Source organism: Puma concolor, chromosome C2 (assembly GCF_028749965.1).
Source record: "Puma concolor isolate L17-30 chromosome C2, mPumCon1.1.hap2, whole genome shotgun sequence".
Classification (NCBI taxonomy): Eukaryota; Metazoa; Chordata; class Mammalia; order Carnivora; family Felidae; genus Puma; species Puma concolor.
Genome location: NC_141675.1, coordinates 72,300,443 through 72,588,800, shown reverse-complemented (window position 1 = coordinate 72,588,800; position 288,358 = coordinate 72,300,443). Strand labels below are relative to the sequence as shown.

The following is a 288,358-nucleotide window of genomic DNA, read 5'->3' as shown; positions in this document are numbered from 1 at the left end:
TGTTGTTTAACGTAGTGTTGGAAGTCCTAGCATCAGCAATAAGACAACAAAATGAAATCAAAGACATCAAAATTTGCAAAGAAGAAGTCAAACTCACTTTTTGAAGATGACATGATACTCTACATGAAAAACTCAAAGGACTCCACCAAAAGACTGCTAGAACTGATACATGAATTCAACAAAGTTGCAGGGTACAAAATCAATGTACAGAAATTGGTTGCATTTTTATACACCAATAATGAAGCAACAGAAAGAGAAATCAAGAAACTGATCCCATTTATAATTGCACCAAGAACCATAACATACCTAGGAATAAATCTAACCAAAGATGTAAAAGCTCTGTATGCTGAAAGCTTACTATAGAAAGCTTCTGAAGGAAATTGAAGAAGACACAAAGAAATGGAAAAACATTCCATGCTCATGGATTGGAAGAATAAATGTTGTTAAAATATCAATACTGCCCAAAGCAATCTACACATTCAATGCAATCCCAATCAAAATTGCACTGGAATTCTTCTCACAGATAGAACAAACAATCCTAAAATTTGTATAGAACCACAAAAGACCTCAAATATCCAAAGTAACATTGAAAAAGAAAACCAAAGCAGGAGGCATCACAATCCCAGACTTTCACTTCTACTAAAAAGCTGTAATAGCCAAGACAATATGGTATTGACACAAAAACAGACACATAGACCAATGGAATAGAATAGAGAACCCAGAATTGGACCCACATATAAATGGCCAACTAATCTTTGACAAAGCAGGAAAGAGCATCCAATGGAGAAAAGACAGTGTCTTTAGCAAATGGTTCTGGGAGAACTGGACAGCAACATTCAGAAGAATGAAACTAGATCACTATCTTATACCATACACAAAAATAAACTCTAAATGGATGAAAGACCTAAATGTGAGAGAAGAAACCATCAAAAACCTAGAGAAAAAAGCAGGCAACAACTCTCTGACCTCACCCACAGCAATTTCTTGCTCGACACATCTCCAAAGGCAAGGGAATTAAAAGCAAAAATGAAGTATTGGGACCTCATCAAGATAAAAATCTTCTGCATTGCAAAGGAAACAATCAACAAAACTAAAAGGCAACCGACGGATTGGGAAAAGATATTTGCAAGTGACACGTCAGATAAAGGGTTAGTATCCAAAATCTATAAAGAAATTACCAAACTCAACACCTGAAAAACAAATAATCCAGTGAAGAAATGGGCAGAAGACATGAATAGACACTTTTCCAAAGAAAACATCCAGATTGCAAACAGACACACAACGAGATGCCCAATGTCACTCATCATCAGGGAAATACAAATCAAAGTCACACTGAGGTACCACCTCATACCAGTCAGAGTGGCTAAAATGAACAAATCAGGAAACTACAGATGCTGGCGAGGATGTGGAGAAATGGGAATCCTCTTGCACTGTTGGTGGGAATGCAAACTGGTGCAGCCACTCTGGAAAACAGTGTGGAGGTTCCTCACAAAATTAAAAATAGATCTACCCTATGACCCAGCAATAGCACTGCTAGGAATTTACCCAAGGGCTACAGGACTACTGATGAATAGGGGCACATGTACCCCAATGTTTATAGCAGTGCTTTCAACAATAGCCAAATTATGGAAAGAATCTAAATGCACTTCAACTGATGGATGGATAAAGATGTGGTTTATATATACTACTTGGAATGAGAAAGAATGAAATCATGCCATTTACAGCAACAGGGATGGCACTGGAAGCTATTATCCTGAGTGAAATAAGTCAATCAGAGAAGGACAGATATCACATGTTTTCACTCATATGTAGATCTTGAGAAACTTAAGGAAGACCATGGGGGAAGGGAAGGGGAAAAAATAGTTACAGAGAGGGAGGGAGGGAGGCAAACCACAAGAGACTCGTAAGTACAGAGAACAAACTTAGAGTGAAGAGGGGGATGGGGGAGAGGGGAAAATGTGTGATGGCCACTGAGGAGGGCAATTGTTGGGATGAGCACCGGGTGTTGTATGTAAGCCAAATTGGCAATAAATTATATTTTTAAAAAAGAACCATCTAAAAAATAAGTAAAATAAAATGTTCAGTCCATTTTCATGTAGTATAATTATTTTTTTTTTAATCTGAGCACAGTTGACACACAATGCTACACTAGTTTTAGGAACACAACAAAGTAACTCAAGTCCACACATTATGCCATGCTCATCATAAGTGTAACGATCTGTCACCACCCTATGCCACCACAATACCATTGACGATATTCCTCATGCTGCAGCCCCCATTCCTGTGACCTAGTCATTCCGCAACTAGAAGACCATATCTCCTACTCCCTTTTACCCACCTACCTATCACCCAACTCTGGCAACCATCAGTCTTCTCTTTGCATTTGTAGGTCTGATTCTGCTTTTTTGTTGTTGTTTATTCATTTTTTAAAGTCCATATATAAATGAAATCATATATTTGATTTATTTAATATGATCATATGATATTTGACTTATTTCACTTGGCATAATACCCTTTATGTCCATCCATTTAGTATAATTATTGATATGGTTGGCGCTACGTCTATTTGGTTTCTAATTGTTCACTCTGATTTTTGTCCTTTTTCTTCTTCTTGTCCCTTTCTTCTTCCTGTCTCCCTTATTTGGAAGGATTAGCTAAATATTTTTAGTACTCCATCTAATTTTGCCTATTGACTTTTTAATTATATATCTCTTACTATAAATTTTTGGTAACCATCCTAGTAATTACAGTATCTATCCTTTACTTATTATTGCCTACTTAAAAATAATATTTAGCACTTCAGATGAAATGTAAGAAACTTGGAAGAACATATCCTATAGTTCTGTTTATTCTTCTCCCATCCTTTGTGTTATTGTTGTCGTACATTTTCCTTCTATATATAAGCTAAACAGGACATGTGATATTTTCATCTTAAACTCTCACTTGTAAAGAAATCAAGTTGTCTTTTAAAGAAATCAAGAAATGTAAAAGGTAGTTTACATTCACCTAAATAATTATTTCCAGTGCATTCCATTCCTTTCTGTAGATTCCAATTTTCATATGATATTGTTTTGTTTTTCTTCAACCTGAAAAAAAAACCTCAACATTCTTTGTAACACAAAACTTCTAACAAAATATTCTTTTACTTTTTATTGTAGATAGTTTTCTGGCTGGCATTTTGTTGTTGTTATTGTTGTTGTTGTTGTTGTTCAGTTACTTTGAAGTTGTAATGCTTTTGTTTTTAGCTTCTATTGTTTTTTAGTAAGAAATGAGCCATCATTCTCATCGTGGTTCCCATACATGATTGTGTTCTTTTACCTCTAGCTGCAGGACTTTTTTCCTTATCTTTGATTTTCAGCAGTTTAACAATTAGGTACCTAGTGTGGCTTCCTTTGTCTTTATCCTATTTGGATTCACTGAATTTCCTGGATCCCTGGGTTGATGTGTAGGGGAAAAAAATGTGGAGCCATTCTTTCTTAAAATATATTTTTGCCCATTCTCCATATCTTTTCCCACTGAGGCTCCTTTTACAATGTGTTAGATCACTTGATATTGTCCCATGAGTTACTAGGTCTCTGTACATCTTTGATAATCTTTTTTCTTAATCTGCTTTGGTTTGCATAATTTCTATTTATGTTATGCTTTGTTAGGATGAGTTTATTTGGGTTTAACCCCTAGTCCTACTGCATGGCACTTACTTACTCTAGAGTGTGTTTTTCTTCTAACGTGCACCCTAATGGATTTCCACTGGATATTTGAGGTAGGCAGTAAGTTCTCTCCAATTTAAATGGGGTGACCTCCACCTCCTAGTATTCTGTGACCTCTCTTACATCAGTTGCTTCTCAACCCCTTGCATAAGTTGTGATGTGTTGCTCCCTTTTGTCTTACCTTGAGGAGTCAAGACCAGACCTTATTTAAAAACATGAGCAAAACCCACATGTACACCCAAACCCAGCTTTCTGTTTCCAGTCTCTACTACACAAATTCCAACCATTTCTGCAACCCTAAACTATGATCACTGTCTCATAAGAGGCAGATGTCTAGTTTCTGTTTGGGTTCATTCAGAAAAATGCCTCAGGGCAGAAAGTTGGGGTTAACATAGAGCTCATCACATGTGTTTCCCTTCTCTCAAGGATTATAGTCTTGCACTGCCTGTTTATCTATTCCTGGAAACAGTTACCTCATTTATTTTGTCCAGTTTTATGGTTGTATATATATATATGTCAGGGCAAGTACAAAACCAATATCTTAGTCATGGCTAGATGTGAAAGTCTATTGCATCTTGGCCTTTTGGCCAAGACTAAGTGTAGTATCTGTTCTTATCAGTTCAGCAAACTTTGAAAAAATAAATAAATAAATGAATTTTGGCAAAATCAGGAAATTTTTTTAAAAGTATGCTTTGCTAATCATCTCCATCCTCGGGGCAACCTCTTACACAAACTCATCCACCTGTCATGTGTCCCTTTTACTAGAAAAATGCTTTAGATCAAATCCTTATTAACATATTAGTATATTTGCATTTTGAAAACATCCTTTGAAGTAAAGCCTGAATACAAAAATAATAGAGAAAATCAATGAAGCCAAAGTAGGTTCTTTGAAATGATAATCAACAAAACTGACAAACTTTAACTACATTGACTAAGAAAAAAAATCTACCTGATCTAGCCTAATGATGAGCTCTTCCATTAGTAATTAATGATCTTTGCTTTGTTTATGTCATCTGCTTTAGAACCTGAATTCTTTCAAAGAAATGCTCCTCCTGTTTCTATAAAAATAGTACTACTAAAATATATTACATAACACTAATATCTGGAAGTCTCTTCATGGTAAATAAATGTGAAATATCATTTTTGATATTGAAAAAAAGTAGAAAAGTTAGAAAATAAAAAAAAAATTTAAACTTTCATGCATCTCCACTAGCTAATAAAAAATTAATGGACAAAGAATGTTCCTTTTGATCCTCAAATTGCCCCCTCTCATTTTTGCCATAAACTTTGCATATGGCAAGCTCATTACTGATATTAAATATATATGTACCACCTTGACACTACATTTAATCAAATACATACTTACTGCCTTGATACTACACTTATAGCACAAAAGAACAAGTCTATGCAGCTAACAGTCTTACTAATCTCATCATTTTTTTCTTCAGATCATGGAATTTTCTTTTTTTGCATAATTCTCCATGTTCTTTTCTCCTTATTACTGTTCATAACCAACAGAGAGGATGGACAAGAGTGGCTACAAATTAAATAATGTTTATATTTCATAATAAAATTGTCACCATGGATACCATATGTTATGATGCCTCCTCAGTTTGCATCCATGTACTATATTCAAACATCAGGAGAGAGATTGAGGAATCAGAAGATCTTGCTTGTAGTTCTCTACCTTTTACTAACAAGCTGTAAGACCACTGGTAATTTCATTTAATATCTTTGGTGCCTTGGTTTCACAATCTGTAAAATGATGAGGTTAGACTAAAGAATTTTAGTATGTAATAATTACTAAGCACTTTCTATGTACGTGTTATTAAGCCAGGTATTTAATGTTATTTAATCTTCACAGTAATATGTCTATGAGACTATTTTTCAATGTTCTCCAGAGAAAAAGAACCGATGGGACATATTTAGATATACAAGAGGAGATTTAGTATGAGAATTTGCTCTTGTGGTTATGGAGGCCCATAAGTCCCATGATAAACTGTCTGCAAGCTGGAACACTAGGAAAGCTGATGGTGTAATTCAGTACAATGCAAGTCCTGAGAATCAGGAGGAGAGGTGGCTGCTAGTATAAGTCCCAGAGTCCACAGGCCCAAGAACCAGGAGTTCCACTGTTGGAGGGCAGAAGAATATGGACATCCCAAATCAATAAAAGACAGAGTGAATTAGCCCTTCTTACTCCTTTTTGTTCTATTTAGGCCTCCAGTGGATTGGATAACTCGCACCTGCATTGGAGAGAACAATCTGCTTTACTCAGTCTACTGTTTCAAATGCTAATCTCATCTTGGACATACCCTCACAGATCTACTTCTTAAATTATCACCAGCTATCTGTGCATCCCTTAGTCTACTCAAGTCACACATAAAGTTAACTATCACGTAGGCAGATATTATTATTATTATCCCATTACATCCTTGAAAACTTGAGGTTAAGCATCATTAAAGACCTCTTCTAAGTAGTAAATAAAAGAGCCAGAATTGGACTTAAATCTGTCTGACTCCTGGGCCCAGGCTGGTAACCCCCACAATTTCAAGCAAAACATATCCCAAAACATTTTTTTCTTTAAAATATTAAATTTAATATCCAGTTGGGGAGAAGCTTACATGCAAACTGGAGTCTTGTGACTCCTCCTTCTATTGAGCACAATCCAGGCTTGTACTGTGTTTGCATGTTGTCTGTCTGTCAAATTTAGTTCCCAAGTAGAAACTTCGTCTAACACAACATTCTGCCTAGAGGTTCACACATTGCTAGCACTCAGTAACTGCTCATAGCAATATGAATGGCATCTGTTTAGTAAAAGGAATTTTGCCACTAATATTTCTTTTCTATTAGTTCAAATATGTATTTAGCAATTTTAACTGTTGAAAATATTCCAATCTTCTTAGTATATATGCAAGATTATTTATATTAATATTAGCCTATGATAGCCCCAGTTTGGCATAGTGTGGTTCTAGATAGACTGCACTCTCTGTAAATATACCTAGCCAAGATCTATTCCAGTTTATTCATTCATTTAGTCAGTCAGTGAAAGCTTAGCATTTAGTGAATATTTAGGCATATTATTTGCCTGCCATTGTGCTAAGTACAAGATAAAAACAAAGATAATTCCAGCCTGAAGGATGTATTGTCTAATGCACTGCAGTTTGCAATATAGGTAAGTAAAAGTAGACAATTACAATTTGATATAATAAGTACTAATAATTGGTAGGGTTAGTACTACTCCAAAGGGGGCTTCTAAACCAAGATTAGGGATCAGAGAAGTCATCCTACACAAAGTAATATCCCAGTAAGACTTGTAATGTTCTCATAAATTAGCCAGGTGGAAAACAGATGGAAGAAAATTCCAGAGGGAAGAATTTTTTCAAAGAGCCAAAGATTAGGGAAAGAGAATGGCATTATTCTAAAATCTGAATATAGTTCAGAATGGCCCCCCAAAAAATTGGTAAGAAATGAGATTGGGAGGTAGGCAGGTATCATCCCAAAGGACCATATAAGCCTTATAAGCTCCATGTTAAGCCATAGAGTCTTTACCTGAAGGCAGCCAAGAAGGTTTAAATAGTGAAATAGACCATTAGATTTACATCTTGAAAAGGTCACTTTGGCTGCAGTGTAGGAAGCAAATTACAACAAGTAAGGATGGACTGGAAGAGAACAATTGGGGGCCTTCTTAAAATGGTGGTATCCAAAGGCTCTGGATGAATTGGAGTCAATTGAGATAAAATTAACAGTACCTGGTAAATTATTAGAAGAGAGGTAGTTGGGAAGGAATAGGAATCAAAGACATGCTTGTGTTTTGGGCCTGAAAAATTAGATGAATGGTAGTTTTATTCATTGGGATAGGGAAGATGTAAGGAGAAGCGGCTTTGGGGTCAGAAAAACTGATTAATTTCATGTTAGTCAAGCCACAGAGATAGTGTTGTTGTTGTTTGGAATATATTATATGACTATTTAAATTCTGATGTAGTACTAATCTGTACCACAAATTAGTACCTGCGAAACAGAGTAGGTGCAGTTTTATCTTACTCTATCAATTCAGTAGATTACTCTAAAGGTGATAAAAAATGGAGATTATTAATCCTAAACAGTATTGATTCTTGAAGAAGGTGATGGTAGAACATATCTCATGGCTGGACCAGAATCTGTGGGGGAAAGTACTATTCTGAGCTAGTCAGTAAAATTATATAATCATATGGTAGCCTGGACACATACACTACAATACCAGTTCTATGTGAAGTAACTGAGCAAGAGGCCCTGAAAGATTGCAAACCAATCTCAGCTGATACAGAATTTCTGAAAAAAGTGGCTGCTTCCTTCAACATGAATAAGAGACCAGGTGATATAAAAGAGTAAACCAAATGTCCCAATCCATTCGCTTTCACTGCCGTAGAATTCCTCCCAAGACTGGTCCCATTCACTGAGTGAAACAATTGGAAAATCTGTCCACCAAATTGCCTGATAAAAACTAGGATTATCCCTAAATATCCTATGCTTCCCAGCTGAATAGATTTCTTACCCACTCTACTCAAGTACTTTACCTCTTTAAGCACCTGTGCATCTGTGTTTGTAACTCCACCACAGAAGGACTCAATGACTTCAGCCTGGGTGTTTTTCAGGGAAGGTGTTAAAACCATAGCCATAAAATTGAACTATATAATGCAATCCTTCAAAATAGATTAACTGCAGGTATCTTAATGAGTTGATGTAATGGAGGATGTCTGCCAAGAAGGATGGCTTTGGCTTGGAAGCAACTGATCTTCGTCCATCCTTCTGATGATAATTAGGTAATATGTCTGCTTGCCTATTGTTTATTGAGGCCAATACTAATTTATGGCAATAAAATCATGCTCCCAATTTAAAAGGGAAATCTTATGTTTTTGTATTCTATAGTGGAGTGGCAAACATGGTTTGAAGTCATTTAGATAAAAGTCATCCAATGAAGGATGCCCAAGGGCATTCCTGTTTTATGCTGCTCTGCCTTGTCCTCTTTAAAATGATTACTTTATCTATTGAATTCTCAAGGTTGTATTATAAATAATGTGAAGAACACCTTTGTAATTATCTCCTTAGATGGATTTCTAAAAGTGGAATTATATCATGAGTCAAATATTTTTTTTCAATTTACAATTTAGTATATTCACAAAATTACTTACAGAAAGAACTACCCATTTAGCTCCTATCAGTAAAATGAGAGTGAGTCTTTCCTTAACACCTTCATTAATAATAGATTGTATCTATACTTTTAATCTTTACTAATCCAAAATCCAAAATATATTTCATCATTTATTATTTTCAGTTATCTGATTATTAATGCATTTAGATATATTTTCATGTTTCCTGGCCATTTTTATTCTGTTAATTACCTTTATATGACTATTGTCTATTTTATTACTATGCTATTGATTTTTCTTCTCTCATTGTGGATCTCATTTTTTCTCCTGATTTATAAATTTATAATGTTTTGTAACATTAATATTTGTCTCATATTAATATCATTGCCTCCTATTTTTTGACATATATATTTATCTAAACTCTATACTTTTCTAAACTTTATACTTCTGACATATATATTTATCTAAACTCTAAAGTTATTCAGATTTTCTTTCCTCTCAAATAAGTCCTGAGTACATTCTTCCCTCATTATCCTAGTGTTCTTAATTTTGTTAACTAGATTCTTTTGTGCCATTTTAAAAGTACCCACATAGCATATATTTCTTACATTTAGTAGTTAATTGTTGTTCCAAGATATGTTGCCAATTTCTGACCTCACTATCAGTCCTTGTCTTTAGGTTTAATTTCAGTAGGTTTTTATGTAAGAATCTATGAGTGGTAAACTTTCTAGAACAACTTCCTGTGCTTGGAAACAATGATTTATTTCACCCTTACTCTGGAAGGATATTTTAGTTAGGTATAGAATTCTGGCTTAACAGTTATTTTCCTAGCTCTTTGAAGATATTCTTCCTTTGTCTTCTGCCAACTGTTGTTTCTAATGACAGTTTTATTGCCAATCAGCCTATCTTTCTGGTTATCTTGCTGTTTGATGTTCTGAAGTTTCACTTTAATTTTCCTGTTAAGTGTATGAAGAGTGTTAAGGGTTGAGTTGTGTCCCCTAAGAAAGATATGCTGAAGTCCTAACCCCAGTATCTCAGAATGTGACTTATTTGGAATCAGGGTCCTTACATGGGTAATCAAGTTAAAATGAGGTCATTGGGGTAGACTTTAAATAAATATAACTGTTACCCTTATAAATAGGGGAAATTTTGGACATAGAGACAAACATACATAGAAGAGACAGAGGCACAAAGAGAATGCCATGTGAAAAGCAAGGCTGAGATTGGGGTAATAGACCTATGAACAAAGGAACACCAAAATTGCCAGCAAACCACCAGAAGGTAAGAGACAGAGGGAACAAATTCTTCCTCACAGCTTTCGGAAGGAACCATACTACTACCACCTCAATTTTGGACTTCTAGCCTCCAAAACTGTGAAACAATAAATTTCTATTATTTTAAGCCACCAGTCTGTGGTACTTTGTTACAGTAGCCCTAGGAAATCAAAACAGTGAGCATTTTCAAATGAGGCTTGTGTGTTTCTTTAATTTAAGAATATTCTTAAACATTATATCTTTGAATATTTCTTTTCTATACTCATTTCTAGATTTTTATTAAATTTATAATGGAATATCTCAATTGATCCTCCATATTTTTTAAATTTTCTTTGAGTTTTAGTTGACATCCTATGCCATATTCCAATTTGCTAATTCTATCTTTGACTTTTTCTATTTTACAGTTTACCCAAATATTAATTTTCTTATTTTTATTCCAATATTTTCATTTTTCATTTTCAAAATTAACCTGCAAGTTAAATAACCTAAAGTTAACCTGAAGTTAATTCAATGTCTTGTTTTTCATTTTATTGGTTTTGTTAGTATTACTTTACTTAATGTGTTTGACTTTTTATTTTGAACTTTGACCTCCTGTGGAAATTTGTTTTTTACCTCTATGCCCATTCCCCCTTGTCTAACTGTTTTACAGTTATCTTAAACTCCGCTTTATCCCAGTGTCCCCTTCAAGTACCTGATGATATATAGTCACTGAGCCAGCAGGTGAATTGGCTCAAGTCTTGCTTTCAATCTGTGTCCGCTTACTCCTGTCTCTCAGTATGCACAATATGTAATCCAGAAAATTGTTGGTCACAGCTTTTTACACCTTCCTTTAACAGGTAATGGAGCTCTAACACAGCCAGTTTCAAAAGCAGGAAGCCTGACCCTAGCCTCCTATTTTACATAGGCCACATTTAATCTCTGTTACTCTGTCTTAGCTTTGCTTAATTCTGGTCCAAATTTCAGTAGGGAATATGGAGTATACTTATTATATTATATTTTTGGTTTTCTCTTGTGTTTTCATAGGCATAGGTAAATTTTTAGTTCATCCATGTCTTTTTAATTTTTCACCTTAGAGTTTATCATTGCTATATATTTAGGATGGCATGTGAGGACTCAAACATGAAATCACAAATTTATCTTGAAGAGAAACCCTGATTTCTTTCTAACTTTAATTAAACCTTTGTGAGTCATTCCTAGTTAACTCCTGCTAACCTGTTTCCATAGTTAAATGTGGAAAACTCTTTTGGCCTGGAACTCCGTTGGCCTTGAACTATTCCTAGGCTGTAAATAAATTAGAATTAAATAACTTTTGACAAAATCAGGCTAAGATAGGCCCTATTTTTTTTTCTAGGTTGATAAAATACACATATACTAGCACCAGATGCAATGTGAACAAAGAGAGATAAGTAATGATTTTTCCTTAATCCTGAATGCTGAACTGGGATTATTTTCCTTCCATGATGCTGAGTCAAGGTTATTGGACCTTACCACTTCAGCATATGGAAAAGAAATCCAAAAAAAAGAGACATATCCACTTGCAATGATTTTTTAACTTTCATTACATAAGAACTCACCCCACTACCAAGCCTAGGGAACATGTTGTTGTAGGATCTAACTAAGAGCAATTCTCCTCTTTCCTGGAGTAGAAAAAATGATGAAGAGCCTTGAACTCCTTCCTTGAAAACTAGCAATATTAATTTTCCTCAAAACCTTTTATTGTTGTTCCATATCTTCTACCTTTAATGAAGTCAGTAAGTCTGAGATTGTTTTCCCTCTTAGTGAATGTCCTATTTTTGTCAGTCTAGCTGAAGGACTCTTTATTTGTCATCGAACTACACTAAGATTCTGTTCCTAATTTACCTGGGTATGGTTTATATATTCCTTTAGACTTTGAGCTGAAAACCTAGTGTATGAGCCCATAGTTCTTATGTAGTCATTCAGTTACTAGGGGCTGTGTGAAGAGTAAGCTAGAGAAACTGATAGCCAAAATTCGGGTGGATTGTATCTGCCTACTTCTCTGAAAATTTGAGTACCATACTCTTGAAGTTTTCCATGGTCTTTAAGGAAAGAGTACCTACTATTTAGCTGTTCCCTAGCTTTGGTGTCCCTCATCAGTCTTTTGTATATTTCAGTAAGTAGCACAAATCCCCCACCACTATCACTATGACCACCACCAAGTATAATTTACAGTCTTTTTTTAGGCTTAATCTTGCCTCCGGTCATGCACCAGATTCCTGTTTAAAACCCAACCGGAAGTTAAAATGGTAGCATAATGTGATTTTTCCATTAGACTTACTCCTGTCCTATTCTGTGGAGGAAGGATAAGTTTCAAATGGACAACTTCCATTTTTTTTCTCCATGGCTCTCTTTATCACTTGAACTTCTTCACTCACTGATCCAAACCTCAGCGTCCTTGTTTGTCTTTATCCAAATGTATGACAAGCTCATCAAATCTGGTAAGCTTGTAATATGACTTTGTGGTCATACCTCTAGTATTCCTAAAGATAAATTTTTATCTCTATTTTGCATTCATTTCTGTAAACTGTAGGCAAAGTAAAAATCATGCAAACATGCCCTGACTTTACACTCTTTCCCCGAAATTTATCAATACATTTGGCTTTAAATTAGCAATTTATAACAAAAAGTGAGAACTAGTAAGTAATCAACTGAAGAACAGAAAAAAGTATAAAAAGTAGTCAAAAGTAGTCTCAGTAGTCACTGAGAAAGGCTGCTAGGAGTTTGGTTTGGCTAAAACATAGATTATATCTAAGGGAGCCACATTTACTTCTTAGATTCTTATCAGAAAGTGTCAGATAAAAATTATTAATAATACTATAATAAATTTTATTGGTCCTTATATTATCTTAGGACAATGCATTTGACAAAGTAAGACCTATTTTGTGGTATAAAAAAGAACAAAGGAGTAGAATTCATAGGATATTGTTTTTTTCTCTTTCTTTCTTCTTTTTTTTTAACTAGAAACAACTAGCTGTGTGTGTTGGATATGGCCCCTACCATCTCTGGGGTTTCTTTATTGCAGTTCAAATTAGAGAATGAAATTTTACTCTATAGGGTTATTCCATGCTGCATTTATTTAGGCACAAATGGTAGAAAGATGACTTCTCTGTAGGTGAAGTTGCCTGCCTACAGAAAATGTGTTTGATCTCTGCCTAGCCATTTTCTTCAGAGTTTTTGTATCCATAATATCACACTCAACAATCACAAAAAAATAATTGGTAAACCTTAACTGAACATATTCAAAACTCTTCAAGCATAACCCAGAAGAAAAGATTTCAAAATTACACCTAGATGAAATGTTTATCTTTTTATAAATTTCTGTTTGAATGGATTTTGAAGCAAAATTATATTTTATTTTAAAAATAGAGTCAAGATAGTCATGATTAATATTGTTTGGGGAATAATTTATTATAACATAGTTTACATTCAGAAAGTGACTTCTGAAGAATCTTAACGACCCTTTCCAAATTGCTTTCACCTACCTCTGAAGTGAAGGACATTTTACATAAGCACAAAGTGGAAAAAATTAAAATATATACAGCCATGGTTATTAATAGGAAGGCAGGTGGCACTGATTAAAAGAAAACAGTAAAAATTCTCATTTGGAAGTAATTTCACAATTATGTACTATGGATTAATTTAGTCTGGAAACTACTATATGAAAGAAATGCAAATTTAGCTGAGCTTTCTAATTATGAACTATTTAAGGTAAAAAATTATCAGCCTAATTACATTATTCTATACACAGGATCCCATGGTTAGATATTCTTATATCTGAATTTCTCTGCCATCACCTGCCATTGCTATATACTGTCTTCCAAGAAGTGGATTTTAAAAAAAGGAAATAGCCATGTTATTTGACATTTTGCTCTATTTTTCAATACCCAGTGTATAATGAATGCTCAATAAATATTGATAAATAATGTCTTTAATGAGAATCCAGATTAAAATGAATGTTTTACTGTTAATAATCTTTTCTAAGCACAATGCAGTAACTAGGATTATCCTGACATAACTTCACATAAATCACAAACTGGACAAGTTTGGGCAATTGGTTCACATTACCACCTGCCATTTTCACTTATCATTTTATGTTATGAAGTCTCCTTACATAAGAATAGAGCAGACCTTTGGTAGAGTGTAATCTTTTCAGACATCTCATAATTCATTTATGCAATGCAGAAGTGAAAATATTTTCAAGCTTTTAGATAATGATGCCATTGGCCAGGCAAATGACTTTGAATAGCAAAGAGAACAAACTTCTCATTTTGCTCTACTTTTCTAAGACATTACTCTTTCCAACAGTGTGCACTGCCTAGTTCTCAAAATCATTGTGAATAAGAATAATCTAGGACTGTTGAAAAATATTCAGTTCATGAATCTGACTTAAAGAGATTCTAATTAAATAGGAAATGATGGCTGCTGTGACAACTTCATTGGACTATGGGGTAGCAGATGTGAAATATTTCTCTTTATTTTGAAATATTTTTCATGGAACCTAAAGTATTATTATAATAATTAACACCTGGGTGGCACAGTCAGTTAAGCAATGGACTCTTGATCTTCCTTCATCATGATCTCACGGTTCCTGAGTTCAAGCCCCACATTGGGCTCTGTGCTGATGGTGCAGAGCCTGCTTGGGATTCCGTCTTCCATTCTGTCTGCCCTTCCCCCCACTTGTGTGTGCTCCTGCGCCGGCACTCTCTCTCTCTGTCTCTTAAAATAAATAGGAGCACCTGGGTGGCTCAGTCGTTAGGCATCCGACCTCAGCTCAGGTCATGATCTCACAGTTCATGAGTTCGAGCCCTGCCTCGGGCTTTGTGCTGACAGCTTAGAGCCTGGAGCCTGCTTCAGATTCTGTGTCTCATTCTCTCTCTGCCCCTCCCCCACTTGTTCTCTGTCTCTCAAAAGTAAATAAAAATGTAAAAATAAAGAAAGAAATAAATAAACAAACAAACAAACATAAAAAACTATTAATAATTAACACCTCTCAGGAAACAATATAGGGGGGCGCCTGGGTGGTTCAGTCAGTTAAGTGTCGACTCATGATCTCGTGGTTCATGAGTTCAAGCCCCGTGTTGGGCTCTATAGTTATAGCTCAGAGCCTAGAGCCTGCTTCAGATTTTGTGTCTCCCTCTTTCTCTGCCCCTCCCCTGCTCATGCTCTGTCTCTCAAAAATAAAGCATTTAAGAAATTTTTTTTAAAAAGAAACAATATAGGAAAGGATTCTTTTTTATTTTTTTAATATTTATTTATTTATTTTGGGAGAGAGAGCTCGAGCAGGGGAGGGGCAGAGATACAGGGGGACAGAAAATCCCAAGCAGGCTTTGTGCTGACAGCACAGGGTTTGAACCCACAAACCGTGAGATAATGACCTGAGCCAAAACCAAGAGTCGGAAGCTTGACCAACTGAGCCACGCAGGTGCCCCAGAAAAAGATTCTTTTAAAAACATTTTTTCTAATTATAAAAATATTATATGTTCATTATATAGAAATTTGGAAAATAATGGAAGGTACAAATAAGAATCTAAAATTTGACCATATCCCACTATGGGGAGATAACAGCCATTAACTTTTCTTCCCTTTATGGAGCATTTTAATTGTTTTATTTAAGAATGAAGAATATTGCAATAATTATATATATTTATATAAGTAAATTTTCACAAACTATACCTGTGTAACCAGCTTCCATCTCCCAGATCAAGAAATAGTGTATTACCAGCAACATATAATCCTCCCTTTGTCCCCTTTAACACCACCTCCACAAAGATAAATACCCTTATACTGACTTCTAATGCTCTAAACAAGTTTTATCTGCTTCTGATTTATATATATAACATCTTCTCTCACTCATCTAGACATTTGTGAAATTTGTTCATATTGTTCTGTTGCAGTTCATTTGTTTTCATAGCTGTGAATATAGAACCAGTTTAGGGCAATTACAAATAGTTCCCCAGTTAACATTTTTGTGCATGTTTTGTACATGTATATGTACATTGATGTTAGATATTTACTTAGGAGTGGAATTGCTAGGTGATAAGATGTGTATAGAATATGCATATGTTTAGTTTGGTAGACACTACCAATTAGTTTTTCATAGTAGTTGTACCAATTTATATTCCTACTAGCAGAGTATGAGACTTTTAGTTGCTCCGCATCTTCACCAAAACTTGGTATTTTCTTTCATTTCATTTCAGCCATTTTGGTTGATAAAAAATTGTCATATTGTGGTTTTCATTTATATTTTACTTATGACTAATGAAGTTGAGCTTGTAGCTATCACTGACATTTTGATAAATTTTTTTTGTCTTTTTTTCTGTGTGTCTGTATATGCATGCATGATATTTTAAAATAAAGATTATGTTGCATATTCAACTATATGAACATCTAAAATTACATCATGAGAATTCTCCACGTTCATAAGTATTCTTCAGAAATGTTAGTTTTAGAATATTGTTCTGACCCATCTCACTAGAAATAATTAAATGACACTTATTTTTCTCTGCCTTATTTCACTTATCATAATACCCTCTAGGTCCATCCATGTTATCGCAAATTTTATTCTTTTTTTATGACTGAATAATTTTCTATTTTACATATACCACATCTTCTTTATCCTTAATCTGATGGACACAGTTTGCTTCCATATTTTGGCTATAAATAATGCTGCATATATCTCTTCAAATTAGTGTTTTCATTTTCTTCAGATAAATACCCAGAGTGAAATTTCTGGATCATATGGTTGTTCTATTTTTAATTTTTTGAAGAACTTCCATATTTTTTTCTATAGTGGCTGTACCAATTTACATTCCTACCAAGAGTGGATGAGGGTTCCACTTTGTCCACATCCTATATAATTTCACTTATATGTGGAATCTGAAAAATAAGCAAACAAAACAAAATAGAAATAGACTCATAGATATAGGAAACTAACTGTTGGTTACCAGATGGGAGAAGGTTTGGGGGGCAGGAAAATAGGTTATAGGGATTAAGAGGTACAAACTTACAGTTATAAAATAAGTCATGGGGATATTATGTACAGCATAGAGAAGATAATCAATAATATTGTAATAACTTTGTATAGTGACAGATGGTAATTAGACTTATCATGTGAATCAAATAAAAAATGTCTAATCACTATGACATACACCTGAAACTAATAGGATATTGTATGTCAGGTATACTTCAGTTAAAAAAAAATTAAATGATACTCTAATATCTGGACAAAAATAGGGAAAACAAATATCTGAGAAAACAATAACTGAAGTTTGAACAAGTGACTTCACTAAATTAGTTTCTAGTTTTCTCTTTTTGTCTTGTCTAAGTCATGGACATGAAGTTGATTAAACTATGATTTTTTTTTTATCACATGATGAAAAGCAGTGGAATGGACCTAGGACCCATAGTGGTCAAGTCAAATCAGGATGATGGCACATTCCCTAACTATGTTGGGAGGGTATGTGCATATCAATGAGGATCATTTGAATCTGAGAACAGTTTGTACTATGTAAGGCAAGGAATTGTGGTAAATTAGAAACTATTATTATAATTTTACCACAGCATCTTGTAAATACGAGCCTCTCAAAAAATGTTTGCTCCAAGTGGAAAGTAGAGGTGGCCAGTCCACAAGTTAAGGCTATTTTGTGATGTTCTGTAGTTGGAATGTTCAAAATTCTAGACTACGTACAAATGCCATGAGAATTAATTCCACTTCTAATCATTGTGAAGTAGAGAAATTTAGTATGGATCATAAAATGCCCCATTAGAATAGACATAAAAGATTCTAAGAAAAAAATTTTAATAAGAATACTGCTATTAACTAGAGGTTAGGCTTAACTTGTAAATATCCATCCAAAAATGGTAGTCTTACTTGTATACTCCTCTATCAAACTGATTAGTGAACATGTTTTTCCACGGCAAATGGTCACTATTATTATTTTAATATTACAACATGTTAATATTAATGGTTTTGCATTATATAATCATTATCTGAATTAATCTCCATAAGTCTGTTAGGCAGGCTGGTAGATCCTGTCTGTCATTTTATAGATGAAGACACTGAGGATATAGAGTCTAAGAGTGCTGGCCATCATCACATGATTAATAAATGGCAGTCAAAATATGAATCTAGGTCTTCTGATTCCAATCTGTTTATATCTGGTTCCCTGCTCCTTTTCCCTCAGCAGCAGGAAGTTTGTTCAAATTACCTAGGTATTTACTCCAGATCTCCATTTTACTTTGACTGTCTAAACCTAGTTTAGGGCTAATAAAACAACTCTGTTTAGAATTTATTTTCAGAAAAATGCTTTTTTTAAAGTAGCATTCAGAAAATTCTTAAGACTGGACCAGAGTATGGAATAACTCCTACTTACCTATCAACTCTCAGTTCAGACAGGACCTTCTTTATTAGACCTCCCCCACAGGACTTTGCTAAAAATGGGAAAATATAATGCAAAAAAAAATTTGATATATGCAAAATATGTATTTAGTATATGGTAATTCCTTTCTCTTATGCCCTGAGACCTTTCTTCTATGAATTCAATCTTCAGCTGTTGATTAATGTGTCTGACATATTGTAGATGCTCAATATATATTTAATACACAAATAATTAGACAATAAGAGCTAGTTTGAGCAGGGCTTTGTGAGAATGGATCCCAGAACTGGAAGAGATGGGCAGGCATGCTGGAGAAAGGAAGCAGGATGGGGCGCCTGGGTGGCGCAGTCGGTTAAGCGTCCGACTTCAGCCAGGTCATGATCTCGCGGTCCGTGAGTTCGAGCCCCGCGTCAGGCTCTGGGCTGATGGCTCAGAGCCTGGAGCCTGTTTCCGATTCTGTGTCTCCCTCTCTCTCTGCCCCTCCCCCGTTCATGCTCTGTCTCTCTCTGTCCCAAAAATAAATAAACGTTGAAAAAAAAAATTAAAAAAAAAAAAAATAGAGAAAGGAAGCAGGAAATAAATCAACTTTGTTTTTGGTGGAGTTCTACCTAGGGCTAATGTTTGGTGACAACACTCCTTCAGGCTTCATATAAATCTTCTTGAACTCTGGTTACCCATTTGCCATTTCCCACCCAAGATAGGTTTGAGCTACAAATGTCAGTTGAGGTCCCCCTGAAGCAGATGAATACCAAAGTTAGTAGATAGGAAGCAATTTTTTGGAGTTGGCACAGAGGATGTTTGCCAGATTTAGCAAACAAAAATATAGGATTCCCCAATTCATTTGAATTTCAGATGAAGGATTAATACATTTTAGTATAAATATGTCCTATACCTATATTTTATCTGGCAACTCTAAAATAGGGCCATCAATTGAGTTTGGTAATAAGTGTTTTACTGAATTTATTAATGTCCCACTTTTCTCTAAAAAAAGACTCATACCAGCTTACTGCAAAAAGCCCAAGATATGTTAATAAATTAGAAATAGAAAACTAGGAATGAGTAAAATCTGTAATTAATAAAATTGAACTTTAAATTTTGCCCTAAGCTTTCTGAAACAGTGCAAACAATTCATGATAAATTATGTATGTCTTATGATTAAAAAGGCCATTTCTTAAAATGAAAAAAACATTATTATCATAAAGAAGAAGTGTAGTATATTAGACTATATTTCTAGTAAGAGTGTTTGGATTCAAGTCTTTAAGCAAGTCACAACAGCTCTTTGAACCTCAGTTCAAAGTTTATCTATGAAATGGGATTATCTTATTCCAGTTATCTAGCTATGGCTGTGTAACAAATTACCCTATAACTTAGTGACTTCAACAACCATTTTGTTATAACTCATGATCCCTGGATCAGGAGATTTTGTAGACCGTAGCTGGATAATCTATGCGCTCAATGCAGCATTGACTGAGATCACTCAGTCAGCTTGGATATATGCTCTTTTGAAGATTCAAAATGCCTTCATTCATCTATCTGTGACTTAGTAGGATTATGTGGAAGGCCAAGCACTTCTTGGACTGTAGCTCAAGGGACCCACATGTGGTATCTCCAGCATGACAGTTTCAAAGTAGGTGACTTCTAACATGGCAGCTCAGGACTCTTAGAGAAATTGTTCTAAGACAAAAAGTAGACACAGAGCATCTTTTAGGCCTGGGCCCGGAAACAGACACACTGCTACTCCTTCATATTCTATTGGTTACAACAGTCACAGAGCCAACCCAGATCCAAGAACAGGGGACACACACCCTACATCTCCATAGGAGGACTGTTTTCAAAAACAGTGTGGCCTTTTTTAATCTGCCACTCTGACTCTTTACCAGGATCATGGGAAGATAGATGAGATGACATATCCACAAGTACAGATAATATAAATGGCCTATTAACATCTACGGTGCCGGGCCTATTAAAATCTCTTTTAACTATGGCCTCAACCTAATCCCTACTACAGATAATTCTTTAAGCCAGGGAAAAGGTATAAATGTGCTATGTAAATCAGATGATTGGAACCCTCACAAGTACTTCTTTGAAAAACACAAGAACCCTGGATGTTAAAAGCAGCTGATAAATCAGTTACTGAGTACCAGCTGTGTCTGGATAGTAAGCCCTGCTCTTCTTAAACCATTGGACCAATAACAATCATCTTGGTTTACTCAGCCAGTAATCTACATGCCTAATTTATATTAATAGTAGTTCCTATTGGAAAATTGGAATAACTCTTAGTATTTTAGAAACTCTCAACACTATAATTTTTTTAAGTAGCTGGTTCATATGAGAAAAGGGATTATATTTTCTTTTAAAAAAAATGGTGATTTTGTTTGTTCATTAACAAAAGAAAACTTCCATTAAAACTTCACTTCACAGGGGCTCCTGGGTGGCTCAGTGAGTTAAGTGTCGTGATCTCACAGTTCATGAGTTTGGGCCCCACGTCATGCTCTGTGCTGCCAGCTCAGAGCCGGGAGCCTGCTTCAGATTCTGTGTTTCCCTCTCTCTCTGCCCCTCTCCCACTCACATTCTATCTCTCTCTCAAAAATAAATAAAACATTTTAAAACATTATTAAAAAAAAATTCACATAATGGGTTGCTAGCCTAAGGATATGCACACAGGATTGATTCTGTGCCATAATGTTCCTTCCATAATGCTGGACATGCCATTCCCAGCTCCATTCAGCAAAAGCACCAAGATTTGAGAACAACCGAAAGCTCTTCCCATTCTCTTTTGCCCAAAAATAGTTCTGCTGTTATCTTCATGGGGTTATTAATCACTTTCTTGAGCTAAAGAGGTGGTTTATAAAAACCTTTGTTTAAAATGGCATTTAGCCATTTTAGTTGCTAACATAGGACCTTACTGCTGGAGAGGACTCCAGTCTCTTCATCCTTACCTATAGCCAAGGAAACAAAAGCCCAGGGAGGTAAAGTGATCTGCATAAGTTTATAGAGCTTTGAGTAATAGGGGCAGAACATGATATAACAAATTTATATCTGCATAATATTTGATAGGCCACAAAGCTCTTATGCTTATTTTATGCCATTTAATTCTCATGACATCTTATAAAGAATCTCTGAAAGCCAAAGCATTTGAAGAAGAGTCAGGGGTTCTTTCCACTGCACATGTGCCCAACACCTAGGCCCTTTGAGAATAGGACATGGGACAGGTATATTTGCTTTGTATGATTGGGAGCGGTAGAGGGATGGAGATGATCCATAATCCAGAAAGACTGGTCTAGGAAGCCAAGCTTGATGGGTCATCTGAGTGAGGAGGAGGAGAGGAGTGCAAACTGAAGCAGGAGGGCCCAAAGGAAAACAAGCTATTGCCCAAATGTTTTGAGGGGTTAATCTGAATAGCTTCATCTTTTTCTATGAGTTCCTTTAATAACCTTAAAGGGCACCTGGCCTTATATATTTGTATCTTAAGAAGAAGGACTTGCCTGAATACAGGCTGCTTAGCCTTTTCTCCTTTACTTTAATTGCTTTTGCTGAACTGTCAATAAATTCCCAAGTGTCTGAGCTAAGCAACGATAGGAATAATTTCCATTTCTGCTTCTCTCAGCATGAAAGAAGGCAATCTCTTTCCAATCCAAGGAACTTGGTGAGCAAACATTAAGAAACACCAATTTCTCTCGTCCTTTTTGCTTGTTTAAAAAGAAAATCATAAAATATGATTTTTGTTTGTTTCTTTTGCAGCAGGAAGTATTTGCCCCCAAGCTTCTGCAATGTTATTTTCAGGCTTGTTCTGTCTGTCAATATCTGAAGAACACCTCACAGCAATGACATAGCTTTTGAGTGCATGGGGAGAAAATGAGCAGCAAACAGACCCTCAAGAGACACTGCTGCCACCATAGAACCTGAAAATATGGCTCCTATCTTTTATTGGTGTCAGAAGACCTTCAATTGTGGGTCTTTCATCAACACATCCAGTATTTGCATTTCTAAAGTCCTGGAGCTATTTTGCAGTATTTGAATTTAGATGATAGATAGCTGATTGATAGATGATAGATAGATAGATAGATAGATAGATAGATAGATAGATAGATGATAGGTAGATAATAAAGAGACAGAGAGAGAGAGAGAGAGAGATGGGAGAGAGACACTGACCCTAAATGTTCCTTGATCCTGGAAGAACATAAAGTGACACAAGATTGGCATGGACAATAACATTAATCCCAAGAGATATGATTGTACTAGAAATTTCAGATACTCTCAGGAAGATTTTTTTTTCATAATTAAAATATTGAATTGCTTTTATTATAAATCACTTTATAATTTTGTCTTTAGATAATGTTCTATAATATGCTTTGTAATCATAATATGTTGTAGCCATCTTTCCATTTTAACACATATTTTGTAATGATTACATAAAAATACATTTCCTGAAGTTCATTTTAACCAAGACTCTGCTAAGTTTAGATGGCTTCCAAATGTTTTCTATTTGAAATAATGCTACAACAGACAGCCTTAAATTTATATCATGATACATTTTAATGAGTATATCCGTATGGTAAATTTCTTATAATGAAAGTCTTGGCCAAAAAAATTGCACATTTTGTAAGGTAATACATTTTACTAGATTGCCTTCTAGGTTATATGACATTGCTTGCTCCCACTACGAACATGTAAACATTCCTGCAAAGATTTTTGTACTGACAATGGCTGCTTCATTGGAAGAGATTGTCTCTTCCATTAAGTGACTATTGAGAAAGTGATAATTTCTCCAGAAGTCAAAAAAAAAAAATCAATGGATAAGACATCATGAAACTTGAAGAATAGTCCAAAACCACAGTAGTGACTGGATGGCTTTCTTCAAATCTGGTGCCATATAAGACATTTGACTGTTTAAAAAGTATATATTCCCATGTTTTATTGCAGGCTGTATAAGTCCTCTAGCAATTACTTGGTGGGATGTATTCGAGTTATTTTCTTTTTTCTTCCATAGGAATGCACTTAGAGTATAGTATAATAGGTGAAGTACTGGGCAAGAAGTTATGGTACATGGAGCTGATACCAGCTGTGCCACCAGGTAGCATGTGAAGTATACAGTAGGGAAATTGATTTGTCAGGGCAAATCACAGGTCAGGCTAGACATGGCTATTTAAAGTCAGGCAAACATAACAGTTGCAGCTATTGGTTGTGGTTAAGTGAGATCTGAGGCAGAAATACTGGTTCGTATCAGCAGAAGTCAAACTTGAGTGAGACAATGAGAAGAATATACTCCAAAGCAAGCAGAGCAAGAGGTTCAGTGGAGAAAGTGCCTCACAGAGTAGTCAAGGCTTGGACTACTGCCCCCAGATAAATATAACTTAGACCTGGTCGAAGGTCTTCTGAATTGTAACTTATTGAACAAAGATATAAATGCACACACACATAATGCAAACACACATATATGCATACATATACAAGTATATACATACATACATATATGTATTTGTGTGTCTCTGTATATGTGTGTGTGTCTACATATATAGATATAGATATATTTAAGGATATAGCAGTAATCAAACAAAATCTTTGCTCTTATGGAACTAGTAGTTTAGTTAAGCAGACTAAAGATTCTGATCACCAGTTCCAGTGTGTGTGTGTGTGTGTGTGTGTGTGTGTGTGTGTGTGTGTTATGGAGAGTTTTCTCTACACTACCAACAATCCTTGAACACTAGTAGGGTGTCCTACCATTCAGTTCAATTCTGATGCTATCTACCCAAAGATAACATCAGATTCCAAAGGTAAGGAATTCAGTCCCACAAGCCCGCCCTTTGCTTCAAATGCCAGTCACAAGTCCAAATTGTCACCTGTGCTTCTGACCTACTGGCTATATATGAAAGGTTCCAACAACCCCTTTCTTGGATTCAATTAATTTGCTAGAATGATTCATGGAATGGAGGGAAACATTTTAAGATTACTGGTTTATTATAAAAAATATATAACTCAGACACAATCAGGTGGAAGGGATATATAAGACAAGGTATGAGGAAGGGGTAAAGAGTTTTCCAGCCCTTTCCTAGGCAAGTCTCACCAAATTCCCGCATGTTCACCAAGCTGGAAGCTCTCTGAACCCTGTCTTTATTTTTTTTTTATGGAGGTTTAGTTACACAGACATGATTAATTAAATCATTGCCATTGGTGATTAGGTAATTGAACTCCATCCACAACCCCTCTTCTTTACCCTGGGTGGGGTGGAGAGAGTGGGACTGAAAGTTCCAACCCTCTAATGATATGGTTTGTTCTATTGGCAACCAACCCCCCATTTAGAGGCACAAAGCAAGTCACCTTATTAACATAATAACCAATTCCTTTATCACTCTCATCACTGGAAATTCCAGTGGTTTTAGGGGCTCTGTGCCAGAAACGGAATGAAGACAAAATATATTATTTCTTACTATAAATCACAACATCATAGGAACACAAAAAATAAATAGGAAAATATATATTGAAGCCAGGTGGCAACAACAGCTATGAAAAAAATTAAAGCAGACATTGGTGCAGTCACTGTGGAAAACAGTATGGAGGATCTTCAAAAAGTTAAAAATAGAACTACCCTATGATCTAGCATTCACACTACTGGGTATTTACCCAAAGAATGCAGAAACAATAATTCAAAGGGGTATGTGCCCACTTATGTTTATGGCAGCATTATTTATAATATCTAAATTATGGAAGCACACCAAGTTGTCCATTGATTGAGGAATGCATAAAGAAGATGTGATATATATATATGCAAATAATTCCATACAGTGGATTATTCAGCCATTAAAAAGAATGAAATTTTACCATTTGCAACAACATGGAGACAGCTAGAGAGTATAATGCTAAGTGAAATAAGCCGGCTAGAGAAAGATATATATCATATGATTTCACTCATATGTGGAATTTAAGAAACAAAACAAATGAGCAAAGGGGGAAAAGAGAGAGATAGAGATTGAGACAAATCAAGAAACAGACTCTTAACTATAGACAACTGATGATTACCAGAGAGGAGGGGGCCAGTTGGGGGTTGATGGGCTAAATAGGCGATGGGGATTAAGGAGTGCACTTGTCATGATGAACACTGGGTGATGTATGGAATTGTTGAATCATTATATTGTACACCCAAAACTACTATAACACTGTATTTTAACTGACTGGAATTAAAATAGAAACTTAAAAATTAAAGCAGGATATAGGACATAGAGAGTAATTGGGGTGCTATTTTAGATAATCTGATTAGAGAGGTATCTTAAATAATGACTTTTGAGCAAAGTCTTGAAGGAAGTGAGCAACTTATCTATGTAGACGGCTGGTGGAAGAACCTTCTATGTATAAATTTCTGAGGTTGGAGTATGCTTGAGGTAGTGGAGGAGTAGTAAGGAGCTAATGTGCCTGGAATCAACTGATGAACAAAACCAAGTATAAGAACAGATAAGAGAGGTTACTAGGATAGACCATAGTTATGCAGGCCTAAGGACTCAGATTTCATCAGAAGAGTGTTATTCTGGCTGCTGTGGAAGAGTCTTCAGAGAGCAGTAGGCCTAAGGACTCAGATTTCATCAGAAGAGTGTTATTCTGGCTGCTGTGGAAGAGTCTTCAGAGAGCAGTAGAGTGGGAATAAATTATAATGTAACAGAGAGATGGAAAAAGTGCAGGCATGAAGTTCTTGAGTCTGCAGAGGAGCAAGGGTAGAATCAGGAAGACCAGTTAGGAGGTTACTGCATGTCCAAGTGAAAATGATGGTGACCCAAGCTAGAGTGGTAGCTAGAGAAGTGGAAAGAAGTAGCCTACCTCCTTCAAAGGTAGACAGGATTTGCTGAAGAATTGGCTTTGTAATATGACAGAAAGAGAAGAGTCAATGATAATTCAAGGTTTTTTGATCTGCATAACTGGAAGAATGGTATTGCCAGAGGGAAATCTCTGGAAAGAAGATTTAGAAGGAAATGAGAAACCAGAGTTTGATTTGAGGAGCCTGTTAGGTTTGAAATGTTTATTAGGCAATTAAGGGCAAATGTCAGGTAAGCAGTTAGAAATATGAGTCTAGAGTTCAGGGGCAAGAATAGGCTGGACATAAAAATGTTGTGTCATCGATGTAAAGAAGCCATGGAACTGGATGAGATCATTCAGAGAAAGGATGCAGATAAAGACAAGACCCAAGGACTGAGCCCCAGGGCATAGCCTTGGTCAGAGGAAGAGGAACCAGTCAAGGAAAGGAAGAAGGAACAGACAGTGAGGTAGAAAGAGGCTAAAAGAGAGTAGTGTCCCAGGGGTAAAATGAAGGAAGTGCTTTAAAAAGTGGTGACAATTTATATTAAATGCTGCCAAAGGCCGAGTAAGATGGGGACTGAGAATTGACCATAGGATTTGATGATATAAAAGTCAGTGACCTTGACAAAGAAGTTTTGGTAGTACAAGGTGGTCAAAAGCACAAACAGACTAAATTCCTGAAAAATTAAAGATAGGGAAGTAAAAACATCTAGAAGACGCAAATTTCTGAAAGAGTTTAGTTGTAAAGGAACAGAGAAAATGATCGATAGCTAGAGAACAATGAGGAGTCAGGAGTGTGTTGTTGATGGAACTAATGGGAATGAGCAGTTGAGTGGGAACAAATTAAAACGTAATAGAGAGATGGAAAAAGTGCAGGCATGAAGTTCTTGAGGATACAAGGGAGAATGGGATCCATTGCACAAGGAGAAAATTTGGCCTTAGGAGCAGAATGTTTGTCTTTGGGAACAAAAGAAAAATAAAGCATTCAGGCACAGATCCAAGTTGACTAATAAATGTGTTAGTAGGAGAGTGTGGAAATTATCTTCTTAGTTTTTCCTATTTCCTATTCCCAGTGAAATAAAAAACTGAAGGAGTCACTGAGGGACTCCTTGAAGTGGATTGACTAAGGAAATAAAGCAGGAATGCTGGGAAGCACCAAGAACCTACTTGAGATATGTGATTCTGAATTTAAAGTGAGGTCAGCAATGTTTAACAGGTATGAAAATAATGGGCGATTGGATTTAATCAGATTTGGGTTTTTTCCAGGTGATTGTGACAGAAGGAAGAAAGAACAGGTAGTTAAAGAGGTAATCCTCCTCATCATAATTATAATCATAACAGTCAAAATTTAATAATCATCTCTGATGTGCAAGACACATGGTCAGTCTCTACAGAATTTATCTACAATGTTTACAACAAATTTATTATTATTATTATTATTACTACATAAATTTCAGGTGTATAGCTTTATAATTTGAAATCTGTATACAGTACAAAGTAATCACAACTACAAGTCAGTTACCATCTATCACCATACCATATGGTTGACCCCTTTCACCCATATCTCTCACTCCCTCACCCCCATATCCCTGGTAACCACTAGTCTGTTCTCTGTATCTATGAGTTTGTTTTTGTTTTATTTTGTTTATTCATTGGTTTTGTTTTTAGATTCCACATATGATTTTGACTTTTTTTAGATTCCACATATGAGTGAAATCATACGGTATTTATTTTTCTTCATCTGACTTATTTCACTTAACATAATATCTTTAAGATCCATCCATGTTGCTGCAAATGAGAGATCTCATGCTTTATGTCTGAGTAGGATTACACTGTATAAATATGCCACATCTTTATCCATTCATCTATCAATGGACACTCAGGTTGCTTCCATATCTTAACTATTGTACATAACACTGCAATGCACATAGGTGTGCATATATATGTTCAAATTAGTGTTTTTATATTCTTCAGATAAATTCCAAGAAGTGGAATATATTGGTCATTTGGTAGTTCTATTCTTAATTTTTTGAGGAAGCGCCATACTATTTTCCATAGTGGTTGCACCAATTTACATTTCCACCTATAGTATATGAGGGTTCCCTTTTCTCCACATCCTCTCCCACACTGTTATTCTTTGCCTTTTTTATAATGGCCATTCTAACTGGTGTTAGGTGATATAGCATTGTGCCTTGATTTGCATTTCCCCAATAATAAGCTTTTTCTGTGTGTATCTTCATGTGTCTATTGGCCATCTGTATGTCTTTTTTGGAGAAATCTCTACTCAGATTCTCTGCTCATTTTTTAATTGGGTTGTTTGGGGTTTTGTTGCTGAGTGTAATTCTATATATATTTTGAGTATTAGCCTTGTATCATATGTACGGTTTGCAAATATGTTCTCCCATTCAGTAGGTTGACTTTTTATTTTGATGATGGTTTCCTTTGCTGTACAGAATCTTTTTAGTTTGATATAGTTCCATTTGTTTACTTTCAACTTTGTTTCCCTCACCTTTGGAGTCAGATCCACAAAGATGTTGCTAAGACCAAAGTCAAGGAGTTTATTGTCTTCTGCTTTCTTCTGGGAATTTTATGGTCTCAGGTCTTACCTTTAGGTCCTTACTCCATTTTGAGTTTTTGGATATGGTGTAAGATAGTGATCTAGTTTCATTCTTGTGCATGTGGCTGCCCAGTTTCCCCAGCACCATTTATTTTATTTGCTTCAGTTTATTTATTTTGAGAGAGAGAGAGAGAGAGAGAGAGAGAGAAAGAGAAAGAGTGTGCAAGAGGGGTAAGGGCAGAGAGAGTGAGGAAGACAGAATCCCAAGTAGGCTCCATGTTGTTGCATAGAATCCACTGTGGGGCTCAAACTCACAAAACATGAGATCATGACCTGAGCTGAAACCAGGAGTCAGATGCTTAACCAACTGAGCCACTTAGGTGCTCCTCCCAGCACCATTTATTGAAGAGATTGTTCCTTCTCTATTGTATGCTCTTGTCTTCTTTTTCATGGAATAATTATCCATATATATGTGGGCTTATTTCTAGGCTGTCAATTCTGTTCCATTGATCTGTATGTCTGTTTTTGTAACAAAATCATACCATTTTGAGTACTATAGCTTTGTACGATAGTCTGAAATCAGAGCTTTCTTTCTTTCTCAAGCTTTCTTTCTCAAGATTGCTTTGGTTATTCAGGATTTTTTATGGTTCCATACAAATCTTTTAATTATTGTTCTAGTTCTGTTAAGTGTGTCATTGGAATTTGTTGCGCTGACTCTGTTGATTGCTTTGGATAATATGGGTATTTTAATGTAATTAATTCTTCCAATGTATGAGCATGGAATATTTATATCCTCTTCAGTTTCTTTCATCAGTCTCTTATAGTTTTAAATGTACAGGTCTTTCACTACCTTGGTTAAATTCATTTTTAGAAATTTCTGTCTTTCTGATGCAATTGTATATAGGATTATTTTCCCAATTTCCCTTTTTAATATTTCATTATTAATTTATAGAAATGCTTCAGGTTTTTTCTATTGATTTTGTATCCTGTAATGTTACTTAATTCATTTATTAGTTCTAAAAGTTTTTTTGTGTGTGTGGATTCTTTAGAGTTTTGTGGGGATTTGTTGTTGTTGTTGTTTTTGTGTTGTTTTTTAGAAAGAGAAAGTGTGTGGGGGGAGAGAGGGGCAGAGGGAGAAAGAGAGAGAATGTTAAGCAGGCTCCATGCTCAGTGTGGAGCCCAAAGTGGGGCTCAATCCCACAACCCTGGGATCATGACCTGAGCCAAAATCAAGTGTTGGATGTTCAATCGACTGAGCCACCCAGGTGCCCCTCTTTAGACTTTTTTTTTAATATAATATCATGTCATCTGAAATAGTGACAATTTTACTTCTTCCTCTCCAGTTCTGATGCCTTTTATTTCTTTTTCTTGCCTAATTGCTGTGGCTGGGACTCCTAATAGTGTGTTGAATAAAAGTGGAGAGAGTAGGTAGGCCTCCTTGTCTTATTACTGTTCTTAGAGAAAAAGCTTTCAGCTTTTCACCATTGAGTATGATGTTAGCTGTAGGATTGTCATACATGGCCCTTTTTATGTTGAGGTACATTTCCTCTATACCCACTTATTGAGAGGTTTTTTTTTTTTCATAAATGGATGTTGAATTCTGTCAAATGCTTTTTCTGTGTGTATTGAGATTATCATATGATTTCTATCCTTCATTTCGTTAATATGATGTATCATGTTGATTGGTGGATGTTGAACCATCATTGCGTACCTGAAATAAATCCCACTTAGCTATGGCATTTGATCCTGTTAATGTGTTGTTGGATTTAGTTTGCCAATATTTTGTTGAAAATGTTTGCATCTATGTTCATCAGAGATATTGGCCTGTAGTTTTCTTTTGTGCATGTGGTGTCCTTGTCTGGTTTTGGTATTAAGGGAATGCTTGCCTCATAAAATGTCTTTGGAAAAGTTTGAAAGGATAGGTATTAAATCGTTTTTGAATGTTTAGTCTGATCTTGGACTTTTGTTAATTGGTAGGTTTTTGATTACTCTTTCAAACTTCCTACTAGTAATCAGTCTATTCAGATGTTCTACTTCTCCCTGGCTCAGTCTTGGAAGATTATAAGTTTCTAGGAATTTATCCATTTCTTCTAGGTTGTCCAAGCTGGTAGCATACAATTGTTCATAGCAGTCTCTTAGGATCTTTTGTATTTCTATGGTATCAACCATAGATATACAGGAGGAATTTTAATCTCCTCCTTCATTTCTGATTTTATTTTATTTTATTTGAGTCCTCTCTGATTTTTTCTTGGTAGTCTAGGTAAGGGGTTGTCAATTTTGTTTATATTTTCAAAAAAACTACTCTTTTTTTAGTTTACTATTTATTTTGAGAGAGAGAGAGCATGCGTGAGAGAGGGGGAGGGGCAGAGAGAGAGGGAGAGAGAGAGAATTTCAAACAGGCTCCAGTGCTGTTAGCATGGAGCCTGATGCAGGGCTTGAACTCATGGACTGTGAGATCATCACCTGAGCTAAAATCAGGAATCAGATGCTTAACCAACTGAGCCACCCAGAAACCCCATCCAAGAACCTACTCTTAATTTCATGGATCTTTTCTATTAACTTTTCAGTCTCTGTTTCATTTGTTTCTGCTCTGATCTTTATTATTTTCTTCCTTTGGCTAATTTTGAGCTTTGTTCTTCTTTTTCTAGTTCCTTTAGGTATAGAGTTATGTTCTTTATTTGAGATTTTTCTTGTTTCTTGTGGTAGGCCTCTATTGCTGTCAACTTTCCTCTTAGAACCACTTTTGCTGTGTCCCATAGATTTTGGTATGTTGTATTTCTGTTTTCATTTATCTAGAGTACTTTTTTATTTCTCCTTTGATTTCTTTGATGATCCATTGGTTGTTCGAGGGCATGTTGTTTAATCTCCACATTTTTGCAGTTTTCTCCATTTTCTTCTTGTAATTAACTTCTAGTTTCATATCACTGTGGTTGGAAAAGATGTTTGATATTATTTCACTTTTATTTTAATTTATTGAGACTTGTTTTGTGGCCTAACATGTTATCTATCATGGAGAATGTCCCATGTGCACTTGAGAAAATGTGTATTCTGCTTCTTTTGGATGGAGTGTTCTACATATATCTCTTAAATCCATCTGGTCTAATGTGTTATTTAAGGGTGATTTTTCTTTAGTAATTTCTTGTCTGGATGATCTTTCCATTGATGAAAGAGAGGTATTCAACTCCCTTACTATTATTGTATTGCTTTCAATTTCTCCCTTTAGATTTGTTAATATTTGCTTTGTATATTTTGGCACTCCTATGTCGAGTGCATATATATTTATGAATATTATATCTTCTTGCTGGATTGACACCTTCATCATTATGTAAGGCACTCCTTGTCTTTTATTAAAGTTTTTGTTTAAAGTCTATTGTGATTGATATGTATGTATAGCTATTCTAGATTTTTTTTCATTTACATTTGCATGGAATATCTTTTTCATCCATTTACTTTCAGTCTCTGTGTGCTTACTTCTGAAGTGAGTCTCTTGTAGGCAGCATATAGATGGGTCTTGTTTGTTAATCCATTCAGCCATGCTGTGTTTGTTGATTGGCAAATTTTGTCATTTACAGTAATTATTGATAAGTATATACTTATTGTTATTTTGTTAATTGTTTTCTAGCTATTTTTGTAGTTCTTCTCTGTTCTTTTCTTCTCCTCTTTTTTCTTTCCTCATAGCTTTATAGCTTTCCTTAGTGTTATGTTTAGATTTCTTTCTCATTTTTTTGTGTGTATTTACTATAAGCTTTTTCCTTGTGGCTATCATGAGGTTCATATAAAATATCCTATGTAAATATCAATCTATTCAAAGTTGATACCATCTTAAAATTTTTTTTTCAACGTTTATTTATTTTTGGGACAGAGAGAGACAGAGCATGAACGGGCGAGGGGCAGAGAAAGAGGGAGACACAGAATTGGAAACAGGCTCCAGGCTCTGAGCCATCAGCCCAGAGCCCGACGCGGGGCTCGAACTCACGGACCGCGAGATCGTGACCTGGCTGAAGTCGGACGCTTAACCGACTGTGCCACCCAGGCGCCCCAATACCATCTTAATTTTAAACAGATTACAAAGCTTTACCTTTTTAACTACCCCCCTCCCCCATGTTTTATAGTTTTGGTGACACATTTCACATCTATTTATTTTATACTTCTCTTAATTATTATAATTTTAATTTTACTATTTCTGTCTTTTAACCTTCATGCTTGCTTTATAAATGATTGATCCACTATCTTTGTTATATATTTACCTTTTCCAGTGATATTTTTATTTTTGTATGTTTTATTATTAAATAGTGCCATTTCTTTTTAGCTTAAAGAAATCCTTTTAATATTTCTGGTAGGGCCCATTTAGTAGTGATGAACTTAGCTTTTCTTATCTGAAAAGCTCTTAATTTCTTTTTTAAATCTGAAAGATATCTCTACTGGGTAAAGAATTCTTGGTTGGAAGTTTTTTCCTTTCAGCATTTTGACTATATCATGCCACTCCTTTCTGTCCTATAAAGTTCCTACTGAAAAATCTGCTGAAGGCCTTAAGGAATTTTCCTTATTTGTAAAAGTAGTTTTTCTCTTGCAGCTTTTAAGATTCTCTCTGTACATTTTTACTGTTTTAATTATAGTGTGTGTGGTTCTCTTTGGATTCATCTTACCTGAAATTCTCTGGGCTTTCTGGACCTGGATGTATGATTCCTTTCCCAGATTAGGGAAGTTTTCAGTCTTTAGTCCTTCAAATAAATTTTCTGGCCATGTCTCTCTCTTTTATTCTTCTGGGATCTCTATTATGCAAATGATGCTTGATCTTCTCCCAAAGGTCCCTTAATGTATCTTCACTTCTTAAAAAAAATTTTTTTTCATTTACGCTTTTTCTGGGTGAATTCCTTTGCTTTGTCTTCCAGCTCACTGATTCATTCTATTTTATCCAGTATGTTTTTGAACCCCTCTAGTATACTTTCAAATTCAGTTATAACTTATGTTTAGTGCTTTCTTATATTTTCTGTCTCTTTGCTGAAGTTCTTATTGTGCTCATCAAATTGTTCTCTTGAGTTCAGTGAGCACCTTTATGACCATTACTTGGACTTCTTTATAAGGTAGTTTGCTTAATTCCATTTCATTTTATTCTTTTTCTGAGGATTTGTCTTCATTTGTTTAGACCATATTTCTCTGTCTTCTCATTTTGCCTAACTCTTTGTTTTTGTTTCTATGTATTAGGAGAGTCAGCTACCTCCCCCAATCATGAAGGAGTGGCCTTATGTAGGAGATGTTTTCTGGGACCTAGAAGCACAATTTCCCTTGGTCACCAGCACCAGGTACTCAAGAGATGCCCCTGTGTGGTTTGTGTGCAACCCTCTTGTTGCAGCAGTCCATGGCTGTGGCATGTTGGTGAATAGGACTGAAGCTTGATATGGCTGCAAGGTGGATCTGCTACTGCTGCAGCATGTTGGTGGCTAGGGTGCTCAGCAGGTCACATCCTCTGGTACTAGCAGATTAAAGGGAGAATTCCAAAATGGCACCCACTGGCACCAGTTTTAGTAATGTGGACTAAGATCACAAAAATGGCTCCTGTTAGTGTCTTTGTCCCTTGGGGAAGTCCCTGCTATTTTTTGCTTCTCCAACAGATTCTTTAAGGTTAACAAATGGGTTTCCTTTACCTATGGTCGATGTGCTTTTCAAATTTTTCAAATTAGTGTTTTTGCAATGATTTCCAGGTGAAGTAACTCTGCTTAGTCCTTTTAAGAGCAGGTTTTCCATCCCTACAGTTTTAGTTTTCCTGAATATAATTCCCATTGATTCTCAAACCCAGTGTTTTGGGGGCTTGTCTCCCCTGTGCATAATCTAAGGGTTGGGGTGCCACTCACTATGGCTGGGGTACGGTTTTTCTCCTGGTGGGTCCAGGTCTCTGCCTCTCTTTCTCGTCTCAGTGGTATCCTTTTATCCTCTATTGTGGGATCTCACTTCATTTAATTTTCAGGTCCTTTTAGAGTGAATTATTCCATATGTAGCAGTACATTTGTTGTGCCCAAGGGAGGAGGTGAGTTCAGGATTCTGCTACAGTGTCTGCAACAAATATTAGTGGTAGGTATTGTTATTCCCATTTTACAGGGGAGGAAAGAAAGGCCCAATGATATTAAGTAATTTAGAAAAACTAAATACGTCTTGTACATATCAGAGCTGAGATCAATGATATTTTACATATCTTAAATTGATAATGATGACTGCATTATTATTAATTTTAATTTCCCATCCATGGCTCATTAGAAGAGTAACAGGGAGAAAAGAAAAACATGATTACTGGAGTCTGCTTTGGAAAACACCTCACACACACACCTTAACCAATCAATATTAGAGCTTCCAGACACACTAATTGAAATACTTGGCAAAGTTTTCTGTTTTCAAAGACTTTTGGGAGAATGATGGAGAATGAGGAGAGAAATCAGGTTCTTCAAATTGAGCTAAGCCCAAGGAATTGATTCTAAGAACTTTGAAATTTCTTGAAACATCTTTTACTTTAAAAAGTTTCTGCTGGGGCGCCTGGGTGGCGCAGTCGGTTAAGCGGCCGACTTCAACCAGGTCACGATCTCAAGGTCTGTGAGTTCGAGCCCCGCGTCGGGCTCTGGGCTGATGGCTCAGAGCCTGGAGCCTGTTTCCGATTCTGTGTCTCCCTCTCTCTCTGCCCCTCCCCCGTTCATGCTCTGTCTCTCTCTGTCCCAAAAATAAATAAACGTTGAAAAAAAAAATTTTTTTTAAAAGTTTCTGCAGATCTTTCTATTACTCATGATGGGAGCTTGGTCTCATCTTTTAGGCTCAGTACTCCCGAGGAAAAAAAAAAGTCAGTGGGCTTTGGGGATGACAACTAGAAGAGTAAGATTCTGATAAAATGGACACTGAGGAGGAACATTGCTCTGCATAATAAATTAAAGGCCCTCTTCATTGAGAGTCATTTCTCAATGGAATCCAGAAATATGTGCAGGTTTAGGTGCCCCGGACCCAGGAACAAAGTACTTGGTCAAAGTCATTCCTGCATAATAAAGAAGAGTAGGCCCCTCTAATATGGCATTGGCCAAGGAAAATAGGAAAATGGCCTGCTGGAAATAGCAATATCTACTCTCAAGTTGCGTTTTCCATCTTCTACATTGTAAACTCCATTCTCCATTAACCTTAAGATTTCTATAAAGTTTTATTAAAAACCACAGGCTGGTCTTACAAGTTTAAGGAATTTTGATGGGACTTGTGTCCTCACATGGGACAAAATGTTATTTGAATTGCTACAGAAGCCTGAAAAATCGTTACAAAAAAGCAAGACACCCCCAGCTTCCTACAAAAACAAACAAACAAACAAACAAACAAACAAAAGCCATTCAGATGAACAAGGGACCTTTAGTACTTGTAGGAAATCTCAGAAAGGGGAATATAAGTACAAACAGGACTTCTTGCTAATCAAGTGAAATGAAGAGCTCTTGAAGGCTGGAGAACTTGGGGACAGCTGAGTTACAGAAATGGTTTGTATCTCTCTACCATATAGTTTTAATAGTACTTGTAAATATTTATGTTCTTTCTTTACAGATAATATAATTAATTACAAGGTATCCTTACTAATGTGAAATTTGTCACCTAGAATTGCTGCCTCCTATCTTCTTGCTCATAATGCCACTCAAGAGACACAAAGTAAGAGATACAAAGTATGAATTCAGATCCAAAAGAGAAAGAGAGAGGATTCTGCTAAGGACGTATTTATAAATTACTTTCTTAGAACCCATATCATAAACTTAGGTTATAATCATGACAAATTTATATAAAAAAAACACATTCTTCCCACATCCCTGTTCAAATAGTTTCACTCCCCCCACCCCATTCCTGAAGTCAACTGAAGTAGAGTTCTGAGATCTTCATTTATTTCTCTTCCTTCTTTTACTTTTTGAAAAAGCTTCATGGCAAAATCTCATTTTCCAAAATTCAAAATATATAGAAATACAATGTAAAACTCAACATGATAAGCAATGAATCACGGGAATCTACCCCCAAAACCAAGAGCACACTTTATACACTGTATGTTAGCCAACTTGACAATAGATTATATTAAAAAAAAAAAACCCAACATGAATTCACAGTATCACAGAGAAGACACTGCTAACATTTCAAGGACATTTAATTGCAGTATAGATATCAAAACTACATGCACACCCCCCACAAAAAGCATTTCTTATTATCTTCATTATCTTAAAATGATCTCATTCTCAAAAAGTGTTGGATAGCAAATTTTTAATTAACAGAAGCCATATTTCATTACTTTAAATTAAAAAAAGTATTCTCAGCCCATCAAAACCTTCCAAATGATTTCCCCAAATATCATTAAAATACTCTTAAACACAAAATTTAACAACCCACCAAGAATTTCTGCATGATATAATGTTTATAAAACACCAATGACCTAATTCTTAAATTCTTAATGAACTCATTAGTATGTATGTTTACATACAGTACAAATGGAATCTGCACATTAACAAATACAAATATCATTTTTCCTTTATACCTCAGGAAATAAACAATAAACAATTGTAACATAAATAATAATATAATGAATTAGATGATAAAAATAACATCTGAATTGGACCTGAGCTAGCAGAGTCCTTAAGTGCTTCACAGAAGTTATATTACTGTCAGTGTTAAATGTCTAGACTGCAGGGGGAGAGAAGGAAAAGGATAGTGATAATGCATAGCATATTTACACTCCTGTAGGGAGCAGGTGCAATGAGCCTGCAGTGCTCTGTACATCCTCTTGCCAGGACTCAAGGGCAGCTGAAGAGTCTTCTCTAGACAACATTTGCAAATTCCTTATAGTTTTGTTTTTAATTTAGGTAATGAGTTTGGATAGTGAATTGGTTAGTCAATTTTTTTTATAAATGATTTTTTTACAAGTGATTACAATGTTTATATGGTGAAAGTCAGCATGGATATATATATATATATATATATATATATATATGCATATATATTTTTTATATGTACATACACACACATATACTGCATATATACATATGTATTCTGCTATATAATATTATGATAGATACCACTTTTTTCACTAATAGTTAATAAAAACATTTTCCATGGCATTAGTTTCCAAATCGCTGTTTTTAATGTTGAATAGTGCTCCATAATATCCAAATTAATAAATTACTATCTTCCTATTGTTGGCCATTTAAGTTGTTTACAATTTTCCATTATTATAAACAATGCTTCATTTCTAAATGTCTATGCAAATTTGTGATTATTTTTAAATTATTTACAGTGGAAATACTAGCTTTTCAGGAACAAACATTTTTGAAGCTTTTAATCCGTATTGCCAAATCATTTTCCCAGTAAATTGCTAATGACAGTACCCCTCACACAATGTAAGAAAGTATCCATTTCAAACACCTGTCCAATACTGAACATTTTCTTTTATCATTTTTAAAATTTTTTAACCCTTATTTATTTTTGAGAGACAGAGAGAGATGGAGCATGAGCAGGGGAAGGGCAGAGACAGAGGGAGACACAGAATCCGAAGCAGGATGCAGGCTCTGATCTGTCAGCACTGAGCCAGACATTGGGCTTGAACCTTGAGATTATGACCTGAGCCCAAGTCGGATGCTTAACCGACTGAGCCACCCAGATGCCCCGAACATTTTCTTTTAAAAAAAACACTTTACCGGGGCGCCTGGGTGGCTCAGTAGGTTGAGCTTCTGACTTCGGCTCAGGTCAGGATCTCACGGTCTGTGAGTTCAAGCCCCGCGTCGGGCTCTGTGCTGGCAGCGCGGAGCCTGGAACCTGCTTCAGATTCTGTGTCTCCCTCTCTCTCTGACCCTCCCCCAATCATGCTCTGTCTCTCTCTCTGTGTCAAAAATAAATAAACATTTAAAAACAAAACAAAAAACATTTTACCAACATGATAAGTGATTATGGTGCTCCTGTATTTAAGTGACCATTTCTTTCATTTCCATTTTTGCTAACTTTCTAATTTGTTGAGAATTTATATTTATTGACCATTTATACTTCTTTATTTTATGAATTTTATATTCTTATTGGAATTTTTTGTTTTTTATTTATTTATAAAGGTTTTTGCATATTAAGTGTAATTGCCCATTGTCTGTCTTCTTATTGGACAATGTGTTCTTATTGGATTATTTATTTTTTAATTTATTCATAAATATATTTGCATATTAAATATAATTGCCCTTTGTCTGTCTTTTACATTGTGAATATCTTTTCTTTCCAAAGTCTGAGAGATTCCTAAGCTCAAGCTATATTCTCACTTACCAAATTAGATCAGTACCATTAGGAGTACTTGCTGGTATAAAATGAGCCTCCTCAATTCATTACAGCAGAGAATATATCAAATTTCCCACCTACCCCACCTCTACCTCAAAAGCTTTTCTTATTCATATAGGGTAGGGAACTGTATCTTCAAAGCTGGTCTAGGCATCCCTAGGCCTGCCCTGATTTTCAAGAAAGCCCAATAAGTTTGTCAGGTAGTTCTTACACCGTTTTTTCTGAAACGGTCAAGTCCTGAGATTTCAGTGCATTTGGGCCAGGTAAACAGGATTGGCCAAGGTTGAGGCCTTGATGAAGTTAGTCCCTTAAATTGTCTAGGCCTCAGTTTCCTCATCTGTAAAATCAAGTGCATGATGCAGGTGATTACCAGCATCCCTTTCAGCTCTACCCTTCTGTGGGTCTTAATACTGCAGGTGCCTGACAATAACTTCTCATTAGAGGACTTAAAAGATTCTGTTTGTTTTGAATGCCCAATTCTTTACTAAATGAATAAAACTTGTATTTTCTTTTCTTGATTAGCATTGACATGTTTCTTGCATATTTACTCACTAAGAATTAATTGCATCACTTTGGAAAATTCAAGCCTCTTTATCCATTCATCTATCAATGGACACGTGCTGCTTCCATATTTTAGACATACATAATGTTGCAATAAGCATAAGGGTGCATATACCCTTTGTGTTCTTTGGGTAAATACCCCAGTACTGCAATTACTGGATTGTAGAGTAGTTCTATTTTTAACTTTTTAAGTAACCTCCATACAGTTTTCCAGAGTGGCCGCACAGTTTGCATTCCCACCAACAGTGCACAAGTGTTCCTTTTTCTCTACATTCTTGCTAATACTTGTTGTTTCTTGTGTTTTTGATTTTAGCCATTCTGACAGGTGTGAAGTAATATTTCATTGTGGTTTTCATTTTCCTTTCACTGATGACAAGTGATGTTGAACACCTTTTCATGGCTCTGTTGGCCATCTGTAAATTTTCTTTAAAGAAATTTCTGTTCATGTTTTCTGCCCATATTTTAATTGGGTTATTTCTTTTTCTGGTATTGAGTTGTATAATTTCTCTATATATTTTGGATACTAACCCTTTGTCACATATGTCATGGGCAAATATCTTCTACCATTCAGTACATTGTCTTTTTGTTGTCTCAGTGATTTCCTTTGTTATGCAGAAGGTTTTATTTTGATGAAGTCCCAATAGTTTATTTTTGCTCTTGTTTCCTTATCTCAGGGGACATATCTAGAAAAATGTTGCTATGGTTGATGTCACAGAAGTTACTGCCTGTGCTCTCTTCTAGGATTTTTATGTTTAAGTTCTTACATTTAGGTCCTTAATCCATTTTGAGTTTATCTTTGTGTATAGTATAAGAAAGTGGTCCAGTTTCATTCTTTTTCATGTAGCTGTCCAGTTTTCTCAGCACCATTTGTTGAAGAGACTATCTTTTTCCCATTGCATAGTCTCACCTCTTTTGTCAAAGACTAACTGACCATATAATCATGGGCGTATTTCTGGGCTTTCTATACTGTTTCATTGATCTATGTGTCTATTTTTGTGCCAGTACCATACTGTTTTGATTACTACAGCTTTGTAGTATATTTTGATATCTGGGATTGTGATACTCACACTCCAGCTTTGTTTCTCTTTTTCAAGATTGCTTTGGCCTTGGGGTCTTTTGTAGTTACATACAAATTTTAGGGTTGTTCTAGTTCTGTGATAATGCTGTTGGCATTTTGATAGAGATTGCATTAAATGTGTAGATTGTTTTGGGCAGTAGAGACATTTTAACAATATCTGTTCTTCCAATCCATTCATTTGTCATCCTCAATTTTTTATCAGCGTTTTATAGTTTTCAGAATATAAGTCTGTCACCTTCTTGGTTAAATTTATTCCTGGGTATTTTCTTATTTTTGATGCAATTGTAAATGGGATTGCTTTCTTAATTGCTCTTTTGGCTGCTTCATTGTTAGTGTATAGAATGCAATAGATTTTGGTATATTGATTTTGTATCCTATGATCTTAGAGATTTAATTTATCAGTTCTAGTATTTTTTGGTGGAGTCTTTAAGGTTTTCTATATATAGTATCATGTCATCTACAAAGAGTGAAAGTTTTACTTCTTCCTTACCAATTTGGATGCATTTTCTTTTCTTTCTTTTTGTTGTCCAATGGTTGTGGCTAGGGCTTCCAGTACTATGTTAAATAACAGTGGTGAGAATGGACATCCTTATCTTGTTCCTGACCTTAGAGGAAAACTTTTCGGTGTTTCACCATTGAGTATGATGTTAGCTGTGGGTTTTCCACATATGGCCTTTATTTATGTTGAGGTATGTTCCCTCTAAACCTACTTTGTTGAGGATTTTTATCATAAATGGATGTTATACTTTGTCAAATGCTTTTCTGCATCTATTGAAATGATCATATGGTTCTTATCCTTTTTTACTAATGTGTTATATCATGTAGATTGATTTGTAAATATTGAACCACCTTGCATCCTGGGAATAACTCCCACTTGTCATGGTGAATAATTGGTTTAATGTATTGTTGGATTCAGTTTACTAATGCTTGGTTGAGAATTTTTGCGTCTATGTTCATCAGAAATATAGGCTTATAGTTCTCTTATTTGTAGTGTCTTTATCTGGTTTTGAAATCAGGGTAATGCTGGGTTCCTAGATGAATTTGAAAGTTTTTCTTCCCCATCAATTTTTTGGAAAAATTTAGGAATAGGTATTAATTCTTCTTTAAATATTTGGTAAAATTCACTTGTGAAACTTTCTAGCCCTAGAGTTTTGTTTGTTGGGAATTTTTTGGTGAATGATTCAATTTCATTGCTGGTAATTGGTCTATTCAAATTTTCTACTTTTTCTTGATTCAATTTTGGGAGGTTATATGTTTCTAGGAATTTATCCATTTCTTCTAGGTTGTCCAATTTGTCAGTGTATAATTTTTAAGAATATTCTCTTACAAGGCTTTCTATTTCTGTGATGTCCATTGTTATTTCTCTTCTTCCACTCCTGATTTTGTTTATTTGAATTTTTTCTTTCTCTGTTTTTTGAAGAGTCTGGCTAGAGGTTTACCAATTTTGTTGATCTTTTCTAAGAACCAGTTCCTGGTTTCATTGATATGTTCTATTGTTTTTTGTTTGTTTGTTTGTTTGTTTGTTTGTTGTTTGTTGTTTTATTTTCTATTTCAATTATTTCTGCTCTAATTTTTATTATTTCCTTTCTTCTACTGCTTTTGGGTTTTGTTTGTTCTTCTTTTTCTAATTCTTTTAGAGGTAAGGTTAGGTTGCTTATTTGAGGTTCTTCTTGCTTCTTGAGGTAGACCTCTATTGCTGTACACTTTCCTCTTAGAACAGCTCTTGTTGCATCCCAAAGATTTAAAATTTTTTTAATGTTTATTTATTTTTGAGAGAGTCAGAGTGTAAGCGGGGAGGGGCAGAGAGAGAGGGAGATACTCCGAAGTCAGGACAGAGCCTGATGCGGGGCTGGAACTCACAGACTGTGGGATCATGACCTGAGCCACCCAGGCACCCCTGCATCCCAAAGATTTTAGACGATTGTGGTTTCATTTTTCTTTGTCTCCATGTATTTTTTAATTTTCTTTTTTTTTAATTTTTTTAAATGTTTATTTTTGAGAGAGAGACAGAGTGTGAGTGGGGGAGGGGGAGAGAGAGGGAGAGACACAGAATCTAAAGCAGGCTCCAGGCTCTGAGCTGTCAGCACAGAGTCTGATGAGGGGCTTGAACTCAAGAACTATGAGATCATGACCTGAGCCGAAATTGGACACTTAACCAACTGAGTCACCCAGGCATTCCTAATTTCCTTTTTGATTTCTTGGTTGACCCACTCATTTTTTAGTAGCATGTTCTTTAACCTCCATGCATTTGTGCTCTTTCTAGATTTTTTTTCTTGTGGTTGATTTGTAGTTTCATAGTATTGTGGTCAGAAAAGATGCATGGTATGACTTCAGTCTTTTTGAATTTGTTGAGAATTGTTTTTGGCCTAATATGTGATCTATTCTGGAGAATGTTCCATGTACATTTGAAATGAATGTGTATTCTGCTGTTCTAAATATATCTATGAAAGCTATCTGGTCCAGTGTGTCATTCAAAGCCACTGTTTCCTTGTTGATTTTCTGTTTGGATGATTGGTCCATTAATGTAAGTATTAAAGTCCCCTACTATTTATGTATTACAATTGAAACTTCTGTTATGTTTGTTATTAACTGCTTTAAGTATTTAGGTACTCCTATGTTGGGTGCATAAATATTTACAGTTGTTGTATCTTCTTGTTGAATTGTTCTCTTTCTTATTATATAGTATTGTTCTTTGTCTCTTGTTACTGTCTTTGTTTTAAAGTCATTTTGTCTGGTATAACTATTGCTACCCCAGCTTTATTTCCATTTCCATTTTCATGGTAAATGCTTTCCCATCCCTTCACTTTCAATCTGCATGTGTCTTTAGGTCTTGTAGGCAGCATATAGATGGGTCTTAGATTTTTATCCATTCCATCATTCATGTCTTCTGATTGGAGAATTTAGTCCATTTATATTCAAAGTAATTATTGATAGATTTCCATGTGTTACTTGTTTTTGGTTGCTTTTGCAATCTTTCTCTGTTTTTTTCTTCTCTTACTGTCTTCTGTCATAATTCGTTGGCTTTCTTTACTGACATATTTGGATTCCTTTCCCTTTATTTTTGGCATATCTATCACATTGTTTTTGATTTTTGGTTACTATTCAGTTTTTATATAACATCTTCTCCATATAGCAGTCTATATTATGTTGATGGTCACTTAAGTTGGAACCCATTCTTTACTCTTTGCCCCTGCCCCCATGTTTTAGGGGTATAGTGTCACACTTTACATCTTTTTATTTTATGAGTTCCTTGACTTATTTTTACAGATATACTTATTTTCCCTGATTTTGTGCTCCCTACTTTCCTTACTTAATGGTCTTTCCTTTCCACTCAGCATCCCCTATAATATTTCTTGTAGGTCTGGTGTAATGGTCATGAATTCCTTCAACTTTTATTTGTCTGGGAAACTCTTTATCTCTCCTTCTAGTGTTAATGATAGCCTTGCTAGATAGAGTATTCGTGGCTGCATATTTTTTCCCTTCAGTACTTTCAATATGTCATGGCACCCCCTTCTGACCTCAGAGTTTCTGCTGAAAAATCAGCTGATAGCCTTATGGTGTTTCCCTTGTATGTAACTGTTTTCTTTCCTCTTGCTGCTTTTAAAATTCTCTCCTGATCACTACTTTTTGCCATTTTAACTATTATGTGTCTTGGTGTGGACTTCCTTGGGTTGATTTTATTGGGGGCCCTCTCTGCCTCCTGGATCTGGATTTCTGTTTCCTTCCCGAAATTAGTGTCAGCTCCATGCTGTTTCCTGCAGGTGGCTTTGTGTTTATGCTCGGAGGTAAGGGAGAAAAATGCCAGCTTTTTTGCGAGAGGTATCTCCCAAGATCTCTGTCCCTCTGACACACTCTCTAAGATCAGTAAATAATTCTCCCTCACATGTGCCCCAGGCTTTTTCAAACTGCTGCTTCTATGTTGTATCTCCTTGGGTTGTTTGTTGTGCTGTTTCTAAAGGTGGGGACTCAGTTTCCTCTCACCTTCTTGTTTCTTCCAGAGCCAACTGAGCCCACTGATTTTTAAAATTCCAGGTTTTAAGTCCTGCTGATTGTAAGAACACACAGAATTCATCCCTTCTGGTTTCAGAGCCAAATGTTATGGGAATTCATCTTATCCATATGGGCTCCCTGGTATAAGGGTCTTTTTCTCTCCCCTCTTGCACCTTCTGCATCTCTCTTTCCTATGAATAGTTCCACAGTTCCATTTAGCTCCAGACTGCATCTCCACCCTTCCTACCCTTTTTGATGTGGCCTCTCTTCTTCATATTTAGCTGTGGAGTTTGTTCTGTCAGTTTTTGAGTTGTTTTCTGGGTTATTTACACTGATATGAGTGTTATCTACTTGTATCCATGTGACAAGATGAGTTTCTCTGCCATCTTAAATTTACATTTTTAAATGCTGACTTTCATTATTTTATAGAGAATTATAATGAAGGAAGAGATGTTTAAAAATTTAGGAGGCTCTTATAAATTAGTCCAGAAGATATATAATAAGAGTCTAAACTAAGACACTCTAAATACATAATATCCTAATGATTCTAGTGTTTCATTCTTTATGGAATTAAAAAACAATTAGTCTCTGCCATACTGCTACAAAATACCATAAGCTTTGATAAATACCAAGACTATTTTATTTTTTTAAAGTTATAGTTTAACAAGCATTTACCCATCTGCATTACATATCATATCGAATATTATTTCTTCTTTCAAAATAGGCTTAAGGTTTTATTTTCCCCCATACAACCATCTATTGTAACAGTAGATATATGTGAGTAGGATAATCTAAGAAAATAGAATTGTCTGAACCAGAATTAGAACTATGGTTTACCTTAGAAATAATTCTTCATTCCTTGTATATTATATCACCTCTGTAATTGTTTTAATGTTGTTTATCTTCTTCTAACATGAACTCTTTAAAAAATTGAATTCCCTCTCTTCATGAGCTGCAGAATCAAAATAATTTCCATTAAAATAAGGTAAACTTTTGGTCCTATCACATTCCTAAAATGCCTTTGAAGATAGTTAGATTTTCCTAAGTCTAACTATTCATTCATTGCATTTCCTCCCATAGGATACTAATTCATTTTTTTTAATTCAGATATCAGCATTTTGTGGCATAAACTGAACTCTATCACCATTAGTATACTTTGAGTTGATCATACTCTTAAATTCCTTTATGCAGTGTTGAATAGAATTACTTGTTCCACATCAGTAAAAGCACATCAAGAAAAAGACACTTGACTTCATTGGTCCTCACAATCTTTATTTGAGAAAGGAGGAAGTCAGACCACAGAAACTATAAGCTTTTTTCCAGCCTTAGCATTGTGTGATTCTACATAAAATCAGCAGTTTCATTAATATTTTATTTAAAAAAATATATCTGAAATGTGCCTTCAGAGTAAATCATTTTAAAATTATTTTCAAAGATTTTATACTGTTCTAAATACTTCTAAAATAATTTATGTTATTTAATTATTATTGAGAACTTTTTACACTTAACATGTTATAAGTTATTTTAACAAAACACAAAATAAAACAGGGTCCTTGACTCTATCTGCCTACACCTGATGAGTAAAGAAGCACTGAAATAATTAAACAGGGGAAAAACTTTATGAATTAAGAAAATTTTGTACTATAAAGGAGTTCCCAGCAAGGGGATGTGTTCAACTGGAGGATTAATGAAGGCTTTATGAAGGTAATGGAATTTGAGACCAAACTAGAAAAATGAATGAACTTTCATTCCAAAGGAGTAGGAAGAGAGAATACATTCTAAGACAAGAAAAGAGTATGAGTATAGCTTGAACTGTTTGGAGATTAATATAATAGTGTAGTTATTTAAAAAGTTAGGGAATATACAGAACTGAAAAAAGACAGGGGCCAGTTTATAGAAGACAACTGTATTAATAGTCATTCTTTTGGTTACACATACAGAAAATTCAACTCAACCAGAAAAGAAAACGTATTAACTGAAATAACTAAAATTCAGAAGAAGACTAGCTTTACATATGGTTTATTTAATGGATCAAATTTTGCTCCCAGGAGACTGACTAGACTATTTCTCCCCCACGTTAATTTTCTTTCCAATTTTAGAGTGCTAGATGCTGGCAGATTCAAGCTTACATCATTAGTGCACCCAGTCCAGAAGAATCAGTCTGCTCTGAAATAGTCCCAGAACTGAGTCTATTTGCCCTGGTTGACTGACTTGGATCAGATGCCCAGCCCCAGCTGTGACCAGTGGGTATTAAAGGCACTGTTTGCTCAGCCAGGGTCATTTGTTCCACCCCCAACGCCTCATAGTAAAATGTTTTCCACCACACAAATGGGCAAGAGTGGGGAAGAGAGAGTTCCTCAAAGCAGAGACAGTTCTTCCTCCCACTAGAAGAAGATATGGCTTTGGGTGGCAAACTATATTCCATGACTATGAATAAAAAGCTAAAGTTTTAGATATTAGTAGGTAATAGAAAACCAATAAGGTTTTTGAACTGAGCAGTAAATATGATCAATGCTGGTCTTTATGAAATTGGTCTGGCTGCAATGAATATGACTGGCCTGGGAGATGGGTGGAGGTGATAAAAGTAGCCTTGAGACTGGTAACAAGTTTAAAGAGTCTGTGGTAGGATGGCGGCAGTAAGAGTAGTAAGGAAGAGTCAAAAGCAAGAGACATTTGTGGGGTTTTTTTGCAAATATTTTTTTCACCAGGACTAGGAAATTCTCAAAAGTACATTTAATATTAAATGCAATATTGGATTGCTGAAAGAATATTGTCATAAAGAAAAAACAAATGTAAATTATTTTAGTGTAATTTCCTAAATTGGTTTAATAGGAAGCCCAACTCTGAAGCCTCCAGCTTGTTTATTCATTTGGAAGAACATTGCTGCCATCTCCTAGTCACCAGAGTCCATGTACTTTTCTTCAATCATAATTCCCCCTGGCAGCCTGGGGTCTGCTGTGTGGGCTTCCAAAATTCTTTCCAGGTCTAATGCCCTGAACACCAGTTAATCCCATTCAATGTGTCAAAGACACAGAAAGGGCAAGTGGGCAAACTTTAACAAAATGTTCCTCCTTCTGATTGAACAATAAAAACCAATTAGTCATTTTAATTTGGGTCTACAGTTTTTTGACTTTTGTTCTCTCCTACACCATCTTTGAGCAGCAGGGTTTGAATTGTACAGATTATAAAAGAATGGTTGAATCACCACCAAAAGACTATTATTAATGATTTTTTTAAGTCCACAAGCATACTGACATCATCATTATTACTCAGCTTTTTAAAAGATTTAATAATACTGAATTTTCAATAGGCATTTAAAATGCATGAGGATTCACTTATTAATAAAATTTAACTTGATCAATACAAAATGTATTCTGCTACCACTCAACTCTTTAATTTAATTATAATGATTAAAACTAAAAGCAGTATTAGCACATTTCTTGCTGTAAGAAAGCTGAGTGTGCTATGATTTTATATCAAGTCCTCTGGCCACTGAAAATACAGTGAGATTATCTTATAAATAGAAGAGAATATGCATTGTGCTTTTCTCTTGCTACTGATGTTGCTCATGACTGTCATTGCAAAAGGCAAGAGCTAGCTTTGCCATACACTTACATCAATAAATAAACCACCTAGGCCACAGTTGCTGCTCAAATTTGATAGTACATTCAAAGCACTTGGGGTTCTCGTTAAAACGCAGATTCTGATTCAGCAGGTCATGGATGGGGCCCAAGAGAGTCTGCAGTCCCAGGAGACTGATGCTACTGGTCAGTAGACCACACTTTGAGTAGGAAGGGTCTTTGAATTTAAAATGAGACTTATTTTCTGGAACTGGGACCTCGTATTAAATCATGCCCATTTTAGGCTGCAAAACAACAATGTGAAAGGAATGAGATGTAAATTATCTTTGTTTTCTTCAGATGCATTGCATGCCTTAATAATATGAATTACTTTGAGTTTGAGTTTAGCTGGGCAATCATAGCCCAGCCACTTCTAAGTCCGACTGTTGCTAATGGTGGTATTAAGGCCAGTGAATTCTATACCTGTGTACAGGTCTGGTTAGAAAAGATTCATTAGTAACCATTCTTTGCACCGTGTGTACAGAGACTTTATTTTGCTTCCTATGATGGTATTGTTTGAGCTTGACACATATTACCAATTCATCTTCAAAGTTGTTTTTCCATGATTCTAATTTTTAATATGAAAACTAGAAAATCCTGTGAAAGGTCAAATAAAGCATTTAGATGTTTGGCAGAGTTTTCCATTTTTATTCAAATACTTCTGGTAATCCAAGTGGCAGACACATAGGTGTTGCCACTTGTCTTTGTTCCAAAAGAACCACACCTTTTCCAAACTGCTGTATCTCTGGTTTGTTTGCCTTATGTCAGTTTACCTTATGATTCCCTGGAGTGAACAAGATTACACTGAGATACTTTCTCACCATTACTGAAATAAGAGGATAGAGAAAGTTATGCACATTTTCTCCTTTCAAGATCTTTTAAAAACCACCTATTTGCAATTCGTAGCAAAAAAGATTTGCACAAATATAATTATATTATGATTCAGCTTTTTGTTAGGTGTATCATAAAATCCTTAGCGTTCACTGGAATACAGTTCATACCTGCTTTATCTTATGGATTTTCTACTGGTATATCTATTTGCACATGAAAGTTTCTTTTTTGCACCAAAACACCATATTACTTAGCCAAAATCCTAAATTTGGATGGCAGTTTTTGGTCTATCCAAATAAGATGTATAAATTGCTAGCTGGTTCTGTGAATCAAAAGTATCTTGAGGGGCGCCTGGGTGGCGCAGTCGGTTAAGCGTCCGACTTCAGCCAGGTCACGATCTCGCGGTCTGTGAGTTTGAGCCCCGCATCAGGCTCTGGGCTGATGGCTCAGAGCCTGGAGCCTGTTTCCGATTCTGTGTCTCCCTCTCTCTCTGCCCCTCCCCCGTTCATGTTCTGTCTCTCTCTGTCCCAAAAATAAATAAACGTTGAAAAAAAAAAATTTTTTTTAAAAAGTATCTTGAAATACTGACACTTGGATTAATAGTCAAGATTTTGCTCACAAAGCTTTTATTTATAAGCTGTGAAGGAACTTTCTGTGCTGTGAAGAGGATTAAAGTTCAAAACTGAAGGGGAAATATTTGACTAGAAGAGGTTAGATGTAAACTTTTAGAGAGGGGAAATGGGAAGTTGTGGAATCTCTGTAGAGGTTTGTTTGTTTATTTATTTATGTATTGATTTATTTATTCATTTAAAGAAAAGTCTAGGTAAGTTTATCTTTCTGGGATGATATGGTCTTATTCATCAATGTATTTCTGCTTTAGCACAGCACTTGCACATACTAAGTTCTTAATAAATATGAATGAAAACAGGGATGCCTTCACAGATTCACTTACATTCCTGAGATTTGTGAATGTAGGGAAAACTAAATGAGTTACTTAGGTTTTTAATAAATTATATACATTTGGGGTGCCTGGGTGGCTCAATTGGTTAGGCATCTGACTCTTGATTTTGGTTCAGGTCACAATCTCACATTCATGGGATCGAGACCCGCATTGGGCTATGTGTGGAGCCTGCTTAAGATTCTCTCTCTCTCTCTCTCTCTCTCTCTCTCCCTCCCTCTTCCCTACTCTCTCTCTAAAATAAAATTTAAATTAAAAAAAATTTTTTTAATGATATATTGAGTTTTATCTCCAACTCTAGGTAGTTGCCATGCTGTGATGGCTCCTTGAATCTGTCATTAGATAATAGGAAGCATAGAATGGATTGGAATAGTTTGGCTCCACTATTACTTCATAGAATTCTAGCACCTTCAAATCAAACAGAAGAATTTCCCCAAGATCTTTATACCAATATGCTAGCATTTTACAATAAATATTTCCCTTCTTTTAAATTTGTAGAGCTTGACATCTCAGAAAATGGTCACTCATCTTCTCTGGAATGGAAAAAAGTCTGTTTACATAATCATATATGGTGGCTTATAATTTACAACTCCCTTTGCATGCATTCAGTCCTCAGCAGCCCTGTGTAGTAGGCTGGGAAGATATTTGCCTTACTTCAAAAATGAGGAAGTAGGGGTACCTCGGTGGTCCAGTTGATTGAGCATCTGACTTCAGCTCAGGTCATGATCACAGAGTTTGTGAGTTCTAACCCCACGTGGGGCTCTGTGCTGACAGCTCAGAGCCTGGAGCCTGCTTCATATTCTGTGTCTCCCTCTCTCTCTGTCCCTCCCCTGCTCATGCTCTCTCTCTCTCTCTCTCTCAAAAATAAATAAAAATTCAAAAATTTTTTAAATGAGGAAGTAGAGAATTAGTATACTTGCTTAAAAGAGCAGTGAGGTAGGGAGATGGAATTAGCATTTCTGCCTGCAGACTCCTATCCAGTTCTCTGTCCTATAAAGAACAATAAGACAGGTGGTACTTTACCTTTTACAGTTCCTATGAACATGTCTCAATTTTCAGGATAAAACCATGAGTTTGTCATGCAGGGTTTGGATATAAAAAAGCTGAAGTCTAAAGAGGGTAAAGGGTATTTCCCAAAGTTAACTATTGGTGGAATCTAATAGGAATCCACATCTCCTGCCTTTAGAAGTCTTAATCATTTTGTGGTTGGCTGGTTGGTTGGTCAGTCAGTCCATTGTTTTTGGACCACAGACGTATTGGATTAGATTAATCATTTCTTTGATTTATGCCACTCTCCTCAGTAGTCCATGCATAGCTGTGTTTTATTTATATAGCAATTTTTATCGGATAATACACATCCGTGAGTCACCACCCAACCTAATAGCTAAGACATTGACAATTAACCTTCATATAAAATGCCTCCCCATTTCTTTCCCCTGCTTCTCTTTCCCTAGGATCACCAATATTCTGAATACTATATTCCATATAGTACATGATATATATTTATGTTCTTAGGGAGTTGATATATTTTTTAACTTTATGAAAGGTATATCATACTATATGCACTATTTGGGGGATTATATTATGTTGTGTATAACTTGGGGGGCCGGTTGCTGTGTAATTGGAGATCTTATTACCTAACAAAACTAGGTACTCACAGTATACATATACATATACATATATGCACATGTATATATTGTATATATATTTATAATGTAGAAGCTACATAAAACTATCCAGTGTCTTTAACTTGAGATATATCTAAATGCACTCTACCTGTATATTACATACTGAAGATCCATTCATTCAACAAATATTTTTAAAGTACCAACCATGCGGCAGGAGGTATATTGTGCTGATACATCCGTGCAAAAGCAGAAACACTCCTCTCTGATCGCATGGAAATAACATTGCATAGAGAGAGACAGACAATAAATAAAATATGTAAAATACATGGGATATTAGATGATGTTAAGTGCTAGGGAAAAAAACAAATCATGGAAGGCCTCTAGGGACTGGGGTTTGGAATTTTAAATAGGGTGCTCAAAAATGAATTGAGGGTGGGGTGAGTGGGGCGAGTCTTTATTCACTCAATGATAGGGAGGTAACTTGTGATAGCTAAATCAGAACAGAAGTAAACTCAGGGACACCTGGGTGGCTCAGTTGGTTAAGCCTCCGACATGGGCTCAGGTCATGATCTGAGGACCTCACGGTTGGACTCCCGCATGGAGCTCTGTGCTGACAGCTGGGAGCCTGGAACCTGCCTCGGATTCTGTCTCCCTCTCTCTATACTCCTCCCCTGTTCGCTCTTTCGCTCTCTCTCGCTCTCTCTCTCCCTCTCAAAAATGAATAAACATTAAAAATTTTTAAAAAAATTAAAAGAACAGAAGTAAACTCTTCGGAAACCCCCACGCTCAGCCCATTATGTCTGTGCGATGACAGGCTCAGTCGGTATGGATGGCTCTGGAGACACAATGCATTTTCCTCCCACTTTTGTTACATCTGACCATCTACTGTGCCGGAATCTCCGTGCATGCGGCCGCCGCACCTGAACGCCTTGCGCGACCACCACTCACGGGCACTTTGCCGGCCGCGTGCATGCACCGCCTTCGGGCCTCTCACGGGCCCGCCGGGAACGCGCGCGCGTGCCCGGCCCCGCGGCCTCTCGGCAGAGACGCGGCCGGGAGGGCGGCGCGCGCCCCGCTCGGCAGCTGCTGCGGCGGCTGGTGTGGGCGCTCACGTCAGGGTTGGGAGGAGAAGGGGGTTCGTGACGAAGATAGAGAGACATGAGGCAGCCCGGCAGGAAGCGAGAGAGTTCGGTGGCGGAGTGAGTTTTAGAAACGCCCGGCGAAGCAGGACCTGAGCCTGCGGGTGAGCTTGGCCGCCTGGGCTCCTCATCTCCTCCGCGCGCTCTCCTGTGTCCGCTTTCAGCACCCCGAGCGGAGAACAGTTCCCGGCAGCCTACAGAGCGGCCAGGGGGCCACAGTGGCCGGGCTACCTGGAGCCTTCCACCCGGCTCAGGGGCACCGTCTGAGAACACACTGTGCACGCCGTCTTCTCCCCTCTGTTGGTGTGCAAGTAAACACGAGGGAAAGCATCCGGCGGCCTCAGGGAGCCCTGAAGAAGCCGAAGCAGAATGTACCAGGGACACATGCAGGTAAGACATTTCCACCGAACTGGAAAGAAATCTTGGGGGGCTAATTTAAGAGCAAGGTGGCTCACTAAGTTATTGTGGTCAGGCACTGCCTTCACACAGTTCAACAAGTGAAGTGGTGCAACATGACCATGACATTTCTGTCCAGTAAACTAGACAGTTTTCTGAGGGTGGGAGAAAGGGAGGAACCGCCTCGGAACTTTGATTGGGGAAGTTTGTTTTCTGTGCATTCCCTGAGCCTGTTTCTTTAAACGAGATCAAGGAATCCAAACAGAGGAAACCTGGAGATGACTGTGTTTCCGTTGTAATCCTCTATTGATGCAACTCGGCATGTATGTCAACTGAAGGGCAAACAATAATAGAAAGACAAAGCTTTTCCTTTACCATCTGCAAAGGTTTCTTGACAGAACACTTTGCCACTTTTGTATAATTTTTTAAAGTGATAATTTTTTAAATGGTTTGTGCTGTATTTTCCCCCTTCAGAGAGTGGGACATTGTCACCTATCTCTACAGTCACAGGATGACTTGGGAGGATGAATTTCAAACATATGTCCAAGAGACTCTAATGTTTTTCAGGGAAGATGCTGCCTCTGGTTGTTAATGCTCATCTGAGCTGAGCCTCTGCTTCTCTCTGATGCACTCTACTCTCTTGGGAAAAATTATTTTAACCTTGACTTCAGTTCTCATTCACATGGTTGGTTCTTCCTTACAAAGGCAGCTGTACACTTTGGGGGAAAAAAAATACTAACTCAGCTTCCTAAAGTATGAACTGAGCTCTTTTTGCTGTTCTAAATGCTTTAGTCATCAGGTTTGATGTTTGGAGTTCCTTTCTATTCCAAAGATGGTCAAATATAGTCATCATATGTGGTATCTTCACACTAGTGTAACATGTGTGAATATTGACGATGTTGCTTCTGTGTCTTTGGAGCAATTGAAAATAGGTAGATATGTTATTGCATTCATAATTTAGTATTACCAAATATTTAATTTCTAAGTCTGTGGGGAAATTCTCTTAGACTGTAATTTATTTTTATATAAAACGGTATAATCAGTGTCATAAGTTTTGTAAGATTTCTGAATCAGCACTATCAGAATTCCAAAACCATTTCCCATATTACTGACATCATCCTGTTTGAAAATTATTAATGGAATTCTATCACAGTTGATGGACAATAATTAGTCACTGAAGTATATTTCTAAGTATATATAATAGATATGGTCTACATGTTTCTTATTAAAGCTACGTTAATTGGAAAGTTTAACAACAAAGGAGCATTCAAACATTCAGAAATGTTGAAGTCAGACTGCTGAAAAAATTAACAAAGGATCATTACTATAGTTTTATGTTTCATATGTCCCTAAGAATGATACTTACAATTTTCTATATTATCTATTTATTATCCCTAAGCAGTTTCTTCACTGGAGTAAAATAGGAAGGTTTTACTGAATAGTGTCAATCTTCAGAAAATTGCTCATTCACACAAAATTCACAATTGGTTACTTGGGGAATTTACAAAAACTTTTCACATTATTTTTTTGTTGTTTAAAATATGTTTTTGTGAATGAAGAATTGAAGCAACAGTCTGGTAAATCCAGGCACCCAAAAACAATTCTAACCCAGTTTTCTGAATATTTCAAGGGAGGATGTTAGTGAAACTTGAATCACCTAGAACAATGTCTGAGGGTTTCATTTTACTTTGGAAGAATAAACAATATGTAAGATTCTGCACATGCTCCCAACTTCACGTTTTTTTTTTTTTTTTTGCTTGTGCACTACTGTAACAGCAAATATGATGGCTTGCAGTAAAACTCACAAATCTTTGCTGCCAAGCTTAACTTGAAAACATTACTAAATAAAGACTGTAATCAATATGCTTGCCAAAATTTCAGAGCACAATACTTTTTTTCCCTATTTACTATTGACCATTAATGTTAAATATAAAGCTTCTATGGCTTTAATAGTGTAGTAGCTATTAAATGATATATATGATCATCTGAGTGGGATTTCCTCTTCCCCAGAAATAATGCCTATTACAACCTGATTTATAATATTTGCTTACATTTGAAAAGGCCAGTCTCATTCCCAGAGAATAGTATTGAGCCTGTAGACAAAATCTCCATTGTGCTGATATATTCAGGGTAAAGAAGCCTTCCTTATCAGAGATAGCACCATCTTTCTGTGTGTCCCTGATGGTAATCACAAAGGAGCAGACATATCGCCCAAACACTCCAAAATTTTAATTTTTAATTTTTTAATTTGTGATTAAAAATCTGAATATTTATTTGGTAAATTGGACTAGGAACGAGTAGATTTACTAACACTTCTGCCAACTTTGGAGTTCATTTGAAACACTGGTGTTACTTGGCTGATATCTTAAAATGAGAGTGAAAAAAAACATTTGCAATCATTTGCTGTGCCTTCTAATTCTTCTCTTTTCTGTAGAGATTCTAAAATAAAATGTTTGTAAATAGGCAGTCTTGAGTGGGGAAGGTATTCACAAGAAGCCTTAAAAAATAGTTTAATTTAAAAACTCCTGGAGTGCCTTTGCTTTTACAACTAAATGATTTTGTAAATAAAATCTATTAAGTCTTTCACATATAGCTAATTTTCCAGTTTACCATAGAACCTGAATTCATTTTAGAAGCCACAGACTTTCAAAAGCATACTCTGCTAGCACCTTTGAAGATAAAAGTTGACATCCATTGTAGATAGATAAAGCAGAGCATGGCAGCATATATTTCTTGGTTTCATAGTAAATGCCACAGGTATATTTCTTAGGAGCAGGGCCCTAGAGTTGCACTGTTTTCCAACTGCCTCACTAGTTATTTCCAAGGGGAATTTATCACCCAAGCAACTTAAGCAAAGCTCGTTTCCTTAGTGACTATTTTAGATTTACTTTTTTTTTTCCATTTGACCAAGAGGGCCACTGGTGATTAAATATATTTTAGAATCAGTTCAGACCAAACTCTTTATTCCTATTAGATACCCTTCAGTCTTAATCCTTTCAATACCTCTGTATGCTCTGTACTGCAATGCTTATTTGTACATGTGCATGTGAATTAACAGTGCCAATTAGAGCAAAATAATTACATGTCTCTGAATATTTCCTTAGCCAAACTTTTTTTTCTGGGAAGGTATAAATATAGACCAATGTAATTTCAATTTTGAACTGAGGGTTTTTCTTTTTTAATGAAGCATCCTCAGTAATGCTTTTGTTATAAAAGAAAATTATTTCAGAAGGCAGTCAAACAAAAAATCTAATTGTAATTGTAACTGATCTTCATTATGAGCCTTCTAAACCAGACTTTTTTTTTATTTACTTAAGCTGGCTGAGGAAACATTCCACATCCTCTGGCTTCACAAGACATTAACTAAAGAAAATTTAAGTGACAATAATTGTAAGATTATTAACAGCTCTAAAGTAGCCGTTTTATTTGTTTTCCCCAAAGGAGTTTTGTGTTTGTATTTATTTTTGACATTACTTAGCTTTAAAAAAAATCTTCATGAAGGGGAACAGGTTGGGTAACATGAATAATGCTAATAAAGTAGATCTGGCCACAGGAGATTCATTTAGTTTCACTAGAAACAACAAATATAAGAAGCCAATCCAAGATAAGATTATAAAATGTTATTTCAACATCTGTAATAGTAGTTTGTCATAATTGAGACCCTCAAGCAAAACTGTAAACTAAGTAATATTTGTCATGGGTATTTCCACTTCTCTAGAAGATCCATTTTCTCTTCCTTGATGCCACCATTTTCTATCCTATGTCATTCCCTTTATCAACCTTTTGCTAACAAAGATATAATTAATACTAATACACCACATATACACATACACACACCCTGCAGTGGTATTTGCATTTTCAGAGGAGAATCTTTGAAGATTAGCTTGCTGGAGGGGATGTTTTAAAGAAAATGAGGCAATGCTGACCTGAGACTGGGGTTGGTTGTTTTGGTCAGATGTAGCTGCTGCCTTTCCCTTTCCCCCATCTCAAATGGCACCTGCCCAACCTCCTCAAGGTCTTCCTATGAATGATAATCAGCATTAATACTCATTTATTGAATGAATGTATAGTCTGAAATAGTATTAACTAGAATTCTGCTGAAGGAAATACATGTGCAGTGGGGCTCATGCTCAAATTATGACACAAGCTCCAGCAAGATGTTGAAGTGCTTTCTGATATATTTATAGCAAATCATGCTTATATGGGAGTAATAGTGAGCTTCTAACACTTAAAATTATAATACTTATGGTATAATATTGATTAACCTGAAAACATCATTCCCCAGTCATACTGGCCAACAGTTTATATAATACACTTACTAAAAGACACACAATATGTTCTTCTGAGATTTTGTTTATGGTTTATAAACATTCTTCCTAAAAACACATGTTTTAAGGAAAAAACCTCCAGCACATGAATGTTTTGATTATAACACATTTTTAAAGTAAAGACTAAGAAAAAGTTAGAAGAGAACTTGTTAATTTTAAAATCTTGAATCTCTAGTATTACTACAGCCAACCTAGGAAACATTAAGGTGTGATGTATCACATGTAGTCAAAACATCTGGCAGTCTCCTTTTTCACACTTTTCATTGAGATCACATGTTGCCAACACAGGCATAAGCTAGAGCTGTTTAAAGGTTTTATATTCTAGAATTAACTTCTTGATGCACCCATGGAATAACTAGTGTGCATTTCCTGCATTACAAGTGAAGGTAAGCCCCACTTTAATGTTTCCTTATTAAGAGACTTAAGTCCAATCTGAGTGTTTTGTGGCATCTAAACATGCTGTAATTTCAAATACACTGATAGAGGAAATGGGGTTGCCAAGTTTCTGAAAATGTATCACCTTTTTATAATTAAGAATTTATTTACTACAGCATGTAACCCACGTATCAGGTACCAAGACCAGAGTGCTATGAATTAAGGGTTACATTTCTGTTAATGACCCCTTCCTTCATCTCCACCTTACCCATTTCCACCCGTCTTCCCTGTGCCATCTCCTTTACTAAGGAAACCAAATTGAAAACTTCTTTCCCCATTCTATTCAGAAAGATTTTTGTGTTTTATATATTAGCATATTATACAGGAAGATAGTTAATACCCTATTGGTTAAATATCCAGATCATTGCTGAGTGTTGAGACCTCAGAGTATAATATAACACACTGCCAGTGTTGTCTTAGTATGTCATTTTTGACTGATCTTTATAAGTGCCAGTATACTACTTCTATTGAAACTCCATTAGATAAATGACCATTATTATTCTCCGTGTGAAACTTTACTAAAATGATCATTCCTATGTATAATTTTTAGGCAATCACTGTTAGAGATTGCACAGATGAAAAAAAAGTGAGCTCATTTAGAGAGGAAGAGGCTAGTTATCCACCATTTCTTCAAGAGTAACACATAGAAGCTTGCCAGCAGCTCTGAAATGGAGGGAACCTGAGCCAAGTGGGAGAATTTGCATTGAAGGTGCTTACAGAACTCCCCCAAACCCCTGCTCATGCATAGATTCCTCTGAAAAACAATAAAAACAACAACAACAACAGGAAAACCCTGCAAGTGGGACTTGGTGTAGTGAAAAAAATTTTTTTTCCAAATAGAATGCCATATGGTGATCTATAAAGTCATGAAGATTCCAAGAGATGATTGGTGTTGTAATGCCAGAAATCTACCTAGGTAACCACAAAATTCCCACTCTCACACACCCTCTTAAAATTTGTGTATTTTTTAAAGCAACTGGTATGGTAGAGGAATTCAAACCATTTTATATGATTAATTATTGAAGGAACTGGAGATGTTTAGTTTGGAAAGTAAAGACTCAAAGAGACCGCGATGACTCTATATAAATGCTTGAAGAATCATTATGCAGGAAGAGGCTAGAATTGTTCTGTATGGTCTTGAGGGTTAAAACTGGTATTGTATCAGGGTGAAATGAAAATTCCTGTGATAATAAAAAGACCCTGGATACATTACCCAGTTGCTACTGAGTGAGATGCCTGTTTGGAGATGGACAAAGCCTAGAACGAAGGGAAGAGAGCTGAAGGTAGGCATGGGTCCCTGTGCACACACAAGCTTCTGTTCCTAGGCCATTATGCCTTGTGGGAAAAAATCCAATAAAAAGCACCATAAGATGGTATATGTGTTTGTGTGTGCATGTTTGTGTGTCGTGCCAAAAATAGTTATAGTCGAAGTAATGATCTAAAATAATCAAAATTCATGATATGCTGGGAGATTAATTCATGGCTACCTAGAAGTAGACAGAGCCATGCCAGTAGGCAAAATGATCAAAAGTAGTAAAAGGTCAGAAAATATGGAAGCTCTTTAAGGAAAAAAGAGACAGGAAAACATTTAAACATCATGAGAAGACGAAGCTGCTGGAGTTGTGAAACATCTTTTTACCTCCTTTCACATGGGTGTTAACTGTAACATGCATGCTTATACTGAATAACATCCTTTGGTCACATGGGAATGTAACATCTGATTGGGCAGGTGATTATGTGCACATGAAACACTTGGGAGTTTGTTGGAAATGCAGAATCTCAGTTCCCACCCCAGACCTACTGAATCAGAAATGAAATTCCTCAAGATACCCAGTGATTGATATATATATGTATGTATATATATGTGTGTATATATGTATATATATGTATGTATATACACATACATACACATATATATGTATGTGTGTGTGTATATATATATATATATATTTTTTTTTTTTTGATGTTTGAGAAGCACTTATCTGAAAACATTTACATAGAGAACAAGGCCTGATTTGTTTCACTGAGACCCTAGCAAAAAGCTTGATTCTTGGGTAGCTTTCTGAGATCACAGAGACATGATGGTGTCCCTGACAGAGGGGCTGATAAAAGCAACTATCACAATTATGTTTGAATAGAGTTTCCTCCTTATATCAGTATCATAACCTCCACCCAGTTGGTTGTAGTTTTTCTGTCTGGAGAAAACACAAAAAACCGATTATATTCCACCTGAATAAAACAAACCTTCAAGTAGCTAGAGAATTATCATGTCCTCATCCCATTAAATCTTTTCTTCTCCAAGATAAACAACCCAGTTCACTCAATAATTTTTCATGATGACATTTTTGATGTTTTAATGGCTCCACGAAAGTATGGCCCTCTGAGCAAGATACACTACTCAAGATGTGACCTGACCAATGCCAAGCCTGTGAGACTGTTTAACTCTTGGGAAAGACATCTATTCAGACAGCTTTACGATCTCTAGACTAAATTGTTCTCCAAATTGTTTTGATGTTTCTATTCTCTGAATAACTTGGGAGTTATCTCACAGTTGCTAATCTTTATACCAGAATAATCTTGGATCCAAATGTCCTCATTAGAATATTCTAGGTTAACAGTTCCTTATGTCTACAACAATTGCACTCATGTTCAGTTTTGGGGTCATAAAATCCTGAGTTTGAAAGACTCTTGAAAGTGTTGTGTTCAACCATCTCATTTCACAGATGATGAAATTAAGGTTCAGAAAAGTAAAAAAATTGCTCACAAAGTCCCACACAAGTTAGCAGAGCTAGCACTTGAGGGAAAGCTGCCTTCCCCCAGTGTGCTATTTCCATTAAACTATTTTTCTTTATTTCGATATTTATTACAAGCAAAAAAAATCTAAGTGAAAAATAAACAGTATAATAAACTACTCAATATCCCCAAATATCTTGGTGTTTAGCATTTAGTCACAAAAATTGATATTTTTCTGCTTTTCAGTTTTAGTCTATTTGATATTTTATATATTCAGTTTGGTAGTCATTTGGTTGGCAGTGGAAGAAAGTCTGATCTGTGCATGTGTTTTAAAAGTGGAATGAGGCACGGTGAAAAGTTGTATCATTTGTTAAAGGTGTTTCTCCTTGGACTGACTTGATTGACCATTTGAGTAAACTGGTTGGAGTCTTGGTGGTTTGATAGGTTCTTGGAACTAGCTGCCTAAATATACAAGTTAATCAGCCTTGGGGTTCTTAGCTATAAGCATTGGAAACCAGCTCTGGCTCATTTAAGCAGAAAAGGGATTTATGAAAAGTATATATTGACAATTAATAAACATAGGAGGAATGATGAAAATCAAAAAATCACCATTTTGCAATCCTCATAGTAAAAACTGATTCAAGCAAAAATGATAAATGGATGCTGAATCTGAGCTGAAGAAGGGGGCAGTTCGAGGAGAAACAGGACATTTATATAACATCAAAATATCAACCATCTAAATTACAAGAGAAAAATATAATAACTTTTCAGTGAAGAAATTGGACAACATCCTAAGTAATCAAAATCAACATCACCAATATGGTAATCATCTGCATATTATCTCTGGATGTGATGCCCTGAGAAGGACACAATATCACTCATATAATATTACTGCTAAGAATTAGCAACTTGAATCTAATCATGAGAAAATCTCAGACAAACCCCAAATGAGGGATATTCTATAAAATAAACAGATTATTTCTTCAAATGTGTCAATATCTTGAAAAACAAGGAAAAACTGATATATTTACACATTAAAAGAAGACTTAAGAGATATGACAAGTAAATGCAATATATGATCCTGTGTTGGATCGTGGACTGGGAAAGAAAATTGTTATAGAGCACACTGTTGGCATAATTGAAATATGAATATAGACTGGAGATTAGATTAATATTAGTGTTACATTTCCTGAATTTGATAACTAAACTGTGGCTGAGTAAGAGAATACCCTTGTTTTTAGGAAATACATGCTGCAATATAAGGAGGTAAAGGGGCGTAGTGTATGTAACCTACTCTAAAGTTATTTAGAATAATGTAAATAATACTATGTATAATATAATTACATAAAGAGAGTGAGAGAGAGAGAAACAGAGAAAGAGAAAGAAAAATATAGGAAATGTTAAGAATTGGTAAATCTGGGGAAAGGGTGTTATGGAAGTCCATTGTTCTATACATGCAGTTTTTTTGCAGCTAGATATTTTTTCAAAATAAAAAGTTTCTAAAAGTGTTTTTTTTTTAAGTACATTGGGGCACTCACAGACTTCTAGAACTAGGCTTGGGATGGAGAGACCAGGCATCAGGCAGGGCACAGCCTCAGTCAAACCTCAAACCAGGCTAGTGCAGACCCCACTGCTGTCCTCACAGAAAAGAAACCTCAGTTTGCACCCTTATACCCTAGACTTGGGCACTGGTTCAGCTGCTCCTTACTGCTGCTGCTTCCATGGAAACCCCTGTTGGATCTTCAGCTGCTCCCCCACCCATTTCCAGGATGAATTCTCTACTGTGACTGCTTCTGTGTGCCCCGAAAATCCCAATTCAAAGTGGGGACAGATGTGGCTGGTTGGTGGAGCTGAATCACACATCCGTACCCTATTTGCAAGGTAGTTTGGAAAAGTGCATATCTGCTTACCACCAAGACTCCAAAGGTAGGCGATTTTCCAAATACAGAGTTTATTTGGGAAAGTTAAAAAAAAAAGTCAATGCCCACTATTACATGTTATAGATATTGCTTGAAAGTAAAATAGATGCCTCTCTATATTGACTTGACTAAAGTCGAGTCTGCCTTCAGGGAGAATAGTTAAAAGAAAATAATTTTCTTTAAGCTTTTGTTTGGTGCTGCCTGCTATTACATGCAGGCCTATAGAATACAGTAAAACTAGAATATATTGGTTTATTAAATCATGCAGCAAAGAAAAACAGAATGATCCCTCCATCATCCATCAATGTCCATCTACTGCTCACTCCTATTCTTTTTGAAAAATTGGAAAGAGCTCTGTGAAGGATTTAGTAATTAATCAGGGAATTAAAATACATATCATGTACTTTAGTGATAAGAACATTTTTTCTCCATATGCAGGAATTTAATGTGGAAAACTGGACACGTTAGTGTTTCATATTCATTCAAAGGATGATTATAATAAAAATGCCCTGTGTATTTGAGTCTTTAATTACTGATATGCAATCTATTATATAAGTCTTTAGTAAGATATATGTAAGACAAAAAAAAAGTGTTCTTAAGCTTGAGGCAAGATTAAATGAAAATAGAAGCTTAGAAATATAAAGGTCTTTAGAGTTCATATAGCACAACTTTGTCACTTCATACATGAGGAAAGTGAGGGCTAGGTCTTGATGGAATTAGTTGCCTCTCCTCAAAATGGAAAAAAAGTATGCTGAAAGCCTTTTGATGGCATGTATCATACATCACTTAATAATCCTCATACCTGAAGAGGCACAACATACTTGTGCTCCAGGATCAGACAGCCCCAAGTCCAAACCCTGGCTTCCCTAACATATTGTCTGTGTGATCTTGCTCTAATAATGTACCTTCTCTAAACCAATAAATGTACCCATACATTGTGATGACTTACTCAGGATTAGCTCTTTTGTTTTTATGGAACTGGCAAAGTGTTTTCTATACATTGTGTGTGAAGGAAGTGGTTCTGCCATAGCAGTGCCTGTCATAATTGGTTGTCTGCAGTAGTGGCAGACGCTTGATTTTCTTGTTCTCTCACTGTGTTGCATGTCTTTTTCATTTCCCCATCCCAAACGCTTGCCTTCTGTACACTGAATATTTACTCGCCCTTCAATATTGCACTTAAATGTTATCTCTTCAGTGAGTGCTCTTCTGTGCCCCCACCAGTGTTCTCCCATATTCTCCCACACAATGCAGAATTAGCGATCTCCTCCTCAATGTTTCCTTAACATCTTAAATTCATCACTAATACAAATAATTACCATATAGCTTTAATTACTTGTTTCTGTCAATCTCCCCAACTAGTAAGCCTATCTGTGGCAGCGACTATATCCAATATATCTTTGTATTCCTGGAGACTATTAGAATTAGGTACATACTATTAATGTAGTATTTACTGAATGAATGAATGAATGAATGAATGAATGAATGAATGAATGAAATACTGAGAAGAGTCCCTTACTGTCCTGAATAAGGACTCCAAAGTGCGATTGGGATAGTCTTCCTGATTCTAAGACACACACACCCAGAATCTGGTCTATTCCCATGATTTTCAGGAGTGAATGCATATGAAGTGAAGTTTCCACACACTTGAAAGGGAATCAATTACAGGGAAACCTTATAAGCCTTATAATTAGATTGCCACTGTAATTAACCAACACTCTGCTGTCAAAGCAGTCTACGCAATTTAATGGGTTCAAACCCTTTAAAGCCTAAGGACAGTCTGGAGCTGCAGACTTAGAAACATAATAGATTCTCCTAATGGTTTCTAACTATATCTATAAGTGACCAAGGTCATTTGGAATTAGAATCCATGCCTCTAAGGTTCTAGACACCTCTTCACCAGCTCAGAAAGTTGTCAGCAGAGATTTTGATCATAGTGCTAACACACACACCCGTGAGACCGCTGAGATGACAGAACATCAGTTAGAACTGCCCTAGGAGGCCGTCATTTGCTTATACCCAGTTGTAAGAGGTTGCTTATACCTCCAGACCTCACCTCCCCATTTACACACACACACACACACACACACACACACACACACACACACACACACATACACACACACACATTATTCCAAGGATCCAAGGAAGGAGCTGCACTCACAATGGTCATCCAAGGGACATGTCAATTTTGTAAGACTGTCTGAATATGGAGATCTTCTTATGTTTCCCACAGTTATTTTCACATGGGAGCCTGAGATATGTAGGAGCAATTCTTCCCATCAGGTACAGGGTAAAAAGATTGAAATATTACATGTCAAGCTTTCTCTAATAAGAGAGAAGAAATAACTATGCCAGTGATATGTGTCCCACTTCTGATCAGATTATAAAAAGGGATCTTCCCTGGGGAGCCAAATACATGGACTCTCTTTTTTCCTGGAGGACACAGTCTCACACCCAGTCACATGATTTAGAAAGTGGAGTTAGGGGGTTGGATTTCAGACCTGACTTGTGCCCTCTCATCCAGACATCCTTGTACAACCAATATGTACAATCATATGTATGACTCTGAAGAGGGTCTCCTCTACAAACATTCTAATCTGTGGTGTGTGTGTGTGCGTGTGTGTGTGTTTGTGTGAAGGGGCATGATGAAAGGTGAAGAAGTGAGCTCTATTTTATCAAAGATATTCAAACACAGATTGGATGTGGGTTTACTAGTCTTTATGGAAGATGGTTGGCTTAGAGGATTACTGGCTTTCCTTCCAGCTCTAGGATTCTATTTTTATCAGGCCCTTAATTAGTGATACAATACATCTCTGAATGTTGGTCAGGGCAGATTTCCCCAGTTCACTAATAACCGTATCTTGGAAAATAAATTAAAAGGCTTTGCTAACATCAAGATACTTGTTATTTCTTATGAAGTCAAAGATCAACCTTCCCTAATACTTCAAGGGATGTACTGCTTGGGAGGATCCTGCCATACCTCTTCCCCTACCCTTATTCTGCAAATGACAAGAGATATTTTTCTACAAAGCTATCCTCAATATAGCAGAACTCTCAGCTATGATAGAATACTGATTATCTCTGCTACAATAGTCACATTTTGTGAAAGCCTTATAAAAGTTAATCTTTAGAATGCTTTAGTGAGGTTGGCATAAGATAGATATTTTATCTTTGTTATGCTGATAGAATGCAACTGACAAGGTTTGAGTGCCTCACCCAAACCCCTACATCAAATCAGTTGGGAGACCAAAATTTGGGTCTATCTGGTTTCTTTACTCTATTTCTTGAGCCTACATAGCAAATTCAGGTCACATCTCTACATAAGTACCTCACCTATTCCAAACTGACTCAACTAACAGTGAGGGTACAAAAAAAGATTTTGCAAGTTTTCTGGAATATTGCATGGTCTTGGAGGGTAGAAATCTCTGAGGCATTCTTTCTGTCATTTATACAGGACAGGTACTAAATCCATACAGCTTTATCAGTTCTCTGAATTCAGCATCTGCATATATTTATTTAGTACCTTGAGAGTACCTTTGTGTGTGATGGGGTACACTCTCCTAGTGGAGTACAGAGCAGCTGTGAAACATCCATATTTTTGTACAGAAAGCCTCCCTAGAATCAAAATACCCAGCAAGCCAGGAAAATAGCGAAGCTGTGGGATTCACCAGAGCTCAGAAGCCCAGTGTAGATCCCTCTGTGTTGCATGTATAGAAGCAGAATCTTGGGTTGTGTGTATAAATTAAGCCAAGATGTCCCCCCCTCCAAAATCTGTCACTTACCTAAATATTTAAATTTTATGTTTTACTTTTTATTTTATAAAAAATTCAAGGGGCTCCTGGGTGGCTCAGTTAGTTGGGCATCAGGTTCTTGATTTTGGCTCAGGTCACGATCTCATGGTTCATGGGATCGAGCTCTGCATGGGGCTCCGTGCTGTCACACAGAGCCTCCTTGGGATTCTTTTTCCCTCTCTCTCTGTCCCTCCACTGCTTGCATGTGCATGCGTGCACTTTCTCTTTCTCTCTCAAAAAAAAAAATAATAACAATAATAAAAAAATAAAATAAAATAAAATAAAATACGTGACTTCAGTATTGAAAAATTAGTCACTGTTTACTTGGGGGAGGTCTCTTATTTTCTTCCTCTCTTAGACATCCATTTTTTCAGGGAACGAGCAAATTCCAGCCTTGTTTAAAGAGAACTTCTAAATGGCAAGATCAAGATTACTGTGAAGGAAATATACATAGCTCTTACTAATCTCAATTGATGTTAAAATATCTGTTTAAAATGGAGACACTGCAAAGCATAAGAGACTCTTAAAAACTGAGAACAAACTGAGGGTTGATGGGGAGTGGGAGGGAGGGGAGAGTGGGTGATGGGTATTGAGGAGGGCACCTTTTGAGATGAGCACTGAGTGTTGTATGGAAACCAATTTGACAATAAATTTCATATATTGAAAATAAATAGATAAAAATAAAAAATAAAATAAAATAAAATAAAAAATAAATAAATAAATAAATAAAAATAAAATGGAGGCACTGGTCCCTGATTTCTTGAAATTGATTTTGAACTTTCCATTACTTTAGGAGCAGAAGGTCAAAATTAACATTATAAAAATCAGAATGTGATAGTATTGATCAACTAATTCAATGTAAAATTAAAAGTACCAAAATAAAAGTCATAATTTCTTTCATAGTTGATTTTATTCAAATTAATCTTTCAGGGATCAACTCCCAGCATGTTCATGTAATTTTTCCCTGGTTTCAGAATCAATGATAAAAGAATGTAAATGTTCTGTGTTATGTAAAGGAAGCATTAACTAATGTTCTGTCTGAAGAGTTAAAGTACAGTCTTTTGCACCTAGTTTGTCAAAAGTTATTTTAGCTGTAGCTTGTACTGTACATAATTCTGCCATTTTACTTACTTTTTAAACTAATTCTTCCATTTTTAAGAAATGGATAGTCAGCCTATTTGCAGGTAAGGAAATGTTAAAGTAGCTAAGCTGAAAACATAGTTAATCTGGCATCTGTGCTCATCTTAAATATATATCTACAAACAAGTTATTTTTTTCCAACTAAATACCAGTATCACTAACTGACCTCTACCTGGTCCAACCCAAAATCAATATGTCTCAAACTGGATGTGTTATCACCACCAACAACCTCCCATAAAGTCTGCCTCTTCTCTTGTTTTCCAAGATTGTTTAATAGAACCACCATCTACTCAGTTACCTAAATTAGAAACCAGGAGCCATTCTCTCCTCTTCCTCCTTCATCCTTACTCCTCTTTCTTTCTTACTCCCAGAATCAAATCTAAATGTTCTAGCCCTTGCTTCCTAATTCACTCCTACCCTGCGCTGTCTCTCCATCCTAACAGCCATCATCTTAGATTACTTTATCACCCTTACCTAAAGAGTCACTCTGTGCCCCCCCACCCCTGCCTCCAGCCCCACAGCTAGTCCTTTTGCTCAGGGTCACATGTATTCTACCACTATCTTTGCTGCAGCATTGATTTGATCATATCACTCCTCTATTTAAAGTCCTTTCAAGGTGCACCATCATCTGTAACAATGTTTTTCCAAATGCAATCTTTTATTGAATTGTTATCTACAATATTTGTTTAAAATCCAGATTCTTGGACCCCACTGCAGCCCTATCGAATCAGGCTCCATGAGAGTAAGGCCTGGGAATTTTCACTTTAACACTGTGCAGGTGAATTTAGTGCACACTGAAATGTGAAAACACTGGCCTCCAGAATAAGATACGACTTGAAGGGCCCACTTTCTGGCATTCTCATTTACAGCTTCCCCATGAGCACTCCGGACCCTAGTCTTGCTAAATTTTGGTGTTTCCCCAACTGCACCTGTGCTTCCATGTCTCTGGCCTTCTGTAATGATGTTCTCTCTGACCAAAACACTCACCATCTCACCAGCTTGGTTAATCCCTCTTCATCCTTCAGAACTCAGGTCAAGGGTTATTTCCTACAGTGAGTCTTTCCTGAGTTGCCAGGACTGAGGTAGATACCCTCCTCTATGCTTTCTTACACCATGTGCTTGTGCAGACCTGTGTCTTACCTCCTCTCACCCTATTCTCTGCTGAGTTCCCTTGGCTGTGTCTTGTTCATTTTTCAATCCTGGTGCCTAGCACAGAGCCTCCTTATGGTGAGTGAGCAATGCATGTTGGATTAAGTCATGAATCACTGAACTAATTCATCTTTTAATTAGCCTAAATTCATCTATTCAGTTTGATTTAAACTTCTGAAGTTTCTTGTAGACCAGTATAGACTGAACATCTTATCTGGGAACTTTGCAGATAGAATTAAATTAAATTATGAAAATGAACTATAAGCATACCTCATTTTATTGCACCTCACTTTATTGTACTTCACAGGCATTGTTCTTTTTACAAATTGAAGGTTTGTAGCAATCCCGCATCGAGCAAGTCTAGTGGTGCCATTTTTCCAACAGCATTTGCTCACTTCATGTCTCTGTGTCACATTTTGATAATTCTCACAATATTTCAAACTTTTTCATTATTAGTATATTTGTTATGGTGATTTGTGATCAGCGATCTTTGGTCTTACTATTGTAATTGTTTTGGTGCACCACAAACCATGCTCATATAAGACAATGAACTTAATCAATAAATGTTGTGTGTGGTCTGACTACTCCACCAACTGACCATTCCCCTGTCTCTCTCCTCCTCCTTTGTCCTCTGTATTCCCTAACATGCACAACAGTATTTAAATTAGGCCAGTCAGTCACCCTAGGATGACCTCTAAGTGTTCAAGTGAAAGGAAGATCACACATCTCTCACTTTAAATGAAAAGCTAGAAATGGGTAAACTTACTGAGAAGGGTATGTCAAAAGCTGAGATAGGCCAAAAGCTATACCTCTTGCACCAAACAGTTAGCCAAGTTGTGAATGCAAAGAAAAAGTTTTTGAAGGGAAATTAAAACTGCTAGTCCAAGTGAACACATGAATGATAAGAAAGCAAAACAGCCTTATTGATGATATAAATCAAGTTAGAGCAATATGAATAGAAGATCAAACTGGCTACAATGTTCCCTTAAGCCAACACCTAATTCAGAGTAAGGCCCTAACTCTCCTCAATTCTATGAAGGCTGAGATAGGCAAGGAAGAAGCAGAAGAAAAGTTCAAAGTTAGCAGAGGTTGGTTCATGAGGTTTAAGGAAAGAAGCCGTGTCCATAATATGAAAATACAAGGTAAAGTAGCAAGTACTGATGTAGAAGTCACAGCAAGCTATCCGTAAGATCTAGCTAGAACAGTTAATAAAAGTGACTACATACACTAAATAATAGATTTTCATCATAGACAAAATAGCCTTCTATTGGAAGAAGATGCCATCTAGGACTTTCATAGCTAGAGAGAAGTCATTGCCTGGCCTCAAACTTCAAACATAGGCTTGACTCTCTCATTAGGGGCCAGTGCAGCTGGTGACTGTAAGTTGAAGCAATGCTCATTGACCGTTCCAAAAATCTTATGGCCCTTAAGAATTATGCTAAATCTACTCTGCCTCTCTCCTATAAATTAAACAACAAAGCCTGGATGACAGCACATCTGTTTACAACATGGCTTACTGAATATTTTAAGCCCACTATTGAGACCTTATGCTCAGAAAAAAAATTCCTTTCAAACTATTACTGCTCATTGACAATGCACTTGGACACCCAAGAACTCTGATGGAGATGAACCACAAGATTAATGTTTTCTTCATGCCTGCTACCACAACATCCGTTGTGCAATCAAGGAGTAATTTTGACTTTCAAGTCTTATTATTTAAGAAATACATTTTGTAAAGCTATAGCTGCCATAGATAGTGATTCCTCTAATGGACCTGGGCAAAGTAAATTGAAAACCTCTGGAAAAGAATTCATCGTTCTGGATGTCATTAAGAACATTTGTGATTCATGGAAAGATCTCAAAATATCAACATTAACGAAGTTTAGAAGATGATGACTTTGAGGAGTTCATGAAGGAAGTAACTGCAGATGTGGTAGAAACAGCAAGAGAAATAGAATTAAAAGTGAAACCTGAAGATGTGACTGAATTGCTACAATCTCATGATGAAACTTTAACAGATGAGTAGTTGAGTAGTTGCTTCCTATGGATGTGCAGAGAAAGTGGTTTCTTGAGATGGAATCTACTCCTGGTGAAGATGTGGTGAAGATGGTTTAGAATACTACATATACTTAGTTGTAAACAGTGGTAGGATTTGAGAGGATTGACTTCAATTTTGAAAGAAGTTCCACTGTTGGTAAAATGCTGTCAAACAGCATTGCATGCTACAGAGGAATTGTTCATAAAAAAGGGGTCAGTCGATGTAGCAGATTTCATTATTGTATGATTTTAAGAAATTGCCACAGCCCCTCCAACCTTCAGCAATGATCACCCTGATCAGTCAGCAGCCAGCAACATCAAGACAAACCCTCCACCAGCAAAAAGATTATGACTTGCTGAAAGCTCAGATGATGGTTAACATTTTTTAGCAATAAAGTATTTTTAATTAAAGTATGTACATTGTTTTATTAGACATAATGCTATTTATTACACACTTAATAGACTACAGTATAGTGTAAACATATTTTTTATATGTACTGTGAAACCATAAAATTCATTTGACTCACTTCATTGCTAGATTCTGCAACCGAACATGCAAGATCTCTAAGTAATGGCTGTATTTCCTTTAAAAAACATTAATCCTGGCATGCCTGGGTGGCTCAGTCAGTTGGGCATCTGACTTCGGCTCAGGTCATGATCTCGCAGTTCGTGAGTTCGAGCCCCGCATCGGGCTCCATGCTGACAGCTCAGAGCCTGGAGCCTGCTTTGGATTCTGTGTCTCCCTCTCTCTCTGTTCCTCCCCTGCTCTCTCTCGCTTTTAAAAAAAAAATAAACATAAAAAAAAATTTTTTTTAATCATTAATCCTGAGTAATGCATTCAAATGTCTGTCTGATTAATGAAGAAGGGTGGGGCAGGTGTGAGAAACCAAATAAAAGGAGCCAGTGGGCAAAAAAATTGGATCCCAGGACTCTTTTGGCCTAACTACTATAGGATTTGGGGAATTCCTTTGAATCTCTGAGAGTCCCAGTTTTCTCATTCACAAAATAACTAAACAGAATTTTAATTTTTCCCCAGTACTATTATTTTATTATTCTAAACCAAAATTTAGTAAATTAGCATTTTGAAATATTTTAATGGAATAAAAAAGTAAGTTCAATAAATTATATATAGAGTTTATCATATACATATGTATATATATGACATTTGATTTTAGGGGAAAAAACTATTGATCCAACTTACCAAAACATTAAACCAATACTATATTTACTTTTTTTCCTGCTTAGTTATAATATTTTGTCGTGTGGGTTTATATTTGCATGATTTACTTATTATATGAAATGATAATCATCTATTATTCATCCCCATGAATTATATTGCTATGAGTGAAATGAATATCATAGCATTATTTGGCTGCATAGATGACTTTCACATTTTCCTTATGGTTTTCATAGACAGGGGAAAAATTTTTGAAGGAGGTATTAATTTAAGTTATAGCATTCCCTATCTGTGTGACCTTGGACAAATTTCTTAACCTCTCTGAACATCTCAAAATAGAAAATTGAAGCATGCAATAAGTCATACAAAAGCTTAATTGATTTCTGACTCTTGATAATAAGAACACAGATTTGTTGCCAAATTCTAATACTAGATTCTCTGTTTAAGAAATACCCTTATATTATTGAGGGTGAAAATGGGTTGTTCACAGTATTTAATTAACATGGAGTATCTCATTAAGGCAGTGACTAGCACTTTTTAAAAACTCTACAATAAGATTATCATAATGAAAATTAAACCTTCAAACTAATTAATGGAATAAGTTGGTTGCAGTAAAAAAGTATTTCTATGCCCTTTCATCCCTCTGATTTCTTCTATGAACCCCAAAGAAATGTGGGTATGGTTGTGCTGTTCACCTGATACAGCGCATCTATAATGGGAATGGGAAACTAGACCCTAAAGCTATGTTTCCACTTTGTATCACTAAAATTGCCTTTTTGAAAATTCAAAATAAGCTGACCTCGTAAGTCAAAAGTAGAGACCAGAAGCTAAAACTCTAACCAGAGGGGCGCCTGGGTGGCGCAGTCGGTTAAGCGTCCGACTTCAGCCAGGTCACGATCTCGCGGTCCGTGAGTTCGAGCCCCGCGTCGGGCTCTGGGCTGATGGCTCAGAGCCTGGAGCCTGTTTCCGATTCTGTGTCTCCCTCTCTCTCTGCCCCTCCCCCGTTCATGCTCTGTCTCTCTCTGTCCCAAAAATAAATAAACGTTGAAAAAAAATAAAAATTTAAAAAAAATAAAAATAAAAAAAAATAATAATAAAACTCTAACCAGAGCCAGGAGCTCCCTTTTATAGGAAGCTAGCAAATTTAATATCTCAGGGCAGTGAAAGTTTCTGACTAATATTGATTTTATTAAAGAACAAAAAAAACTTGATCAAATAGGAGGCATACTTAACAATCACACTTGTACTCTAAAAACACAGAGACTTTAGAGTTCAAATTCTTCACTTTACTCCCAACTATGATTCCATATGGCCTAACATAGCCTATTTGAATCATTCCATGGCCCTGTCCAGAGCTTGTTTGATGCTATCCCACTTAGTAATGAAAAATTTATTTGTCATTTTTTCCCTCTCACTTCTCACCCCCCATGCACACAATTAAAATAGACACCAATGCATAGAGCTAAAAGAAATGCTTTCTAAATATTGACTATTTACACATGACTGTAAAATGTAATTGGTTGCACTGATCTCTGTGGCTCCAAAATGCCTCTACTAGAGTAGTCCAGAAACCCCAGCCCTACTGTTCTGGATCATAATGAAACTCCCTGACAACTTGAACAAACTGAATTTTTGCAAGTCTCCACGAGCCATCCCAGAGGCAGGGGGAGCCCTTTGAGAAGCATAGCAACTGGATGTCACCAAACAAGACAGGCAGGCGTGGATGACAGGCTTGTTGGGAACTGTCTAAATGTTGTACTTCAAGCCTTCTGTGAATTGGAGTGCTGCTTTTCAGAGAGGCAGCTAATCTCCTGTTACAGTGAACAAGGTCTCCAGGCCAACAGAATCTCTTTTCCTCCTACCTAAAAACAGACCAAACAAAAGGCTAGTTTGGAAATAACTGCACAGTCACAAATGTTTTCATTGTTTTTAACCAGAACTTTTTACTAAAAAAGAAAAAAAAATCATGTTCTGATTTATATCATAGTTTATATTCACAATACTGTGGTCAAGTCAGAAGGACAGGTCATATCACTAACAGAGGCACAGATTATTAGTTACTTGCCATTTCTGGTAATTGTCGGTTACAATGGTTAGTGGTAAAGCCAGGACTAGCCTCCCAATGCTTGTATGAACTACACACTGCCCATATTGGTTCTAGCCCACTCAGTAATAAGGTTAGCAGACCTACCAAAGGATAGAAAAAAATTGAAAGTATAAAACTAGTTATAATTACAATTAATGTATTTTTTATTTATGAGAGGAATACAATATACAGGTGCAAAATCAGAACACTACCTTTAGAGGTAAAGGACATTCTCATGTAATATATATGTTCCATACAGCACCTGACACACTATACAACCATAACAAATATAAATCACTGAAATCCAATTTATTTTCTGGCTACACTCCCAGGAAAGCTTATCTGATTTCCAAGCTGTGGGTGCTAAAATAAAATCTGAGAAACACAGAGCAGAATAAGAAATAGATCTCTTCTGCATATCTGCTTTCCACCCAACCTGAGTCCTCATTATTCGTCTTACTTTTTCTTTATTTTGAATCCTGATTCCCTTCTCTATACCTAAATCTTTTATGCAACGTGCATATCCAAGTTTTGTTGATGGAAGTAAATGCCCACTTATTCATTTATTATCAAATATTTTTGAGCATCTTCTCTTTTTATAGAAACAAATCTTTATAATCCCTCTCATGAGGGAATGTAAACTCTATCTGAAAAGATGCAAGAAAACTTGCATATACAAAGATCTGATTTAAATAAAATAAGAAAACAAAGAACATTCACAAGACAATATAATTAAATGTGGAGTATATGGAAAATGAGTATTTAAAATATGACTCAGTTGTGCAGGACGTATAGAAGTAGCACACTCAGTCTGAGAGGAAATTAATAAACTATATATGCAGTGTATTGAATTAAATATCAAAAAATAGTCCCAAGACAAATAGATTAGTTTTTTTTAATTCCTCTATTGAAAATGGCAGCTTCTCACATCGTTCATACTGACCACAGCTTTAAAATATATTTTAAGAATGTATAAAGGGAGAGAAACATGTGAAGGCATTCTGGGGCTTGAATCAGTAATCCATATGTAATTTTTTTAACATTATTTCATAGCCTAGATGTTATGTGAAGGAAAATGTCCCTTTCCAAAACCAGAGAGAAAATCATGAAAGATACTACTGTCTGGAGATAGGTAAACATTTAAGTTAGGTAAACGGCCATTTCAAGCTATTCATAAGTCAAAAATATAGTGGTCTAGTGGTTTTCCTGATATTTTTCATAACAAAAACTTAGACTCAAACCTGTAAACAGATCTTTTATCCTTTTATCATGACACAGCAATTTAGCCACTAGAGAGAATCTTTTATAGAAGTTAACCCAGTATGAAATTTCAGTATGAAAATATAGTTGCTTATACAGATATAACATGTTAATGAACATTATTCACTCTTCACTAAAAATTTTAATAATAATATTTTAAGTTAAATATTTGACTTAATGAATTAGTAATGCTCTATTCTTCAAGATTCCCATTGATTTAAGTGTATTGATTAGCAAAGCAAACAACCCAGACAATAAATGCAAAATTATGTACATTATAAAAGCATTCAGATATTGATGTGAATAAACCAACCAAAATAATAAACAGCAACATTTAAGAATAATACTTTAAAACTACATATAGTATTTATATCCTAAAAGTGATAAAAATCTATCAGCAATCTTCTGAATCTTTGGAAGCTCAGCATCATTCACCTTGGAGGTGAAGGTCAAGTCCAAAAACACATCACTTCCAGAGCTAAACCTAGATCTAGTTGCTCTGGTAGTATACATCTACTTTCAAGAGAGAAACCAGCAAGAATTTTCTGTGTTGTTCATCCTTGGACAGATAACCCAAGCAGATATATTCAAGGACAAATTAAACAACGGTATTAAAGGTCCTTTGGGGATAGAAGTTGCACGTGAGCACCTTTTAAGTCTCATCTATTTTAAATTAAAAATTCCTTAAAGACAGCAGTAGGATCTTATTCACATATAGAGAGAAATAAATATAGATATAAAAATATTTCATAGCACTGAGCTGACATTTAGTTAATAGGGTGTTAACTTAAACATTAGAGATAGCAGCAAGGATTTATATAAAACTTTGAATCCTATTATCTAACGATCCATCAAAGTCATTCTTCTCCATGGTATGACCTGCCACATTTTCTGTGAGGATAAGATTGAGATGCCAGAATAAAATGAAGGATAGAATTAAACTCAAAAAGATGGAATATTTCATGTTATGTTGGTGATGGTAGTAGTAATAGCATTTACTTCTTGCTTTTTATGGAAAGAAATGTTTTTTCCTCAAAGTAGTCATGCCCATTTGTTGTTGCCTAAATTACGATTAGCCATTATTTTTCTGCCTTTATAAATTTAATCCCAGATACCCCCATTATATTTTTCTATAATTTTACATGTTGATTATTCATTCCACTTTTACTCTTTTATTTATTCATTATACATTGATTGAGTGCCTAGTATGTGTCAAGACAAAAGTCCAGACAATTAATTTCAAAACTCTGCCATCATTGCCTCCCATTTTTTCTAACTTGGGTCCTTTCTACAATTTGGCTTTCTCTCCTGTATAGTGAGGAGATTAGCATACTGTATGGTCTGAGAGAACCTCCAACTCTGAAATTCTGGGTCAGTAAAATAAGGCATCAGGGATGTTGCTTTGATTTAGTTTTTAATAATACAGAATTATGATCACTTTAAGAAAATCTTGCTATGTGAGACAATTATGGATGCTTGTACCATGAATGATGCTTGTTCTTCCTATTCTTCCATTATACTGAGAACTGATAGTATATAACATTACATCAGAATTAAATTTTTTTGTTGTTTTGCTGTTGTTGTTTTCTTTATTATTTTTTTTAATTTTTATTTAAATCCAAGTTAATTAACATAGAGTATAATAATGGTTTCAGGAGTAGAATTTAGTGATTCATCACTTACATATAACACCCAATGCTTGTCCCAACAAGCACCCTCCTTAATGCCCATCACCCATTTAGCTCATCACCACACCCAACACCCCTCCAACAACCTTCAGTTGTTTTTCTCTATTTAAGAGTCTCTTATGGTTTGCCTCGCTCTCTGTTTTTATATTATTTTTGCTTCCCTTCCCCTATGTTCATCTGTTTTATTTCTTAAGTTCCACATATGAGTGAAATCATATGATACTTATCTTTATCTGACTGAACTTCACTTAGCATAATACATTCTAGGGGCTCCTGGGTGGCTCAGTCAGTTAAGCGTCTGACTTGGTTTTGGCACAGATCATGTTCTCATCGTTTTGTGGGTTTAAGCTGTGGTTGGGCTGTGCACGAACAGTGGAGCCTGCTTGGGATTCTCTGTCACCCTCTCTCTGCTCCTCCCTCACTCACACTGTCTCTGACTCTCTCAAAATAAATAAATAAACTGAAAAAAATACATTCTAGTTCCATTCATGTTGTTGCAAATGGCAAATATATATATATTTATTTATATATATTATATATTTTTTCATATATATTATATATTTATATATTTATTTTATATATATTAATAAATATATATTATATTTATATAGTATATATTATGTTATATTTTATATATAATATTTATATATTATTAATATTATATATTTATATATATAAATGCAAATATATATATATATATACATACCACATCATCTTTATCCATTCATCAGTCAATGGACATTTGGGCTCTTTCCATAATTTGGCTATTGTTGATAGTGCTGCTATAAACATTGGGGTGCATGTGCCCCTTCAGTTCAGCATTTTGTATCCTTTGGATAAATACCCAGTAGTGCAGTTGCTGGGTTGTAGGGTAGTTCTATTTTTAATTTTTTGAGGAACCTCCATCCTGTTTTCCAGAGTGGCTGCACCAGTTTGCATTCCCACCAGCAGTGCAAAAGGGTTCCCCTTTTCCACATCCTCATCAACATCTGTTGTTTCTGAATTGTTCATTTTAACCATTCTGAGAGGTGTGAGGTAGTATCTCAATGTGGTTTTGATTTGTATTTCCCTGATGTTGAGCATCTTTTCATGTGTCTGTTACCCATCTGTATGTCTTCTTTGAAAAAGTGTCTGTTCATGTCTTTTGCCCATTTCTTCACTGGATTATTTGTTTTTTGGGTTTTGAGTTCTTTGTAGATTTTGGATTTAGAAACCTTTATTTTGGAGGAAACAAGTTGTCTGTAAGTTATAATTAAATTCCAGTAGCTCATTCTCAAATTTGACAAAGGTAGGATTTGAGTCCAGAAAATCTGGTTCCAGAGTCTATTCAATTTGTGCACACTATTATTAAACAACCATGTTTTAAGCATTTTCCAGAGTGTTAGCAGTAAAAGATGCAAAGATGAATGAGGTATGGTCCTTTCCTCAAGGGGTTTACAAAATCAACTCATCTGTCAGCAAAGCATTTCTCTAAGGCCCTGGTAAGGAGGAAGACAGAGCCCTCTCTGCCCAGAATCCCTTTCCTTTCTCACAGCACTTTTACAAGTGGGTTATTGTTATTTGTGTTCACCTCTTGGATCACTTGCTTGAAAGGAATATACCTTATTTGCGATCATTCTCTATGTTGGCACTGAATAAAGTAGTTTTAAAATGATGGAAGTAATACACTGATATTTAGATGTAGTATGCATCTTATGGTAGGTACAGTGTAAGGATGAAATAAGAGCCTTTGGTGAAATAGCTATAATTACAAGATCAAAATCACCATAATAATCCCAGTTCAGACTTCAGGATGATTGAGTTTTTTCTCTACCAGAAGAAAAAAAAAATTTAATGGACAGAGATTAAGCTTATTTTTCATTAAGTACATATAAGACAGACCACACTTTTTATTATGCATTTTTAAGACTATTCTTATGTGACTTAAGAGTTTAGCTCCTGTTAAGCGAGACTACTTTCTGTTATCTTGTGTGTGTGTTTTTAATAAGTTCCCAGATTTAAGTTTCTGATATGCTTTCTGGAAGATACAACCTCTTACCTTGTTTTTAAAGTTTTAATTAAAGTACGAGCTCTGTACGCCTGTTATTTGGGAATTTTGTGTCTCTTTTCTTGGCCTTTTCTTGGCACTTAAGTCATGTATTTTGCACATTGTCCCTTAATTGAAGCACAGAATTCAGAAGAATGGTTCCCTTCTCAACTAATAGTTTCCTAAGAGAGACCTGCTGACATGTCACAGAAAACATTAAACATATTTCATGAATTTTCAGTCTGCTCTCAGACTCTTCAAGGACATAAGCTTGGGTGCATCATCACATTTCCCATTTGATGATGCTAAGATTTCTCAATGTCATTAGTCCACACTTAACAGTTATGGCAGTTCACAATGGAATATGATAAATAGATGTGCTAAACAAGTTCAACAGAAGTTAAAAAGCAATTACAAAATTGAAATTTGTTTTTTTATCATAAAAGCCTTACATGCTCATTGTAGAAAATGTGGATAATAAAGAAATAATACAAAATCATCCTCAATACAATAGTTATTAATTTTTTAGTCATTTTCCTGGACTATTCTTTCCATAAGTGGAGGTGAATATCCCCAGGAAACCATGAAATACCAATTATATTTTCTACCTGATGTATGAATAATAATCATAATAGCCAAATTTTATAGAATATACCAGGCATTCTACTAAACATGTCATATACATTATTGAACTTATTTCTCTCTGGAAATGAAATTCTTTGTAGCTCCAAACCCCCAGGTAGAGTCAAAACTAATTGTTTCAGTCACAAGTGATCTAAAATTATGGTAAATAAGTATTAAAATGATAAAGATTGGGGCACCTGGGTGTCTCTGTCAGTTAAGCATCCAACTCTTGATATTGGTTTAGATCATGATCTCACAGTTTGTGGGATTGAGCCCCACGTGGGGCTCTGTGCTGATAGCGTGGAGCCTGCTTGGGTTTCTCTCCCTGTCTCTGCCCTTCCCCCACCTGCTTGTGCACATGTGCACTCTCTCACTCTCAAAATAAATAAATAAATGTTTAAAAAATTAAATAAAATGATAAATATGAAGACATGCATCTAAGGAATTTCTTTCTGATAAAAATAAGAATTTTAAACATAGTAAAACTTAACCTTATCTATTATTGTTATCCAAAAAAAAATGTTCATTTTGATTTACCAAGACCTAATTGGAAGACAAATTAAAGTATTGAGAATTTTGAACACATACCTGCATGCACACACTTAGGGGCTTATACTAATATGTGTTACATTAAGTTAACCTTTATCATTGGTATTTTAGCATTAAATTAGCATTTAAAATTACTAAATGTATTATAGATAGTACATTGTTGTGCATTTTCTTAATTAGAAACCAATCATTTATAGTTTTGTATTTGTATAAAAGCATTCATGCATGTTTAATTATATAAAAATAAACACTAACTTATTCAAAAGAACAAAACTGATAATATTTCCCAAGATGAAAACAATCTAGCAAAAAGTACTGCTATGAAAACTACAGAAAGCCCAAATGAGAAGCATTTGCAATTTCTTACTGAGGATTGCTGAATAATTAAAAAATTTGTAATCGTAACATAATTGTGAATAGAATTCTATTCTTTTTAGCTCATGGAATGAATACTTGATTTTTTAGTGTGATTAAGAGAGATGTATTTTAAAATTAACTCTGTATCTCAAAGAATAGTCTGATCATATAGTCAGGAAATATATACTAAAATAAAAACACTCAAAAGGATTATCATAGGGGCACCTGGGTGGGTCAGTCGGTTAAGCATCCAACTTCGGCTCAAGTCATGATCTCACAGTCCATGAGTTTGGGCCCCACATTGGGTTCTGTGCTGACAGCTCAGAGCCTGGAGCCTGCTTCAGATTCTGTGTCTCCCTCTCGTTCTGCCCCTACCCCGCTCACACACTCTCTCTCTCTCTCAAAAATAAACATTAAAAAAGATTTTTTTAGAGATTTTCATAGGTAATTTAATTTATTCTTCATATGTATATTACATATTCCATATACTGGAATTTATCATTCTCTTGCATAATATATATTTCATAAAATAAAGACTATTAACCTTTGTGTTTTCTCCTTATTGTTGAAATCTTTTGTCTATTACATTATGTCCTTGTCTTAATAAATAAAGTATGTTAAACATAAAATTAAAAACAATTTAACCCTCTTTTTGTAGTGCCTGAACCAGGGTCAACATTGTATACACCTATTCTCCTTGCTGAGTGCTATAAGCATATAATCTTTCTAAGGAAGATACCAGGCTTAAATCATACTGACTTCCAGATAAAACTACCAGTTTGGGTTTGTTGCTTTCCTTTTATTTATTTACTTATATGGTTTAAACGAAATCTCTATTATCAGTTGGTTGTGAAAGAGATTATGGGAAAAGGGATCATTTGCCGCTTTCTCATAAAAAGATTTTACAGAAATACTCTACTTAATTGAATATTGTTTTATGCCAGTGTTCAAGTAACCCTAAATTGATCGTGGTTGATAGATGCTAGCATTAAAATTTGGATAAAGCAAATTATCTGTCTATTATCATAACATTTACAAATAAATAAGGAATCCTCTTCTTCCATGCTCATCTCAGAGTAGTTTTTAAAAGTCTAATTACAGATTGTATCACTACTCTGTGAGGAGCTATTTACCAAACCTGGGCAAATGGGATTATCATAAAGGTGATGGATATAAAGCCATTAAGGATTAAATTATATTAGGCTCCATGATTCCTTTCCACTAGGCAAATTGCCATGAGATGATAAGAGGAGAAAATAAAATTAAGAGGGCAGGTTTGTTTTATTTCTGTAAGTGTTCCAACTGCCAAGTTAGATACTGAATTTTATGGTTTCTTCTTAGGTAGTGCTAAGAAGCTATACTCCTCACCATTCTTACCTTGCAAAGTTCAGCTCCTAGTTGCTTTCTGTCTTCAAAAAGACTATTTTTGAAGTCTTCTAGAGTTTAAAACATAGCCCTTTTTTAAAAGTTTATTTATTTATTTTGAGAGAGAGAGAGAGAGAGAGAGAGAGTGCAAGCAGGGGAGGGGCAGAGAGAGAATCCCAAGCAGGCTCCGCACCGTCATCACAGAGCCTGACACAGGGTTTGAGATTGCTGTGAGATCATGACCCTAGTGGAAACCAAGAATCAGGCATTTAACTGACTGAGCCACCCAGGTGCCCCTAAAAATAGCCCTGTAGATGTGTTCTGGTGTCATTTCTCTGTAAAGGATAAAAAGAAAAGGAGAAGGAAGAAAAGGATGAAAGAGGGAGGGAGGGGTCACTCACTAATTGAAACTTATCATTCAATAAAGAGTAAAAAAGACTGTATTAGCAAACTATATCTCATTTGCATTCAAAATCTAACATTCTATTTCCTTTAAATTCACTTAAACAAATTATCACAAAGACCTACTAAACAATGCTCTTTATAATTTTCTATGATGGTAAAATATGGGAAGGAGAAGGTCACATCATCAAAATGCTTGGCAACTTCTGAATTATTAAGTATCTTGTGACCATAGTCGCATGCATTCCCCTAGGTCATCTTTTCAGGGGAGGATGCTACTGTTTTCTTACAATATTGCTTACACTGCCCTTTTCAGTAATTAGTGTAATTTGACTGATTTTAAGATAATGAAGCCACCTGCTCTGAATAGCTAAATCACCATTAATGCTGAAAAGCTTTTCTTTCATCAACAAAAAGGTATGAAGCAACTCCTAATCCAACTTTGCTTTTGAAGTTTCATTTCCCAGAGAATTTTTAGAAGCATCATGATGTAGATGTCAATAATACACTGTAATTGACAACTAATGTTTTCTTTAGGTGGAGATTGCCAAGGAAATTTTTCAAGGTGTATTAGTTTCATTAGTTCACAGAGTATTGATGGGAAAGAAGGACAGATATAGTGGATGGATGCGGTCTTTTACTACAGCAGGCCCTGTGAGAGGGGTGTCACTTTGAACCTCATTTAACTGGCACGTTTTGCCCAAGACCACATAGCTAATCAGTGAAGAACCTTGTATTGAACACAGGTTTCCTATTGGCCAGCACCTTTTCTACAACCCTTTACCAACTCTCTTTTATTATTTATGGCATTTCACAGGGAGTGGTTCTTAAATTTTTTAAATACTTCAATGAATCACACAAAATTAATGGCAATTAATGCCACAAAATGTACACAAGAAAAGTCAGGTGGCAATGGCATAGAGCACAGATGAAAAGAGAGGATATTATTAAAGTTTTTAAGAGAAATGACAGTTTTATACAGTAAAAGCATATAATTGATACTAGGTGTGAGAGAAGTTAACTGAGAAACGTGTTTTACCCATATATTAAATTTCAGTTGCCTTAAATGTAAGTGAACTAGAAGAAGCATTAGTTGTTGAGTCATTTGATAAGCTACACCTGTAATTCAGTTTTGCCTCTTTAGACTAATTGTTATCTTTTCTCAGTGAATAAATCATATAGAAAGTCAACTAGAGTTTCTCAACATCGGTACTATTCACATTTTAGGCTGGATAATTCTGTGTTGTCAGGAGCTTCCTTGTGTATTCTAGATGTTTAGTAGCATCCCTCTTGTCCACCCACTAGATGCCAGTAGCACCCTCCCTGTTCTGACAATCAAAACTATCTCTAGACATCACCAAATGTACCTGGGGTGGGGGGCAAAAATCACCCCCTGGAGAGAACCATTGGAGTAAACAAGCATTTATTTATTGAGCACTTACTATATAAGGCCAGGCATACAGAAATGACCTAATCAAAGACACTGTTATCACAGAAATTACAAGACAAAAAGACTATATAATGCAGTGACAAGTGCTAAAAAGAAAAATAAGGCATAAAGAATGATGTAGATGACATTTAGATCAGCCCTCTCTGAGGAGGTGTCTTGAGCAAAGACTTGAAGTGAGATGTGAGTATCTGGGGGAACAGTGTTTCAGATGGTTGGAAGAGCATGGCAGATGTAAGGGCCCTAAGACAGGACCTAATTTTAATTTCTAAGAACAGTAAAAGGCCAGTTGTTGCTAAACTATAGTGAGTAAGTTGAAACGAGGTAAATGATAAAGTCAGAGAAGCAGGCAAGGATCAGATCATGCAGACTTCTAGATCAGCACTTCCCAGTAAAACCTGCTGCTCGATGGGAATGTTCCTTATACTGTACTGCCCCAAACAGTAGCCACTGACCACATGTGGCTAGTGAGCACTTGAAATATGGCTATGTTAACTAAGGAACTGAATTTTTAATTTTATTTCATGTTAATTGATTGAAATGTACGTAGACACATGTGGTGAACTACTGTATTGAGCAGTCTAAGTCTAGTCCATAAGGACTTGGGATTTTATTCTAAATATGATAGAAAACTATCAGAAGATTTTGAGCAGAGGAAAGACATGATCTCCTTAACTTTAAAAAGACGGTAAAAATAATAAAATCCAATATATTTTTCTCCATTTTAGGAGATCAGATCTAAATCTAGTGAGAATTTCAAATAAATAACTTGCATTGGGTTCCTCTGATCTTCTACTTCCCTGGTCCTTTTAAATGGCTTTCCTTTTGTTTTTGTTTGTTTGTTTGTTTGTTTTTGCTTGCTTAATTTTGTGAAACTGTTTCAAATCCTTTTTGGAGTAAAGATAAATATAATCTAAATTAATAAATGGTAAATAAGTGGTAAAGGTGGCCATAAATCCATTAATTAATGATTGCTAAAATTAAGCTATTGTGCTTTATGAGGACATGTAACAGGATAGAACCAAAAATTGAAAGATACTAAAATAGTTAATGAATGTGATCATGAAACAACCCTCTATAGTTACACATTGTAGTTACCTATAATTTTTAAGTAAATGAATCCATAAAAAAAAAAATGCTGTCTACAGACTGTTTCAATTCTTGTGACCAAAATATGGAGAAGAGAGACTAGTACATAAAGGTTAAATTTTGGTGAATGGAAAAAATAAATTATCTAAAAACTGGAAATTTTCTTAACCAGTTGGAAATAACAATGATGAGTAAAATTATCATTTACCCATCAACATTATGTTTATCATACACAATGAAATGAAGTTAAATTTCTGCAATTATTTGATTAATCTGAAGTATGCAAACAAATTAGTCAAACATACTATTCTAAAAATCATCTTTTGAGCTGAGTGAAAAAGTCAGAAAATGGTACCAAAAGAGTCTGGCGATTAGTAAATATGATTTGAGGGTTCATTTTCACTTTTTGTGTTCTTCCCAGTGGCCCTCATTCCTCTTCCCCTAACTTTGTTATTTAAGAAAAAAAAATAGGCACGTTTATCTCTCACAGGCTTAGGACACCCTTTTGACTTTGTATGTTTGCTTACTACTGCATGGGTTGGGTTAATGTACCCTTGTTAACAAAAATAATTAATAAATAAGGAATAAAGTGGTGAAGAGAATGTAAGACCTTGATATGAATGGAAATTAGGTTGCTGAAGTAATTAATTAAAAATGTCATAGACTGCCATTAAGGGGAGGATTAGCAATTAAAGCAGAGAGGTTTTGTTAATTACTCAAGGTTGAAGCACAGAACAACCTGAGAGCGATGAATCCATTAATGAGTATCACTTCAAGGGAAAACTGGGTAAATGTTTGTGTCACTTGATTAAAGGTGTATTGAATAAGTTTGAATTAATAACAAGAGCAGGAAACTTCTCAAAGATAAACATGAAAAGATGGATGCCCTTATGCCTAGATATTGCATGTCTAATAGTCACATATCACATTTATAAAAATTTCAATTTGAACAGATAAGAAAGGAAAGTATGCCTGTGCTAGCAGTAAATTAAGACTCATCAATTCATTTACACTTAGTTATTTTCAATTTTATTTTTCTGTTCTGAGAAGTAGTAATTTAATGCATGGTAATTTGTTATAATTTCACCATTCTTGATGTCTATTTTTAATACATGATTTCTCTTCCAATCATAAAGATTATACCCTCCTGCTATATATTGTGGGGGGAAAAATATTAGTGTCTTATGCTTAAACATTAACACAATAAGAAAAATATGTTCATGAGCTAAATTTTATTTTAAAAGTCTTTAAAAGCTTTTGGAAGATTTCATAAAGTTACTTTAATATATTCTCGATGCTATTTTTATAAAATGTTAAGCCAATTTTCACTAGTCAGATTCATATGAAATTCCTAAGTTTTAAGTAATTCTAGTCTGTATTTTGCATTTCTTTTATCCAAATTCTTATAGAGTGATTCAGATCAAGGTCAACTATATACTCTGCTTTGTCAAAGTCAGAGATGTTCAAATTTGAGTCCATCTGGAGTGCTTTTGAAAGCACAGCTCCCTGGGCCCCATCCCGGGGATCTGACTTCAGCATATCTTGGGTACAACCTAGAAATGCCATTTTTAACAAAAATCTAGGTAGTTCTGATGCAACAAGATTTTGAACCTCTGCAAAAAATCAACAAGTTAGATAACTCACTAGTAAGTTTCCATTTCATTTTGTTTGGTATGTGTTTGGGTCCCTGTATATATTTGATATCATGTTCATTCATATTAATATACCCAGTTATTTTGGATAGTATTTCAATATTTTATGAACCATATATAGTTCTCTTTAGCTTGACAAAAAAATTTTATGTTCAGTTGGAGTCTCCTATATATCTTCTCTCCAAATCTTACCAAAAGATAACCATGAAGTAAATATTCTTAATAACTAAAAAATGAATTTGGCTTCCCTGTTATGAATATAAAACTATGAAAATGTGATCTGAAATGCTTTCACTAAATTTGGACATCTCTACAGCTAGCAAACAGACATCTCTAGAAACATTAAGTTTGAAGACCATAGAAATCTACTGGTAAAGTGTTCAAGATTTAATTTCCCAACCATTTTTTTATTCAGTTTAAAGGCAAAAAATAAATTATAGGATAGCCTTTCTAAACTCTTACTATTCAAATAATATTACTTTCAAATTGGAAAGGCTATTTCAAATAGCACTCTCTTCATAACTGAAATTGTCAGATGAAGGGAAAAATCTAAGATTCCCTATATAGACAGTCAAGGGAGATATTGATGGGAATAAAAGCAGTGATCAGTAGAGCGTTACCACACATGCCTCATTGGTAAATTCAAATCATGACTGTGCCTTCTTCACTTATTTGCACAACAGATTTCTGCTAGATTTTAAGAAATTTAATTACTCTTATAATATCACTTTAGTAATCAAAGGGAGCCAAAGTAGTCTTTTAAGGAGCAATTGGCAAGATGCAACTATTATTTATTTGCTTTTGTTCTTCTTAGCAACTTTTAAGTTAAATTCACAACATTTCATGTAAAATATATAAAACTATCTTCCAAATAGAAAAACAATTGTACCACAATTAAACTTGAATCAAAGATCTGAGTCCTCTGGAGCTTTTAAATACGAAAAGGTTCTATTTTTATTGAAGTTTATATTTTCATTAAACCTTTAAAAGAATGAATACATATAAATATAATTTTTGAGTGTACATAAGTTTAGATACATTAAAGGATTAAAATATCAATAATATAAATTTGATCAAATAATTATATCTTGGCTTGCTGCAGTTTGGCATTAAAATGTATATGGGTGCCTGGATGGCTCAGTTCGTTAAGCATCCAACTCTTGATTTTGGCTCAGGTCATGATCTCACAGTCATGAGTTCAAGCCCTGCATCAGGCTCTGTGCTGACATCTCAGGGCCTGGAGCTGCTTTGGATTCTGTGTCTCCCTCTCTCTACTCTTTCCCTGCTTGCACTCTCACTCTCTCTCAAAAATAAACCTTTGTTTTTAATGTATGGCAGTTTGGGGTTTTTTTGTATTTGTTTTTGTTTTTAGTACATAGTCTGAGGCCACAGAAATAAGACAGTCCTTTAAGCATAGAGCATAGTACAGATTGTTCTAATAATGGATTAAGACACAGATGTTTTTTGTGTTTCGCATGAAAGAATAGAGTGAGCTAAGCTCCCTTTGGAGACAGTTTTCTGAATCAACTTGTTTACAGAGCTGCTAAGACTTCTGGCTTTATTTAGAAAATTCTCAATAGGGTATTTGAAGCCAAGCCCCAAATTCTCACCTGAATTGTGTCAGTTTACATCTCCGTGAATAACCCAGAATGGATCAGATTTATATCACTCTTTTCTCTGTTTGAAAAGGAAACTCTTTGGTCTCATCTATCATAGTTTCCTAGCCTGTGAAATGAGTGAGAATCTATCTAAAAATAACATTTAGGATCCCCTCCAGATTTCACATGCTATGAAGATATAAGATCACTTAGATCTCTTATGGGACATTCTGTATTGTTATTGCAATTGTTTCCTGATTTAGCAAGATTATTGACTATACTTGTGAAATTATTCTGAAAGGAAGAGTTTTATTACATTGCCATTATCTCAGTCTTCTCTTATAAAACACTTTGTTAGGTGGTCTCTCCACAATTCTAGGAGAGCTGACTTTCAGCGGTTGAAACTGAAGTATATAAATTTTTTGATGAAAAAGTTAAGAATATGCACCAAAGAAGATAAACATTTGATAGACAAATACAGGTTTGGAGAAATATCTGCAACAGTTCACAAAGGGTTAATAGCCATACTGTGCAAAAAGCTCTCAGAAATTGCCAATAAAGAGACCGACAGCCTGGTTAAAAACTGGGGAAAAGATACAAGGGGACTTTTCTAGGGGAGAAACTCCCAATGGGCAGGCAACAAACGAAAAGATGTTCAAGTGAATTGACAGGGAAATGTAATGAAAAACATTTACATCCATCTGTCCAAGAAAAAATTTTAAAGCAATTTATACCTATTTTAAAAAATTAAAAGTATGTATACTCCTTTATTCAGCAATCCCACTCCTAGGATCTGTCCCACAGAACAAAAACAACCAGACTTAAGAAAAAAATGCACAACGATGCTAATTACAACATTGTTCAGAACTGAAAAAGAAAGGAAACCAAGTGAAATGCCCATTTAAAATAAAGATTGAAGGAGTGCCTTGGTGGTTCAGTGGTTTAAGTGCCAACTTCACCTCAGGTCATGATCTTGTGGTTTGTGAGTTTGAGCCCTGTGTCAGGCTCTTTGCTGATAGCTCAGACCCTAGAGCCTCCTTCATATTCTGTCTCTCTCTCTCTCTCTCTCTCTCTCTCTGCCCCTCCCCTGCTCATGCTCTGTCTCTCTTTCTCAAAAATAAAATAAACATTAAAAAAAAACACCTTTTTTTAAGTTTGAAAAAGTCATGGGCATCCATGCCTGGGATAACATGCAAGCACTGAAAAAAAATGAAAGTTGATTTAGGTGATTGTTTATGAGATGTTTATGTAAGAGGAAAATAAGACACAAAGAAGAAAGTATAATATCATACTATTTGTAAAACAATGACAATCCCAACTAATGTATATATGTATATGATTAAATGTATTTACTTACAAATATGTGTGTTTGACTATGACTGTGGCTATGATTGTTAGTTATGCATGAAGTGGGTAGAATGATATAAATATATTGGGAAGCAGAAGATGTAGGCAAGCAAGATAATAAAACAAAACAAAGAGTAGACTATAAAGCATATGATATGAACCCATTAAAGTGTCAAGTTACATATGTATATAATATATGCTTAAAATATTTCATTTAAAATGATTAAAACTTAATGTTTTCAAATCAAATTTGCACATCATTGCTTGAAAGAATAATGAAAAAGAAATGTAACTAACATTATTTATCAACTGCAATTCAAAGGATGTACATGTGGGTTTAACTACAAGGACATGGTCTGAAGTCTTATTTTATGAACAATGACAACAAAACTTAATAAAAATTTAAAACGTCCACCACTAGTGTTAAACTATGTAACACTACACAGCCATTGAAAATGACATTGTGAAAATACACATATTTACAGGAAGGAAGCTCATGATATATTAAATTAAAACAGTTATAGAAATATATATATATATATATATATATATATATATATATATATTACAGTCCCCTTTTTATCATTTATGTATCTATCAAAAACTCAATAGAAAAATGGGCAAAATCAGAAATAACTGATAAGCTGGATTTCATTAAATTAAGAATTTCTGCTCTGCCAAAGATAAAGTCAAGAGTCTTAGAAGAAGAAATAGACTGGGAGAAAATATTGGCAAAAGACACAGCTTATAAAGGACTGTTATCCAAAGATACAAAGAACTCTAAAACTGAATGACAAGAAAACAAACAATTTGACTGAAAAATAGGCTAAAGAACAGGAATTAAGCAAATAGATTTACATTTCAGCTTTAAAACTGACTAGCCAAGAGAACTCATGGAAATGGACCCAGTACTTTTACCTCTCAGTTTTCTCATTAATAAAGGAGGTATAATGAAAGTCCCAGGAGGTTGTTAAAATTAAATGAAATAATGTAAGTAGAGTGCTGAACAGAGTTCCTGGGACAAGGTAGGCACTTAATAAATTATTGGTACTAACAATCAACAGTTTAGATATTATCATAATGATAGAACATGATGAGAAATAGGAACTAATGGAATAAAAAAGAGTTTAATGTTATTTTGAAATATAAGGGGTATATTTAAGTAAGATATGGCCAGGATCTTTTCTCTATTGAAAATGATTGATAACAGTACCAACATGAGATTTCTAAATGCTACGACCAAACATTTTTTATTAGCATAGACACATAGACTGCTGGAGCTAGAAGACATTAGAAATAATCTCATCAAGGGGGGCCTGGGTGGCTCAGTCAGTTAACAACTGACTTCGGCTCAGGTCATGATCTCACGGTTCACGGGTTCAAGCCCGCATCGTGCTCCGCGCTGACAGCTTACAGCCTGGAGCCTGCTTCAGATTCTGTGTCTCCCTCTCTCTCTCTCTGTCCCTCCCCTGCTCGTTCTCTGACTGTCCCTAAAAAGTAAATAAACGTTAAAAAAAATTTTTTAAAAAGAAAGAAAATCTCATCGGATCCAATCCTTTTACATATAAGAAAATCAGGGTTCAAATGCTTCAAGTAACTAGCACAAGGTCAAATGGTATTGACTGATGGTGGCAACACTATGGGTGATGGGGATTAAGGAGGGCACTGGTTGTGGTGAACACCAAGTGTTATATGTAAATGTTGAATCACTAAATTATTACCTGAAACTAATATACTGTATGTTAAATAACTGGAATTTAAATAAAAACTTTAAAAAGACAGCAAAGATATATCTTAATGTATACTTGACATATTTGTATCAAGTGTTAGTGACTATATTAATCAATTTTTGTTTCTCATTAACTTTGCCTTATGCATTTAGATTATAAATATTCAATCAAGATATCCTGGTTTTTATCAACAAAGCACTATCCAATGAAACTACATCTAATGTTTAGCTTAATTAAGCCATACTTAACACTATAATAACTGTCCTCCATGTGAACGTTGGGAAATACGTGGTAAGGGGTTGATTAGAAAGTGACAAAACCAAATGTGATTTTTTTTTTTAATTTTTTTTTTTTCAACGTTTATTTATTTTTAGGACAGAGAGAGACAGAGCATGAACGGGCGAGGGGCAGAGAGAGAGGGAGACACAGAATCAGAAACAGGCTCCAGGCTCTGAGCCATCAGCCCAGAGCCTGACGCGGGGCTCGAACTCACGGGGGTTCGAGATCGTGACCTGGATGAAGTCGGACGCTTAACCGACTGCGCCACCCAGGCGCCCCAAATGTGATTTTATAATATCCAAAAACATACTCTTAATTTCAAGGCACCTCTATACTGATACATGAGTCACATTTTTATCATCTGAGTTGAAATGTACCTGTGAAAAACAGCTAAGTTTGATTCCTTTATGGCATTCTTTTAGGTGACCACTTTTTAAAACAAATATCATGGAATGATTCAAGTTTACTAGAAAAGTCACTATTCCCCATGAATCTTTTCCATGATCTAAAATTTTTGAAAATTTTATATATATAGAAGGTCTGTTCAAAGTAGCAAATGATTAGTAGAAAAAGTCCCATTTAAGGTGTTATCATGCTCTCCTAGGAGATTGTGGTTATTGTTTATGTAATTCTATTAAGTATCTACACTTTAAACATTTGCTAAAGAATGCATTTAGGATACCAGGCTGAATATATTGGTTTTTATGCTAAGATGACTACATAAAAATTGTGTTTATATGAAGATCTTTGAGTAATTATTCATAGCAAGATGCCATCTTGTTGGGATGTGGAACAGTGGGAATTAAAGTTCAGAACATTTAAAATTTTTGTGATATGGGGGACACCTCATTTATTGACAGTATGATGGCTTGAGGAAAAATGGTAGTTGTGGTACCACTCGGCTTCCATTTAATATTTAAATTGAGGGGCGCCTGGGTGGCGCAATCGGTTAAGCGTCCGACTTCAGCCAGGTCACGATCTCGCGGTCCGTGAGTTCGAGCCCGGCGTCGGGCTCTGGGCTGATGGCTCAGAGCCTGGAGCCTGTTTCCGATTCTGTGTCTCCCTCTCTCTCTGCCCCTCCCCCGTTCATGCTCTGTCTCTCTCTGTCCCAAAAATAAATAAACGTTGAAAAAAAAAATTAAAAAAAAAATATTTAAATTGAAAGCCATAGATAATCATAGCCACATCAAACTGGGGCAGCCAGAGCTCAGTTGCTCTGGTGTGTAATAAGTGGTTCATCCACATAGTTAAAGACAAAGAAATCTGAAAATATCGCTTAGCCCTCTGTGGACAAAGCTGGTCTAGGATACATTGGTCTGTCCAAATATTCTATAGTTATATATAATTAAGGTAAACTCCCTCACTCTATCACAAATTAAAAACAAAACAACAAAAAAACTATTGGCCCTGAATGCAAAACCACTAAGTTTTAAAGTTAGCAAAGGCAAGTTTTTGAAAGTTGGCCATAGTTCTTCAAATAGGAAACTTATAAGAATCACTTTAGTTCTAAGAAATCTTGGCTCATACCTGGTCTCATACCTGAATCCTGAATCCATAACCTTGCCTGTTCACTTGTCCCATTGGTTTTTTCTGATGGTAACTACCTCTCTGTGTGCTCTCTGGAACTTTTTCCTGCCACACAATCAGGCTTTGGCATTCTACCTAAGTTTCCAAACCCCAATATTCTAATCTGCCGACCTGATTTAGTTTACCCCATCCAGGCCTACAATGATCATTATACCTGACCACACCTTATGGTGCAAAAGATGAAGGAAATCTTTAACTGTGTAGCCACATATTTAGAAATTTGTGTCAAAAAGGATTTCAGTGTATCAGTTTTTACTTTACTGGACTGCTATAATACATGGAACAGCTGATTCTATAGACCCAGGCTAATGGGCCATTAGCTCCCTTTTTCCCAGTGCTTCACCTTTCTGCTGCAGACATTAATAAATCTACCCTATATCATTTGGCCAATTACTTAATACAGTAGACTCTTAGATTTCATGGGGTCTACAGACTGATCTAGATTGCCCTAAATTTAATAATTTCTTACACTAGTCAGAAATGCAATTATTCTGATTGTGAAGCACTGCTTAGTTAGGGATACTGGATTTACGTATGTAATTTTCAACCTTTAGCTTCACATTGGAATTACCTGAGGAGTTCATTTAAGTAATTATCCTTTTAAAGCAGTACTGATGCCCAAACCCAGTCTAGACCAATTGTATCAGAATCTCTGGCATTGGAACTTAGTTAGGCATTTGTGTAGATTCAAACCCTGGCTTTTCCTTGGGAGAGCTACTTCTCTTTTTCTCAGTTTCCTCATCTGTACTATGAAGGTAATAAAGTTCTCAGATGGTTATAGTGAGAACTAGATGAATAAATGTATGTAAAACAGAATAGCCTGGCTTATCATAAATATTAGTTATTATTTCCTAGGGTTATAATGAGAACAAAATGACTAAAAGTGTTCAATAAGTATTAAACTTATGGATAAAAGAATTTTGTAAACACTAATGTGCTATTCAAATGTAAAATATTTGTAATATTTTGTATTGCATGTGGTGTATGGGTCTGAATATTACAGGAATTTAAAGTGTACTTTAAACTTTACATTGCTATAATGCCAAGCACAATACATGTTCTTAATTCAAATCTTAAAGTTAATTTGGTTGCATTTTAAAAGATTATAACCACCAGAAATAATTCTGTAATGACTACTGAAAATCTCTTGACAATACAGTGGAATGGGAAATTTTTGGAAATAGTTTTATCTAGATAGTGAGATAGGGTACTGGCCTAATTCATTTCTGTCTCCTGAGTGTTGTACAGTGACTGGGACATATTAGGAACATGGTAAATAAAGGAAGAAATTGAGAGGTGTGGGCAGAAAGGGTGCATGTACCTCTCTTCATTGAATGTAGGAGCCCAGAGGAAAATATTATGGAATATATTCTTAAGGACATACATTATTCTCTTTTTATTAATTTTTATTTTAAACAACTTAACTTTTCTGTGTGATTCAATTGTTTCATCTTTAATATTAATATAAGAATTAGTGTAACCATTCAACATGATTTAAAAATTTTGAATGCATTTTGTAAAAGTTTAACTTTTAGTTCAATGGTGGAGAAGAGAACAGAGAACTGGAAGGGCAGGTTGGTTCAGATTAATTCAGTTGGTTTCATCAATACAACAGTACTATTTAAGCTGGGGCTAGGAGGAAGGCCAATCTTTATCAATCAAATAGTCAACTTTTAGTTTTATTGAGTGCCTGCTCTGTATCAGAAACTATAATCAGTGCTGGTTGGACAAACAAGGCAAGTATAAGCTATGGTCCCTGGCTGCATGTAGTGGATAGAGTCAGGCAACTTATTTCTGTTCCATGGCCTAAAACATATTCCTACCACTGAGTTGCTGGTTTTGTTGGGAGGCCTGTGCAAAAAACATGTCAGTGAATTTAGTCAGTTCCAAGACCAATGCCAGAAAAAGTATTCCAAGTCAATCCTCCATTCTTCATGACATAATATGTCTGCCTTTTAAAGTTTTATCTTGATAATGGTATTTTACTGATTTTTCAGCAAAGAATCTTCCAACATAGCACAAAGAATATACATCCAAGTTTATTCATATATAAACCCCGACTTGCCAGGCCATGGCAATTTCATTCCCCTTGCTGATATCTTCATTTGGGCTTGTTACCTGTGATTTGGCTCCTAAATACATTTGTGTCTCCACTTTTCACTCCTTTCAGTGAATTCTACACCTTAGTGGCCTGATTAGTTTTTCTGAGCAGCTGTTTACACATACACATAAAAACAATTGAACACCAACATATTCCTTCTTGAGAAATATATTTTCACATCCAATTTCAACTACTTCTATTTGTTGCATTAGAATGGAGACTTAAGCTTGTTGTAGCCCTTCTAGTTGGTTAGGAAATATTGATTTCAAAAGAAATGAAGGAACTGTATGGAGCAGCTTGTAGAAAGCACTAAATCCCCCTCAGTATTTTGAATTAATGTTATATTTTATTAGGCTTAGCCTCTTTCTTTAATTAACAATTGTCCTCTTTCTTAATCACTTTTACTAATTTAGTGACTTGCCAATAGTTTAAAAAGAAATAATAGAATTAACAACATTAAAGATCATCTGGTACAAACCCCAACTTTGAAAGTCAAAAACAGCTCAAAAGAGTTGAGATAACTGGCCCTCTAGGAAAAAACTGATAAAAACAAGGCTAGTACCCAGATGTTGACACGACCAAAGTCCTTCACTACCTACTTTCCAAATCCATCATCTGTAGTCATTCTTTCTCTGTATCCTTAATATTTTGCACCATCCCTGAAACATACTATAAAAATCCAGTTTGTGTTAAAAGTAGATTGAACAAAGAGATGAACTTGAAAAGGATTAGCAACCAAGGCTCGCTGCTGGGGTCCTGCTCCAGTTACTTGACAACAGCATCTGAGTTCGGTTTAGTCAAGCTTTTTGTAAGGGAAACGTTAGGCCAGAACCCTTCATGTTGCTTGGTTTTAGGTTCACAGGAAAGCGAACCGTCAAGGGAATGTTTTGATGTATCCATGAACTGCAGCTAAGCCATTCAGGGTCTTCTTAAAATAAAGCTCCGCTGGGTTTTCTCAGTACAGGCTTCTAAAAGTTGACACAGCAAGAATTGCTTCTCACCAGGTTCTATTTTTAAATCCCAGTCAAAAAAAATTTTTTTTAACTTCAAGATTGAGTTTGAGACATCTTTGGTGAGTCTTACCATCTTGCTAGAAAGATTGTGTAGTGCTTATACACTGTCAACTCAACCTGTTACAAGAGGGATGGAAGAAAAGGAGGGAGGGGAGAGGATGAGGGCAAGAGAAAGAGGGGAGACGTAGAGGAGGGAGAGGAAGGAAGAGAGGAGAAAGGAAGGAAGAGAAGGAGGGAAAGATATCAGCTAATAATAGCTAATATTTATTGAGTGTATTAAAAGTGTCAAGTACTGTTCTCAGCACTTTATATGTATTAATTAATTTTTTCCCTCAACAACTCAAGGAGATAGGTTCTGTTATTATTCTCGAATGAGAAAATTTAGGCATAGAAAAGTTACATAATTTGCCCAAAGTTATATGGTAGAGCTGGCTTTACCAAGAAATCTGACCTCAGAGGCTGACCTTTTACCTCTTTACTATATGCTCTGAGTTGGAAGTTTATCTTAAAAAAAAAGCACAAAGGGGTTGTTGGCTTTCCTTATTTTTTTCTTTTCTACTTAACCAATCATGCATTTTTGCATTAAGTCATCCAAACTGTCAATCAAATGGAAATATACTGGAGGCAGGGAGATGTGCTGAAAAGAATCCAAACTTTTGGATTGGTCAGAAAATCTTATGTTCTGTGTTTGATACTTATAGGTTGTATGACTTTGGACATGACCCTGAAAAATAATCCTAAGCCTTTAGGACATTCCATATCCTTATTCAAAAACTAAGAAAAAATATAAATAAACTCATGGTATTAGTGAGAATTAAATGAGATAACATATGTAAAGTCTTCATTCGGATGGATAGCAAACCATCCTCCACAAGGTGAATTTATTATAACAAACTGAAACTCTAAATGAGTCATTATCATCTTATTTTTGTTACATGAAGTTGTATTTATATAGGAAATAAATCTTCCTAGCAACATGAGATTGTTCCTATGAGTGCTAGCTGTTATGATCATTATTCTTATTTGGTATCAATATGTGCATGTACTGTGTTGGGATCAATATACAGGTAGAATAATACATTAATATTTCTCTGCTAATGGAGGCACCTGGGTGGGTCAATTGGTTGAGCATCCAACTCTTGATTTCGGCTCAGGTCATGATCTCACAGTTCGTGGGATTGAGCTCCATGTCAGGCTCTGTGCTAACAGTTCAGAGCCTACTTGGGATTCTCTCTCTCCCTCTCTCTCTGCCTCTCTCTTTCTCTCTCTCTAAAAATAAATAAGCTAAAAAAATATTTTTTTAAAAATATTTCTCTGCTAATGAACTACTCTCTCCAGAAACTCTTAGCTCCCTTAACTTTCAGAATCTGTCTCATCTTGTATCCCCAGACAAATCTTACCAACATTGCCCCTGAACATCAGGTAGTTGAAGGGCTCTGCAGGAGCCACCAGGAAGTCTGACTCATGCTGTCATACTGTGGGACTTCTTTTTAGCCCTTTAGTGCTGAGTCCTCCTGCATCTGTAAGTAGCTCTCAGAAGCCTAGGTCAGAAGCAGGTTTCCTTGTTTGCAAGCAAAGTGGGACTGAGGTGGAGGCAGAAAGGCCCCAGAGAGACACTAATCAAGACCTACTGCATCTTTCTGAAGGAAGTAAGTAGAGAGGGGATCCAGGTGTAAAACCAATAGGACCAAAACTAGGAAAACAGAGAAAATTGGGTTTAAAGCTAAGATTGGAAAATCTTGCTTGGATTCTCAAGGCTCATCATGTGACTCCAGCAGCCTGAGATGGTGGTAGAAAGAAGCCACCATCAATGGATGATGTCCAGCAGCCATTCAGTGCTGGTTTGTACTGGGCATGGTAAGAAGAAAACATATATTGCCCTATCTGCTCACCTCTAAATTTGAACGCCGAGTTGAGGTGTAGTCAACAGCATATATAGAATGACGTCTGGAAACTGTTCTGTTGTTCAGGCCTGCAGTTGTTCTGGAGCTTTTTTGTATGTCATTCATCTATTTCTGTCTTATTGACTGAGCCCTTTCATATTTGACCTAAGAGTTGGGTGAAACCCAAGCTACTCTGGCCTTATGCAGGGTAACACTGTTATGCTAAGTAGGAAAAATAATAATAACAGGACCTAATATATACAAAGCACTATTCCATGTGCCTTGGCTGGGAGAAGTCAAGACCTTTTACCAAATTCAAAATACTCAGCCCTTGTTTCTATTGTACAAGAGCTGAAGTGCATCGTCTATGCTGATGATAACCATGAGATATTTTTTCCATCCAAAGATGCAAAAACAGCACAGGACCAGAAGGTCAACAGACCTGAATTTGATTCTGTGTTCTAGCATTTTCTAGATGAATGAAGCACTTTTTGTCTCTCATTATCCATTTCCTCAGCTTTAAAAAGGAGAATAATACCTACCTTCATGGAATGGCCAAAGAAAAGTAAAGGATATAAGCCATGTATGACTATTTGTAAATGTTAAAGCTATAGCCATTAACTGTAATTCAAATATATACTAAGTAACACACAATTAAATTTATCATAAGACTAACTGGGTAATTTTTGACATGGTCTATTACGTTTTACACCAGAATCCAAAAGAGATAAGTTGGCTTTATCGTTAAGAGAGAAAGAAAATAAAAACTAATTTTCCAAGGCCAAAGTGTTTTACCACCTCAAAACAAGTTTCTAGTCTTTCTAATTATAAGTGGTTTTCAAACTTTTGTCTCAGAGTCCCTCTGTATTCTTAAAAATATCAAAGACCCCAAAAAGCTTTTGTTTGTGTAGATTATGTCTTATTGGCATTTATTGTATTAGAGAAGAAAACTTTAAAAAAATTTAACCATGGATTTATTAATCTTTTTAAAATAGCAATAAAACATATTACATGCTAATACCACTAACATTTTTTTGTAAAAACTCTGTTTTCAAAACAAGTAGAAATTTTAGTAGGAAGTGTGGTATTATTTTTCATTTTTGCAAATCTCTCTAATAGAAGAGCTTATAGAAAGTTGAATTCTTATACCTGTTGCTACATCTAATGTGTTGCAATTTTTTCTTTTTGGTTGAAGTATAAGAAAAAAACCTGTCTTCACAGAGATATATAGTTGGGAAAGGAAGTAGTCTTTTCATAGTCTTAAATACTTAAGGATATTCTTTGATTCTGCACCAAAACTTAACAGGTGATATTTCTTAAAGTTTAGTAGCACTGCAGAATCTAAAATGATATCAATGAACTTTTTGTATCTTTTACCTATTAATATCCATTGGTTTTCTTTACACTCTGCATGTATCCTTAACTCATGCATAGTTTTGATAACCTACCATGCATTGGTCATTTGGAAAATATTGGCTCACTGAGTTATCCATATATTCAACTATTGCCATACTTCATTATATAATATCAAAAAAATTCTTCATTAGTACCTCTGATCTCATCAGAAATGTCTTTAACTAATGAGAAATTATTAGGCTGGCAGTGGTAGATATCTTTCAAAATTCTAGCTTTCATTGTTGTTTTCCTTGAATTGAAAATCTCCTTCATTTATTTTCAAGAAAGAAAGTGCCAGATTTCTAAGTTTATGTAAACATAGTTTGTCCATCATTTTTAAGTAACAATAATTTACATTTATTTTTAAACGGCCAGTCCTGTTCCCAGCTAGTAGTTTGGTGCCACCACCTTGATTTATGCTAAGGTGCTAATGGTTTTACCCCTGTTGCTTTTGCACTATCAATACAAATTTCAACGTAGCAAAAAGGTAAATAATGTTTCAATACTATTATGAAAATAGCTTTAACTTCACAGACCACCTGAAAGAATCTTGAGCACCACCAGGATTCTATGGACATACTTATGTGTTATTTTCTTTTATGTGTTAAATGCATTCTTCATTCTGATGGTTTCCAGGATTTCTTAAACTTTCTTAACAAAAACTGTTAATGTAAGATGGATTTGGTTGTGTAATGTAGATATGGATGTGTGTTAACTTGAAAAGATATTCACAAGGGGCGCCTGGGTGGCGCAGTCGGTTAAGCGTCCGACTTCAGCCAGGTCACGATCTCGCGGTCCGTGAGTTCGAGCCCCGCGTCGGGCTCTGGGCTGATGGCACAGAGCCTGGAGCCTGTTTCCGATTCTGTGTCTCCCTCTCTCTCTGCCCCTCCCCCGTTCATGTTCTGTCTTCTCTGTCCCAAAAATAAATAAACGTTGAAAAAAAAATTAAAAAAAAAAAGATATAGAAAAGATATTCACAATATATTGTTAAGTAAAAGGAGTAGTTTAGTATTTGTACTACAATCACATTTTGTCATAAATATATATATATATGTATTTATGAACATATATTTATACGTACATTCATATCTGTATATGTCTGTAAACTTTTTTTTTTTTTTGGAATGGCATCCACTAAGGAAATTAAGAGGGGCTAGAAGTTATGCAAATAATTAATCTTTTTTATTTTTTGTCACAAAGCAAATGTATTTCATTAAATATTTACTGAGTACCAGGGCGCCTGAGAGGCTCAGTCAGTTAAGCGTCTGACTTCAGCTGAGCTCATGATCTCACCGCTTGAGAGTTCGAGCCCCGCGTCAAGCTCTGTGCTGACAGCTCAGAGCCTGGAGTCTGCTTCAGATTCTGTCTCCATCTCTCTGCCCATCTGCTGTTGGCACTCTGTCTCTTTCTGTCTCCCTCTCAAATATAAAAAAAACTAAAAAAGTAAAAAATGTATTTACTGAGCACCACCAATGAGATAGGCACACTTCTGTACTTTAAACATAACTTTTTTAGTGTTTCTTATGAGGAGAAGATGTTGTTTTATAAGTTTAAAAAGCTTTTTCCATTTGGGGCACTGTACTATCCATGGCAATTTAGCTGTTCCTTAGTAAAGCATTGCTTCTTCTCTCTTTAAAACCCCCACACTCACCTACCCAGGACAGTTTTACAAGAGTGCGGTAGTTTTTAAAAGACTCTTCAGGGGCGCCTGGGTGGCGCAGTCGGTTAAGCGTCTGACTTCAGCCAGGTCACGATCTCGCGGTCCGTGAGTTCGAGCCCCGCGTCGGGCTCTGGGCTGATGGCTCAGAGCCTGGAGCCTGTTTCCGATTCTGTGTCTCCCTCTCTCTCTGCCCCTCCCCCGTTCATGCTCTGTCTCTCCCTGTCCCAAAAATAAATAAACATTGAAAAAAAAAATTTTTAAATAAAAAAAAAAATAAAATAAAAGACTCTTCATTAAATTCAGTATCTACTTCCAAAGATGTATTTAAAGTAATTAAGCATCAGTCATTCTTCTGTGTCTCAGTAATATATTATCAATATATTATTCACATTGGGACATTAATCTGATATTGCAAGGAGAGTCTTCAAAGGAACCCTTACAGTTCTCTCAATCAAGTTCATGCTCTTCATCATTGATGAACATCAACATCTCTGCTCTGTGTTGTTCAAGAAATAATTCTCATCGTGTCTTCAAAATTTTGTGATGACTTCCATCATAGAAGCATCTAAGATTTGAGGTTTTATTCCTGAAGAGGAGAAAAAAAGGAAAAATGAGAAGATTAAAATTGAAAGACTTTCAGTAGTCATCTGTACTCCCTGGGATGCTGTAGTCTTCTAGAAAGAAGTTCATTCTGTACCTTTTAGGTTTGCTTACACAGCTGAATATCCTTCAATATTTTTTATGTAACATGTTAACTATTTTTGAATATTGAAACAAAACAATGTCTCATTAAGTAGCAAGAGTCTCCAAACTTTGAGCAAGAAGATAAATATTGCAGTTGAGTCTACCTTACTCTACCTTACCTTACTCCAACTTTCCCCCATTAGAGTTTTATCCTCCGACAAGTTAAAAACAAGTGAAATGCAATGGAAGCAACTGTTTTTGTTTTTTTAACCAAGCTCTAAATATGCCATCTCCAGGGACACCTGGGTGGTTCAGTCAGTTGAGCATCCGACTTCGTCTCAGGTCATGATCTCATGGCTTGTGAGTTCGAGCCCCGTGTTAGGCTCTGCTGTAAGCTCAGAGCCTGGAGCCTGCTTCAGATTCTGTGTGTGTATCTCTCCCTGCCCTTTCCTCCTCCCCTCAAAAATAAATAGAAACATTTTAAAAAATTAAATATGCAATCTCCACTCTTTTAAAAGCACATTACTGTTTGATGATATCCCGAATACACCTGAGTAAATATACATCTTTGCAACATTTTATTAATCCCTGGGTGGGAGAGTTCTTAGGTTTGCATAAAGATGTCAAAAATCACAATAAATCCTTTTAGATGTGCTGCAGCACTGAACAATTTCACATTGTATTTTCTTAAACAGTCTCTCTTTGTTTTTGTCCAATAACAAGAAACAACAAGAAAAGTTTAGATATTGCTTTAGGACTTTACAGAGTACAAAAATATGTATCCTTTGCTTAGTGCAAAATGTTTTCCTATCTTAGTCAAATTATATTACATCTCTCTCTAGCTATCCATCTATCTCTGTATCTCTCAAAAATCTTTTTTTAATTGGATTTTTCTAAAATAATTTTGCACATGACCAAGTTAAATGAGTGCCTAGAGTGTGTCACTTGTTGGCCCGTTCAATGTTCATTTAATTCCTGACTACAGAAAATGTGGATACTTCTGTTACTTATAATGGCCAGTATTGAAGAAGTAATCTCATGATACAGAGTGTGATGCATGTCTTACTAAAACTGATGTGTGGTCAGCTAGCTCAACTTATGTTTAAATGGGACCCATGACTGTCACACACCAACCTCTTCAGTAGCCCCCATTTGCTCTCCTTGCCTCCAGTCTTCTTTCCTCCAGTCCATTTCCCACCATTTCCCTGTCCATTTCCCTGTCCATTTCAGTAGGGTGGGCTTCCTAAAGCACAGATACGATAATGTCACTCTCCTGCTTAAAACCCTGAAACTGCCGCACACTGCCTTAACATAAAGGCGTGATTTTTAAGACTCCGCCTTCCTGCCAGCCTCATCTGGCATCCCTCCCCCAAACCTCCAATCTGCGCTAGCCACACCATCCTCCTGTCAGACGTTAGAAGGCCCTTCCATCTCTTACCTTTAGTCTTAACTCTTCTGCACTTACTTCTTCATCACTCTTATTCACGCTTGCTCCCCAGACCCACACACACAGACCAGCCCTTCTGTTCCACTGGGATGGCCTCTCCTCATCATTTGGATCGCAGTGTTGTGCAAAGTATAAAACACATGAATAAAATGAACATACTTCGTGCTCATGCTTTGGAAAATCCCTTATCACCAAACAAGAGAGGTTTTATAACTGTTATTTTTTGAAGACCAGTTTCTTTCTTATTAGCTGATAAAGTCATATAAAATTTCCTGTACGAATCACCAAAGTGCCAAGATACCCTGTGTATTCAAATGAATTTGTGCTTGTTTTTTCCAGTAATGGAAAAATGTAATATCAAATTTGGTAAAATGTCAGAAGTAATCCACTACCTATTACCTTTTTTTGTGATAGCAACACATAACTGTATTGAATGAATCTAGCTAGCTTCCCTAGTGCCAAAAGGATGACCATGCATCAACATGAAGCCACCGTTGTTCAGACTAATACAATTCTGCCTAACAACCTCAACAGGTACTTGAATGCCCAACATTGCCACATAATCTGCTTTTTATCTTCTTAAATTAATCTTGCCTTCATGGCTCAAATACATAATCTCTAGGCATTAAACTCCTTTTTACTTGAACCATGGATTCACAGAATATTTGAGCTCAGGTGTTTGGTCACAATACTTTATATAAGTGAATTATTTTAACTTTGCCTGTAATTATAAGCTGATGTGTTTTCCCCCTAATTAGTAGTAACACTTTTTATATCAACCAAGGTTTTAGTTGATGTTTTTCATAAAGTAATGTATGCAATTGGCTATGTCCTCTAGACTCTGCTGTTTTAATTTTTCTTTGATTACCACATGTCCAGTGGATAAACAAGCTGTCTGTGGCCCCAGATCTTTCTTGTCCCTGTGACTTTGAAGAGCTTCTTCAACAAGTAATTACCCGAAAGCTTTTACCCATGAAGAAAATGGATAGGACCCCCAGACCTGCCCACCCTTTAGGGATTGCCGTGTCTTATTTGTAACATTGTCATCAGTGAATTTATAAACCACTGGAGAAAAGGGATGAATTAAAGAAGCCGTAGGGAGATTGATGGAGAAATGATGAGAATTGTGGTGTGGATTTAGGATTCCTAAGGTTATTAAGGCCAAGTGGGAGAGCCCGAGATGAGAGTAATGGCTATGCCTCCGGGAAATGTCACTTTCAGGAACAGGAGGGATTTATTCAAAGCTGTCATGTCTGTCATGTCTGTGTGTAGATCCACATGGAGAAAAAAATCTTCAAAATTCATTTGAGCCATAACAGAAAAGCTACTTATAAATCCATCAGTCACATAGATGTAGCTTTAATGGTAACTTAAATGGTAACTTTAAATGGTAACTTTTTGTATGGATTTTATGGCCAAAGTACAAACTTTGGTCTGGCTCTTCTTGGAAACAAAATTTCATGAAACAAATTTTTCTTGAACATGTGTCAACGTGTCATAACAATGTGCTTGTTTAGAGAATGTTTGACAATAGAGGAATAATATATTTAGGGGGCAGAATGCTTATGGAAGCAACTCAGTTTTTTTCTTTATTTTTATTAAAATAAAAAGACTGCTCTTTTCCTTTACGAGGCATAAAATCATCATGCTCAGATCAATTGTTACAAAGAAAGTCAGTGGCAGGTGTATGCCAGGTGTGCTGACTACCAGCAAGAGAGAAAAGGACCACTGGAGAGGCTAATGATAAGCACAGCTGTGTTTGAGATTGGGTAACATGGTTCCATCCCATCCACTAGGGCCAATGCGTATAAAAATAGGAAATTGTGTCAACAGGGATCAGAAGAACATCAAGTAATAGTTTAGTTTTAAATGGATTATTTCTTTTTTTATTCTTCAAGCAGCAAAGATATAGAATACATAGTTTGCCCTTTTATTCATTTGTTGTTGTTGTTGTTTGTTGTTGTTGTTGTTTTTGTAGGGGGCAGAGAGGTAAATGTTTTAAAGTGATAGTAGTATTCATTTGCCATCTGGGGATCCAAAATAATGACAGTTCTCTCAAGTTCCTTACCTATCTTACACCACACCACTCCAGTCCTGCTGTTTGAGTGATGACAGGTGCAATTGTCAAATGCGACTACTTGTTAGTTTCACCTTGCTTTAGAAAGAGCACCAAGACTACATAATGCCAAGAAATCTAGTAGATTAAAACATATCGTTTTTCAGTCATTGTCTTCAGCAGACAGAAAACAATTTTTTTAATGCATTAGTCATTGCATGCTACATACCACTGCACTTACAGTTTTAAAAGCTAAGTCTACAGAAGATGAGAAAATTTATGTTTGTAGAGACAAGAATCTTCCAGATGAAAGAATTGGACTCAGAACTTTCCTGTGAAGAAGGACATCATATTTTGTTTTCTCTTTGAATGTAGTTTTGTTTGATTTGGGGACTGAGGGAGGGCTAAGAAGAGTTTACTTATTGTCCTCAAAGTAATGTGGAACATTGCTGAATCTGACATAACTGAAATTTCAAGTTTAATTTTTGTTGTCTGCCTACTTAATCTCAATAAGCCACCGGAGCACTACTGTTTCTCAGAGCATATGTAACCTTTCTGAGTAGGCATTAGTCTTCCTAGCCCTGTTGAAGCTTGCTACTTTGGTTGCCTGTTCCAGAGGTGAATGCTTGTTGTTTAGCCCAAAGTGAACTTGTTTACCAGAAACATTGATGATAAAAGGATATGAAATTGAGGACGTGATGATTAGTATCAACTGGAACTGCCTATCACAGCATGAAGTTGTCCCTTCGTAAAGTTGAGTTGTTTGATCACTTGCTTTTTACAGAACTATAAAAAAACCAAAAAACAAAAAACAACAGCCTTTTGATCAGAAATCCTCTTTCCTAATTCTGGCGATAGGACCTACAACTAGCACTTAATGCTAGAAATGTAGTTCACTGATTTGCTTTTCATATGAAAGCAACAATTTGCTGTAGAGGAACAAATCCTGAACTTTTAGTGTTCTTAGTTTAGAAGCTTACTGAACAAATGGTTTTGCTTTTCTGAGTTTTAAAAGTAAATTAAATAAGATAAGCCATGGTGGGAAGAAGGTGTAGAAATGTGATACTATGTACTGTACTTTCAAAGTGTGTCACAGCAGATAGATGAATAGATATGCAAAAAAGCAAGTATAGGGGCGCCTGGGTGGCTCAGTCGGTTGAGCGTCCGACTTCAGCTCAGGTCATGATCTCACGGTTCGTGAGTTCGAGCCCCGCGTCAGGCTCAGGGCTGATGGCTCAGAGCCTGGAGCCTGCTTCTGATTCTGTGTCTCCCTCTCTCTCTCTGCCCCTCCCCCATTCATGCTCTGTCTCTCTCTGTCTCAAAAATAAATAAATATTAAAAAAAAAAAGCAAGTATAATAAAATGTTAGCGGTAGAATGTAGGTAGGAAGTATATAGGTGCTTGCTTTAAAATTCTTTTAAATTTGCTGTATGTTGGAAACTTTTCACAATAAAATATTGCAAAGGTGTATAAGAAGGTAGATACCTAATACAGAATTTGTGTACTTAAGACAATGCCATTGCATAATGATATAAGATTGAGTAGCCTTAATGACTGTTTATGTTGAATTTTCATCTTTGGAAAAACTTGGAGAATACAAAATACTTTTAAGAAGCTTTATAAGCTCTTTAGGTTGTTTTCTAAAGACCACAAGCCATGCTAAAGATAAGAAAGCCAGTAAGGAGGGACTTTGAGGCTACAGTGAAAATTGTATTGTGCGTCACTGCCATTTTATTATCCAACTATTAAATAATCAGAATGCCTATTTTCCCAGTTAGATTTGAATTAAGATTTTAAAATATTACTAAATATCTGGACATATGCCTATGACTTAAAACATGGTTTAAACTGCATCAACATATTTGTTGTCCTTATATTTCTTTTTTCAGCCAGAAATACACCTTTAGAATTGAGTTTGATTGCCATAGGTGATGTGTGCCCAAATCTGGCCCAAAACTCAAAAACTGTTCCCTGTGGCTATTTTGTTTTACCATATATATGTTTCACCATACCATAACATTGTTTTACCATATATGTTTACCATACCATACTGAGGGTGGGGTAGTGGGACACAACTGTAAATGTCTTTCAAAAACAAACAAAAAAATAGTTTTTGAAAAATGCCAGACTTAACAAGCCCTCTGCAAATGATTCTCTTGATGATATTTTTCTTTCAGAAAGTTGATTTCCTCCATACTTATAAGAAAAATAAAAGATCTAAAAATCATCCTTTTAGTTAGTAATGTGGTTACGTTCTATTTCAAAAGTCTGTCCAGGTTTATGTCCTAATCACAGGAACACTCTCTTATTCCAGGCCTTTGGGAAGAAACACTTCCTTCTCCCTTATTTCCTGTTTTCTCTTTTTATTGTTTCTTTGGCTCCTATAGCAGTGGTGTTTGTGGCTGTGCTGACACTGTGCATCTTTAAAAAAGAAGGGACATGGGACCCAAATGATATCAAAGAATTGAGAAGCTTAATATTATAAAGGAGAGTCAAGAGGAAAGAGGCATATTAAATGCAATAAACAAAACATCCACTTCACCATACTACCACACTTGCCACAAGGGACGTAAGCAATAACTGTAGCATGAATCCCTACATTTTTTTACAAAATAAGCTTTTATTCCTCCAGAAACATAATAAAGGAAGGGTAAAGCCCTGACCCAGTTGTTTTTCTGCAAAGTAGACTTTAAATGAGTCTTTTCTATGGCAATTTTATGGATCTCTCAAGCAATCACACTTTGTTTACTTTCTTTTTTATTATGAAAGAAATCCATTCTTCTTTCAAAAAGTACTCCCAAGTATAAAGAGAACATATAGATCATGAATAATTCCATTTCCCAGAGAAAAGGACTTTTAATATTTGGTATGTATCCTTACAGATTTCTCTTCTATAAATATATGTCAAATAACTGTAAATTTTCAAAGAGAAACACGCATTTTTTCTCCAAAAAGCGTTTGTTCTTCCTTTCTTGCCTCGTGAATTCTAGCCCCTCATTCTCTGGCATCTACAGTTGTACTTTCTTCACTAATTCCTTCTTGAACTATAAATGAACTTAGTACCTTTACACAAAGGAGGGGGAAGCTACAATTTTCCCAGTATTCTTTCCCTCTATTTTTGTCTTTCCACTCCATCTTCCCTCCCACCCTTTTTTAAATTTTTTTTAATGTTTATTTATTTTTGAGAGAGAGACAGAGATAGAGCACGAGTCGGGGAGAGGCAGAGAGAGGGAGACAGAATCCAAAGCAGGCTGCAGGCTCTGAACTGTCAGCACAGAGCCGGACTCGGGGCCAGAACCCATGAACTGTGAGATCATGATTACCCGACTGAGCCACCCAAGTGCCCTCCTCCCACCTTTTTTAAAAACTGTGGTAGAATACTTAACATGAGATCTACCATCTTAATAAATTTTTCCCTTTCTCTTTTCATTCAAGCTTTTCTAAAGGCAAATAAGTTCCTTTCTCAGTATCTGTACTCCCTTACCACCAATGTAGCCACTAATTTACTCTGATCTTGGTTCCAGGAATTCTTCTCTTCCTAAGGTCCTTGATGGCTGCTAGAATGTCCAATACAATGAGAGTGTGCAGTGTACATCCTTACCTAACCGTTCATCAGCATTTGACAGTAGAGCTCTTTCTTTGACTGTATCCTCCTGGTTCTCCTCCTACACATAGGACCGCTCCTATTCAGCCTCTGCCCATTCTTTAAACATAACAATTCCCAGGGACTCTGGCCTTAGTCCTTATCTCTTCCGCTTTCTTTTTTAATGAGCTCATCCAGTCCTGCAATTTTAGTTATCCCCAGCAATCCATATGTCCTGCCCTTATGTCTCTTCTCAGATATCAACCTGTGTATCCGAGTGACCCACTGCATCTTTCCACTTGGAGGAACTTTCCAAAGACATCACAAACTCAGCATATATCTTTTCAGCACATCATTTCTTTTCCCAATCCTCCTCCCTCTCATGGAGACCCTATTCAGTTGGTGGCAACACCATTTAACAACTGTAATAGTGTAAATAACAGCAGAGACATTTGACACATTTGTCAAATTTGACCATTGAAATAAGTAATATTTACATTTATTTTGACATCTGTAGTCAATCACAAATTGCACTGGGGGCTAATTCATACTATGAGCTCTAAAAACAGACTGCTAGAGAATTTGATAATTAGAAGTCCATTGGTGACTGTGAATACAATTACTGTAAATTGCAACCTGATTGTAATTGGTTTAAAAGTGAAGAGAAAGGAAGGAGCTGTTACTAGTGAGCACAGACCAGCTTTCAAGTTTGACAGTGGGAAGATAAGAGAGATTAAATGAATGTGTTTAGGGGAAAGGAGATGTGAGGAAGTCATCTTTTAGAACAAGGAAAGCAACAATTTTGCTAGCTGTGGGAAGAAGGTGGTGGAGAAGAAAGGATAGAAGATAGGGATAATAGGAAGATAAGAATTGAATACTGACAACCATAAAAAAAGAGAGTAGGGGGATCTTTGTTGCTTTTGTCTATATTATATATTCTTCGTGTAACATTTGTTTTACTAAATTCAGGTCTACTATTTGTCATTAAATAAATAACAGTAAAAAATATTTTTTAAATATTTACATGTAACTTTTTAAAGTTTTTGTTTAAATTCCAGTTAGTTAACATACAGTGTAATGTTAGTTTCAGGTGTACAGTTTAGTGATTCAGCACTTCCATACATCACCTGGTGCTCATCACAAGTGCACTCCTTCATCCCCTCACCCATTTAACCCATCCTCCCACCCACCTCCCCTCTAGTAACCATCAGTTTGTTCTCTATAGTTAAGAGTGTTTTTTGGTTTGCCTGTCTCTCTTTTTTTCCCTTATGCTCATTTGTTTTGCTTTTTAAATTCCACATATAAGTGAAATCATATGGTATTTGTCTTTCTCTGATTTATTTCATTTAGCATAATACTCTCTAGCTCCATTCACATCATTGCAATTGGCAAGATTTCATTCTTTTTGATGGCTGAGTAATTTTCCATTATATATAATGGAAATGTGTGTGTGTGTGTATATATATATATATATGTATACACACACACACACACACACACACACACATATATATACCACATCTTTATCCAGTCATCAGTCAATGGACATTTGGGCTCTTTCCATAATTTGGCTATTGTTGATAATGCTGCTATAAGCATTGGCGTGCATGTATCCCTTGAAATAAGTATTTTTGTATCCTTTGAGTAGATACCTAGTAGTTCAATAATGCAGTTGTTGGATTGTAGGGTAGTTCTATTTTTAACTTTTTGAGGAATCTCCATACTGTTTTCCCAAGCGGCTGCACCAGTTTGCATTTTTCTATATAATCTTTAACCTTTACATTTATTTACATTATTATTCTGTAGTCAGGCAAAAATTGCAATTGAGGCTAGTTTGCACAATTAACTAATTAATGTGTTTCTTTTCCTTTTGAAAATTTCCTTCCTGTATTCCATCACTAATAAGTATGAAGAATCCTTTTAATTCGACAGATGTCTTTCGGTTAAAACTCTTACTTTTTTTTAATAAACTCCTATTCTAAAATGAACAATGAGAGTTTCATTTTTCAAGTCTCTACCCCACCAGATTTTGTTGTTTTGTTTTGGTTTTTTGTTATTTTGCTTTTTTGTTACTACTTGAAAAATTTTCTTATATAATGCATCCTATATCTGTGGGCATGTATTGTTTTTCTATACAGTTTCCAAGTTTTATAGTTTATCTAATTCAAGTGAGTAAACCTACATTTCTGTTCTACTTTTGTGGATGAGAGAATGAAAGGTGGGAAGCAGGAGGTAGATAAGGTTAAAGAGAGATGGTGGAATGTCTGCAGAAAGGAAAGTTTACCAGTTAGACTCAAATTCTTAAGAAAACTATAGCTCTGATTCAATGGTATTAACAAAGTTATCAGCACTAACAAAAAACTAGGCAGTTCTCCTTGCAGTTACTCAGGAAGGATTCAGAATGGTGTGGGGAAGATGGGAGGGCTACATTGGACACTTAGCCAATGTCAAAGGAGTTATAAGGAGTGAGGCATCCTCGGCAAATGACTATTTTCTTTCTCTCTTTCCTCACTTCTCCGGCCTCAAAGTCCGCACCATTTTAGCTCCACAGCACTGACACTCCCTTCTCAGCTGCTCATAGATGAGCAGTGCACAGAATCTACCATCAGCAGGCAGCATGCTAAGGTTGTGGTGGAGAGGGCCTGACCTTATTGCCTCAGTTGAAATCCTCAGCTCCAGTGTCTGCCAGAAGAGGTGGGAGGGGCACAGGAAGTGACTACCCTCTGGCTTCTCCTCCCACAGAAGCCCTGCCTCCTCACGCAGGACAGTAGAGAGGTTAGCTTTCTTTCTCCTTCTAGTTCAGTCCTTTGGCTAATGTGAAAGACCACGCAGAAGCTTTGGAGTTGCTTTTTGTGCTTGAAAAAAGTGCATAGATAGAAGACAGGGATTCCTGGCTGGGAGGAGGGAGGAGAGCTGAAGATCTCTGCCTGGGCTGGCTGAGCTAAGCAGTCAAAGTGGGAAGCTGAGTGCTTGAAAGAGGATTATGCTCGCACTAGAAATAAGCAGTAAGTGAGCGAATAACCATTATGGTTTAGAAAAGGATTAATCCCCCTGGGGTTATGGGGTGAAGTAGAAAATATTGCTTAACTCTAGAGTAAAACTGTAAGGCTTCTGACTCTGTATACAGTTGTGTGCTGTTTGGAGAGTAGGGGCTTAAATGCAAAATCAGAGCTCTAAATGCCTCCTCCCACTCTTGGAAAATGCCAGCTTCTACTTAGAATAGTTGTGGATATAATCTCCTTCCCTGACCTAGCCTCTTTCCAGGAAAATATATTCCTAAATCAGTAAGGAAGTTGGGATTAAATTGGAAAGGTGGAATTTGGTAGTGGTAGAATTGCAATCTTGAATTATGTTTGGTGAATGCTGACATTGTTATATCAGTGAGCAGTGATTTGTTAATCACAAGGAAGTCTGAGATTGGGGCATTAAAAAGGGAAAATTGAGAGCTTTTATGACAAGGAGGCTGAATAGTCTATATACGTACGATGAAATATAAAAATGTATATAAGTAATAATAGATGAGGTGTTTTAAGGAGCATTAAAAGTAGAACAGCAGTCAGGAAACCTACAAGTGCTCGGATAAAATTTAGTTAGAAAAGAAGAGATTTTAGTTTCAATGACTTTTTGTGCTAGCCAAAAATTTCACAATGTTTACAAAGTCAAGACAATGATTCAGGGATACTTTGATTATTGTCATACATTATAAATACTGTTGCTGGGGAAGATCTGTGGTTCTTTGGTCAGCAAGTTCTGGCAATGACACCACTGCCGCTGGTGCAAAGAATTCTGGGATGCCTGACAGTGAAATGGATGGAAGGACCCACATTCCAACTCTACTTAATGTCCTTTTGTCCAGAAATCGGGTCATGCAAATGAGCTACTTGGTACGTATATAGATCAATATTCGGAAAGGCATTTCTAAATGTTTTGTATTAGGTCTCTGGACAATATCTTATGGCAACCAGTAGACTAAAAGGATACAAAAACAAAAGTGATAGGAAGGAAGTCAGCTTGACTGAAACCAAACCTGTTCTTTTTGTTTTCCATCAATCCTGAAATGGAACCTCAAATGAGCAGAAGAATAATAGAGAGAAATACTGTGGCCATCTGTTCTGTTCTAAGTGGCTAAATTCATTAATATATGAATGAGAATTTAGATTTTATTTATGCATCCTAATACTTGAAGATTCAGAAATCTCTTTATTACAGAAAAACCCACGAAAATAAGAAGTATGTTTATTGGGGAGGAAGGGGAAAAAATAGACAAGAATTATATCCCACGGTATAAAGAAGATTTACGTCATGTTCACTGAAGGATATAGTTCTTCACTCAATGAGATGGGGATCCTAATACGGCACAATAGATGCAAACAAATATTTTTAGTTCCCTTAATTCTGGTTGATGCAGTTAATACAGAAAGACAGATGAAGTTAATACAGAAGACAAAGAAAAGATTCTTTAAAAAATATTAACCTTGAACTACAGCTAACTATGTAGTGAATTTTATTTTCCTTTTCTTACTGGTCCTCTACAGAGGTACTATGATTTCTGAAATTATGAAGAAGCAATCTTCCTTTTCTAGTATTCCTATCAACAAGTGCACTGGGAGAAAGAAAAAAAAAAGACTCAGATGTATTATCTTTCTCCTATAGCACAACAGTAAAATGGTTAAAATGATCTGTGACATTTTCTAACTTTACAACTTTTGCTTTGGGGAAGATAGTTGGGGGTTGGACCTGGGTGGGGGAAGGGAAGACAAAATGCCAATAAAGTGCATTTTTAAAAAATGGTCTATATTCTTCCAACTTTTCAAACTACATAATTTTGAAAACTATCTTACATATCTTTTAAAAATTATTTCTGAGTTATTTTTTCCAGTGTTAGTTTTCATCAGATTTGTAAGCAAATGTAGAAAATCTGTAGGTTCGTTATCTGAGTTGTATAGTGCTTATCTTATTCTTACAAATATAAAAGGGATTAAAATAAAACATTTAATCCTTGAAGTCTTAAGCATAGTGCAATTACTAAATGCAGTTTCAGTCTTTAATAAAAATGTGCTGGGACTCTTAAAGGAATTGTTGATCTATCTCAAATTACTAAAGAATCTGTTTTGAAACTACAAAATTGAAAAAACATAACAATATTCAGAAAAAGATTAAAAGTGTAATTTGGATGGGAGAGGCTAGGCAGAAATACTTGATGAGTAATTATAAGCCTGAAGTTTGACAATGAAAACATTTGCTGTTGTCCACGAGAGATTGATATAAAAAATGATGTATTTTGACAAGTGAACAAGGCTAAGTAAAGTATTTAAAAAGTATTAAGTGGAAATTAACATGATTAATGGAAAGAAACTAAATGATCATTTAAAATTATTCTTTCACAAGAAAAGTAAAGAAAAAGGATATGGAAAACTAAGCAGTGATGAAGACCTCGAAATAATTGTTGATCAAAAGCAGGTAAGTGAATGCTTACATACATTTTCTACTGTTGCACTGTAGATCTTTGACAACTGAGGCCCTTTGAGTGTTCGGTCCTGCCCTGGTGGCTGTATTAGCCTGTCCGGCTGAGGCCCGCTTAACAAGATAGATTTTGAGAGCAGCTAAGCCTCCCACTATGATCCCTCTGATCCACTGACTTCTACATGATGTCAACATGCATGTTCTATATATAAAGACAATGAAAAATAGAACAAGATAAGAGGACTTTTAGAAAATTACATGACCCAGGGAAAAATGAATCAATACAGCAATGATAATTTGGTTGGAGAAAAAAAATTAAACAAGAATCAGAAAGTGCGTTATTTTGAAAGTGAGAAAGCTAACATTAGTGCGAAACAATGAATATGCTTTAAGGGAAGGGGGGTAAAAGACCAAACATACTGGGAAGTTGAAAACATATACATTGCCCAGTTTACTTTATCAGAATATCTGCAATAAATATAGAGATTTTTTTTTAATAAAAAGAAAAAGCTACTTAATATTCTTTAATACTGCCTGTGATTTGAAAAACATCTAGCTTGGATTTTATATGGGCCCATAAGGTGGAATGAAAGCTGCTTAATAGACCATAAACAATGACATACCAGGTAATGGAAGGTTTCCAACTAACCACTGAATTGGCATTGGCCCTTAATATCTCTGTTAATTATTGAGGAGACAAGATAACTGCACATCTATTTCATGTGTAAGTGGCCCTAATTCTGAGGGTGATGTAACCTCAGGTGGAGACTGAGAAATAATTCAAAGGAGTCTGCGTAGATGAAAAGGTTAGAAAGAAAGCAGTCAGCAAGTTACAGGAAGGCAAGTTGCATTTGGACAGTTTCCTAATTGTGCAGTTTGTTTTGCATCATGACAACTGCATTAAAGGAGCCATTGTGTATATTTCTGAAAAAAAGAAAAATGACCACCAGAAGAGAGCAATCAGGAGCCGTTGAGTTAGAGACCTACTTCTTAGGTCTGGAATAATTGAAGTAGTTGAAATGGTCTTCTGGGAGAAAACTCACCAAAAAAAAGCATCTCCCCAGAAGTGCAGAATATGTTGATCTTACAGGGTTCACTCAGACTACCTTCAAATTAATGTTTCTTGCCTTATCTTTACTCTCCTGCTTTTGAGTAAATTGGGGGACAAGGAGCACAGGTCGGTGAGGACTTTGGCCATGTATTTCTACTTAGTGCCAAATTGTCAGGTTAGTTAATAGGATAAGTGTGGCTGGAGCTCGAGTGCTCTGCTGGGCTATTGGCTATCATTTTAATTATGCCAGATTAATTACTTGGAGCACACAATCTCCATCTCCCACAGATCCTATTCCTAGACTGACATTCTCATTGAAGGACTGGCAGATGAACTAATGAAATACAATTGAGTATATTATGAGAACACACATACCTATCCATTTCTCAATTAAAATGAAAAGTAAGTTATTTTTTTATTTCTTCCTTGATCATGTATAAGTCAAATGTTTATAATGTTTTTATAATGTTAATGTTAAATGTTTTTTGTACTTTGTTAGTATCATCCTACCCTCAAAGTCTGCTTTTCTTTCTTTCTTCCTTTCTTCCTTCCTTCCTTCCTTCCTTCCTTTTTTTTTTTTTCTTTGCCTTAAGCTTTTTTTTGTTTGTTTTAACTAAATTTTGGGATTCAGAAAACCATAAATGTATACATTGAGATCTCTGGAGTGGAAAGCCCAAGAGAGTCATTGTTCTTTTTTTCTCATGGTACCTTTCACAACATGTATGAAGTTGTCCCTAAACGCATTTTATTAACTGTTAAGGGAACCGACTTTGCTTCTGTTTCAGAAAATAATGCTATTTTATACCTGGATCAAATAAGGGAGGATTTGATTTGCTCAGTCATTGTTTGCCTCTGTAGTTATCATGTTTCTTCCAGTGGCATTGCACCAGTTGGAACCAGTTGGCAGTGACCCAGCTCTGCTGAGTCATTCATGTCAAAACACGTTTTAAAAGGCGAGTAATTATGAATATGAGTTGGCTTTCATGTTTGCTGTTGGCAGTAAGACTAGTCCTTCCTTTTTGGGAAGGTTTACTTGGTGGTGATGTTGTGAGCAAATCCTAGGTTGAAATAATGACAATGTTGATAACTCAAAGCAAAACATTTAGGAAAACACTCTAATTAGTCTTTATAATACCACCAAAAATTCTTTCTGTGCTTAAGAGATCAACATTAAAATTGTGTATGTGTGTAAAACACATTTGTTTAATATTGCTTCATCTCATAGATACTATATTGGGGAGGAATCTTTATGCTCAATTTATTCTTCCTATAACATTTTACAAACATGGTAGATATTTTTGTTAGTCAATCTTCATATAACTGCCAAAAGAAAATCTAGAGAAGATAAATAAAATAGTTGGAGTGCTGTGCTGGGCAGAAGTCTACTAATCTCATTAAATCTGTCATTCAGAAGCTGTCGCTCTACAAATGCTGTGCAAGCTATATGCCATTTTATCAGTCGTGTGATTTGCAAGACTTGTACTTCCACAAAAATTTCACAATTTTGCTTATATAAGCAAATTAATAACAGAAATAGCACAGAGTGTGTGGATTTTGTTCTCCCTGACTGCCTCCATTCAAGGGGGTAAAAGGTGATTTCTGTTATTTTTACATGAGAAAAAGCGATTTTGGAAATGTGTAAGGTTTTATTCTTAAAAGGCAATATTGTTCTTTTTCTCTTTGTGAAATTTTATTAGAAAAATTTATTTGAAATACATATGAAAATGTTCTAGAGAATTCTTAGACTAGTGCTAATGTCCTAAAGTAACAGGTGCCATATGTAGTCACACATATATACACACATATATAGTCATTTAAATATAAATGTATGAGACTGGCATTGGAGTCCATATTTTCCACTAGAAATCCCTAGAGTTTTCAAACTTCAAGCATAGGAAAGCAATCGAAGGAAGCATATTCAATTAAAATCTTAATGGTTCTAAACCCCAGACATTTGACATAAATATATGTGTATTGCATTATTTATATAATCAGTAATATAATTATTAAATTATTACATGTAATTATTAATAAATATATAATTAATAAATTATATATTTGGCTTTCTAGAATAAATATTCAAAGAGAAATTTTAAATGTATATTTTGGATCATTTTTATTATTCTTAAAATATTCTTTCCTGATTGATCTTGTAGATCTTGTTTAGGAATAGGTTTCATGTACATATTAATTTCCTTTTGAGATTTTAGGGATGGGAATGAGGGAGTAGATGGTCAAGTACCTTGAGTAAGGGATCAAAAACAGTATCTACTTTGAATAAATAATAAATTCATTCTATTTTAAATTGGTATTTTTAATTAGAATAGAGCCACCTTCGTTCAAGGTTTATGACATGCTGGACCAAGATGACTTTTCTTCTAAAATGTTTTCAATTTCCAAGTTAACTTAAAGGACCTAACAAAAGGTAACACAAAAGTATAGAATTTATGATTATATGACAGATACACTCACAGGCTCAAATATTTAAAGAATGGTTTTAACAGTATGTCATGGATCCAGTTGGTTATAGGACTCAGAGTTGCAGCTGCATAGCCTTCAGTGCAGTAAGGTGGGGAAATGTCAAATATCAGCCAGTTACAAGAGGAACAATTGTACAGAGGTCAGAGCAGTGGTTCTCAAATCTTAGCAGCCTCAGAATCCCCTGGAAGGCTTGTTGGAGGTTTTGGCGTGGGGGAGGGGGGGGTGGGGGAGGTGCGGGCATCCCCAGAGTTTCTGATTCTGTAGGTAAGAGGTAGGGCCAAGAATTTGCATTTCTTTTTTTTTTTTTTTTTTTTTAATTTTTTTTTTTTTCAACGTTTATTTATTTTTGGGACAGAGAGAGACAGAGCATGAACGGGGGAGGGGCAGAGAGAGAGGGAGACACAGAATCGGAAACAGGCTCCAGGCTCTGAGCCATCAGCCCAGAGCCTGAGGCGGGGCTCGAACTCGCGGACCGCGAGATCGTGACCTGGCTGAAGTCGGACGCTTAACCGACTGCGCCACCCAGGCGCCCCCAAGAATTTGCATTTCTATATCCTTAGCTCCCACTGCTGGTCCCAGACTACACTTTGAGAACTGCTGGACCAAAGGAAACAATTATTGTAGTTCTAAAGGGAAAAAATAGTTATATAAGGACTTGTAATAAATTCTACACTCTTCAACTGAGCATTACCTGGATACCTAAAGACTAGAATTCATAGACATCCAACATAATGATGCTGAAAACAAGAAAACCACAGCCATTTATACTCAAAGGTGCTTTTAAGACCCAGGTTTGTAGTATGACTAAATTCCACTCAATAGCCTTGTGAGCTTGAATCAGTTTGAGGTATTTATTTATTTGTCAAATATTATTCTGCTCTTACCATCTCTTAGAGTTTCTCTGAGAAGATAAAATCTATTAAAATGCTTTATAAACTGTAAATCGTTATGCCATTTTAATTAACTAGTCATTACCACTATATCAGTCTGCTTCACCTGCCACATGAATTATCATAGACTAGATGGCTTAAACAATAGACATTTATTTCTCACAGTTCTGGAGGCTGGGAAGTCCAAGATCAAGGTGCTGGTATGGCCAGTTTCTGGTAAAAGCCCTCTTCCTGGCTTATAGATAGCTGCATTCTCACTGTGCTTTCTGTGTTTTCATATGGCAAGGAGAAAGAGCTCTGGAGTCTCTTCCTCTTATTAGGGCCCTACCCTTATGGACTCATTTAACCTTCACTTCTTCTTGTAGGCCCTATCTCCAAATATAGTCACATTGGGCTTCAACATATGAATTTGTGGGGAGGGATACAAGCACTCAGTCCCTAGTACCCCACAACTCCAATTTAGCAGAATATTGAGATCTAGAAAGGTGAATCAAGTTGCCCTGAGTCCTGATTAGGTACACAGAGAACACTGGAAGCCAGCCCTCCCTCCTGACAGTCCAATACTCTTTCTGTCACTCCATGTAGCTCTCTACAGTTGCCCATTACTGTCATCCCATAGGTGGGTCTTAAGAAACTATTTTGTTCCAGTGTTTTAATTATATAAATATACTAGGAAGTATCATAATTGGCCAGTGTTTATTTATTGAACCCTCACAGGGATAATCTTTTCCATAAACACTGCTTAACTGTTTACTTCCCTCTTGGCCCCTATGGATTTGTTAGGAGAGAAATGCTTTTCAGAGTAAGTGTATACAGAAGTAGAGCTAAAAGGTTGTTGACATTCTGTTACTCTTCCCTTCCCTACAAAACTTCCTCAGAGAGGAGGCATGAGAGCACCATGGAGAGAGACAAAACATACTTTTCTTGGCCCAAAACCTTTCTGAGAGTGTCCTTTTAAATTTATAGGAGAAGCCTGAGCAGAAAGCAATGGAAACTAGAATTTCTGTGATTTTTCTCTAAAGAAAAAGAAGAAACAAAGTATAGCCACCCCCTTGTATTTTCAGTAACATGGAAGCATTTGGATAGGATTGCAATTCTATCCTAGTGGTCATTGTGGGAATGAATCCTAAAGAAGAGAATACAAGCCATCATGAAATAAAAATGAAAGAATGAGAAAAACCAATGAACGGGAAAGGGTACCCAACTTCCCTCTGGTGTTAACAGATAGTGTGGTCGTATCACCATCTAAGCAGCTGACACGAGTCTTGGATTCATAAATGCTAAAGGGATGGGGATGATATGTGTCACTGCCTTGTACTCAGCACCATCTGGCCAGTGCTTTCTTTGCCATTACAATATGGCAGCTTAACTTAAATATAATTCAGATCCTATTACTTCTGAGGAGATTTTTAAAGTGTGAGACCATGTTTCTTGGTATCATGTGTAAAACTGGCCTGGAATACCTTCTTGGGGATCAGTATTGGTCACCAAGAACAGAAACCCCTCTAGAGTTGCAGAAAAGAGACCATCTGGTCAGCCTGGAGATTCTGAAGCAGGACGCTCTGAGACACTGAAAGGACAAAGCACATTCTGCAGTTGTGGTTGCCCTCATTACTCTCAGAGCAGACAGATTCATTAGTGCTTTCCTTAGGAAAGACTGATAGATGAGAAATGGTTCAATGAAAATAAGGCATACGTATTTGTGATGAGAGAGACTGAAGCTATTCAAATTTGCTGTCTATCTGAAATCAACATTGTAGTAAACAAAGATTCACTACTGTAGTCCAATCAGTGCCATCTTGTCTGCAAAGCTATTTATCATCATAAATATTGTACAAGAAAGGGGAAAAGTTTTCCACTAGGTTAAGTAGAAAAATTACTGGAATAAAGGCATGATCACCCTGCGTTTTATTCCTGAGTATTTCCTATTTTTGTCAAGAAACAGAAAAATCGTTCTGAGTTACTGGTAATTTGGCAAGGGTGGAGTGGGGGGAAGCATAGTAATGCAAAATATTTTATTTTATGTTTTCCTTACAAACTCACAATGGGGAGTTTATTTTTGTTTGTTTAACTTCATGCATTTCAATTCAGTGTACCAATTCCCCTAAGCATCACCTCTGACTCTAAGAAAAACAAAAAGGGTAGACCTAATATCTTAATTTCAGAGTTCTGACATGTTACTGAGATCTGAAGGTAGAAGCCCAGAAGATGTAGATGGCCACTCTTTATACAGTGACACAGAGACAAGCAAGAGAAACCTGAAGTAGGAGACCATCATTCTAGCTTCTAGTCTCGACGTTGCTACTAACTAAGCAGAAGACACTAGAGTGAGCAATTTAAGTTCTCTGGGTTTCTATTTCTTTATCTCTAACGTGGAATAACACCATCTGGCTCAGATGTCTGTTGTGAGATTCAAATGGGGATATCCCTCTGGAGAACCTTGCATTCAGTTCATCCTCTTTTGGTCAGAACCAAGCCTAGAATCCAGGGCCACTGCAGCCTTTCTTTCATGTTCTTTCCACCAGCAGCTCATGCTTCCCTGAACATCAGGTTGGTTGTTGCATTGCAACATTTTTGCTTTGCTTATTCCCACTGCTTCACAAGTGTTCTGCATGCTTTCTGTAAGGTGCCATCAGGTACTCTAGTGCTGGCTCCTCTGTCCCCACAAGCTTTGGACATTGTGAATATATGACAAAGTTGTTACACAGTGGTACGAACAGGGCTTTCACAGTCAGGAATCTGAATTAAATCTGAATGAAAACAGGGTATGGTCACATAATAGTTTTATTATGGGAAAATTAACCAGCCTCTATGAGCTTCAGCCTGCTGTCTATAAAATGAGGAAAATACTATCTATTTCATAAAATAGTTGGGAGGATTAATAAGTTGCTGTATATAAATGCCTAGCAAAATGCATGGCATAATGAGTACTTTATAAATGGAAGGTACAGGAATCAGGGGGGTGGTGATGGTAAAACTCTTAGATTTTTATTGGCTGTACAGTTCCCTTGGATTTCTTCAGGACTGAGTTATAATAATTCTAAACAACCAAGTCTATTCTGGGGTCTTAGATACATCCTTCTTGGATCCACTAGGTACAGAAATGAGGAGAATAGATTGTGTATAAGGAAAATAGGGAGTGAGGGAGAAAGCCTCACAAGCTGGCCCCTCTAGAGGAGGCAGCACCTACCAGATCCAGCTAATTGCCATCTTGTTGGAAATTGGCTCAGAGTCACCACATATACTAATTTTTCAAGAGAAGCAATTTGCTGCTTTTTAAATGTTTAAAGTCAATTTAAAGTTGTTACAACAATGTGTAGTCAAACAAAGCAGTCTGAGTCTATATACAACCCTGGGGTTCCAATTTGTGATCATGAGATTCTAAAATCAAAGGAGAGTAGGATGCTGACATGGGCCTGGGTGGGCCTCTGCTCTGCCCTTCTTATTTCTCTCCTGCTTTATACCCTCCACCTTGAAAACTAACTTAACCTAGTTGTTGATTTGATGAAAATAATGAACATTAAAGTATAATTGTCAGATGGTTTTAAGTCTTCCAAGAAGTTCAAAAACCCAAAAGGGAACTGAACCATTTAACCTAAAATGTAAAAGAATACTCATCTGATAAAATGAGAAGGTCAGATATTATAAGCAGAAGGCATTGCCGATATTTCCTCCTATTCAGGTCTTTGGCCACCTCTTGGCAGCCTAGCATCTCAGTGAGTACACAAGTTACCAACATTGTTGGATAGCAAGCATCAGCTTTCCTCTACCAGTCCATCTTCCCCAATTTTCCAGACAGTAATGAAAATAACAGGGCTTGGTTAAAAACTATAATCACCACGAGAGATCATGAATTGCCACCTCAAGTTCAACAAATATGTATGCATCACAGATCTTTATTTTAAAGTATTAATATACAGTCTATGTTCATTACATACAACATGAGAAAAACCTGGACTTTCCAGTTGGAAAAATATAGATGTTAAGTAATTTTCAAATAGCCCATTTTTTTTCTTTTTAATCGAATGGGGAAAGGTGCTGGCAGCATGTTTAGTCAGTGAGAAAATAAAGCAAAATTGAAATGACATGAGCTGACATGCTGGGTGTAAAAATGATGTGATATATGAAAATAACAGCCAGAGATGGTAATACTTAAAAGCAGACTCAGCCAATTGGAATGCAACTTGAAGAGAAACCATTCAACCTTTCACTGTGGAAGATTTGTTGTGCTTTTACTGGCTGTTTCTGGTTTTGTTTTGGTTTTTGGGTGGTTGTTTTTGTTGCTGTTTTAAGTAGATTCATCTGACCAACATGAGAACCGTAGACATCAGAGCTGTTAGGAACTTTAGATAATCTAATCCTGAAGCTTTCAAACTGTGCTCTGCGGGGCCCATTCTGGATTGTGAATTGGTGGGGAGGGCTGTCTGTGATGTGGCACCATCCCTTAGAGAGCGAGTCAGCCACTGGGTGTGCAGACAGGCTTTGTTCAATGAAAGGGTGCTGCTGCTAAGAAATTTAATTATATTATTCTAGTTCCATCAAAATAAGTTAAATGAGTTTAAGAGTAGGGAGATAGCTTGACTGTGTCACCAGGTTATTTTATATCAGGTCTGCAGCCTCTAGTCTTGGGTTCATTCATCTATCCTTGTAACTGCCTTTCTAAATTAAGCTGCTTATCCTTTCTTCTATATTCCCTCATGCTGGTCAGCTAAATATACCAACCAAGTCAGAAAAATCACTTGAAAGAAGTGTGCATTTCAAGTGCACAGCTTAATCTATGAAATTTGTTCTGGTAGATTTTTATGAAAGAATGTTTACATGAGATGCTTCCTACTTCATAAAGGGGATCTCACAACTTTGTGACAACTTCCCAGTATATATCAGGATTCAGGTATTAAGGATTTTAAAAGTGGAATTTGTATCTCCTAAGACACCCCTAACAAGATTAGCAAAATGCTTCCTCCATGCCGAAGCAGGCAGTTTCTACAGTTCATCTCAGGTCTTCTCCACCTGGATCAGTTTATCATCTCCTTCTCCGTTGGCTGTGCGCATTGTGGGCCGTGTCCGTGGTTCCACATGGAGTGTCCCAGTCCATCCATTTTGAGATGCACTGCCAGTGTTTCACCCTGCAGGTGAACTCACTGATTACTGGTCGGATCGGTGGCTGTTGCCATAAGGGTTTTGAAAGCCAGGTGTGGGTGGAAATATTTATACTCATATTTACATTACATATTCAAAATCTGATAAATAAAGATAAAGGAGCAGACACACCATACAAATAATTTTTTTTTTCTTATTTTGATATTTAAACAGCAGAGAGAGTTAAAAGTGTAACTGTCTCTTCTTCCCCTTCTGACTTTGGACCCAGATGTCTGTGATCTGCCATGGCCCCGACCTTGTCATTTCTGTGGTTGTGCATTTATTTCTCTCCCATCCAGGCTTCACCATACCGAGGCCTTTCCTTTCTGCTCAGCCCCATTCTCTGATCCCTGCCTCTGGAATGTGTCTCTTATTCTGACACTGCATATATAAGCTTTGACAGAAACGCAGTTCTTGCAAAACTGCTTTTTTTTAATGCTCCACTGCTTCCTTCCCTTTCTCCAAAACAACTCTACAATTCTGTCATTTCCATTTTAAGTCATTAATTTTTCACATGGTCTACCCCCAATCATAGTGAGTACCACTTCCTTCCTATCTTGTGATCTGGGGAAAACACATGCATACACAAATGATCATTCAACACAATTGTTATTTATTCCTCACCATAGTATTTTTTTTTTGGCCAAATGATCTCATTCTTGAAATATATGAATAAGTGACTTATTACAGAAATGGTGAGAGAATGTACCATCTCGGCTTTGTGCGGGATGTTCTGAATAGAAAAAAACATTCATTCATCACTTTTTTCCAACAAAATTATCTCATTTGTATAATTTGTGAATAATTAATGAATTCTTGTGGTAGAAAAACACTAAACAGTTTATGGAAGTAGTTTTCTTCCAGACAAAGTTTGTCCAATGATCATTTCCCTAGAGTCTCAGCTTCTATTTTTAAACTTTAAATGTGCCCCCAAAACTGACGCATTAATTTTTGTGAACTATGGGAGTAGTTTCTGAAAAACAATTACTGAGTGATGGTGCATTCGTTGATGGATTTTTTTTAATCAACTTGTTTAGTACAGAATAAAACAAATTGAAGCTCATGAACAGGCTTACTCTTCAATTTTTATGCTAAAGATGGAAAACCTTGGAAACTTTGCTTTTGCAGAAAGGGAAACAATTTGTTTTTCACTAAACGAACGAGCAGTCTTATCCTTCCATCCAAACTCCAAGGAACTTGATTTAAAATCATCTCCCTGTGGGTCTATGAACCACAGTAGCCCAACAAGACATGCCCCGTGAACTCCAACACTGCTCGGCTTAGTGTAGCCCACAGGTGGTAGGCACCCAAGACTGCAGACAACCAAGGCTTGTCACCGTCTCCCAAATAAAATGCAAACCCTTCAGTTGAACTTGCATGCTGTGCGTGGCCCAGCCCCTGACCACCCTGTTATCCTCATTCAGTGCCGCCTCCACTCTACACCCCATTCATATTGAACAACTTGAAGAACCCCAGGTGTGTAACGTTCTTCCTCCCTCTTGGCCTTCACCCTCTATATGTATACGTGCATACAGTCTGTATCACAGATCTTCTGATATGCCCCTGGGAGTGAAGGGTATAGGTTGGAGGGATGGAGGCCTCCTCATGGTTCTGACTGAAGCTTTCCCCTTTGCATATCCAAATGCTAAGAGAGGAGAGAGAAAGAACAGTCTCTCTTGGCTCTGTACACAAGCAGACTTCTTAAATCCTAAAAATGTGGGGAGAAATGAGGAAAAAATGAAAAACAAAAGTAAAGTCTACTCCTGAAGAGAAGGGGAGCAAAGGGGAAACAAAAACCTGAGAGTCTTTTCTTTATAGAAATTTGATATCTAAATAATTTTGCTGTGTATTTTCAGTGGCTTTGTTGTAGGGGAAAATGTTTAATTATGTTTAGTACATTTATGCCTTTTGTGGTTCTAAAAAAAATTAGAGCTTGATTCTGCCCTCTTCCCGAGGTTCATCCCCCCATGTGATATGCAGGGGAGCAGTGGAGAGAGAGCACAGCAGGACCAGCTCAGGGGATGTTGGCAACATTTAACTTTCCAGTATTCAAGGGAGACAACTAAACAGGGAATCATATATTTAAAAATCGGTTCTAAGATAAACTATGTGAACAAAATTAAATTGTCTTTTATTTTTCTCCATTACGAAGTCACCTAATAAAATAACTTCTGGAGGAAGATACATGTTTTAAAAATATGTGTATTTCAGTGGAAATGATCTAACCTTTTAGATAGATCACTCAGTTATTTTACAGAAACTTCTTGGCAGTGCATTTCTTGCTAGGTGTTTGCCAGTTGCTGGGACACAGAGATGACATAAACATACTCATGGCCCTTGAGAAGTCAACAGTATGTTGCGGACCTTCTTAGATACCAACACTTAGCATTTACTATGTGCTACACCCTTTTGTAAAAGCTTTATATAGATTAACTCATTTAACCCTCCCAACAACTCCATGATGTAGGTCCTACTATCCCCATTTCATCATGCACACTAACGCACAGGGAGTTTACACAGGTCTGCTACACTGCACAGCTACAAGGAAATGTGCTGTGTGCAGCAGTATATGCAGCCGTGGGTCCCAGAAGTTCACAATTAGGAGGTTATCTTTCCATCATCCTTCCCTGACTTATTAGGGAGATAGTAGATATATATATTAGTAATGGTACTATCTTGACTGTGCTAGGAAAAATAATGTAACATGGTAGAATCTGAGAAAGCCTTTCCGTTTATAAAGGAAAGATGCATTTGATAAAGAAAAGCATAAATGAATTAAGATGGGTAAACTGGAAAAGAAATATCTCCCTTCAAAAAAAAAGTATTCTTGTGTGTGTGTGTGTGTGTGTGTGTGTGTGTGTGTGTGTGTGTGAGAGAGAGAGAGAGAGAGAGAGAGAGAGAGAGAGAGGCAGAGAGACAGAGAATGTGTGAATACATAGCCATAAACCCACATACCCCAAAGCAAACCTATGAAAAAGGTCAGTTGCCCAGTCCTAGAAGAAATGCCCACCTCTGAGGCCATGGGGACACTGCACTGCACTGAATGGTGGGACCAGGTGACCAGACTGTCTTGCAAAGGAACCAGTAAAATGCACATATTGCATTGCAGTTGCTACATGTGCTTCATGTCCTCCCATTTGAGGTGCTTCTCATGATAAATCCAATCCTTACTTTGTGTCTAGAATTACCTCTGTGCTCCCCACATTTGAAAAATTCCATGCCTGGAAGAAAACCAGAAAGTTCGTCACTTCAGCCTTTGTTAAATAACTTTCTGTTATGGGAGTAGATTGCTGTGCTCTGAAAATGTCACTCTGACAGCTGCCCTACAGTGGCTGACCTTTCTTCTCGGGCTGAAGTCCCTGCTGAAATGTTCGGTAGAGCTAGTTTATCCCAACTTGCTGGCAGATCTCCAGTTTCTCTGCATGCCCATTTGGAAAAGTGGTCTGAGGGTTGATATTTTGCCACTTATGACTTTCACCCAAAACACCTCTGCCCCTCTGAGCTTCTTATGATCCCTGTATCCTCCCAAAAGCAGCGCTCTGGTCTTCCTCCACAAACCTTACCTGTTAGTGCTGGAGGGTCACCCTTGGGGTCCCTTCTCCCTGCTTACTCTGCTTATTATGAGTATATGAAACCCTCCTCAGAAACTGTGGATGAGGGGTGCCTGGGTGGCTCAGTCCATTAAGCATCAGACTCTTGATTTCAGCACAGGTCATGATCCCACAGTCATGCGATTGAGCCCCGTATTGGGCTCCACACTGAGCACGGAGCCTGCTTGGGATTCTTTCTCTCTCCCTCTCCCCTGCTTGCACACTGTCTCTCTCAAAAAAAAAAAAAAAAAAAAAAAAACTTTGGATGAGACAGAAAGTCTCACCCTTGCTCCCAGGGACTCTTCATTTTGCATACTCTCTCATTTTTGCATGGTCACAAGCATAATTTTCATTTTTTGCAGAGTTGCAGTCAGTATGCATTCAGTTTCATTTCTGTTTCTTTACGTAACATCATGCCACACTCACTTTTCCACATTGATATTTAGTTTTTATAAATGTCACTTTAATGGTTGCCTTATATTGATTCAAGGTGATCCTTAGGCATTTTTTTTCCATGACTTTCCCTGACTTGAGTAGTGACCATCCAAAGCTTTCTCTTCTTCTTTCAGGATGCAGGTTATCAAATAAAAAGAAAAGGAAGGGATTGCCAGAAAATCGTGTACATTACTATGATTAGACATATACGGATTGACCATGAATTATGCATGATGTTTATGGGAATTTGCACAGTGTCATCTTTTAATATCCCTGCTGCACCTTTAAATATCACTGGAGATGCCACCATGCATGTTGCTCTGCTCTCATAAAACCTTAGCTTTAAATCACAACCTACATGGCAGTTATATGGGATTCTGCTTCCTGAGGCTGACCACAGCCAAATTACAAACATTGATTTGCATAAATTTGGCTTGCATGAATTTTTAAGTTTGCTGAGAAGGGAAATTGACTAAATATTGTTAGAGCCACAAATAACTTGGGATATAATTTACTTTTGTACCATATGGATTGAGGACACAGATGTATGGACCCACTAGGATATTCCTATGCCAAAAAAATATATAGACTTAAAGACACATAAGTGAAGCAACTTATATGATGGGAGTGCCACTAATTGCGTTATAAAATTAAGCCCTATGACTTCTTCATATTGAAAGGCAATGATAAAAATAAATAATTATGAATGCATTTTAGAGTATCTGGTCTTTTCAGTGAGCATTCTAAATTAAAATTTTTTGCTCAGGTCCTAAAATGCAAAACTAACTCTACAGTTGCAAGGGGTGCAGGAAGTTTTTAGGTCTATTAGCAGAACTAAAATACAACTAGGATGCTAAGATTCAAGTTCCTTGCTCTGCCGATGACTTTCTATTTAACCTTGAACAAATCTCTAAGCCTTGACTTTCCTATCAGCAAAGTGATAATATTTTCCTTACTTCTATCTCACAAGAATGCTGGAAGAATTCCTTAAAGAAAACTTAAAAAATAATCATCTGAACTACCCAAGAGGATTACTTCCTGTGAATAAATCCAAAACCGTATCATCTGTAAGGATGCCACTCACTAATGCTCTGGGGTTGTAAATTGACCTCTTGTGTTAAGGAGCAATTTAAAAATGAAATTCCCTGTAGAAAAATGAACACATCCATTATTATTACTTTTAGATCAGTAATGCTTGAGGAGAGAGGCAATGTGGCTTAATTTTATGAATTTGCAGGTGATAGAATTACATTGCATTTCCTTTTGAGTGATTCATAATTTTCTCTCTAATCATAATGAGAAAAAGAGTGGATAAGTTTTCATATTTATGTCTTTTGACTGTCTTGCAAAGATTTATGTTATAGATGGTTCTGAGGAAATAACATCAGTACTGATTTTGTTCTTTTTAAATGAACAAAACTTTTTCCTGGAAAAGTAAAGCTTATGCTGAGGCTTCTAAACTTTACTTAGTGGTTGAGAACTATTACATTCCAAGTAAAAACAACATAAGCTATCTGTTCCTTAGGACTAGAAAAAGGCCTCCTAGATTAATTTTAACCCCTGAGCCTTCTTTTTCAAAAAAATGAAAAGCATGTAGAATTCATAATGAGTCTTTAGCAGAAAAGTCACATAATATCTCTCAAAACACAGAGAAACCAAATTAACCTCAGCAAGGTAGGAGCCAGTGAAAGAACTTCTTCTCAAAAAGTAAGTTGACATTTCAAACTGCCCTATATAGTTTGAAGGGAATTGGTCCCTTTATCAATAAACTGTCTTCAGAACAGTTATTTCAGGGCACGCTGGTGCAAAAGGTTAGTAACCAGGAATGAGTTCTTATTTTTACTCATTTAGAAATCTGCTTCTGACATCACAAATAAGGCCTACAATCAGCTTCCACAGAACATCCAGCCTATCAGAATGGGGAAAAAAATGTTTTTAAGTGCATAATCTTAAAGTTCATGGTGGAGCCAGAGTTAGGGACAGAGTAAAGGAGGGTGCAGAGAAATTTAGATAAATCAGTTTGTGCGGAGGTCATTTTAAACACTTGTGTAATAAGCATTGTAGATGAGATTGTTGGAATTGGTTGGAGCAAACTTTAAACCCCAACAGTCCAGTTTAGTTACATTATGGCAGAAGTGGGGGGGAGGCAGTGAGAATAAAAGGAATTCACATTGTCAAGCACATGTGCTAGACAACAACCTAACAGGTATTATTGTTATTATGCCAATTTTTCAAAATGGGGGGGGGGGGGAACAAACCCAAAGCTCAGAAGGATCGAGAAACCTTTTTGAAAAGAGTGCTATAACTCATAAAGCACCAGAAATGGAATTGAAATAAATTCTTCCTCCAAAGCCCATGTTCTTCCAGCCAGCTGCCTTCCCACAAGCCATCAAGAAAATTAAACTGCACCACATTTTGTTTAATTTAAATACAGCCCTTAGTTACTGTATATATTGCCTAGTACCCTTGGGAGTTTAAATAAAAGAGCCTTCTTTGAAAAAAAAGTCACAGATAGCAAAGAGAAAGGTGGGGCTGAGTCAGGGTCAAAGCAAAGCCCCTTCTGATCACCTGCTGGGGAATTGCCAGTCCCTACCTAGAGATCCTTTGGAAGAAGTTCAGTGCTGAATAATGGAAGTGAGCAGGCAGAGGGTTCTAGAATGCCGTGTCCTGTTTCCTACTTTGCACATAACCAAGTCTATATTTCACTCATAATTGGCCCAAAGACAAATTGTACTGGAAAAATGGCTCATTTCACCAGGCGTTTCTTCTATTCTGAGCACCAAAGCTTCTATATTCATGACCAATTTTCTTTTTTCACTGAAAGTTAATTCCTAAGCTTAGTTCTTGTAGATCTTAAGTTAGTAAAGCTATCCAAGGATGGTACAAAAGAACAAAAAAGAAATCTCTTTGGAACTTAAGAAGCAACAGGTTCCCCAGCTGGCAGGTGAGATCACGCTTACATCCCTCTTGGGATATATAGAACTAATAATATTGAGAAACATAAGAGTTAAAATTTTTGTAACTTTTTTACAAGACTAAAGTAGACAAAGGGGTCACCTACACAGAATATTTCACTTTAGGGGGTATCTTGAGTCTCTCTGGCCCACTTTTAGCTTCATCATTCATTAGTTGCCAAACATTTGCTTTCTCACTACATTCATGTTGGTTGACCAGGTCTCCCCTTCCAGCTCTTCTACTTCTCTTATGATTTACTGCATTTTGGCTTTTGAATCTATTCCTCAGAGAGGCTGTCTTCCTTCACTTTTGGTGGAATGGATTTCCTAACATCATTCCACCATTTCCATCCTGAGTCATGGTGAGACCCTCCCATAGCTCAGTCTCTCCATCACTGAGGATGAGTCATTTAGAGACATTCCTTATAGCACCGTGGAAGCCATTTATAAATGATACAGCCTTCTTCATCTCAAAACAAAGCAAAATGAAATTTTTAACAGTTAAATAGGTCAAGACTTTTTATTAAACAATGCAAACCTCCTTGATTATGCCAGCATACAAATATGCCATATTGGATGGCATCAGTAGCAGAATCTTTAAATAAAATAACTGTGAACAGTTTAAGCCACTTTATTTCATTGCTTTTAATTTCACCACCACCCTCATCATCACATATTATTGAAAACCCACCTTGGACCATGTGGCATAAACATTGTCCCTGTTCTTGAGAATTATATGTTCTATGTATATTTAGGCAAATAATGCCTAAACAAAGTGGATTTTAAAAGGCAGCAGTTTGTCTCTCTCTCTCACTTAAAAGAAGTCTGTAATTACACTATTTAGGGTTGGTACAAGACCACTCCAAAGTCATCAGAGATAAGGGCTTCTCCCAGCTCTCTTTTCCACTGTACCTTGAAAGAGGCCCTGTTCCTCATATTCCAAAATGGCTGCTGAATCCCCATCAATCATCTCTGAGTTCCAGAAAGCAGAAGTGAGAGAAAGGCAAGGGAGCATCTACCCCTCCTTTTGCTACTCTCTTCCTTTTCTTTTATCCACTTCTCCTTTTAAGGAGACTTCCCAGAATTTCCATAGAGTCCTTTTGCTTATATTTCATTGCCTAGAACTTAGTCATATGATCAAAACTGATGACAGGAAAGCCTAGTTCCTGGGAAATATAGAGTTATTTGCTCCACATGGTAATATGTCCACCTAAAAAGCATGCTACTAAGAAAGATACTAGGGTAGAAAGTTAGCAATCTCAGCCATAATTGTCATTCCAAAACTATCAAAAATTTCACCTCTCAAGTCAATGACAAGGGAAAATAAGCATATATCACACTTTTTTTTTCTGATTTTTTTTAGCAATGTGTCTTACAAAATCACAAAGCTGAGTATTGTTCAATTAAGCATGGCAGGAGGGCAGGAAGAACTGTTTTTTGAAGGAATATGCAAAGTATCTGTAGTAAGAGCCTTCAGCATTTAGCAGCACAAAAGGGAATAGACTCATGCATATTCTAAAATAAGAAAAGGCCAGCAACACTTGGATCTTCCGGGAGGAATAATGATGGTGCCATCTGATACCCTTTGCCATTGGGCATCATACATATGCCTCCAGCACACATTTTGCTCTAAGCCACTTCTCATGTTTCTCAATTACAGAATCTTGCCAATTCCATCTCAGCCTTTCCTCACCCCTCACTCACTCCATCAGGAGTCCTCCAGTCTCGCCTGCACTCGTAGTTCCTTTGACCCGTTGGGGACATACAGTGTCAATGAGGGGCATGTTATGGTGATTTTACTTCTGTTTCGTACACAGTGTAGTGTACATTTTCACCAAGATTGTAAATGCCTCAACAGCTAAGTCCAGTCTTTACTCCTACATTAGGCCTCATAATGCTTCCTGCAATGTGGTGTAGGTAACGGGCCCTCGGTAGATGCTATTAGAGCAAGTAAAATATGTGAGAAGATAGGAAAGAGGGACTTTCTTTCAAGGCTGCCCCCGTTTTCCAGCAGGTTTGACTGCGAGGCTTGCGGAGACCCCAGCAGCACAGGGCAGTGCGAAGGGAGGAAAAGCGGCCCTGAGCGTCAGGAAGCTGGCGGTGCAATGCAAGTGTCACTAACGGAGAAGGTTCCCGTGGCACTGGGATTTCAGGCAGCACTTTGTGCTTTAGCCGCAGTCTCACAACACCATGGGGTCAGTTCATGTACGACAGACCTTCAGCAAAGGCCGATGGTTCAGGGAAGGAAGCTGTCAATTGGTAGGGGAGGTGATCAGGGTCTCAGGCAAGATGATGGCAGGGTCCCAGAGCAGCTGAAAGTGAAACCCAGTTGGACAGATTGGGCCAACATTGCCAGGTCTTATGAGGAAGAAAGTGCATGTTATTCATCTTTATGTTCCCAGCTGTCCACACTCTCCTGCTCAGCAGTAGGTTTCTAGTAAATGCTTGTTTCTCCTGTAGTTCCCTTGTCCATGACCACAAGACTACTCCAGACTCTACCTGCTGGTGGAATAAAGCTACCCATTCCTTCCACCTTTGAGCACCCAATTGGTCTTACCTTGCATGAGGAGGATAACATATGGTAGCTGGGTGGGAAGGCCATCTGCCCCACTCAGTTTCTTTGTGTTTGGAAACAAAACATATTACTCCCTATTGTAGACGGCAGTCCAGCATTAACACAGGCAGTTTTGTGTGCAATTCTACCAGATGTGTTATATAAAAAGAGAGACTTCATGGGTTCTAAATGCAAAAGATAGCAATTGGTTGGCCTTTCATTTTTTAAAATGGGGAAATAATTTCTGGTACATCCATATTAGAGAATACTACATACTTGACTTAAAATCATGCTGACAGAGTTGATACTGACGAGGCAAAAAATACAGCACATTAAGCAAAACACAAAGGCAAAACAACAATTTGGAGAGATCCAACTGTTAAAACATAATTAGCAAAAAGGACTCTAAGGAAATGTTCTAAAATATTAACCGTGATTATCTCTGGATGCTGGAATAAGTGATTTTTAAACTACTTGTCTGTTCTTTTCGGTTCTGTATTTTGCAATTCATTCATTCTTCCAAGAACAATTTTTGAATATAAAATACCTCGAAACTGACTAAAAGTAAAAAATAATGGGAAAGACCTGTATAATTAATCAGAGCAGAAATAACGCTGTTCCAAACACCAGCCACAGAGAGAGGCACGTGTTTCATGTAAATAGGAGAGACACAATGGAATTAGAACTGGGATCTGCTTACTGTTGGTGTGGCCTTTAATTAAATATTATTAAAGTCTTTTCCCATGAATGTAGATATAATGATTGCCGCGCTTAAAATCAACATCAGCAAAAATGGTTTGAAAAACTTCTTAGTTGCCATTTTATATAATTGTGTTAAAAGCGCATTTAACAATGAGCATTAATAGCTTTAGCTGCTTCAGATTAATAAGCGAGTTGAGTTCTGTGCTTCCACAGAGAGAACATCTGAGGTAGGCATTCCTTTTGTTTATCTAGTACTTTGTTTTTTCAGTGGCTGGTGGGGATGGGGGATTGAGGAGAAGGGAAGAATCACAGCCGGCACCTACCCAGCTTTCAAAGTGATAGTGTCATCTATAATTTTCCAGGAGTAAAGTGGTCACTCCAGCAGGGAGGAAATTTCCCTGAGACCTAATTCTCTCCTTGGCCCCACACACCTAACTGTATTTCTCCCGTGCTGCGTTCCTGTTTGTCTCCTCACTCATCTTCTCTGGTGAGGTAACAACTCTGTCAGTACCCGTTTCCAATCTCTAATTTCCCCCCTTGTAATTTCTCACCTTGCTGACCACAGTCAAACAGGAGACAGAGAAGCTGAGCTGTTTTTGGCAGATGCTTTAGATAAAGACCAAACACAAGCGAAAATCCTGCAGGAAGGAAGACAATTTGCTAAATAAGGATTGCATCAGGATTCTTTTGTGAGGTTTGATCATTTAATAGCTTTAGGAGGTGTCTGTGCCTCAAATGCAAAGACCATAATATGAAAATGTGGACTGAACCTCCAGGTCACTTGCTTTGAAATACAAATCCATAAAACTTATAGTTGTGGCAAGTCAAACACATTTTTATTTATTCCTGGATGTTAATTAAGAAAAAACATCTAATTAGTAACAGCGTTCTTCCGATTCCTCTTTTTACCATTCACTTTCCCCCCTTTCAAAATCTTTTTTTTTTTTTTTTACTGTTTATTTATTTTTGAGAGAGAGAGAGAGAGAGAGAGAACCAACAGGAGAAGGGCAGAGAGACAGGGAGACACAGAATCCTAAGCAGACTCCAGGCTCCGAGCTGTCAGCACAGAGTCCAATGCGGGGCTTGAGCCCACGAACCACAGGATCATGACCTAAGCCAAAGTCGGACGCTTAACCGACTGAGCCACCCAAGGCACCCCCTCAAAGTAACTTTTGATTATAACATTTAAAATATGTTTATTGTAAAAAAAATTTGAAACTACAGACAAAGGAAATAATCCTATTTCCTCCCTACCAGTACTATCTTTATATTGTTTTTGCTTTGCTTTGAGGAATCAAGCTACTGTAACAGAATGAGCATTTCAAACAAACCCGGGTTTTAATCAGAACTCTGCCACTTTCTAGATGTGATTATGGACAATTTCTTAACCTCCCTAAAACTCTTATCTTTGGCTAAAAATGATAGTTATACCTGCCTCATGCAGTTGGCATGAGAATTAGGAGTAATGTGTCCTTGGCACATAGTAAATAGTTAATTACTGGCAACCATAATTGTTATTATTACCTTCTATGTTTAAGAGCTTAAATTTAAACTTTTTTATGGCATTTTTAATGCTTAGTAATTGCAATACTGCTTCTAATAGATGACTATACCTATCTGTGGAACCGAGAAAGACCACTCACTGCCAGTTTCTTAGGTGAGTGCACTTGCCCGGTGCTGCAGAAAAGGATTTGCCACATCTGCCCTGCTCATTCGTTTGTGAGAACCTCCGTTCAATAGAAAATTACCCGAGGAGAGGGGGTCCATGTCTCACCTACTGTGAAACACCACACAGCCAGTAACTGCTCAACCCATACCCACTGCTACTGATGTTGTCCCACGGAGCTAACAATACATGTCAGATACTGCTCATTGATCCTTCTCTTTCTGTCCGTGCAAAAATCCCTGTATATCCCAGCTCTATTTGATAACATGTAGAGGTGGGTCCTTGTTGTTCAGGAAAGCCTGAACCCACAAAAGCTACCTTCACTAATTGAAGGCCTTTCTGGTGCTGGTATTGGTAGGAGAGCCGCTAACTCCTGGGTTCTCCACCGCAGCCACACACTGCAATACTATGAGGACTTTGACAAAACACCGATCTTGGGTCCCACCCCCAGGAATTCTGGTGTAATTGGTCTGCAGCTGGGGGCTCAGCTCTAGCTTAGCTCACCTCATCCCGAGCGCCCACTCTTTCAGTAGCCACTGAAACCATTACCCTGCTCAGAGCTGAGTCCACGTGTGCTTTGCAAATTTGTTTCATCTTACTTGCTTCTTGTTCCTATCACCACTTCTATTTCTATCTTAGTTAATCACCTAACTTCTTCATCTCTGCTATTTCTCTCTCCTCAGTCTCCACATTGGACCATAAACAAGGAATTTCAGTGGGAAAATAAGGGTTGTGTGTAAGGAAGTTGAGAGAGGGAAGGTCTGTGGCAAACTAGCGAATGAGTGCCCCAATGAGAATGTTCAGATGCAAAATTTTCTACATTGTAGATTAACCAGACCCACGTCTTTTTTTTTAATGTTTATTTATTTGAGAGGAGAGGAGAGAGAGAGAAAGACAGCAGGGGAGGAGCAGAGATAGGGGGAACAGAGGATCTAAAGCAGGCTCTGTGCTATCAGCACAAAGCCTGATGTGGTGTATGAACTCACAAACCATGAGAACATGACCTGAGCTAAAGTTGGATGCTTAAACGACTGAGCCACCCCCTAATAAGGACATCTAAGTGTCCACTGAATTTTGGCTACTTGTAGGCCACAAACTTTTAAACTTTTTTTTTCTTTTCCAACTTTGGAAACTACCATAGTCCTACAATTCCACTGTGCAACCACATAGAAGAGGCAGAAAATATACCAGGCAGGCCTTGAGTGGAATATAGCTGAGATGAATGAGTGTGCGTAGAGGGATGAGGGTTCTGATCTGGACTGTGTAGTAGCCTTCCCATCAGAGCTGCCCAGTAGAGGAAGTGGCTGCTGTGAAGCAGCAAGCTTTGCACCAGGAGAACAGGGCACTGAGCTAAATAAATCCCACAGCACTCCTAAGGAAAGGTTTCTTCCCATGGATGGATGGGAGGTATACTTCTGTTAAACATTTACTGAGCCTCTGGTACGTGCCTGTCAAGATGCAGAACCTTCGTGGAATCTGCAGTCCTTAGCTAACCCAGAATTGTGCTAAGAAGTTTATATACCTTCTTTCTTTCACCTTTATCATAACCTTGAGAAGCAGGTGCCATTAATCCCCATTGAAAGATTGAGGAAGTTGTTGAAGGATACAAGATAGTGGCAGAGAGAGGACTTTAACTGGGATTAGAAGTCTGTGCTCTTAATGACTATGCCAAATATCCTCTCCGTCAATGGGGACACCAGCTTGGAATCCTGAGTCAGCTCAAGCTTTAGCCCATTGCACACTGTCTAAGTCATATCAAGAAGCAGCAACCTAAGAACCCCCATCCACCAGCTCCTTTCTGGTTACTGGGGATGTGATACAGGGACTGCAGTTAACTTGATTCCATCCAGTCAGATCACAAGGGAACCAGGAGAAAATTATCTTAAATTTTTTTACTCTGCTGTATCTAAAGCAGACAGTAAGACAGATTTTCTGAGTGCACGCACAGCACAGCTTTTCTCAGTTTAAATGTGACTTTGAGGTTAACATTGCAACAAAATATCAAGAAATAAATGTATTGAGAGGCAATCAATCTAGCTTTGTGAAGTGGACATAGAAAGCTTAGGAGACCTGAGTTTAAGTCTTGATTTGGCCACTTACTGGTTTGTACTCTTGCACTTCACTTTATTTCACTGAGTTTCAGTTTCTGCATGTAGAGAAATGAGGCTTGCAGATTGTTGTGGGGAAACACATCGCTCCATTAAGTGTTTGTGTTCCTTCCTTGAACAATGATAGAAAAACTGCTAAAAGTGACTTAAAATGGGAATAAATTGAAATCTTACAAGGTTTACAAAAACTGGTTCACAAACTCAATACAGTAGTAACAGGTGATATGGCCATTTTAAACAGCATAATTAGTTTTGTAAAACATATTTATTGTTTTAAAGGATGAAGAGAGGGAGAAGGGAAAGGGAAACTGACATTTGTTAAGCTCCTCATACATGTCAGGCCATGCTAGACCTTTCCAGACAGTTCATTTCATCCTCACAACAGCACTGTGAGATGGGCAGTTTTATCTGATTTTCACAAATGATGAACCCTAAGCCTGAGAGGTTAAGAAAATTGCCTGAGTGCCCAAGACTGGATTTGAACTGAAGTTGCCAGACTGTCTGAGATCTTCTACCAGGGACCAGGGCATCTTTTGATTCTTGTTGAACAAAAGTTTCTTCTCAGGAGGCTGGGTTGAGTATAAACCTTTCATCTCTGAAGCCAGCAATCTACTCTCATCTGAGTTAATGGTTGTTCTTCTAACAGAAACTCCTGTGGACCCATATTTCTAAAATTTCTGATATGTTCTCTCAACTCTCTAACATTTGGAATAACTTCTGATGAAAGATATTGATATCATCCATTTTTTTTTTTTTTGTATGGAAAAGTAGTCTGTGCATCCATAAATAGTCCACATTGTAATTTCAGTGGCTATAAGTTGACAAACTTTTTCTACCATTGTAGTTTCTTTGGGGGTGGGGGATATATTCTTCTGGAAATTTTTTGAGACAGTCCATGGAAATGAAGCATTTTTTGCTCTAATCTTTGAATTACCCAGTTTTACCAGGAAACTTTATTTGGTCCTGTTTCCTTCTGCTCTGCCCAGGGAATTTGAATAGTTGACGTAGATAGGAAAAGGGAGATGGAGTAGAATTAGTAGAATCAAGCATTGTGTTGAGAATTGTGACTGAGCCCTTCAAGATACCTTTGTCTGACTTAAGCATCTAAGAATTCAAGCCCTGTTTTTCTTATAGATAATGACAGCAGTGGGCCACAGATGTCACATGCTTTGCATGCACCACCTCGTCTGTCTTTTTGTGATTCTTCATGTGGTAAAAGAAACCTTGCTCACAGAATTCAGATTGCATTCAGCTTCCCTGAGGATTAGTTTCCAGTGAGCAGAAACTGAGTTTCCATATCTAAATGCTATAGCAGAGAATTTGACTAATTGAACATGAGTTTCTGTTCTCCTCACAATAATTTACTGCAGGCTAATTGTTACACTTTTAAAGGCTTTGAATAATTAATTAAAAGCCAATTTTCATCTTCGTTCATCCAGCTTATTAGATGATTTCCTTTTAGGAAGTGAGGAAGTAGACGTAATTCATTTTGCATCAAATGAGCAATGCACTCATTTATGCAAGGAATAAGTATCAGCTTAGCTATCTCTGCACTAAAAGATGGGATGATTTGTTTCCCCCCCTGTCAAGGTGACCACTGGGCACACAGTGAGTTCTTGTGCTCGTGCAGTACAAATGCTGATGGTGGAGATAACTTAGTATAAAGATAGTGCTTTACGTCCAGGTCAAACTTCATGTACCATAAATAGAAAATTAAGCATGATTCTAAAAGAAAATATAGTTTATAAAAAAAATCAACCCTTGTATAGTACTTCATTTGTGCAAGTGCTTTGGTATATGTCATTTGATTGTTACACAACAACCTTGGATGTCAGTATTACTATTATCCCCATTTGATGAGAAAATCAAAGTTCAGGTTACACTAGCACATTGCTGAAGGACACAGAGCTTTTTTAATTTTTTTTTTTAGTATTACTTTAATTTTATTTTTTTCATATTTACATCCAAATTAGCATATAGTGCAACAATGATTTCAGGAGTAGATTCCTTAGTGCCCCTTACCCATTTAGCCCATCCCCCCTCCCACAACCCCTCCAGTAACCCTGTTTGTTCTCCATATCTAAGAGTCTCTTATGTTTTGTCCCCTCCCTGTTTTTATATTATTTTTGTTTCCTTTCCCTTAAATTCATCTGTTTTGTCTCTTAAAGTCCTCATATGAGTGAAGTCATATGATATTTGTCTTTCTCTGACTGACTAATTTCACTTAGCATAATACCCTCCAGTTCTGTCCACGTAGTTGCAAATGGCAAGATTTCATTCTTTTTGATTGCCAAGTAATACTCCATTGTATATATATATATATACCATATCTTCTTTATCCATTCATCCATCAGTGGACATTTGGGCTCTTTCCATACTTTGGCTATTGTTGATAGTGCTGCTATGAACATGGGGGTGCTTGTGTCCCTTTGAAACAGCACACCTGTATCCCTTGGATAAATGCCTGGTAGTGCAGTTGCTGGGTCGTATCGTCGTCTATTTTTAGTTTTTTGAGGAACCTCCATACTGTTTTCCAGAGTGGCTGCACCAGCTTGCTTTCCCAAACACACAGCTTTTAAGTGGTAGAGTCAGGACTGGAACCTAGGCCTCCTGAGGCAATAATGTTATGCCCCTTCCACTGTATCTGCTTTAATTAACATTAAAGGAGAAAAAGAGAGGTCAACTTGAAAGCCGTGCCCTTTGGTTGTTTTAGCTCCTATCACAAAAAGCAGCCTGCCTCGAGGGGCTAAACCAGGGTGTGGTATCTGGGAGGCTGAGTTGAGAGGTGAGCCTTGTCACTGCACATCATCTTCCATGTATGCACCCCAGAGAAGGCAAGAGCTTGGGAGAAACTACCCATCTCACGGGCCTGGGCAGGGAGGGAGAACCTGGATGTAGCTGGGGACCAGAAGATTCAAAAAGAAGGAGATCGCACTGCTCTCAAAGGAGCCTTGGGCACGCAGAGAGGGAGTGGTCAGAAGCTTCATCCAGATGATCACTTGATCCCAGAGTGCTTCCATTGTTCTGGCTTCTGTAGACACAGCCCTGTCCCAAACAGCCTGGTGATGTGCACCACATTGAGGAGTGGCCCTCCTCAGACTCCACGTGTAAAGTGCTCTTAAACGGTCAAAACATCACAAGTACTGGCCACAGAAAACAGTGCTCAAAGGAAAAATGTGTCCTTTGCTTGCTTGGAGTGATACAGAAAAGGCGGTCACAATTATTTTCAGTCTGGCAGCCACTTCCTGGGAGGATTCCATGGAGTAATAGATGTATTTATGGCAACAGTTTGTTGTAAAAAGGCAGAGTGAACCTTAGATGTACATCCTCTTCTACCTATCAACCTTCTTTTTGAAATGACTGGTTAATGATCTTGTTACTTTCATAGGAAGAGATGTCCTATTCCTACAGCTAGTGTAAACTATATCAAAAAGGTTTGGGTTTTATTTCTTTCCTTTAAATTTTTGTAGCTACCCTGACTCCTCACTGTCACCTACTAGATTAATTAGTGTTATGGCAAGAGCTTGAGCTTTAGCACTCAAGACCAGGGTTCAAATCCAGGCTTTGCTACTCATTAACTGTGATTTTTGAGTCAATAACTTCTCTGATTATCAATTATTTCATCTGTAAAATGGGGGATATGCTACAAATCTGGCCGAGTTGTTGAGAGGTACATGAAGACTGCATGTTAAATGCTTACCGTGACATTATACTCAGTGAAACAAGCCAGGCATAAAAGGACTAATGGTGAGGGTTGCCTGGGTGGCTCAATCAGTTGAGTGTCTGACTTTGGCTCAGTTCATGATCTCACGGTTTGTGGGTTTGAGCTCCGCATCAGGCTGTGTGCTGACAGCTCAGATCCTGGACCCTGCTTCCGATTCTGTGAGTGTCTCTCTCTCTCTCTCTCTGCCTCTTCTCTGCTCTCTCTCTCTCTCTCTTTCTCTCTCAAAAATAAAATAAAAACATTAAAAGAAAAATTTTAAAGGACAAATAGTGTATGGTTCCATATGTATGAAACACCTAGAGTGGTCAAATTCACAGAAAGAGAGAAAAGAACGGGGGTTGGCAAGGACTTAGGGAGTGGACAATGGGAAGTTAGTGTTTTGTGGGTACAGAGCTTCAGTTTGGGAAGATGAAAAGTTACGGAGATGGATAATGCTGATGGTTTCACAGCAATGCAAATGTACTTAATGCCACTGAACTATACACTTAAAAATGGTTAAACTGGTGCATTTCGTGTTATGTGTATTTTACCATAATAAAATAAGTAATTTTTTTCAATGTTTACAATAGTACTTGGCAAATAATGAGTAATAAATGGTACTGCTAATCCTGTGTCCCACGCTTTGCGTATGTCTTATACGCCATGTTTCACATTGTATTTTATCCACTGTTTCTGTCACTATTGTTATACTTCAATTTCCCTGAATGTAAAGAACTGCTGAGTATATCTTATTCATCTTTCCTGACTCCACACTGTCAGACACATGGTAAGCACTCAATAAATGATTTGGAGGAAGAGAGAAAGTTGCTAAATGCCCCTTCCCTCCTATCTTTTACATCTTAAAGCCACCAAACTTAGTCATAGTTCACTCATTTATCTTGGGTGTTAGAAGATCTTTATTTGGACTAAAGTAATGAGCTCACACTACTATACAAATGTATTAGGTTCTTTAATCTTTAATAAGTGAGGGGGAAATTTCTCTAAATTGGGTCTCTGTGGATTGAATCCATGCTGTTCTTAAGGAGTTATATTTTGCTCTAAAAATACAGGCAGAACAAAAATGGAGCTTAAGGTTGCTATTCCTTTAGAGGGAAATGAATACTAGGTAGAGTTTATCTTACCTGAATATAACTGAAGCCCCACCTGGTGCAATCTATATGCTGTGTCATTTCAAAGAAACAATGGCCAGTTGTCATAGCTTTGGAGAATACTCTAGATCATTAATGAAGTTTCCTGAAAATGGCGAGTGAGGAGTCGCACAGCACCTCACACAGAAAGTCTCCCAAAAGCCTTCTGTGCATCTCTTCCCCTCTCATTAAACTTTCCCACTAGCAGGAGCTGCTAACATCAGTCCCCCTCTTCTGTCCCTCTCTCTCTCCTTCCCTCCCTCCCTGCCCATCCCGTCCTCCATACTTTGTTCTCACCCATCTCTGCTCATCCATGCCCAAAGTCCAGGCTCCTGGGACCTGACCGTGCCCTCTGTGACAGTCCCTGGGAAGCATGGTCAGGTCCCCTGCTCTGACTAGAACCCAACAAGAATCGGCATGTATCCCATCTCCCTCCCTGGAATTCGGTGAATAAGTTTAAAATCCTGCACCTGATGAAATGCTGAAGAGCCCCAGTGCCAAGCATTTCTGGGCTGCACTGCTAGAGAACGAATTGGGCTATGATCATACCACTCTCATTTTCTTTTTTTATCCACACTCATTTTATAGGATGATAAGTTGATAATAAATTATATAAATGCATCCTTTCTCTGGGTAAGTGCCTTGCAGCTTTTTCAGCTGTGCACCATCAGACCCTGCTCTTCCCAGGCTGCTCTCCAAGGAAACTCACAGACCTTGCCTGTGCCCCAGACCTGCCTGGTCACTTGACAGAGATCAAGGGCAGCAACTCCTGGCTCGGCTGTAACCCCTTCATGGCTCATGAGCATGTTAGTTGGGCTGCTGGACTCTAGGTGATGAAAGTTTAGGTGACAGTAAACTGTCAACTCATTGGACTTCTCTGCATGCATATAAATGAAGGGCCTAACTGGGTTGTATGTTCTCAGATCTATTCCAGGCCTAAAAGTCTATGTGTCTAGTTAACACACAAAGGCACATGTATCAGAACCTAATGCCCAGCCTTCACTTTCTTCAGACTTCCTTTGAAGCTGTAATTTCCCCAAACATAAACATCCAGCATCATAAAAAGGAGTCCACATAGGAAACTTAATTTCACAACAAGGAAACTGAAGTGTAGTTCTTAGGTGCAGTGAGTTTCCTGGAGGAATTCAAATGGCATGACATCATGGGGCAGAATTCCAATAGCACAAAGCAGCATTTTCCTTAGTCCATGAGCCATTCATTCATTCACTAGACCAGGCCATCCGTTTAGGGCTTGTGTCTTGTAATCTCCATGAATAAAACACTTCTGACAATTGCTGCATCAGAACTTAACCGCTAATCCAGTAGGTGACTGTACATTGAACTACAGAAGAGATTTAAGACTGGGGTCTAATGGCTTAAGACAGGCCAGCATTGGTCTCACAACCTGCAGGAAACAGCATTTGTAGGTCCCAGGGAACTTACAAGATGCCACAATGCCCTGCAAATCAGTTTCTAAAATGGAACAATGTCTTCTTTAAATTTGAAACACTCTAAGAAAGGAATTTGAGCTTTTAGCCTATCCTTGCATATCCTCCTTGAGGCATGTCTAACTTGATAGCTTTCCTCACTTAAAGTATTTACCTTTTCATTGTGTTTCTCTGTGATATCTTCCCCCTAAAATCTTACTTTGTGGAGATTTGTTAATGAACCTTATAATGTCAATCTCAGTGGATACAGTTTTATTAAACACAGTTTCCCTTACCCACCAAAGTGTTAAAGGATGGTTTAGAAGTTTGAATTCATCATGCTGATCTAATTATACTAGACAGCTCTCATTGAATCTTCTGAGTAACCAGATTTGAAGGCCTTTTGTGCAGATGCACAGTTCTGAAGCAGACTGAATATCTTCTAACTTCTCCTCCAACCAAGTTAGGAATGAGCAGGAGTCTTCTCTAGCATCTATACTCCACTGAACTTAATGGGAAATATGGTGGGCTGCTAGCCCACGTTTTAATAAGTGAAAGGAGGAATTTCTTCCCTGAATGTCATAAGCTATTTCATCTCTATGGAACTTTACTTGAGAGGGTTCATCCCCATTTTTGTATTCACCTCTGAAGACTTTATCCCAAAGATTTTTGCCTCTTCAGAACCAGTCTTCCTGATGTGAAGGGTTCTGATACCATAATCATGCGGTGGTGATGGTGGTGGTGTGAAAGTAATGTTGGAGCTGGCAGAGGGAAGAGGGCCAGTGGTGGCAACAGTGGTGGTGGATGTGGTGGGAGCTGAAGTGGGGATTCAGGTGCAAGTGATCAGGTGGTAGGCAGAGGCAGCAGAAGAGTGACGGTGATGGAGGTAGAGGAGGAGGTGAGGTGGGGGTGTTGGCGGAGGCTGTGGTAGAGGCGGTAGAGGTGGGGGTGCTGCTGCTATTGCTCTGTTTAGATGTGGTCAAGAGGAACCAAGCAATGCTAGAACTGCTAGACATCACCCCGATTTTCAGATGAAGAAACTGAAACCCAGCAAGGAGACAGCATTATCATTTCACACAAGAGAGGCTTTATCTTCCTGCCCCCTTCCTGTTTCAAATGCGCAAACCTGGTGGTTGTTGGATGGCCTTGAGAAATGATGCTAACACCCCTGAACTAAGATTCCAGAATGACCAAATACTTAGAACCAGGTATTCAGAAACACTAAGGACACCCTGCTTCTGCCAAGCCAAGAGCTGGCCTGATTCCACCTCATCTTGTTATAAATGTCTTCTAGCCACTGTAAGGGCAACCCAAAAACCACATTCTGTGCAGCTGGGACTTGCAGCTAAAACTGGGGAACACATTGGGCTTTCCCGGAGAAAATAAATTGAGGCAATTGTTATAAGATGGTTATGTAAAAGGAAGCCAGAGTTGACAGATTTTAAGTGTGCTTGAAGGCAAAACTGAGTGCTTAACGAATGGTATTTGATTTTTTTTAAACAAACTTTCTCTTTTAGAATAGCTTGAGGTTTACAGAAAACCACTAGGATAATAGAGTTCCCATGTACCCTGCATTCACTTTTCTCTATTGTTAGCATCTTACATTACTCTGGTACATTTGTCACAACTAATGAAACATTGGTTCTTTGGTACATTGCTATTAACTAGATTCCACGCTTTATTTGGATTTTATTAGTATTTTCCTAAAAGTAAAACCATATGGGTTTTTTACAATTGCAACAGGGTAAACAACATCACACTAGTAGCTTAAAGCTCCTGAGGATAGGATCTACTTTTATGCATGTATTTATATTTTTTAGCACCTAGTATATATAGTAGGGGCATAATAAGCATGTGTTGGCTGATCAAATGACTATAATATCCCATTAATTCCATTTTAGTATACAATAATGCACTCAGTCCAGTGATCATTTTGTACACCTGGAATTTAAGTGAGTAACCAGGGAAACTCAAGCTGTCATATAGGCTGTCCAGTGTACTCCACTTAAACTTTATTTTTAGAAAGCCCAGCCCAGGGCATATCTCAGTGCTGAAGGCAGTGCTTATAGCCATGGCATATGGGTTAAGCCTTCCAAGGCAATCTTAGAGACAGCACAAGAGAGAAGGTTTGGTAGGTCAAGGATCCTATAAATCACCATTCATCCTGATCTTTCTTCTTGGTGACTAGACTCCAGAGAGGTACATGACACTCTGTCCCTTCTCCTATCAGGAGCACCTACACATAACTATGTCCAGCCCTCTTGGCAAAGGCCTTATTTTTTGGTAGTCAAACTTCCTTTGCAGATTGAAAGTTTTTCTTAAAGTCAACAGAGCAAAATTAAGCTACCTAGAAGGGACTAAAAGGGGGAAATCATTACATTCAAAGCTTAAATTAGAAACTAAGTAACTCCTTTTGATTCAATAATAATGGCTAACATTTCCTAAATGTCAAGTACTGTACTAAGAAGTTTACTAACTCACTTTATCCTTAAGAACACAAGAAGTAGGCTCTCTCTTACACAGACGAAAACTTCTTCATCTCCTTCTTACTCCACATGTTCAAATGAGTAGATGGGTCCCATCTAACATGTGTTAGCATCTTTCATACTGAATTATGGTAATGTACTTTGTCAGTGTGTGAGCCTGATTCCAAAACCCTGAAAATAGTAGCAGAAGAAAAATATCAGCATTCAGAAACTATTTTGCCTGACTGTACCACCCTCAGTTCCCAATTCCCATCCCTCTCATTCTCTCTCTTCTCCCTCTCTCTCTCTCTCTCTCTCTCTCACATATACATGCACAGATGAACACATGGTAGAAGATAGGCCACAACTATGGCTTTCAACATAATCTGTACCGCCTGCTTTAAGTTTTAATAAGGGACGAATCAGTAGGTTAACTTTTTTAAAAAAGGTGATGCATTTCCTCTTATTAAAGTAATATATAGTCATGGTAGGAATGAATAACAAAAAATATGAACAGGTTTAAAGAAAACAAAAATGACTGTAAGCACATCCCAAAGGTAGCCATTACTATTATTTTGTTGCAATTTCTCCAAATCTTTTTTCTGTGTATATATGGTTTTCCTTAATTGAAATCAAATTGCAAATAAACCTTGATTGTGCTTTTTCTCACACGTTATATATTACCATTTTCCTGTGTTATAAATTCTTCAAAAGTACCATTTTTTAGGGAATAATAGTATACTTAATAATGTAATTTAGGGCTAATGTAAGTCTTTCACTTTAATAGCCTACCCCCAGCTCCCCTGCCTCCACATACACAATGATTTAAGAAAATAATTCTCATATAATAACAAAATCACACAGGACTTTTAAGAAGCTCGGTTTCTTTTCTGGATTTGATTCACAGCCAGATTACTTCTGACAAAATCTGGTACTTCTGACAAAATCTGGTATTCAGATTGCTATAAAATTGACATCTGACCATTTGTAATGTGGGGAACACACAAACATAATGACTCTTTACAAGATTTCACTAGTAATAAAATAATGTTTTAAAAAGAATATTAAGGGGCGCCTGGGTGGCGCAGTCGGTTAAGCGTCCGACTTCAGCCAGGTCACGATCTCGCGGTCCATGAGTTCGAGCCCCGCGTCGGGCTCTGGGCTGATGGCTCAGAGCCTGGAGCCTGTTTCTGATTCTGTGTCTCCCTCTCTCTCTGCCCCTCCCCCGTTCATGCTCTGTCTCTCTCTGTCCCAAAAATAAATAAACGTTAAAAAAAAAAAAAAAAGAATATTAATTCAGTCAAATGTCTACTACATAAGACAGTATTTTAGAGATGGTAGTTTCCAAGCAATTAGAGTATCAGTATTGATCCTTTGTGTACTCAGCAAAAAGGCACACAGTCACAGTAATAAATGGTTTGCAGAATATAAATTGATGGTACATCCATAATACTATTATCTAATTAAATAATTTTTTACTTGTTCCATGTTGTGTTGATGAGAACAGAGACAATATAGACTTTGAAATCATATGTAACTAAATTCAAATTCCAGATATACTATTCAGTAATTTCATTTTTCTAGATAAGTTGTCTACCTCTGACATTGAGAGATCTCATTCACCGAATAAGCATCATAGGGCCCATCTCATTGTGTCATTGGTGCTAATCATTAATTGAGACACTTTGTTTGAAGGTCCTTAACAGTGCATGATAGACAACAGAGGCTTCATAAATGCTAATTCTCACTGCCCTTCCTTCTCCCTAAATAGCCTGGTTTACCCAGCAGACATTTAGCTTAATTCCTGGTTCGGTACACACAACTTTTTAAATTATATATAATATAATATAATATAATATAATATAATATAATATAATATATAACATAATATATATATATATATATATATCTTGCCATATCCACTTACACAGAAATATGCTATATGGAAATGCAAATTTTACTCAATGAAAATACATATAGGATAATTTCCAGAGTAGCAGCTATTCATGTGCACAAATTGTGTGCCAGTCGGCTCAATCTGGAGAGGGTTGGTGCATACTGGATGTGAAAGCGAGCTGGCCAGGGCATCTGCTGTGCTCATCAATTGCCAGGCTGGATTTGGCAGATCTGCCTAGCTGGTCCGGAAGGATATTCCCTTCTTTTGTGTCTCATTAGGTCCTTCTGAATACTGGAACAAACTTCGCAGATAGAGAAGTGATCTTCTTCCATCAGGCATGTCTGAGTGGGCCACAATTCAAACTCAGCATCAGAAAATGTAGGGAGCAGACTATAATCTGAATCATTGCTACTCAAGGTTGCCCATCAGCCCCACAGACTTACTGAATCAGAATCTCTGGGGATGGGCCTCTTCAGGGACTCTGGTGCTCACAAAAGTTTAATATGAAGTAGAACTACATTCATTCAAAGAATATTTTTTGCGCATCTGCCATTCTCCCCTTGCTCACTTGACACCAGAACACAGGCCTGTACCTTGAAATAGGAAGAAGAAAAGACTTCACATTAACTAATTAAAACTCTTAAAATTCTACCTGTGTTTTATCAACATTTCTTGTTCCAAATTTCAGACTGTTTTCCAATTTCAGTTAAAAATCCATTTGAGGGGCGCCTGGGTGGCGCAGTCGGTTAAGCGTCCGACTTCAGCCAGGTCACGATCTCGCGGTCCATGAGTTCGAGCCCCGCGTCGGGCTCTGGGCTGATGGCTCAGAGCCTGGAGCCTGTTTCTGATTCTGTGTCTCCCTCTCTCTCTGCCCCTCCCCCGTTCATGCTATGTCTCTCTCTCTCTCCCAAAAATAAATAAACGTTGAAAAAATCCATTTGAAGTGCTTGCTTTTTAGTAATAGACATTTTGCTGGTGTTGAAATTAGTTTTCTCAAACGAAGGGATTGTACTTGGCTCCACTGTCTCCAGTCATTTCATCTAGGACGAGCTCCCTGAAGTGCCAACGTTAGCAGCATTGGCTGGTACAGTGGGCGACAGTTCCCATGTGGAAGGCACATGTGCACAGAGCACTTGTGCAGCAGGTGGCCATAGTCATTTCCATGACTTGCTGTAGATTTCCTACTAACAAGAGTCACTGGTTATGTGAGCAGGAAGAACATGCATGGTCCAGAACAGCCATCACTGCTGGAAACAATACAGGATATATGTGCATAAGAGTCTGGGGTCACGAATTATGTCATCAAAGGTGTCCTTATAAAAAAAGTTAAGAACACAAATGGAGCTTAAATTAAATTTATTTTTCCAATTTGGAATAAGAATTAAATCAAATTATATTTGAAACCCTGTCACTTGTGACATTTAAAATGTCTTAAATGTCTTTGCCTAGTGTATACTCGTCAGAATATCATAAAGCAAAACCAAAACATTCAGCTTCATTTCATTTAAAATACAAAGATAGATCTTTGTTTTTTTCTAATTATAAAGTTTATACCTATTCATGTATAAAATTCATGCAAACATAAAGAGCAAAAAAAAAAAGGCAGCTCAACTTCACCATCCTAGGGTAATCACTTTCAACATTTTGGGGATTATCATTATACATGCCTACCTATAATCACACACACACACACACACACACACACACACACACACACACTTTTACATAAATATGATCATAATATACTTGAGATTTTGAACCTCACTTTTCCCTTCTTCCCTATGTCCTGGAATTCTTTAGATCTTGGTAAATATAGATATGATTTATATTTTTAACAACTCTATAGAATTTTGTTTTATGGGTTAACATAATGTGTATAACTAATCCGAATTCATAGACTTTGGGTAATTTTCATTTTTCTATAATTTTAAATAATATTGGGATAAACATTCTGGTATATGGGCATATTTGTACTTTGTGGGTAATATCATTAATGTAAATAACTCAAAGCAAAATTATTGAATGAAGACTAGGCATTTAATAATTTGATTCCAAAACATAAAAAAAGTAAAAAGTTGATTCCATCAACAAACTGCCCCCCAAAAAGGCTGTTAATTTCCCTCCTCTTGACAGGGAATGAATATTATTTCCTTATACACCAGCCAAAAGAGGGTCACTCTTTTTTTTTAATGTTTATTTTATTGAAGAGAGAGAGAGGGCAAGCAGGGGAGGGGCAGAGAGAGAGGGAGACACAGAATCCAAGGCAGGCTCCAGGCTCTGAGCTGTCAGCACAGAGCCGGACACAGGGCTCGAACTCAGGACCAAGTTGGATGCTTAACTGACTGAGCCACTCAGGTGCCCCAAGGGTGTCACTCATTTTAATCTTTGCCAAACTCATATACAAAAATTGATATCTCATTTTTATTTCTATTTCTTTTGTTACTAGTGAAATTAAAGGAAATTGAGTTTAAGATATGAACTTAACTGAATATTTCAGGACCTCTCTGATTAACATTTGAGTTCTTGGGAGCGTGCTATATCCAAGGAATTTTTCATGTATAAGCTTGGAAGTGACACTTCTTTGAACTTCTTTGGGAGAAAAACACATAGCAACTTTCTCTTAGAAGAAACAGATAAGAGTAATTTAAATACATCAGAGCATACGGCTTTGGGCATCTCGTCATTTTTCTAAGATATTTTTAATCTTGAAAAAAGTATTTGGGGAACAGTCATCCTTTCCAATGTGATTCTATCATTATAAATAATTGTCAAATGTGATTTCAAATGCAGGCTGAGAGAAAAATGATAGTCAGAAAGTCTGGGTTCTGTTCTGGTTTGCCATTAACCTGCCTAATGACCTTATAAAATTGACTTCACCTTTATAGGCCTCAGTTTCCTCCTCTAAAATAATGAAAGGAGCTGAATAGTTGTCCTTTGAAGTCTTTACAGCCTAAGATGTGATTATGACTTGCATTCTAAGGATAGTAGCTTTGCCAGGCTCTTTATTGACAGTTACCCAACCCTAGCACTAATTTACGTCTATGCCTCCATCCTGGACACGACAATAGATATTGAGTTTAAATATTGATCAAATCCATGTAATCCATTTTGATTGTGGTAACATGAAGTTAGATAATTCAGAGAAATATACCTTTTATTTTTCATATGAATGTGTGTGTGTGTTCAGTCATTCATTTCTCAAACATTCCTTGAGCAACTACTTAATGCCTTACAAGCTAGTACTAGACTACAAGAATGAACAAGACAGATTTCCTTCCTTAAGAATCTCAACATGGCAGATGAGGAAGTGGACAAATAAACAAACAGGTATTGTCTGAAAGAAATGTTGAAGTTATTCTTAAATAATACTATTTCTTTCTCAAAAATCACATTTTTATGAGATGGCATTTCCCTTTTCCTCCATTCACTACACAGATAAAAATGATGAAAGGTTTGAGCAAACATGAAATGGCTTTTGGGGAAGAAAGGACAAATTTAGGCCTTTTTTGGGATTAAGTTATCCAATTTGTTTTTTAAGTTTATTTATTTATTTTGAGAGAGAGAGAGCATGCTATAATTTGGGGAGGGGCAGAGACAGAGGGAGAGAGAATCCCAAGCAAGCTCCATGCTGTTAGCGCAGAGCCCGACCCAGGACTTTATCCCACAAACCACAAGATCATGACATGAGCCAAAAATCAAGAGTTGGATGCTCACCCATTGAGCCACCCAAGTGGCCCTAAGTTAGCCACTTGAATGACAGATCCTAATACCTCCTCTTATTTTAACACTCAAATATAAACAACCTAGAAAGCATTTACTGTACCTGAAATCCAAACCTGGTTTTTTAGTCCTCATAAGTTACAGAAGGATGAGATGTAGTACAGGACCTTCCCACTAAAGCAGGACAGGCCTAGGGGCAGAGCCCATCCATAGGAGACTCATCTGGATAGGCAAAGCACCAAGTTTATGGGCACCAGGAACTCCAGTTTTAGTTGACACTAATAGCTAGTTTCCTGGAGTTCTAATACGTAGGCAGAAGCTAACTATTCTGAACCCAGAGTAGGTGATATTAGCGTCCCAAGAGGGTGGCATTTGGCAACTGGGAATCCATTCCATGCATAACAAGGACCTACCTCCAAAGCATGGGATTCCGCTAAACTTTTACACTGCTGGAAAGGAAATCAGATACTGTCTAGGAAAAAGAGCTTATCAAAGGCCATCGGTAACAGAAAAAAATCAAAGGAGAAATGCAGTTTTATGACCTAATCCAATAGTTCTCAAATTTTGGCATGCACCGGAATCACCTGAAGGACTTGATAAAACTCAGATTGCTGGACCCTACCCTGAGAATTTCAGATTCAGTAGGTTTGAGTAGGCCAAGGATTTGCTTTTGCAACAAGTTCCCAGGTAGTGGTGATGCCTAGATCACACTTTAAGAACCACTGACAGAACAGACAAAGAGCTCGCTCAAGGCTCAGCAACTCAGACATAGAAACTCTGTTTCCCATTGTGGGCTCTGAAAATAAGGAGAGTACTCTGGAGCCTGTGATTTTAGCCACAACTGTATTCTGATCTGATGAGTAGGTGACTGCGACAGCAAGGTGGGTGTTCGCTGACTATGGAGATAGAACAACAAAGTGGGCAAGGGCAGTGTGACCCAAAGTTGAAGAGGTACTTGGTTCTGGAACAGACACCATAGATGGGGTGTTGAGGCATACCCATGATCCCAGTTGTGGGGAGCAAGGAGAGGCTAAGGTAGGTTTTCACAAGGACTCATCACTCTCCCTTGAAACCAACGGCTGTTACTGGTCACAACATGTGCCTGTCCTTCATGTATATTTAAAGTATCTATATCTGAATTCTACTCCAAAGTATTAGATCTAACCCTTAGAAATTGCCAATATTTAATAGCTTTTGACACACAACACACACGCACATACACACATGCATGCACACACACACAGGGCAATTTCATGAAGTCCAACCTAATATAAACTAGACTATGAACTGAAAGTAAATGCAAAATTCTTTATACTTAACTCAGCCATTTAAAAAAAATACATTTAAAATGAGGAATCAACTCCTGGGTTGTCCACATTTAGATTTAAGCCCTTTGAGGATTTTTTCACAGCAAATTTTTCATCCTTGAAACTACTTTCAGAGCCAGAGCTGACTCTGATCGGCTGCCCCCTGCTGCCAGATGGGGAAGCAACCTGATTTTAACTGTATTTAGGAGGCTAGAGCTATTAAAGAAAAAAAATCAGGATTTCTAAATGTCACTCAGGATTATCCTTTGTTTCAAATAATCCTTGCCACTGCTTTTCTCCATTATAAGATTATTAAGACTTGACAGGTTAAGTCATTATCATGTGATCCCTACTAGCCTGACATATTTCCCTTTGGGATATAACCCAGAGTCAGTAAAGACGGTAGAATTACAGTTGGACTCTCAATAACTCACACTAATGACAGGGACAACTGCTTACAGATTTCAGTCATCAGGCTAAAGAGGATGTAGTGAAAGGTAATAGAATAAAGGGGCTTCGAGTGTGGATCTTGGTGATTTTGCTGGAGTGAGTTTGCATTTAATTACCTTCAACAAAAACTGGGGTTTGTGCTCTGGTGGTTTTGTTCTCTGTGTGATAAAACTGAATGAGTATAAGCCAGCTCCAGTCCTTTGCCCTCAATTCTTCTCTGTAACACCAAAGGGGACTGCTGGGTTTTTATAAGAATCACTGAGCTTTAGATTTAACACAGAAAGAACTATGTGCTCCAGTTGGTAACTGATGGTTGCTTGTGGAAAATGACGGAAGTGCTTAAAATTCTTTCCAGAATTAGTTGGAAAGTTTAGACTGTAATTCAGATACACAACTGTTTAAATGCCGCCCCATCCCCACCACCATTTTTCTTGTTTTTGAAGGCCACTGTATGCACTATTTCTGAAGCTTAGGGTGGGGAGGGTATGTGTCCCCATGAGGCCCTAGCCCTTCTTCATTCCCTGATTTGTAGGTTCCCTCCCCAGGAACAGTGAGCCTTGGACAAACCAGGGGTCCAAAGGGAGTGTTACAGGTGCTCCCAATTGGGTCACAGGCTGCAAACTTTGAGAATGACTATTCTGAATTATAGTTAAAATTTAATTTGGCGAATATTATTGAATTTCTCTCTGTAATTCAGAAAGGCTCTGGAGACACAGGAATAAATAGGTCCCATCTAAAGGCTCACAATCTCATTTCTTATAAGTGCACATAGGTTGGTTTTACTGAGTTATTATTGAAGTAAAGGAAATTGTCACCTCAGAGTTTTTCCTCCCATGCAAACTGTGCATTAGTATGCCAACGACATGAGCATTTGCTGCACTTTACACCTATTTCTTGCAAGATGAAAACCAAAATCTTTAACTTAGCTCATAAAGTTCAGCCCAGAGCTGTACAAACTATTTTTACTGAAGGGCCAGCTTTGTTTTGTTTTGTTTTTTAGCATCTACTCTGTTGCGGATCCATGCTTTTATAAATGTGATAAAGGCTAATTACTCAGATAAATGAAACAGAAACAAAAAGTCATGCAAAATGCAAGCCCAACTTTTTTATTATTAGATTCAACAAAAATAAACTTACTTTGTGAAATTGCTGTAAAAATGTCTAAACGCATACTTTCAATGTTTAGACTTATTGCAGTGTGGTGACAGACATTGGAAACAGTTCACAAGTCTGTACAGCCCACTGAGTAACACAGCGTAGCCCCTTCCTCTCCCTGTCATTCTGCAGGCAGCCACGCTGACCTGCTTCCCCTTCTTACATGTGCCACTCTCCTGACACTGGAGTGCTGTCCCCTCTCCCCAACCCCTTCGTGCCTAATTAACTACAACTAGAACCACCCTTCAGATCTCAAGTCACATGTCTCTGCCTATCCTGACATCTCAGATCTCAAGTCACATGTCTCTGCCTATCCTGACATCTCAGATCTCAAGTCGCATGTCTCTGCCTATGCTGACATCCTAGACCTGGTCAGGGCCCCTGTTCTGTGCTCTTGTTGTACCGCGTATCTCTCCTTATCCTACTTACCACCATTTGGAAAAATGTGACTCCCCCCACTAAGCTGTAAGCTTCACAAATGGAGTGCTGTCATCAGTCTTGTTCACCAGTGATCCCAATGCCTAGCGCAGTGGCTGGAACATACTAATTGAAAATACTTATTCAATTAATAGATAATTAAAATATAACTTGAGTTCATATCATTCAAATCCCCATTTTACAAATGAGAAAACTGAGCTGCAAAGAGATTAAGAGATTTGCCCCAAATTTCCAAAGATATGTATATATCTTACATATATATACATAAAGATATATGTATATATTATATATATACATAAAGATATATGTATATATTATATAGATATATATAGATATAGATATAGATATAGATATAGATATAGATATAGATATAGATATGTGGATCTGCCAAAGTCCACACCACTCCTTTTTTATGACACATATTAAAATGAGACATTACACAGACATTATGAAAGCTGTTTTGGATGATAGCATTTCTAGGAGTTGAAGCCTAGTTTTCAATACTACTCCATTTCCAAAGCTATCCAAAAATGCACAGTTAAACAAATTTTATTTTATAATCCACCTATTCATTCCACAGATGTTTGCCGAACACCTATCATGTGCACAACTCTAAGTGCTATAGATTTAGCAGCAAATGAGAAAGCCCAGGCTCTGCAGAGCAACAGTCTCAGTCTAGCAGGAAGGACAGCAGCTAACACTTAGAAAAATACCCATGATTGGTAATAAGTTCTATGAAGAAAACAAATGCAAGATAAAAGGATAGAGAATGGTGGAAGTATTATTTTTTTATGATATGATCAGGGGCCACTTTGAGGAGATGACACTTGAGTTGAGACTTAAACATGAAAACGAAAAGGAGACACAAGGGTCTGGTGGAAGACAAGAGGGATAGCAAGTACAAAGCCATGCGGGTGGGGACAAGTCTAGTTCTGTTCTGTGACAGGACACAGTGAATGAGCAGGAGAGGGTTAACCTCAATGTTGGAGAGTAAATGGGGGCCAATCATGGTTGACTGAGCCTAAAGGCAACATCATGATCTGATTTTCCTTTTTCAAAATCCCATCCTGATTTTTAAGGAGAATACTATGGGGGCAGGTGGGGAGGTGGAAGCAGGAAATCAGTGAGGAGCAGTCCAGGTGAAAGATGAGAGCAAGGTGCCATCAATGATGGTGTTGAGATGGTGTTCAAGATTTATTCTGAAGGGAGAGTTGAGAAAACTTGCTGAGGGATTGGATGTTGGAGATGAGAAAGAGGATTTTGATCTGACCAATTGAGTGAAAATTAGTGCCCAACACAGGAATGTTAGAAGACTTAAGAGGGGTCTTTGAAGGACAGAGATTGGATTAAAATCAAGAGTAAAGCAGTGTGTGCAGTAAATAATGCACAATATAGACCACAGAGAGAAAAGAGTTTTAAGTATAATCCAAGTAACTGAAACATTAACACTTTTATAAATATTGGTATAGTTTTTTGTTTGTGTCTGGCCCAAAATCAAGATAATTTTTCTAAATTTACAGATAATGAGTTACTATTGCTCCTGGAAAACATATAGCACTATGTTCAAGGTTATTTATTATAGCAATGATTTTAATGACAATAAGAAATAATCTAGTCATTAATAAGATACCAGATAAGTAAGTTAAGGTATACCCTTGCAACGGAATATCATACACATATAATAAAACTGAAGTAATTCTCTGTGTACTGATATAGAAAAATCTTTAAGATGTATTAAGTGATAAAAGCAAAGTACAGAATAATTGGTATAGTATGTTACCTCTTGTTAAAAAGGTAGGAAAATGAAAATATGTGCAATATCTGTGTTTGCTTGTATAAGCAGAAAGACACTTTGGAGGGATATGTAAGAAACTACTCACAGTGGTTATGTATGGTTAAGGCACTCTGGATGGATGAATTAGGGAAATCGGGGATGGGGGTATGAGGAAGATTTGCCACTGGATACCTTAATTTTTTTTCTTTTTGAGATATGTAACATCTATTCAAAAGAATAAATCAACAAAAAAGAAATATAACATTAGGCCGAGTTCCAAGAATGCCCAGTATTATTATTACTGAAAACACACTGCTGCGAATGAAAACTTTTTAAAGCAGGGCACTTCCTCTAGCCTCTGAGCATCTTCCCTGGGGAAGGAGAGGATGAATTTCTAATGTGAAATTCCATCTACTGGACTTTCCAATCCTAGTCTCTCAGGTTTGCACATAGCCTTCCAACTTGAGTTTAAAAAGAGCCAGAATGTCTGGCTTCTAAGACGAAAGTGATAAGTAAGTCATTTTATTGTACTTGCCTGATTGCTTTCTTCTTATACTGCCAAGGTCAGCACTTTACAGCCCTTCTTTCATTCATGTATTCAACAAATATTGATTGAGCACCTTCTATGTGCAGTGCACTGCACTATATCCTAAAATACAAAGATTAATCTAATTTCTCATTGATTCTCTTAATATAAAGTATAAAGTGGCAAGGAAATGCCATCCTCTTTGCAGCTGTGGTTATTTCCATGGTCCTAAGAGATTAAGTACTTAACAAAAACAGGATATGTATTTGCCAATTGGTTCTAGGAAGCAAAATCCACTTGATCCCATTTTTTTCTAGGTGATAATAGGGATCAAATTTGACTTTGGGGGAAGGTAAGATAGCTTGTCTCTTTTCTTATGGTTAGTGCTTATCTACTGTGGTAAGAGTATGAAGTACATTGTTTCAGCTTTGCACTTAGGTTTGAAAACATTCATTCATTCATTCGTTGACTCATTCATGCATTCCCAAGACCCTGATCCCATCCCAAGGACTGATACCATCCCATGATGGTAGGAGCTGAGGGAGGTATGAAGATAACTCAGATTTGGGTCCTGTCTCAAGAAGGTGATCTGGTTGGCCAATAATGGCATGCTCATAAATAACTGTAATACATGACAGAAGTGATCAGTGTCATAGGAGAGGTTCAGAGAAAGAGTTCTAAAGAGAGAGATCAGCTGAGCTGGCAAGACAACAAGGAAGACTTTATCCCATAGCCCCACGCAGAGGGTTAGGGATAGGTCAGACCTATCCCAGACAAAATTGAAGCCTGTGAAAGCCTCCTAGTCTGAGAGATGCTTCTCTATCCAGTGCTCCCAGTGGATGATACCTTTTGATTATATATGTTAGCTTGGAGGTTTTTTTCTGTGTCTTTGAAATACATTGATAGCTCTGATGACAGTTTTGATATTTACTGCCTTCTTGAGCATGATGTCACCCGGATTAGAAATAAATATAGCCCCAGCTTGTCCTGCAAGTAAACCAAATCAATAACCCATTAGTCCAATACCATAAATGAAAACAGATAAAACTCCATTAAAAATAGCCGCCAACACTTTTTAAATACTGTGCTTACCTAACTTCACAAGCATTGCTTCTTTTAATCCTCACATCAAACTTAAAAGTTAGACACTATTATTACTGTGTCTAACATTCTACCAATATTTCTACTACAAAGAGATAGAAGCATAAGAAGATTGTTACCTATAGTCACACAACTACCAAGGGGTAGAGAGCTGGAGCTGTTTCCAGATCTGTCGGATTACAAACCCATGATGTTAACACTATGCTATTGGTTTTCAAACTTTAGCATGCATCAGAATCACTCATAGAGCTTGTTAAAACACAGCATGATGCCTTCATCCCTAGAGTTTTTGATTCAGTGGGTTGAATATGGGGCCAAGAATTTGCATTTCTAACAAGTTCCCAGGTGATACCACTGATGCTGATGCAGGAGCTGCATTTTGAGAACCATTTTGAGAACCACTGCAAATCTGCTATACAGAAAGCTATATAGCTTTCCCACTATTCTTTGGAGGAACTTGAACCCAATCTCACTGGATAAATACTTAGGCCAACTTTCTCTTTATTGGAATAATCAAGAATTCACTTGAAGTCTTTGAACAGACTGACTCACAGAGAATTTAAAGCAAATAACCAATATATTAAATTTCCCAATTTAATAATTCATTTCCTATGAAATGAATATGGAATTCTTTTTCATTAAGGGCAAGGATGATCTTTCTGCATGAATTATGAAGATATTTAAATTAGTTGAATAGCATTCTAATAACCAGCTTATGATAGTTTCAGTGAATGTTCTGTCCTTCAAACAGGGCTATGATATGAGAAATCAAAGCAGGGAAGCTCTGAACAAATACCATATGATTTCAGTTATATGTGGAATTTAAGAAACAAAACAAAAAAAAAAAGAAAAAGAAAAAAAAAGAGAAAAAAAAAACCCAGACTTAACCATAGAGAACAAACTGGTAGTTACCAGGGGGGAGGTGGGTAGGGGGATGGGTGAAATAGGTGAAGGGGATTAAGAGTACACTTACTGTGATGAGCACCAGAGTGATGTATAGAATTGTTTAATCATTGTATTATACACTTGAAACCAAGATAACACTATATGTTAATTATACTGGAAGTAAAATATACATTTAAAAAAATGGGGAAGTCCTCAAATTCTAAAGGTTGGCACCGGATAATCAAGAGAGGAGATATTTTCCTGGCACATCTAAATAAAGAAAGAGGTATTTGTCTTACATCCTGCTATTGTCTCTTCCCATAATACCCTGTGCTTCTCCTTTATGGCACTTACCACACTTGAAAATATTTGTGTAATGTCACTCAGCCCTTCCAAATTGTAAGGATCACATCTGTTTGTCTTGTTTACCACCATCTCCCCAGCCTGTTACAGTTCCTGGCAGTATTTGCTGACTGGCTGACTTACTGCTCTCTAATCCATAATCTTATAGGCAACAAATAATAACCACAGCAGTTACAAACCTGCCTAGCTAGCACCAGAGAGAATTTTTTACAGAATATTCAATAAATACTTGTCCAGTGTAGGGAGTCGAGGAGGGAGAATTGTGTGAATACTCCATAAAACAGAAGGAACATGCTTTTTGTTGCCCATTCCTGAGCCTTTTCCTGAAGCACTTATCTGAGATGACTTCTTCCTGTTCAATGATTTCTGGGCTGTAATATAAAGAAAACACATTGCTTGAGGAAAGCTACAGTTTAATGAGGCAAAAAATAAAAACATCCTATGAATCCAGTCCAGCTGTGTGGATATTTCCTGCCAAAAGGTGTAGGAGTTGGAGTAATAGGGGATGTGCATGAATGTGAATGAGAATGGATGTCTAGAGTCCCAGATGGATTGCAAGCTATATCAGGAAAAACCAGTGACTGTGTTCTCATTGTCATGCTCCAGATGACACAGTAGCAGTCCCTACCCTTGTACACCAAGGGAGAAGATGCTGACTGAGTCATCTCGCTCAGATTCTTGGATCACATATGTCTCTCTTCACTCTCATTGTGGTTGTGATGATACTTGGTGGGTTGCAAAGTACTAGAAGAATCAATCATAAAGGCTGATAGATATTAAAAACTTTGGACGGGCTCCAAGCAAATAATTAAACAAAATACATTTGTAATGTAGTTCAAATATGAGTTGCCAGCATCAGAGAGATAAGTACCATCTGTGCAAACTGAGACTTAAGTAAAAGTCTTCATTCTGCTAGTTTTTTAAGCTCATATTCGACTGACATGATGATGTTTATTGGATTATGCTCTAGTGTGATGCTACTGGCCATTATGGATAGACACAGTAAGAAACGGCCTAATAGAATGCATTCATTGTCATGTCTACCTTAAAGATATTTTTAGAACATTATTCATTATATTTTCCAGTGCCATTTCCTAGGACAAAATTCCTTAGGAAGGAGAAAATTTCTTTTTAGAAGGGCTATACATGTCTAGAGCAATTAGTTTGCTTCCTGCCTTAAAGAAACTAGATATTGTGTAACTGATTAGGATTCAGTGTTCCTAGTTAGAAATAAATATCTTAGAAAAATGGAACTTGGGGTGCCTGGATGGCTCAGTCAGTTAAGCATCTGACTTCAGCTCAGATCATGATCTCACAGTTTGTGTGTTCGAGCCCCGCATCGGGCTCTATGCTGACAGCTCAGAGCCTAGAGCCTGCTTTGGATTCTGTGGCTCCCTCTCTCTCTGCCCCCCTCCCGCTCCCACTCTGTCTCTGTCTCTTTCAAAAATAAATAAATATAAAAGAAGAAAAAAGAAAAATGGAACTCATGGTATCCATTTTAGTACTAGACTTGCTTTTGGCTTTATATTATGCTACCATTGTTTTTCTCCTTGAGTCTATACACATCTATTATGTGTTTTCTTTCTCTATTTTATTAATTTTGAAAGCTAATATATCCATTTATGTAGCAAAGTGCAAATAAGTTCATTCAAAAATACTTTTTGAGCATCTATTAAGTGTGAAGAACTCTCCTAGGTGTTGAGGATTCCACATAAACAAAACTGATGTGGTTCCTATCTGTACTGATGGAACTAATGTTTGTGAAAACATGAAAAGTTTATTAAGGCATGTCTAGAAAATAGATGTATTTTCTCTCAGTGCTCCTGGGCAAATTAACCTCTTTGAAGCTGTCTTCTTTTTATTAAGCTTGGGAATAATAAAACTTTCTTTCTATAAGATTTTTGTAAGGATTATATTAGATCAAACACATATTGTGTGCCTATCATATAATAGGTTCTCCATTAATGCCTTTCGCTTTTCCCAATTAAAACCATAATATGGGGCGCCTGGGTGGCTCAGTTTGTTAAGCATCGGACTCTTGATTTTGGTTCAGGATTCTTGATTTCAGTTCAGGTCGTGATCTTGCAGTTCATGACATGAGATCAAGCCCCGTGTTGAGCTGTGCGCTAACAGCTGCTGAGCCTGGGTGGGATTCTCTCTCTCCCTCTCTCTCTACCCCTCTCCCACTCGTGTGCTCTCAATCTCTATTTCTCAAAATAAATGAATAAACTTAAAAAAAAAACATGATATGTTTTGTTTAAATGCTTCTGGTTTTACCAACTCTGCTTTGGAAAAATGGATGTTTTGGATTCTCTGTTAAAGCTAAGGAGTGGATGCTTAAACACAAGTTTCATTTTATTAAAGACCCAACCTAAAACACAAAGAGATTAAGAAGGAAGGAGGGCTTAAGTGAGTTTCCCTCTAAAAAGGAAAGGATTAAGAAAGAAGACCCCCTCGGAAGGAGAAAGAGCTGGTTCTGATTAGGAGAGACAACAGACAGATATGACAGAGCTTCCACCCAGATCATAAGTTGAGGGCTCCCACTTTCCTATCCATTGTGTTTTGCCTCCATGAAATAAATTTGGAGCAGGGAACCTAGAGAAGCAGTTCCTTTTCTTTTTTTCCTGACGGACATTTGTCAGGTCTCTCTCTAGGCAGCTAAGAAAGGCAAGCACTTCTAACACGCAGCTATATCAAGGAAGTTACACTTAGCTATTTTAAGGAAGTTATTTGTTGTTCGATTTTTTTCTTCTTTCATTTCAAAGAGAGTTGGGGGAAAGCCCCTGCTAAACTTGCCTTCTCATTCATCACAGGAATGTGCACAGAGCAGACGTCCCAGCCGTGAACCCCTGCTCCAGGCACAGCCACTACACGCCTACTTAGTGGCAGCCTATTCTGTTCGCAGACAAATTACTCAAAAGGAAATAAACATTCTCCCAAATGCTGACCCTGTAACTTCTACATGTGAAAAGCATGGAGCCTGAGTTCCATCAAGTGTGACTTAAGGTGCCTGTGAAAGAGTCCCATAATTATTCACCAAAATAGGAGACAAGGAGTAGTTCTGACTGGAAAGCTTTTCATAAGCCTAAGAACTGTCTCCATTTAGCTCATGCTTTATAAAGTGCCTAAAGGAAGGCAGTCTGCTATAGTCGTAGGAAGATCCTCAGCTTCAGAGTTAAACAAAACCAGATTAAGTCCCACAACTGCCACCTTAACCCTCAGCATTATGAAAGGAAGTATGAGGACCTACTTTGCTGGAGTGTTTTAAGGATTCCATTTGATTTCCAACATAAAGAATTCGACAGAGTGTCTTGTTACTTCCCTGACCTTGCCTTTCCTTTTGTGCTAGTAACTGTGGTGTACACAAAAGACAATCTGGGATTTATAGATGTGAAGCCATGAGCACATAGAATGAGATGGTACTTGATCTGTGGAATGTGCTTCCCAATCCACACTGGCCTTGAGCTGGCCTGAGATATAAAGTACATTAGAGAATTCAGTAGGGCTTGCAGTTGAAGTCCCTGAAAAAATTCTCAAATCTTTTCATTCCATAGGACCCCTTTTCTTCTCTGCTGTCTGTGGATAAGTCTTATCAGTACACACAAATATACACTAATTGGCACGGTGCTTATAGCGTTTAAAAATGGTGATACCTTTTGCTTTGCCCAGGAGAAGAAAGAGATGAGAGAGAAAGGAGCAAGGAAAGAAAAGAGAAGAAACTACTGTCTATCAAGTGCCTACAGTGTTCACTCCCTTTACTGAGTTCTTCCACACAGCTTTGTAAAGTGGGTATAATTATTCCCATTTTAACAGATGAGAACGGAGAAGCTCAGAAAGGTCACTTTACCCAAATTTGCACCCTTGTAAGTTGGAGTGCTGGCATTTAAACTTAGACTTTCTGCCTCTTTGTCCAGAGGGAGGTAGAAAGGGAGTTCAGTAAAAACTATCCACTTCAATGACACTGAAAAAGCTGGTTTGCCATAGTGTCTTCAGGACTTTTCACAAAAGTTACCTAGCGCAGTACAAATTAAAGAGCATACACTTGGGGTTGAATATGCCTGTGCCCAAATCCTGGCTGTCACCATACCCTCCAGCTATTTGACCTATGTAACAACAGGAATTTATCCACATGTGGCTACTTGGTATCCAGTGTGTTTGTCCAAGGAGGACATAAACTGCAATAGAAGTTCCGCGGTATCACTGAGTAGAACATGGTGGTAGTAGAAAGGCATGGCTCACAGTGTGGGCCCCTGTGACAGACAGGCTTGGCTTCTAATCGCGGCTTTCTAGTAGACAATAAAACATAGCCGTCAAAAACACAGACAGACTCTGGACTTTTGTCCCATCTCTGACACTTACTAGTTCTCCCACTGACTCTGTCTCAGTTTCTTCATCTGTAAATGGTTATAAAAAAGAAAAATATCGGGGCGCCTGGGTGGCGCAGTCGGTTAAGCGTCCGACTTCAGCCAGGTCACGATCTCGCGGTCCGTGAGTTCGAGCCCCGCGTCGGGCTCTGGGCTGATGGCTCAGAGCCTGGAGCCTGTTTCCGATTCTGTGTCTCCCTCTCTCTCTGCCCCTCGCCGTTCATGCTCTGTCTCTCTCTCTGTCCCAAAAATAAATAAACGTTGAAAAAAAAAATTTAAAAAGAAAAATATGGACCCTAATGAGTTGTTGTGACCTAGGTACTGTTGAAATATATGCAAAGTACTCAGCACAGTACCTGGTACATTTTAGATGCTCAGTAAGTGATTACTGCTCATTACTACTACTGCTATTACTAGAGACCTATCTTTGGGCAAGTTATTCTCTGTGAGCTTCAAGCGCCTTTTCTGTAAAATGAGGATATAATCATATCCACTTCAAGAAGTGTTCATGACAATTCAGTTGGAAACTTTGTAGCTTGCTTAATATCATTTTGGTAGTTATTTTTATTAGCTAGACGCTCTGATGTTCATTTCTTCTTTGGACCATGACGCTCTTCAGATAAGTTTACTGTTCTGAGTAATTTCCTCAGAGGTAGAAATTGCTGTGTTCATTGTTAGATGTCAAGTAAAGAACTATTTTATTCTTGGCAGCTTTAAAATGAAGAACACATTGGGGCGCCTGGGTGGCGCAGTCGGTTAAGCGTCCGACTTCAGCCAGGTCACGATCTCGCGGTCCGGGAGTTCGAGCCCCGCGTCAGGCTCTGGGCTGATGGCTCGGAGCCTGGAGCCTGTTTCCGATTCTGTGTCTCCCTCTCTCTCTGCCCCACCCCCGTTCATGCTCTGTCTCTCTCTGTCCCAAAAATAAAATAAAAAAAAAAAAAAAAATAAAAAATAAAATAAAATGAAGAACACATCAAATGCACAAAGCCTTCTTCTTCAGGGGTGACTCTCTAACACTGTCTCTGTGCCCCCTTCATTCTCACATTGTTCAGGAAATTGTTTCACTCGGAAAGTCAGAAAATGTTCTCTTGCCTTCCTCCAGGCAGAACACATAACCACTATATTTCTATGTAATACATCACTGCAATTTTCAACTTTTTCCAGTAATCTTCAAAATTCAGTGTCTTCTCCACATACTCTCTCAGCACTAAGTTCATTTGTGTTGGTTTCAAAATCACCGGACATGTACCAGTCCTTCCTTAAGACATCTTTGATTCAAGTTACAGTTTCTTCTCTTTTGCGTTATTTAACCTCTATGCCAGCTGAGTCTCCCTAAATCTTGAGATCAAGATAAGATTGACTCAAAGCTCTCCTGCACTGTGAAATTCAGCACCTCTCCATCCCCGCATCATTTCACAAGATTTCTGCAAATCTGAAGGTTGCTAAATTCTCTGGCTCTAAGCTCCTACTTCTGTTTTACCAGTCTTAGGTTTGTGGATTTTTAAAAATTCATTCAACAAATATTTAAGCACCCATTCCGTGTCATTTACTGTTTGGGTTCTTCATATATAGCACTGAACAAAACATACAGTTACTTCTCTGTTTTTCTCTCCTTCTTCCACACCTTGTCAATTTGAATGTGGAATTTGGCTCTATTCTTCAATTATAAGCAAAAGGCTACATCTTACAGAAGATGTTTGTAACTCCAGCAGATATCACTAAAGGTTTGGGGATATAACTGCAAGGGGAGGGAGGTTGAAGAGAGGACTAACTTACCATCAAAAATTTGTTTTAATTATGCAAGTTTTTTAAGTTTATTATTTTTTAGCACTCTCTGCACCCACGTGGGGTTCAAGCTCATGACCCCTGAGATCAAGAGTCACATGGTCTTCCAACTGAGCCAGCCAGATGCCCCTAATTTTGCAGTTTTTTAAGCCAATCTTCTTTCTCTCCTTTCTCCCTCTTCCAAATTGCTACTATATTTTAATCCAAAGTAAGTATGATTTCCAACCACCCCCACAAATGGCTTTGCAGAAAATATGAAAAGTCCATGGATGAGCCATAAACTCATAATAGCCTTTCCCTTGGCTACTGAAATGAGATCAAAAGGTTTTAAATTATTACTGCTAAGAATTGCATTACGTTCTTAGCCAGGAGCCATTCCTAGTCTGCCTGAGATGTTGGTGGAAGAGTTTGGGGAGGAGGTGGTTTGGAAGAAACCTCAAGAAGTCTTAGGTAGGCAGGACTATATATCATCTATTCATCCTTTCATGCCTTCATTCATTCAACAAGCTTTTCACTTAACACCCCTGTACTCACAAGACTGTGCTTGTAGCAACACAAAACAGAATATGAGTCTCAGTATCCAACTTCAAGGAGATCACAGTCTAGACTTTTACAAAGAAGAATGGTGATTGAGCTGGATATGAAAGAATACATAGAATTCAACAGGAAGAGATGAGGAGATGGGAATTCCAAATGAAGGGAACAGTTTCTGCAGAGACCAGAAACTTGCATCCATACAGCCTTAACCAGCATGGTGAGTGGTGCAGAAAGCTACCAAGTGAGGCGCTACAGGACAGGAAGTGATGGAAAAAGATTCTACAGACATAGGCAGAGATACAGGCACAAAGTGCTCCCCCCCCCCCCTTCCAGGAAGAACATTCTATGATGCCAGGCAACTCCTACTGTTTGGACTGTCCTCTGTGGAAGTTTGATGCCCTGAGGAATACTGACTTTCTAAAAGCTTTCTAAAAGTTAGTGAGACATCAACTTTCTGAAGCCCAAGTTAATCAAAGGCAAAATCCAGTTTGTGTATTTTTGTAAACCCTTGCTCTTGCCTGTGCAGTATCATATGGAGAGAAATATTATTGATAAAAGATCCCAGAGTCCTGAAGTACCTAATTTCATTGTTCATTTTGAAGAAGAGGAAAGAGATAAAAATATTAATATGGTACTATGTGATTTTGAAATAAAAGTATAAACCTTCACAGAGTTTAAACTGAAAACAGATGAGTAAAATTCTACAGTACTAATTAAGAGAGGCTTAAATGGACAATAAGCTCCATAATGGATGAATCCAAGTTAAATTCTTACAAAAACTGTCAGTCGCTTTCTTTTACTGGGGCAGAGTTTGTGTCATTGCTGTACCTGAAATCACTATGGTATTAAAATATCCAAAGATAAGAAGTCCACTTCTATTTCCAATTAAGTCTTCTCTAAGACAAGAATTTTTTTTAATGAGGGGAAAAATGCAAACAACTTCGTTTCTCCTTTTCAAAGAAAAGGTCAGAGTAACTCTAAGCCCACTGAAATAATTGTTTTTTAAAGTTGTTGGAAAGGTCAGGCAGAAAAAAATATTTCTGGAATTTCTAAATCTTGATGACTTTAACATAGAAAGTTCTACAACAGAGTACATTGTGTTTTTACTGAAATTTAAAATCTCTTAAAGCACATTTGTAATGAGGTCTGTACACAATTTATTATAAATGGAAATAACACTAGAAAATGAATCTCAATTTTTTTACACTGCTGCATTAAGTTGGCCATGATTTGCATATGGGTATAGATATAAATATGGATAGATATACAATACATACATTTAAGTATGACAGAACATATATGTGTTATACCTAAAAGCAACTGTGATCTGTGATGAACTAATGGGAAAAACAGGAAGTAGACCTTTAAAATAATTGATCTTCTTAGGGCACCTGGGTGGCTCAGTCAGTTGAGCATCCAACTTTGGCTCAGGTCACAATCTCACAGTTTGTGAGCCCGAGCCCCAAATTGGACTCACCGCTGTTGGCGCAGAGCCTGCTTCAGCTTCTCTCTCTCTCTCTCTCTCTCCCCCTCTCTCTTTCTTTCTCTCTCTCTCTCTGCCTGCTTGAACTCTCTCTCTCTCAAATATAAAAATAAAAACATTTAAAAAATGAATAAAATAACTGATCGTCTTGATGGTAACATTTGAGGAAAAGCAGTGTTTAAGAAATTAAAAAGAAATCTTTGTGTTTTTAATCTAGTGATATACGACAGCGTTTCAATTAACCAGAACACTCACAGCCATCTGAATGTCATATTTAATTGAAATTTTTCATCACATCAAGATTGACTAAAGGAGAAAAAAAAAATTTTTTTAAGCGGCAAATGTTTCTAAAATGTATTCCTGCTTCTTTCTGCATCACTAAGTGCAATACACTATACCAAATTCTTTCTTTGAAGAATGGGGGTATTACAGGCCTCGGGGCTATTACTCTGGTGCATCTTTCCTGATTGAATAGTCCCCAGGTGTCAGAGATGGGCTGAATGAATATAGACTGACTGTGGTACGTAACTTGGAATCTTCAGAATCTTTCAAATGAGCTTATTTGCTTGCAAGTTAATTTTTATTCTAAACATGAAATTTTCTGGAAAAGTTCATTGAGAATGCTGGTTAATTAGGTTTTTGTTTTACTGCACCTGAACAGATTAATTGGCTAGAAGGAAGGAGATAATGTGGTATTGTTAATGTTGGTGGGGGGGAAAAGAGGAGTGACTGTAAATTTTCAGATAAATTGATTTGGATAGGTGTTTAAACCATTTGGAGCTTTCTTCAATTTAGTGTTTATAGGAGTAGCTTAAGTAGAGAGGCCCCTGGGTGGCTGAGTTGGTTAAGCATCTGACTCTTGATTTCAGCTCAGGTCATGATCTCACAGTTTGTGGGTTCAAGCCTGCTTGGGATTCTCTCTCTCCCTCTCTCTCTGCCCCTTACCCACTCGTGTCTCTCTCTCTCTCTCTGTCTCTCTCTCTCTCTCTCTCCCACAAAATAAATAAATAAAAACTGAAAAAAAAGAAATATCTTAGGTAGAGAATCCAAGACCTCTTATACTTTCTGGGAAACTTTTAAAAGTCTTATAAAATTTGACATATGTTGATATGGAAACAACTAGGATCTTCATGTTAAGTAATTAACTTTTTTCTGTACATGTAACATCAACCTACAATTAGTGTAATTTCACTCAGTCTAATGAAATATCTGTACCATGTAGTTACTTTTTTATCTTTGAACTTGAAAGACCATACTGTATTATTTAGCAAGATGAAATGAGTTTAGGCCAAATCTCTTTTAAATGTTAATTTAATCTATTTTGATATATATATCTCAGAGTTTGGAGGAAAAAAATTTAGAGGATAGCAGAGAATCTATTTTTAAGAGATTCAGAAAAACTTCATAGGCAGCTTAAAATTAACATTATCAAATTACTCTTCTGCCTATTTATAGTGACTTGGGACACAGATTATGAACATATTTCCAGTATAGGAGACACATACAATCTGCCTGAAGCAGAATGTAAAAATGACCCAACACTTTTGTGAACTAAATGGTTCATCAAACTGTTCTAGTTCTTCAGAATTAGAAACAAGATATGAATATGGTGCCTATTAATAATTCATCAGACAAACCAATGAACTAATTAGTAGAAATATATACTTTTAGAACTGCTGGAAATGTTTCAATAATCTCAAGGTTCTCTACACTGAATCCTTTCTTAGACTTTGAAAGTTGAGAGTCATCTTTGTTATTGTGATTATATAACTTTGGTTGAATACATTTCCTAATATGGCTCTATATTTGTCAATCCTAGAGCACATAAAACACCCTGTGAATTCTTTAGCAATCTAATGGTACCTTGGAGTTCTGCAGTTGTTGCTTGAATTGGCCAGATCTAGACTAGCTTTGGATTTTTATTGTTAAGGCAAGTTCATTACTTTTTCATCTCATTGTAGTGTGGCATTATCAAATTACTCTCAAAATAATAAATAGTTCTTTTAGATACTATAGACTCTCAAATACATATAGAAAATAATTTACTTAACAAACGAGATTTGGCTGATTTATAGAATTGTTAGAGCCTACTGAATGCTCACTTTTACATATCACCTAGTTGATTATCACAAAAACCCTGCAGAGTCAGTGAAGCAGTTTATAGTATCATTCCCACTAGTAACCTAGAGAAAGCAAAATTCTCTGCCTTAGGTCACACAAGAACGGAAAGGGTAGTTTCTGAGTATTAAACCCTGGGTTTCCAACTTCATGCCCCATGTTCTGTGAACACAGAACTCAACTAATTAGCCTCAGTAGCCATATGTATATAAAGCCATGTTACCACACACCACTGGGTTAGAGTGTCCCTTGGCAGCTTGGAGTGGATAGATGAGCAAATGGAATAATACCAAAGGAAAGGTAGAGCTTGAGCCATTTCCTTCCCTTCCCGTTTTGTCAGTTGAAGGAGAACTTCCAAAAAAGGCAACATGTAATATAGAGCACAGGACATGGGTCTAGACACAATAGAGACACTGGCTTCAAAACCACTAGAATACTGACTCGCTGAATGGTCCACCTGGTTGTCCTTTCAACACAGCCTCTCGTCTTCATGGGTGTCCATACACAAGGTAGGGGAGAGAATTGAGAGGTTGTTCTTTCTTTTTTAATAGGTCTTTAAGTGGTAACTTCAAGAGCAAATTTCATACATCTATTGATATTTATAACAGTGTCCTACATTTGGAGTTAATCAGGACTGTGATTTTAGCCGGAAAGTTTGACAGAAGAGTAAAATGAACTGTTTTATGTGTCACCTGCATAATAATAGAAATGTGAGTTACAGATTTATGGTGATTAGAAAGAGGAAAACTGACTTCATTTAAAACATTCAGGCACTCCAGAAATCCTGATTCCTTTAAAGTCCCAAGCTGACGTCTTCATACAGAACAGTCCAGGCTATTATCTGACAGCCAGAGACAAGCCATAAGCCCTGCCACAAAATAAACTGCAGAGATATTAGCAAGAGCTTGTGGGAAAGAAAAAAAAAAACAAAACCTACCTGTAATACATGATTACTTCCCAATTATTCTATTTTTTTCAACTGTTCTATATTTATGTACATATCAACTATTTTAACTGATGTACATATTAACTAATTGAAGTCTCTAAGATGTATATAATTTCATAAACTTTTAGCTGGGAATAAATAACTTCCTTGGACAAGTCAGATTTTGAAATTAAAAGTGAAATGCTTTTTTACAAGAAAATTCTTTTCAAGAAGTTCCAAACTATAATTTGAGGTCATGTGGCAGAAACCTCAATTCACGTTTGAGAAGCACAGCTCCTGCTGGCGCAGGCTGACCACTCCAGGCACGATCTTCATCTGAGTTTCTTTTAGGCAATTCTCCCTGACAAGTAGGTCATAGTCCCTGACAGGACACGACAATAGTGGCCAATTGTGGCCACCTGCGTTCAGAATGTCTAGTTTGCAGTATCTAGAAGTCTCTGAGCAGATTAGAAGTAACAAAAGGAATTCTCTGCGAAAGCTTATAAATAACCCTGCTACATACTGATTGTCTTTGGATATTTCTAAACAGTTTTCTGAGGTACCAAAGGAAGACCACTTTGTAATCAGTAGTTGTTTACTTAATCTGTGAGCTTACTGGAGCTTCCATAACAAGTACCACAGGCTGCATGGCTTAACCAACAAAAATTTATTTTCTCACAGTCCTGGAGGCCAGGAGTCTGAGATCATGGAGTTGGCAGAGTTGGCTTCATCTGAAGCCTCTCTCCTTGGCTTCTAGATGGCTGTCTTCTCTCTATGTCTTCACATGGTCTTTCTTCTGTGTCCTGTTTTCCTCTTCTTAAAAGAATACTATTCATATTGGATTAGAGAACGCCCTAATACCTCATTTTAAAATCGTATCTCTAAATAGAGTCACATTCTGAGGTACTGGGAGATAGGCCTTCAACATATGAATTTGGAAGGGGGTGGGAGGGAACAGCTCAGCCCATAACGTTTATTAATACCAGCTTATTAGAAACTGGTTTCTCGTTATCCACTGGTTGCTAGATTCAATGTCCCAGTCTTGCTTTCTGATCCTTGATTTCTGTGCGTTACTAGTCCCTTTTGGTTTAGGTCATCCCAACCCTGGTGTTTGATTGTTGACTGCAGAGATTCAGACTTAATTTGCTCATGGATAAGACCTCTTATATGTACTGTGACTATTCTCTGCCTCTGTTGCTGTTATGGAAGTCTGTTTACTCTTTACACCTCTATTTTTCAGTTCTTTGCTCCTCATATATTCTCTGTGGCTTCCAAACTCAAATTCATTACAGTGTTTTCTACATTAGCCAAAAACCAGAAGCAACCCAAATGTCCATCAAGAGTTGAATGGATAAATATTCATTCATATGAATGGTGGTATATTCAGATGATGGAATACTGCGCAGTGGTAAGAATGTCATAACACTTACTCCATGGATGAATCTCATAAACATAATATTGCATCTTTTGCCATCCATCTCATAAGGACAATTAGGCCATGGAGCCCATGAGCTCAGCAATAACAGTTCATAGTTGACTAATTTTTATCGAATACCTACAATGTAACAGGCATTGTGTAAGTGCTTTCATAGATAATCTTGTTTAATTCTCACAAATTTGTGAAGTACTATATCTGATTTTCAGAAAGTAAAATGAAGGTTTAGAGAAAATAATGTATAAAAGGCAGAGCTGGGATTAAAACTTCTGTCTTCTGACTTCAGTCCCAGTGTTGGTGCCCACATGCCGCATGGCCATCCCTCTTTCTCTTCCACAGACTGTGGAGGCTGCACGGGGTCAATTAACTGGTAATCCCTTCAACCATACCTGGCCACACACTCATTAGAGTTCACAGCTCCGAGGTCTCTTCATTCTTTCCCTAACTCTTATCCACAAGGTGAGAGAGACTATTCATTCCCTTTCAAGGGTCAGGGAGGCATTAGGGAGGAGCCAACCCACACATTACCAATGACTCCCAGAGGACTATCTAGGTAAGCAGAGGTTCCAGAGACTGATCCAGAATTTTAGAATAGGAATTCCCACAGCCTCAGCTTCTCTCTTAGAGCTGTTTCAGGGAAGTCAGGCAGATGGAATACCTTAGCCGAGACTTTCTTGGCTAGAATTGGCCTAGTTTCTTAATTTACTTTTCTTAAGTTATGTCAATAAAACTAGAGCATTTGGTGACTGGGGAACATGCTGGTAAAAACACTTGCACCTTCCAGAAAATGAGGAAAGCCGCAAAGAAGGGTACTGGGTGCTCAGGCTCCAAGTCCACTACTCTTGTTCAAAAATTAGCAATAGAATTTACCTGAAACATTAATAAAGGGGACAAATTCCACTTCACTAGCTAATAGTCCTCCTCTAGAAAAAAAACAGATGCAGTATAATTCTTCCTTGTGACAGCTGGATAAATTTGCTATCTCGAAGTCAATAATTTGGTAGCAATATATTAATATATGGCCTTTCCATCTATTTTAAAAAGGGTGTGAGGACTCAGTCTCTTTGCTCTGAGATAACTGTCAACATTTAAAGGTCTCCAATTTAGTAGGGGGATGAAATTCTTTCTTGTGACTTGTTTGTGACTTGGTATATGGATATATTACTTATTAGGGGCAAGAAGTTGGGAGATGCATCTAATCACTGATTAGTAAGTTTCACAGAAACTGTTTCATGGTCTTAACCACATATTTACCTACAAGGATTCTTATTTATTGTATTTATTTTGGAAAATTTTCCAATCTTATAAAATCTGGAAAAGACAGAAATGATAAAGAAACCATATTTTATTTTTGTGACATGGTTCCTCCAAAGTTTCCTTCCCACCTACCTTCAACAGTCTAAGATCTTACATACTGCACTAACCTGGCTATTGCATATGCTTAGAAACCAGACCTCAAGACCTCTTCTCCTAATTCTTCTCAGAAAGAGGCCAGGTCTCAACTTCCTTACCCTCAAAGCACCATTGATTCAGATTAGTCGAAGCAACTATTCTAAGCACCCATGCTGGTGAAGAATAATTATCATACTTTCTCTTGAATGTTGGGACATCCATCCATTTGTGCAAGTAAGATTCAAGCAGTCTGGAGTACTTATATTTGGGGAGACATTTTTCAAAAAGAAAATAATAACAAGGTGATCTTTAGGACTTTGTGTTTTTCACTGGTTTCCTTTTTCTTATAAATAACCCCAGAAAAGTACCTTGTTTTGCAAATCATCTGAGATATTTAACAAGGGACTGAAAGTAACAAGAGTAACCTTTAATTAAGATTACATTTTTGGTTGTGTATTTCACATATTATTAAAAGTCTCTAAAATATAAATATATTATAAAATATAACTTTAAATAACAAATTTTGGATTTATCATACAAAACAAGAAAACAATGCTTTATTCTACATTTACTTCTTAATTATCAAATTTATATTATTTACATAATATATAAATATATATTAAATAAAATATGTAAATATATATTGTTTATATTTATCTCAATGTTGAGATAAAATAGGTGCTAAGTAATTTAGAGCCACATTAGTCAGAGTAAACGTGATAGTAAACTTAACCACTTCATCACTGGTTATAGGTGAATGAGAACCGAGTGCTGTCACCTTGACCTTTTGTCAAGAAAGCTTGCTAAGCACACAGGTAAATAAGCCCCAGGGACACAGTGACAATTAGGCTTAGGCAGGAGAATGTTTAACCTTCTCAACAGAACAAACAAATGGTAAATTGTGGACAAATGGATCTTGTTAATTAAAAATAAGTCTTATCTGTCCTTCAGAGCAAATTTCAAACATATTTACTTGGCAACATATTATTAATATTAATGAATTTTTATTTAGATGCTTGAAACTTATTTAAATGTCTTTAAGACTTTTTATCTAATTCAGAATTCACTTCCTGTCAAAGTTGCCCATATTATGTGATTTCAGTATCTTAAATAACTTGAAAACAGCATCTAATACTTGTATTTATTAAGTAAACTTGAGTGTCTATTTTATACCTAATCGTACAAAATGGTTCAAAAGAAATGAGCATAGTCTCCACCCACACAAGGCAGTTTTTTGATGAGGCACAATCAGAAACCATTTTACAAAATAGAGGATTATAACCAGGTCCCTGGGAGGAGGCTACTCTTCATGCACAACTCAGGAATTTGGAGTGCAAGGCGGTGCTGTTTCTCTCTTGAGGAACAGAAATTGAAAAAAACAGTGAGGAAAACTTTGGAACCAGTTGGTGACTCTAGTCATTGAGGGCTGTTTTTTTTAATAAAAGTAGAGACACAGCGTGACTCAACTTTCTCAGAAGTGCTCCTGGATGGTCAGGAACACACCCTGAGGCAGGAGAGAATGAAGTGCTTAGCCTTGCTGTCTGGTGTGGAGAGATTACATTTTAAGAATCCCATCAATTTTACACAGCAATGTTTTCTGCCTCCGGCCTAAATGTTCCAGATTTTCTGAGTGTGTTTTAAGAACTACAAGATAAAAGCTACTGATTGGGCACCCAATAAGATTTGTAAGTACTGTTAGGGGAGACTCCCTGAATCCTAACAAAAATAGTGATAGCAGTGGCCATAGCAAAGGGGCCTGTTAGGGTGGGAACAACCACCGCCAAAATAGAGCCCCCATAGATGACAGCAGAGCAGACCTGGGGACGCCACACTGACTCTTGAAAAGACATGACCCGGGCTCAATGTAGGCATTAGGCACTGTGGACACAGTACATAGGGCACTAGATGCTTTTAAGGGCCCATAAAAATGTTTTAATCTCTCTTAAAATCAGAGCCCCCAAAATGACTGTTATAATAATGGATGTGTAATAATAAATCCAGCCTGGATTACGTTTGTCTTTATAACAACACAGTCATAAGATGCGACTTTTGACTTTTTCCTTTTTTTTTAATGGAGGAAGGGACCCATGAAGGCAAAAGTGCTAGGGCCGCATGGTAGTCAATATCCCTCTGCACCAATCACTCAGGCCAAGGAGCGTGAATGTGCATGTGGGGGGCTCAGAATCCTGGTGACTTTTGTGGGTGGAGGTTTAGAGTTAACAACCATAGAGATTGTTATCCATGACTTTCTTGAACCCACTCCCTGCACAGCCCCACCACCTGGAGAGTCTGGAAGGGCACAACAGGAAGTGACTGTTAAGCACATCACACGCACCAGGGGCACAACCATTATATAGGAGAAATGAAAGACTTTCTAGAGTTCCTATAATAGTGATGGCTTGGAGCAGAGTGTACCTCTCATCTGGAAAAACAATACTGTGGAAGAAAAACAGGATAGTAAGGAAGAACTATATGGAAGCCCTCACTGAACCAATAGTGAATACATTATGATTTGTGAATTCTATATATGAATCTCTAGTTAAGAATCTCTGTCCATGCATCCTAGTTGTTTACATCTGGATCTGTGCTTTCTTCTATATGATTAGAAACAAGGATTGGCCAGTAGACCCAGATTTAGTTCTATTTGTATGGCTTTTAAAATTTAAAATTATTCTGTTGGAGGAGGGGATGGGGAAGATTTAACTGTAACTGATAGAACCAGCCTGGTCTAAACCCTCCTCTAGTTTGAAGAAAGCTACAGGAACACACAAAATGGGAAAGGACACAATATGGTAGGCAGGGATCACCAGCATTCAGAGGATACCAGGAAGCATTGTTCTGACATTTTCCCATGTTGGAAAATGACACTTACCATGACATTTATCTTCCCAAGTAAAAAAAGGTTATCCTGTCTCTGCACGTGAGAGACAAGACAACCATCAGAAATTAGCTTTTTTGTGGGTAGCTTCTTACAGGTGCGTTTAAGTCCAGGGTCCAGAAGTTATGAGATTTATCATTTTTCAGCATATGCAAAACTGAATATCATTTCATTTAAAACAACGTTGTTAAACTAATATCAGTGGCAAGTATTTGCTTGCCTACATGTATATATGAAGAAATATATTCAATACACTCAAACTTGTAAAGTTGATGGTAGTTTGCCTATTCTTAAAACATTCATCCTAAAAAACTGTTTAATCTCCAATATTGTAAATATGAAACTTTGGGAAAATGCATGAAAATGTCAGGTTTGCTATTTTTATTTTTTATTAGTGCTTTTTCTTAATTTTTGGCAACAGCATGTATTAATTTTTATAATTATAACAAAAGAAAGTCTATTTTTTAAATTCATATATTAGATAATTTGGGGTTAACAGTGATGTTTAGTATTATAGTCTTTTACTTTTCCCCTAACTTACTTTTTCTCCATTTCTACTTTTGAATATCTCTGTTGAAGGCACTCTGGATTATTGTTGATAGATTAAGAATAATAAAAATGATTTTTAAATTACAATCTGCATAGTAGCAGTAATAGAATTTGCAACTACAAAATTGCTTATGAATGGGACATGTAACTTTGGAATTGTACACTTGAAGTATTTTGTGCACCCAAAACCTCAGGACAATCCTAGTAAAGATGGCATTTAATAGCATCAAGTTAACATTTAATAAGAATTAAAGTGATGCTAAAGCTTATAAACCTGATAAGATCTACGGAATAAAAAGAAGTGTATATACATGAAATCTGCAGGTTAGTTTTCCATAATGATAACAGAAACAAAAACATTTCATTCAAAATATACTCATGAGTGAAGTTATGGATGGCTGATTCTTACTGACCGTTGCACACTGAAGAAAACGTTTTTCAAAAATATTTCCTTAGACCCACACTCTGCGATTAATACTGAGAAGTGGCTCCTTCTCGAAACTTAAGTGGTATAAACAACCTGCATTTATAGCAATCAGTGAGGCGGATGTGGGAGAGAAGGAAGCACACAGTCTGGGAGGTGGCTGTGCCTTCAGTCCTGGTTTAGCCACATACTGGCTTTGAGGCTTCAGCCAAATCACACCATCACACACACACACACACCTCACTATCAATCTGGCAAAGACAGTTCGTGCCCCACAGAGCTTTCATGTGATGGTACAAGTAAAAATAGGTAGAACACCTAGCAGAGTACCCAGCACATAGAAGCTTCTCCAAATAATTTAGTTCTCCTCCGTATGAGACCGGCCTGGAGCCAATACCTCCACATCCAAAGATGTCTGGTAGCTTTCACAGCCTGGTGTCCAGCCTGCGAAGATCCTGTGACTTCAGTACTTTGTACTCTGTTGTTTATGTACTATGTTAACACAGACAAGTGAGCCAAAATTAGATTTTCTTAATAAATGTCAATGTCACTTGCTGTACTATCTGCATTTCATTCATGTATGCCTGATCTTATAATAGAAGTTAACAAAAAGATTGTTCTCAAGAATTATTATTTGTTAGAAAAGTGATTATTTTATATATATCACTGGTGAGGAAACAAAGTGATAAAAGAAAAAAAAAGAATATTGGAAATTTTTCTACAGAAAATCACCAAGAAAAATAGAAATCTCTACATATGGTGATGTTTTCCAAACAGTCAATATCATCTCAAGAAATTAAAAAAGGAAGTGAGGAAAGGTGATTTTGAAGTATTATTCGAAAAGAAATAGGCTGAAATAAATTGCTGGAAGGTGTCCCAATGTGCTAATCAACTTGTAACATTGCACTATTCTTTTCTGTTGTTGCTAAGAATTACACAGAAGCATACAGGCTTAATGTACTCTAAATCCACTTGTATGCTTAAGCATATATTTCATTTTTGCTCTCTCTGTATTGTTTCAGATAATAGATTAACATTGAGTCTTTGGTGTGGTTATATTTAGAAAATTGAGCTTGAAGTCTAGATAATTATGCATACATATTTCTTACAATGTTTTAAGCCACTGACTTCAAAAACAAAAAAACTTGTATGGGTGTATCACTGTCAGCCCTGCACAGCTGCTGATAAGCAGAGTAGTATCGTTCCCTGAATTGCCAAATCCATTATCAGCCAAGTTCTGAATTCTAGAAGTGTTACCCCCACAAGATAAATGGACATGTCAGAGATAACACAGCTTGATTTGAAGATACCAGGTGGAGGTGGCAATATGGTCTGGGGGAAATCTTGCTTTGCTATATGAGCATATTCATTTGATTTGCCAGTGGTTGTATACGCTCTGTCTGGAACCATGGAGATGTCATTGTGGCGGACCTTCCCGTTCTGTTCTCCGACGGTACTACACTTGTAGAACAGTGAGGCTCGTGGGGTAATAACTCAAAAGCCAAAAGGTGTAAAGAAAAAAAGTTGCTAGCAGGCACTAACATGGGTGTCATGACTCTTTTCAGGTAGTAGGTGTAACCTTGAAGAAAAAGTGGCACTGTCTTCAAAAAAGTGACCTGACCCTGGCTTTGGTGGGTTTTTCTGCAAGAAATAAAAAGCACCGCATGTGTTTATTATACATCCTTTCTAGCTGACCACTGCTTTGTTCTAGAGTTCAGCATGAAAGGACTAATTTTTGTTTTGTTTTGTTTTTTGTTTTAGTGAAATGGCATGTCCGTTGCTAATTCTAGCTATAATAGTTGCACATGTGAAAAATATCTGTATGTAGTTTATGATTGGTAGCATTTCAAATAAATGGTATATTGAAATATTGACCTGAAATTTTTTGAGATGCTTATCAATTGACATCTTTTTCTTAGCCCAAGAGCAGATTCTGAATTATTATTATTATTTTAAAAGTATACCTTGTTATTTTAAATATATTAGGAATTTAAATATAAGCATGCCACTTTGTTTATTGCTATATTATTAGAACTTCTTGGAGCATGGAAAGAATTCTTCACAAATGATTTTGCTCTTTTAAAAAAATAAGCTGCAAATATATTTGTTAAACTATATTTAGTCTACAAATGAGTGTAGCTTTTAAAGCAATATCACTTTATAATATGTAATGTTTCATCCAAATAATGTTTATAGTTTGAAAAAATGTTAAATAGTTTAATAGTGCCATAATAAATATTTTCCCAGAATTCAGAATTGTATGCATCTCTGTTTTAGGAAGTTCACATTGCTTCATAAAGAAAAAACCTGGGATCATTATGCACCCCAATTTGTTATGCAGTAAATCATTGTTTTTCTTTATTTTTCCAGAAGTCAGTTATTCTAAGGATTGTGGCCATATAAACTTTCCAGAACACATATGGAAATTACTACTGTTATATGTGCTAATAAAATCTCTAGTAGTTGATATTCCATCATGGAGATAACACATTATCATTCAGTAATGTTAGTTCTTAAGTCAAAACACACCAAAGAAACTTTCCGCCTTGTAAAGAGATTCACACATGTTAAAATCTATAGAGAAAGTTTTTCTTTGTTTTCATAAGTAAAAGCTGCCACTCATTACATTTTAGAGAAGCAATGCCTGAGAAAATAGACAGTTTTGCTTCCTAGAGTAAACCTACCTTCTAAATACTTAAAAGCCCTCTTGCAAGCCCAAGATAATAATGCACTTCCATCCTTTTTTGCTGCATGGAAACTATCAAGATTTATCAACCTCTGGAGTTATTGTTGACCCTAGCTCTTAATTACCTTTCAGATAACAAACCCCCATATGTTCATTTTTGTATCTTTGCCTATGATATCTCTATATGCTACATTTGTATTTTAAGTAGATTTACAGCACAGATATTCATATGTGCTCTTAGTATAAAATTATTTTCTCTAGGGAAGCTTTGCCCAGAGACCTGAAAAAATGGACGTTTTGTTTTTAAAATGGTTAGAGATTATTTAATTTTTACATAGTATAAGATGTTTCTAATTGGGTTGGGAAGGTGATATTTTGTTTTGTTTTTTCCATTATGCCATATCTACTCACAAAAACTTAATAGTCTGGTAAACTAAAATGACAGAAAGCCAGTATACCCCTTTACAGTCCCAAATTCTGCTTGTGGGAAACAAAAAAATGTGGGGATATACACACACACACACACACACACACACACACACATATATCAGTGCCTCAGTTATCAACCATCCTTTATTTACACCTAGATTTATGGGATTCTCCAATTAAAAGACATTTCTAAACTTCTATTAAAATTCTTCAATCTCAAAAACATTGAGAATTGCAGACTTTTTCGCCAAGGTCATATTATCTCCACAAAATACACAAGCTGGGTGAATTTCTGTGATGTTAAGCCACTGAAGAAGTTTTAGAAGTTTTATGACACTTTTACTCTTTTTATGCCCAATCCAATAAAAAATGACAGACTCCAGGGACCACCCAGCAAAACCCCTCTGTGGGAGTCAGACACTGATCCTAATCCCGATCTCAGATGCAGACTCTGTCATTCAAAACATTTAAGAATGTTATAGGAACAATTTGTAAATTAACATAATAGACAATCCATAGTGTTTTTAAATCAATACTATAAAAATTATGTTCATGTCATGCAAATTGCTTTAAAAAATATTATACATATAAAATACTATGTTAAAATTAAATATGTCAGCTGTAAAGGTGAAAAAGTAGGTAACTAAAAGTTCACAAATAATCTTTTTTCAGATTTTGTGTGTTTTCTCCTCAGCCAAAAGCCTCAAGATTCACTTGCAGCAGCCTACCTCTTCATTTATGTTGGATTGCTCTTTAAACATTAGAATATCTTGTAATAATAAGTTAAAGATTTCTCCTGACACAAGTCATTGTTGATTTCACTGTTATAGGGAAAAGGCTCTAGGGCGGCAGATAAGGCTGTTGCCATGGTGATGAAGGAGATACCGAGGGAGGAGTCTGCTGAAGAAAAGCCCCTCCTTACTATGACATCACAGGTGGGCAGACCCATAGGGTTCCTGTAGGAAGCTGACATATGTTAATCTATCAGACATTGTGATTTCTAACTAGCAAAAAGAAAAAAAAAAACATTAACTTGAACCAATTTTTAAAAAACACAGTTTCAATGAAATAATTATACAATATAAAATGAAAAACAAAATTGCTAAAAAAGGAAAATTCCATCATTTAGTCATTTGTGGATATTAATGTTCATGACTCAACTTTAGTTTTAAAAAAATGTATGTGCAAGTAAACCATGTTGCTTCTTTATAAAGGAATCTTGTTAACAACTTTGGGAAAGAAATAACAATTAAGCTAATGGTACATTTGAACAACAACCAAAAAAAAAAAAAAAATCAAATTCCTGTGAATAAATACAAGTTCTATTGTATACATATGTCAGTTTACCAGTAGAATATCTAAATTTTCTTAAATGTTAAATATATTTATGTTGTGACTATGCATACTACATATATGTCTATACATATTTATGTGGATACCTAATTTACAGGAATGAGCCAGAAGTCCCTGAGTCCCCATGCAGAAAATGGCATTTGTGACCTTTCTTATACTTAGTGACCTTGAAAACAAAAATATCATCTCTATTATACACACATGAGAGCCATTTTCAGCATTTATTATTACAAGTATAGAAAAAAGTTTGCATTTGTATGCAAAGACACGCTGAGACTGTGAATCCTGTATGTCCTCAGGGACTTTTGAAACACCCTGTAAAATCCACATAAATATGTATAGTATACTCATCACCACTCTGTGGAACTATCAGTTTTAAATTTTTAAATGAAAAATATTTTTACTTGCATTTATCTTATAATTTAGATTAGATTGTTATCTTAAACATTTCTTTTTTCTGTAATGCAATAGTAAATGCAGTGATTCAGTTCCAATTATATGAACATGTCTAGAATTAGAAACATGTCCATTTACAGTCCTCATGAAAGGCATTTATATCAAAAGCTAAATTATGGCAACTTATTTTTAGAATATCATCAGATCACATCCCCAGCTGCTGCCAACATGTGTGGTTTTATTTTATTCTAAACACTGTGTTGTAAGTAATGGAAATCATAACAACATACAACAATCAAAATTGAATAATAAAAAAAATTATTAAAGATTCCTAGGACTTTGGGTTAAATTTTATATTGTGAGATTTTTACCCATAAAGAAGAGATGCTTCTTCCCAGTCACACATAGTGGTAGTTACAAAGAAATATGCTTTATATTTACCAACGTCTCCATTCTTTACTTAATTTACATAGTAAAACATGTACAGTTTTACATCGATCTCCTACCCTTTGTAGGATCCATGTCCAAAATACGCAGCTCAGAGTTCCTCAGGTAAATGCTAAGGGAGGTGAGAACTAGTTGGGAGTTCTTGGCTAACGACAGAGCCATATTCATCAGTAGAAGACCTATCCAGATTTGCCATTGGCATAGTTGTACTACAATATCATTTCAGATTATCACAAGTTAGGACAGGCCCCAGGACCTAAGATTCTTTCCCCCAAACCATGCAATGCTATGTGCTTTCCAGTAATCCCTTTCAAAGGTCCAAAATTACCATTATAACCTACACTTGAATTTAAAATTTAACACAAAATACATTTTTTATTTTTTTAATTTAGAAAAGAAATTGTGATTACCATTTTTTCATATTCAGAACATTTGTGTGTAGCAAGTTCCTTCTTTAATCCCTGTCTAATGTTTCATTAACTGTTTTTGAGGTTCTAGTTACAATTTTACTGCATGAAGATTATGTAATGCTTTCTTTGGTGCATCATATTCTTGTTGCATACTGGCTAGTTTATGAATCAGCAAACAGTTCTGATTCATAAAACGTAATGCATCTGTTGTGATGATAATTTTATGGAATTAATTTAGTGACAGCTATGATACAATTATTTCTCAGTCAAATACAGCTTTATTAGTTGACATACTTTTTCCACTATACACAAGTGGCTTCTTCCCTGCTATGCACCAGTGGCGTGCACAAGCCAAAAAGCAGCAGAATGATCTGAAAAAGTGAGTACTTCTCATAGCAACCATAGCATCCAATCCGTGTACCATACCACATTCTTACTTGTTATCCTGTGTGAATGTATTAGTGTCTTGAAATATGTCTGTCCAAGCATCCCCTGTATAGCCCCTTCTGACATAGTGCTACATACTACTGACTACATTGACTCATCTTCATCACTGGTATGTCAATGCCAGCTGCCCATTCATAGATTCCAGATGTGTCTGAAACTAATTGCTGCTCTCTCGATAATGTCCTTAGAGTAACCATAATTGATAAAGTACAAAATAAGTTCTTGAAACACTGAGTCCTAACTTGTTTACTAACTGTTCAGTCAACAGGTTGTAAGTGTAGAATAGTTTTTATTGCAGCATTTTTTGTATTTTGTGATTATTACAATCACTTTTAGAGAGATTTAACCAAACATAATCCAGTGAAGTCATTTATAGTACACTGAACAAATTGAACTAAAACGTGAGAGTTGGCCAGATGACCCGAATTCAGAAATTGCTAGGCCCTCTGAGAATTCCTCTTTTTGTTTACTTTCATTATTAATTCTGTATTAGCAAACAATATGTTAAGCACTTCATAGAAGCTCAGATTCATGCTGTCCTAGACTAACACTTGAAGTCAAGCAGTATGTAAACAAGTGTGCATTGATGAAAGGTTTGAAGGAAAAACAGTACGTCCTCAAGTCTTTGAGGGAAAGAGTTTCTCTAGACCTGTGCTGTCCAATACAGTAGCCACTAGCCATGTGTGGCTATTGAGTGTTTTGTGACTACCCATAATTGAGATGTGCTAAAAGTATAAAATACGCACCAGATTTTGAAGATTTTATTCAAAGAAAAGTAATATAAACTGTCGCATTAATAATGTTTATGTTGATTACGCGTTGAAATGATCAGTTTTTGGATACATTGGGCTAAATAAAATATATTATTAAATTTATTTCCTGTTTATTTTCAATGTTTTAAAAGCGGCTACCAGAAAATTTTTAATTAGCAAGTTCTCATTGTATTTCTATTGCACAGCACTCCTCTAGACTGTAATAGTATAAATTAATCCAATTTGAGGAAGAAGGAACAACTATATGCCAAAAGATTGCTTATATCATAGAAAAAATTATTATTCTTTATGAAAATGAAATTGTTAGCAAACATTTTTTCTCATAAGGAACCATCAGAAATTTCCATTTTAACCACATCCCATAGCACTTTTTTAAGCAAGATATCTATAGAGTGTAATATCTGAAAAGTGTGTGTTTCAGATCTCTTCTTGCTAAGGGAATTTTTTCTTCTTTTTTTTTTTTTTTTTTTTTTTTTTTGGCAAACTCAACCCTTGTTTTTCTATCTGTCCCCACTCCTGATACCTAGATACTGATATTATTTTTGTGTCTTATAAACATAAAAAGAATAATGTCCTTGATTGGAAAAAATGTTCTCAAGGCTGCTAAATATAGCATTGTTTGGGTTTCTATTACCAACTTGAAATAATTGCTTTATGTTCTCCTGCCTGCCTCAATGTTAGGACTACCCAAGCTGTAAACAGTAATATCTATTCATTTCCCCATGAACAGATTCACATTTTTTAAGTCTAACTATCCTGTCAGGAAAATATAGTCAGTTGGTTGACATTTAGATCAAGTCAAAGAGTTGCAAGTTATTACATGGTTATCCTTTACTGCGGTGGGGGGAGGAGGCAGAGCAGAACTATTAGTACGATTACTAGCTCACAAGAAATTACTTTGGTCGGGTGTGAGAGTTACCATGACAAAACTCTCAAAGTCTAAATATTTAAAGGATGCATCCTAATGATTTAATTAGTTGTCTTGGGGTTTCAGTGGATTGAGTCAGTTAACTTAGTTTTGACATGGTCACTATTTTGATGGGCACCACACAAATTTCTAAACTTGCATAGGACTAATAAAGCCATAAACAAGTAGTTCAATTATGAAATTATGAAAGAAAACCTATTTTAAAATGACACATACTTTGCATCAACAATGTCACAAATAATAAATGAATTTTCAAAATGCAGAGATATACTTATTAAAATCATATTTATGTTTTTATATAAAACAAAACAATCTTAAATTTTTCAATTTTATTTAGATGAGGTAAGATACATGGTATATTATTACAAACTTTTTAAATTAACAGTTCAAATATGAGATACTTGTAAACTGTTTTTTAACTTACTAACTTTAACGTTTGAACTTTTAAAATTATTAAGTACTAAAGTGTTTAAAAATAAAAACAACATTTTACTTGAAACTAAAACAACAGTTTGAGATCAACAATCTGAAGTGTAAAAATTATGGAATAATGGATTATCATCCTTTACAGACATTGTAAAATGTATTTTGGTCTGGTGTTAATTCTTGGTGATATAAATTATTACAAACTTTTATTTAGCTCTGTACTTTTTAATGAAATACCTAAGCAATATATTGTTCAAAGATAAATAAACATATTTAAGTCACAAAACAAACAATATAAACATACACTGGAGCTTAAGTAACAGGCAGTATTTAAAAGCAAAATACTTTCATCTTGGTTAAATATTCCCCTGTAGCTTAGATTACATAATAATTTAATTGTTAACACTGAAATTAGAGAAATCAAGTTGAACTAAGGCAAATGCATTTTTAGATAAAGTTTTCAAAGAGGCAATAATTTAGTAAAGCTGATATTATTGTCTGCATTCCGTGCAATACTAAACACTGGATGTAAAATAAGAACCAATCTGATCCTGTGGTGGTTAATAGTTGCCACATCAACTGACCAGTCTAAGCCATAAGTTAATTGAAGGCATTTGACAGAATATTTCATTCACAACCTATGATTATAAGGAAAGTATAAATGTTCAATAGTCTTTGTGAATTCTGGGTGACAAGGAAACCCCTACATGTAAGTGCACAGCTTTCTTACTTCTCCTCTTTCCTTTTGTTTCTATGTCCATTGACCATGTAAGGTTCTCCCTCAAAATCTTCAAATTTGAATCTTTGAATTAAAATCCCTGAGTGAGGGGCGCCTGGGTGGCTCAGTCGGTTTAAGCGCCCGACTCTTGATTTCGAGTGCTGCTTCCAGTTCCATGGGTGGAGCCTGCTTAAGATTCTCTCTCTCCCTCTACCCCTCCCCTGCTTTCTCTCTCTCACTCTCTCAAAAAATAAATAAAATAATAAAATAAAACATAAAATATAAAATAAAATAAATAAATAAATTCCTGAGTGAGGTAGTAATGTTTTCTTGAAGTATCACTGGCCTCCCATTTGCACTGGGCCATGTCCTTCTTCCAAGAATGGCATGGGGCAGGCCTATGCCCTTGTTTTTCTCATTAGGCATTCAAGCTTTGCATTCTTGACTGTTTGGTAAAAGCCTTGCATTTAGAAATGAACCTTTAGATAACTTTAAGTTTCCAAACATTTAAATGGCATGACCCAGGGAGAAAATGGACTTATATTCAATGGTTTAAAGCCTGCCAGGAACTTGGTAAACATTTCTGAGGACCACTGGCCTGTCTGTGAGTTGATCAAACCCAGTATGAAACTGGGGATGCCCATGTAATCATTCTTTTGTACAATTCACCATTCATTTAGACTGTAAATCAGTCAATGTTTATTAAACTGCTGCTATGAGATACAAAAGTTAGTTGGATAAGGTCTCTAGCCTCAAAGAGGTCATAGTCTAGTAGGGGAAAAAACAGGTGAAACTAAAGTTATAAGACTGGGTAAAACATGGCAAGAAGGAGATGCTCTAAGAAGACACTCACTGCGTAGTGCTGAAGAAGGTTCCCAGACAATGTGCCAGTAATGGGATCCTGAAAGAGAAGTAAGAATCTCTGACCATTAGAAAGGCTTTGAAGTGTTTTAAATATTGAGAAGAGAAACAAAGGAGAATAAGAAATGAAAATTTTAAATGTAAACAAAGTAAGAAGACAAAGGCCCTAAAAACTAATGTAGTGGGTCATTTTAAATTTTTTTTTTTTCAACGTTTATTTATTTTTGGGACAGAGAGAGACAGAGCATGAACGGGGGAGGGGCAGAGAGAGAGGGAGACACAGAATCGGAAACAGGCTCCAGGCTCTGAGCCATCAGCCCAGAGCCTGACACGGGGCTCGAACTCCCGGACCGCGAGATCGTGACCTGGCTGAAGTCGGACGCTTAACCGACTGCGCCACCCAGGCGCCCCTGTAGTGGGTCATTTTAACTCAGATGTGATCATCTGATTAATCCAAATTGCAATTACTTTAACTCAATTATTTTAAAAAATGGAAACCTTTTGACTCACCTTTTATTATTTTTTAACATCAATATACTCTGTACTCAAATGATGAAATGAGGTAAGTTCATAAAGTATTTTTCAACTGAAGGAAGTAACTCTAGGAGAAAGTCAATAAGTCATATCCTACCAACAAATAAGGAGAGAATAGATTGGTCTACAATTTGGAAGCAAAGTTTAGAGGAACTCTTTGGGAGATTCAGTTCATTTTGCAAGTTTCCTTTAGGACCTAAAAGATTTATTCTCAGGTCACCATAGGAAAACCATAAATTTGTTTGAAAATGAGGAGGGGGCATATGAGAAGCTATTCTTATTTATACAAATACAAATAAAATAGGACTTAGTATGGCTAAAATAATGATTCCCAAATTCATCCAACTGAAGATGCAGTTCAAAATTGGACAGTTTGAGGTAGATATTTTTACATCCTCAGTTTCTGCAAAGTCACTGTCCCATTTGGTAGGCATTTATTGATCCCCTCGTACATGAAAACATTCTATTAGAAGTAGTGAAGGATATGAGTAAGACATAGCCTCTGACCTCAGAACTTATAAGAAAAGATTTCATGATATTTCTTGTTTCATCTTCCCTATCTCCATCAAAACCAAAAAACTTTCAATTCCTAAATTACCTTCCCATGATATCTGAAATCTGGCCCTTTATCCTCTTCACCCCAGAGACCTGCCACCATCCCCCACTCCACCCCCAGAATTTCCCAACAGTTAAACTGTGCCCCATTTTGAAAAACACAGACTCAGAAAGTAGTTTGTTATTTCCTTTTTGATTTGTATCTGTGCAAGAAAGCCACAGGAACAGCTCAGTTATGGAAATTAGGCAGATGTAACAACTCCATCAGTCTGGGTTTGATGTGTGCTCAGAAACAAAACAGTAGATGTGGAAGAAACACAGACCTTATGAGGCAGAGGAGAAGCCATACCTCAGTCCTGGACGCCATAGGGTCTCTCTGAACAGCCTCCTCTTTGGTATTTCTTTCTTCCTATGTTGAGAAAAGTCTGAGAATGCTAGAAGTACTTTCTCCAGAAAATAAGTCTGAGGTTTCATGAAGAGAGAGGCTCCAAAAAAATATTATCTTTGATAGATAGACTTACCTAAAAGGATAAGCCCTCTCAACTGCCTTTTCCTTTGTTTTTCCATTTAGACATTTTTATGTGGACAAAAGCCTTTCTAGAAATATTTTTATCAAATTAAGACTATAATTTTTAATGTTTACATCTAAAAGTACCTACAGAAATCTAACACCCTGGTCTTCTAAAACCATAGTTAATCCAGGCCCATTTCACACATTTACTCACAGAGCTGTGATATGAGAATTATTATTAGTCCCTGTTTACAAAGGAATTTATATCTAAAATGAAGAAAAAAATAAAGAAAATAAGACTTCATCTTTGTTTTATGTGTCTCTGAAAATGCAGACTTGCAAATCAGTATTTAAAAATCTAGAGGTTTTTAGGCACATCTTGTTCTTAAGTAGAAAACTGGATGGTTATGTCCATTTTAAGATAGGCCAATATAAAAACTCCTGAAAAACGAAAACAGTTAATTTAGGAATTAACCACTTTAATGTCATGATTATATTTCTTCCCTTAACCATGGAAGCAGAACTTAAGGAAGTCTGGATTCTAAGAGGTGCAGAATAACTGAAAGTTAATAATTGGCTGCCACTGCTAATTAGAGACCAACTAAAAATCAAACTGAAGGATTTCTAAAATTAGAGAGCAAGCCAATGGGAAAATACAATTGAATTGACAGAAATCTATTTTACATATAGATTTTCAGAAACATATCCACTGGATACCTATATAGTTAATATAACAATATTTTCTACTCTCCCAAAATAATGTTTGTTATGCTCTACAAAAGCATCCCAAGGAAATGTAAGAAGGATATGTGCCCATAGATGTCTTGAGTTTTTTTTTTAGAGAGAGAGAAAAGAACTTTTATCCACACACATACAGATCTCTGTGTGCTTATCACATAATACTGATGGCCCATCCTAAACAGAATGTGTCACCTCAAAGTCTGGGGCCAGTATATCAGGTCTCAGTAGTGTTTTGTCCAAGTGAAGAGTGGGATTGGTCCTTAGGAACTGTGATTCATTAGGTGTCATTTTCCACATATTGAAATTAGAATTTTAAAACAGTACTAGGAGAAAAAAAAGGCTTGAGCTTTAAAAACTGAAATTGGCTGCATCCAACATATGTTGACAGTGCTAAAAGGCTCATTCCCCATCCCTTGATATCTTTTTTCTTTCTTGCCCTTACCTATTTATTTATTTATTTATTTATTTATTTATTTATTTATAAGCTTGCTATTCTCATTTTGTTGCAAGGCTGCATTTTAATTCATCTGATTCTGCAGTGTAACAAAGCCCTTTGATACCTGTGTTCATCTGTTCTCAGCTGGTGAATGAACAGCAAGAAAGCAGACCCCTCTTGAGTCCCTCCATCGATGACTTTCTTTGTGAAACCAAATCGGAGGCAATAGCAAGGCCAGTAACGTCCAACACAGCCGGTAATTCTTTCACTTTTAACTGATCCTCAAGTAGAGCTAATTTTAACTATAGTGAAATGCATATTTTATTTCTATAATGCATTTTAAGTAGAATAATGTTTGCAACCAATGAAAGCTTAGAATATATACTATTCAACATAAAATGGTAAATCACTCTGTAATATAAAAGAAACTGCAATGTATATTACCCAACCAATTTTGCTGAATATTAGCAAATGAATCTTTTCTGTGCAGATTTACATCTTTGCATCTCAAGTCACATTACAAGGAATCTTTAAAACAAAAACATCTATTTCAGAGTAAGGTTTTAAAGTTGTGGCTGGAAATATTTTGTATGACAAAAGTCCAAAAATGTAGGAAGCCCCTTCAAGTGGATTGAAATGACAAAATTAAAAGTCCTAGAGACTTGAAATGTTGAAGAGCCAATTTCATTTTTCTGTCATGTAAATGTGTTACTGGTTTCCTCTTACAATGATTTCTTTGCATATTCTTCTGGAATTAAAACATACCCAAACAGTGAACTATCATCTGTGTAGGCACATACATATAGGCACTAATAAGTATTCATCCAATGAGTGGATGCAGGATCCCACTGGTATGAATCACATCTCCTCTAGTACCCTCTGCATTTGCCAATTTTCACTGATGCTAAAACTAAGTCACTTAGTTAGGGCCCACCCTGAGGGAGCTACATAAGATGTGACGCAAAAGCTACTTTTCACCTTCTGTATCAGAGACAGCCTTTCTGCATTGATTTTATTCAGTCACCACTCACGTTCAAAGGCATCTTGTTCAAATAAGTATGAAAAAATGATGTTCAGAATCAAAGAACAAAGGCTATGTTAGATTGCAGGAAAGAATTTAATGGAGAAAGGAGAGAACAGTTACGTGCTGCCTTGTTAAATGCATCCATTTCCCAATCATGTCCTCAGCTTGCTGTTTCCTGGTATATTTTCATTATACTTTTAGGTAAGTGAAGAAAATCACGAGTGAAGGAAATTGTGGGGTTTTTAAATGCTAAAAATTACAACGGCAAAAGTTAACACAAGATAGAAGCTTTATGCAGGAGTATAGTCTACAGTGTCTGGAGTCACAGTTCACAATGTCAAAACCCAGCTGTGCCACTTAGCAGCTCTTGTCCTTGGGAAAGTTGCTTAACTAAGTCTGTTTCCTCATCTATAATGGTAACATCTCATAGGTTACTTGGGAAGATTAAATGAAGCAATCTACGTAAGAGCTTAATACCATGTAAGCTCTAACAGATGTTACCATTACTGTTAGGTAATGGTTAGGAATGTTAGGAATGTTAGGAAAACAGTATACCTGATGCTTCTCTGTTGAAATGCATTAACTTTCTTTATATCACACCAAAGCAATCATTTTCTAAATTCAACTATCACTTTGAGTAATCAAGCAAATAAAATTATACTTGGTACATTTAAGCAGGAAATTAATAAGTTCAGATTTTACCTGATCAAATTTATCCTTCTTATCTATGAAACTAGAGCTCATTCCTCCAAAACTGGAGAGGAGCTTTGTGTCTCTCATTTCAGGAAAATCCATGAGAATTGGATGCACTGAGAAGTTCCCATTGTTCTAAAAAAAAAAAAAAAAAACCTGCAAAGGATAGAGTTCTCAGATCTTGATTCCAGTACCTTATGCACTTTCCAACTCCCACTAATGCTAAAATTAAGTCACTTAGGAAGGGCCCACCAGAGACAGCAACATAATACTTGATTCAAAAGGCACTTTCACTTTGATTTTTCCAACATATGAAAGAGATATATGAAATATTGGAGAAAAAATTCAAAAGAAGATGTAATTTCTTACGATTGCAATACTACAATATTGCCTTCTGTATACGTTTTCTAGACTTTCATGACAAGATACCACAAATTGAGTGGATTGAACAACAGAAATTTATTGTTTTGTAATTCTGGGAACTAGAAGACCAAAATTAAGGTATCAGCAGGGCCACTCTCTCTCTAAATGTCCTCAGGAAGAAACTGTCCTGGGAAGGACAGAAAGGAAAAAACTTTCCTTTGCTGGTAGTTCATTGGCTTGTGACAGTATAACTGTAATCTTCACATGACATTCTTCCTGTGTGCATGTCTTCCTGTGTTTGTGTCTGTCTCTGTATCCAAATTTCCCTTTTTCATAAGAACACCAGCCATATTGGATTCAGCACCTCTTCTACTACAATATGACTCATCTTAACTAATTATATTTCCAACAACCCTATTTCCAAATAAAGTCACATTCCAAGGCACTAGGGGTTAAGACTTCAACATATGAGTTTTTTTACGGGGACAGTTCAATCCACGGCACCCTCCAAAGTAGGGGTTCAAGAATAATGGTATTTTGAGATTGTGAGGTTTTCTTCTCTTGTCCTCATCACTCAGTGCATCTGGGTCACACAGATTTTTATCCTGAAGGAATACTCTTATTTGATAGTGTGTTTTTTTAATCTTAAAAGTATATCTCAAGGAGGAAACTCCGTATTTTTTTAATGTCTAAGAAATATACTTTTTTCTTAAATGTTATAGAACCTACTATTGATACCTCAATATGGAACATTATACATCTCTAAACAGGAAAAATTTTAGCATACAAACACTTTGAAAGAATTCCAACCTGGTCCAATAATTTTATAGCTAAGGTTTCTGGGGAAAATATATAGTTACTATTTTCTGTCTAAATTTTTAATAAAAAAATAATTTGAAATAGAATATTGTTATTTTATAGAATCTATGAAAGTACATTGACAAATCAGGACAGTCTTTGAACATTGTCTGTTACACCCCAGGTATTATGTATATCTTTATGCTTAAGGAATGGATATTAAACAATCTTGGAGTAAAATATGGAAGAAAACCTGCTTCTAGTTTATACCAAGTCCGTCAAGAAGACTAAGAGAGTCACTTATACCTGGCATTTTCTTCCAATAAAAAATAAAGTGTGCCACCACCTTGACATTTACTTAAATATTTAAAGAACATAGTTCTTATATAAATTAGCATAAAATAAACAATATAGGAAATATTTATCTCTTCCAAATGTCACTCAAATGATAGGATTTTTTCCTCTACTGATCTTAAAAGAACATGTCAGTCTTCTGTCTCATAGGAGTTCTAAGTTATAATCTTTTTCTAAAGCATTGAATTATCTTTTTTACTTTCTGCTTGTTTCTACTTGTTCTGCTTGTTTAGGATTAACTTCTTGTCATCCAATAATGATAATATCAAGCTGATCAAATAAAGATGTTTTTAATTTTGTTGTCATTAATACCCCAAATTATCTTTAATTCATCTGTAATCTAGATAGTATCTAATTCCTTGACCCTCTCAAACTGTATCCCTACATGGTAGGTAAGGTAAGATCATTACTAATATCCTTGATTTTAAAATGACAAATAAATACATATTGTCACAGATGCAAATATCAAATGTTCAGAAAGTAACTAGACAATGGATATTTTAAGACCATGATTACATTATAGAACAACTATTTACTCTAAAATTTGCAAAAATAACTTGTTGGTCTATAATCTCCCAAAAAACCTAACATATGTCAAAGTGCAGGAAAGATTCTTTTCTAAAGACCAAGAAAAACAGGGGGTCCTTGGTTTGCATTTATCGATGTGCATAATCTAAAAAAATTTTATCCCCAAACTTGAGCCATTAGTTGGATACTATAGAAGAAACATTTTTCATGATTTAAAAAAAATAATTTCAACTCCTTATATGGGACCTGTGTACCTGTATAAGTGACCCATATGTATAAGGGAAGAGCCACCCTTAAAGTTCACACTCATGTCACAGCCACCCAATTGAATATTTTAATTGCAAAGTTAGTGTAATATTTACAAAATACATTTCTCTGAAGCCCAAGTAGCTGTGAACCCAATGGCATGCCTCTTGAGAGAACTTAGAAATGTAGGAAGTAGCTCTAATTACATATTCAGATAAAATAAGCAAAAATTTGTTGAATTATTTAAGTCCATTTTATCTATTTGATGTCACTGGCAAAATTATTCCTAAAGGACTTTGTAGCCACTATACTAAAGAATACCATGTTTCTAGAATAACTGAGTAGCTTACAAAACAGAACAGAGATCTCATCAGCTCCTTGTGGCACATTCTGTGGCTACACCAATCAGGGTTGTTTCATGATCTGCTCTCTCTAACCACTCCATGTAGATTTATTCCTTAAGAGAAATACACTAGAAATCTGAGCCTCATTATACTGTAGTGGTGTAAATAGCATTGTGCTTACCATCAAAGTATCAAATCAGAGCTTCATAATAGGTGCTATTTCATTCTAACTGTTTTAAGCAGCCTCACCTCCCACAGCCCAAGTAATCTAGCATTCATAAACATCTTCAGTGCCCTGTAGGAGCCTTGCAGTTCAATACGTTGTGATCTTCAATTAGGTATCCTTGAGATAAATGGAAACAAGTGCTTACATATCATCTTACATCTTACATCTTCAGGAAATTCTATCCAATGAAACTAGGTGATTTAAAAAAGAAGAAGTAGGGGTGCCTGGGTGGCTCAGTCGGTTAAGCATCCAACTTCGGCTCAGGTCACGATCTCACAGTTAGTGGGTTTGAGCCTCGCATTGGGCTCTGTGCTGACAGCTCGGAGCCTGGACCTTGCCTCCGATTCTGTGTCTCCCTCTCTCTTTGCCCCTCCCCTGCTCATGCTGTCTGTCTCTGTCTCTCAAAAATAAATAAGTGTAAAAAAAAATTTTTTTAAAAAGAAGCAGTTTTTGAGATTACCAACTATTTAAATTCTGCCTCAGACTACCCAAACTGCCAGATTGGGAATAACCAAAAAAATAATCAAAGCCGCACCAATGTTTCTTCCAGGTTCAGATAAAGTGTAGTGAGGAGTGGTAACAAACACATGCTTGGGAGTGACAGGGCCTGTGTTTGCATCCTGGCATGGACACTGATCTACAAGCTGTATTAGTTTCCTATTGCTGCTGTAACAAATTACCACAAATTCAGTTGCTTAAAAACAACACCAGTTTATTGTCCTATAATCCTGTCAGTCAGCAGTCCTAAAATCAAGGTTTCGGCAGAGCCACATTCCTTCTGGAGGCTCTAAAGGAGAATTTGTCTCCCTGCCTTTTCCAGCTTCTGGAAGTACCTGGAATCCCTTGGCTTGTGGCCACTTCCTCCATCTCCAAAGCCAGCAACGTAGCATTTTTAAGTCTATTAGTTTCTCTCTCTCTCTCTCTCTTTCTCTCTCTCTCTCTCTCTCTCACATAAACATATACACACATTTTCACATCCACTGTAAGAGGTGGTTATCTTCATTTAGACACACAGATTCTGGAACTCAAACTTTAATGTGTCTAAGAGAATCTTTAAAATCCAGTTACAAAAATCAGCAGAACAATACCTCCTTCCATGCCAAGGTATGCCTCCTTCGAAGCCCAGATGGAACAGTGAGACCCTTATTTCAAAACTATTAACTAAAGTGCATGTGCATGCAACACACTCACACACACGTACACACACACACACACACACACACACACACACTTGCTAAAATGCACTTGTCTTCCTCCAGAAAGCAAAAGGCTGCATCCATCCTTGTATGCTTTTGAAATTGTAGTCCCCAGGGACTCTCTCAGCTTCAAAGCTTACCATTCAACCTCCAAGCCACCCCCTTCATCAAGTGGGTAACAACTAAGGCCTTTTGTGTGTGCCAAGCATTTGTTTCATGTTTGCTGGGAAAAGAACAAAGGAACACAGAGCTCAGAACCAACACAGGAAGTGCTCAGGCCAGTTTGGAGAGGGAAAGAATGTTACTGAGCAAATTTTGAATTTGCGGTTCACTCTTTTAGTAATTCATTTGTTCTGAATGGTGAGAAGCAGACATAGAATTAAATTAATACTCCATCAGTTATTATTCCATAATAAATATACTTCCTATATACAAGTAGACAAGTCCTATATAATTTACTGCTAAAAGAAGTGTAGGAGCAAGTGACTAATTCCTAATTGTTTGTACAATTAGTAAAAAGACATATATGGCATTCCCGAGACTGTTACCCACTTCCTTCCTTCTGTTATAAGGAAATTTTGGTAGGTCTAGAATCTCTGCCAACATAATAGTGGCCTGGAAATTTCTGTTTAAACATTCAAAGAATATGAAATGTGTTACATCCTAGTCTATGTTGGCCGCTTGCCATGTTTAAATTTGAGACACCAAGCCAGGCGGCTTACCTCTAAAAGCCACTTCTTTCTCCTCACGTTGAGGTTCTTGCTAGCCACATAACACTCCTCATATTTCAGAGCATCTTAGTATTGGAAGGGGGTTCCCATCTCCTCCGGAAGACTCAGAGGAGATAAGCTGATGCTCTCAGGCCATTTTATGATAAATTTACTTCATAGCATCCTCTGTAACCAATATCTTTGTCTCATTCTCTGTTTTATTCCCAGTGATGTTCCCCCTTTCTGTCAGCATATGGATCTGCTTCTTGCCCAAAATAGAAAAACAACAGGGAGAATAGGAGGAGATTAACAAAAAGAAAAGCATCACAAATTGGCCACCAAAGAACGGAAATAACATTTGTTGAGTACCTATTGTATGCCTAGCACTTCACATATTCAATATACAAATTAGATGAGTTAATCTTCACATCTTATCTAAAAGATAGACTTATTAATTCTGCATTTTTCGGAGGAGGAAACTGAAGCTCAGAGAAGTCAAGAAACTTACTCCAAGTCACACAGCTAAGCAGTGGTAGAGTCAGGTCTTCCCACTTCACCATTAACATCCCATCACTGTGATTTGTAATTGAAATCAGAAACTGAGAATTTCTCAATTCTGTATTGAGAATACAGCTTGACAAATTATCCTAAGGACGCTATAGGGGTGGTTAGCTCATGAGGACAGTGGTACTAAAGAAACCCAGGTTGTGAGTTCAACTGAGGTCTGACCCACGTTGAGTGCAAGGGGGGAGCAGATGGAAGAATGTTGAGATATCCACAAAAATCCATTCCCTACCAGGAGGACCTGCTGGGAGATCAAAGAAAAGGAGTGGTTCAGTCATAGTTGTAGACAGTGCCAGAAAGGGCTAACACAAGGATTTCTCTGTCAGTTTGATGACTTTCCTAAACTAGCTGGGGGTAAAGTGATTCCAGGCCAGAAGTCAGCCTCTTCCAGTACTTGAGCTGGTAGAGAGGCAGGACTGGAGGGACCTTCCCTAATTGTAATTTTCCATTTCTCACACTGAGCTACTCAAACCCTGGTTACTTGCACTGTAAGAGAGAGGAGGAGGAAGAGTCACAAAGCTTGCCTTTTTAATTCTCATTTGCCTAGTTTGCATCTGAACAAATGATTATTTCTGTCTTCATTAGAGTATTTAATACAATGTAATCAACCTGCTGGGAAGTTAAAGTGTAGCCCTTCTATGCCTTGTTATGTTGAAATTTAAATTTGCATATTAAACAGCAAAGGCATAACATGTGTACCTATTCATCAACTATGGATTATAAGATACTTCTCTAGTGTGAGCCCAAACAGCAAGCCGTTCTCTGATTGAACTGCTTAATTAAATAAAAAGTGATTAATAACATTCCTTTATATCCTATATGCTTTAGTAGTTTGAAGTTTAAACACAAAGACATTTAAAAAGTTTTCCAAATCTTCCTCATAACTGTTTTGCAAACTTTCATCCCTGGTAAAGCTGGTCTAAGTCCTATTTTGTGGGTTTGTACTGTGCCAAGTAAAGGAGAACACACTGCAAACTTTCCAGTCTAAACACAGACCATCTTTACAAATCAACGGTCATCTAACTTAATTTCATACTTCTGACCACAATATTTTTCTGCACCCAACTGAATCCTATTTTTAAAAATAATTTCAGAGCAGTGAGTGGGCTTATCTTAACCTCTTCCATCTTTGATAGTATTGACCACAGGCTTAGACCTCCTTGACCTGAGTGAACCCGTCTCTCAAACCCAAACCAAAGCCAAGAAGTTGGAGGCCTCATCGAAAACCTCATCCCTCAAGAAAAAGGCTGATGGATCTGAACTCATCAGTGCAGATGCTGAGCAGAGAGGCCAGCCTCTCCGAGGCCCAGAGACTTCATCCTTAGATTTAGGTAAGGTAATAGCATGTGTCGCCTGCTGCTTGCCCCTGCCTTAATACAAGGAAATTCCACAAATGACATTAAAACCATGGGAAAGGAGTAGAAAAGATTAATTCCATGTAGGAAATGGGCAGCACACACTTTTGTTCTTGGATTAAATAGCAGTTGGGGCATTCAATTTTGCATAACTGATGTGGATTCATTCATTTATTTATTCAACCCACATGTGTCGAATTCTTGATAGATGGCAGGTGCCATATGAGGCATTGGAGTTACAAGTAAGAATAACACATGAATCTTGCTCTCTAGGAGAATTTAGTCTAGATTGGGAGGTAGCCAGTTGAGAGAGAGAGAAAACAACTTTAACACAAGGTCCAGGAACAGCCAGCCAGAACATGTAACATGCATGGGGATGTATCTGATACAATAATAACAGCTACCATTTATTGATGGCTTATAATGTCCAGGACTATGCTTGAATGATTTACATGTATTAGCCCATTAATTCATCATAACTCTGTAATAAGTGAGGAACCAGGTTTTCAAATTTAAATAATCTGCCCAAGATCTCAATATAAGAAAGAGCTAGAATTTGAGCCTAGTTCTGATTAATGTCAAAGCCCATCCTGTTTTCTACTGTCCATCTTCCTGAAAAAGGAAAGCTTAACTCATCTCATGCAACCAGTCAAATTAAGGTCTGCTTTATCAGGAGAAAGCAAAACGACAAGTATTTCAGAACATGTCCCCTCTCCCCTGCCATGTCCCTCTCTGAGGCCTTTGTCTTTGGAGAAAAACTTTATAAGTATCTCCAGTACTTCCTCACTATCCATGTGTTCTAGGTTTAGTCAGTTGTACCAATGAATAAATGAAATTTACACACTTATTTAAGGATATATTAAGTTCATAACAATATAACACAACAAACTTAAAAATGAGACTTTTATGTCTCTGCTTTTAAGAAGATGTTCTGTGGGGCACCTGGGTGGCGCAGTCGGTTGAGCGTCCGACTTCAGCCAGGTCACGATCTCGCGGTCCGTGAGTTCGAGCCCCGCCTTGGGCTCTGGGCTGATGGCTCAGAGCCTGGAGCCTGCTTCCGATTCTGTGTCTCCTTCTCTCTCTGCCCCTCCCCCCTTCATGCTCTGTCTCTCTCTGTCTGTCTCAAAAATAAATAAACGTTAAAAAAATTTTTTTAAAAAGAAGATGTTCTGTGAAGAAGTCATAAAAATACTTAACTATGGAGGACATTGACTACCTCCTACCTTTCTATAAATTAAACCTATCTTTCTATAAATTAAAAAACTGGACCCCAAGGCTGTTTAAGTGATTTATTTACAGTCACACACTTATTAATGAAAATGAACCCAGCCAAGTTCTTTAACTGTAAGAATTAAACCACAGGGAAAAAAATTGTTCTAGCATTCTCTTGACTTTCTCCATTGCATCGTTACTTTCTCTTCCCATTATTAATTCACTCCTTTGATGAACTTAATCAGTTTATACAAAACCTGTGAAAAGTGTTCCACTTTCTTCTCACCTCCTTTTAACAGTGAGTCTTGGGGCGCCTGGGTGGCTCAGTCGGTTGGGCGTCCGACTTCAGCTCAGGTTATGATCTCACGGTTCGGGAGTTTGAGCCCCGCGTCAGGCTCTGTGCTGACAGCTCAGAGCCTGGAGCCTGTTTCAGATTCTGTGTCTCCCTCTCTCTCTGACCCTCCCCCGTTCATGCTCTGTCTCTCTCTGTCTCAAAAATAAATAAAAAACTTAAAAAAAAAAAAAAGTGAGGCTCATCTCTTTAAACAGATTTTTTTTCATTTTTTTTCATTTATTTCTTTTTTTTTTTAATTTACATCCAAGTTAGCATATAGTGCAACAATGATTTCAGGAGTAGATTCCTTAATGCCCCTTACCCATTCAGCCCATCCCCCCTCCCACAACCTCTTCACCAACCCTCTGTTTGATCTCTATATTTAAGAGTCTCTTATGTTTTGTCCCCTTCCCTGTTTTTATATTATTTTTGCTTACCTTCCCTTAAATTCATCTGTTTTGTATCTTAAAGTCCTCATATGAGTGAAGTCATATATTTGTCTTTCTCTGACTGACTAATTTCGCTTAGCATAATATCCTCCAGTTCCATCCACGTAGTTGCAAATGGCAAGATTTCATTCTTTTTGATTGCCGAGTAATACTCCACTGTATATATATACCACATCTTCCCGGATATTTGGGCTCTTTCCATATTTTGGCTATTGTTGATAGTGCTACTATAAACATGGGGGTGCATGTGCCCCTTTGAAACAGCACACCTATATCCCTTGGATAAATACCTAGTAGTGCAGTTGCTGGGTGGTAGGGTAGTTCTATTTTTAATTTTTTGAGGAACCTCCATACTGTTTTCCAGAGTGGCTGTACCAGTTTGCATTCCCACCAGCAGTGCAAAAGAGATCCTCTTTCTCTGCATCCTCATCAACATCTGTTTTTCCTGAATTGTTAATGTTAGCCATTCTGACAGGTGTGAAGTGGTATCTCATTGTGGTTTCCATTTGTATTTTCCTGATGATGAGTCACGTTGAGCATTTTTTCATGTGTCTGTCAGCCGTCTGGATGTCTTTGGAGAAGTGTCTATTCATGTCTTTTGCCCATTTCTTCACTGGATTCTTTGTTTTTTGGGTGTTGAGTTTGATAAGTTCTTTATAGATTTTGGATATTACCCTTTGGTCTGATACGTCTTTTGCAAATATCTTCTCCCATTTCATCAGTTGCCTTTTAGTTTTGCTGATTGTTTCCTTCACTGTGCAGAAGCTTTTTATTTTGTTGAGGTCCCAATAGTTCACTTTTGCTTTTGTTTCCCTTGCTTCTGGAGACGTGTTGAGTAAGAAGTTGCTATGGCCATGGTCAAAGAAGTTTTTGCCTGCTTTCTCCTCTAGGATTTTGATGGCTTCCTGTCTTACATTTAGGTCTTTCATTCATTTTGAGTTTATTTTTGCGTATGGTGTAAGAAAGTGGTCCAGGTTCATTTTTCTGCATGTCGCTGTCAAGTTTTCCCAGCACCATTTGCTGAAGAGATTGTCTTTATTCCATTGGATATTCTTTCCTGCTTTGTCAAAGATTAGTTAGCCATACGTTTGTGGGTCCATTTCTGGGTTCTGTATTCTGTTGATTGATCTGAGTGTGTTTTTGTGCCAGTACCATTCTGTCTTGATGATTACAGGTTTGTAATACATCTTGAAGTTCGGGATTGTGTTGCCTCCAGCTTTGGTTTTCTTTTTTAAGATTGCTTTGGCTATTTGGGGTCTTTTCTGGTTCCATACAAATTTTAGGATTGTTTGTTCTAGCTCTGTGAAGAATGCTGGTGTTATTTTGATAGGGATGGCATAAACAGAATTTCTTTTTATAAACATGCCAGAAGTGTCTCAAAGTCACCTCCTTAGCTAGAGGCAGGTAGGATAGTACTCCATATGTTCATTCCATGGGGGTTCCATGGACTCATACACAGAATTCAGAATGCACACAGCTCTTGAAACAAATTCAGGTAAAAGAACTTGATTGTTTAACTATAAGTAAAGCAATGTTTCTTAATGGGTCTCATTTCTATTTAGCTGTACATGTTTTAATTAATTTTCATGCAACCTTAAAACACTGGTCTTAGGTTTAGGAGCATCAGTTGAGTGAAGTTCACTTGTATAAAACTTCTTAATCTTGATCTCTCTTCTGTCTGTATCTCATATTCCACTGTCCTTTTACCCCTTTCCCATCTCCTTCATAGACATTCAAACACAACTGGAAAAATGGGATGATGTTAAGTTTCATGGAGATCGAAATAGCAAGGGGCATCCAATGGCAGAAAGAAAATCATGCTCTTCTAGAACTGGATCAAAGGAACTCTTATGGTAAGATATTGTAATATCAGAAAATAGCTATTGATGTGTCAACTGTATGGGTATTTCTCCTATGTACTGAAATAGCCAATGAGTTAAATCAATCCAAATACTTGGTGCCATGTATAAGCCCCTATGTTTCAATGTTAGTTATCATAGCTTCTAAAACTAAGTATTGAATCTGAATTGTCAAAAATTCAACCAATAATGACTTTGGTAGATTCATAACCAGTATTCAATATTTCTTTAATATTTGTTGATAATTTTCTGAATGTGTAACTGAGCCGATCAATAAAAATAGGTTTATGTATGTACGCACATATGTGTGCATATTCAATATATTACATGAATGGCAGTTAAATTAAATGTTTCTGGTTACACAGGTAACCTTTTCTGACTACCTTAATCATCATTGTCAGATAATACACTAATTAAGAACAATCTGTGGATGCTCATGAGAAAAATTGGCCACCTGAATTTTACCATGTTTTTAAGTCTTCCTGAAGGGCAACATGTTTCAGTCTCCTGTTGCCCCTTGCACATCTCCACTTATGGTGACATTTCAAATTCTGTGTAAAGATCAAATCACACCTGGGTCACTGTGAGACACTCCCCTCCCAAAACACTTTTAATAAAGCAGAACTGTTTGTAAGAAAAATGGGATTGCGTTTATTTACTTTTTGTACATAATCGAACTGAATTCTAAATCAATCAGATTTAGATTATGCCTAGCACACTGCAGCCACTTAAACTTCAAACGTGGTTGTGTAAAATTATATAAAAGCTCTCTTTTTCATCAAAACTCTGATGAGAGCTTTGTTATCATGACTCTCAATGATCCAAATTAACTCAGTTTCTTGACTGTCTTCCTAGTTGAATTTGTTTCTTGATGTAATCTCCTTTTTTCATCCCCTCTAGGTCCTCAGAACACAGATCTCAACCAGAACTAAGTGGTGGGAAAAGCGCCCTGAACTCTGAGTCGGCTTCAGAATTGGAATTAGTGCCTCCAACACAGGTCACAAAGCTGATTCTTTAATCCACCCACCTTTTCTAATAGATAATTTATATCATAAATATTTTATTTAAATTTTCCCCAAAAAAAGTTTGAAGTATTTTTTTCTGTATTTCATATGCTTTCTCAGTAATCTGGCTCAAAGCTTGAGACAACTAATGATATATGTGTCTATTTGGCTGGAACATGTCTCAACGAATTCACTATATATGTAGCACTTTTTCTTTGTTCTACCATTTACTTTTCCATCGTTTTGCAATATAAAATCTCTTCTACTCCAGTATTAGCAAAATTTATATAACAAAACACAAAAAAGAGGAACTGACCTATTGACTCTTCATTCACATGTATGCCCTGTGGACCAAGGTACTTACATATCGGGATCCTGACTGTCACATTAAAGTAAATTTCATGTTGAAGAATTAATAATTACAGTATTAGCAGTAATTATAATAGTAAGAGCTACCATTTGTGAATGCCCACTAAGTATTAGGAACTTTACTATGTGCTTTTAATATGTTACATCCAATACTCAAATAATCCTATGAATTGTTATTAGCCTCATTTTAAGGATCCTTTAAAGAGTCTTGGTAAAGTCAAAATCCTTTTTCTGAGACACCCAACTAGTCACTGATGGAAGTATGGTATGAACCGGATCTATCTGTCCACTACTTGACCCTCAACTCCAGTGTAACTGGCTTGTCTCTAACTAGTTCTCTCCTTTGGGTAAAACTACAAAGAAGGCCAAAGTCAGCCTCAATCTTTTCATTGGCACAAACACTCTCTAAGGATGCAGCCTTGATCTAAAACCACAAAGATCTCTTAAGAAATGTGTCCACATTCATGCATTCTGCAATCTAGTTGAAAGTAAGTGAGATGGAGTAAGCAAGAGAAATTTTCTTGAATTTACTAGATCAGACTAAGAGATACTGTGAGGTGAAGTAAAGGGATAATTATGATAATAGCAAATATTATTGATTGTTATGATAAAGTCTTCTAATAATACATGTTAGCTCATTTGATCCTGACAAATGGCTATATGAGGTAAGTTTATTTATTACCCCTATTTCGTAGATGGGAAACTAAGACACAGTGAGATTAGGAAAATTGTCCATGCACCCAGAACTGGTAAGCGGCCTAGAGCAGGAGGACACGGATAAGAAATGTTGAGGCAATGGAAGGCCACTGGAATCAACCACTAAGAGAACCGACTCCTGTCCCCATTTCTAACATTCACTGGAGAGGAGTGGGCATTACTGCTTCCAGGACTCTGCTGGAAAACAAGTCAGCTCACTTCCAGAACAAATAAACCTAGAAAGCTTAATGAATTGTAAATATAGCATAAAAATGTATTTTCATTCTCTGTATTCATTCTAAATGTATTTTTTAATTGATAACATTTATTAGAGAAACATTCTTATTAAGTGCATTAGAGATTTACATTCAGCTAAAGTAATTGGTACTGTTTCATAACCTGAAATCCTTGGAAAAATTTAATGTAGCAATGGAACATTTGTTTCTGTAGAGCGGGAGATTTGGCACAGGTGGGCTGTGTTCTACCCAACGCTGGAGGGGCAGAGGATCAACTAGGGCCCTCAGTTGCCGTGGAGACCCACAATGCATTTATCTTGTTATTCCAATGACTGCTCCTCTCCTGCTGGTTGTCTGATTTCATCCCACCACAGCATCCTTCCTCTTGCTCACTGGTGTGCCTTTAAGCAAACACAATGTGCTTTGGAAAATTTGTGTGGGATTCCCGATATTGTCCTCCAAAACATAATTTAAAATGCACCATGACAGTTCTGTCTAGATAAATTGTCATGAATCCTTTACAGGCTCACCAATTATATGTAAAGAATTTATCCCTTAATTTGCTTTTTTTTGTGTTTGTGACGTTTATCCATTTTTGAGAGACAGAGCACAAGCAGGGGTGGGGCAGAGAGAGAGAGGGAGACACAGAATCTAAAGCAGGCTGCAGGCTCTGAGCTGTCAGCACAGAGCCCAAATCAGGGCTCGAACTCACAGTGAGATCATGACCTGAGCCGAAGCTGGATGCTCAAACAACTGAGCCACCCAGGCACCCGCCCCTTAATTTGCTTTTTTAAAAACACTGCATGCTTTTCAAGATTTTTCTAAACTAGGAAAATCATAATCTCCTAGTTTTAAGTCTACCATATGGTTAAATAAGGACAATTTCATGAATTGGGGAATTTAATCATCTGAAATACTAAATCACTCAAATAAAGCAGCAAGAGCATAGGCTGATTAACCTAATTGTAATAAAAGACAGGAAGGTGTTTTAACTGTTAGAAACATACTGCCCTTAAATATATGATCTTTCTAGGTAGATAAAATGATGAAGGTGATATAAAAATTCAACTTAAAACTGGCTTGCAGACTATTCAAATAAACGATTTCAGCTTACCAAAACTTATTTCTGCTCCACTATCACACAGATAGCTCATGGGAAAATCAAGGAAGTGTTTTCTTCTCTCTCAAACCAACATAAATTATCTTAGGTTCAACAGGTAACAGGTGAGGAGCTATTTGCAAGCTTTATTTAAAAATAATATTTCAGGGGTGCTTGAGTGGCTTAGTCAGTTATGTGCCAACTTTGGCTCAGGTCATGATCTTGCAGTTGATAAGTTTGAGCCCCACGTCAGGCTCTGCGCTGACAGCTGGGAGCCTGGAGCCCGCTTCAGATTCTGTGTCTCCCTCTCTCTCTGCCCCTTCCCTTCTTGCACTCTCTTTCTCTCTCTCTCAAAAATAAACAAAAAAAATTTTAATCATATTTCAAAAAAATTATATTTCAGAATCACAAAGAAAATGGAGAATTCTTATATCAGTTCCTTTTCTTTTCAAAATGGAGAACAGGAAAAGCATAGTCTGGTCTCTTTCAAATAGTGTTTTGAATACACTAATCAGTGGCAGGAGATTATGATAAATTATATAATCTCTATGTATTTAAGAATAAAGTTTTCGGGCATCAGGGTGGCTCAGTCAGTTAAGCGTCAGATTTGGCTCAGGTCATGATCTCGTGGTTTGTGGGTTTGAGCCCATGTCAGGTTCTGTGCTGATAGTTCAGAGCCTGGAGCCTGCTTTGGATTCTGTGTCTCCCTCTCTCTCTGCCCCTCCCCTGCTTATTCTCTCTCTCTCTCTCTTTCTCTCAAAGATAAATAAACATTAAAAATTAAAAAAAAATAATAAAACAATAAAGTTTCTTGACACGCAACCGTGTAATTAGTATTCCCTGAAGTTAATTGTTTAAAGAAATCTGAAAAATTAGAAAACGCTTGAAATGTTGAGGCAAAACACAGGTAATGATGTAAAATTAGCTTTTTCTATAAGTGGGTTGAAATAGAGGTGGGGCAAAAGAAAATGAACCCAGCTTTTGCTGGAAAGTGACAGTTAAGCATTTCTTTGCCAAGTCTGGACACTGGAAGGATAGCTCCAAGATGGGTTCTTGCCAATTGAAGTTGGACTTTGTGAGAAGCTGCAGGAACCAGGCTCTCCAGTACTTAGCCATAGTTATGCTGCTCTCTGATTTTGCTGACCTCCACATAGAAAATGCTTCCTTCCATATAATCATAATTCCATCAAGTTGGCAGTATCCCAAACCAGAACAATTGCAACTTTTTTTTTAATTTTTTTTTGACATTTATTTATCTTTGAGAGACAGAGACAGAGACAGAGCGTGAGAGGGGTAGGGGCAGAGAGAGAGGGAGACACAGAATCTGAAGCAGGCTCCAGGCTCTGAGCTGTCAGCACAGAGCCCTACGTGGGGCTTGAACTCACAAGCTGTGAGATCATGACCTGAGCTGAAGTGAGATGCTCAACCCACTGAGCCACCCAGGCACCCCTGAACAATTGTAACTTTAAGATACAAGTGCAGATATGTTTTCTAAATTCTTAAAGGAGCAATACAAACAGAAATGCATTCTTAATAGCTGTCCTATTACACACCTCATGTGTATAAATGAAATATTTCAAACATATTATTTGAAATTCTTGCAATAATCTTGGAAATTAATATCCCCATTTCTCACATGAGAAATTCACCTTAAAGAGAAGTAGCAAAGGGAAGAAGAGCCAGCCTTCAAATCACCCATCAGCTTCTAAAGCCCTGTTCCTACCCATAAGCCACCTCATATCAACTACACCAAGCTTATTCACCCAAGAGAACTCACAAACCATCTATTTCCCTTCTCATTGCATTCCCTGATTATTACTTACATTTCTAGGATTAAGATGAGTTAAGGGATTTTAAAGAATATCACTTTCTTCCAGAAGCTTTGTAAGATAAATTAGGATTGCCATCGGATCTGAGGCCATGCACAATTTTGTGCCTCCCTCCCAAATTCATTCTGAACCTCTACTCTCTGCAATGCTAATAGTTTGCATTTAAGCCCATTTCAGTTCAGCAAATGTGATTGAATGTCAACCCTCCAAGAGCTACAAGTAAGGCAGTGAAAAAATTAGAAAAAGGAGTTCAATTATAAGAAGTATCAAGACCTTATGTCTATTAGAAACAATTAGATGGTACGCTATGTAGTTTTGCTTGTTGGAAGACAGTGCAGGATCCACACCAACATCCCTTTTTCCCTCTTGACAGCACACCAATGAGGTGTGAGTGAGCTACCAATGAGGAAGGAAGCTAAGATAGAAGAAAGGAGCAAAGAAAAGGCAGAAGGGCAAGAACAGCAGGAAGGCAAGAAGGAAGGAAAGAAATATGGAAGATCACTTTCAGCATAGTAGGAAATCTACACATAGTAGGGGCTCAACAAATACTTGCTGAAGTGGAAAAATAAGAGAATACTAACAGAGGAGAAACAACTCTTGTCAAATTTAACAATTCGAAAGTAGTGGATAATTATTGTTTAACTAAAGAGCAGATCAAAATAAAAATAACGTAACAAAATTTTATTCTTTTATCATTTTGGAAGCTAGTTTCAAAAATAATTTTTAGTTACTCATGATAATAGACTATCCCTCTCTTTTCAAAATCAGCACTGATTTGCTTCAATGTTCTACAACATAGAATTTCATAATGGTACGGAGATGGGAACCATATGTGCCCGCCTTGCACAAAGCTCTAGAAATTTGCTCTGACACATAAGGTACGACTTTTTTGTGTGTACCTTCAACAATAAATATCTGTTGACTGATCAAGAAAAAAACTGTGACCATCTCAATGAGGCAAGAGTTTATCTGTTCTGTGTAAGGAACCAATTAGTCTCAGGGCACCTGTGTGGCTCAGTCAGTTAAGCGTCCAACTCTTAATTTTAACTCAGGTTATGATCGCACAGTTTGTGAGTTTGAGTCCCATGTTGGGCTCTGTACTGATACTGTGGCGCCTACTTGGTATTCTCTGTCTCCATCTCTCTCTGCCCCTCCCCTACTCACATGTGTGTGTGTGTGTGCACATGCTCCCTCTCTCTCAAAATAAATCAATTAATTAAAAAGAATCTAACTAGTCTCTATTAACCACTAAAGTGCCCTAGATACAGATAATTTTTAAATGAATTTCTAAAGTCACACCTGACAAGCACTAACCAGAAAGGTGATAACAAAAGCCAAGCTTTATAGCACTTACTATGTACTGAGCATTTTGTGTGTGCATTTACATGAGTTATTGTACTCAATTCTTGTATGGACTCTGTAAGTGAATATACATTTTGCAGGTGAGAATACTGAGGATTATAGAGATTAAGTAATTTGTCCAAGGTCACCAGTTACTATTAAATCCAACCAGGATTTGGCCCCAAGCAGTCTGACTCCAAAGATTATGCTTTTAAATACTGTGTTATGCTGTTACCCAAAGTCTGCTAGTTGTTATAAGATATTTTTCCTTTCTACAGTTAAGCAGCTCCCATTCCCCATCAATCTCTTTTGAAAAGATACTGAGATTTTTAAAACTGTGTTTTGCTAGGAAATCTCTAGCAGTAATGTAAAGGCAATTGTATAAGGAGTTACAAAAGACTGACATAGAGGTTAGCCAACGGTTATTATGCTAGGACAACCACAGCTACAAATACAGTAATTTTCAAATCATAATTTTGAATAAAGAGAATAAAACAATATTCTTAAAGAGTTATTTAATTCTTCTTATCCTTCACCCAGTGCTTATCATTCAGAACAAACAGCAGCTGGGAGAAAAAAAAAAATCCTTTTTCTTTAGAGAGTGTAATACCTTAAAATCCAATTAGCTTAAACCAATTAAAATACTATTTTTAAAGCCAAGGCACTTCCAGGAGGTTGTTGTAACTGTGGAGCATTTTTCAAAATCATGCGATGATGCAAAGTAATGCCGACATCAGAGTATATTTGTAAACTCCGGAGTTCCACTAGCCTACACGGAATGTCAGCATCTGATCAGAAGTTCTCATCGTGGGGCCCTACATCAGCAGTATCAGCATCACCTGGGAACTTGTTAGAAATGCAGATTCTGGCCCCCACTCCCACACCTACACGTACTGAAGCAGAAACCCTGGTTGTGGGTCCCAGCAATCTGTGTCTGGACAAGACTTCTAAATGATTCTGATGCCCACTCAAGCTTGAGAACTACTAATATAGCCACTGTGATACCAAAACAGCCACAACTCAAATTTATGGCTATCATTGTTTTGCTGACCATTCCTCTAGTCAAGTACTAAACAATATCTGCAGCTTACCAGCATTGCTTATCTGTTTTCCCAGACGACAGTTTTTTGCCTGTAAAGAAATTAGATAAAAAAAAAAAAAAAAAAAAAAAAAAGTCTTGGTTGAAAGAAAGGCTGATCTTTAGGTGTTAGAATCTGTATTTCACTGTCAATCCTAAACTAGCATGTCTGGGGGCTGAAAAGTTTCAGAACCTTTTTAGTTGCATATTACTCTTGGCTTGAAAACTGCCTTTGTTTGCAGTGTTTTTCTATATTTTATAACATCTAGCTTAGCTTCCTTGGACAAAATAAATGGCTTTAAAATGTGAGGTAGACAATAACTTGTCTTAGTAATGACTTAAGGCCTTTCTAACTAGGTGGAAAATAGCACTTACCTAAATAGTAACTGTACTACTGAAATAAAATTTCATTTGCACAGTAGGATTCTGTTTACACTTGCTGTTTTAAGCGGCAAAGAGAATATGAACTGTAAGTCTAGAATCCTGAGAGAGAGATTTTGCCTCTTCTTCCTGATATATGGTGCCCTTTGCGTCCTGTGATTCATAATCCACTTGGGTCGTGAAACATTGATGAAGGGAAGCCAGTGACAGTAATGGAGTTCTGTTAGGTCAGGCTTCACAGGCAAGACAGATCATATTTCACTGGTAAAAAGTGCCTCTAATAAAAGGAGATGCCTTGGGACAAAAATATTAGTGCTTTCTCTTTCTTCTCATTCCATTCATGGGTCATTTATGACATTATTATATAAATACACAGCTTATTTCTCACCATGTGTCCACATTTTTAAAATTTATTTATTTATTTCATTAATGAGGGAACCAGCAGGAAGACAAAAGAGTTAGTTCCAAAGTAAAGGAACAGAAATGGTTGGGAAAGAAATGCCAGAAAAAGATTTCCAAGTTTGATATAAGATTGGTTAACTTTCTACAAGACAATAAGATCATATCATCTTTGGTGTTAACTTTGTTACCAGGCTATACCATCCTAACGACTTACCAGTTTTAAAAATTTGCAAACCATCTGCACCTTTATATTTGTAAAGTGACCGAAATGTATTGTGACCCAAGAGTGTCAGATAAGGGTGGTAGCGGGATGAACAGCTGTCCCCAAAAGATCTGTGTCTACATCCTAATCTCTGGAACCTGTGACAGTCAATCCCACTTATGTTTTTGGAGCTCTCTGCCCCCAGCCCTGCCTCAATTATCTGGGTTGAGAGAAAGTAGTAGCTTTCACAAGGCCCAGAGAACAAGAGAAGGAGCTTGTTCATGGTGGTCATTGAGCTTGGCCCACCTGAGAATGAGGCACTGATGCCCATGCAGACTTGGATGTGTCCTCATCGCCCTCCCTCTTCTGACCACACACACTATTCCAGAGGCCTTACCTCTGTGTTGCTAACAGGCCTAGCTCTTTACTAGGTGTTCTGCTAAGGCACCCTGCAGTCATTCCCCTTCCCGAGAATCAGGGCACAGGGCCTTGCTAACACAGACCTCTGCCACTCCAGGCACAGAACCAAAAAATAAGTCCCCTCTCAATTTCCTACAAGTTCCCCTTAGCCTCTTAGATTTACCAAGAAACCTTGACTGAGAACACATAGTGTTCTGAGAGTAGGGAAGAGAAATACCTTTAAGTAATTCATTCACATATTCTCCAACAGCATATCTTCAACAAGTATTTACTGACTGCTTATGGAGCAGCTACTGTTTGTAGGAGATACCAGGGACACAGCAGTGAATATATCGAGGAGAAAACATGAATTAAGGTTCCAATAAATTAACCTTCCTTGTTCATTAGTGCGAAACACAGACTGTTATTTATGCATAACAATTTACTTGTGCATAACAATTACATCATTATTGTTTTCAGCCCACTATATTCTTGAGGACTTCTTGGTTGATTCCCTCAACCGTGCATGAACCTCTGAGAGGTTCATGAGCACAGCCTCCTGTGAGAGGCAGTATAGTGCAGTAGTTATGAACATGGCTCAGAACATCAGCCCTACCACTTACTAGCTGTGTGATGTTGGGCAAGTTAATTCACTTTCTGTGCTTCAATTTCATGGAGTTGGTGATAATACCTACTTCACAGGTTATTGAAAAGACAAAGTGAGTTATAGTATCTAAAGGACTTGAGGCAGCATCTGGCATGTAGTGAGCTCTGGTATTACAACTGTGTGATAATAAGGGGGTAGGGGTCCTCTTGAGAACCAGCAATGATGGAGAAAAAAATGAAAAGCAGCTGAGCTATATAGATGGTAAGTGCTCAGTGAAGGGCAACGTTTTGCTGTGGAACAATGGTTTTCATACATGACTGCTTTTCAAAATCACCAAAAGAGCTTTTAAACATTTAGTGCCCAGACCCTACCCCCAGAAATTCTTTAACTGGTCTAGGGTGGGGCCCAGGCCTGTTCAAGTAACCCCCATAGAAGCCAAGGTTGAGCATCTCTAAAGAAGAGTAATCAAACACCTGGGTAAAAGGCAATAAAAGGGTGTAGAGAGCTTCATTCCACAAGCATCCCTCTTCCTGTTCCCCAAGGTCTAGCTGCTTTATCAGGACAGTCCCTCATCCTGCAGTCTGTAGGCATCTTTAGGGTATACATCACTTGTCAGGCCCTAGGCTGGGTACAGGGGAGAACAAAAGTTCGCAGACAAAATCCTACCCTCATGGATCACACAGTGTAGCAGAAAGATAGACAAGAAAATAAGCAATTACATGGAGAAAAAAAATCACACCCTGAGTTCTCGTGGGGAAAGGTCTGAACAAACCACAGTATATACTTTACTAGGAAATCCCTGGGAAAGAATAGAGTGGATCTATAAATACTAAATATGGACACTCTCCAAGATATATTGTTGAATGAAGAAAAGTAAGCTACAGAATAGCATACCCTTGATGTCGCCAAAATTTTTGTAACACGTTACTGTCTAGGGTACATAAATATATATGCAACCAACAAGAAGTTCTAGAGGTACACCTCTTATTTTCCATGATTCTGAAAACATTAATTTTTTTCAAAAAGAATGTATTTAGTTTTTGTGAAATTAAAAATTAGCAACATTTAGGGGCGCCTGGGTGGCTCAGTCGGTTGGGCGTCCGACTTCGGCTCAGGTCACGATCTCACGGTCCGTGACTTGGAGCCCTGCGTCGGGCTCTGGGCTGATGGCTCAGAGCCTGGAGCCTGCTTCTGATTCTGTGTCTCCCTCTCTCTCTGCCCCTCCCCCGTTCATGCTCTGTCTCTCTCTGTCCCAAAAATAAATAAACGTTAAAAAAAAATTTTTTTTTAATTAGCAACATTTTAAAAATTCCAGCAGATCTTTGTGGGGCTGGAGGCTGGTCTTCTGAATATTTGCATTTAGCTAAGTGAAGATGTCTTTCACAATGTCTGTTAATTGTGACAAACTTGTTGACATTAACAAACATGATCTTATCTAAGTGACTACCACTTAACAGAGCAATGTCCTGATGATACTGGTCATGAGGCAGATGTGTGCCAATAGAGGGAAGGCAAAGGAAAGAGAATTCACCATGACGATCTGCTGTGTATGTAAGGAAAAAGGTCTAGCAGCACCTTCCATCTCTGCAGCTTAGTTTTACCCGAAGCTAGTCCTAACTAACTGGAAGCCTGAATATCAGTTTTTAGGTCTAGGCTTCTAATGGAGATTCTCCATCTTAGCTGCATATTAGAATCCTATTGGAAGGCTACTAAGATATCAATGCCTAGAACCATGACCAATGAAAGTAAGATCTTTGGGAGACTGGGCCTGGGCTTTGGTTTTAACATGACCAGGGCTAAGACCCACTCTTAGAAGAATCATGCATGCAGGCTCATACACATTTTGGTACCATCCCAGTTTGGGTAACATCATGCTTGCAAAGTACTCCAAAAATAGCATCCTTTGCAGATGCTTCTTAAACTGTAGGGAAATATGAGAAAAGGAAAAATATTTGTACTTTTGTATTCAGTAATTCTAGTAGTATAACACCATGCATTTGGTTTATTTCAGGCTCGATTGACCAAAGAACAGCGCTGGGGAAGTGCATTACTTTCCAGAAACCACTCCTTGGAAGAAGAATTTGAAAGGGCAAAAGCAGCAGTGGAGGTAACTTTCTTTTTAAATTATTTTTTCTGTTTCATGTTGCTGGGAGTGGAATTCAAAAACTCAGACTTCAGCAGGATACATATGAAATGAGTCTTACTTTAATGACACGAAGTAACCATGATAATGATTATTAGAATAAGATTTGTTACCAGAGAACTTCTGACTTGGATGACTAATAAATGCTAATTCCTGTGCCAATTCTGTGATAGCTTAACAATCTGTCTGAAGTCCTGGGTCAGAAAGATCTCTGAGCCTCATCTGTGTTCCATGATGAACCTATGCAATGAATTTGCTATGCCTCTGTGTGGCCAAGTTTCATGCTTGATATTTCTGTCTCTCTAGCATCCAGCACAATGTCTGAAAGGCAGAGAAATTCATGTTCCTCCTGAAATATACATTTTTCTAACTGAGTGAGGCAAAAAGCAAGGCTTAAGTATTCTATGAGATATTCTAGCCAGTGGATATCCCATCTTGACTCGAGTCATAAATTTTTACTATTAAGATTGTCCAAAACAATGGCAATGTTGATAAATCAAATGAAATGCTTCATTTGAATATTTATTTCTTTTTTAAAATTGTTTTAATGTTTATTTATTTTTGAGGCAGAGAGCAAGCAGAGGAGGGGCAGAGAGAGAGGAAGACACAGAATCTGAAGCAGGGTCTAGGCTCTGAGCTGTCAGCACAGAGCCTGACGCAGGGCTTAGACTCAGAAAATGTGACAGCATGACCTGAGCTGAAGTTGGACGCTTAACCAACTGAACCACCCAGGCACCCCCCTTTTTTTTAGCCTCCTAATAAGAAAAGCATAAACAGAAAGAGGAAGAAAAGGGGAAAGAAGGAAGAGAAGCCCCCAAAGAAGCAACCTTTGCTGTCTTTTTATCAATTTCCTCCCTGGTTGGAATCACAAAGAGTACATTACAGACACCATCTATGATACTCATCAAAGCTTTGCTAGATTGCTATGTAAGAGTAGAGCTTTTCACCAAACCCAAGTATGAATATTTTAGGATCTCTATTTCCATCAATGATTTGAAATCTTGAAAATTTAAAATATTCCTGTGATATGGTTCATTTATGTGGCTATCTTACCACTAGGATTTGGATGAAATTATTATACTATGAGCAGTCGTTCAGTAACTCCATACTTGAAGTGCAATTAAATCATATTTGCAGTTTCATATTGAAAGGTTTTATAGTCTAGGAAATAATTCTAGCCATAATTTAATATCATCATTCATCAATCCAATAAGAACAACTTTATCTCATCACAATACAATTCACCAAATTTCTTCTTTTAATTTTATCCCTTTTTAGTTTAAAAAAAGTTAATGCATTAGTGTTCTTGAATGTGATCAATTGATATATTTGACTTAGACCAGCTGAGTGCAATCAAATTGTTCAACTCATGGAGCCTGTAACTCAATTTATCTTAAATGTAGATTTTTCCAGACTTAAGAGCTAATTTAAATTCATCTTTTGAATTCCTACTATGTGTAGCACACTGAATTATCACCAAAAAGATGATTTAGAACCATAGAATCTTGGGTCAGTAAAGACATTAGAATTTATCTGGTCCCATTTACAATGAGAAACACAATGGGTTCAACTCAAAAGACCTAATTACAAAATAACATATCAATAAGGAAAAAATTATTCATTTATCCATTGGTGTGTATGTGTACATATGTTCATAAAATCATTTCACCTTAGTTTTGGAGAGGCCTTAGTAGTTATCTATCCCAACCAGGCACATAGAACAAAATTCGTTTCTTTTCAAACACACTTAACAAATTATTTATTCAAACATACCCTGTTTCTATTTGAATACTTCAAATTAGGGGCAACTTCTTTTCTAGAAAATCTGTTTCTATTTTGGATAGTACTAACCATTAAAAAGCTCTTCCATGTATTATGCTGAAATTGGCCTACCAGCAACTTCCATTTCTCTGTCTTGGCTTTGCTCTCTGGAACAAGGCAGAATTAGTTTAATCCCTTCTCTACATGATGTCCACCTGACCCCACAAAGCCTTCTCTTGGCTTCTCCTTGTCTCTCCTGGGAATTGAGAAACTGATGTGTTATTCCAACTTATCACTAATAGCTAAATGACAACATACATTTCATCAACCAATATGGGCTTCAGTTTCCACACTTCTATGGTCCTTTCCAGTTTAGAATCCTTGGGGGCTGTAAGTCACTTCAAGTAGTTATTCATTCACCAAACACTGACTGTCTGCATGTGCTAACTTCTGAACTAGGTATTAGAGATAAAGAAATGAGCCAACCCAGCCTAGCTGTCTAACAGCATGGACCAGAGGACCAACTTGGACAAATCACTTGCTCCGTCAACTTTAGTTTCCTCATCTGTGAGATGAGGGGCTTGGATTTCTAATATACTAAAATCCTATGAGTTTATGGCTTCAAGGGAAATGAATTTGTAAGTAAAGAATCCCCAGCAAATCAGAAAATTGTAAGCAGATTGGCTCATCTGGAAGCCTGGAACTGAGAAGCTTTCTTAGGGAATGAGGGAAGATGTTGCTGACCAGAAGGTATGAACAGGTGTGGAGAAAAAAGGCAGGGGATAGAGGGGAGTATTTCACTAAGCTGATGGTAAATCAGACCTACAAAACTTCACATGTATGTGGACTATTTACTTCCTAACATTATTCTTATCCAAGGGTATAATCTAGTTCATGGAGAGGATATGATGAAAGGCATCAAAGTATACATGACCCAGCCTTTGACCCAGCCACTCAGAATTTATCCTAGAGAAATAAGCGTGAAATTTTACAATAATTTTTTAAATAGTGAAAATTTGGAATCAGCTTAAGTGTCCCAGAATAGAGAATTAGCTAAATTATATCTCTATAGTAAAATGCTGTGTAACCATTAAAAACTACATTATGGAAAATATTTAAGATCATGTAAAAATGTCCAGTGATGATTGGAATAATAATGTATTTTACTGACAGTTTTACAATATGATCCCAACTTTGTAAAATGAAAATGGCATAATGCCTAACATGTTAAAGTGCATATGGTGTGCCAGTCAGGAGAATTATGTGGATGATCTCATTAATCCTCATAGTAGTCTTATGAAGAAGGTAACATTACTATTCCCGTTTTGCAGATGAGAAAACTGAGGTTTAAAGAGATTTCAGACATTTCTATAGCATTTTATAAGCAATTACGATCAACTGAAAAATGAGTAACACTCATTTATCAAGTTTCTAAGCATGGTTTTCACCCAGACTCCAGGGCCCATATTCTGAATTACTGCAATTTATAAGCATAAAGAGAATCTGTTAACAGCAGTTATATTGGCAGGCTGGGTTTGGAGTGATCTTACTTCTTCCATTAGCTTATCTGTATTTTCCAAATGTTCCATCATAAACATGTATTATGTTGGTAATCAAGGGAAAACTGGTAAGTTGTAGACACTGTAGTGGGGCATGAGATTCTTAAAAGAACGAAAAGTGCCTTGTTCTTCATTGCAAAACAAATAAAGAAAGGTGCTGTGGATTGGCTTTATTAGAGATGGTTCTCACACTAGTAAGACATAGGAAAATCATGCCTGGAGGAAGCTGAATTTTTCCAAAGTCTCTATCTTATATTTTTATATCATCTGTTTCCAATATTCCTTCTATTTCATGTTTTATTCCATCTTTAAACCCTATTTTTCTGTCGCCATCCTAGCTCTTGACCTGATACTGGTGCCCTTTCCAGCTCCTTCTGTTCCTCGGTCCCCTGATGAGCCTCAGGGGCTTCGCTCTGTTCCTCTCACACGACAACCTCATTGCCCTGCTCTGTCTTCTGTGGGGACCCGCTCCCCCCAGATCTTCATGTGGCAGTTTTCTTCTTGTCATCCAGATTTTAGCTTGAGTGCCAAAGCCTCAGAAAAGCTGAACCTGACCACCCAGTTGCTATCACAGAGCCTAGAGTTTTGTTTTTCATCCTTATATTTATCACTGGGTCTTTTCTTGTTTGTTTCTGTCAGTTTGTTGTCTGTCTTTTTACTTTAAAATGTAACCTCCGTGAGAAAGGGGAACTTGTCTCTTATTTACCACTCTACCCTGATGTCTAGAACAATATCTGGTACCTAGTAGGTATTCAGTAAATACTTGTTGAATTAATGGATGGCTGGCTGATTGTTAATCACCTAATGTGGTCAGCACTTCCTTCTCTCTGTTGTTGCATGTAAAGTACCATATCACCTCCTAATATAATTTAGTATTTACATTTTCATTGCTGATTGGAGACAAACAATTCTGTCTATGGCATATAGATTTCGGCCAAGGCTATGCTGAAGTGTCTTGTGTGGTTGTCCTCATCTCAACATCAGTCAGTGAGACACATTTATAACAATGCAGGTAGCACTGACCAGTCCTTGCCATGAGTAATATTAGGCATGTTTTATATTTTACATGGTACGAACTGGTTTTTACTTCCACAGCATAATACATGACAATGTACAAATCAATAATGTTTGAGCTAAAATGCTCAAAAATAGTCTCTTCTACTAGAGAAAAGACATCTAATGCCACATGCACATTTATTGCATATCTTAAATGAGCTGGGAATCTGTTTATGTGCAAAGGCTGACATTGCTTAGGCTCAAGCTGAACTGTTAAATCAAGTAAGGCTTTGTATGGTGGAGGGGGAGGATGCTTTTGCTTCGGTATCTTCCATTTTATTGAAAAATCACCAAAACTTCATCTCTGTTCAAAAGTGTTGTAATTTTAGGACATAGAACCAAATATTCATATTCTAGACTTTAAAAGAAAAATCTTCCCTGAACAAGAAGGGAAAGTAACTTACTTTCCTCTTGGATTTTCTTTCTAGCCAGCATCTAGCTTACGCACTGTCAGCTACAATGGGTCTCTAGGAAGGATGCACAAGGAGTCTCAGAAGTGAGAATCAGGGAAGGAGCCTTGGGAGCTCAATGAGGCCTGAAGCTGCCTCCCAGGAATGGAGATCCCTAGCGGGAACTGTGTTGCATCTGTGGAGGAGAGAGAAGTCACGTGGGCAGTCAGCACACTTGCAACCACACATGAAAAGTATATCCTTTATCCCTATTTAGCAGGGAAGGAAAGAGCCAGCATCTGGTAGTATTGTATTTTGCTGGTTAGTCTCTCTAGGTGCCCCAGCCTTCAAATTAATTGGATTTAGTAACAAATTCATTCTTAGTAACAAATTAAGCTCCTTCTATAGGCCAGGCACTATGCTGGGTGCTAAGAATACAAAATTGAATAAGACAACCTCTGCCCTTAAAGAGCTGGAAGAATCACAGATATATGCACACAGCTCAGGGGATCACTCAAGTATAGCTTATCACATGATGTTGCTACTATGGGTTTACATGGCCACCTCCACACTAGGCTTTGACTTCTTCCAGGCAGGACCATGTTGCATCCTTCTTTATGCCCTCAGCACCTTTCAGAGAGTCTGGTGCAGAGCAAGGCCCTACAAATTTTTGCTGGGTGCATAAAGGAACAAATTAGCAATTGATTCCTCAAATGCATGTATTTCATCCAAGCATCTCTTCATTAGTGGGTGCTTAAGAAATGTCACAAAACTACTAACAGAAGATGAACTTTGTATCCCTGGAATCAAAGTCACATTACTCTTGGTCCCAATACTATCATAATGCTTATTGTACACGTTTTAATCAATGTTTTCACAGCTCTAATTTTACCCAGAGGGAGGGATCCTTGTGAGCAAATTTTGAAAAAGAATAATGACATGTGTGAATAAGGAAAAATGAAGATGCACAGACAAAAGGAATATAGTGGTCAGAAGCAAGAAAAAGAACAGGAAGTATAATTTTAAATCCTCTTGGCTAATTAATTGAGTCTACTAAAACCTTTAAATTCTAGAAATCTGATTTCTCCTCAGGCCCAATTCTCCTGTTGAGCCTCACTTGTGATATTGCATGTGGTAGTTTAAAATGTCCACAAATTCTTTCACATTCCCTTCAAAACATGGAGCTTAGTTCTCCTTCTCTTGAGTGTGGGCTGGGCTTAGTGATTCACTTTTCATAAATAGAATAAAGTCAAAGCCATGGTGTGTGACTTTGAAGATTAGGTCATACAAGCTACTGTAGCCTCCTTCTCGCTCGCTCTCTCTCTCTTTCTCTCTCTGTTCACTTGCTCTGGAGGAAATCCAGCTGCCATGTCATGAGAACCCTTGGCAGTTGAGAAGCAAAGCATTCTACCAACAGTCAGGGAGGACCTGATGCCTCCTTTCAACAGCCACGTGTATGAGCCATCTTTGAAGTGGATCTCCCCAAACCCCATTAAGCTTTTAGATGACTGCAGTCCCAGCCAACAGCCTAATTCCAACCTCAGGAGAGACCCCAAGTAAGAATCACCCAGCCAAGCTACTCCCAAAGTCCTGGCTCCCTCAGAAGCCGTATGACATAGTAAATGTTTGTTTAAGTTGCTACATGTTGGGTTAATTTACTAAGCAAATAATTATTGTGTTGTTCTACTCCTCCAAGCCCCATTCTATTTCATACTCTTCCTCATCTCCATTCCCAATCCATTTCAGTACTTCAAAAATGGAAAGATTACCCTTGTAGAATAGAAAGAAGGTATTCATTCACCCTAGAATGTAGTCTTTCAAACCACCCTCTCCCATTTATTCTGGTTCTCAATTTATCTTCTCTGATCCCCAAGGGAGTATGAACAAAGACCTTTTAGTGACAGTCCACATTCCTTAGGGACATATTCATCCCTTCACCATGGATCTGGTCAGGGTCTTGCCTTTTCTTCTTCACAGTGTCTACACATCTCTTCATGACAAGTCTCATTTTTTCCATTTCTATGTCCTATCACAAAGGACATGGCCCTCAAGATAACTTCTCTTCAGGCATCAGGCTAACTTTCCTTCTAGCAGAGCTTTATAAGAAATCACAGGCAAATTGGTAATTAGTGTTACCAGTAATGAACATGGATAGTAAAAGAATTCCTTTTTCTAGAAATATGGGTGACCTTCTTTATCTCTCCATATTCAAAACAACCCAACAGTTAAATCCAGTTCTAGTGACATAAGCTAAAAAGTTCTTTCCATGTAGAAATTTTGTTTTCACCTGAAGTTATTCTGTGCATATCTACCATGGATCTGATAGGAACCTCAGAAATAGTAAAAGATTGAAGGAAATTGGAGACCATCCTCTAACTGTTTTGATTAATATAAGATTATGTAAAACACTACTGACTTGGGTGTACTCCTACCATGACAATTATCTGCCTTTATCACCCCCTCATATTTCCTTTTGCTTTCTATGACAGTGTCACCTCTTTGAAGAATGTAGAACAGATTAATGGATTAAACATCACTTAAATCATTCTGACTTAGATTCAATATCCAAAAAGGAGAAAATCTTTTGAAAATATCTGAAAACATTCTTTGGGCAATATTGAAGGAATCTTGAGATTAACTACCAGGATACAGATATCCCAAAGCTTATAATGTCATGTTAGTGAACATGCTTCCCATGTCAACTTGTAGATAGATTACATAAAAATCAGATGTATTCTGCAAACTTGGGATACTGTGCATTGGGAAGCTGGCAAAAGTTCCTTTTTTCTCATATTGAGTCATTTTCCTTTCATTTTACACAAACAAATTTCCAAAATAATATGAAGCATAGAGAAGAATTATTGCAGAATAACTTGTGATAAACCCTCATAGGTGATATGGATGAAAGTATAAAGAGGTGTAAGATGGTCTTAAATAAATTTATGGGCAGATGATCTATTTAAAGGAAGAGGGTTATTTAGAGTTTGCCTGTATTTTTTTAAAGTCAGTGCTATGGATGGTTATCATATTCTTCTACTGTCCCTTGATATCCACTGTGTAAATGCTAAAGTAATAAAATCTTTAACTTGACCCATTCTAACAAAACCTCAGTTATCCATGGATTGGTCTTCTAGACCATCATATTTGTATACTAGCTTCAGACCAAAAAGTAGCTTGGATATAAGCTCCAGACCAAAAAAGAGCTTAACTCCAAATCAGAGAAATATAGGATCTGCATTCTGGACATGATCTCATCAACAGACATTTACTAAGTGAATTGGTGCAAAAGAAGGTGAACATGAAAAGATACACACTCCATCTGAGCCAGCCTTGAGCGGTTACAGACTGTTCTGTGCCCTGTGCGTTGACTAAACCTGGACAATAATTTTTATCCCTTCCTCTACAAAGAGATTTTCTAAAGATCGGTCAGACTGTAGTTGAAAGTAATTTAAACCATTTGTTGGAAGATTCTGTACACAGGAATCACATGTTAAACTCACCTGGAAAAGGTGAGATAGCATGTAATGTACATAGGAAAAGTCTCAAATTAGACGTGGATCCTGGTTCTACCCATGCCAGTATCTTACCATTTGGGCCTCAGCTTTCTCATCAGTAAAATGAGAGGTTTGAATTAGATTGTGTTTTATGTAGTTGGTCTATAAGATTAGGTGGAAAATGGATGAGCATTTTAATAATTATGCATTTATTTTAACATATATTAGAAAAATATAACTAGAACTTCAAACTGATGACTTTGTGGACATAATTTAGACAAGGATAGAGTAGACTTCACCTATTTAAATAAAAGAACTGTATCAATTACAACATACATTAAGTAAATAAGATAGAATATGGAAATGATAAATTGTAGTTAGGATCAAATGACTCAAGTTTCAGAAAACACTGGGATTGATGATTGTGAGACCCAGTATTAGTTAGGGTAACACTAGCAGCCATACAATATTCCTCAAAATGCAATTGCTCAAACAAAATAGTTTATTTCTTCTGTTAAAAATAAAAGTGCCAGACTAGCAGGCAGATCTGCTCCATGCCAAAATTCACCCTGGTTCCTTAGGGTGTTATCCTCACTTGCACGGTCAAAGCCAAGTCACAAGTGCTTTCTTGCTCCACCCCCAGCCAGGGGAAAGAGACGTTGGAGGAGGCAGGCCCACCTTCCTAAAAGCTCCAGCCCAGATGTCATCTACTCACACTCTACTAACTGGAGCTTAGTCAAACACATCACATCACCACCCCCACCCATTCCCCAAACTATAAGAGAGGCTAGGAAATGACCACAGTGCTATCACCACAGAAGAAAGGAGAGGATATTTTGACTGACAGCTAGCAGTCTCTGCCACAGGTACCTTCCAGTTCTGATATTTGTAGGAAAATTAGAATGCCTCTCCCTCTTCTCTTTATCTTTTTTCTCTCCCTCTGCCTGTCTCCCACCCTCCCTCTCTCTCTCTCTCTCTCTCTCCTCTGGATTTCTTTTACTTTTAGGAGCAGTTATTAAATAACTCTCTAGGAAGTTTGTGTCTATAGGAAGAATAATGTAATTCTATTTCTCTAGAATATTCCAAACTCCATCTCTTGAATAACAATGCTGCCCCATATAAACCAATCATTAGTATTCTATAAAACTTCCTATAATGTTGAATATTATTATTCCCAATTTATTGAAAAGGAATAAAAGTAAGATCTATAGGTTAAATGTCTTATTTTTGTCAAATAATGGAAGTCAGGAATAAAATAATTCTAGTCTTCAGTTCTATATTTAATTCAGTAGAGCTATCTGCCCATTTTGGCTTTGAAAGGCTTTTTATAAAATAAAATCAAAACACTAAATGATGAGAGACCTCTCTTTTCTGATGACACTTAAGCTGCACATTGGTTTAATAAGTAGAGCGTCAAACGCACAACCATAGAGAGTTCAGTGGAGAATCAGTAACCTCTCTGTGGGCAAAGTGTCATCTTGAATTTCCTTTATTCATTTGACTAAGGTATATGATATATCATATAATGCTGGATACATAATTGATGTTCAGTAAATAAAAATTTCCTATTGATTAAGAAAGCAGTCCTTTTCCATGAAGGTAACGAGTTCTATCTCTTCTTCCCAAGTGATCAATCATCGGTTTCTTAGATCTTATATTAGGATTCTCCAAAGAAGCAGAATCAGTAGGCTATATAAAGACAGAAGAAGAGGGAGAGTGATGTATTAGAAAGACTTGGCTCACACAGTTATGGAGGCTGAGAAGTCCCACAATCCACTGTCTGCAAGCTGGAGACCCAGGAAATCTGGTAGTGTAGCTCCAGTCTAAATCCAAAGACCTAAGGACCAGAAGAGCTGATGGTATAAGTCCCGGTCTGAGGACAGAAGACCAATGTTCCAGCTCATTCAGATAAGCAGGGAGGAGGAATTCTCCCTTCTTCTGCCTTTTTGTTCTGTTCAGACCCTCAACAGATTAGATGATGCCCACCCACATAAAAGATGGCCATCTGCCTTAGTCTGAAAATTCAAATGCTAATGCCATCTAGAACTGCCCTCACAGACACACCCAGAAATAATGTTTAACCTTGACACCCCATGGCCCAGTCAAGTTGACACATAAACTTAAGCCTCATAGATCTTAATGATGGTCCCAGAGGTCCCCAGTCTTCTCTGGAAGAGGTTACTGTCCTACAAGAGATGTCACAGGCCATGTTAGAGTTGGTACCTCATACCAAGGATTTATAGGGCCCACTCCATCACTGCAGAGAAAGGGTTGAAATTCAGGGATGCTAAGGGACTTGTCCAAGCACACACTGCTGATTACTGGCAAGCAGAACTAGGGCCCATGTTTACACATTCCCTCGGAGCTAGTTTTTTTCCTGGCTTGGGAGGTATTGATAGAAGGAGGAAATTCAGAATTCAGATAGTAAATAATATTAAAAATTATTTGAACTTGAAATTTAGTTTGGAGGTGTATTTTTTTCTTACATCAGATTTCTTTTATTAATATGTTTATTTTAATTTATATTAAAACTATTTGTTATTCTTTGAAATACACATCAGTCCCTGCCAAGGGCAGCCATCTTTTTTAATAGAAAGGCGAGAGGCAAGGACAGAGAGTAAGTAAAAGGCAGAAAGGTATTAAAACATAACTGGAAATTATCAATACCACACATCCAATTTATTCAGATGAATTAGATTTCCTGTGAAATGCTGAATTGCATGATGAAATCTGAGAATAAAAGACTTACAGGGAATTCTTAGTTACTTTGCATCCAAAGAGTAAAAATGGATAAGTAAATAACCTTAAGTCAGTCCCTCAGATCAGAATGTCATGATTATTAAACACCAGTTATGTACTACATCAGAAAACTTGGGTAATCATAGTAGAGGGATGAGTGGATGAGCTCTCCATGTTTCTGAAGTGTTTCTGAAATGCAAACATAATACAATATAGACTGACTACCTGATCTAATGACAGAAGGGAAATAAGTAGATCACTCTATCATTACACCTAAATGTGAAAAAAGATTTCATTTTCATAGAATAAGTAAAACCAATCAGAATGTGTTTCCCCCGGTTAACCTCAGGTGTGTTTCTGTGATAGGAACAGGATGTTTACCGAAATCATTTATGCAGCCCCCAAAGTAAAGGGGGCTTGAGAAAATTACATTTGAAGTTAACCACTGTGAGAAATAAACCCACTCACCCAAAGCGGGGACACAGAGACTCAGAGCACAAAGAAGTGAGGCTTTAATCAACATTCTTGCATTGCAAGAGTGGGTGTCTGATGGACAAGCACACACCGGACAGTTACACCAGGCAATTTATCTCCTAGCATGCAAGTCTCTACCCTGATTCTTCATTGGCTGAGTACTACAGAGGTTAAAGCCTTACCCAGAAGTCGCCTATGCCCATGTAAGGCAAAAAGTGCATTCCTTGAGGTGACACAGAGACTTCTGTTCTTTAGTGCATGCTCATTGCAAAGCTAACGGAATGGAGAGGGGAAGAAGAACCAGGAAGTAAAGTGTCTAAGGGTTTGGGACTCCATTTTGGGAGGGTGGTTGTGTTCATACATATTTCCAATAGGTTGCAAACCTATTTTAACTAAATAGCACAACTTTTATTTAGTATTTCTGAAAATGAATCATCTTACTTCTCACAACCACTTCCTTTTCTAAATCATTTAAGATTCATTTGTCTTCAGCAAATTGTCTTCCTTTTCAAAATGAGCTGTTTTAGGGTACTAAAGCATTTATTCTCTACTTATAGTAAATAGATATTGGATTGTGAGCATCAGATTTAAAAAATCACATCATAAATTAGGTTTTAGTTTTAACTGGCCAGGTGGCAATAATACAGTATGGCCTTCAAAATTAGAATTATATTTTTTATTAGATAAGTTTGATGTTATGGATCCACCAAATCACAGTGATTATTTTGATCAATAATAAGAATGTACCTTATTCAAAATAATAATTTTGCATCCTTCAGGTTGTCTGGGATGTTTGAGAACACACTCAATGTGTGTTTATGCACACACACACACAAAAAAAAAAAACACAAACACCACTGTAAATTTAGGTAGAGGTCCTGATTTATTCAGGCAAGGACCCCACACATAATGGAACTAAAATGGCCACATGAGCAAAAGCAGACACAGTTTCTCAATCTAGCTTCCTCTAGCCCCAGAGTCCCTAACCTAGGTGTGCAGCTGGTGATGACACTACCTACACAAGGCAGTCTTCTTACATTTGGGCTTTGCATCATTACTCAGGAAGAGCTTACATGGTCTGTCCTGAATCCGTTTGGTCCTCAGGCTAGATGCAAGTGTCAGGAAAGATGGGGCCTCATGCTATGTGTCCCCTGAGGGAGGGGGAGAAAAATAGCAGGGATATGGCTCAGTATCCCCAAACAACCTGTACCTCTAGTTCCGGACTTTCCAGAAAGTCTACTGTTATTCTCAGAAACATAATCCTAACTTTTACAAAAGTTTAAAAGTATATATGGACCTTGAGAAAACAGCAGAAGGAAATGCAAAGATATCAACAATGATTAATAATTTATCTCTAGATGGTAAAATTGAGAGATTATTGACTTCCATTGGCAATTTCAATGTTTTTTCAAGTTATCTATAATGATAATGTATTGATTTCATAAACATACAAAAAGGTTGCTTGTTTTTGTATCAGATCAGGGCCAACAAACTTTGGTTTGTTGGTTATACTTTGGTTATAATTCTCCTCTTCCCTAGCTGCCCTGGCAGGCTGGGAAAAGTCTCTTTCCCTCTGGGCCTCAGTTGTTACTTTTGTAACATGAGACCATGTTATAACTGGGAAGCTTTCAAAAATCCTGATTCCTGTGTCCCACCCCAGAGATTGTGATTTCCTTGGTCCTGGCTATGATCTGGGCTTTTTGAAAAGATTCCCAGGTGACTCAATGTGCAAACAAGCTTGGGAATCTCTGGATTCCAAGATTTCTAAGCCTTTCTTTTGTTGAGATGGTCTTAGAGTCTCTGGTTGTCCACTTTTGCCTAGGGCTATCCCTGAGCATCAGTTCTATTTTAACAATTTTAGCAATTAGTTAATTTAGTTCAATTTTAGCAGTTGCCAGGAAAGAAAGAATATTCCAAAACTTTCCTAAGTGACCCATTTTGATGTCTTGCAATAGTGTCAGTCAGAATATATTTTCCTTGTGTCTACTCTAAATTCCTGCTGCAGCAATTTAAGCCATGATGGGAAAAAAGAACATCTAGTTAGGGTGTTGGATTTGTTGTTGAATTCCTTGCATGAATTGACATCACCAGCTTGGGTCATTTTCACTGCTAACAAAGTTCTCTCATTACCAGATATTTATCTAACAAGCTCTTTGTCAAGGTTCTAATAGAGGGAAAAGCAAGTTTACATACTGCTATAGTCCCAGGCTATATTTTCCAGTTTCTTCCAAAGCCATTTCTAGATCTGTGTTGCTGTGAAGTTCTTAGGGACAGTGTATTTTTAATCCTTTAATGTTTTATTTGACCTGAGAATAATAATTTCAAAGAGAATATATCACTAGCACTGAGGCATTTTTTTTTATTTTTTTTTTCAACGTTTATTTATTTTTGGGACAGAGAGAGACAGAGCATGAACGGGGGAGGGGCAGAGAGAGAGGGAGACACAGAATCGGAAACAGGCTCCAGGCTCCGAGCCATCAGCCCAGAGCCCGACGCGGGGCTCGAACTCACGGATCGTGAGATCGTGACCTGGCTGAAGTCGGACGCTTAACCGACTGCGCCACCCAGGCGCCCCCTGAGGCATTTTTTAAGAGATGAGCAATCATCTTCCTCCTTACCTACTGTATTTATATCTGTTTTTTCAGTTTCTTCCCATCTCTATCTGGCCTTCTTCATTGTCTTAATTGGCCACTGAACTATATATCTTATCATATTTTTACATTTTATTTTAATATGTTTCATTATTGGTTGAATATTCCTTTAATGTTTCTTATTGCCTAGCCTTCTTCCCAGATTTTCTCTATCACTCTTCAGTGCTTTTCTCTGCTTTATTAGTATACTTACTGAAGTTAACACATTTCAACAAAACTAGTTACAAGGGACACGTCACAAGACACAATCTGGGCAAATGCTCAAGGTTCAACTAAAATGGCTAAAAATACTGTGCCATTTACAAAATAATTTTATCCCACACTGAAAAAATACAGGTTGATGTTCTTTACATTTGCACCAGAATTCAAGAAAGATGAATGACATGAACATGAGCCCTTTTTTAAAATTTTTTAAAAATAGGTTCCTGTTTTAGCTCTTAACACTAGCTCCAAAGCTAACTTTGTTCTTTATATATTTATGACCATTCAATGTGAACCTTTCTTACGTCTTGCCATGCCCATTCATTTGCGAATGAAACTAGAAATAGTTCCCTGTCCTGGTTACAGAACTCTGGTTGCAGAGTCCTGGTGAAATCTGAACCGCATGGAAGGGCTTGGATCCACCTCACAGCTGTGTCACATCTGTGTTTTAGCAGCAGGCTAAGATGCAGCGACTCTAAAAAGTTGACGGTGCATGTGTAGTATTGCCTCATTGTTAAACATGAGATAGAGCGCATTGCAATCCAGTAAAATTTTTCCAATTCATTGGACTTCTTTACAATTTTTAAAGGATCTTTGAAATATCTTCAAAAGAACAGGAGCATTTTACATAAACCCATTTAACAATGCTGACTGCTAAGGAAACTTTATGATATGACTTTAACCACACTGTATGCTTTTTATTTTAGTTTAGTTTAGTTTAGTTTAGTTTACATCCAAATTAGTTAGCATATAGTGCAGCAATGATTTCAGGAGTAGATTCCTTAGTGCCCCTTACCCATTTAGCCCATTCCCCTCCAAAACCCCTCCAGTAACCCTCTGTTTGTTCTCCATATTTAAGAGGCTCTTATTTTTTGTCCCCTTCCCTGTTTTTATATTATTTTCATTTCCCTTCCCTTATGTTCGTCTGTTTTGTCTCTTAAAGTCCTCATATGAGTGAAGTCAGATGATATTTGTCTTTCTCTGACTAATTTCGCCTAGCATAATACCCTCCAGTTCCATCCACGTAGTTGCAAATGGCAAGATTTCATTCTTTTTGATTGCCAAGTAATACTCCATTGTATATACATACCATATCTTCTTTATCCATTCATCCATCGATGGACATTCAGGCTCTTTCCATACTTTGGCTATTGTTGATAGTGCTGCTTTAAACATTGGGGTCCATATGTCCCTTTGAAACAGCACACCTGTATCCCATGGATAAATACCTAGTAGTACAATTGCTGGGTTGTAGGGTAGTTCTATTTTTAATTTTTTGAGGAACCTCCATACTGTTTTCCAGAGTGGCTGCACCAGCTTGCATTCCCAACACTGTATGCTTTTTATCTCCTCTACACCAGTAATATCTAAGTTGTGTCTGTGGTGCAATGGTGATGTTTCTAAAGCCTTGTCAGTGGAGGTTTCTCTCATATAAAATGCGGATGTGATATGTACAGAATGGAAGGCATCTTCTGTTTCAATAAAATAAGCACATGTAGAGAGCTCTGAGCCTGTTGTGCTCCCTTTTTCTGTGGGTTTGATAAGCTAACATAAACCTGCCCATGGAAGCTGAGGGAAATACATAAGGCAGGGAGAACAACTTAAAGTCATTAGGAAGTTGAATTGATCCTCACAAATTGAATCATACACTCATTTATTTGCTTAAAAAGCATTACTTTATTTATTTGTTTGTTTAAGAAGTGACTATTGTTGTCAGACCCTATGTTAGGTACTAGCTAGAGATATCAAAATGGGAGATACTATCCCAGCCCTCAACTTACTCAAAATCTGGTGGAAGATAAAGATAACTGAGAATTGTAATATGGTGTAATAAGTACTATGATACATGTAAGACCCTGGTCCCCTGAGGGCATACGGAAGGGAGACTTACCTTGTGTGGCAAAGACCAAGGAGGTTTCCCAAGAGCAGGCATACCACTCACAGTTGGACCAGAGACTGGGAGTAGAAGGAAGATGGCATTCAAAGAAGAGAGAAGAAAATGTGCAAATGCGTGGATAAGTGTCTGGTGTACTGAGGTCCTGCAGGTGTTACTCTATTTGCTTAGAATGGAGGGCGGGATGCAGGCATGGATGGGAGATGAGATGAAGAGGCAAGCAGAGGGAACAGAAGGCAGATCAATCATTTATGCTTTTCTTCAGCAGATTGTATGGAATATGTACTGTGTGCCAAGTGATGCATTGTACTAGCTAGATCCTAGTTTTTTCCTGCCTCAGAACCCATGCCTTCCCAGTCTCCTTTGCTGGCTTATCCATTTGTATCTTTCTTCTAAGTAGTACATAGCCCAGAACACAGCCCTTGCTCCTCCTCTCTTCTCCATCTACATTTTTTCCTTCTCCATCACTTTCAGTCCCATGGATTTAAATTCCACTTATAACCTGGTGTCTCTCATCCAATTTTTCATCCTTGATGTCTTCCCAGAGATTCAAAATTGAGTATCTATTGCTTACTGACACTACCACTTGGATTCTAGTATCCATTATATACTTAACAAGTCTACAACTGAACTTGATTTCCCATTCCAAACCACTCCTTATCCCAATGCAGTAACAGCACCACAATCTGTTCACACCAAAATCCTGGAAAATGTTCTTCCTTTCCCTATTACTCCACAGCCAATTCAGTGGGAGGTCCTATTGAAGCAACCTCCAGACTAAAGAAATCACATTATCTCCCATGCTCAAACCTTCCTTCACACCAACAGCAACCCTGGCCCAAACCACAGCCGTAGCCTCCTACCTTGTCTCCCAGCTTCCAGTCTTGCTCCCCTAAAGAATCACATATTCTCTTCTCAAGGGAGTACATCTGATCCTATTATTTCCCTGCCAATACTGCCAGTAAAAATATGCCAAAATAAAATGAGATACAAAGTTTTTATTTTATGGCCCATGGACATAATGGGATCCTGCTATCATTCCTTCTCATCCCTCCTCCCCACACAATAGGACATTCCAGCCACACTGGCTTTTCTGCCCTTTCATGCCTCCAAACTCATTTCCATCTCCATATTCTCTGCCTGGAATGCTCTCAACCAGACTGTTTAGGTCTCAGCTCACAGGTCACCCTCTTTGAGAGGTCTGCCTTCATCATCTTTTCTAAAACAAATCTTCCAGAATTATCCTATGTAACCATTTCTCTAAGAGCTCGTAACTATCCAAAATTATACTATATTATTTATTTATTTATTTATTTATGTATATATATATATATATATATATATATATATATATATATATATGTTTTTTCTGTTAGTATATCCCTTCACCAGACTGGAAACTGCATGCGAATAAAGAGTTTGCCTTGTTTACTGTTGTATCTCCACTCTCTAGAATGGCACACAGATATATAATCACAAACTGTGATTGCAAGTGAAGGAAAAGTACAGTAGTTATATGAGTTTATATGGCACTGGAAAATAGAATTCAACCTTTTATTCAATGTACCCAGAAAATCCTGTTTATTCTCTTCAATATAAGACAGTAGCACAAGAGCATAACTTAATAGTCTAGCACTCATTTGTACATTTCTGCCCTATTTTCTTTAGGAAACCTTGATCAAGTGGCAGTGTTTATGATTTTGCAAAAGCTTGACTGAGGAGGTATCCCACTTATTTTTTTAATGTAATATTTAGATGAAGAACATAGCCAGTATTGTTTGTCACCATTTGAAAAACATTATGCTGAATTACAATATATTCAAAGAAAAAAATTACAAAGGCCTAGGAACAATTAAGTCTTTACTCAGAAACTATTAACAAGCAATTTATGTCAATTGCTTTTTAATTTATACCTGATTTTGTAAACAAATTTGAATAATCTTCTTGAAACTGGAATTTTTTCTGAATTTAGAATTTTAGAGTCAAACACTTATGTTTCCTTACCTTAAGGCAAAAGGGAAAGGAAAATCAGTAGCATTACATCATAATATATCACCTACCATAATGAATCCCCACCTCTTCTACCAGAAAGAGTAGATTTTCCTCTTCTCAAAGGCAAAAGCCTCTCCTTTGACATGATTATCAGATTCTAGACTTGCTGAGTAGTGTAGAGGCTATGGTCTCCATAACAACCAATATTAACAGCCTGTGTTGGAAACTTTTTCTCCTTAAAAGCCTGGCATTAGAGCGGCGTCTGGGTAGCTCAGTTGGTTGAGCGTCCAACTTCAGCTCAGGTCATGATCTCGTGGTCTGTGAGTTCGAACCCCGTGTAAAGCTCTGTGCTGACAGCTCAGATCCTGGAGCCTGCTTGGGATCCTCTGTCTCCCTCTCTCTCTGCCCCTCCCCCGCTCATGCTCTGTCTCTCTCTGTCAAAAATAAACATTTAAAAAAATTTTTTTAAAGCCTGGCATTAGAAAGCAAGCTACATCAGAACACTGAGGGAGGAAAATAATATTTTAAAAATACATATAGGGTGTTTTCTTCTTAGTGGAAAGGATCAATACACTGATTAAATTATTTAGTTTTCAAATCCTTTATTCTGAGATGTCTTTATTTGCTGTTGTCCTACCATGCCATAACTTATTAAGCATCTATTATTTGTCAAATTTGTATTAAGCTTTGCACATATGCTATCTCACTTAATCATCAAAGTAATCCTAAGAGTTAAATTGTAATAATCCATTTGCAAATGAATAAATTACCCAAAGGCACGCATTATACATTAGTAAATAACAACAGTCAGGATTCAAACCCAAGCCTTGTGGCACTAAGGACAGTGGTTTTTCTGTGCAAAATGTTGCCTTCTCTAGAAATTTTGAGCAAAATTTCCCAAGTTTAATAATAGAAGTGGACCTAGAATCTAAATATTTTAACTCCCAGGAAATTTATACAACTTATCAGAAGCAAATGAATTTATAACTTCAAGAAAAGACATTGTTAGCACTTCTTCAAGAAAAGATATAGCAAAAATCTCCATTATTCTTTAATACAGTTGAAGTTGGATTCTTGTGTTTTAAGGATATATCAATATGTAGAGGCAGCTCTGGTGCAAGCATCCAAATTAAATGCAATTTAAGGGAAATTTAATCTTCTGAATTCTGAATTTTATTTCTCTGTTGTTAACCTGCTTAATTTCCCTGTCTCAAACTATTATTAAAATAATCAAAGAAACAAAACACAAGTGGAAAAAACTCTTTGAAAGTACTGGGTAATAAGAATGAATGCCACTAAAATGCCAGAAACCTTGAAGAATTTCTAAAAGTATTTTAAGACTATTCTTAAAATAGACTACATATTGTCTTTATTAACAATCTAGGTCTAGGGGCGCCTGGGTGGCGCAGTCGGTTAAGCGTCCGACTTCAGCCAGGTCACGATCTCGCGGTCCGTGAGTTCGAGCCCCGCGTCGGGCTCTGGGCTGATAGCTCAGAGCCTGGAGCCTGTTTCCGATTCTGTGTCTCCCTCTCTCTCTGCCCCTCCCCCGTTCATGCTATGTCTCTCTCTGTCCCAAAAATAAATAAACGTTGAAAAAAAAAATTTTTTTTAAATAAAAAAAAAAAAAACAAAAAAAAAAAACAATCTAGGTCTGAAAACTTGATTTTTTCCAAAAAAAAAAAAAATGAAACCTTGATTTTTCAGTAAACACAAGAAGGACAAAGTAGAAGTAGAAAGGAGTAAAAGGGATAATAAATCTCTCACCTTAAATAAAGGAATTCAATGTAATATTTATTTTTGAATCAATAGTAAATAAAAGATCAAAATTGTTTTTAATTGAGTGGTAACTATGAATACAATAAAAATTAATGTAATACTTTCAAATTAATAAAGAACCAAAAAAGGAGAAAAAAGCTTATCAATAGGGCTAATGATGAGGGGAAAGAGCAATAAATATAAATGAGTTAAATTCTTCTATTAGAAAACAAAGATACTCTCACAGTGTTAAAAATTAAAAAAATAAGTGTTTTCAAAAGAAACACAAACAAAATTATACGGGAAAATTCATAATACTGAGATGGGCAAAGCTATACCAGACACACTACCAGTTAAAGTAGAATACAAACCAAAAAGAATTAAGTGGAATATAAAAGACAGATTATATTGATTAAAGGTAATTTTACATTGAAGATATAATAGAAAATACAAAATTAGAAGTACAATGAAAGTTCTGCAATATAGTAGAATAGATACCCTCTGGCAATATGTATATAAATATTTAAAATTTACATATAAATACAGATATTAAATATTAAAACCATCTTTTTAAATTTAAGGTTAGTTTTAAAGAGAATAAGAGAAATCCTTAGAATCTAAAACTATGAAGTAGGAACATAAATTCAAAGTATAAACAAGCACTAATACTAGCAGCTACCCTAAATTATCTGCTAATCCCTTTTACCTACAGCTATGGATTTTGACAGTCACCCGGTGATAATTGACAAAATAGTGAGCAAAAAAACATGGGAAGTAAAGTTTTAAAAATCCAGAAGCCTTAAAAGACCATGCTTCAATAAGAGGGGGAAATGTATATGTTATTAATAATAGATCAGGATGTATTAATAGACCAGAAACTTTGAAGAATTCTAAAAAAATGTAGGGCTAGTTGGGGAGTAGTCCAAGACAATTTGGAACATTGAGCAGTCTTCATGCACATTAAGCTATAATTCGTACAACCTGCATGGTCCTAAAACTGTCAATCCAGGAATTCAATTTGAAGTATCCCCTCATGGTACCTACAGCTGCCAAACACTCATACACAACACACATGCGCGCACACACACACACACATACACACACATATATAGACATCAACACACATACATGCATAAACACATATATACATAAACACATACACACATTCTCCCTAAAAGAACACTTCTTAAACCAAGCCTCAAGACATTGTCACAGAAGAACTTCCAAAAATATAGAAGTTCAAAATCAGATATCTCAAAACACATAAGAAAGGAAACCATGAGTGAAAGTCAGCAGAAACAGCAAACAGAATGATCAGACCTCAAAGACCTGAGATATATCAGACATAGAATATAAAAGAATGTTTAATATATTTAAATAAATAAAAGAGGGAATTGAAAACATGAGAAAAGACAAATGACTAGCAAAAATAACTGGGCAAATTTGGAAAAATAGAACTTTCAGAAAAAAATATAATAAAAATTCTAATTGGAGTCTAAAGTTTTGTGTTGTTCAGGGGGAAGATAAATATATTTATTAACTTTAGACTTTTGTTAATTAAGTATGTTAAATTTATTTGTAAAAACTCACTTAAAACATAAGGACACAAAAAGCTGAAAGAAAAATTTGGAAAATATGCCAGGTAAACCAAAAGTAAGCTGGAATAGCTATTGGTATCAGATTTAAAAAAAAAAAAAAAAACTTAAAGCTAAAAGGATTTCTAATTAATATAAAAGATTCAATTTGCAGGAAGATAAAACCATTCCAAACTTGTATGCAGCTAAAAAGAGGTATTCCAAATATATAAAGAAAAAATGGACAAAGCTATAAGGCAAAATGAGTAAATCTGCCATCATGGTGGATATTTTAATATGCATCTCTAAGAAATTTATCTTGAGCTGAAAGAGATTACTAGAGATATGAATATTTAATCTAATAGATATATATAAAATGCTGTGTACAAAAACTACAGAATATACACTCTTTCCAAGTACACCTGGAACAGTTACCAAATTCACTCATGCCATATAGCAAGTCTAACACATTTCAAAGGATTAGTTTCGTGTAAATCATGTTTTCTGACCACAATGCAAAACTCCATATATTTGGTCATTTAAGAACACACTTTAGAATAAGTAACTCATAGCCTCAAAAGAAATTATGATAGGGAAATTAATAAGTTCTTACAACTGAGTAATACTGAAATACTATGAAATGAAAACATAAAATATAGATAAAGCAATATTTCAGGAGTACTAGATACTCTTAAATTTTTTTATGATTTTTTTTTTTGAGAGAGAGAGAGAGCCAGCAGGGGAGGGGCGGAGAGAGAGGGAGAGAGAGAATCCCAAGCAGACTGTCAGCATGGAGACCGATGCAGGGCTCAAACTCACGAACTGTGAGATCATGACCTGAGCCAAACCAACAGTCAGACGCTTAACCAACTGAGTCACCCAGGTGCCCCTAGATACTCTTAAATATTTAGATTAGAAGAAAAGTCTAAACATTGTAGATTAAACATCAACCTAAGACATCTAAAAACCTAGAAAAAGAACATTAACTCAAAGAAAATGGAATAACAAAACAATAACCTTAGCATAAATTAATAAACTAGAAAACAAAGATATAATAGAGAGGAACAACAAAGCCAAAGCTTAGGAGTGCTTTTTTTTTTACTAATAAAATTGACGAATTTCTGATAATGTTGATTTTTTTTTAAAAAAAAGAAAAGGACGTAGGGGCACCTTGGTGGCTCAGTTGGTTGAGCATCCGACTTTGGCTTAGGTCATGATCTCACAGTTGGTGAATTCGAGCCCCACATTAGGCTCTGTGCTGACAGCTCAGAACCTGGAGCCTGCTTTAAATTCTGTATGTCCCTCTCTCTCTTTGTCCCTCCCCTGCTTGCTCTCTCTCTCTCTCTCTCTCTCAAAAGTAAATAAAGATTAAATAAAAAATTTTAAGGCACATATAGATACTATTAGAAGTTAAAAGAGAGCTATATCTAAAGATAGCATATACTTAAAAGTAGTAAAGAAAAAAGTCAAAAGTTAAAAAATTTAGACAAATGGAATAATTCTTAATAGAATATGATTTACCAGTGCTGACTCAAGAAGATATATGCAACCCAAATAGCCTTATGTCCATTAAATAAATTGAATCATTAAAAGTCTTCCCATCAGCCGGAGCAGGTTTTACAAATTTTCTACCAGGAATATGTATGTAGGGAAGAAAAATGTTCAGTTTCATTAGTTACCCTTGTGGGAAAGAACTATTTACAATGATAATGCTCAGAAGAAGCTTGCGCAATATTTCTGAAAGGCAACTCCACAATACATATCAAAATCTTCAAAATGTTTGTGCCTTTGACCCAGCAAGTCTTTAATAGTCCTAGCGAAATAGTTGCTCATGTGCAATAAGGATACATGCCCAATTTATTTGGTGCAAATTTTTACAATAGGAGAAGGTGAAATGTATTAAAATAGATCCATATAATGGGATACTACAGGGCCATTAAAATGATGCAATAGTTGTGCATCTAATGACATGTAAATATGTTCATAATAAAAGGTTACACAACCACACGTACAGGAAGGTTTCATTTCCACCAGTAAATAATAAAATAATTATAATTTCTAATGCTTATTGAGCATTTATTATGTTCCACTCTGCTATGTATTTTATAAGTATTATAAAATCTATCCCTCACAGCTATCCTTTGAAGTAAGTGCTTTAACTTCTTTTTTTAATATTTATTTATTGTTGAGAGAGAGAGAGCTTCAGTGGGAGAGAGGCAGAGACAGAGAGAAGGAGAGAGAGAACCCCAAGCAGGCTCCGTGCTGTCAGCACATATCCTGACAGGGGGCTCAAACCCATGAACCATGAGATCATGACCTGAGCCGAAACCAAGAGTCAGACGCTCAACACACTGAGTATCAAGGCACCCCTAACTTCTTCTTATAAATGAGAAAACTGGAACTCAGAGAAGGAAGTAACTGGCCTGACACTCAGTTCATGCACAATTGTTTTTATAAGTATACATAGTGGGAAAGCCTAAATTAAAATATATCAAAGTACTCCCAGTTATTATATCTAAGTAGTAAATTTAGTAAGATTGTTTTTCTTTTTATTCATCCATTTTTTGTCTACAAGAATGACAATTTGTCTATAAGGAGGAAATTTTTTTTATTTTTGAAGCATTTTATCAAAAACTATCAACCCAAATACAAATACCTAAGAGAAACAAAAGGCCTGTCCTCTCAAATTTTGAATGAGTTTAGGAGGTCTCTAAAAATACACTCCTAACACTTACTTACATCTACTTTGAAAGATTTAGGTGATCCCTAATTTAAATCTGTTTTAATCCTTCTATTTTCTGCCATCTGGACAGTTAATGGGCTCTGGGGAGTTCACCAGATGAAAACAGAGCATGTTTATAGTTTATTGTCATTAAATACTTAGTTAAATGTGGGACCACAATTATCTCTGAAAACAGCCTTTTAATTATTCAAATGTCATGACAACACAGCTTAGATGCAACAATTGACCTTTACATTTCTCTTGAGTCAGCAGTGTTCTTCAGATTCTAAATATCATTTTAAAAAATAAATCACAAGCTCTGGCTCCAAGGGGGAAAAAAAAAGCTCCTAATGTGGTTTTGTCCTCACAGAACTTAAACAGGATTGTTTGTGCTTGGCCAGTTAGCCCATTCATTATACTGACTGATGCATTGTGTCACATCTCTTTGGACATTTAAATCATACAAGAAAAGTATTTTTATAAAAACAATAACACCACCTGATTCTAGTGTAACTCTTCACAGTTTACAGAAAAAGTTACCTAACATTTGGAAATTTAAAAAAAGGTTGTTTGATATGGCTGATCACATCCTTGGGGAGTGATGGTACCAGGAGAAGAGTTCACGTCTTCTAACTTCTGGTCCAAAATAATTTTCAACACCCCCAAAAATTCCTTCCAGGCAACTGTGAGCTACTTGAGGTCAAAAACTGCCTTTTTCAGCTCTGTAGCCTACGAACATAACACAGACATAGAGTCTAGGTTTCAATCTATGTTGAGTTGATTTGAACTACACAACCTATTCTTTACATGTTTTCCTATACATAGACTTTTCAATTAGTCGTTTTAAGAACCAAAATTGCCACGAAAATAGATTCTTGCATTCTAAGTCTAAGAAATCTTTTCAAGTGAGGCATAGTTCTCTGAACACAGGTCATAGGGACATCTACCCAGTTCTTTCTGGTCTAATCTGATAGTGTAGTGAAGCACCACTTACTGGAGTCAAGAAGACCTATGTTCAAATCCCAGTTCTGCGGCTCTATGCCATTTTCCTTGGACAAGTTATTTAATTCCTGTAACATCAACTTCATCATTTATAAAAATGGAAATAATGCACATAAGCTCATTTGAGAAATTAAGTGACATTAGGGTGTGAAAAAGGGTGCATCTCAGCAAGCTCAGGAAATGATTCATACAGAACTATTTGTTGAGCACATATCAGGCACGAGGTCTCTTGGCTATCATTTCATTCATTTAATGGCAGAACTTGACAGAGTGAGAGTAAAAGAAAATTTTACGCTATCTTCTGCCCATTCAAACCCATTTGTGAGCTAGTTTTATCCTAGCTTCTGACTGAAATCATAGATTGGTCCTTTGTACTCATTTCCCATGGCTGTTGTAACAAAACACCACAGTGTCACTTAAAACAACAGAAATTTATCATCTCAGTTCTGGAGGCTAGAACTCTGAAGTCCAGCTGTTGGCAAGGCCCTGCTCCCTCCCAACCCTACAGGGGAGGATCCTTTTTTGCCTCCTCCAGTTTCTGGTTGCCCCAGGCATTCCCAGCCTCTGCCTCAATCCTCACATGGCTGTCTTCCCTCTGTGTCTGTGCCTTCACATGGTGTTCTCCACTCTGTGTGCCCCTGTGGCCAAATTTCCTTCTGCTTATAAGGACACCAGTAGGATTGGAATGGGACTCACCATAAGAACTTCATCTGGACTTGATTACATTTGCAGAGACCCTGTTTTCAAATAAGATCACATTCAAATAAGATACCAGAGGTTAGGACCTTACCATATCTTTTGGGAAAACACAGTTCAGCCTATAGTTTTTCCAGTCACTTGAAGATAATAAAAAGTCCTCCAGACACTTTCAGCCCCAAAAGCAGTGTTGTTTCAGTAACTAAGACACACAGTCCTCTATAATAATCACAGGACTCCTTCCATATTCACAACATAGAGCTTCTCACCACCCTCACCAAGCTAGGAACGCCATTAGGCCCGATCCTCTGTTGTTGGGAAGCTGCCAGGTAGATCTTCTGGCTTCTGGCTCCACTTCCTCCCACTCTGTTCACTAGTCACAGCCTCAGAGCCCTCCAGGGTGGGACCAGAGCAGTGAGGACTAGGGGAAGGAACCCAGCCTTATGTGGCAGGTACAATCATAGCCTGGCATAAACACTCTCTGGGCTCAGTGGGATATATAACATGAGTATATTCTCTCATGTTCTGCTTTCATGGGTCTCTCAGAGATTCTTCCTGGGAATATCCCACTTCAGTTCCAGTGAAGTCACCAATCCTCACCCTTCCAGGAAGTCCTCTGGGGTAGAATTCCAGATAGCTCCAGGATGGCTCAGCCCTTGGTGGCTGGGTAGCTTGGTAGATGGTCATACATCCTTGACCACTGCCTGGAAATGCTCTCCTCTGGTGCCTCCAGGATTAGCTCTTTGATAATGAATATAGGCAAAATGTTGGAAATATATATGTACATATATACCGTTCTTTTAACAAACCCTATATATGTAGTCAGGCACCTATTATTCATTCTTTTTTCTTTCCTTTTTTCGGAATAGCAGCCAACACTTAAACTGAAAGACTCCCATTTTAACATTCCACTGTAGTTGCCTTCATTCCTGATAGAAAAGAAGCCGAGAGCAGTATCAATGACCTTGTATTTCTAAACAGAATGAACTTGGTTTGTCTCAGAAAATTAAGTGACAAGAGACAAGCAGAAGGGCTTTGTTCTGCTCTTTCCTCCTATCAAGATAGTATTTGCCAAGCAACAACATTGATTGATCCTTAAAGCTAAGGATAGGTTAGAGCTGCAGAGTAGGACAAGGGAAACAAGACTGCATTAATGAAAGGGTATAAGAGCAGGTATTAGAAGGTGTGGGCCTGGACCTGGTTCACTGATTAGCTATCTAGTGACCTTGGAAAGTTCACTTATGAAGGTCAAATAAGTTAATGCACTTGAAAGCTCTTTAAAAATTATGTACATTGAAGGTGACAATATTATTGATCTTAGTAAGAAGCAATGCAGTTTTGTTACTAAATCCTCTTATTTCTTCACCTAGAAAATCTCTGGTTCACTCCTTCCTCTCTGCTTTTGTTGCAATCACCCTGGCCTCAACCCAGATTCATGCAATAATCTAATTTATCTCTTCTCTGCCCTACCCCCACAATTCATCCCCACAGGAAGGAGTTGGACTAGATGCTCCTAAGGCCTCTTCCTTCCTGATACGATGTTCAGATTCTATGAGACAAAGAATAGGAAAAGAAAACATGGCTATTCTTTTCCCTATTCCACTCACATCCTTAGCCTTGGCTACAATTCAAATAAGGCATTTGGCTTATCAGTTAAAGTTTAGATAAATGGGGATGCGGTGGGCAGGGGCGGGGGGCTACCTGGGTGGCTCAGTCAGTTAAGCGACTTACTTCGGCTCAGGTCATGATCTCACGGTTCGTGAGTTTGAGCCCCGTGTCAGGCTCTGTGCTGACAGTTCAGAGCCTGGAGCCTCCTTCAGATTTGGTGTCTCCCTCTCTCTGCCCCTCCCCTGCTCGCTTGCGCTCTCTCTCTCTCTCTCTCTTTCTGTCTCAAAAATAAATAAACATTTTTTTTAAAAAATTTAAAAGGCATGAAATTGTCAGGGGAAAGCCAGTTAAATGAAGATCAGGATTTTTCAGATACTTCATAGTTTCAGTAACTCCACAAACACTCCAAAGATGGTTGTATGTACTATTACAATGTATGGCAGTGTCTTTTTATTCTTATTTGCCCTCAATCCATGGCAATCTGGCTTCTACCTCTATTCCATGGGTGTTGCTCTGGACAAAATCATCACAGCTCCATGGCTGTTCATGCTCACAGATGTGCTCCAGCCACAGCCCTCCACACTGATAAACACTTTTTCCACGTAAGGATTCCCTTACTGGGTTTTCTCTCCAGTGAATTCTTCCTCCTCTATTACTTATTGCTGATGTTCCCCAGAGTACAACTCTGAACAGTCTGCTCTCCCTCCTGATGTACTCTCACTGGTTCAACAAATCCCTTCATGTGATTCCAGTCACCACCGCAATCAGAAAATCTACAGCTCTGGCTGTCATTTTCTTCTTGAGACCAAACCCATGTAGCCAATAGCCTACTAGACATCTGTGCTCCAACGTACACTAAAAGCACCTCAAACTGCACATGTCCAGATCTGAGGTCTTCACCATACCCCTACTTCACCTTTTCTGTTATATCTGTCAAATGCAACACTGAATTCCAGGCACCATCTCTTACACAGACAACTCCAACAGCCTTGTAACTTGTCTTGCTGCCTCCAGAGGGGATAGAATGCCCAGTTATTCCATTCTTTTCATTTCAGTCAGAGTAGTCTTTCTGAAGCACAGATCTGAGTCATGACTTCCCACTTATCCTTAGAATAAAGTCCAAATCATTGACCTAGTCTTATAAGGTCCTTTGTGATTTGGACCATTCTTGCCTCTACATCCTCAGCTCTGACTCCCCACCTTGATGTTTACATTAGCATCATAATAAATCACCAATTCCCAGAATAAGCCATGTAATCTTCCTCCTAGCCTTTGCACATGCTGTTCCTCCCTCAGAAATGTTCTTTCCTCACCCCATTACCTGGCTAACTTCTATTCACCCTTAGAGTCTCAGTTGGCTTTCACTGTATCCAGATCCCTAAACTCCCAAGTCTAGGTTGAGTTCCCCTCTTCTTCGCTCCCAGAGCACCATTTCTTCCCTTATCTTATAGGCCTGGATTGCACTCAGCTATGCCCCACCACACTGCACACTCCAGTGGCAGGATCAGCATCTGTCTTATTTATGCTATACCCTGTATACTTAGTACTGCTACATAGTAGACCTGTTAATAATTCTGCTAAATGAGTGTACTATGTGTAAGTATATAGAATAAACTATTTTGAGAAGATTCTACCCTTCAAATTTTATGAAATACTTTAATAAAAAGGGTTCTGTATGAAAAAAAATCCACTTTATACAGACATTATAAAAGCACTACTATCTTGTACATCTAAGTATTTCTTTTTAAAAGTATTGCATCTGGTCTTTCAAAATGTGTTTTAATTATAACATAGCTCCAAATACCAATATAGGTATATGTCATTTGTAAAAGTTAGCAAATTTTGCCAGTACAATCTAATAATTGAAAACAGAGGAATGTCAATCCATTCAGAACCTCTTTTCCATTTTTTGTTAGGTTCTGTAGAAAAGAGTGCTCCAATGGTGGATTTTTTTCCAGAGCCGATGGAGTCTCTGGCCTGGTGTTATATTGGTCTTCTCTTCTGTGTTTTGATACTGGGAATGAGGCAGCCACTGCCAGCAAGCTAGATTCAATGCCTAGTATCTTTGGCAGAGAAAATATTTCTCCATTTCTATCCAAATTAATCCTCACAGGCCAATAAATCAATACACAAAGAGCATGTGTGATGATTTTGACCATCTGGAATTTTTCTAAGGCGTTGGTGGTCATAACAGAAACTACCTGGCTCCACAGTGGCTATGAGTATCTAGTTATTAGCTCGGACTAGCATGAGCACATCCCCCTTTCCATGTGATAGCACCACCTGATCCAGGGCAGGGGAGCTCCTGGCAGCTTTTCCTTATCTTTGCCTGATCATTCAGTCAGCTAGTTTGATTCCAGCATCAAAGAAAACAACTTTAACCCATTTCTCCCCAATACTCTCATAAAATAACAAACTGGATCTAGACTATCTTCACACCTGGTCAACCATTATAACAATCGGGTAGTCAAAAAGAAAAAGGAAAAAAGTCAAAATAGCAGTACAGTATGATCAATACACCAGTGATTTTTTAATCTGACTTTTCCAAAACAACTGACCCAATTTTTTTTTCCTTAAATACGCCCAAAGTGTGGGAGGAGGAAGCTTTTCACAGTGTAAGGCAGTGTCTACATGGTTATTAGATATAACAAGTTAAATTCTTTATCACCAGGAAAAAAATGCTACAAAGGAACTGCTTCTAAACCAATGGCTCTAGTGGCCTTCCCTGCAGCTAAGGCAAAAGCTAAGGAAAGGTGAGGAGGAAAGAACCTGTTTCCATGCTCAGTCTAAGGTTGCTTTAGTTGTACCAATAAATGCTACCCCTGGTGGGCTCTCTGTCCTAAATCCATTCATTATTTCACTCAGTGCTCACAGCAGCTCCAAATCACTCCCATTTGTCAGTTCGCAAACTGACCTCTGCCTACGGAGGGCAAGGAGAGACTGAAGAAAGAGGCAGACCACTCCAGATTGGTAGGAGGCAGGTTTAATAAGCAAGGGAACTTAGTTACAGGGCTTCTGTTGGGCAGCAAGATGAGTGTATCTCTACACCAACCTGCCAAATCTTAAAAATTTATCTAGAGACCTTAACTGGGTTCAGTCACATAATTCGCTGCATATGGTTGCAATAAAATCGTACTATCTATAAAGTCTACATCCTTAAAAATGGCTCCAACAATGGGAACTGTAGGCAGAATGTATATGCCAAGGACAACGGAAGGGGTGAGGAGCCTCCAGTTGCCGGGGTCCAACTGAAGAATCAACCAGCAATCACTTCCTCTTAATGACCTCTTCTAATGTCTTACCTCTCCTGATTGGCTCTTAGAATCATATGTGTCCCCCTCTTCTGCAATGTGCCCTGAGTGGTCAGCAAGGGTGTTAATAACATGGAGGTGGTTTGTTTGTTAGTTGTCTGACTGCACTGGAGGCAGATACTACAGCAACAATACAGGCAAATGTAAAAGAAAATAGATTAAGATGATTACCAAAATAACAATTTTTTCCATCAAGAACCCCATGATCCAAACCCCTGATTTACTTAGTCCCCTAGACTGGGGTTCAGATCACTCAGGGCATTCGTTATATTTTTATATGATTAAAATAGATGATACATACTAGATTCATCAGGTATGAACATGTAACATTTTCATTGTGCCTCCCCACAAAGCAATAATAATGCCCAAGGCTATCCTATTTTGGAGGACAGCTTTTTCCATCAGAGACATTTCAGTATTCATTAAGGACAGGCTTTGCTGGCTATCAGTTAAGGTTTGTTGGGTGAATTTAGTAAGAGCTTCTGTGTGTACCATATCATCCTCCAGGCCAATGGAGAGAACAAAGAAGGCAGCCAAGAGATTTTATCAGTGGAAAACAGAACATACCCACCTGACCTTGAGGAGAGGGAGGTTGGCAGCTTTAGGAACTTGACCCAGTTGTACATACTATACATGTTGGCCAAGGGAGGCAGCGCTGTCAGGCATGAGGAGATACAGTGGTGGTGGGAGATACTAGACCAGAACCCCTCTCTCGGTGACACATGTTCCATTCCATGTATTGTGCATTTCAACAGGTTCAGCTTGTAGCAGGACAGTGGAATCTCAGTGGAGACTGAGTAGTTCCCCACACTTAGAGGTGTAAAATAATCTACCCATTCCAGTGGGACATCTTATTGCAAATTCCAGTAGATGACATATTTCCCAGGCACGATGGGGTTTGGTGTTCTCAGCAGCACATCACATTGATTCATGGTGAGAGCTGGGCAATGGCTGTTTTCCATGACTTTTCTATCTTTACAACATCAAATGTCTCAGCAGCAGTCTCTAGTTTGGCATACAGAATAATAGTCCCTACTGGTTGATTATTCAAATGAAGTAAAGCCTGGGACAGTACTTTAGTCTATCCAGCCAGGGTAGTTTTACCTGATAGTAATTTAATCTGTTGCTTCAATATTTTATTTTTTCATTTCTTTAACCCTACTGCTTGTGGGTGGTTATAGGGGGCATGGAACCATGGAACATGGTCATGTTCTTTTGGCCAGTCTTGCACATTATCGCTTTTGAAATGTGATCCCTGATCACTGTATTTTTGACAAGGGTGTCTGTACATGGTACTCAGCTTTTCTAATTCTTTAATGGTAGCAGCCTGGTTTGCACAGTGATGGGAAGACTTGGGTTAGGCCAGATACAGTGTCCCCATAAACCAAGGCATATTTAGAACCTTTGCTCTTGAGGGCGGGGCTAATATAATCAATTTACCAATCTTTCACAGGTTGGGAACTCCCATGGATGTCCCCAGACTTCTCTAGCAATTGTCTTGGGCATTATTAAGAACACACAAGATAAGCTTTTAATGCATTAACCAAGTCAGTGTATTTCAAGGGCAATCCTGCATCCTGCATCCTGCATCCCACCTGAGTGCTAGTGGCCGTTTATTCCTATGCATCCAATCTTTTGTATCTACTGAAGAGTCAATTGCTAGCACTTGTGTACCCAGGCTAAGGCATCAGCTTCCTGATTGCCAGGAAGGATCAGTGTCTTATTATTTAAGGCATGGAAAATAGTGAGGACTGCCTCGGCTCCTATGGATGAAACTGAATATATATCTTGGAATATGGAAACTGAATTTCCATATATCTTGACCACACAAGGGCATTCATGGTCATCCATCTTTAGGCTTCCCATTGTCTAAGCCATAGGGTTAATCCCTTTAGAACAGCCCAACTATATGTAAAGGGTTAACAGCCAGGGCTCCTGAGCAATCACAGACAAAATGCTCCGAGTTCAGCCCACTGGCTGCTGTGATTCATTCTTGTTTCTAGGCATCTGTACACTAGGCTTCAATGAGAATTTCCCCCATTCTCTTTCTACCGGCCACAAGGGTCCCATAGGAATAGGGGCAGGATATTTATAGGATCTACATATCCTACAGGGTCTAGTAGCACCTGCAATTCCAGAGACGGTGGGCTAGCAGACAGGGTGCTCCTCTGTTGCAAATAGGCATACCGTTTAGCCAAAGTGGGAGTTTGATCCATGGCAGAGGTAGATCAGTGAAACATATTTTTAATTCATCCATTGATAGGAGGGGAAGTTCTTATCATGATATACTGTTCCTTTGTGAGAAGCTCTACCTAGAGGAGCACTGTGTCCACTGCTAGCAGCTGTTGCTCTGTGGGGTACATGAGGTTTCTCTCCGCTTCCAGAGCTGGGACAAAAATTTTAGGGGTCTTCTCTCCTTCTGTTGTCCCTGCCATAGTACCCAACCCATACCTTCTTGAGTCACAGACACATCTAATTTAAATGTTAGCCCTCTGTGGGAAATGTCCAGAGCTTTAACCTGCCTTACTAGTGTTTTTGCCTTCTCAAAAGTGACTTGTTGTTTTGACCCCCCAGTTCCACGTGTACCCTTTTTCTTACTAGGTGGTATAAAAGGCAGAGGTGCTGTGCCAGGTGGGAATAAAAGTCCTTCTAAACCCCTAAATCTCTACAAAGATTTTCATCTCTCTCATGTTTTGTGGGAGTGGATAGGCTTGCATCGTGTCAATCATAGCTTTGGGGACAATGTGTGTCTTATCCAACCAAACAACTTCCAAAAACTTTATGGCAGCACCTGGGCCTTGAATTTTCTGCGGTTTATTGCCTATCCTTTCCTCACAGATGTCCAGCAAAGCCCACAGAGTATCCAGCAAATCTTCATGTGTTAACATTATATCATCAATGGAATCGGGCCATTGAATTGGGCTACCATCCCATGACATAATGTGAAGCTTTGCACGTTATGGCCTTAGGGAAGCACTTGAAGGGTCCATTATTGTCTCTCCCACATGAAGGCAAATTGATCTTAGTTGTTAGAAACCTGTACTTGTCAGAGTCTTTTCCATGAATCTCTGTGAAGATGAAGCACTTTTGCAGGAACATTTTTGCAAAAGCATCAGAGTAAAATAATAACTGTCTACAAATGACAAAAGACTTTAAAAATGGCCATCGTTAAAGATCTGATGAGAGTTCATTATAATGCAATTGACAAGGAGATTTAGTTATTTCTATGACATACATTTTAAAATTGCGACTGATAACATTATATACCAGGACATATCAGATTTTTAGGAATTCCATATAAATATACCCTAAGGAAAGCTTATCTGATATGCACTCTTTTTAATTTAGCATATCAAATAAGCCTAATTAGTTTAATATCTCCCTTTTATAAGAAGAGAAAACACACCTTTTGAGATGTTCCAGGGATCTGAAAAATCCCTAAGTTAGGACAAGGTCAACAAGCCCTCATTTAAATTTGATTTGGTGAATTTTGTCAAAAATATCAAAAGATTTAAAACAGTTGATTAAAAAGGGTCATAGTTCACCATGAAACAATACTTACTTATCATTTTAACCAAAGTGACAAAGATTTGAAAGGCAAATACAGAAAGTCATATAGTTGTAAAAAAAAAAACTTAGCTCGGGGAGACTTGGTGGCTCAGTCAGTTAAGCATCCAACTCTTAACTTCAGCTCAGATCATGATCTCATGGTGCAGGGTTGGAGCCCCGCATTGGACTCTGTGCTGAGAGAAGGTGCCTGCTTGGGATCCTCTGTCTCCCTTTCTCCCTGCCCTTCTCCCACCCTCACACACGTGCACACGCAGTCTCTCAAAAATAAATAAACTTAAAAAAAAAAATTATCCATTAAATAAAAATCTTAGCTCTTTTAATGGAGAAGACTCAGTTTTTCATAAGTAATCAAAGACCTGATAAAGACCATATGACACAAAATGAAATTATTTTGATAAAACATAGAATCTTTGTTTTCTAGGCAGATTACTTAAAAGATAAAGGAAAACCTTTCATAATCTCATCAAGGATAAACCAATAGTCCAAGAAAACTTTGTCCCTGTAGCAGATGAAAGAAAATAAAGTTTCAGTTTTACATAAATACACCATTGATGTTAAAGCTTACTTTTCTTTAAGCCAATTAAATAGAGCTCTTTTGCAACTTAATTTTGGTAATTTTGGTAATTACCAAATTAAAAAGAAAAACATCACACATGTAATATATGTCCATGGACATACATAACAGACACACAGACACAAAAAAAGATCCCATAGCTTTCCTTCCAAAACTCTAGCCATGAATTCAGTACAACAATATAAAATTCACTAGTTTATAAAGCAGTTAAATCCAAATGTGTTTCTGGCAGATGAAACAAGTAAAGGTTACCCACTCATATGGCTAAAGTTTTTTATTACTATTTGTAGAGAAGACTTTTAAGATTTGTATGTGCCCTTTAATAGTAATCTTTTGGAGGCTGTGGACTAGATTTGGGGCAAGGGAGTTTCTATAGCAAACTGTATTTTAGAAAGCATCTTTCCCCCTTTTCTCTCTTCAGTCCCAGGCAATCGTGGGCAGGGTTTTAGTTGTCTCCTGTGGTATTTAGATTTCCAGGGCATGATAAGACTTACAACTTCAAGGGACAGAGAAAGAATGCAAGTTTCTTCTAGGAGTTTTAGGGGTATATTTCTTCATTATTGGAAATCTAGAGTAGTTACTATTTAAATTTTCCCGTTGTGTTAGGAGTCAAACTTCACGAGACTGTCAGTTGTCACTGTCAATCACCATAACATCCTCCTCTTTGCTCTTGGCTCTCTTCACTTTCCTAGAGATTTCTCCTCTTAGTATCCCAATCAGGCTTTGTCACAAGCTCTTGGATCTTAACCCAAGGCATCTTGTACCCTTTTAGCTTTGCAAAATTGACCACCAAGTTCCTCAACTTATTATCCTCCTCTCCCACCTTTTCTGCCAGCCCCAAAGCTAGCAAAGTAGTGGACAACTGCTTGTCCTTCTATAGCTCAGCTCTTCCAACTTTCTAACTCAACTTCAGCCTCTAGTTGGGCATCAGTGACCAGCCAAGCTGCCCACATGAGAGGCCAGCCCACTGTGGCAGCCACTCATTTCCCTTCTTTGCTGCAGTGTGCTATGTGTAGTTTCTCAAACACATATATCAAACCTGCTAGCATTTTCAGGGTGTCCTGAGACTCACATGGTGGTCCACGAGCATCTAACATATGTGACCACCTCTCCTCACATAGAGATCGGTGGCCAACACAGGATTTCCCCCGTGAATGCCTCTTTCCCAAGGCCCATTACTTTGGTCTCCTAGCTGGCTCACCAACTGTTGGTTCCTAAACTGGGCCCATACACAGAAGGCAAGGAGAGACCTACGAAAACGGCGACCACTCTAAATTGATAGGTGGCAGATTTAATAAGAAAGGAAACTTGCATACAAGGCTTATCTTATGTGGCTGCAAGAAGAGATCTCCACACCTGCCCACCAGAATCTTAAAAAGTTTATATAGAGGCCTTCACTGGGTTCAGTCACATATACCATCCAGATGGTCTCAATAACACCTTCCTCTCTCAAGGCCGCATCCTTAGAACAGCTTTTGCTATGGGAACCGTAGGCAGACCATACATTCAAAGGATGGGGGAGTACGTGAGGAGCTTCTAATTACCCAGGTTTAGCTCTAGGACCAACTGGCAGTCACATCCTCTCAATTACCTCCTCCAACAACATCATTTTAATTTGGAAAAACTGGGACATAGACTTTGTAACTTATTCAAGGTCACACCACAGTTAAGTGGCAAGAATGAGATTCTGACCAGGTCTAACCCCAAAACTTCCACTCTTAATCACTATTTCTAATATGAAAAATGTTTGCATGTTTTGCAGACCCTGAACCAATCATAGAATTTAAACATTGTTGGTCACCAAAAAAAAATAATTTCTTTATCAAAGATTTTCTCTTATTGAAATTATTTTAAAAGAAACAACAATATGGGAAATCAGAAAGTTGTGGGAGGAAAGGCTAGCTAGGAACTCCTTAGAATTCCCATGACATTAATAAATTAACTGTTTTCATTTTTTTCATATTCCTTCCAGTCTTTGTCTAATCTGTATATGTAATTATATGTATTTTCAAAGCCATTTTAAATGAATAGCTAGTATTGAAATGATAAACTCATCAAATGAGTTGTCTTCTTAAAAACAGACAAAAAGCATTTTAATTCTTCCCTCCACATTCTGGGTTTCATTTCCTCTTCTGGAACAATAACAATGACAGATTCTCGAAGAATTCTGATTCACACAGCAGATGTGAGGATTAGAGAACCTGCTGGCTAATTGGAGATAAGTTTCACTGGAAAAAGTCACATGAAAACAAACTATATGTGGTAAATTCCTACCTCTGAGCTTCTCAGGATATACTGAATTTATCCCACCAAAGAGTTCTGTTTTTGTAGAACTTCAGATGCCCTGAGTCTCTACATCAGCATTTTCCAAGCTGTGTTCTAGAGAACACTAATGACAGATGCACACTTAGAGTTTCAAGGTAAATACATTTAGTGACTACTGTTTACATCCCCGCTGAGAGATTTAAAATGTACATTAGCATATGAACATCCTGGGAAGTCATGCAGTAAGGAACGCGTTCACTTTTGTCCAGAAGTTGCAAACAAGCTACTTCCAGGAGCCAGGTGGGTAAAGATAGTGATCTGGTGGTGGCTGTGATGAAGTGGAAACTACATGTACCACCTGACAGTTGCTGCTTCTGGTCCACGTGGGCTTAATATTAGCATATCTTCATGAGATGTCTGAAATGTGGGTTTTGATGGAAATTTTACATCCAGTTTGAGTGGGGAAAAAAACATGTCTCTTGGCTAGATTGGGCCCCTAGGCCACCAATTGGCAGCCTCTGGGTTAACCTAAGGTTTCTCAAGTTCATTTGACTACAGAACTCTTTGTTTCTAGAATACTCTTTGGGGAAATGCTACCACACTTCATTCTCCTGCCAACCCTTTATGGTCACTCTCTAGATCTAGTCTTCCTCCCATGCTCCAGTCTTCCAACCTAAAGTATGTTCCAGTTACTATGATTGTGTAATAAATTACTCCAACACTTGTGGCTTAAAAAAAGCAATATTTATTTTGCTCAAAAGTTGTAGTTTGGGTAAGTCTCAGAGAGCATGATTCATCTTTATTCCACTACATGTCGGTGTGGCTCAAAGCCTCGTGGAGATGGTGAGGGGTGGGAACCATCCAATGGCATTCTCAGGGCACCTGGCTCGTTCAGTCAGTGGAGCATGTGACTCTTGATTTTGGAGTTGTGGGTTTGAGCCCCACATTGCATGTAGAGATTGCTTAAAAATAAAATCTTAAAAAAAAACAAATAAACAAACAAAGGCATTCTCACTCAAACGTCAGGCTTATGCCAATAGTCACCTGACACCTTAGCTGCAATGGCTTAGAACACCTACATGTGACTTTTCTTTGAGGCCTGGGCTTCCTTGCTAGATATCTAGCCATCTAGATAGCTAGATTCCAGGAGTGAGCTGTCCTGACAGGGTTACAAGAGTGTGGGAGAGGTGCTGGTGCTTGTCTCACAGAGTCAAAGAATGAGTTTCATGGACAACAGAGTGAGCAAAACAATAGAGTTTATTGAGGAAAGTACAAAGCTCTCAAGAGTGAGAGGGGTCCCAACTGGGTAACTGCCAAGGATTTTTGTCTTTGACTTTTTATTGGGGCCTTATCAGAAAGTTGTGACACTCCACTTATACACCTAACCCAGGCAGGTCTAGAATATGTTTATCCATTTTTTTTCCAAACCCTGCCACAGCTTCAGCCTCCCACTTACAGCTGCAACCTTCCCAAAGAGTCCGTTATCTCCCTGACTAACGTGAACCCTTTTCCTTCCCAAGAGGAAAAGGGAGAAGCAGGCAGAACCTGCATCACCTTGTAGGATCTAGCCCCAAATGTCACAGCACGTCATTTCTGCTGCATTCTATTTGTCAAAGCAAGTGTTCAAAGACAGGCAAGTGACTCCACCTCCTTAAAGGAGGGTGGCAAGGTTCTGAAGAGGATGGGGGGTGGGAAATACCATTTTAGCCAATTTGGAAGATGCAATCTTCCAGAAAAAAGAAAGAATGAGGGGCACCTGGGTGGTTCAGTTGGTTAAGCATCCAACTCTTAACTTCAGCTCAAGTCATGAACTCATGGTCCTGAGGTCGAGCCTGGCATCAGGCTCCATGCTGGATGTGGAGTCTGCCTGAGATTCTCTCTCCCTCTCCCTTTGCCCCTCCCCCACTCGCACATGCTTGCGCTCTCTAGCTATCTCTCTCTTTCTCTCGCTCAAAAAAAAAAAAAATTCTGGCTCTTTCATTTAACAAAAATAATGTGACTTTGAGCAAGTGATTTCATCTCTTTTTGCACCATTTGTTTACTGTATCCTGAATTACAGTTGCCTCTGCTTTTACTTAGACTGTAAGCATCCTGAGAGTAGCACTCACATCTAAGTTTTTTGTTTTATTCTTTAATGCTGCTGTAATGCAAGTGCAGACACGTACTTGGGGTTTAGTACATATTTCTAATACCTTATTTTATTACAGCTAGTAGGGAGGTTCTCAGTAACTTTTTACCGCTTGTAAACATGGTCGAAGGAGGGGCGCCTGGGTGGCGCAGTCGGTTAAGCGTCCGACTTCAGCCAGGTCACGATCTCGCGGTCCGTGAGTTCGAGCCCCGCGTCAGGCTCTGGGCTGATGGCTCGGAGCCTGGAGCCTGTTTCCGATTCTGTGTCTCCCTCTCTCTCTGCCCCTCCCCCGTTCATGCTCTGTCTCTCTCTGTCCCAAAAATAAATAAAAACATTGAAAAAAAAATTTAAAAAAAAAAAAAAAAAAACATGGTCGAAGGAGACGAAATGCCCCCCCCAGAACTGAATCACACTGCCTTTAGTTCATTATAGTTCTGTGTTGGTCTCAGCCTATCAATGACCGGTGCTGTGGCTGGACCAGCGCCTGTAGTTCTTATTATGATTTCAAGATGCTCTCAGCAATAACCACCAGGAAATTTTGAAAGAGAAAATGTTTCTTATAAGTTCTGAAAATTACATGGCCCACCTGGAGCCACACAGTGAGGTCATGGGTAGAGAGAAAGAGAGCAGGCCCAGGGTTCTGCTTTTATTGGGGTTGAGGGCAGGGGACCTAGAGTTTTGAGGGCTCATTCTTCATTGGTTTTAAACCATTCACTCATTTAAAACAGAAGTGCAGGAATTTAGAGCCTGGGAGGAGGAAAAAACAACCAGCCCAAATGGTCAGTTATTGAAATCAACCAAGCTGTCTAAAACAAAGTAGCCTTGGGAGTCGGGGTGGGGGAGGGGGCAATGCATGACCTGGCTCCTGATCTAATGGCAAGGTGTCTTTTATCAAGATAGCCATTTTGAAGTGGATGCCTCATCAATCAAAACTTAAGTCAGGCATTTGCCTTACAAAAAGAAAGTCAACTGTCAGGGCTTGCACTGCAACTATGCATCCACATGCCACTTCCTTTATCACAGGACTTGTGACCGTGTGGATGTGAGGCAAGGCTCAAACCCCAGAGCCCTCCCATCTTCTTTTTTAACCGAGCCAGCCAGGCTTCCTTGCTCCCATCTCCTTATGCCTATCCCAAAGTAGCCCTGTTGTCCTCTATCACCAGCTGCCCAAAGAGCCACCAGGAAGCCTGCTGAGAAATCGGCCCCACAAAACCTTATGCCCAAAGCAGCAGCAAACCCCAGGTTTGGTCTGCAAACCTCCAGGCCCAGTGCACCTATAAGAGTAGTTCTTTGCTGTGAATACAGATACCAAATGGAGCCACAAACTGATATAATCTTGTCAAACTTTGGCTCCACAAAGGCATTCATTTGCTAATGAATATGCTAAAATCTCTTTCAAAAATGACCATACCCATTTGAAGGACAAGTTTTCCTCATTGTGCATTAATACTCCATTCCTCTTTGCAGCTTGCCCTGGGAGGAAGACTAGAAAGAACAGGAAAATATCTTAGATTCTGACATCCTGCTCAAGCTTGTATTAAATTATTTCTAACCTCCTATGCCCTTTCCTCTCCTTCCCATCATTTCCAGTTTTTCCTCCCCACATTTCTGCAGCCAGCCTGCTACCACATTGTTTGGTGAAAGCCTCAGGCTATTTGCCATGTGCCTGCCAACTTCTGCAGTGATGGCCGATTTCATTAAACAAGGAAGCGTGTCTAACCCAGAGGCAACCAGAAAATCTATGTTGAGTGCTAGTACCAATATTTTTGTTTTTCAACATTTCTGAACCACACAGTTAACAAGTTATGCTATTGCACCCTCGCTATCCTGAGAAATAATTTTTTTCATTTATGAATATAAAATTACAGTAACTACTGATTCCTTTGTTCTTAATGTTACTAGTTTTAAGCACTTCACATACATTGTTTCACTTAATCTGCACAACCACTTCAGGAGACTTTCTACATTTTACAAACGAGAAACTGAGTTAAAGAGGTGAGCTGAATTGCCAAAGGTCTCTTGACAAGGGACATAGCCAGTTTTGCGACCTGTTTTTACTTGATGCCAAAGCCCATGGATTTTCTTCCCTATACCATTTAGGTTGAGAAAGGGGTATGCGTGACCCTTTTCTTACCTCATAAAGATTTTATTAATTTTGAGCCTTCCTGTTTGACTCAATTTGTCAGTTCATTGATAATGTTGCGATCAGACACACTCAGGGTCCTAAGAGACCATAGAATTCATTAGGTCAAGCTAATCTGTGAATCATCTTTACAGCACTTCTCACATTGGTCATTGCACTTCTGTTTAAAGACTTCTAATGTTGGGGAACCCAGTCTTCTGAGGAGGAAGCAGCCCATTACATTTTCGGGCATTTGATTAAAATCTGCCCCCCAAGAACTGCCATTCATTCACCCTAGTCCTTCTGTCTGCAAGACAAGGCTAAACCTGCTTACTCAGCTCCATCACCCTGTGAACGTTGCTTTACCAGTGAATTGTTTCATAAACCAGGTTACTCCTGCCTGCCCATTCACTCTTGCCTGAATAGATGCCAGTTTGCCAATGCCCCTCACTACATGGCCCCCCCAGGACTACACCCAGAGCTCAAACTAATTCTGACCAATCAAAATTCTATCCCATCCTCCATCAGGATGCTGACCATCTATTCTTGCAGCCCCAGGTTGAGTATGTTCTTTGGGCAACCACATGGAATCTTGGACTATTAGCTTTTAGTCAATAAGATATGTGAGTACAGATGTTTTGGCCACATTTTGCTAACCTGGGCTACTAGATCCCGGGGCAGTAAGGTCTCTAACTGATCCGCACATAATTTCACGTTAACAAAAACTGTTTGTGGCAAATATTTTACCCAAGCTTACACAGTGATTTTCATTTCTTGCCATGCCTCTTTTCTTCTGCATATAGATAATGGATTGCTTAAGTTTTGATCCAGTGACAGTTAATCAATAGCTGTCTAAAGAAAGAAAAAGAAAGTCAGACTCCTCACAGATACAATGGGCATTCAATCTTACATCAAACAGTTCTTTCACAGCACAACCCCAGGATCCTTCTAATCAACAATTATGTTTGACTACAAAATTGAAAGTATCTCTGCTTTAACTCAAGGATGACCAAAATAGGGTGGTGAATGGGAACTGGCAATATGCTGTTCTTCCTTAAAAGTCCCTGGTTCTAAATTAAATTGCTGATTTTTTTACTCTTTATATTTTAATTTCATTAATATTTAATTTTGTCATGGTTCTTATAGAAATTTTTATGTTCTAGTTTTACAGTCAAAAAGTAAAGGGAAAATGTCAGCTTTATTCTTGGGAAAATGCTTTAAAGTATAATTTTTAGAGATCAGTGAACAGACTAGAAGCCTGCTTCCCATCCCCCTTATTCTGATCTTTTGAGTCAATCTGCCTAAACAAACCTGAGTGTCTAATCAATTCAGACTTCTTACCTTACAGAGGACAAAAAAAAAAAAAAAAAAAAAAATGTACAGGTGACTTTAAATGACTTGTTCAAGTTTACAGGGTTAGTAGAAGCACACAACTCTCTTCTTTCCAACCACTGATACAGAATATTAATTCGAAGGAATTCGAAGAAGAAAGAGATGCCTCTAGTGTAGGGTCTTTTGGAGAAAGACCATGGAGGAATTGAAATTGAAAAGAAGTATTTTTTAACCAAATCTTACTTTTTCACAAAAATAACGTGCTAGCAGGGCACCGGGGTGGCTCAGTTGGTTAAGTATCTGACTCCTGGTTTCGGTTCAGGTCATGATCTCACAGGTGCGTGAGTCTGAGCTCCACATCAGGCTCTACACTCGGTGCAGAGTCTGCTTGGGATTCTCTGTCTCCCTCTCTTTCTGCCCCTCCTCTGCTTGCTTGCTCTCTCTCTCTCTCAAAGATAAATATATAAACTTTATATTAAAAAAAATAGGGGTGCCTGTGTGGCTCAGTCAGTTAAGCATCTCACTTCAGCTGCGGTCATGGTCTCTGACAACTCAGAGCCTGGAACCTGCTTCAGATTCTGTTTCCATCTCTCTCTGCCCTTCTCCCGTTCATGCTCTGTTTCTGCCTCTCTCTCAAAAATAAATAAACATCAAAAAATGTTTTTTAAATAAAATAAATAAAAATAAATAACATGCTAGCAATAGAAAATTTTGGAAATGCTGTAAGATACAAGGAACGGTAATGGGACAAATTACTCACAACCATGAAAGTAGTACTATGGGTGCATTTCTCTACAGTCTTTTTTCCCCAACACAGTATTTGTTGTTGTTTTCTATCATTATGATCATACTACTTATAAAGGCCCAAGGCCTGCTCCATGCTGTAATAACTCTTCATAAATACCATTTTAATTGCTACATAACAGTTTTTTTCCATAATTTCTTAACTTTGCTCCTATTTTTGAATAATTAGGTAGAAGGGAAAGATTTACATAGAGGAAAGTTATCTAGAAGAGGGTACGTATTTACAGCAAATTAAAACACCAGGATACTCATAGATGTATATTTGGGCTTTGAGGTTATAGGTGAGATCTTTGTTTTATTCTTTATATTTTTCTCAGTGATACAAAAACACTAATGAACACACCTACACTTATTTAACATTTACCATGTACTTCATGCCACAGATATATTTTCTCATTTAATCCTCATAACAACTAACCAAGATCACTGTTATATGTTCACTTTAAAAATAAGGAAGGGGTGCCTGGGTGGCGCAGTCGGTTAAGCGTCCGACTTCAGCCAGGTCACGATCTCGCGGTCCGTGAGTTCGAGCCCCGCGTCAGGCTCTGGGCTGATGGCTCAGAGCCTGGAGCCTGTTTCCGATTCTGTGTCTCCCTCTCTCTCTGCCCCTCCCCCGTTCATGCTCTGTCTCTCTCTGTCCCAAAAATAAATAAACATTAAAAAAAAAAAAAAATTAAAAATAAGGAAAATGAGGGGCGCCTGGGTGGCTCAGTCGGTTAAGCGGCCGACTTCAGCTCAGGTCATGATCTCACAGTCTGTGAGTTCAAGCCCCCACTGTACTGACAGCTCAGAGCCTGGAGCCTGTTTCAGATTCTGTGTCTCCCTCTCTCTGACCCTCCCCCGTTCATGCTCTGTCTCTCTCTGTCTCAAAAATAAATAAACATTAAAAAAAAATTTTTTTTTTAAATAGGGAAAATGAGACCTAGCGGAGTTAAGGGTCTTGCAGAAGGTTAGTGATGGAGCCACATTTTTTCCCAGTTCCGCCTGAGCAGAGAGCTACCCTTCTCAACCACGATACCACATATCCCAAGCTTTTCATGAATATCAACCACTGTTATAATCATTTTTAAAAACTGGGGCGCCTGGGTGGCGCAGTCGGTTAAGCGTCCGACTTCAGCCAGGTCACGATCTCGCGGTCCGTGAGTTCGAGCCCCGCGTCGGGCTCTGGGCTGATGGCTCAGAGCCTGGAGCCTGTTTCCGATTCTGTGTCTCCCTCTCTCTCTGCCCCTCCCCCGTTCATGCTCTGTCTCTCTCTGTCCCAAAAATAAATAAACGTTGAAAAAAAAAAAAAAATTAAAAAAAAAAAAAATTAAAAAAAAAAAATTAAAGTAGATTGCAAATAGCTCATTTCTGATGTAGGCAGATAGCTTATTACCTGTAGAATATAAAAAACAATCTACCAAAATCCCAGAACAGCTAAGAAAATCATCAATACATAAAATCCCTTCAGTCCTATCTACAATGGTTAAATTCAAATATGTTTCAAGTTTCTCTAAAATTGATTAGAAACAGAAAAAAAGAAGCAGTGTTAATTGCAGTTACATGAATGAAATCTGGATTCTGAGACTGGATGAAAATTGTGCTAAAAGTAGTCGTCTGTAATTAAATGAAACTGTGCTGTGCACTTTAATTAGTCAGCATAATTTGTTCTAAGTGGTAAGTCCTGGAGTATCTCGTTAAATAAGAGCCTGACAGCCTCACCTTAACTGAGGTTCTGTTTCCTATAGCAGTCTTATTTATGCATCCACAACTCTAATTTGAACCTACAGGAAAGGTGATGCATCCTTTTGTAAACCAGCTGTACATGTTACAAAATCTTCTTCATTATTTCATTCAGACGACTTGGGAAAATCAGTAAACATTATAAAATTCACTTGATAGATTTATCTTTGTTTCTATGCAGAGAAGCTGAACTACATTTTTGAAAAGCTATTCAAGAAAATGAGTCTCCATGGGGCGCCTGGGTGGCGCAGTCGGTTAAGCGTCCGACTTCAGCCAGGTCACGATCTCGCGGTCCGTGAGTTCGAGCCCCGCGTCGGGCTCTGGGCTGATGGCTCAGAGCCTGGAGCCTGTTTCCGATTCTGTGTCTCCCTCTCTCTCTGCCCCTCCCCCGTTCATGCTCTGTCTCTCTCTGTCCCAAAAATAAATAAACGTTGAAAAAAAAAAAAAAAAAGAAAATGAGTCTCCAAATTTTTTTAAGTCTATTTATTTATTTTGAGAGAAAGAAAGCATGAGTAGGGAAGGGACAGAAAGAGAGGGAGAGGGAGGACCCCTAGTAGGTTCCACGCTGTCACCTGAGAGCCCACTGCAGGGCTCAATCCCCCAGACTGCAAGATCATGACCTGAGCTGAAATCAAGAGTCAGATGCTTAACTGACTGAGCTACCCAGACCCCCAGGTCTCCGAAATTTTTTTCAAATTCCTCAGGACTTAGGTATTCAGGTTTGTGGTATTTACAAAGGTCAGATAGTTGTTCTTCTTCATTGTTGTTTTGAACCTTTAAAAAATTATAACAGCAATGCATACTTAGAAAATTCAGAAAGTGCAGAAAAGTATAAAGTAGGAAAAACATCACCCATCATCCCTTCATTCAAAGACAGATTACTCTTAACATGGCAGTGTATGTCCTTTTAGTTTATTATCAAGCCATTGCTTTTGTATATTGGAGATCAATCTGTTTGCACAATTTGGAATTCTACTAAAAAGACTTGTTAAAAAATAAATTTTGGATTTTATTCCTAACCTTAACCTGGATGAGTGGTGGCCATTCCATGTGCTTCTAGCATCTCAGACACAGATTGTCAAGGTGCCTGCTGCCCTGAGCCTTCGTCAAGGGGAGGCCTCTGCTGAAGGGACAGGACCCATTCCTGTGGTAGGAAGGCATAGTGTAGACATAATAAAGAAGAATGACAAGACCGACTACTTACTTAGAAGCCTTGGATTAAACAGATTGGGTTGGCCCTTAATCCCTGAACATTTACTTCCGGAAGAAATAAGCTTAGAATTATCATTCGGAGCAACTCTGAAGAGTTCCCACCAGAGAACAACCACTATCAGGCACGAGGGTAGAGAAGATGGTAAGATAGAAGGACTGAAAGGTGAAGGGCAACCCTGAACGTGTCAGCAAGTCACAGGACTTAGAATCATAGAAATTGAGATTTGCAGGTAGAGCGTGCATGTCAGTCCCACACTCAGATGTTCAAGGGAAAATCCCTTGTTTTCTTTAAAGAAAATCAAGTGGTGTCTAAGCATCGCTCTTACCAACTGGAAAGTAACATAGTCTCCGGCACCAAATATGGAAGGATTATGGGGTGTCAGAAATCAAGGGCAGAGTCTTCATCCTCCATCTGTTCATGCTGATGGCTAACAGCCGACAAGCCCCAAGTGGTTCCTTGAAATCCAGGTTCTTTCGATGTCCCTGCCATGTGGGAATCAGAGTTCAAGTCAGCCCCCCAGCCATACCCTCTGAAACCCTCTTGGAGGTCAGGCCAGTTTGCAGGGGAAAACCTAAAAGCTAAGCACCAGTCTCCCATTCATCTCAGAACCCACCACCCTCCTTCTATTTTCCCACCCCTGAAAATTTCCCCTTCCTCTCTTAGGTTCTCTAACATATTTGCCCCTTTCCCCTCACGCCAGGACACCCAAAGTACTCTCTCCAGGCTTCACAAAATAGAAGCTAACCAGGGACAGATCTTGCAGAAAATTTCTGCTTCAGTCCTCCCCTGAAGTAAAGGAGAGCCAACGTCCTGGTTTCCCTTTTGGAAGACATGAAGGAAATTATAAAGAGAAAAACACAAAGTAATATTTTCCAAAAAAATCATCCTGCCATTGGTAAGACCTTAACTAAAAGGACTCCATTAAGTTCACACCAAAAGACAGTCTCGTTAATGTTTTAGCCCTACGAGGCCATGCTTGCCGTAAGGTGATGAGCATGGGCTTAGAAGCCAGACCGAGGTTCTGATCCTGTGCAATCCTCCCTTTAGGACCATAATCCTCTAGACTCAGCTTTCTCCCAGCACAGTGCTTGGCACAGGGTTAACTAATGTTATTTTCCCTTGTTCATGGCCAGCTGCCTCCCCAAGTCACTGCCCCTCCAGTCCCAAAGCCACTGCTCTAATTCCTCATATCCTGAGAGCGACTCTAAGAAAGACCATCCTTCCTAAAATATGTGGCTGGTACCCACACTTGAAACTGCTCAAGTAATGGATTTTTAGTTGAATTTGGTATATATGATATTGGTCCTTCAGATGGTAACTATTTTCCTGCTGGAGAAAGTCACAACTAATCCAGTTCAACACTTTGACCACTAAGTACCCTCCAGAAGCTCTTCAACCATGAGTATCATTGGATGTGACCAGTTTGAACATTTTATTCCTCCTAAGAACTCCTTTTGATCTATGAGTAAAACTGTCTTCCTAGAAATAACCCAAGTGACATAGCATGTTCTTAAATCCATCTGTCTTCATTTTTACTATCTCCTAGTCAGATACAGAGTTTTGGGATAAGATGCAAGCAGAATGGGAAGAAATGGCCCGGAGGAACTGGATATCCGAGAACCAAGAAGCCCAGAACCAAGTTACAATTTCAGCTAGTGAGAAGGTGACCAATTCTGTTCTTATATATGCTGACCAGTTTTCTCAACCTCTTTGCATCATATTTTTATAAATTAGTTAATAACTATTTTGTGAAAATGTTAAGAATTAAACAGACAATTTAATGTCAATCTTACCTAGAAGAAATTCTGGTAGATGAAAACAATATAATCATCCAATGTGTGAAGACAGCAAAGCTGGAATGGAATATCCTTATTTTTATCAATGTTAATATGGTTTGGCAGTCAACAAGAGCTTGGATCCTGACTGCTGGCAAGTTACTGAACTGACTGACATTGAGGGTGGGTTGGAACAAGAACTGGCTAATCCCACAATGTTTTTTGTCAGTCATTCATGTGAGCCATGTGGATGAGCTAACAGAAATGGTATCAATGGACAGGGGAGTGAAGTGGGGGCTTAGGGCTACATTTCACAGGGTTCTCACACACCTCACAAAAGAACTACATGGAAAAGATACCCTTCACACAGCCAGGTCCAGTCCCAAGGGGATTCCTCAAAGATATTCCCCTGATAGGAGCCCCAGCAAATGTGAGAGTTCAGTGAACAACCAGCCAAATTACCCATGATGTCCCAGTTGCCCTTGGATTTATGCTTTTAAAAACATTTTCAAAAATAAATTGAAATGATTCAAAAGATAGAAAAAAATATGGAATTTTCTAACTCAAGGGATACACACACACACACACACACACACACACACAAACACATATATACATATATATGTTTGTATTATGGACTTTTTATGGTAAAGGAAGTCTCAATAGTATTCAGTTCTGGATAACTTCCATTTGTTCAATCCAACAAATATTTATTAAATGCCTACCTTGTAGTAAATATGATGATGAATAGTCTCCAATCTTAGGGGATTTTCAACCTACATAGTCATTCATTAAAACATCTTCCTTACCACACCATTCTCTGTCCCTCGGTAGGCCAGGCATTCTCATAAAATCCGAAGAACTATCTTGTTAAAAATAACTCTTTTCCACAATGAAATCAAAACTAAGCAAGAAGAGAAGACATTGATACAGATTGTCAGACTCTAGGCTATAATTCGTGCACCTGAGGCATGGCTGGGCCCTGAGATTCTCGTCCCCGGGACCCCATATCTGTCATACCACTACATAAACTGGTCATACCCTGTGGCTTTGATAAGGGAGGTTGTCTTTCTCAATGCCAGTGGAGAATGAAGGTCTCCATTTAATGTATTTTAAAACCTTAGTAGCATCACCAACAGACTAGCTTATTTGTATCTATCAAATTAGAAGGACATTATGATAATCTATGCTGGTAAAGTTGCAACAAATCATTTCTCTCAGATAATTCCAATAAGAGTTTAACTTGAGACAAACTTTCTCAAAAACAGTTATACACATCAAGGGCTCCAAAATAGTTCATAGCCTTAAGTCTAATGAAGCCCTCTAGAAGTCCATCCTAACGTAATAATCATATGCAGACAAAGATTTGGGCATGAGATCTTCACTTTAATCTTATTTATGATAATAAAAAAATTGAAAGTAGCCTGAATGTCCATCAGTAGAAACTTAATTAAATAAGTTTAGGCACAAGATAGATAATTTTAAAAACCAAATGGGGCACAAGCTACAAAACTGCATATATATATATAAGCTTATTTATTTAATTTATATATTCATAAAAATATTAGATTATTTATAAATTCTGTATTTTTTACATTTTTGAAATAAAAAATTATAGCTTTAAAATATGCATTTTCAATGGGGCAGTATGGCCCACCATGGGGCAAAAACTGGTTCAAGGAGCAGGAAGGTAAAAAAAAATCTCAGCTATTGGAATGGTTTGTAGACCTCCAAAGGGCCAAAGCATATACACAGATGTACAGTATGTGGCATTAACATTTGAGGGGAACGGATGGTAGCACTTAGCGAAAATATGTCCAAAACTCTGTATTTTTTATATCTTGGGGAGAAATGATTGAAACAAAAAGAACAAAAGAGCAACAGAGAAAACAAACTCCAGAATATCAGCAGTAATATTTAGGTTGTAGCATTATGGGTAACCTAGTTTCTTTTTATATTATTCAATAACAAAATAATGTCATCTAAACTGTATACAGTGAGAATGTACTACATTCATAGGAAGGAAAGGAAACCAGTAATTTAAATTTAATTTTAATTAAAATAAATACATAAATTCAAATTCAAAAAGAGCTTACTGAACGTGAGAATGAAGAGATAAATCAATGGATCTTGTATTGGCCCTTCTCTGCGTCGTAGGGATATTACTTTCACACCGAAAATCCCTTCAAGGACTGGCCGGGAGCATTTGAAGAGGGCTTAAAAAGACTGAAGGAGGGGGACCTGCCCGTCACCATCCTGTTCATGGAGGCGGCAATTCTTCAGGACCCTGGAGATGCAGAGGTATCCTATCCCCTTCGTCCTGCCAGGCTCACAAAGGGACTACATGTAAATGAGGGACACAGGATGCCACAGAGTTCTACTGGGCTGCATTTTCTTCAGTTAAAGGTTCCCAAAGGAGTTAACCTGGTTTACTGTGCCATGTGTTTGAAAGTTACAAATAGGTATACCTTTCTCTAACCAAATCTGCAGTATCTACAGTGCCCAAAATAAAAGGATGGGGACAAGAAATGAAAAACCAAAATTGCCAACCTAGAGGCTCAGCAATAGTTTTCAGGGGCCAGTGTATAGTTCCATCTAGGATTAGAGCCATACCCTATCTCACCCTTGATTTCCTCACTCAATGTTTATTGAGCACATACTATGTCCCAAGAATTGTGCCAGACATGGGCTTCAAATATTGAGGAGCTGGAAAAAATGGAACCATTGAAAAGACACACTTGTGTTCTATCTGGAGAGACAAGTAAATAAATCAATGCAGTGTAAGAAATGCAGTGTTAGAGTATGTACAGGATGGTAGGGGAGCAGAGAGCAAGGGTCCTAAGCCAGCCTTCTCCCACAATTAAATCCAAAACTGAGCTTTGAAGGAGGGAAATTAATTAAAGACAGCAGGGGAGTAGAGATGTTAAGAGGCAGTGGTCTGTGAGTGGGCATTGAGGCATGAAACACTGTGCCAGGTGGGGAGGGGAGAGGAGACAATAGCAGGAGAGGAGGTAGGAAGAGGTGGGTAAGAGTCTGAACTTCATGAAAGCAGGGGACTCTACTCAGCAGAGGGATATAATCAGATTTGCATGTTTGAATTGAAAAACCCCTTTCGCTGAGGTGTACAAGGTGATGGAGACCGAGGCCAGGAGACCACCCAGGGAGGCTTCCATCATCCTATTTTGGTCCCCCGTGTTTCCAAACCTGCGAAGGCCTATAATTAGATAGCAGCAGGTGTAAAGTTTTAGTTCATGAGTAATTTTCAGGAATTGTCTTATAAAGAATCTTCCTTATAAGAAATTCACAGAAATTTTAGGGAGGGGTATACACGGCTCTGAGATGGCAGTATACAATAGTGGTTAAGCTTCTAGGTTCTGCTGGCCTAACTGTGTGGGTTCAAATCCCTGCTCTACCACTCATGAGCCATGAGCCATGTGATCTGGGACAAGTCATGTAAACCATCTCAGCTTCCATTTCCTCATATGTAAAATGGAAATCACATTACAATAACTATCTCACTGGGTGTTGTGAGGATTAAATTAGGTCATACAAATAAAGTGCTTAGTTCAGTGCCTAACACATCAGTAATTAGCCTTCATCGTTACTATTGACTGTACTTAAAGTCTGTATAGGAAGGACGAGTAAACTGATCACTAGGTTAAAGCCCTGGTATCTTGTTAGTCAAAACGTTGACAGTGACATGAGATTGAACTGAGAGTTGGAATTGTGAACCAAAATATTGGAACCCTGGAAGGTTAAAAAAGATGTATATACATTATTATCTCAGATTCATAAATGAGAACATTAGGGCACTGATTAACAAATGGATCCCAACCAAGAGACCCAGGGCCTCTAAATCTTGGAGACCCCTAAATTAAGATAATGGGCAATTTGTGAACAGTGAAAGTGACACCCTGCTCAAAGGCTAACAAGAAACCCCCAGAGAAGAACTGTTTCATCAATCTTAAGAAGCATTCTAAGATGTATGGAAGGTGAGCTCAAAATAGGGGCTGCTCTGTGTACGTCTGAAAGATTAAAGAGAAGTGCCAATATTGAGAGGGGGTGGGAATAATCAGTATTTTTTATGAATTGATATGGCATGGGTAATAGTAACCCATGATGGGAAAAGCCAATATAATTCTTACAGCATTTCAGGATGAGTGTAGGTATTTTCATGAATAGTTTTGCTTTAAAATGTCTGTAGGTGGGAGAACTATGCACTCCCCAAACCCTTTTAAATTCCTAAGACTCTAATACACCCCCATCCCCAGTAAATTTGAGGACAGTGTCAGCAATGACAGGTTGGTTCATGTAGATTGCTCTTGTAATGGTGCGAGAATTATTGTTCTTATGAGTATATAGGGAGAAATTTCTTATATTAAAAACTTTCATTGTCGATATGAAATATGTGACCTGCTTAAAGACATTTGTCCCATTGTTGATAATAACACAGGGTGGGAGCAACCTTATAGCAGTAGGGAATTGGTTGAGTAAATAATGGAATATCCACTCAACAAAATTTAATTTGAAAATTCTAAGTATCATGATTTTGTAAAACCATTAAAAGCATTTATGATGCATGATAAAGTATAAGTGTAGGCTATAAAATTATGTCTATATTATATTGCATTTTATATGTGCCTTATGCATTTTAACAGTGATATTAGAGCAGTGAACACATTGGAGTGGAAGATTTTGTTTTCTTTTCCCTAGTTCCTAAATTTCCTTTACCTCTTATAATAACAGTCAGACTTGCATTTTTACAAGCTGATTTCATTTTGTACATCTTGAGATTCCTTACTATAAACTTTAGACTCTTCAGCTACATTTCTGGGTTATTTTTGCACCCCTTTTCCTGACAAATGCATAATTTTATATGTTTATCTTTTGGTTTTAAGACACCTAATATCATGAAATCTCGGATATTCAAATGTTTCCATGGGTCACAGGAGAATAAATCCTGAGAATTCGTAAGTAATAACAGAGGATCTTGACCCAGATGTCAGAAGAGCCTTTGGATAAAGAAATGCATGTGACATTTTTCCCTTTTACAAGACTCTCGCATCTCAGACAGGTTGCTCTGCACTGAGGAATCTAAAGCACAGGAGTGAATCTGCTTCCTCTTCCAATGTTGACCTTGGTTGTTTTTTGTAGGCATGGCAGTTCCTCGGGATAACCCAGGCAGAGAATGAAAATGAACAAGCAGCTATTGTCGCCCTCCAGAGGTACATGAAACTAAGTGCAAACTCACGGGCCTAGTGGACCCTGGCTAATGGACTTCTGTTGTTTCAGACTTGTATTTTAACCCTTAGGTACATTATGAAGAATTTGGCCAGGATAAGTGCTGAGATGCCTCGTATTACACTTAGCTGTGGGAAACAAGAATTCATGAAGAAATGATGTTCCTAAATCACAGTGTTTTGTCACCTGCAAATCAGTTGACCATCACTGGCATGAAAGTATCCATGTCAAAAGCAGTCATAAAATAGACTTATTAAATATATAGTTCCTCTTAACTTTGTAACCTTCTGCAGCATTTGAAGGTTTTCCTCCGGAGAAAATATACTCAAAATAATCTCAGTGTAATTTTAGCTCCTTGTGTCTACAGAGAATCTCCCAAGATAGTTTCAATGACCTATCAACACCAAAGTATCACTACCGAGCCCCTGAGTAAAGGTCTAGGCTACTTTGGCTGGACGTAGCATCACATTTTACTTGATTAGAGCCCCTATTTAAACCCTGAAAAAATAGCCCTACCAAATAGACTTCCCCTTTCCCTACTTAATATATAACCACCCCGCCTATATAATCTCTCGCTGAAGCACTGATGTAGGTACTAGGGGTTGCTACTCAAAGTGTTCTCCAGGGACTACCAGCTTCATTATCACCTTGGAGTTTGTCAGACCTGCTCAGGCTTGGGCCCACCCCAGGCCCACTATATTACATAATCTGCCTTTTGCCAGCTCCCCAGATGATTCTCATGTACATCAAAGCTTGAAAAGCCCCCACTAGAGGCCAGCGGAATAGCATGAGGGGAGCAACTGTAGCCTGTGCCTCCTGCAAACCCACCTCAGTTGTCTAGAAACACAGGATTCTCCCTCTCCTTTATAAAACACTGTACAGCCTTTCATCTTTGGATATCCAAATTTAGCTCAAATCAGTTTGCTTTGTGGGTAAGATACATTTACTATATTAATAATAGAGCAGCGCTAAAACAGTGATATCCCTGCCTCATGAAATAAAGTCCTAAGAAATTTTGTGCAAGGATTAGCCACCTTTTCTATAGTTTTTAAAACCATTTAGGGGAACCTGGGTGGCTCAGTCAGTTAAGTGTCTGACTCTGGATTTCGGTTCAGGTCATGATCTCACAGTTGTGAGATTGAGCCCCATGTCCGGCTCTGTGCTGAGTATGTGGAGCCTGCTTGAGTTTCTCTCTGTCCCTCCCCTGTTCGCATGCTCTTTTTCTCCCGAAATAAATAAATAAATAAACATTTTAAAAAACATTTGTTAAATTACCAGATCTAGCACTCAGCAAGATGAGTTTTAACTTTCTTACAAATATACTTAGGTCCCAATTTTGACATAGATAAATATGGTATTTTCCAGGGGCTTAATATAAACTTTGCAATGCTCTTGCACCATTTAATTAGTAAAGGCTTCAAATTTCCTAAAGAACTGTTAGAGTCAGTCTCAGAAAAAAATCTGAAATAGGCTTTTTATTTATTTACTTATTTATTTATGCCTTGATGCAGGTGCTTAGAATTACAGCCCAACAACTTGAAAGCTTTGATGGCTCTGGCTGTAAGTTACACTAACACTGGCCATCAGCAGGATGCCTGCGAAGCTCTAAAGAACTGGATTAAGCAAAATCCAAAGTACAAATACCTTGTGAAGAGCAAGAAAGGATCTCCAGGCCTTACCCGGAGGATGTCCAAGTCTCCAGTTGATAGGTATGCTTCTAACTAAACGACCGTGGGCAGTAAACACCCATATACACAATTAGTCACCTTAAGGGTAATTAACGAGCCTCACCACCAGCCATTCCAGAACGATTGTAGGACAACATCCTGCTAGAAGAGCATCTCTGATTAAAAAGATTGATGCTGAGACCAGAACCAACAATTGGACACATGATCAACGTTGTAGTCACTCATAGACGTTTATCTGAGTACCATAATTTGAAGCAAAGTGCTGTGGACATATAGTTAACCTAAAATAAGTTACAAAATGCACCACATTTCATAAAGACTGAGAATTGGATATGAGTAAAAACGGAAGTCCTTTCTTCTAGGGGTTTTGTTTCTATCAGCAATAAATCATGATGTTAAATTCTTTCTCATAGAGCCTTGGGGTTTTCCACATTGGCTCTCACAGGGTCAATGAAACTCTCCTTGGGAAGACTTGACTTAGTACAGTCTTGTTTCTGTGTATGACAAAATATTTCATGAAAATCAGCAGGTATTTTTTAATGTGCAGTATTAGTCCTCTCATTAAGCGAATATATTTTAAGCAAGATTTTTCCAGTTTGTAATGTTCTCTTAGAACAGTGGACATAATAGTAAATAATATATGTTCAGACTATTTGGATTATAAATCTCATTTTTTCCCTTGCAGCTCTGTTTTGGAAGGAGTTAAGGAATTATATCTGGAAGCTGCCCACCAAAATGGAGATATGATTGACCCAGACCTACAGACAGGTCTGGGAGTACTGTTCCACCTGAGCGGAGAATTTAACAGAGCAATAGATGCATTTAACGCTGCCTTAACTGTTCGGCCAGAGGTAAGTGCCCAACAAGAAACCATAAGGTTCTCTGTTAAAAAATAAGTTGCTGCAGGCTACACTTTGCACATTTCTGCTACACCTTATTTGCCTGCATCCAATAGTTTAAAAAGATGAGTACTAATGATATGCTTCTGTGGCTGTTAATACTTGAGTACCTAAAATAGAAACACGACAGCATCAAATGATAGCTGCTCTTTGATGAATGAAAGTCATTTCACAAAGCTGTCCGTAAAATCATTTGAGTAATTTACCACTGTCATGGTCCCCATCCATGAGCACTGGATAAATTTTTCGCCACCATCCTTCTTCTGCAAGAAATATGGGAATACTCTGTCACCATGACTCGTACTGGTTGTTAGTTCTAATTTTGTCATCAGGACTATTCATTATGGAACCGTCTCGGGGCAACCTTGGCGAACGGAGACCGCAGTGAGGAAGCTGTGGAGGCCTACACACGAGCACTGGAGATTCAGCCAGGCTTCATCCGATCCAGATACAATCTGGGAATAAGCTGCATCAATCTGGGCGCCTACAGGTGAAGTATGGTCACAGGCTGAGAACCATGAGCCACATGCAGGGCTGAGGTGGAATAACCTACCTGAAAGATTGTTTCCCAGTGAAAATACCTCCTTTTGTAGGAGTAACCCTCCTCCTCTTGTCAAGGGAAAATTTGAACCCTCGGATCCTGGGGCCTGTTGCTGCAGGAACAGTGTGCTTCAGTGTTTCTCAGCCTGTGGCGAACAGTGGATCATGGAGGCAGCTTGTGAAATGTAGATTCCCAGGCCTCTCCCCAGAGATTTCCATTCAGTCAACCTGGGTTGGGACAAGTTAGTAACACTTCCAAGGGCAAGTGTTTGAGAAACTTGAACATTCCAACCCTTCATTTCCCAAATAAGCAAAAAAGAGAACCTTGGGGGATAGGGACAGGGGAACCAACAAAATGAGTTAAGAAGGTCCAGGGTCAGTCTTTGGCAAAGCACAACAAAAAGTCCAGGTTTTCTAAAACTACTTTGCCAGTAAAGTTGGCTAAAAAATTATTTTAATAAAAAATTTTAAATGGTGGGTTTATGGTTTAAAATGTCTTTCTTGTTCTGTCATGATTCCTCATCATCAGGTCTATATCGTATATACTATTTTTTACTCATCTACAGGGCCCATAAATGACCTTTATTTCTTTTAGGTAATGAAAGTATAGGTAATTTTTCCTTCTTTAGCTTTCTACTTTTTTGACTTTCTAAATAAATAGGTATTATTTTCGTAATTGGAAAAAAGAGAATTAAGTGTTAGTTTTAAATCCCACAAAAAATGTAACCCTTTCTCATTCTCAGAAAAAGCCTGGCTTTTAGAATCAGACAAGTTCGGATTCAAATCACAGCTCTGCCATTTACTGGTTTTGTGATTCTGTGCACATAACTGTGAGCCTCAATTTCTTCACCTGCTTAAAAACAAGTGGTGATAATATTTATCCCGCAGGATTATTATGCAGGTTAAACGTAATTGCCTAGCACAGAACAGTAGTCAGCATTTATTATTATGATTCTGATCATTGCCATCATCATCAGTATCCTTATCTATTCAGATAAGTCATCAGAGAGCTACATAACTGGCTTGCAATCCCTTTGACATCTGAAAAATTGCTGTTTCTGAACTGCTTTGGGGATTGTGCCATTGGCAAATATTGACGTTTCAGAAATTGGTTGCTACATTTATACTAGAAGAATCTTAGAACATTAGTCACTGGATTACACCCGTCCTCCAAGAGGACCTTGTTCAGGTTAAAACCAGGAATAGCTGAGTGACTCTGCAACTGGTTTGCTTTATTTCATGGGCACTGTGAAGTGTGCGACTGCAGAGGCCCTCCTTACATCAGCTCTTCAAAGGGTCACGGGAGAACCTTTGCTGCCCTCTCGCACATCAGCTGTCAAAGGCCTGGCAATGTCCATTTTGTATACGAAGTTCATTCTGGTCTCATCTGATTTTCCTAACCCGATTTTATCTTTACCCCTTTTAGTCACTTAACTTTCTAACTATGTCATATAGATGTATTTAATAAGATACCTTAGGTCCTTTGTTGGAACAAGGAGAGATGTAAATAAATATGTATGTACATGTAGTCATATTAACTTCTATCAGAGGAGGCTTTTATAAGGCTTCTGGTTGAGTAGTTCTTAACTGTAACTCCTCGTTACAGTGTAGAAAACAGTACTTGAGATGCCAATAAAATACTTTCTTGGCACTTACATGTATAAGCCTCAGTAGGGCACCCGCTTGCAGGAGGCCTTGAAGGTCCATGATAGGTAGAAATGGGCAACTCTACTGAGAATGGATTTTTAATCCTCAAGCAGAAAGTCACCTGTACAGGAGCAAGTCAGTTTTAGAGTTGCCATATAAAATACAGAATTCCCAGTTAAATTTTAATTAGATAAACAGCAAATAGTTTTTAGGGTAAGTATTTTCCAAATATTGCATGGGACATGCTCATACTAAAAATTATTGTTTATCTGGTATTCAAATTTAACTGTGCATCCTGTATTCTTACTTGGTAAATATGGCAACCTTGATCAAATGGCTACCTAAAAATTTCAAAACATCTCAGCTAAGCTCTGTGGGTCCTTTATCATCATGCTGGATGTGGGAAATTTTTATAAGTACTAAATATTTTGGGGTTTTTTTCCCCCTGAGAAAAAGAATACCACCAAGTGAGACATAAACCTTAAATGAATTCTGAAAATAAGTTTAATTCGAGGTGTAAGTGGATAGTTAGGAAATAATAACCCTCAATAGAGAAGTGGCTGAGAAGAAGAACCAAGAGCTGGTTCAGATACTTCCATACCCACCAGAGTCTTGGAATTTCTCCCTCAAGGACTGCAGGTGTCTATGTACATAGCTATAACACTTGTTGTTTGTCATCGCACATTTTCTTTTTTGTTTGTTTTTTAGAGAGAGGGAGAGAAAACGTGAGTGGGGAGAGGGGTAGGGGGAGAGAGAAAGACAGTCTTTTTTTTTTTAACCTTTATTTATTTTTGAGACAGAGAGAGACAGAGCATGAACGAGGGAGGGTCAGAGAGAGGGAGACACAGAATCTGAAACAGGCTCCGGGCTCTGAGCTGTCAGCACAGAGCCCGACGTGGGGCTTGAACTCACAGACCGCGAGATCATGACCGGAGCCAAAGTCGGCCGCCCAACCAACTGAGCCACCCAGGCGCCCCGAGAGAGAGAGAGACAGTCTTAAGCAGGCTTCATGCTCAGCGCAGAGCGTGACGTGGGGCTCAATCCCATGACCCTGGGATCATGACCTGAGCTGAAATCAAGAGTCAGATGCTCAACCGACTGAGCCATCCAGGCACTCCTGTAATTGCACATGTTCTATAAAGAGTCAAAGCAAGTCCCCAGTACTTTATACAACTGAAATAAGGAAAGGAAATTGTTGGCGTGAAATGTGCAGCTCAAAATGCTACCCCTCTGTCAGTAGGAGCTCCGAAGGATCTTAAAATTTTCAAGAGTGAGGACTCTTTAATGAAAACATAAATCACATCCCCTTTCATGTTAATGTTTTTAGTATTAATATAATGAGGGAAAGATATTATAAAATGAGGAATGCTTTTAAATGAATGCACTTTATTAATCAAGACATACATGAACAGCTTATTCATATATATGTGTGTGTGTAAGCCATTTAAAAACTATTCATACATATACATGTACAATCTTCTGAATCCCCCAGAAGGACTCTGTGTTCCCAAGTTGAAGAACAGATTGAGACTATCTTCATGGGGACCACTTCACGTTGCCTGGCAAAGTTAGCATTTAGACTATTCTGGTACTCTCCCTGTCCCTCAGAGACCACTGCCACACATGGGGCAGTTAGGAACAGCCTGTGCATGAGGAGATTCCGGGGTCTTTCTCCCCCAGAGCTCTTACGAGCCTAGGATGATGAGAGGAAATGGAATCCTTGTCATTTGAGCTGCCATCCTGGAACAAGGAAGCCAAAAAGGGCCTCCAAAGTAAACCCCACATGTGCATCTGTTTATAAACCCTCCTCTCTTGCTTGATTACTAAACATCCAAAAGAGAAGATGATTAGAACCCCAATCCCTTCCATTAGCCAGGTTGCCAAATACAGTGGAACCATTTCCCAGTTGCCATTTATTTCCAGGCAGTCTAACAATACAGATGAACCAATGTCTAGATCATGTTCATTGGAATCAGAAGTCCAGCCTCACTTCAAAGCTTCTTACCAGATGCTTAATAATGACCTTGTGGGATTAAGTGGGATCAAATGTGTGAAAAGCTTTTAAGAAGAGTAAAGCAGATACAAATTAAAGCAGGGTCATCATTCTTAGCAAAGATCAGTTTGATACAGAATACATGCTTCTGGGGACAGAGGTCCTGAGAGTGTAAACAGAAAGCACACTGGGTACATGAGCAAGAGAGCAGCTGTGGACAGAAAGAGCTGGAAGGTTCACAGACTTGGTGTTCTCAGGACTCCTTTACACTTTTAACAATTATCAGGCACCTCCAAGGGCTTTTAGGTGGGTTGTATCCACCAATATTTACCATATTAGAAGTTAAACTGAGAAAGTTTATAAGATTCATTTAAAAATAATAATTAACTACATGTTAACATAAATTAGACATTTTATGAAAAATATTCCCCAAAACAAAAAAAAATGTTTAGCGAGAAGAGTGGCATTCTTTTATCATTTCTGCAACTTTTAAAAATATCTTGCTTAGGGGCGCCTGGGTGGCTCAGTCGGTTAAGGACCAACTTTGGTTCAGGTTATGATCTCATGGTTCGTGGGTTCAAGCCCTGTGTCAGTCTCTGGGCTGACAGCTCGGAGCCTGGAGCCTGCTTCAGATTCTGTGTCTCCCTCTCTCTCTGCCCCTTCCCTGCTCATGCTCTGTGTCTATCTCAAAAATAAATAAAAACTTTTTTTAATATCTTACTTAATAGAAGACAGATTCTCATATCTGTCTCCACATCCAATCTATTGGGATTTTACATATTGTGTAATCACTGTACAATTCCATTGTACATTCGTGAGAAAATGAGAATAAGGTAAAATAATGTCTCAGAATTATTGTAAAAATAATTTTGACCTCACTGATCCTAGAGTTCCCCAGACCACACTTGGAGAACTAGTGATCTGATTTAATAAAAGATTTCACATAAATTGATCCAAGTGTACCTCACACAACAAGGTTTTAAAATGACTTCTTGGGGCACCTGGGTGGCTCGGTCAGTTGAGCGTCTGACTTTGGCTCAAGTCATGATCTCACAGTTTGTGAGTTCAAGCCCTGCAAGGGGCTCACTGCTCAGCGCAGAGCCTGCTTCAGATCCTCTGTCCCCCTCTGTCTCTATCTCTTTCTCTCAAATAAATAAAGTTTAAAATGACTTCCCATAGAACAGAACAGAGAGACAACGAACAAGGGCTTCAACTACATGTGGCCATGGGAAGGACCAAGTGGGGAAAAGACATTAGAGAGTGGATTCCATGTGGCTCAGTGAGATGTTGGGGCAAGGGCAAGAATAGTTGAAGATAGCATTAGGTTTTGGTGCTGGGTCACTGGTTGGATGGTGATGCCATGAACAGAAATCAGGAGAACCAGTTGTAGGTTTCCCCCACCCCCATCCCATTTTCCATATTCTAAAATGAAGCATCTTTTTTTTTAATTTTTTTAATGTTAATTTATTTTTGAGAGACAGAGCACAAGCAGGGGAAGGGCAGAGAGAGGGAGACACAGAGTCCAAAGCAGGCTTCAGGCTCTGAGCTGTCAGCACAGAGCCCGACCCGGGACTCGAACTCACAAACCACGAGATGATGACCTGAGCTGAAGTCGGACGCTTAACCGACTGAGCCACACAAGTGTCCCTAAATACCAGGTGTTAACAGAACTTCTAAGTGGAGATAACCAACAAATTATTAGAATCAGAGTCACAAAAGGGAAGAACTGGAATGAACTTATATCACCTAGACCATTTGGAGATGAAGAAAGTGAAGCCCTGATAGTAACTTGCTGACATCCCCAATCCCTTCTGGAACAGGGTGTGGTATTAATAAATGCATATATTTAAAAGGAAAAAAAAATAAATGAATAAAATGAGTTCTATTATCCCTATTATACAGTTGGGGAAATGGAGGCTTGGAAAGATAATAAATTTGCCTAAGGCTAAATGCTTAGGATTCCAACCCAGATGTTCTGAGAGCAAATCAATTCAGCCCCAGCCGCCTCCCATATTACTATCACTAATAGGAAAAGTTAAGCCACTTTGTTTCTGAGTAGGGCCAGATGCTTCCTCTTCAACCCTAGTTGTATAATTCACATTTGCAAATGGATTCTGTCTTTAAATTACCCCTGAGGTAAGGGGAAAAGGAATGCATTAATGAGTTAGCAATGGTTTTGCTATTACTCTTTCTGTCTCACATGACATTCTTAAAATAAAATTCCCTTTTTCTTTCTGGTTTTGCTATACTGAACAATGATTTTTCACAAAAGAATAATGAGACAACCAGAAGGTTGTTCCTCTGATGATCTAAAACACCTCAGAGAGGTGATTTAGGGTTTTGAACTAAAAGAAGTTAATCCATTTTTGTTTTTTAAGTTGCTAACTCTGAAATTTGTTGTATTTTTAAATGTCTGTTTTTCTACCCTCTTAGAGAAGCGGTCAGCAATTTTCTCACTGCCCTCAGTTTGCAAAGAAAAAGCAGGAATCAACAGCAAGTTCCTCATCCTGCAATCTCTGGGAATATCTGGGCTGCCCTCAGAATCGCACTTTCTCTGATGGACCAACCAGAACTCTTCCAGGCGGCTAATCTCGGTGACCTGGATGTCCTCCTAAGAGCTTTCAACTTGGATCCTTGAAGGAAAAGAAAAAAAAAAAAAAAAATTTAAAAATGATAAATCCTTATCTGTGTAATTGTACTAAGAAATGCAAAACTATTTATTATGAATTCCAAAAAGGATAAAACCAGATGTCCGAAAGGCCATGGTGATATGACACAAGGGAACTCCTACAGACGATGCCCAGTCTCTGTTCAGATTCAAAAGCACAAAATGTTGTACATAGAGTCAAGGTTGGGCTCAGAAGAAGAACTGAGAGACACAAAGACAAACCAAGATAAAGTAACCGTGTGTGAATACTCTTCACAAGCTGCAAGCATATTCAAAACACGTCCTTTGGGGTTTTTGTCCTCACTTTTGCAGCTGATGACACACCTAAGGAACTTGCTCATAGGACACCTGGAGAAAGCACTGCCTCTGATCAGGGAATTCTGACTGTTTCTGAACTATCCCCTGCAATTCCCCCTTTTACAACGTAGTTTGGGCCAAGGTGCATGCACATATATTAACCCTTGACTAAAGAGAGGCATTGCTTAGACCTGTTCCGATTTTAACTTTTACTGTAGCCCTTCGACTCCAGAGAGGGAGCTTTGCTGGCAAAAGCAGTTTTTGCACTAGAAATTTTTGCTGTTCCCAATCAAAACTTTTCTGGGACTGTATATACGCACTTTAATATCTTATTTATGCCTTGCTGGAGTTTTGTTCCGTTGCTCCAATTTTTAACTTAGGGGTGAAAGATTCAAGAACTCGGCCTTGTTAGATCAATGGACCAAATAAAAATTCCTGAAAATAGATTTTCATAGTGTAGAGTTTTGAAGGAGTTTTTCTCAAAGCAGATAGGACACAGGGTGTAAATATGTCAAACACAGATCTTATTCACATGCTTTCTGGGACCGTATGAACTTAAGCAAGAGACATTGTACTGTCCCTTCATGCATTCTCTGCAGGGAGGAATTTGGATGATAACGGGATTTCTATAGAGTTAACATTAACTTGCTTAAATGTCATACTTTACTTGCTTTCTGACTGCCCTGCACACCAATATTCCTTTTAAACTTTTAATATTTTAAATAGTATTTCGTAAGAGTGATAAATACATTTTTTCCTAAAAATTAAGTGTTTTCTTAGTTCCATAATAATCTGCATTGCTCTCCCTTCTGCATTCTAAGTGATAGAAGATCAATATTTTCTAGCTGAATCTCACTGAATGTCAGTGGTTTAATATGAAAGATGCATGCTCCTTTGGCTCTCATTTGGAACATTTATCAAGTGTCAGGAACCTTCTGTCGGTAGTGGTGTTTTATTTCATTGATTACATTCTACTCACTTCTGCAGGGTGTGTTGTGCCCTGTTGGGGCTTGGTGATTATTTGGATTGACATCATTTTTTAAAGAGTTAGAAAAATTGTTTGCAAAATGCTAACCAAAACATAAGATCGCCAGTGTCCAATTCTAGCAAGTTGTTCTAATAAGTGGTCCCATTATTCTTTATTGTTTCTCCTTCCTTCCTTCCTTCCTTCCTTCCTTCCTTCCTTCCTCCAGAATCTTCCCCAAAGCAATCTGATCCCAACTTTTTCTTCGTGTTCTTTGGTTAATAGTAGCTGGTTACTCTCATGATTATAGTTACCAAGCAAACAGCATTTGAGTCAAGACAGTTTAATTGACTGGAGAGTTAGCTTCTCCTGGTGAGGGCGGTGGAGGAGGGGAGCGGGGTGTGCAGGTAGAAATCCTCTCCTCTATTACCTTGGAAGTTCCTCAGGTAGGAAGGGGCCTCAAGGAAACAGGAAACCACAAATCCTTGAAGTTCATGTGTGTTATAACGACAGAGTTTATAAAGATGAAGAGTTTTTAAGGTTTATAAGGACAAAGAGCCCTGTGGTGTGCCAGGCTTTCATCTTCACTGTCAAAGCTCACTTGGGCAAAGGTGATGCCCCCAGCTGGACAGCAGAAGGCAGAGGCATTAAGGCATTCACCATTGGGCAGTAGTGACAACCCAGTCTTTGCCTACTTCCTTCCAGTCTCAGCAGCAAATAAAGCTCAACAATATTTTCAAGAATATTCTTTATCATTTTAGAATCCTAGAATTCAGTCTAGGAAGGACTCTCGGGGCCAGAGTCCAAGTTCATGGCAGCTGCCTGCTTGAATATCCCTGAGAGAAGAACATCAATTCCATGCATGTCCCTCCCGCCAATTCCCGTGCGTTCACTGGCTGACTAGCTGATTTGCATCCATCGTAGTCCATTAGGAGCCTCTGAACGCAGGATTCAAAGCCAGCTTTGCAGGTTTCTGTTTATGATGCCACTCTATACTTTCAACAGTAACTGAATTTGCAGTAATAACAATAGGCTGTTTTCTTAGATTTGTTGGCCCTACATGCATGACATCAGTTAATAGTTTAAAGCCTGACAGTAGGGTAAATGCAGGATACTTTGATATAATTTGATTGTTGCTAAGTGGTGACAAATTTTGCAGCCCAAGTTTGATTTTGCTGTCAGAATACCAAGTGAATTCAGAGGAGAGTAGACAATTTTCCATTCCCATCATACTTGGATAATTTCAGTAGCACTTTCTTCAATATATCTAGTGTCCATCAGAACCAAGATTTTCATAGTCTGTTGCCTATCAGGAAGTGCAGAATTATTGCCCAAGATATTTTTCAATAGTATTTTTAAACAAAATTAAGTAAAAACAGTTACTAAAAAATAAGTGAAAGTTTATAGAAATCAGAGCACCACCAAAAATTAGTAAGATTTTAGAATGATCTTTATTGTATGCATTTTTCAAGTATATACACATTTTTTAAGACAGAACTGGTTTTGGTATCTTACCCTGGTGGTATGAAATTGTCATTTATTCTTTCCATTTCAAAAGGCAGGGTGTCCTTGGTTCCTGTCTAAGGCACCCTGGGAAGGCTTTGAGTTCCTTTTTTCTGAGAGTCTTACTAAGTAAGCCTAAGATCTCTTAGAGGATGGTACTGGTTTTCTAGAATGGCCCTTCAGTTGCATGGATGTAACTTTTAAGAACTTATTTTCACTGGCAGATTGGATGAGAATGCAGAGAAATCCAGTGATCACTGCTGAATTTCAAGATATGTTACACCTATGTCTAGTGGGCTATTTCTATGTGCTGTTGTACCTTGACAGTGGGGATGAGGCTTCCTCTTAAGGTCATTCCCCATGACACCTAAAGAAAGGCAGATATTGTCCATCAGGAAGCTTTTAGCAGACAGCTATGAGCTGTGCTTTCTCAGCCAATCTGTATTTGAGCTAGAATGGCAAATTAGAGACACTTCACTGGGCTAGAATGTGCAGGACATACTCACCTTCAGAGTTGGATGCCACTCTTCTCCTTTTCTTTAAAGAGAACAATTATGTTGTATCTTGGGTCCATGTCTAGATACTCATACTAGGTAAGTCTTTCTAGTATATTCCTGCTATACAAGCAAGACTTGAACACAAGTATAGCTAGTCCCACATACAACAGGAGTTCCCAAAATCTCTTCCGTACACTTTATCCATGAGCTCTTTGGGAATATAGAGAAAGCAAGATGGTCATTTTGTGTCCCTTCCTCATTTGCCCCTGAATCAGTTCCACAAGACTAGACTGCACTTTAAGTTAGTGGTTGCTATTGTTTTATACCTTGAAATGATTCTGAAAGGATTCTAGAAACAGGGTATTCTGAAGGTTTCATTTGTGTACCAATTTTTTTGAGTCCTCATATTTTAGAAATTATTAAACATGCACACACATGATTTCAACTTTGTAAAATGATTTCAAATTCATTCCGTCTCCAGATTTTACTGCACAGTTTCCCTGTCATCTCAGTATTTATAGAACTGGTTGAAATTAAACTGTTTTGAACTAAGAAGTAGATAGATAGATATATATTTTTTTAAAGAGTGTTCATAGATGAACTCTGGCATAAGGTTTGTAAAAAGGCAATTTTTTAAAAATAAAACGTATAACCTCAGGTAAAAAATAACGCATGCATTAGTACTTGCAAATCTGCCTACTCAAATATTAACCAAAGCATGCAAGATAACTGTACTGAATGTAAATTTACTCAGTGCATGGTTAAATCTCATAGGGTAGCCTATTTTTCCTTGCTTCTGAGCAAGGAAACATTTTCATGAACTTTGCGTTATAGTTTTACTATTTGCTTTTAATATCTTCTTGTCAAGACTGTTTTCCTGCTATCACACTACACTGAACTTTACAGATATTCACACATCTGGCTTATGCAGTGTTGCAGCCAGTGCCAAACGAATCTACTGAGGAATCCAGGTACTTAGACATCTAAACAAGTTTTAAACCAGTTGAGGCACAACAGATCCAAAACTCAAACAAAATCCGTGTGTCTGAACACTACTAAATGCAATTGTGTTGATTGCCTCCACAGAGTTTTGGGTTCAAAATTCTGAATCGTGCATTTCAAATATTTTCTAAAATTTAGGAGTAAATTAGAAATACTGACCTTCTAAATAAGGTGGGAAGGTTGGGGTAATGTCAGGCACATGAAAACCACCATAAGGCAAAGTGGACGTGACGGCTTAATTTCCACAAATGTCACATAGTGAGTGTGTGGGTGCCACACCATTGGCCTCAACATGGCCCTATTTATATGATGAGTGAGTGAGCTATGTGGGCCCCATTCCTTAAGAAACTGGACTTGGTCTGTATGTCTAAAAACACTGAAAGAGATAGTGAGGTGATTTCATGGTCACTCAGAATGAACTTGGAAGTCCTCTCACTGCCTTTTTCTGTAACCCCTGCTTCATGAAAAAATAAGGGCAAGGAGACCAGAAATGGAGGGAGCAAAGCTCACTAAGACAAAGCTGGGGGTGAGTCTTATGTTGCTAACAGCTTTGTCACCATCTCACACACCGCCAAACACACACATATAAGCTCAAAGACGGAAATCCTCAAACTCCTAGCAAAGACTCGTGTGGAGGCATTAAACAGTTAAAGAGGAGAAAAACCAGAAAATCAAAAGTGTGAAGTTGAACAACCTCTCACGTGGTATTTTGCCTTGAATAAAGTTTCCGCTCCCTGTGACCTCTGCAGACTTACCAAAATAACACACTCTAGAAACCAGTGCCCCAATCTCAGAACTGTTGTCTCAGGACCTTCTCTACAAGAGAAAACTAACTTGCAGTGTTGCAGGGTGTGCGTGCAAAACCCTGACAGGCTCTTCAGGACGCTTTTAGAAACCCGCATTCGAAACAATATGAAGATGAAAAAACAGCAGGCAGTTCTTTGCTCAACAATAAAATGTGTGTCTTTTTTTTTTCTTTGAATTTCTTGGAGAGGGGAAATGGACTGACAAAACAATAGTAAGGGATATACATACACAGCTAGGTAGTTTGGCATTTTCACTGAGATATGTAAAAAATTAGCCTAGATACCATAAAGAATTGTACAATGCGAGAAATGGTTCATGATCGAATATGTTGCCAGTAGTTAAAGGAAATAAAGCAAACCTAAATTTTTACCAATGTCCCCCCATATCACCTGACTCAAACCCTCTTCAATTTTCATTGCCCAAATTTGTTTACATTGGTTGAAAAAAAAACCTGATTAATTTAATAAACTTTTTACAAACTATAACAGGCATTTATTAACTATTTAGAAAAGACATTTCTATATATTTTGTATATCTACGAATATTGCATATCTAGTCTAATCTAAAAATATTAAGACAAATGGCAAATTCTTCTGTGATGCTTCTCTATGCTCAATAACATTTAAAATCTTGGGATTTCATTTTTAAGCTGAAATAGATAACAAAAAATTTAACTTTAAATGTTTACATTGAGTTTTTAAGTTAAAACCAACCCAAATTAAGTGACCTATAGTAAATTAATGGCAATGGGGTGAGGGTGTAAAAGTTACGGGCATACTATGTGATAATGTATCTGTGTATTTAGTGAAATATTATGTATCATAGCACAACTCTGTTGGATAATAAGGCTTCATCTTAGTATTTCCCTGCATTGCTCTTTGAAATAAAACTACTACCATAAAAATAACCTATCATATTGATGTGTTTACTCCTTTGGCTTATAATTTGCAAAGTACCAAGATTAAGGTAGTATTTTTGTACTATTATTGGAAGCATGCCTTCCCTTTTTCACATTACTAAAGTGTATTTATATTTGTGCAATTTTAAACTATGTTTTCAAATAAACTTTGTCTGTGGCTTCAAGGTCTTTTGAGAAATCTTTCAAAATGGGATTTGGGGGTCAGAATTGCTTCAAATCATATATAATCCAATTTGTACTATTGATAAAAAAGGTCTTTTATTGAATAACCACCACATATGATGTTGCATGAGCTATCTGGAAATCAAGAATGCATTTTTACATATAAAACAAAACTTTAAAATCTTCTTCCTTTGTTAATTTTTTAAGAGTAAAATATTTAACCTGAAATTGGATTTTGTGATTTTTTTTTTTAGAATAAAAATATTAAAATATATTTCAGTTTTAGGGTCTGTTTTTTTTTTTCTTTTCTTTCTTTTTTAATCAGTCAATAAATATTTGAGGTTCTATTATGTGCACGTACTGTTCTAATGCAGGAGTGGTAAGTAAATCAAATCAAACTTGCCCTTGAAGAGCTTAGATTTCTGTGAGGGATCAACAAATACTTTAACACATAAGGATGTCATGTGCCAAAAACTGCTAGAAGGACAAGGCAAATGAGGTATTATGAGAGAAACTGGGGGCTCCTTTTTATCCATAGATGGTCAGGAAAGATTTCTCTTAGGTGATGTTTGGGCTGAGCTTTGAACACCAAGAAGCCCACCAAGTGGCACTGGGAACAGCTCTTTGAAATATTCTCGGCAGAGCCAACAGCTACCACAAGACACCAAGGCAGGAATGAGCTTGGCGTGTTCAAGGAGGAAGGAGCCCAGGATGGTGAGCGCTGTGAGCTGGGGAGACCTTAGGAGATGCCCTGGCAAAGCGGGAGATTGTTGGTGGCCTTCCTGGAGCACATAAAGGGTGGATTTGCCCTCAAGCAGAGAAGGGATGCCACCGAGACAGATGTTTCTGTTTCCAGAATGTTTACTAATGAAGTCCTTGAGTGGTCAGGTTGGTGATGCAGGAACAATAGGCTTGAAGAGAGCCACACAGGCACACTGAGCCCCCCTTCTCCCTCTTCACTAAGTCCTCTTGCTATAAAGCCAACAACCTGGTGGAAGTTCATTTTCTCCTCTATCAAATCAGGCTGTACCTCCTTCTTTCCCACTTCATGGTTATTTTACCCAGCGGTGAATTGTGGCTCCTCTCCCGACCCCTTGCATAACTTAAACCTTTTATTATGTCTCTTAATCCTTTTTAAGCGTGAATTCTATTTCCTCAAACAGCTGCTTCACTCCATGTGTATACATGAAAGCAGCCCAAGGTTTGAAGTGTTTTTCACATTCCTTTACAAGGCTCCTCACAGTAATGCCTTACCTATCCAGTACTTTAGGGCTCACAAGGATGTATGTATTTTTTTTCCTTACTTATACCTCATAATAAATAATGCTGCCTGAAAGGAGGTTAGAGGGGGAGCGAGCCAAAGCATAAGAGACTCTTAAAAACTGAGAACTGAGGGCTGATGGGGGGTGGGAGGGAGGGGAGGGTGGGTGATGGGTACTGAGGAGGGCACCTTTTGGAATGAGCACTGGGTGTTGTATGGAAACCAATTTGACAATCAACTTCATATATTGAAAAAAATAAAAAAATAAAAATAATGCTGCCTGGTTATCAACTTAATGAATCAGAACCTTGGAAACTGAGAGTTAATTTTAGTATTTTCATCTAAGGAATTAAGCCATTTGATTCTTAGGAGGCCCCCTGCTTGAGTTTGCTCACCTGAGTTTAGAAGGGTGGAGACCAAGCAGTGCAGCCTTCCCAGGCCAAGGTCTTTGAAAAGGAAAAAGAAAGGAAGCTAACACTTATTGAAACCTGCCATGTGCCACATTCCTACGCCATTATTTCTACTACGCCATTTTAACCCTAATGCACACTCAGGTCCTCTGCTTCTCCCCTCCTAAAATACACACAGTCTATAATTAATATTATTGCAAATGATGAACATAATAGCAAAAACTGTGCCAGGTGGAAGAAAAACATCTTACCGATTAAGAACTGACTAAAGATCACATCTACTATTAAAAACTGCAAAAACTGGCCCAGGAAAAAGTAAGCTTGAGAGAAATCTTACCAAGACGATGGCTAAGAGTGCTTACAGGAAAACTGGCTACTGATTCAAAAAAATGACAAAAGAACAAAATCTTGACAAAGTCTAGAGTGGCAAAATTTGACCTGGTAAAGGTGGACCCGCTGGAAATCATGGCCACAAAAGGGACTCTGCAATAGGAAAAGTTCTAATAGGGAAAATGTGATGAGGACCAAAAGCTGAAGACTCAGACTGTCTTCATAAAATTTACAGAACTGAGGGTGCCCGGGTGGCTTAGTTGGTTAAACATCTGACTCTTGGTTTGAGCTCAGGTCATGATCTTGGGATTTTGTGAGTTCAAGCCTTGCATTGGGCTCTGCATTGACTGTGCAAAGCCTGCCTGGGATTCTCTCGATCCCTCTCACTCTGCTGCTCCCCCACTCGTGCTGTCTCTGTCTCTCTCAAAATAACTTGAATTGATACCAATTAAACTAATTTCATTAAAATAGAAAGGAAAATATAAAAGCTTGGAGAGAGTTCAACTGGAGAACTGTTTCACACTTCCCCTCGCCTCAAATCTCCAATATCCTCCACCCATGGTCCCTCCAAGCTGAGGATCTCACTTCTTACTTCCCTGAGCAAATTAAAGCAGGCAGGACAGAATCCCCAGACTCTCAGTGCTCCCACTCCTCACAGCTGCCTCTGGCGCTCTTATCTCTGCCCTCCTCCTGTCCCCAAAGACGGACTCCCCAGCCGGTGTCTAAAGTCAGCTCCAACTGAGCACGAGATCCCGTCACCTCTTGCCTGCTCAAGGGCAGCAAACAGCAATTCTCACCTTTCTGTCCTACATCCTCAGTATTGTGCCTATTTGACCATCTTATTTCCCATATTTAAAAACAAAAACCTCTCTTGTTCCCAGCCCACGTCCTGTCAGCCACCATCTCTTCTTTGCTTCCCTTTGTGGCAAAATTCCCCAAAGAGTGGTTTGCATTCATCTTCTGCAGTTCCTCCCCACCCCCCAAACTGTCCCCATGGAGATCACCCATGACCTCCAAGTTGATCAATTGTGTAGTCAACTCATCTGACTTAACCTACCACAGTTACTTGACAGTTGATATCTGTTGCCTCCACTTGGCTTCCACTTGCATGCACTGTTCTCTTGATTTTTGCCCACGTTGGTGTTCACTCCTCTCGGAGTCTCCTTTGCTGGCTCATCTTCTCCTGGACTTCTTATATTGAGCCTTTGCTCAGTCCCTGGACCAGTTCCATTTCCTGTCTTCCTCCACTGGTGATCATACCCAGTCCCTGGTTTAAATGCCATCTTTAGTTTTTTTACTTCAGTCCAGACTTTTCCCTCAAAATCCGGAGTTGTATATCCATCAACCACGGAGATCTAACAGGCATTTCAAATTCAACACATCCCAAACTTGCGATCATCTTTTCCCATCAATACCCCCCAATCCCACCAAGCCTTCCCTATCTTTGTTGATTGCAACTATATTCTTTAGTTGCTCAGAGGAAGAACTTTGGGGTCTAGCTTGGCTACTATCATTCCCTCACATGCCACGTCCTGCCCATCAGGAAATCCTACTGGCTTTACTTTCACATGTATCCAGAATCTGACTATCCTTGCTACCTCTACTGCTACCATCCCATCTATGTGAGCCATCATCCTAGCTCACCTTGCTTACCACAGTAGCCTCTACTTTTATCCTTGCCTCCTATCAGCTAATTTAGAGAACTATCTTCCTGAAACTTTGGTCAGATCAGATCATTGCTCTACTTAAGAGCCTATAATGACTCCCAATGGCACTCCAGAGTCAAGCCCTTCCAATGCCTCCTGGCTCAGGCAATCTGGCCCCTCTCCAACATCTTCCCCTCATTCCCTTCTCTCAAATCACACTGGTCCCCTTACTGCTTCTCTGACATAATAGATTATGCTCCCACCCTGGAGCCTCTGCTCCCATGAGTCCCTCTGCCAAGCATATCTTTCCCCCCCAAATATCCATTTAGATGACTCCTTCACCTCCTTCAAGTCTTGGTTCAAATCTCACCTCCAAAAAAATGCTTTCCCTGCGTACCATATTTAGTAGCAAAATCCACACCTCCCCCCATTCTGCTGTTCTTTTTTTCCATAGCACAGAGTACCTTTTAACATATTATATAATTTACTTATTTCTTATGTTTAGCATCCGGCTCTCCCTGCTAGAAAATAAATTCAACAAGGGCAAAGAGTCTGGTCTTTGTTTACTGAT

General features: G+C 37.4%; 1 protein-coding gene and 1 pseudogene across 17 annotated transcripts; both read left to right on the top strand.

The window, feature by feature from the left end:
• The first annotated feature begins 4,274 nt into the window (after nt 1-4,274).
• LOC112850631 (U2 spliceosomal RNA) lies at nt 4,275-4,432 on the top strand (annotated as a pseudogene).
• Nucleotides 4,433-52,992: 48,560 nt separating this feature from the next.
• On the top strand, nt 52,993-284,142 carry PEX5L (peroxisomal biogenesis factor 5 like). 17 transcript variants are annotated; one of them, XM_086674781.1, is made up of 16 exons: nt 52,994-53,333; nt 114,345-114,416; nt 179,804-179,869; nt 182,184-182,288; nt 191,034-191,145; nt 199,072-199,266; nt 203,015-203,138; nt 204,045-204,141; nt 214,799-214,894; nt 263,085-263,201; nt 265,471-265,614; nt 268,468-268,538; nt 270,066-270,263; nt 270,928-271,093; nt 271,474-271,631; nt 277,755-284,142. In XM_086674781.1, the coding sequence occupies exons 1-16, from the start codon at nt 53,313-53,315 to the stop codon at nt 277,957-277,959; spliced, it is 1,947 nt and encodes a 648-aa protein (XP_086530907.1). In that variant the 5' UTR covers nt 52,994-53,312; the 3' UTR covers nt 277,960-284,142. The 17 variants fall into 17 exon arrangements, with proteins under 17 accessions (XP_086530913.1, XP_086530907.1, XP_086530916.1 ...); XM_086674790.1 differs by lacking the exon at nt 179,804-179,869 and adding an exon at nt 115,759-115,872; XM_025914066.2 differs by lacking the exon at nt 52,994-53,333 and adding an exon at nt 111,721-112,840.
• Nucleotides 284,143-288,358: the final 4,216 nt, after the last annotated feature.

What these genes read in the sequence shown, in the direction of transcription:
- PEX5L (XM_025914066.2), top strand. Translation starts at nt 112,748, where the DNA reads ATGCCTGACAGTGAAATGGATGGAAGGACCCACATTCCAACTCTACTT. An exon ending in TAATTGTTGATCAAAAGCAG is followed by an intron (nt 114,417 to 179,803) that starts GTAAGTGAATGC and finishes GACTCTTTTCAG; the next exon opens with GTAGTAGGTGTAACCTTGAA. An exon ending in GTGACCTGACCCTGGCTTTG is followed by an intron (nt 179,870 to 182,183) that starts GTGGGTTTTTCT and finishes TCACTGTTATAG; the next exon opens with GGAAAAGGCTCTAGGGCGGC.